We start from the raw sequence: 288,358 nt of genomic DNA, 5'->3' as shown, positions 1-288,358 counted from the left end.
GAAATCCTAAGGGGCTTCTTCATTTAAAAAAATTAAGAGCAACATTTCTTGAGTGTCAGTGATAGAGTTAATAAACTCTGGAGTTGCCAAGTTATTAATTTTCCACTCAGGAATGAGTTGCTCTGAATTCAATTACCCAGCTGCAGAAGTGCTTCCCAAAATTGGATGGCATCTTCTTTCAAAGTAGAAACGATGGTGTGCATGTGACTGTACCCTCATCGTGAAAGTGAAAGGCTTTACATGTACCGGCAGGGTTCACTGCTGCAGAGTACAATGAGGTCAGGAGCTCTGTCCCCGCAGGACGCTGTGTCCTCACAGGTTGCTGCATCCCCATAGGGCACCGTGTCCCTGCAGGACACTGTGTCCCCACTCCCTGGGCAGCACAGAGAAGCACACTTACCTAGCAACAGAGTGAATCTATAGCACAACCGAGAGCACAGCCACTTCCCAGAAAGCTGCTCTCCTGCCAGCAATCGAGCACAGCACAGATAACCTTCCTGCTTCCCCACACCTGAATCAGCACTTGCAGAGCACATGTGCTAGCTGGTTACAAAGAGCAGGGGCTGACTTTGCTGTGAACAAGTCTGGCAGTCTGTTTAGGAATAGATAGACTATGAACATCAGGGAAAGATTATGGGCTCATCTTGATGATAAGCTATTTCCCTCATTTCATGTGTACTTTACCAGCGTATGAATTTGGATAGAAGTATATGAAAACTGTGCCTTTGTTATTAATTTTTTTTCCTTTACAGTTATGATTTTTAAGGTCTGGCGAACCCACTTTCACATAAACTTCCATCAAAAGCAACAGTCAGGCTTTCAATATATTACTTTGGTATTCACCAGACCTTGAACTAGTTAATCAATATTTCTGAGTTACTAGGAAAAATGCACTTCACCCTCTATTTCCTCAAGCTCTCCAGCAGCCACACAGACATCACGCTGGAATTGAAATAACACCTCTCACGCTGAGAAATGTGCTGTGAATAGTGGAGGATTCTGTGGGGAATACATCTCCTTGTGAAATGACCAAGGAGTGGTTTGCTGGGCAAAAAATGCACCTCTGGTGACATGATATCTCACCCCAACAGGTGATGCACTGCATGGAAATGGTCATCTTTGAAAGCTGACTGCTCTCCCATCAAAATCATTTATTCCCAGGAAAGCAGCCCTGGAATTCAGATTTCTTTCCATCCAGGCAACCTTGAAGCTGAAATTCATGCAGAGGCACTTCTCAGCTCAGGGTCACCCCAAGTAGTGGCGGCTGCATTTGGGATGCTCACCCTGGTCAACCCAGTCCTGATGCTCTTACAGAGCCAGAAAGCTCATAGCAACACAGCTGGTAACACGATTTTTATTTGTATGGTGGGGAACAGTTCAGCTTTCTGGTAAGACAGGTGCTGTTATCTAAACACAAGGGCAATTTGAGGCAAAGCTATACCCACTTTGTTGAGGGGGAGCCCTGCATTGCTATTAATACATAAAATAGCAACTGTGCTTGATTTACTGATCCAATGATGTTACAGGAAAAACCCAGGGTTGCATGTAACCTCAGTTGTTCAAGGAAACAACCAGAAGCATCCCAAATCTCCTAAGTGATTTGGGACATTCTCAGATGGCCATCCTTGGCTAGCTAACAGTCATGGGCATTGACACTGGTATGCAGAAAACTGTTCTGCAAGGTAATGTCCTGAATGCAAATATTCTTGGCCTGACTTTCCCATGCTTGTTTCATAAGGTCTTTATAGTGAAGATGAAGCCTGGTAAAAATAACAACTTTTCCTTCCCATCTGAATTTCTCAGAGCTGTTATGCTCACATGGACATTTAGTATCAAGTGTCAACAGTGCTGTCACATGTGGTACAGAAATGGTGAAACCAGGGCCCCAAGGAGCTGCTCAAACTCTGCCCTTGGTCACGAATCAGACAGATTCAAAGCAAAACAATTGTCACTGAGTATCTCTGAACTCAGAAGCAAAGAATCATAGAATCCTCAGAGTTGGAAGGGACCTCTAAAGGTCGTCTAGTCCAACTCTCCAGCAACAAACAGGGACACCCACATCTAGATCAGGTGCACAGAGCATGGTCCAGCCTGGCCTTGAAGTCTCCAGGGATCGGATGCCCACTACCTCCCTGGGCAACCTGATCCAGTGCCTCACCACCCACAGTGTAAAAGACTTTTTCCTTAGATCCAATCTAAATCTCCCTTCTTCAAGTTTGAAACCTTTTACCATTGTCCTATCAGAACCTGCTAAAGTGTCCCCTTCTTTCCCATCTCCCTGGAGCCTTCTCCAGGCTGAACAGCCCCAGCTCTCAGCTTGTCCTAATAGCAGTGTTGTTCAATTCCATGGATCATTCCTGTGGACCTCCTTTGCACACACTCCAACAGGTCCATGTCTATCCTGTACTGAGGACTCCACATCTGGACACAGTACTCCAGGTGAGGTCTCTCAGTGCAGAGCAGAGGAGCAGGATCACCTCCCTTGCCCAGCTGGCCACGCTGCTTTTGATGCAGCCCAGGATAGGGTTAGCTTTCAGGGCTGCAAGGGCACAGCGCTGGCTCATGTCCAGCTGCCATCCACCAGTACCCCAGGTCCTTTTCAGTAGGACTGTGATCTATCATTTCATACCCCAACTTATATTGGCAGTATACGTTGCCTTGACCCAGGTGCAAGAGCTTACACTTGGATTTATTGAACCTGATGAGGTTCTCATGGGCTGATATTGTTGGCAAAGCCTCAGAATAGTTGAGAAGCTCAGAGAGTAGTAGTTAGGACCTGGAAAATCTGGTGTGATTCCATGTGCAATGATAACAGCTGTGGCAGAACCATGAGCAGGGACTCATCCCTTCTCTGTCTACATGACATAGGCACCATGGCCATTCCCCGTGGTTGAGATGGGGGAGCATCCAGAAGCAGCCCCTGCCTTCCTCTGCCCTGCATAGCCCCGAGACCCATGGATCTGTTCACACACAGGTGTGTGATGGATCACATCTGTCCCACAGGCAGATGCTCCTTGTAGCCCTGCTGACTTCAGGGCTTATTTCTACTTTTCTCCCTACAGAAGAAGTCAGGGCTGACAGCTATGACACACAGCCTCTTCCTTGGGCTGCTCCTCCAGAGCTACTTTTCTCAGTCGCAATCTCAAGTCATTTGAAATAACTCCCCAGCAGCTGTGGTGCACAGTAATGTGATTAGGGCACTGACTTCTCTGACCATATTGCTTCATATCGCATTCAGATGGTAAATTCATTCCTCCTTTCAGAGCCACCTCTTCCACTTGCCCCAGGGGCTGAAGGCTTTTATAGCAGCATTTGGATTAATCACTGCTCTCCCATGGCGACAAATGCACTCATCCTCACCTCTATCCCCCCACCAACTGAAGGGATCCTTGAAGATTTGCACAGAAGTGTCTCTCGTGACATTGACCCCCTATTTTTGCTGAAGTTTTGGGCTGTGGTTGAGATATGGTGCAGTGGGGCTGGACCCTGAGCAGGCAGTGATATGGCATCAGGCAGCTGTTGATGGGATGAGTACAGAACAGAGAGGCCAATAATTAAGCATCATGCTGTTTGCCACTGCAGACAATATTTTCACGGACCATAAAATGTCTTTTCTTAGCAGCTGCTCTCCTCTTTCTTGATTTAGTACCTATGGCACTGGCAGGTTAAAGTCAGTTTCATTTTAAAGGTAGCTTTAAACAAATCTCTGAGATAGTCGCTGGCACCTCTTGCCCTTTGAGGAGGATTGACTGGGTTTCGTTCTGTGGAGCATTAACCTTTAAGCCGATGCCTATGGAGCTGTGAAGATTTTGCTCTGGGACAGGATTATGGGGGGAAAATGCCACCGGCCCTGGAGAGCCCCTGCTTCTGTAAGGTGGTCCCTTCTTTTAGTACACATGATCAAGAAATAATGGGAAACTCTTCTAAGAAAACAAATGCTGGAGAAATGAGATTCCTAAAGACAGCTGTAGTCCAACTGTTGTGCAATTTGTCCCAGTGTCCTTAAGGAAGACCAGCAGGCAGTGCAATGTCATTCGCTCCACTGAAACAGTGAGTGAGGACCTGGGAGGCCACGCTGCTTCCTGAGGTCCTGCAAACAAGAAGCCCTTCCATTTAACAGCTTCTAATATACTCTGTTAACTAGATTATGCTCTAAAATATGCAATTCTAGGCATGCTAAAGTAATAGTACCAATCTTGATACAGATTGTTAATTTTTCCAGTGGTCTTCCCCTTCATTGACAATTATGAGTAACTACAGTGCAGAAGTGAATTAGGCATCTGGGCTTTATATGTGCTGCAACAAGACATGTTTAGTGTCAGCTGAGTTTTCCTGAGACTGTAAGATGCAGATCACCAACTGAATAATACCTTGGCTCTTCAAGACATTTTGTACAGTTTGTCTGAAAAAAGGCCTTATCCACTTCTTCATTTATAATTCTTGTGACAATATGTCATGTGTTGATATTAGGAAGGGAAGCTGTCTTCCAAGATTCACTGCCATAAATAATTTGTACAAAAGTTTATGTTCAGTGGCACTTAGTAGTCAATAGAAGTGACACTGTTCACCAGGAGATTAAGTGATGTGAAAGCTTGGCAGTGCAACTGCTGCTCTTGCTGTTAGGCTGGTGTCAACCTGTGAAGTGCATCCCATGCTTAGATGCTACAACCTGTCCTATCATTTGATTAGGTTGTTATTTCGAATGGGAAGGGGAAATAAGCTAACAAAAGTCATAATCATAGAATGATTTAGACTGAAGGAGACTTCTGGAGTTCTCTGGTCGTAGAGTGAGGCAAGCTTTGAAGAGGAGCAGGTTGTTCCTTATCCAGCCCTGAGTTGTGAATGCCTTTGTGAATGGAGACTCTGAACTGCTTTGGGGATCCCATTCTTCTTTGCAACCACCCTCACTGTGCATTTTTTCCCCCCTTGCAACTGTCTGGAGCTTCCCAGAGGTGACTGTGTCTCCAAGAATCTGGGTTTGTCTCTGTGGTGCTGGAAGGTATCACCTCCACTTTGGGAAGCACAGGGCTCACAGATTTCAAGGCTACCTAACCCTGCTTCATCAAGCAGGGCTGTCATGTTCTAGCCCCTCAGGCATCTCAGTGGCCTTCTTCTGGTTCTTCTCCACTTCATTCAAGCCTTTGTGCTTGCCCATAGTAAGAGTTTCCAGGGTTTTTTTTTTTTTTTCCACCATTATTCCATCTTGTTGATATTGTTCTGAATGTACTCTCCATATTCTCACATGACCATCTGCCTCTAATTTTGTGTCGCCGTGGTGAGGGTGCCTTACTGCCCATCAGCAAGATGAAGGTGTCATAACAGCCTCAGTTTTGGTCCCTTCCTGCACCTGACTCTGAAGTAGACTTTGGAAAGTTAACTGCTGTCCTTCAAGCCCAACAGTCCTTCCCATTTTTCTCATCTGTTCGTTAAGCCATAATGGCCATGATACAATTCCTACCTATGAGAGAGAGCACTGACTGCCCTGTCAAATCAGTGTAGGCAGCACCCACTGTCTACGCCTCACCCAAGCCAGACATCACAGCACAGAGACAACCATTTGTCTCAGGAACCATTTGACCTTCTGCTTCCTTCTCCTTTTTTTTTAGTCCTTTAGCCCAAAGAAACAGGACATCACATATCCTCCAGAGAGCACAGTAGGTGAGGTGCTTCCTTCTCCAGGAGGTGAAGAATTTTCACCATATTGAAAAAAATCCTGAAGCTGGGTCCAGTGTCTAAATCCTCCTTGAAAACAAGTACTCAGCAGTAACATGGACTTTGCTACCTAGAGCGCTGAAGTTTCTGATGCAGGAGGTACCTGATTCAATCCAGTCCTTGCTTTGGCTTGCTGGAGCCAGCCCAGGTGCAGTAGTGCTCTTCACTGAAAGCAACAGTGACAGCTGCCAAATCTTAATGTCTCCATGCAGCAAAACCAAGGAATACTCTTATTACTCCTGTCACTGTTATTTACATATTTCTGTTATCATTGCTCTCTCAGACCAGGGTTCCCAACACAGGACGCTGCAGAAAAACTGAGATAAAAGGATGGCCCTTTCCCTCCTAAGCTGTTATTTTGTTTCCTGCCAAGCGGCTGCCAGGTGCAGCTCTGTGTGAGAGAGAGAAGCCTGGGCATTTGTTATATAGGATTTATAAGATCTGCTGCAGTGGAGAACTTTATTTTAAGGCTGACAAGTGAGAGGGAGGGCTGCCTCAGCACGATTAACTAAGGAGCACTGCAGCCCCAGAAAGCTGGGCAGGGGGCAGGGGGGGGAGCTGCTGTGACATCCCCTGCCTCTCTGTGCAAATCTGGACCACTTCTCTTTTAGCACTGGGGAGATTGTGAGGCACAGACTTTCTCTGTTCTGCATAAATGTCTGGGCAGGACTTATCAGTTGCTCGCCTTATTCGTATTCTCTTTCCTTCTCTTATCTCTGAGGATAAGGCAAAGTGCCTTTGCCAGGGATGCTCATCAGGCTTTATTCATGTGCTTATGGAATGGGGTATACTGAGCTGTGGAGGTGGAGCAGAACAATTCATCATTCGATTCATACAGTCGTTGGGTATAAGTTCAGGTCTATCTGCATGGGAGAAAGGCACCTACAAAAGATGAGGTTCAATCCAAATCACTGGAGGAAGCAGTGGCAGCAGTTATTGAAAAACATAGGGCACTGACCTTTCAGGAAGATGGTGCTGTATATTGTTCAAAGCTGCCAGCAGGTGGAAGGACCAGAGAAATATGCACTGACGGATAATATTGGGGCAGGTAGATCAGCGTAAACTAGATTGGATAAAGGGTTTTGTTAGCTAAGCTAGATGGGGAGGAGACACAATATTCTCATCCTCTCTCCCTGTTCTCTGCCTCTGTAGGACTGTCCCCTGCAAAGTATTCTTTCTGCTCTCTAAAAACAGAAACCGAGTAGAAAGAAGCTAGAGATCAGGTTGGAGGCTTTCACAAAAATGCATTTAGCAGAAAGCACAGAGAGGGACACAGCTTGAAGAAGAAAAGATCCTTTTATTTAAAGGATCACTTTGTTCAACACATGGGAAGGCCACAAAGCTAGAGGAGCACCCCTTACATGCTCAGGTTCCCCCTTGCCAAGATCTTTATTTGAGGACTGGTATACAAGTATCTGCTCACCGAACAGGTTACAAACCTTCAACTTTCCTTTTAAGAAATGCAACATTTGAGTCTCCCAGAATCCCAACACGATCCGGGCTGCAGAGCTCCTTTCTGCAGCCCACCCTGGTGGGCCGTGCCGTGCCGCTGACAGCCTGCTGTCAGAGGGATTTCCCTGCAGGCAAATCCGCTTTTTAAAATTCCTGGCAGAGATGGCTTTTGAAAGGTTTCCTTCTGTAAGCATCTTTCATTCACTCCCACACTGAAACCTTCTGCAAACAGGATTACCTTCCCCCGGATGCCTCTGGTGGTGCCTCTTGTACCCCAAAAAGGGATGTAGGAATTCTGGCTTGATTAAAGGAGTAGTTTAAATGCAGTAGACATCCAGTAAACACGTCTGAAGATCTTCAGAACATGACATCTTGAAATAGATGGAGTAGACTCCACGGTGTTAATTAGGATATATATACATGTCCCAAAAATATGTAAATAAGGCACAACAAGCTAAGAATGCTGGAGATCACAAAGACTGAAAGTACTCAGCAATGCCTAATTAAAGAGACTGCCAGTGTAACTAATTAATGAATCTTCTTTTTCAAGATGATCCATCTAATTGACAGAACTCTAAAATGTATTTTTTTTTCATACCCATTGGAGATTGGGCACCTAAATCCCCTCTCAGGAATGAAACAATTGGAACAATGCTTTGGGTCCAGCGAGGCCTTACGGATGCTGGTCAAAATGAGGTGTACAGCTGCTGCCTGAGAACTTTCAGAAGTGGTCTAACATTTGCTCTGGGCTGAAGCTCTCAGGAAGCCTCTTCCTTTTTCTGTTCTGTCTTCCTGGGATTTTTAATGTAAATAAATTATTATAGTATAAACATGGAGATATTGGAGATATTGAAAAGCCACTTGGCTGTTGCCCTGGGCACTCTGCTCTGGGTGTCCCTGCTGGGACAGGGGTTGGGCAGAGGGACACAGAGGGCACTGCCAGCCTCAGCCATGCTGTGGTTCTGTGAACATCTAAGGGATGGAGAAACTGTGCTTGTAAAGCAAAGTCAGAAAAGTGTCAAAGTGCAGTGATGCTTTTAAGTAGAAACCACTACAGTACCTCTGAACTGGCACTTTATTTCCCAAATAAATCACAGCTACCAAAGCAGGAGACAGCTCAGAAGGTTGCTGCAAGGACCCTCTGTTAAGCAGCAGAAAGCACTGGCCATGATTTACGGAACACGAATAACTCTGAAGGCCAAGAAGTGGGACCATGAGGCCACCCACCAGCTCACCAAACACAAAGAATATTTCAGTGGAGGAGAACATCTTCAAGTGGAATTAATTTCTTTTGGGATTTTAAAAGTGTTGATCCACACACAGAAATATTCATGTATATGAGTGACACATATCACCCCTCTGAAGTACTGAGAGGAGATTCTCAGTCCCCTCTTCCTGCTCCCCAGGCTGCCTACTGACCTGTCCCCATTGCCACAGTGGTGGGAGTAAAAGGAGAGGTGTTAGTAGCACACACAGATCTTGTAGGCTGAGACAAGGCATACAGCTCTTCATTGCAAGGGCTTTGGTACTGGCAGTGGTTTGGACAGTCTTTTAGAGGGAAATTTCAGTTTATTCCTCTTTGTGTGTGTGTGGGAGGGTTCCCTTCCCTTCCCTTCCCTTCCCTTCCCTTCCCTTCCCTTCCCTTCCCTTCCCTTCCCTTCCCTTCCCACAAGAAAGGAGAGATGATGCTCTACATCTGTTTGTTGTATTTGGGTGCTAAGATTTGTATTCTGTGTTCCTGTGTGAGCCTGTAAAGTCTGTTCAGTGTCTCTCTGCCAGCAAGTGGTGCTAGCAGCCCAGTTTTGCACAGCTTAGCAGCCCTTCCGTGCAAATTAAAACTAAGGCCACAGCAGCTCCCATTTTAAAGGGTTATGTTCTTTGATGAAAATATGCAAATACAAACTGTTTGAACAACACAACTTGGGAAATCATCCTCTGATCATTTTAAGGCTGCAATAGGCACGTTTGACTGAGCAATGCCTGATTCTTTGTTCATTTTAAACAACCCTGGCCATGGCATGCATGCAGGCTGTAAACATGAAGGGCATTTTCACCAGCGTTTACCTGAGTTGTGCAGATATCTGCTGAACAAGCACACACTGCTGCTATGTAGACTTATGCAGAAGTGCTCTGATGCTGCCTGCATACCCATACTGAGTGGCTCTGAATTCAGGTGGGGATGGGCTCTGTGGGGCTGTGTGACAGCAACTCATGGGGCACATCCACCGGGCATGGGAGGGTTAAGAGGCAGAAACCTGTCAGGATAGGGGGAAGCTCAAAAACATGCAGAATGGGCATATATTCACCTGCGTGCTTGAGCGACTCTGAAATAGGAAGAAATATTAATCCCATCACCCGAGTGGCACTTATCAGTGAGGAGCTGCTTAAGAAGATTTTCTGTCTTGGCCTATCGGAGAGGGGTGAGGCTGTGCCGCTCACAGTGAGAAATGGAAATGGAGCTGAGCTCTGGGAAAGCTGTGAGCCAACATCCGTAATGCTGGTGCCATGGTGGGGATGCACACTCCAGCACATGCAGCTTGTGTGGAGATGGGCACTGAGGTCTGGTTTTGATTGGAAGATGTTACAAAAGGGAACGAAGGCGCAGAGGACTACATGAGGTGATAATCTGCATGTTTTGAACCGTTCAGCTCAGCATATTCCTCACCACAGCACGACAGGGAGCAGCGTAGGGTCCATGGGGCTCCTTAGTATGGCAGGGCTATAGCTTTTCTTCCTATAGAAGAAAGAAGCAACTATGAATGCAAAATTTGCCTGAGCTTTACGTCACCAAATCTCCCACCTATATTTTCTGTGTCCCTTGCTTTTGTGCTACAGTTTGGTGCTCTCTGCAGTCAGATCCAATCCTCTGGATCTAAGCCCATAAGAGAACAGCTAGGGTTAGACCCTCCTCCACTCAGTGCTATACTGTGACACAGGGAGAGCCACAGAGCAGGCTCAGAACTGACAAGTCTGCCTTCAAAGTGCATTTAGAGGCTGTGGGCTTCAGGCTTCTTCCTACAAGCTGAAAGCATTTCTATAGGGTAACGGCTGCTGGAAAGAGTAAGGGAAGAACTTACCAGGGCCCGGGCAGCACAGTTCTTGAACAGCATCAAGGGGAGAGCTTTGGGAAGGAGCTTTCCTGTCCCATGCTGCCTAGGTTTCAAGTTCCAAAATTTCTTATTTCTACTGCAGAGAATGGGAGAAATAACCAAAAGGGAGAGGAGTCATCCTCTGCAGAGCAATCCCCAGGGGTTGTCTGAACAAGGCTGATTCTGGGAAAGGTGAGGGAGGAGCCATCACAGCAGGAGGGAATTTTTAATTAGAGCTACTCTGGCCCATGGAGAGTTGCTTACAGGGAGCAGGTGGAATAGGCTTTTAAACACTGCATTTGAACCGCCTTAATCAGAACAGCTGGTGGTTCTCTGGAGGATGGGAAGGTGCTTTTGAAGGTGAAGGAAGGATTCCTCTTTCTTTGCTGCTGCATTTCTGACCACTAAATGAGAGGCAGCCATCCTTAAGCCAGTGTGCAGGTGTCCTGTGGGGTGAGAAAAGGAGTGAGTGCTCAACAGCAGCAAAAGCCTGAAAAGTTACCCAAGGAAATGGACAAAGGACACAGGAAATTCAGGAAAACCTCCTTAAGGGCTTTGACACCAGAAACCTTATCTTTTCTCATGCCTGCAATAGAAATTGCTCTTTTGGGGTTGTATAATTTCTTTGGTAGGAGCAGCTGCAGTTCTCTGTGCTCCAGATGGGCCAGGCCTGGCTGGAGCTTGTCCTGCATGTGCACCTTTGGCATTTTGACAGCAGTGTTTTCTTCTATGCTCATTCCCAGCATAATGTGCATTTACAAAGGTGGCTGAAAAATGGGCTGTGTGAAATGATGAGCAACATTGATTCTCATTACTGTAGCATATGCTGGTGCAAAAACGTCCTGGATCCGTAAGACGGATGGGTTGCACAATCCTAATTAGTTAAAATACACAGCACCACAAATGCCAGCATTGACAGTTTGTGGCCCTGCAATATCAGCGTGGTGAGCAGTGCTCATCTGTGCTGACATCAGATCACTCCCTGTGTGCGGGGGCCAAATCCTCGCTCTGTGCTGCATGCAGAGGGCTGTGCCAGCCCAGGGCAGTGGACGTTTGTGCAAAGCATGTTAAAGCTGTGGTGGCTGGGAGAGTCAGGAGAGCCGCAGCAGGGGCAGAAAAGGCACGGAGGTGCTGCAGGAGGCTGGCTGTGTGCTGCAACATCCCTTCTTCTTCTCCATCACCCCCCAGAGCTGCAGAGACACACTGATAGGAACCCCTGCTGCTCAGCGCTGCTCTCCTAGCACAGGGAAGGTCGGCTCTGCCTTCTGATTGCAATTAAAAGCCAGGATAGAGATTTACTGCTTGCGTGTATGTATCAGCACACTGCATCACCTCTCTAAGTTGAGCTTCTCTGCTGTCGTGCATCCTGGCATCGGGCATCGGGCTGGGGGTGGGGCTGTGGGGTGCTGTCCCTGGTGCTCCCCGGCTGCTCTCCTGCTTCCCAGCGCTGTCAGTGGAACCTCTGCCAGGCAGAGCCTGCCATGGCTCAAAGGGCACCGTGCCAGCTGATCTGTGAACAATTTAACCGATTTTTCATTAACCAGCAGCTTATGGAGAAGTTGCTAAATTTTATGGGCCATTAGCAGCTTCTGATGCTGCAAATGACTATGAAATTCAGGGTCTTGCAGTTCTGAATCTTGTACACTTGATAAATAGCCCTCATTGCCTGTGTAGCAACGTGAAGAAATGCGCTCTGTCAGTACGGCCCCATTTCAGCAAGCTGTCACAGCACAGGGAGCCAGGTGGGTAGGGAACGACTGCACCAGCATGCAGAGCGGGCTATGCCTCCCCCAAAAGTGGGGAGCTTGGGTTTTTGGAAAGCTGACTCTGAAATGCATTATCCTGGAAAGATGATCCATGGAGGCGTTGGGGAGTGGGAGTGAGACAGAAGAACAAATGTTGACGCAGCCATTAAAACACATGTTAATCATCGCGACGGCCAATAAAGCCGAGCGCTATTTATGTGCCTGCAGCAGGACGCTTGCAAAAATGTCTTTTATCCTTAGGGTGGGAAAATCTCTTACAGAGAGGCAAGATAATGATCCCATGGCCCCACACAGACCCTGAGCTGGGCAGGTTTGGGTTCTGTGGTGCAGGACTGCACTCTGCACTGCAGCAAGGTGATGTTCCCAGCCTGCCCAAATTAGATTTTGGTCTCTGTTAGAGACTAAATCCATGGAAAATGGGAGGGTGTGCCATGAGTGGAACATGGCCACCACGATAGGTTAAATGATGTTTTACCCAAAGAACACTGGTAGCATTTGAATAAACCTGTGCATCCCGGAGCCAGACATCATGGCCACCTGAAAGGAATTACCTTTCCAGCCCAGGGTATGGGCAGGAATGTGGAATCATAGAATCATAAAATCATGGAACCACCAAGGTTGGAAAAGACCTACAAGATCATTCAGTCCAACCGTCCACCTATCACCAATAGTTCTCACTAAACCATGTTCCTCAACACAACATCTAAATGTTCCTTGAATACCTCCAGGGTCAATGACTCTACCATCTCCCTGGGCAGCCCATTCCAGTGCCTGACCACTCTTTTGAAGCAGTACTATTTCCTAACATCCTGTCTGAATCTCCCCTGGTGCAGCTTGAAGCCATTCCCTCTATTCCTATTACTGGTTACACAAGAGAAGAAGCCGACCCCCAGCTCACTACAGCCTCCATTTAGGTAGTTGTAGAGAGCAATAAGGTCTCTCTTGAGCCTCCTCCAGGCTGAACAATCCCAACTCCCTCAGCCACTCCTCATAAGGCCTGTGTGCCAGACCACTCACCCCTCACCTCATGGAGGAGGGGAAGCTTTAATTGCGTTCAGAGCAAATGCTGAACCAGGATCTCTGAAAATCTAAAGCTTTTACGAAGGGAGTCTGGTTTGTGTGCTCTGGGGAAGCACCTGCCCGAGGCAGCCCGAGCAGCACTGATGGCGATGGTTTCTGACAAAGCCTGGCTGGTGACGGGGATGGGTGGTGATATGTAGAGACAGTCAGTGGCACATCTCTGAGGGGATGTGGCATGGGCAGCAGCTCCCCAGGAGTGTGGGGAAAGCCGGGTCTGGCCCTAGTGCAGGCTGTGCTGGGTGGAGTCTGAGCTTCTGCTCACATGTTCAGTCTTTTCAGTGCATGCCTGCGGTCTTCAGCTTGCCACTCACTGTGCTGAAAAGGGCTTAGGGTTGTTTCTGCTCCTCAGTATTGCACAGAGGTTGCCGACAGCAGCCCAAGTTTATGTAGTGAAGCACTGCAGAGACCTGAAAAATGGGGCAGCTGAGCCCCATTGGACTGCCACCATAAACTTGAACCTTGGTTGATCCAAGAAAGATTATAAGAAAAGAAAGAAGGGAAGAGCTGTAAATGAAAAGAGCGGGATGCTGGGACTGCACTGTTTGCTTACATGGAAATCAAATTTCCATAAAAATAGAGCTGACCAGAAAATTAAAGGAAGCTTTGAAAAGAAGGAATATGGGTCAACAGCAGTCATAATATGGAGTCATTGGTTATATGTGATGAGGACTTCACTTACAAGTGAAGATTCATTTCTACCCCACACTGGCACTGCTACCTGATATTGATATTTCAGTATCTAAAGAAAGACAGAACCCTTAGTGCCTGTGTTCTTCACAACCCTCCTCAAAATACAGTGGCCCTGGGTAACGAGCCCAATTTATCATGTAGAGTGAACTGTGGGGGGACATGAGATAAGCCTGCTCTGCTGGAAGTGTGCAGACAGCAAGTCCGCAGTCTGTAGCTCTGATCAGCTCAGGATCTTTCAAGTGCAAACTCAAGATTGGTTGAAAAAAGAGGAAGTATTTAGTGGAGAAAAGAGTAGGGGAAGATCACTTTTGGCAACATGAAAGTTTGTACTTGTACATATCTGATGTATGCAAAGCACAGAAGTGCACTCAGCCCATAATGTGCATGCTGGAGATTCAGAAGAAAATTGTTTAGGGTATTGTTACACACATTTATCTGTGCTTCTTTGATACATCTTTCGTTTTATGTTTCCTGACTCAGAAAATATTCTGGGAAAGTATTTCTCTCCATATTTTCATACTTGTGCTTCTAAACAGAGTCATTAAACATGCAGGTCTGTGAAATATGAGGACTGAATCTCACCATCCATGGACACTTGTGATGAGCCACACAGAATCTGCTGGGCCCATGTTCCCAGTTTCTTCTCTAGCACAGCTTTTAGGTGTGTGTGGGGGGGTGGTAATAGAGGATCCTTTAAGAGAAATAAAGGCCTGGAGAGCCAACAGAGCCTGGGACAAATGTATTCTGCATTTCTGACAGCGTTGATGTGTGTCTCTCACCAGGATGCCACGTCCCAGTGCAGCTGTGGATGTGAGCAAAAGCTTAAATGGCAGTGCTATGCCTTTTGGCATCATAATGCCCATAGATCTGCAGTCAACATCAAAACACCCATAGGGGAAGCGATGCAGCCCTTGGCTGGCACCTTGTTCTGGTAGGTATTGTCCCTTGCTTTGCCCTACAGCTGTTTCTTGTATTCACAGACCTCTTCAGTGCCCACTGGCAAATACTGTGTTATGCCATGCTGCCTTGCAGGTAGCATAGGTGCCAGTAAATTGAACAGAGTTAAACCTGTGCAACAATGTGCTCCGCTCAAAGTTTATCTATTATCATGCAATATTAACAAGCCAGTTCCAGCCTGGCCGCCGGCAACGTGAAGTACTTCTGAATCATCAGAGGAATGTGATTTACAAAACGCTCATCTCCCGAGGACAGCCTCAGAAGGAGCACTGTATTTCTTTCATGTTCTTAAAAAATGATGGTATGGAATTTTCATTACTTTAATGTCCAATATTTCCCCCTCTTTGGGCTCTACTGTATTATTTTCACAGCAAGTTTCTCTCTATTTTTATTTATTATGAAGAAGTGATAGGTGAGTTTAATTCTTTGTGAAAACATGGGACAGTTTTGAAGTGACAGGTCCTTCTAGGCTTAAAATACACTTAAATTATGTACAAATAATCCCACAGAGATACTTCAGAAAATTGGAAAGCAAACCATTGGAGCAAAACTTGGTACACGTTTTTGGGACCATAGCTTGCTTTTACTATTTGCCTTTGACCAGCCAAAGATTTAGAGGGTCTGATGGGTAATCAGAATGTAAAAGGACTTTCATTCATGGTAAGTGATGACGCAGCAGAAGAGCAAAATGGATTATTTGCATCAGAGTTTCCTATAGAAGGGGATAGAGAGGTTCCCATGTAAGAACTGTTTCTCTTTCTTTCTTTTTTTAAACTAGACAATTGTCTCCCATTGAAATGCTAATCGAGGTGATTTTGAACGAAGCTGGCAGAATTAGTGGCAGCAAATCACCAGGATCACAGAGTGCTTGTCCAAGAGTTGTGCAGTAACTGTAACAAATTGTCCATTGTACAAGAGAAAGAAAATGCAGCAAATATGTTAAAGGCTCCGGGTCTTTAGAACAACCAAATCTCATTTCTCTACCAAAGAAAACCCTCTGTGAAAAACATCAAATGAGGCATGATAAAACCCAAGCTACTCAAATTTGTTCCAGTAAACACTGACAAAAGACACCTGTATGTTTCCTTTCACATCCATTCTGTGCTTTATATTAAACATCCACTACTAATATAAATCTAACGCAGTTGCTAAGTGTTAGAACATTAGATAAACGACATGACTATCTTATCTAATGACCTTATTATGATAATTCCATAAGCATCTAGTTTTTCTTTGAACGAAACCAGGAGCAAATGAATGCACACACACATCGATACTAATGGGGTAGAGTGAAATCCATAACTCCTACTGACTCGCCGAGTGCAGGATCTGGTCCATCATTGTGCTCTCTGCTTACTGCCTTTAGGCAGAGATGGAAACGGAGTGATGCAATACTGTCTTCTCAAATTAGAATGCTACACTTTAAGTCTGACTTAGAGATATTTTTGTCAAGTACTGCAATGGTTCAAACATTTGTTGTCTGTTGCCCAAATAAATCAAACCAGAATTATAATGGGGCACAAGTGACACTAAACCAGTGATGTGGTTTAGTGGATATGGTGCTGATTGGTTAACAATTGGACCAGGTGTTCTCTGTGGCTTTTTCCAACCTTAATGATTCTGTGATTCTATGATTCTGTTCCATAGAGCTGGGACTCAAGACAGGTCTCACCCTTTTTCCAGATCAGACAGATTTCGTTTAAAGATTTTCTTAAGAAAACATTAGGTTTGGCCTCTGCCTCCATTTCCAGGGCTCTGGATTTTCCCAGTTCTTTACTGCCCTCTTCTTTTCAGATCTCCTTCCCAGATACAGTCTCCTCATGATCTCCCCAGTGGATTTTATCCCTCTGTTGAGTGTTCATGGCGTTGGCCAAACTTCTGATCTGCATAGGAGAGATCAAGCCACAGTCAATTAAATAGTATCAGGTGTCTGCTTCAGTTCTGATGACTAATACAGAGGTTTCTGAAGGAGAGCTAAAGCATTTTGGGGCTAAAATTAAATCAAAAGAGCCAAAACAGTGCCGGAGACGTTTGTGGCAGATTACACTAACAGCTCTTAGCTTTTGTTTACAAAAAGACTTTAGCAGGTTTTTGTTTTTTTCTTTTTTAATTACATATCTTCTACAAACTCTTAAAAGTATTTAAACCCTACTAGAATAGAACCCCTATGGAGTAATTATTATCACTTCTGAAGGCGTCTTATAATTCACTATTATCTCTTCCCTGGAGTATGATTTAATTACTGCCATATCACATGCATTGTATTTCGTCTAAAGTGAAATGACTGCTGTTGATGAGCAGACGTTGTTGAAAGCTGATAATGAGTTTGGCATCTGAAATCTCACCTAAACGGAGGTATTGGTGCTCATGGTGATGATTAGCTGATGCTTACTTCACAACTATAAATAAAACTCTACTGCCTGATTGTCATCTTGCAGAATGTGTTTTCACTACGTCTTTCAGGTTCAGAGTGATCAGCATTTCCAAAGGTCTGGGTTTCTCTAGTGCAAGAAAGCAGTTTGCGGAAGTTGTTGGATGGGAAGCAGTGTGTGGTACATTAGTGGGCAATTCCAGCACAGATGTTTTTGTAAGATAAATCTGTCACGTGACTCTCGAGTACACTTTGCAGGTTGGAATATTCGTGGTGGATAAATCATGTGAACTGCATTTGCAAAGAGATATTTACTGTATGCCACAAGGAGCAGCACTGAAAACATCACAATAACTCAGAGAGGCCCCAGTGTGCCTGAACTTTAGGAAATGAAAGACTTGAGTAAGCGCTTGGGGCATGGATGACCTGATGTCCTAATCCAGCTGCCATTTGCTATTAGAAAACAAAAATCATTCCTTGTCATGATTATTCCTCTCTGGTTTTGAGAAGGTTTTATTTAGAACTTCTCTTCTACTGGTGCCACAAATGGTTGTATTCCTGGATCTTGCGAAGTCAAAACATTTTTACTGATCTTATTCTGGAGGAAAGAATACATACAGAAATTCCACAGAAATCAGAGCTTCTGGTGGCTACAAACCAGAGATTGGTGTGTGTATTTATATATATGAGATCCACCACTGAGGAAAACTTCCATCTCTATTAAATCTGAAGTGAATGTTTAGCATGTCTCCTTCAGGATCCCAAAGGAGATGATACCTCCGCTAGAGGGGATATCCCAACACATTTTGCAAAGGCAGGTGAATGGAAAGCCCCCATACATCTCTGTTTTCTTTTTGGTGTTGCCAGGAACTTCTCCTGAGGTCATTTAAAATTCATTAGCCATAAAATTATTATGATGCTGTTTTTTCCTGGGAGGTTTGGTTACAATGGGTGTTTTTTTTTTCTTTTTTTTTTCCTGTGCTTACTGCAAGCACGTGTGAAATGAACACTTGCTCAGGAAATGAGTAGGCTTTGATGAGAAGGGAAATAGTGAAAGAGCATAAGCAATACCCAGGCTGTGCTTCTGCCTGACATTAAACAACACATGCTCAGCGTTTCATGACAAACCGATACACAGCTGAAAGTTACTGAACAAAATCCTCCTGTGTGAGATACTTGCCAGGGTCACCCTGGTGCCAGAAGGTGCACTGGTAGAGATACTAAGAGGTCACATTATGAGGTCATACCATTGGTAAATATTGCAAAAAGTTATAAATGATGAAGCTTCATGGTGAGCTTTGTGACCCTAGAGATTGCTTTTCCTGTGGCGTCCTGATTGGTATTGATACCCAGCCACTCTCAGGGTCATCCCTGCTCTTGGAGCAGAGAAAAGGAATGATATTGACACAACTGTGAACAGCCACAGGATCAGCCAGCACCAGCAGGGATGCTTGGTACCTCTCTTAATTGAAAAGTTAATCTCTAAAGGGACCTCCGTCACTGTCCTGCTGAGAGCTCTGCCATGCAGAATGCAGCAGCAGCCATCATCTCATGAGGTCCTGGACACAAGAAAGGACAGCAGGAATGTGGTGTGGTCCCCTCAGACCCCTCTGAGCTTCCTGTGCTCCCCCAGTTGACTTTCAGAGCTTGTCAAGGATCTCTCCGCCATCTTTTTGGGCAATCATAACAAAGCATCCTTCAACACACAAAGAGAAATTAAAATGTGGAAAAATGATGAGGCATGATGAGTGTCAAGGAAGAAGGTAAGATGACATCAAAAAGTGAAAAGCTATTTGGAGGGAGGAAGTTTGGTTCTTCTCCTCCGCAATTAAAGAAGTGCAGCATTCAGGTAATGAGACCTTGGCACCTCCCTCACCCAGCTGTGCCTCTGTCCAACGCAACAGACCTGCTGGCAGCCTTTCCCAGCCCAGATTTTATGCTCAGTCATGAAACTTGCTCTTATTTTAAGCCTATGTAGTCAGACAGCAGGCAAGATCATTACAGAAAAACAGCAGAGTGAAAAAGCAACGTGGAAAGCACTCTGTCCTTTCACAGCACCTCTCTGTGCCTGCAACTTCTGCTGCAATAAAATAGAACAGATTCCTACTTAGTGCCATCCACCTCTGGGGTCAGGACAAGGTTCAACTGAGCTCCCAGCAGTCTGCATCATCCCCATGGTGCCATCTGGGTCCGGCAGCTCCTTATTTCCTTTGAGAAATCAGATCTTTGTGGCCTTTTCGGGCTGTGCTCCGAGCTCAGCTCACTGCTAGCTGATGGTGCAAGGAAGCCTGAAGCATACATCTCTGTAGGGTATGTCCATGTGCCTCTGTCCTGACTCCTTTGCCGCCAATGCCAGGAGCAAAAGGACCATGTACAAAATTAGTGCAAGGTGGGTGCTGTCCTTTGTTGCTTTCAGGGAAGCACATGGGACTGCCAGTGCAAGGGGCATCATTGTGGTACTTCTGAGAGGCAAACTGGAGGGGTAGGATCCATCCACGCAGACCTTATTCTCCTCCAGCCTCACTGCTGGTGCCAGTGAACCAATGTGTGCATTGCAGTGCAGAAATGCATTACAGAGATTTTGCACAGGTGTCCTGGGGCTGTGTCCAGGGCAGGAGAACTGCAAAGTCCCTCAGGGACAGGAGGGACACAGAAGTGGGGTGTCCCACCAACCCCACCCACCAGCTGGACAAATGCTGCCAGCCCCAAAGGAATTGAAGCTCTCACAGAAGCGTTCAGTTTTATCTGAACACTTGCCCTAAATACGTGAAAATATGTAGCTTCATTTCTATCTGCTTGTCCTCAAGCCTCCTAACAAACAGACATAGATGGAGAAATCAAGATGGTGATTTGCCATTTTCTTACCAGCCAGGAGGATCACATCACGTTTTTAAACCAGCTTTCAGCAAAACAATAGCTGAGTGAACCCAGCAAGGCAGCAGCGTCTCTACGGCTTTGTCTGTGCAGTGCCCAGCACTGCGGGGCCCTGCTTCCAGCCAGCCCTGAGCACTTCTGGAACAAACAGGACAATGTGTGGCCGCAACCTTTGCTTAGAAATGTTTGTGAATGGATCTGTGAGTATCATAAAGCTGCACAGAAAGCCTGCTGCTACCGGGGAGGTGCACTGAGCTTTGAGCAATTCTGACATTCAGATTTACAGCAGACTTCTGGCATCCTCTCTCATTTAGAAATGAATAAGCCACCTTTGTGCATTCGAATGAAGCTGTTGTTTTGTTATCTTCAGCCTCTGCCATGCTATGTTTCCTTCAGGTGTGAGAAGTGACTGCACAAAAGGCATTCGGGCTGGGGAAATGCTAAATGCTGATTCCCCAAACAGCCACTCTCTCTCTGAGCAGTGTACTGCAGAGCGTTGTGCAGAAGAAACGAGGCAGAGATGGTGGTGACACTGAAAAGACCGTAAAATATCCATGCAACAAATCTGTTAATAATTTCAATGGAAAACAGCAGGAAAAATAAAGGCAGGTGTTGGTCTTCCAACCCTGATCTGGTCCAGCTGCTCAATTACTACTTTTAATTAGAATAGCTGAAATGCTATTGTTGTTGATAAAGTCAACCAAGCCGTCCTTGTCAATGTGCAAGTCTCTTTTAATCTTTACTTGTTTTTCAGGTCTTTGGCTTTCGGAGCCCCCCCTTTCTTCCATGTGTCAGACTCAAAGACCTGGATCAGCCAGGTAACAATGCTGTGGCTCTGTATGAGCCAGACATAGGGGTCACTTCTGACAGCACAATGAACTCAGCTTATGCTGAACTTAGTCTGCAGATTCCAGGCAGCTCAGCACAGCTGCCATTCATCACCAGTGACTTTTTGAATGAGGATGAGATGTTTCACTGTTGACTGGTGCACTTTTTGTCACACAGCTCTGCTATCATGCTTGTTTTCTACTGTCTCTCATGTTTTGTTTATTTGTTTGTTTTTAATTTTATTTATTTATCTTGTGAAGGAAAGTAAACAGGGCTTTGTTTTGTACTTGATGCACTTGTACACACCTTCCACCCAGGCCCTGGCTGTCTCCTGTGCCATAATTTAAAGGCACCACCATCCTCATGGACACTATCGGGCAAGTGGCACTTGTAGAAAACTGTTTAAGGCAACAGTTACTTCTTGCCTACTCTATGGTCATGCCTATTTCTGTGATACCTGAATGCCTTCCAGAAAGACAGTGCATGGTAAAATCAGCATCAATCTATCAGGGGTTCTCAGGGTCTCCTCTCTCTCACGCTCACACCAGTTTACTTCTTAATTCCCGCAACACACTTAATTTGCAATGCTGCTGTTTTCTACATGATTTCATCCCAGTCCACGACACCTGTACTGCCTTCCATGGGAAGTTGATAAACAAGCATTAGGTCATGGCACAAACCCAGAGTTACCCTGAATCATTTGAAACCTTGAATAACTTCGGAGTGAAGAGAGTAGGATACATGTTACCACAAATGGTCAAGAACAGAAATTTGCCATGACTTCATTTCATAGAATCACAGAGTAATTCAGGTTGGAAAATACCACTAAGATCATCTAGTCCATCTCACCTTCCACCAGTATTGCCCACTAAACTGTGTTCCTCGGTGCCACAGCTCCACGTTTCTTGAACACCTCCAGGGACAGTGACACCACCACCTCCCTGGGCAGTCCGTTCCAGCACTTGACAACTCTTTTGGAGAAGGAATTGTTCCTAATATCCAACCTGAACCTCTCCTGGCACAACTTAAGCATTAACTCTCATCCTCAGCCTCTTCTTCTCCAGACTGAACCATCCTAGTTCCCTCAGCTGCTCCCCATCACACCTTTTCTCCAGACCCCTCACAGCTCTGTTCTCCTTCTCTGGACACACTCGAGAGCCTCAGTGCCTGTCTTGTAGTGAGGGGCCCAAAACTGAACACAGCACTTGAGATGCATTCTCACCAGTGCTGAGTACAGAGGGATGATTTAGGAGTTGGAAGGGCAGAATTAAAGTCAGAAACTTGAAGCTATAGCATGAGGAGCATCTCAGCAAAGCAGTTGCTGTTGACTGAGAAGTGAGATGGAGGGAGGGGAGTGTGTGGGCTGGGAGCTGAGCAGAATGCAGCAGCTTCAGCTGATGATCCACCTGAGTGATGTGTTTGCAGTGTCTCATAATTAACACCTAGCTCTTTATAAGCTGATAGTAGGCGCTAGTATCGATTAGGACAATTGACTAATTCTATGTCTGTGTCAGCTATCTCCCCCCCAAAAAAATAGGATAAAACATTTACTAAAAGACTGTAATTAATGTGCCTGAATGCTCTGAGTCTTTGAAGCCTTCGTGATGTCTGCAACACCGCTCAGAGCTCTAAAGACAGCCATCAGACACACTGTGGTACTCTGAGGCATCCACCACAGACCAGCAGCTGCTTCTATCTCTCATACGACATCCCATGCCATCACCATGAGCACCATACAAATGCTCCTCTGACCCCTGGGCTTGTTATGTTGCACTGGCTTCCCCTGTTTGGGTAGCCAGATTGAGTTACTCAACTTTTAGACTTGACCTGTGGGACTCTCTTCAGTGTGGGATGGTTTTCTGTACTCCGTGGGAAATGGTCTTTGCAGGACAGGCTGACATTCGTATGAACAGCAACAAGTACTCAGGTTCCATAGACAATTTGCTGGTGCACACACTATGCTTAGCTCCCAAAACATAGCTGATTTTTCAGTCACTACTTTGCATCAATCCATTGCTAATGTACTTCTGCTTGGAATATATTTTACAGGCAAAACAAATCCTTGAGAACTAAAACCAGTTAACTACAGGATACACTAGTTACAAAGAGAATGACACAGGAGCTGGGCTTTTCCTTGGAGAAATTTGCACACACTCTGAATTTACAGGAAAGTCAGTGATGTCATGGAAGTAGGGCACATTCATAATTTGCTGAATTACACATCTTGGTTCATGTACTTTAATTAACCAAATGACGTTTTGCCATATGCTTTAAAAAGCATATATTTAATTTTGTTCAGAAAGTAGCGCTCATTTTTGAAACACTAAAGTAGGAGTGGTCTTTCCTCTTTTCTTCTTTGGTAAATGAGAAAAATCCTGTTTGAAAATCAGGTGCTTAGAATGAACTTTCAAAATTGATTTTCAAAGTGCTGAATTATTTTATGAAAGTTAATATATATTGATGCATGTCAGATGATTTTGATTTCGTTTTAAGAATAAAGTTCTAATTAGAAGGAGAGTAAGCTGAGTAGTGTTTCTGTAGTGTAAGTAAGAAGCAGCCACCATGGTCAGCCCCAAAGGTCTGTCCTTCTGTATCAGAAATGCAGTTGCAAATGATGAATTTGAGAAATGGTTATAATTTGCTATCTCTGGTCATCTGTTCTAAACTCAGTCAGAGACCAAAGTAGTAACTGTTGTTCTTCCTAGTCAAATGATAGAGATTGCTGTGCTCTAATTCCTACCAGCATCATGAAAGCCCAGAGATAACAGTGATGAAGAATTGTAGACTTTGCTCAAGAGTTATCAGAATGGGCTGAAGCGTTACACAATTGCACCATATATAACACATTGGAAACACTAAGAGAACAAAACCACAAACAAAGAAAGCAACAAAAAGCAACATCAAAACCCAGACATTCTAAATGAAATCAATTATTAATTGACTGCTTGCATTTGCCCTTAACGTGTGAAGCAATTTGTGGCAATTCAGTTTGGGTAACACTGTGGTAGATTTAATTTACATGTCATAGCAAAACATATGCTATGAGTGTTTGTCTAACCCTGCCCAGCACATTTCAGTTACAGAGAAATGAATTAAGTTGCCATTTTTCATTTCTTTGTTATTAACTTTGGTAATAATATATTTTAAATTTTAAAATGGCATAAATGATGTGGGTAAAATGACTTAGACCTCCCCGCAAGTACATCTATGGAGGCCAAGAAATCTATAATGTTTTCTTACAAAGAGTGACTGTAACAGTGCATTTGTAGCATAATAAAGGTTTCCCTTTTTCTTTTTTGGCTGTGTAAATGACTAGGCTCCTTATGGTCTTTGGAAAACATGACATTAATTAAATTTACAATGTACAGATCACCCTAAATTGTAAGGTGCTGCAAAACCCAAGATAGATAGCAAAATAATAAAAAGAAAGCTGCAGAATTTAGAGATATAAGTGTATAATAAAATGAGATTCAATCTGGAAAAGAAGCAGGTAGGGAACAATGAAAGCAAAATTCAGAAATGTACAGCAATAAGCTACACGGAAAGAAGAAGTGAGATTAAAGACCACCACCACTCCCCCTCAAAACAAACAAACACACACAAAAAAAAACAACCCACATCTTGTTGGATATGAGTTTAGAAACTGCAGATGTCATCTGGCTGTAAGTACTAACATGAGTACAAATCCATTGATACTTGGGTAATTGTACTTCAACCTAAGATCCATTTCATTAATTGTATCATTCTTTATTGCCACATATATTGCTGCAGTGCCTTAAATATGCTGAATATAAACACTATTCTTTCTGAAGTAGCTGGCTCCATAAAGAAGGTACAAGAAATGATGACTGCAGACTATGAAGGCCACTGCAAATGAAGACCGCATAAAGAAAATGGGAAAAATACACAGCATCATCAATAGAAGAAGATTATTAGAAGGTTTAATACCAGCAGGATGTACTGCTGTAAATAAGAATGCACAGAGATGAAGGCTCCAGGCCCACAGCTCAGTTTGAGGAAATGGAGACAAACACCTACAGCGAGAAGATGAAGGGACCAGAGCAGCTCTCCTGTTAGGACAGTATGGGAGCTGAGTCTGGTCACCTGGAAAAGAGGGGGCTCAGAGGGAAACTCACCAGTATATATCTGAAGGGAGAATGTAAGGGGGATGGAGCCATGTACTCGGCAGTGGTGCCCACTGTCAGGACAAAAGGCCATGGGCACACACCGGAACACAGGCTCCCTCTGAACACCAGGCAGCATTTCAGTGCTGTGCAGGTGGCTGAGCACTGGCACAGCTGCCCAGGGGCTGTGGATCTCCACCTTGGAGATGTCCAGAAGCCGCCTGGCCATGGCCTTGGGCACTCTGCTCTGGGTGTCCCTGCCAGGGCAGGGGTAGGGCAGAGGGACACAGAGGGCCCTGCCATCCCCAGCCATGCTGTGATCTGTAACAGGAGGATGAGTACAGCACAGTGCTATACTCTCAGTGCTGTACTGTATTTAGTGGACACACATCAATTAAAGTACTATTATTGATATAACATGTAATATTCAGTCACAGGACATGATTCCTGTGTTATTTTATTTTAAAATATTTTAGAATATTTAAAAATTATGCTTATACATGTGTTTTAAATATAAAATTTTCAGACACCAAAAGTAGCTGGAGCAAGATGATCTTTCTTATCCATATCCAGGATATGATGAATACAGTGAAGAAATGCCCTACCATTTATTCCAAGCACAACACTGAGGCTATTTTTAAGGATTATTCAAGTAATCTTAGATACATTCTCAATATATATAGGGAATCAGGGTCCATTCAGATTAGTGTATTTTGCTACTGTACCATTTTTTTTCATACACAGATAGCTATCATCCTCATAAACGCCTGAAAATAGATTTCTTTAAACCTCTGCATATCCAGTTTCACCAAGCATTTCAACCCTCTGATAAACTTTATCCAAGCTGCCTTCCATTCCTATTAGAGGAAGATTGTAGTGTATCCATCCTTGGCGGGGGGGGGGGGGGGGGGGGAAAGTAATTTTTATTTTACATTGCACCATAAAATGTTGTTGGTAAATTTTTTTCGTGTCTGGGAAATATGCTGATTGCATACACAGTGCTGACAACTTTTTTCTCTGTGTCTGAAGGGCTCTGTGCTGCAAGCCAGGATCTGCTCCCTTTGGGGAGATGGCAGGTGGCTAGGCAGACCCCAACTGCTCCCCAGCCTCTGCCTTACCCCACACTGAGCATCCCCTGGGAGCCCCGAAGCTTCACTAACACCACCATTTCTTAAATAGCAGCCATTTATACCTCACTTTCCTTGCCAGCTGATGTTTTAAAAAGCAGGAATGAGGAGAGCTGTAGAGTTTTATAGCATTAAGTAAATTGAAAGACAGATTGATTTACCTTTCCTACAGTACAATGTTTCAGTCTTTTCAAATCAGAATAAATTTCCCTCTTAAGAACTGTTTTAAGGAGTCAAGCAGGAGTAGTATAGCATAGCCTTCTTCAGAAAATGTACTCATTGAAATGATTGTTCTCTTCGTACTGTCTGGCATATATCATTAATTTTCTTATGAATAGAAGAAACATATAAATAGAACTCATACCCAAAAGTCTTTGGATTGCCTTCAAAATTATAATGATAGAATATACCAGAAACTAAAAAGGCTCAAAACCAAAATGTGTGCACTTCAGCTATAGAGCACTTCAGTAAAATCTCAAACTACCTTAGAACAAAGTTACTAAAAATCCAAAATCACACCTACATTTACTCTTCCAGGATTTTTTTTCCAGCAAAATGAAATGCACTGAGCTTCCATTTTATTTAGAGAAAATATGTATTTTTTCTACATGATAGGAAAAAAAAAAAAAAAAAGGACAACTTAAAAAATGCATTTCTCATCCCAATCACAGTTTGTGACAGGACCTGCACAGAGCAGAGTGTCTGGGCCCAAGAGAGCACACAGAAGGAAACCAAGGTCCTGGTGCAAGGAGTGCCCCGTGGCTGACACTGCCACCCACCAGTACAGCAACCTGTATTGCTGGGGAGGTATCACCAGGCACATTCCTGGCTGGGAGAAGATTGAGATATACCTAGATATACCCACGTCCCCTATACCTAGTTTTACAGATTTTTGGTTCCTTTTGAGAGAACGTGAGTTAGCAATGTGCCCTTGCCACAAAGAAGACTGGTAGTATCCTGATCTGCTTTCAGCAGAGGTTTGAGGGAGGTGATCCTTCCCCTCTGCTCAGCTCTAATGAGGCCACTTCTGGAGTGCTGTGTGCCTTTCTGGGCTCCCCAATACAAAGAGACATGGAGCTCTTGCAGGAAGTCCAACATAGGGCCACCAAGATAAAGAAGGGATCAAAGCATCTCTCCAGTCAGGAGATATTGAGAGAACCAGGAATGTTGAGTCTGGAGAAGAAGAAGCTCCAGGGAAACCTTACTGCAGGCTCCCAGTATGTAAAGAAGTCATGTCAGAAAGATGGTGGAAGTCTTTTTACATGGGCATGTAATGATAGGATGACAGGTAGTGGTTTTAAACTGAAAGAGATTAGGCTGAGATTAGATATAAGGAAGAAATTCTTCATTATGAGAGTGGTGAGACCCTGGTACAGGCTGCCCAGAGAAGCTCTGGAAGTCCCATCCCTGACAGTGTTCATTGCTGGGCTGGATTGGCTCCCGAGCAAACTGATCTGGTGGTGATATCACCACACATGGCAAGTGGGTGGAAAGAGATGGTCTTTACAGTCCCTTCCAAAACAAACCATTCTGTTATTCTATGATTTCTCACAGTATCTCATGGAAAATAGTATTGCAAACCTCCTTGAGAAGAAGCAGCACAGGACAAGAGCCGTAAGTGTCTTGGTCTCCTCATCCAACCAGGGAAAGGGAAAGATGTTTTCCAAACCCAAATGTTCTCTCTGAAGGACGATCTGCTTCCCAGCATAGCAGCACTGCTTAGGCACATGCATCAGACCAGGCAGTAGAAAGCCCTCCTTGAGAATTTGTCTGGCTTGAGCCTCCAAGTGAATGTGCTGAGTTTTGTTTGCTCCCAACTTCTATAAATGAAACTGCAGCTATCGCAATCCATGACGTGCGGGTATCAGGCAGTGTCTCATCTCTGCAGGGGGAACAGGCATGCAAGACAAATTCTTAGGCATTTGTGGAAATTATGTACGTATATTATCCACACACCGGTGGGAGAAGCACCTCACCTTCCTCCTTCCTGCCATCACTCACACTAATGCTTCCTGGGGCTCACACTCACTGTAATTATTATTAAGGCATCACCAAGAAAAGAACAATTGAAAAGTGGACACAAACCTTAAAATAAAGACAAATCTGAGATGTAGCTGCACGTACTGCAATTCGTTTCTACTGGACGAAGAAAAAGATATTGCTCATTCCTTTTTTTTTTTTTTTTCTGTAAGTCTGGACGGTGCCCCTATATAAATCACTTCTTTTGAGGAGCAGCCTGGAGTAAAAGAGAGGATCAGACAAAGCATGGCTCTGCCCCTTGTTTTGGTACGTCACTGTGTTGCAATCACTTCACAAAGGCTGCTAAAGCCAGTCCTGCAGATTGCCAGATAGCAGAATAGAGATTAGCTCACCATTATTAGTAGATAACATTATTTTTCCAAATTAGCTTCTACATGGGTGAACAGAGAATAGCAGGAGGGGGAGAGAGTCATTTTTATAGATGTCATTTTTGGAATATACCTGCTGACACTTCAATAGAGGCTTGAGGCAGTGTAGGCTTAATTTAAAGAAACAGCAAGTTAAAGTCTCCTTTGAGGCTTGAAGTGGATTTGTTCATTTCATTAAGCGACAGAGCTTGTGTGACAAGTAAGTGAAGTCTATCTACAGTATCAGCTAATCAGGATTATCGTGGTCCTGGGGAGAAGGCTCAGGTTGAGCTGAAGGCTATTTTCCTGGAGTTTGTGTCTATGTGCACTTAAAGACATATGTTGGGTAATGGGCAGGACCTTTGAGACCGCCCCATTTATGACAATAATGAGGAGTGCTTTATTGCTTTGCCACATGTCAGACCCAGTGTAGGAATTACAGTTTTCTAAATCACAGTAGTTACCCTCCAGGGCAGAGTATAACCAGAGCCACGGAATGCTGCTGTTAAACATACCCCTGGTGCATGGCAGATTAGTGCTTAGCAGGGACAAAAAAGCATGAAGACAGCGGCGGTGGGAGATGCTGTGCTCAAAACAAGCCCCAAGGGCCTCAGATCCATCAACATTCGCCGCACTGCACTCTGCCCACGCTTTGGCGATGCTCTCTGAGTAAAGTCAAAGGCAGTTGGACAACTAAGAGTGATTTGTCATTTTGTATGCAAAGTCCTTCCTCAGCTTGGACAGCCAAGCAGCTGCCCTGCTGTACCGCAGAGGTTGCTTGCTGGTGATGCTAGGCTGGAATGCCGGTGGCAGAGCACAGTCTGGGCTCTGCAGCTCTGTCCCCACCTCTGTGTCTTCCTGATGGCTGTTGGCTTCAGCACTTTGCCCTCCCAGCTCAGAGCAGCCCTGCTCATTAGCAGTGACGACATTATCTGTCAACCATTCTTGCATCTCTCCAAGCAACTGTGGCTCTGGAAGGACTGACTTTTAGAGCTGACATCAACTCTGCATCAGCTGCTCTGAGATGAGAGCTACTGCCAGGGTGCCTGTGCTTCCTCTTCCTTGGTCACTTCCACTAAAGAGTAAACCACCCACTGATGATGACTTCCCCCAGAAACTCTGCATGCTGACTGGATTTGGAATATATGATGTGTTTGATGAGGGCTGGGCCTTCCCCCTTGCTAATAGCTCTGAACTTCCATGGGCAGCAAATGGGCACAGTGTCAGCTCCGAAGTAGTCAACACTGTGCACACTGATGGGAGCTGCATAGCCCATCACACAGCTACAACACAACATTCCTGGGCACATCTGTTAGAGGAAGACTTCTACCAGCACATCTCCACAACAAAATACCAGAAAGAGGCCTTTTTGGGGGGAAATCATTGTGCAGGTGGCCAACTTGCTCCCAAGTTTATCCGTTCCTTGGACTCATGGCGGTACCAAACTCTGAACTTGGTAACAGGATTTTCCTGAGAGCCAGTTATGACTGGTAGCCAGATTTAATCCAAAACTTACACCAAAGTAAGAGAGAAAACAAAGCTAGGAAATGTTTTGTTTTTTTGTGTGTGGGGTCTCCATATCTACAGAAAGGGCATATCTAAGAAGTGGAAGACACACAGTCAGGTATTCAGACTAAGTGCAGAGGCACACCAAGAACTAATTGCAGGGCTCCTGCCATCCTGGGCCATGCAAATAAAGCATCCTCTCTGCCAAACAGAACCTGAAGGTTTTGAAGGGAAACAAGAGTGATTTTAATGAAAACTAAGAAAATAAAAGGAGGGAACTGAGAATATAGTCTTCTTAACTAGCTGTAATTGAGCATACATGATGAGTTACAGGTTAATTCATTTCCTGAATTAATGCTTATTATTTTCTAAGTGTCCATCTGGGTGAATCATGAGGCTTTTCTCTGGTGTCTAATTTTTCTATGGTAAAAATTAGTATGTGAGCACTGTCAGAAAGAATGCAAACTGCATATTAGAAAACTTTACATCAGAACAGTTTCATTTTAGTTTTCATTGACAGATTCAGGACTCCCTCAGCTTTAAGGTAAGGAAAGCAATTTGGTTTTTTTTTAATATATATATTTATATTTATATTTTTTTATATAAAGCGCCTATTTTAAGGTAAGGAAAGCAATAGTGAGCTCCTTCCAATCTTACACTAAATTCAAGGGGCCAAACCCTCACTGGCTTTTCAGAATAGGTTACTTTATTCTATTCTGAGTATATGAACTTTAGATGTTGGAGTTGATTACTGATGACCATGACAGTGGTTCTGATTCATGCATCATATAATTCTGTTACAAATACATTTCTGTGAGATGGTAGCTGCTGCTAAAAATGCAGTGAAATTTGGGACCCTTGAGAGGTGTGGAACTAAAACCAGAGTCTAGACGTTGACAGGAGGTCTCTCAATCCCAGTATACGCGGAAGGAACATCCCTGATCATCCCAGGGCCTCCACAGGCACGAATGCGCTATGTGTGCAGGAGCACTGCAGATATATTTCTCTGGAGAAAAAAAGAGCAAACATGCCAGAGAAAGCAATCAAATCACTTCATGCACTGTGGGAAGGCTTTGGATTTTACACTGCTGAGTAAGATGTAAGGCCTGATATAGAACAAAACAGTTACTGAAATATATTGTCTGAACAGTCACATCAGGTTTAATAAATTGAAAGTGTACAGAAGGCACAGGGAAATGGGAATTTTGCCAAAGTAAATTCACTCAAATATGATGTAAAGAATTTCTATGGGAAAAAAAAAAAAAAAGACCCCACACAATTCAATATCTTCCATCTATAGACATGGCTGAATCTTTATCTCATTAAAATGAGCCACTCCTGTATAGAGTAAAAGCAGATTTCACCAAAATCCTGCCCTGTGTTTCATTACTTTAGAAAAACAGTGGAGTTGCATACAGCACTACACAAAGAGTTGTCTGCAATGTTCTATGCATGGTATGAATCAAGGGTGATTCTCACTAACAAATTTCTTTTAGCATTCGGAAATATCAAAATAAACATCAGGAAAAACACAACCAGGTAGATCTCCTGCAGAAGATTCACGTACTGGGACATTCAGTAGCCTTAAGTTGCATCAGAGGATGCTCAGGTTGGACATTAGGAAAAATTTCTTCTCATCGAGAGCGGTGAGCACAGGCTGCCCAGGGGTGTGGTGTAGCCACAGGCCTGGATGTGTTCAAGAACATGTGTGTGTAGCACTGAGGAATGTGGTTAGTGAGCATGGTGGTGATGGGTTGATGGTTGGACTAGATGTTCTCAGTAGTTCTTTCCAACCTTAATCGTTCTATGATTCAGATGTTCTTATCAAGTAGAGGTTCTGGTAGTTTGTAAGCAGATATGACCCATGCATGATAGTCATGGAAAGGGAAATGGCATAGGTAGGTCTGTTTTTTAATGTACCTTGAGGATGCAGCCTCCGTGAGCATCTTCTCATACTTGTGAGATATGGTTCTTTGTCAGTATTTCTCCTCTCCAAAAATATAGAAAAATAAAAAATATAACTTATTTTAAGATGCCTAAGAGAAAACAAATGATCCTTTTCTTTTTTAAACTCATCCTTACCTCACACCTTACCACTCTCAATTTAGTGGTTCTTGTCCAGTCACGTGCACAAAAAAGAATCAAAATGGAGATGAAAATCTCCTCTGTTTTAATTGGACCCTCTCTTGAAATTGAAATCATATTGTTCATTTTCTCACAGAAGTCACATGGATAGCCAGGCAGTCCACAGCCAGCTCCCACTGTGTAGCACATGGCTTATATATTGAACTGCTGAAGAAGATTTCAGTCTTTGGGACTGGCAAGCCTTCCTCTGTGACCTGCTTCATTTGCACGTAGAAGAACTTGGGTGAAGGTTACTGCATTAATACAGATCAGCAGCTCTAAGTGAGCTGGAATTGGCAGACAGTGGTTTTAGATTTTGGCACGTCAATCAGCAGCAGCAGCTCAACAAGATGGAAACCAGACTCTGGGAAATGAATATTGAGGAGACTAAAACGCTGCTGGTAAGGGCAGAGGTGGGAATATCCTCAAGTAGAAAGAGGTAATAAAGAGATGTCTTTCAAAACTTTGGTCATACTATGCTTTTCATATAATAAATCATCCACGGCTTCATATACTTTTCCCTCACATAGTTGTTCTTATTTTTTTATCTTACTGTACTGAACAAGAGGAGAAGATGGATATAATGCCAGCCGTGCTCAGAGCGCTTCAAAAACGCTGCTCATCCAAAGATAAAAAGAAGCTATTCTTTCTGTTAGAAATTGGAGAGTCCAGGTGATAGGTACATGTGAGTCATTTTGTATGTGTTTTGCACAATGAAGCCCAAGTCTTGCCTTCTGAACAATTTTGTTTTGATTGTCATCATTGTTACTATTATTGCATTAATCATCATCATTATTAATAACTATACATCATCAAACCAGGCTATTTTCACTTTGACCCTGCCACAAATCATCCTGAAGTCCATAGAGCATTGGTGTCGCTCATTTTTAGCTCAATTATGTTCATTTCCAAAATTCAGATTTGGAACTAGATTGCTTTTTTTTTTTTTCATGCAGTTTTTCACACTTCTGTTAAGCGATTACAATCAGTGGTTCTCATCACCTCATGTAAGCATAATTTATTTTTCTTCAAACAAAATGCATCAGTTATGGATTCCCAGATAGAATTTTCTGCAAAAGCATTATAACAAGAAGCATCTATATACTCTCTATGCATCATGTTATGCAGAAAGAGCTTCTACCATGCAGTGACACCGAATGTTCTGAATATCAGCAGACAGCATTCTGCATGCGACATCTGATTGTCATGCTGTCATGAAAAATATCTGGATGGTGATATGAATACATTTATGTGGGGTTTATTTTAGGAGTTAGAATGACAAACCCATGTTCCTATTTTACACTGTGAAATGAGCAGTACTGTGCTCTAAGAAAACAAGTGGAGGAAAATATTGTAATATCCTCCAAAGTGTTTTTGCTGTTTTATAAGTAAAACGTTTATTTTTCTTTCTGGTTCTGTGGAACCCAGGAAAATCTTTTAACCTTGCAGTTCTTTGCAGTGCTGCACATTAAAGCTGTCAGAAACCAGACTAATTAAACTGAAAAGCTGCTTACTTCTCCTTCTGTATGAAGTTAGAAAAAAATGATACAGTTACGGGTGAAATTAGGGCACTGAGCGGATTTTAAAACTATGTGCAGCCTAGAAACATTATGAACATGAAGTCTTTGTTGTACAAATTACATCTTGCACGCATGCCTGGACATCATCCTACCAAGGAAGTTTTTGAGAAATTAGAGGGAACTTTGAGGAGAACAAAATGCCTGACATAAATGCTATAGTGAATGATTTATGGAGAATGTAGCAGCTAAGTATTTTAAGATGCCCCACACAGTGATCAAAAATGCTATAACTGTTTACATGTCTTGAACAATATAAACCGTGAGGCATTAGGGAGATTGTTTAGAGTGCTTCTAAGGAGTATAATTGCGTATAAAGGTAGGAAACCGGGCAAAGGGAGATTTGAGTTGACTATCCAGACAAAATTTTAACAAGAGGTCTAATAGACTGTGAAATAGCTTCCCAAGAAAAGTGCTAGGAGTCACATCTCTGAAATGATTTAAAAGCAGACTGGACAGATCACGTGATAACCTAATAGGAAGAGAATACAAAAGTGGCTCATGTGTGTTTCTAGCTTTTAGTTTATGTGGTCCCTACATCTCTGACATCTGTAGCACTCATCAGGTGAGTGAGTATCTCAGTCATATGGGTGACAGCTTTCCTGTCTGACTTCATTTAGATGATGGCAAGCCTTTCAAAATCCTTCCCAAACTTCTCCTCAAAATGCTTTAATCCTAAGGCTGCCACTGGCTCCAGTGCCATTATGCTGCTATGGAGTCTGCTCTACTTTATACAAATAGCTAAATGTTTACTGACCAAAGATGATGACCCTTTTTCACAAGCACAGGGTAACAGAGTGGAATATGGGAAATTCTGTGTGTAAGGGGAGCATGTGCATCTCACTCAAGGCTGCGTAGTGCCAAGGAGGGCAGTGCCTATATCTTTGCCTATTTGCAGTCGGATCACAGGTAGGATTTGTTTCCAACCATTTCAACCGTTGCTCTGGTGGCTGATGGATGTCTCCCATCTGTGAGGAACTACAATGTGACTTCTTGTTTCCTCTTATAACTTCCTCACTCATTAAAAGGACTGTAGGTGGATACGTATACAAAAACAAAAAAAATGAATCCTGGGAAATCAGTAAAAACATGTCAATTTGAAGTTTTCTGTGAATTCTCTCTGTTAACATTTCATATATTTCACTCCTTCAAATAGTCCACCACCCAGAAGTTTCTTCATTGGAAACATATAGGGAAATATCACATGGAATGAAAGTTACAGAAATGAAAGCTTGCCATTGTGAATGCTAGATGGATTGGGTTATACCTATTTCTTAGATAGTACTTTTACCTCCAAAAGTTATTACCATTATGGTATAAGAACAGAAAGCAAAAGGTTTGGAGATGGCCCACTCTGGAGTCCTCAGGAAGTTAAGAAGCACATCTGTTGAAGCAGTGCTATTGGCAGCAGTACTAGCAATACAAAGAAATCTTTGAAACTGATGGAAGTGATCAGTCTATCATTAAGCGACAAAGTAGGGACACCAATAGATTCACAGTTTCCCCATAGGTTTTACCATAAGAATTTTTTGTTTTAATTTCTTACTTCTGTCTAGTTTTGTGCTCTTTGATCTGTAAAACAGGGATAGAAATACCCATTTACTGTATTGGACTGCCATGAGTCTGCAGTGGTTTCATGCTCACTCGAAATGCTCTGGCAATAAGGACCTCAGGAGAAAAGGCTGAATATCTTAAGAGAGGAGCCACCACTGGTGGTTATTGTAGGTATGATGCTGAACTTGATAAATCATACTGGGAAGTAAATTTCCATCCTTCAAAGCAGCAGGTACTCCTGGTAAGAAGTGCTGAGGCGTTAGAAATTTGGTCAGGCTAAGTTCACTGACATACAGCTAAAAAAGAAATTAACAACAACAACAACAAAAAAAGGTAGTTAGTCTTAAAACCTTAGAATATTCATTGTCACACAGTATAGCTATCTCTTTTTACAGTAACTCTTTGGATCTAAACGTGAGAAAAGTGTGAAGTGCCATATTTGAAATAGAACAGATAATAATGATGGTAACAGTTGAGGAATGTAAACAGCGTAACTATTTTATGTGAACTGGCAAAAGTGAGACCTGGTGAGTTTTGTTTAAAAGCAGAAATACAAAACCAATTTTCAATTCACTTATAAAAATGAGGCGCACCTCCCTTCAGCCAGCCAGAAAATATGAAAAAATGCTGAGAATTTCTCTACAGATGATCAATACTTGACTTCACTTGATAAATATGCCCAGACATTGGAAATAATTGCCTAAGCTCTACAGTGCTATTATGTGTTCAAAAAACTAGCTATAGAAAATGTAAACTAGTGGGAGAACAAATTAGGGAGTACATTATCATTAAGAGCAGTATGCTTACGTATGAAAAAGTAAGGCACTAAGAGCTTGGCTGTACTTCCACGTACAAAAGTCAGGAGAAATGCCTGCTCAGTGCTATATACTCTCATTGTACATGCTGACTTATTTTATATAGTAACAACTTAGTAATCTAAATACCCAGTGTTAAAAACCTGTGTTGTATTTATTACTCAAAATATAAACTTAAGAAAAAAATAAACAACCCTCTTCCATTCCTCTCTGACCATCGTCATAAAACTGCATCAGACAACCAGTAAGAAAGCCCAAATGGGCTATTCCCCTCCCCTTCACAGTGGAAGCACATAGTAGCAGGGTAAAGAAATAAGCAATAAAACAACAGATTTCTCTTGAGTGTGACTTGGAGCAGGGGCTGTGAAGTTGACTGAAACTCTCCAAGCACTGCAGTGGTGGTTAATGAGCAGTTGTTGATCACAGGAGCTCCTCTCCATATATGCACTCACAACCCAAGCAGAAGCTCATGGAACAGCTGTGAAGGAGGTTCATCAAGTTTAAGATGCCCCACGGTCACCTCCTTGGCTACTTTAGAGCCATCTGCCATAAATGTCTACTGCTAACTTCTTCCTTAACCTTTGCCAGTGTGGAAGACCTGACCAACTTGAAAGAGCTACCTGCCCCATCCTTCTCTCTCTCAGAACAGCCAAGTTGTATCAGCATGGGATCCAGTCTCAAAGTGTTTAGCATCCTCTGCCTCTCCCAGTTCCTTGACAACTGATCAACAGATCTCACACAGAAACCTTTGACTGATGGCACAGAGTGGTGCATTCAGAGATGGGGTGTTCAGTTATAGTGATATGTTGTATCTGAATTTATCATACACCTTTGACCACTTCATCTGCTTCTCAAACCCCATCACCTAGGATTTATCTCAACAGCCTCCAAATGGCAACAGCTCCCTGTAGCTAGTATTTCTTCTTTTCCATTTCAGACATGGAGTTTCTCCCAGAATGACACCTGTGTGAGCTATTGGAAAGGTAAAAATCTGTACTACTACAGTGACAAATTTTGTAAGTCTAGAAATGTCAGAGTGGCAATGCCCCATATATACTTTATTGGATATGACTAGAAATTGAAATCTTTACGGAAAGGAAACATTTCCAGTCTCCCAAGTCTAGAAAGCTTAGAGATATCCGATCATTAAAGTATGAATTATTTTAAGCAAATATAAAACCTATTTTTCAAATGCTATAGCTCCTTCTAGGCTCAAAATGTCTGGACTAGCAAAGCAATCATTAATCTTTTTGGCTCTTGAAATGGGATGGGAAATATATCTTCTAGACTATCAAAATCCCTCCAAAACTTTCTTTGTGGGTTGTTTTAGTTTTGTTTTCACATTGTTTGTTTATTTCTTTGTAACAAGCTCATGGACTTACCTAGTTCTCATAACCACAGGAACAAAACTTAGGAGGAACTTCCTGATTTTTGACTACAGAACGTAAATAAGAGGCACTGATGTTGCTTCCCCAGGCAATGGGAAATCTCCGAGATGCTTTTCTAGACTTCCTCAGTCCTTGTTCCAGATAAAGTGGAAAAAGTAACAACCCACAACGCTCTTGATTTCAATTGTTTGCATTGTGAATACACAAAAACACAAGAAATTGGTAAACTTGCTACAAAGATCTGTATACATCTCTGCTTCCCAGAATCCATTAGGAAGCTCTCATAGGAGATAGCAGTTGGAAAATATTTCATACTGCCGTATGTTAGAATTGCAGGTGAACCATTCAACTAGTGAGGTTTTGCTATTTATTTATTTATTTTCAGTAATGTGATATTTTAGTCTACTAGTATCTCATTAGTGACCTCCCTATCAGTGTATGGCCATGTCTTGCTTCTATGCTCTAGCTCCGCAACACAAATATGGTTTCAAGATCTTTCACCCATGGAACACTTTCATTGCTCTGCCTTCCTTGTACCCTACAACAAAAATAGGCCAGTTCATTCTATACACTGGAGGCAAAGTAGAGTGATATTAACACAAACATTTCTACACCAATAAAAAATGAGAAAATATAATGGCGCACGCTGACAAATTGTCATGTTGTGATTTATCTGGAATAGGAAGCACTGTCCTGACATACCTTGTGGTTTGACACGACGGCAGCCATCAGCTTCCCATGCACGCCTCAGCTGTCTAATGAAGCATCGACCCACGAGCCCCTGGGACAGCCTGCTCGTGCACAGGACTGGGAGCACTTCAGTGCTAGGGCGGTTGGACAGCAGTGCAGCCAGTACCTTCCCACTGCCTCCAGGCCCTGTCCAGCACAGAGCCCTTCACAGCCCCTTAGTGACATGGACCCACCTGCACAGCTCTCTCATTTGAAGGAAGTCTTCTGTGACAGAAAGGGGCTGTTTACTTGGCTGCTTCTGCTGCGAGTTGTTCCACTTTGCACGTCTTGCCACATATTTGTGATGTCCCACATGACAGGTACACGTCTTACCAAGTTCTACCGGGGGCAGAGATTCATAGACGAGGGAGCCCACAGTAGTGGAAGCATCTGGTAGGATGGGAAAATGCTGTCTTCTACTTTGTCAAGTGTAATTAGAGCTGCCAGTTGTCATCGCTGCTGGCATTTGGTTAAGTAAGTTTCTCTGATGAGAAACTATCTGACAAAAGCCAAAGCCAACTAAAGTTATGAGCAACATAATTACAGAGTATCTTTTATAGTCTTATTATTTAACAGCTTCATCTCTAGTTCTACTAAAGATGTGAGGGTTTCAGCAAGTTGCATAAAGTTATGTTCAAAGACAACTCAAAATAATTTCCTTTCAGTATCAAGTACTGGGGGTCGCTGGTGATGGGTTTTCTTCAGTCTAATTAAGAAGGCTAAATACTGTATGTATTTAATTGTGTCTGGCAACCTATTAAATTTCTCCCTTCCTGGAGCACAGCACAGGGGGACTGTCCACATTTGGGCATCCTCTGAAAATCTCCTTTTGTCAAAACTTTGCTTCTGAAGCGGAAGTTTTCTGCCTCTCTGTTACTTCTCAGGGAGCAACCCTGAAAAGGGGCCCATTCACCAGAGCCGTCCTGGGAGCTGCAGCAGGTGAGAGCTAGATGTGATGTCAATGTGCTGCAGTCCCAGCTCATTGGCTCATTTTAAACAGGGTTTCTGGGTGCCCGAGGCAGAGCCAGCCACAGCACAACCACAGCTGCCAGGCCATGGGCATCTCTTCACCCACCCCACACAGCTGCTGCCACCAGCACTTCAGCCTTGGCTGTGAATGACTCCTACACTCTAATCCTTCCTTCATTATTTTCCATCATTAATCAATATTTATTGCTTTTTTTTTTTTTAGTAGTGTGCTATTCTATAACTATTGCTTTATTTCACAACCTTCTTAATGTGGGTATATTCTCAGTATGGCTTGTAAGCAGAGTCTGGTGAAGACTTAAGCTCAATGCAAAATGAAACAGCTCTTCCTGAAATCAGCAGATACACCACACAACCTTATTATGGCTGAATCCTGTCCCTCCTTCTATTTGTGAATTGAGATTCCCCCTATCATTAACTTCATTGTGTGTGTTTGTTAATTAACTGCTAATGGGCTCTTTGCTCTATCAGCACAGTAGGTATCCGTACATAAAGCAGCTAAGCTTAAAGTTTCCTCCTGGAGATATTACAGAAATAAACAAATACCTATGTGCCTCAGCTTCTTTTTCTTCTCACGTATCAAATATCCACCATATGCTACATGCCTTAAATGACACAAATCTCTGTGCTTCCAAGATAAAGATGGAAATCAAGGATCTGAAATTCATATAAGCATAAATGCCTATTCAAAGCTGTATTTTGTGCCACACAGCAGCAAAGCATCTGAGAAGCTTTTATACTAGCACTAGCAAAATAATAAGGTAAAGACATTTTGATGATGCATTGTTTGGTATCAAGAAAAAAGAGAATTTATGGTGAATAGGTTAAAGGGCTTTAAGGTAAATCTGTGGAAATTTTAGTCAGAGGGTTTGATTGTATTTCCCCTGGAGGCAGTAGCTTCCAGCTGAAGCACTACAGATTCTCCTTGCACTTAAAATTCCATCTGCAGAGGATGAAGCCCTGTAATGTGACCCATCACCCAGCTGGCTGCATCTGTATGCAGAGGTGTGAACTCACACCAAAGCCCCAGGTTTCCAGCTACCAGCCTGGAGCTGGTTTTGGCCATGGGCCCTCCTGTCAGTTCTGGACACAAGACCTTGCAATGGCTGAGCACTAATGAGCCAGAAGTAGAGCTGCACATCCCCAGTTTGCCCCACAGCTCCTATGTCTCCTGCCTTTCTCAAATTTGAAATCCTGGAGAGAGGAGTTTCTGGGAGCTTGATCTTGGCTGAAGCCTCTGTACCCTTAGCAAAAGAATGGGAACATCTCAGAATCACAATTGCTGGTGTGGAAAAATGGTATGAAGGGGAAAGATGATGTTGGGCAGTCCCAGGAGTTTCTTCTGAGATTCATTTAGGTTATGAACAAATCAGATCTGCAAATTTCAGGAATGCAAAAGAACAACAACTTTTGAAGAGAACATTCCTTGAGCTACAGGAATAAATTGAAACTTCTCGGAGTAGAACACTCATGGTCTCATGAGGAATTGGAATAGGAAGTGTTCAACTATGTATCATCAGTAAGTGTTGGGATGTTTGCACCCCATGAGTGGCAAGGAAGGCACATGCAAAGGGAATCATTTAATTAGACCATACTTTCCTTCGGACTCAGTGGGAGACCTTGTTTGAGTGAGCAAAGATTAACTTCTGATCTACAGACAGCACTTTTCTATTCAGTCTTGCAACTGGTCAGAGAAGACCACCTGAAGAATAAAGGTCTCTGTTTTCCCTTAATGATGAGGTTAAATCTCTTCTCCGCCTGCTCTTCCTCAGTGCTGTGGGGAGAGCACACAGACACAGCTGCTCAGACACCCTGGCTGCACTGTCTGCTGCCTAGCTCTTAGCCTTCCCTTCCTGACCTCACCAGCACATGACAGCTCAGCAGAGGCAAGGTAAGCACTTAAAGGGTTTAGGAACAATTAATGTGCACTCAAAGGTTATGTGCAACAACTAAACAAGTAGGGGGATGAAAGAGGGAGTTTGTGGTTAAGGAGTATACTTGGCTTACTGCACATCACAGCCTAAAGCAGTAACCAGACCACATGTACTCAGAGAAAAAAAATATTAAGGAAGCATAAAAAACTAATAAAGAAAGATAAAGTAGTGAGTACTATCCAAATATCATAGGTGATAAAGGGGAATGTTAAGTGCTTTAAACACACAAGAGCTTGTCCAGTGCCAATACTGAGGCATGTCAGGCTTTGAAACAAGTTCAGATCTTCTGTTAAAACCCAGGGAATTTTTTTGAAGGGTAAAGCTGTCTGTTTTCAACGACAAAAAAAAAAAAGTTGGTAGTGCAGTCTTGAAGATTCATTCATAACTTCCTTGTCCATAGAGCAATTTACCCATGACACTGAAAGAATGGAAAATAGAAAGAGATAGAGATATATATAAGTAAAGCAAGACACTAGGATAAAGGCACTGTTTTATAAGTGTGTGCTGAGTAATGGCTGAGCACGTATTTCCATCCCTTGGGAACTCTGCCCCCCATCTGCCAGGTGACAGCTCACAGAAATGGAGCGCAGAGCCCCTCAGAACAGCTCTTGGTGCATAGGTACATACAGAGATGAAATTGGATTGTAGGGTACTGCTGAAGTCTGTGGGAGAGGGAGGTACTTCCCCAGGAAGGCTGGGTATTAGAGAGACATAAGCTTCAATATGTGAAGGCATAATTATCATTGTAATGGGACTGAGAATGTGATTGTGGCAGCAAAATCAGCTCTCTGTCCTTGTGTAGAACCAGATATATCTTGGGAGAGAGAGATTTAGAGTAATGTGGTATGTTCATCCACAGAGAAAGAAAATGGTATTATCCATTCTAAAAGCTATTATGTGAGATGCTTTGTGAAGAGTAGAGCCAAATCCTGCAGGAGTGTCACTGATTCCTCAGTGCCCTTGGGAGCTTTGGGGTCACAGCCTGCCATGGGACACAGCCTCAAGGTGCCTCCGGGAGAAATTTCCAAGGAGAGAATGCAAAGTCTTGCATCGGGACATCATGGGAATAACTTCTTAGACTATCCTAGCCTGAATTTTAGGCTTGCCATACAGCACATGCAGATATCCTTGACTGTGTTTGGTGAAAAAAATAACTAAAATGGAAAGATGCATTTTCCACTTTCTTGACTAATTTCAATGACTGTTCTTACACAACACAGCCCAGAGCTGGTGATATGTATGTTCAGCAGCCTCCAGTGAGGTACCTGTCTGTGTTTTGAGAACTGGCCTGAACAGCAATTGGGAGACAGAAAGCATGGAAAGAAACCCCTGAGCACACTGCTTAGGGAAGGGGAACCCTGACGCATTTAAAGGATACTTTGAAAGTGGTGGCTATGGAGTGAAATATACGTTAGCCAGATGTGAATTGTACTCAAGTAATAAACTCCCATAATAATCACAGAAAACAGTTCCCCTCCACCCACTACTGAAGCCACAAGGAGTAATGCAGGCCCCTGTTTATGAGGTCAAAATACCCACCTGAAATGTATTTAAATAACAGAAACAAAGTCGTGAAAGTTAACAGGCTAAAATGACATAATGGCCCCAAAACAGGGAGCAAAATCCTGACCCTTTTGCCTTCAAATGTCCAAGTGCCCTCAGACATCACAGGCTGTATAAGCAAGTGACTTATTTGCCAGTTTTTTAAGAACTTACAGAATCTATCAAAGCCTAAGCAATTTTTAATTTTTAAAGGGAATATAATTCCACTACTTTCTTCCTAAGGGCAGGTGAGCTGCATGCCAGGTTGATACCAGCACCTTCGTGTGCCACCAGAGCTGCACTGCTCAGCCTCATGCTGCTCCTGGAGCTAGGGGCTGCCTTCACAGCAGTTCTATCAAGCCAGCTTGACAGTGAGAACATAGCACAAGCAACTGACTCTCTACATAAAGTACATTTTAAAGTAAGATAAGAAAATGCATACAATAATAAAAATGTCTGTTCTGGAATGAAAGACAAAGAAAGAAATGGTCAAAATATACTGCGAATATCATTCATTGTATATAGACCCAATGGTTTAGTTTCATCTGCCCCAGTTTAGGCTTCCAAAATAGAGTAAACTTCTCCCTCTGGGTATGAGTCTGCATTTAGTCAGAATGCAATTGCCCCAGACCTCAGAGCTAATTCCCCTAGATAGCTAATAACCCTCTAGATGTCTTGGCCCTCCCTTCAGGCAGCTCAGCTCCATTTAGGCTCATTTGCTGCACAGCACCCTCCTCCTGGGAGGTGATCACTCTGTGCACTCAGCCCCAGCAGAAGGACAGGAGGCACTGGGAAGAAGCTGGATTAAGTGTATGTGTGCAGTACAGATGCTCATAGTGACTGGCCACTGCCTAATGGTGGGAACAACACCGTGGGGGCAGCTCACAGGTACCTCCCAACCCTCGGCCTCGGGTTAATGGGATCAGAAGGATCTCATGGGCTAATTTTGGCCTCATGTTAGAACATAAGCTAGCAAATTAATTGCTTGATGTTCTTGCAAAACACGTTCACAAATTCCCCTGGAGACTCCAGTGTAGCTGATCCTAGTCATTAGCTTGGGCATGCACAGAAGAGAGACAGTGGCCAGAATGCTTACAGTAGGTTTCTCAGAGCTCTCAGGAGAGGTTATGACAGTAATTCTGCTGACAGCCTGTCCGAAGATCATTGCAAAGGTACTGCATAATGCACATGATATGCTTGGCCTCGGGTATTTGATGCATGCCTTGTGCATGACATTTAGATGTTGGACTGCAGATGAAAGTCAAAGGATTTAGAAGGCAGCCAGGTTAACTACACAGATGCAGTTGATTTAATTTGCTCAGAATGCTTGTTTTTATATTTTCTCCAATACTTTCTAATCTGGGTGACCTGAACAGACCAAGAGAATGGCAACTGAGACTTCATATGAGAACAGGACTCAGATAAAACAGCAGCAGTAGTTAAGGCTGAGGACTGCAGTACTGTATCTTCTACCTGGTTATGACTCTGCACCTGAACAGCCAGACCCTGCAGAGCTTACACTGATCTGCAGCACTGCTAAAGGATGTGGAGGCATGGCAACAAATTGATTTGCAACAGAGTGCAAGACACTCATGTTGACTCTAGATGGTGGTCATGTGTTTTGTTTGAAAAATGAAAGAACTAAGAATTATCAGGATGATGAGCATCACTATTTTTTTTGTTTTGTCATTGTTTCTCATTCTGTTTTGTTTTGGTTTAGTTTTGGTAAATGTTGTCATGAGAATACGGGAGTAGCATGGTCCTGCCACATTCTGTTTTGTGGATGATATTTGTCTACACTCTTTGCTTCCAGCAGAAAGAAAGAAAATATTAATTATTCAGAGTGGCAAGAATTGAGCGTTCAAATGCCTCTGGTGAATGTATGAATTATAGATTGATCTGGCTATATGCATGTTTTGTTCTTATGAGATGGGCTTTTAAGACTGTCTCTTAGTGGACTGTTAGTCAATATGAACCTGATGTATGCCTGTAATAAACTAATAGTGCAGGTGCAAGCACTCCTTTTAATGAGGCACCCTGCCTTCAGCTCTGTGGTCCTGTTCCCTTTGTTCCAGAGTCAAAGATTAGTCCTGCTTAGAGATCAGTCCAGCTGCCGTGGCCATGTATGGTATGGCTCCTTGAGGTCTCCTGGCTCCTGCTCAGCCCAGAGTACCAAGAGGGGACCTGGTGGCATCTCACTCTTCTCAGAAGGTTAGAGAAACTTTGGGCAAAATGATGCATGGGAGCCTGAACACGCTGCTGCTGCTTGTACTCTTCCACCAGGGCATGACTCAGCTGTAGAGGAAGGGCATTATGACAATAACAGAGAACAGCGAGCAGAATGTGCTGCTGTTGCCTTGTACTGATCCAAGCTTATGTCTGCCAGTGGCAATGAGATGTGAAATGCAGTGTCTGATGTGGCTGTTTTCATGCAGCCAAGTGTATACCCTGGCATGTCATGTGAGCATAAAGACTTCCTTAGGAAAGCCCAAGGCCGTATGGGGATGGTAAGCAGCCTGAGTTGGCAAGCATGTAACAGAGAATGGGCACTTGCATCCAGAGAGGACTTTTGCCTTAAGCTGCCTTCTCCTGAGGCCAAGAGATCTTCGGATTCCTGACTATGTTGATGTATGTGCTTGTATAGGGGAGGCCTGGTCCAGGCTGGGGTAATGCCCTCAGCCTGCTGCAGTACCAGAAGGGATAAACTCTTCTACAGCCTTCAAATAGCTGCCCTTCTGCAGCCAAGAAACACAAGCAGACCAAAATAACAGAGCACAACACAATATAGAACAGTAAGTGCTGGGTAAAAGCTGAAAAGCTGAGTTTATGCACAGCAGCTTGACCCTTGGACCAAAAGTCCAGACAGTTCCTTTTCAGTTATTGTCCTGTACAACGACAGCTTTTCCAAACAAGGTCCTGGTGTCTACATGACGGAGTCATGTCCACTTGTGCTGATTTCCCACTTCAACTGAGTATAACCATCTCCCAGTTGGGTATGCATTTTCTCAAAAATGGTGAGTGATAAGTGGTGATGTGCTTCTGAGGCTTTGAGGGTGGTGAGAACCACAGAGAAGTTAGTTCAGTAGTTCTTTAGAGACAGCATTTCTCAAATCCAGGGAACAATACAGACTTCTAAACATCAAGCACTTGATGTAGCTGAAAGTAATTGCTCTGGTGCTGAAAAACAAAATTATTCCCTAAGGATGATAGTGTACTTTAGTTAAAATACCAGGCAAATAAATAACTTACTTTTCTAAAAGAAATCCAAAAAACCGTCACTTATAGCTGAGCACTCATTCTTAAAAGGCAGCATTTGTCGGACACAGCTTCAGAAACAGCCCTCTTTGTAGGAAGGACTATGTGTGGTTATTATTGTAATTTGTGCAGGTCCGGCTGCCTTGCCAGCAGAATGCAGAGCAGCTTTAATCACAGCTTTAAACTAATGTGGCAGATATTTATAATAAGAACAGTGGTGTCAGCAGTGTCAGATGCTGTAAAACAACTCAAAACAATCAGCTGTCAGACTGACTTATAAAAAAGTAGTTTCCTCTCAAAGAGCTGAGGTAATTTAAAAAATATATAAAGTTCAAAATTATATTTAATCAAAGCATTGCAATGATAAATCGCAGTCAGGGAAGTCTCTGGAGGATGTAAAGAGCATGTTTATAATGTCAAGTATGTCAAAAGGAGGATTAAATGGAGACATTGTAATGACAGACAAAAAGCAGGGACACTCCTTCTCCCCACATCTCTGACACTGTATTGTCCCAGAAGCACCATCTCCACTGAGACGTGGCCAAGTGATGTCCCCTGGCTGCCTTCTGTCCCTCTCAAATTTGCTGCAATGAGAATACTTATTACAAAATCATAGAATCATGAAGGTTGGAAAGGCCAATAAGATCATCTAGTCCAGTTGTCAACCCATGTCCGTGAGCTCTCTAGACCATGTCACTCAGTACGACATCCACTCTTTTGCTGAACACCTCCAGGGACAGTGACTCCACCACCTCCCTGTGGAGGTTCCCTGTTCCAGTGCCTCACCACTCTTCCTGAGAATAAATTGTTCCTAACATCCAACCTGGCTCTCCTTCCAGCACAACTCATAGCCATTCCCTCTTGTCCTATAGCTGTTACCTGGGAGCAGAGGCCCAGCAACCCCTACCTCACCACAGCCTCCCTTCAGGCAGCTGTAGGGAGCAGTAAGGTCATCCCTGAGAGCCTCCTTTTCTCCAGACTGAACCATCCCAGTTCCCTCAGCTGCTCCCCATCACACCTGTGTTCCAGACCCTTCACTGCCATTCTCTGAACATGCATTCTGCAGAAAGGGATTAAAGAAAGCACAAAGTCACCTGGTTTCTGGCCTCTGAGGGTCTGCCCCTATCAGATAGCTGTGGGTGCAGTGCTGCCTGTCCTGCTCCAGGGCTGCAGGGCAGTGTGCAGCTGCAGCAGGCTACTGAAGGTTGGTGCATTGAAAAGGATGTGGGGGGAGATTACCAGAAAGCCCCCTGCAATTATTTTAAATTAAAAACAAAATAAAAAACAAAACTTAATCTTCTTAGCTGTTTTTGTAATTTTCAACAGCAAGATTAATATGGGAAAGCAGTAAATGAAATAGGCCAATCATTTAGCGCTATGCATTACCTGCTAGCATTCAACAAAAGTGTTGTATGCAGAGGACAGTATATATCATAGACGTGTCAGGGAAGATTCAGCGTAACGGAAATAACCAGAGAACATAAGCTCTCCTTCACACTGCCAGAGGAGCCAGAAGTGTTTGATTCAGCTCATGCTGCCGCGCAGTGCCGCTCTTCTTTGTAAGTCCGCACTTTTTCTGTTAACTCCTCAATTCAACCTTACAATTGGGAATTCAGATAACACAGCCCTTCACTTCTGATCTTCACTGAATACCAATGCCATAATTTTATGCTTCCCTGCCTTCTCTACTCCCTGACCTTTCATGTTTCTTGAGGGACGTCTCATTTCCTCCAGCTTTCAAACACCTCCACGTTCATTTCTTCTTATTGGTGATACAATTAAGTACACATCCTTAATTGAGTTACAAGCAAATACATAGAATAATAGCAGGGTGTTTATCTTTGTCAACCCCAGACAGGTAATTAAATAGTCTCCTTCACACTCTTCTAGGCAAACAGAACCCTTTAAACTGATATGCCTCCTTTACATAATGTCAATAGACTGTCTTCTCCTTGCTGTTTAGATGAACTTGTGTATTCGCTAGAAAATGCAAATTTTCCTTATTCAAGACTCATCTGGAATTGAACCTAACGCTTCTATTAGTCTGGTTCGTCTGGTTCAGAGTATATTAAAGTAGACAAAAAAGGCAGCCTGTTCATAGTTCTGGTGAAATGCGCGCTGAGATGTGCTCCAGTTAAGCATGTACATTGGCAGAGTGGAGCAGCAGGTTTTTCCCTGTGTCCCCTTAGTCCTTCTGAGATGAGAAAACCCTCCAGAGCTCAGCATTTGCTGTGCTTTTGCCACACTCCAGGGGCTGACTTTCAAAATGCTCCATGAGGTGGTTCAAGTGGAATGGCCACGAGACAAAAGCTCCAAAGTGCAGCTGGTTTGGATATAGCAATCAGCGTGCTGCTGATGGAGCCTGAGACCACAGAATCATAGGATCATAGAATCATTAAGGTTGAAAAGACCTCTAAGGTCATCCAGACCAATCATCCATCTACCACCAGTACTGTCAACTGAACCATGTACCTCAGTACCACGTTTCTTGAACACCTCCAGGGACGGTGACTCCACCACTTCCTCATTCCAGTGCCTCACCATTCTTTCTGAGAAGAAATAGTTCCTAATAGCCACACGAACACCCTCGTGCAACTCATGGCCATTCCCTCTCATCCTACCATTATTACCTAGGAGAAGAGGCTGACCCCCACAATCTCCTTTCAGGTCATTGCAGAGAGTGATTAGATCTCTCCTGAGCCTCCTCTGCTCCAGACTACACAAGCACACAGTGGCCTAGCTTCTGCCTTGAACTGTTCTGTTCTGTATCATTCCCCATTCTGTATCATGTCTCCCAAGGGCAGAGGGATTGGTACCTCTCCTGTCACCTTTTTGATAGTGCCGTGTTCTCTCTCATCGTTTTCCACCGACGGCCCCGGGGATCTTAATACTCCTGAATTTAAAAGATGACCACAGCCAATACAGAACATACAGCTCTTTTGGCTGTAGAAACAGGCATTTTCCTTTCTACAGCTTATGGCTTCTGATGAAATCCAGTTACAAACATTAGGATGCACTTCAATCAAGTGTTGTTTGGATTATGGATCCCATTGTAACCAAGCCAGCTCATAGCAATAAATGCTAGGAACATTTGCACTGAAATAATTCTATCCTATTTTCTGCAAAATTGCTTTTACATGTATATCATTGCTCTGCTATACAGGAGAAAATATGTAGAGTATGAATATTGACATTTCTATCGTCCATACCTGTACATGCTAAAGAAATCCTTACTTTTTTAGAGGCTTCCGATAAAGATGGCTGTTGAAAGGTTAAAAGAGGGAATAAACATCTTAGCAGTGCCACACAGTACTTCTGTTTCCTTGGAGATCCCTTTTAATGTAGAAATAAGTACAAGAGGCTCACTGCTCACAGCAACACGGTGTTTTTTAACAGTCTTTTAGAAAAGTAAGAGCAAGGGAGCGGATTTCTACTGTGATGGTGCTGTATGACCCCTCATCAGTGATACTCAGTATTTAAATGCTGCCTTTGAGAGTATGAGCCTATTGGTAGCTGAATTTCAAATAATGAATAATAATTTCATATTGCTATTGTCATTCATTTGTGATGCATCAATATTCTCCCTTGATAAAAGCAATTTTGAAGATTTTTCAAATAGTTAGGCAGAAAGCACTCACAGAGCCAGAAATCCAGACCTGAGCAGTATGGCCTGAATATGCCCAAGCATAAAGCTACTGAATGCTCAATGCTATGTCCAGGTACCAAAAAACTTCTTGGTGACATAGAAGTCACAGAATTGCGGGGGTGGAAGGGACCGCAGGAGATCATTGAGTCCAAACCCCTGCTAAAATAGGCACCCTACAATATATCACACAGGTAGATATCCAGATGAGTCTTGAATATCTCCATAGGAGACCCCACCACCTCTCTGGGCAGCCTGTTTCTGTGCTCCATCACCCTTACCATAAAGAAGTTCTTCCTCATATTAGTATGGAACTTCTTATGTTCATATTTTAGGCCACTGCTCCTGGTCATATGGCCATGCACCACTGAGAAGAGCCTGGCCTCATCCATTTGCCTCCTACCTCTCTTTAGATATTTATAAACATTTATCAAAATCCCCCTTCAGTATTCTTTTTCCCAGGATGTACAGACCCAGGTTACTCAGCCTTTCCACACACGGGAGATGCTCCAGGCCCTTTATCATCTTTGTGGCCCTCTGCTAGACTCCCTCAAGGAGATCCCTGTCTCTTTTGAACTGGGAGCCCAGAACTGGACACAGTAGCCTAAATGTGGCCTCACCAGAGCAGAGTAGAAGAGGATCACCTCCCTCAACCTTCTGGTTGTGTTCTTTTTAATGCATCCTGGGATACCTTCAGCCTTCTTGGTCACAAGAAGGGGGCTGTCTCATGGACAATCTGTTGTCCGAAAGGACCCCTAGGTTCTTCACAGAATCAAGCAGGAAGGTTCCAGAAGAGAACTCACACAGAGAAGAGCTTGATGGTCTCCATATTCAAGCAGTGACCAATTGGGCCCAGGGAATACCAAAGGCCAACCAAGGAAGATAGAAGGATAGTACTGCAGAATCCACAGCTGAACTTGGAAATAAATTGGTAAAAGAAAGCAATGGGAATGGTGAAAGGATAGCAGTGAGGAAGAGAAGAAGAAAAAAGCTGGGAGAGGTGATGGCATGTATGCCTGGGTGTGCTGGTGGGCAAGGGGAAGTGCTAGGGGAGAACAGAGCACCTAGAAATGCTGCTATGGCATAAAGGAGCAAATGGGCTGAGCTTGGAACTAGGAACTGAGAAGGAGAGGAAAAGCAGCACCATATCTACTGAGTCATGCCTCAGCCTCTCCTGCACCACTCACTGACAATACAGGACAGAGTGAGGTGATGGTTTCCTGGATTTGTTCTCATAGACTACCATCTTAAGATATGTGAATGCTTATTTTTGTTGTTTATGCTGCAGCTGACATTCTTCCTTAGGACAGAGAAGCACAGTGAATCCTTACTCACCAAGAACTAGACCTATCTAAGAGCTGATGGAGAAGAAACTTTAAGGTACATTTACTTGTATGACCAAAATGCTTAGAATGCAGACAAATCATGGCCTTAAAATTTGGTACTTCAAAAGGAATCTACGGATCCCAGACATTAACCTTTACTGTTATATTCCCCCCCCTTTTTTTTCCCCGATCTTTTTTAATGAAGACATTGTCCAAATTATTCAATTGTAAGGACAAAAAAAGCAACAGAATCACAGAATCCCAGAATTGTAGGGGTTGGAAGGGACCTCCAGAGGTCATGGAGTCCAACCCCCTGCCAGAGCAGCTCCCTAGCCCAGGTTGCACAGGTAGGCGTCCAGGTGGCTCTGGGACGTCTCCAGAGAAGGAGACCCCACCACCTCTCTGTGCAGTTGTGCCACTGCTCCGTCACTGCACTGGGAAGGAGTTCCCACGCACATTCATATGGAACTTCCTACTCACCAGTTTGTGGCCATTTCCCCTCATTCTACTGCCATGCATCACTTAAAAGAGTCTGGGCAGTATCTATCTCTGTTTGAACACAATGAATCCTGCAAAACAAATTAAAAGTAGAAACTGCCATTGTGAAATAACACAGAACATGAATTGAAGCATGTTACTGCAGATCTCACCAGGAGAGAACCCACAGGAAATGAATTTGACAGACTACCTTAAAAATGAATGCTGCATGTTGAAATGCAGTTATTTTCAAGAGAAATAATTTTCACTAGAGGGAGCTGGAGGACTGTCGAACTTAAAATACCAAACAGCAGTTACTGCAGTAAGGCAGATAACTAAGTATTTACAGTAACATGTAGAATTATTAAACAATGTACTAGAGAGTTCAGTGTCATAATGTGATTTAAACACTAGACCTCTCCACTTCAGCTTAGAGTGCAGAGAAAAAAAAGTGACATATATAACTGCATGCAAAGGCATTGCCTGATATGTTGCTGAAAGATAACATTTTCCTTTCCTGGGTTGTAGACACTGATTTGTGATACAAAGGCTCTACAAACAAAACAAAGCTGTATTTCTTTCCTCATTGAAAGTTAGTGGCAATATTTTTAATATTGTGACTTTGGACTTAAGGTTCAGAGATTCAAATAACGTGCACCAGAAAACAACAGGCAGAGTTATCTATGCTGTCTCCACCCTGCTGTATTTGTATGCAAAATAATCTGCTTCTACCCGAAGGCAAATCCTGTGTGTGTGCAATTTCCTCTAGATGTGTCATTTTCAAACTCAGCATGCACTAAGCTTTTTTTTTCTATTGAGACTGCTCCACCAGCATAGGCCAGTTAACAACATTTGAAGCACTGTGCCATGCATAGCTGTTTAGAGCCCCTGGTGCTGGTGAGCCTTTCTGTACTGACACCACTGTGTCAGCAGTGCCAGTGAAGGCTGAAAAACAAGACTTTGACAGGTGTCGGAAAAGAGGGAAATGAGGTTGCAGTGAAATATCTGATGTTATTTGCAGGTATTAATATATCCACGAATGTGCCTGAGTGTTTTTTCTTTTTCTTTTTTGAAGATGATTGCTTCTCTGCAGCTTCTGCCTCCAGTTGTCTCAGGTCTGTGAGTGAGCTCCATTCATGTTCACAGCAAGACTTCAGGAGTCCCCTCCACGCCACATCCATGCCACCAAGCACATGGCATAAGCCCAAAGGACAACATGTTAACACCATCTTAACTTTATGCATCATACAAACCCTGATGTCTGCTATAGAAGGTCCCAGTGAGGTAATCTCTCACTGAACCACAGCATGGCAGGGGGCATCTGTGTCCCTCTGCCCAACCCCAGCCTCTGCTCTAGACAGAGCATGGTGCCCAGGGCCACAGCCAGGCAGCTTCTGGGCATCTCCAAGGAGGAGATACACAGCAACTGGGCAGCTGTGCCAGCACTCAGCCACCTTCTGTGTCAATCTTCGTCCTCTTCATCGGTCTGTTACAGGTTGATACTCATGAGGGAAGGGTGAAAGAACAAGCAGAAGGCTGCGGAGAGCTTTAAATAGGAGTCACCATGCTTAGTGCATGAATGCATCTCCAGAGTCAAGCTGCTTTAGCTATGCTCTAAACAAGGGATGATGGCTAAGTTCCTAAAGCCATCACCCGTGACAGCAGGTTCGTCATACCCTAAAGACTGAGGACTTGTGTCAGGCCCTTATAACCTTCCTAGCATAGCATAACCACCTACAAGTGGACAGCTTTTAGACTGCTGGTCAAGAGCTGTCACAAGGTCTGCTGTACCTGTGCACTTGCTGCCGGGCCCTTGCCCTCACCTCAAGGAGTGTGCATTGCCTTCAGTCAGCTGGTTGTGCTCAGCCCCTACAGCTCCATATCTTGGCAGTTCACGGTCAGCAAGTAAGAAAACCACATGGCTGTCAGCAACATCTCCACTGCTGCTAAAATGCCTGTGGTCTTAGCCTGGAGATAACCTAACCTCATTTCATGATATACATCTGATTTCATCTTCACATGGACCAAAGCCTGTTGTTACTAAGACATCAGTTTGATGTCTATAGAAATCATAGAATATCCCAGGTTGGAAAGAATCCACAAGGATTCCCCTGTGAGGAGCTGCAGCTGCCATGAGGCTCTGCAAACCTCTGCCCTGGGCTCAGCAAAGACAGGGACCTCAGCCGCCCCTCACATGTCTTCCAGATCCTTCACCATCTTCACAGCCCTCCTTTGGATGCTGTCTGATAGCTTTATGTCTCTGATGTGGCACCCAAACTGCACCCAGAGCAGGAGGTGAGGCCGCTGTCAGACGTGGTGCACTGCAGGCAGTGGCTGGGCCTTTGGGCTGCCAGGGCACACTGCTGGATCAGATTCAACTCGCTGTCAACCAGAACCCCCAGACCCCCTCCTGCCAGGGCTGCTCTCCATCCTCTCATCCCCCAGCATTTATCCAGGGTTGACCCCATCCCGGGTAGAGAAACATGTTCTTGCTCTTGTTAAACTTCATGCAGTTGGTGATTGATCACCATGCTAATTTGTTAAGACCTCTCAGTGAAGAACCTTTTCCTAACATCCACCTGGTCCACGCCACTCCATCAAGCCTTCTTGCTGTCACCAGAGAGCAGAGTTCAGTGCTACCCCTCCATTCCTCTTGCAGGTGACATTCCAGAGGTCATTAAGACCTGATGTGTGCTTTCAAGTGGAGATCTAATCCCACCTGATTGGTTTTATGAGAAGCATTAAAAACACAGTAACTCTAGTGCATTTCAGTCATTGCCTTCCTCTTAAGAGAACAAGGAAGCTTGGGAACCTTTGGCTATCATCACTGAGAGGTGGGACCGGAAAGAATACAAAGTACAGAGATCTGTGCTTTCAAAATGGCAAAGCATTCATTTCCTTAGCTCTCAACGACATCTCAGCAACCCTTGTTAGAAGGTAGGAATTGGAAATCTTGGTAGAAATCAGTAAGAGTACCAGTAGTCTCCTACTCTCCTTGCATGTTCAACACCAGATGCACTGAGTCAGATTGTCAGCAAAAGAAGGGCTGTCACAAACCTTTTCAACTTCTCTATCCTCTTTAAATTCAGGTGATAAAACTGAGCACAATCCACTTAGCTAGCAAATTCCTGCTGAGTGTTTTCAGAGCAGTGTTACTGAATTTATCCAAGACCAGGGAGGCTTCCTCCAGCACATGAAGGCAGGGCAGCCAGCAATGGCCTTCAGCCCCCAAACTTGAGCAATTTAGAGGTGCAGGCATTGTTTTTGTTGACTGTGAGGATGAGACTGGACTGCTGAGTGTGCACAGGTATGTATCTTTTGGTATTTGTGCTCATCTCATCCCCCTTCTGCTCTATGCCACTTGGAGATGGGCTCACAACGAAGCCCAGCCCTTGCCTGCTGCTCCCATTCAGCAGCCAGGGTGCAGACCCTCAGTGCAGACAGCACGGTGTTCAGGTTTAGCCTGTTTCCCCTTGAAAACGTCAAGCATTACAAGACAAAACAGAAAAGAGAAGCATCTGAGAGCTGCTTGTTTTACTGACTTGATTTTTCTTGGGCTAGGCCTTGCAACTCTCAGAGTAGTTCTTTCTTTGATAGGTATTGCTAAGGGGAGATACTTGTCCTAAATACATCCATCATGCCTCAGATAGCATTCCATGAAGACACGATCTCTAGGAACTAACAGTACCAACCTTGATTGAAGACTATGCAGATGCTTGTTCCTTCTCCAGAGTGAGCCTGTCAATACTGTCTTTCCTTCTAGAGTCACTTCTGTCATTTCTTTGGTGGTAAATAGAAATCAGCTTCAAGCATTTTTTCTTGAGATCAGTGTTCTGCTCAAACATTGCTCCTTTCCTGCTCCATAGGAATATTAATCCTGGCTGGGCAAAGAACAGCACGCTGAGGGAGCACAGTAACACAGGCACGAGAACTCCCTTGGTGGGAATGGGCCCCTATGCCCACTCTGGGCAGAAAAGCTCACAGTAAGGGCAGTTCAATTAAGCAAGTAACTGAAGATCTGTTTTGACAGCTAAGCTACTTCACAGAACTCCCATCACTGAATGCTTATATGAAAAGCTTACAAAAGTACTCAGGAACAGCACAGGGCTTTATGCATGCACTCATTTTCTGCAGGAACTTTGCCCACAGAAATTACAGTTTATGGATGAGCCCTTTAGCTGTGCAAGTTACTGCCCCACAGCTTTAACCTCAGCATTACTGCCATGCTATCCTAGCCCTCCTCCTTGCTCGCTGCCCAACGCCCCCCTTTCCTAAAATACAGTTGCTAAATATTAACATGAAAAATAAATATTCAGCAGATTAAACTCCTCAGTCATTTCAGATTACTGCACACTGCTACAAGGAGTTGCTTTTACAACTGTCCTTCAGCCCCTCTTTGAGATGCTGCTCTTCTGCTGGAGTTTGCAAATACAGAGTACAACTTTTTAGCATTATGTCTTCTCAAGAGCAATAAACCTTTTATTCTGTCTGCCAGTCATAAATATTCAGCTTCTGGTGATCTATCCGAGCCTTTATTGCCAGCTTCTCTCTGCAGTTAAAGTACACGACAGGGGAATGCTTTCCAGAAAAAAAAAGAAAAAACAACCCAAAGACCTTGCCATATCTCTACTTTGTTTTCCTATTTTTTTCTTCTGAAAACTTTCTTTTTGCATTTTCTCATTTTCATCCTTTCCAGGACTAGTGTTTCTAATTTTTTTTTTGTTGTTGTAAATTTTGCATCAGCTGTTACTCCTTAGGTACTTTTCCTTTGTGGATAATCAGTTATTCCCCCCCTCCCCCCCCCCCTTTTTTTTTTTTCTCCTTATTGTACGCTATGAAAATCTTCTTTGCATGCAAACCAAACAAATCAGCCTTATACCTTAAGGTGAAACAGATGCCAGTAACAGCAAGCTCTTCTCATGAAGGAGCCCTGAAGAGGCACACACCTTTTGAAGACACCCTCTTGCTGGCAAGTCCAACACCAGCTAGAACATACTGAATGTACTTAATAAGCCATGTGACTAGTAAGGATAAAATCCTATTATTCATATCAAGGCAGGAGTTCTAAGGAAACAGCAAGGCAGATGTGTTTGGAGCAATTTCTGATTCTAGATACATAACATCTTTGTTTGTGAATGTATGAGCTATACAGTGACATTCCTGCAAACACTGGCTTGTTGCATAACTTGAAAAGCAAAGTGCTGAAAAGCATACTTTCCACTGTGCTCACTGTTCACAGATAAAGAATGTGTTTTACCTCTTAGTAGGAAGCATACCGTATCAATAATTACTGCAATTAAAGCCTAAAAAGCACCTTTTTGGCATACAGCAGGTATTAATTCAGTATAATATATAGTCCACGCTTCTTACCATGGCAGCTGTCTTTGACATTTTGCAGTTTACAATTTTTCAAAGCCAGTAACTCCAAATACTTACAACCAAGATTTTCCTTCCCCTTCAATCTTTACTTTCACTTAATAGGATTACATAGTTGGAGGAGTGCTCCAGCCTCACTAGCTGCTTTTCTTCACCCTCAGTATTGCCCGCACACACGCTGCCTATAGAGCACTGGTCAATGCTAATGAAAGCTTATGAATTACTTCTCTGCTGCTTTAACCCACCCACATCCATTACACTGGGTGCATTACCTTTGACGGGTAGAAATCTCACAACAGATATTCTCTTTGAGATCAATTTGTAAAAAGAAGAAAACCACAGTATTGCTTACAACATAATTTTATTTTCTTTTTTCAATGAATTCCTTTAGCCTCATAAAACAGAGCACATTTTCTCATCTTGAAGCCAGCAAGATTGGGAAATAAAAAAACAGAACAGGGAATCAAATTTGGTTTTCCCATACGTGATTTTCATACTGAGACTACATTCAGAGGGAAAGAAAACCTAGAATTAAAATGAAAGCATATACTACTTAAGCAGCTCTCCGCTTAAAGATGAACTGGATATGTCATAACAACTCTCCTATGGTGCTTTGCTAGTGTAACATGCTACAAATAGAGCTACTCAATTCAGCTATGCAGCTTTCCTATTTTCTAAGATATTTTAATATGTTGCAATACCTTCAGTGTTTACTCAGCAATTAATTACAACACTGTTCAGTGATCTCTTCCTCCTTCTCTTCTGGTGGTTCTCTTTCAGAATGGAGGCCTTCACTGTGGCCTTTTCTGGAAACCCCAGGCGCAGTTTCAGACATCGAAGTACTCAAAGCACTTCAACATCACAACCAGATTAACCCACTGTTTTTTAAGTAAGAGTCACACAACTTACTAGCAAACTAATGGAAAATGCTGGCTAGTATTTCTGCTGTTCTTACAAATGAGAAACTGATCTTGATAGCTGTAACACCTCATCTGTTGGTGAGTGGAGTTGACACTGCCATACCCTGGCCAATAATTACAGTAATTTGAAATCTCAGTTCTTTTACAATATTCAGAGATAGACCAAGCTAACCGTAGTACTTTTTAAACAGATTACACTTTCAAAAGGTATTTGCATTTGTATGACTGCATCATTTCATTTTCAATAGGGTTCTTCATTCAAAAGTACCATTTCCTCTTGCTAAACATGGCTTTAAAACTACAATATATTTAACATTTTTGCATTACAAATATCTGAAAGACATTGGGTAACTCGACTTTTCAACTCCTTTTATTACTTAGGAAAGTAAACAGCACTACTTTTGGAAAAGTATTCAAGTATCTCCCTGAAATTTTATATAATGAAAAACAGATCCTAAACATTGTATGACTAATTAAACAGTTATCACTCATAAATGTTGTTTTTTTTTGTCATACACAACAGTATGAATAATACTTGCAGCAACAACATAGCACAACATTTTGATAGTACACAAAACTGGAATGTTTCAACAGAAAAAAAAATTAGCCATATAAAACAAATTTCAAGTGCTTCAGTAACAAACTGACCAATCATTATGGCTTACACAGAGCAAATACACAGGAGTATAAACTGAATGACAGAAATGCCAATAAATATACATGAATAGAGAATAATTAGCTGTTCAGATTGACACAAAAAACATATCTGAGATGAAGTAAATTTTAACAAAGAGAGCAGAGGTGAAGTTCTGAGCCTCACCAAACAGGAATAAATCTGTTTGAGAAGAGGAAGATTTTGCCCCAGGTCTACACACTGGACGTGTCTGAGCCACAATACACAAATTCAAGTATAACTTAAATAATCACTCCATAGTTGTACTTGATAGTCTAACATATTTTCTGTAAAAACAAGTCAGCACAGTGACTTGTGATTTATCAGATGCCAGTTTCTTCCTTTGACTTCACATCACACATTACTTTGCTTCATATTTAGTTAAATAAAACATTATTTTAAAGGCATTCAATCATCAAATAATATTTTCAAACTTCACATTCCAACATGTTATTTTGCAAAGACATTTTAACGTATCTCGTACAATCTCTGAAGAATTGTGTACTGAAGAGGAAAGCTTTTCATATGTTAATTTCAGCTATTTTTAAAAATTTTAAATATGCTGGTGTTTTATAAGATATTTATATTTTCCCTTGCCTGTGCCTTCCTGGTATTACACACATCCCTCTGACTTGCTTGCAAGACATTTCAAATGCAGTACACAGTATTTGGTATAATCCAAACAGTCATTAAGATGCTTTATAATCCCAAACAGCAGCATGCAAGGAAGCACTTATAAACAGGATATACTGGAGAAGTTATGATCTATCCACAGATGTGCTTTTGTTTTTAAAAATATTTCTAGCCTGTTATTGTTATTACTTAAAGCCAGGAATGTGTATTTGAATTGCATTGATAAGTTGCAAGGTATTGTCAGAACTACAAAAGGAAAGATTTAAGAAACCCAAAATAACACAAAAATGACAACACTGTTGTCCAGCATTGCAGCCACATGCAATATGTAACGCTCCCAGCAGAACACATTCTCTCAGATACTGAAAATATCTTGTCTTTGTGTCTAGGTTTGATGGCAATGTAAAGTTTGGTGTTTTATATCAGTTACATATTATTGCAACACAGCTGCTCAATCAGCTCTCTAAAGTTGTTGTGAATACATACACATAATGCTGATTCTCTCTCCTCTAGCATAACTTAGGTCACAATACTCCAAGACATTTTAATGACTACAATGTTAAAAAATAGAGTGAAATAAAAAGTCTAAAAATTATATTGAAACTATCACAAAGAAAATCCTAAAATTTTAAAATACTTGTCAATTTGACTAAAATGCATATAAACTCAAATTCCTTGAGCATTTTTTTTTTTCTTCTCCTCAGTGGAGGAACAGTACCTATAGTAATTGTTCAATGCTACTCTGGCTGTAGGCAGCTTCATCTTTACAGTTTTCCTCGATTCCCCTTGCAAACAGTTTCATTAACTGGCAGTGAACCCTGGAAAAGATGGAAATCAATTAATCAATTAATCATACTTAAAAAAAAGATACTATATATTTAACTGTAATGACCTGTGAATCTTGTGCACTTGGGCAAAGTTCCTCACTTCAAACTACTAAAGCAGCCTTCATACACTCTTTCCCTGCAAAGAAGGCTGGATGCTTTCACACTTCCATCACTCCTGCTAGTGATTTATTCCACATATTAAGTTCCATGGGACATCAGGAGAAGTTGACCCTATACAAAATATACTACATACACCGAACAAACTTAGATAAAAATATTTAGTTTTGTATTTTTGTTTCTCTTTGGCCTAAGACAAACAAAACCACACAAACCAAACAAAAAAAGGCCTTCAGATTTCAAAAGCTGCTGTTCTCTTGTAGTTTGATTATTTGCAGAATGGCAAACTGCTTTCGCCATATGCCATGGCTTAAGATAAGACTTAGGGTATAGCACCTATATGACTTTTTAAATATGGAAAAAAATGGCTACCATTTTCCTAAAAAATATTCTGTTTAATAGGAAAAGCTGGTGTTCAGAGTAACAAAATAATCCATTCATTTAAAAAGAATCCTCCCAACAATATCTTCAACTCCAGCCCTTCAAACATATAATGTCAGATTCTAAGACCTAAGCAGGACTACAGGGATAAGGTTCTCTCTCTCTCTCAAAAAGTGATCACTTACAATAGATAGGTGAACTATTTGGTGGAAAGGACCCAAAACAGCAACCCCGCCCAAAAAAATAAACTTTATTATCAAAACACTAAAATATTCTACGTGGGGACATGTTTTGAGAATATTTTTATAAGCATCTTTAATTCAATGAAAAAGCTCAACATCTTTTCTGGTACATGCAGGGAAAAATGGATGCTCACCTCACTTCAATTGCTGAACTATCCAGAGTTTCTCCATCACAGTTCCAAGTGCTATTAGCAATATTGCAGCAGCAGGCTGGATGATCTCTGCAGAACTGGCCAAAACGTTTCTTCCCTATGTCTGTGACACTGCTTTCATTGTCTTCTGAAAGCTTTGATGTAAATTGAAAACTCTTCACCCGATAAACATCTACAAATGAGAAGTCAAACTACAAAGAAAAAATAATAAAAAAGGCAATTACAATTATTTCAATATACTTGACGTGTAAAGGAACTCAGCATGTAGCATTCTGTATGCAGGAAGTTTGCACCAAAAAAAAAATTACCAATTTTTTAGAGAAATTTACCAGAGGCACAGAATGACTTTTGTTTTAAAACACTGCACAAGTTGGAATCTTACTTTCCATTGGTTCTCTTCAAGTAGCAGCAATACAGCCACTTTTTGGATAATGAGGTAACAGGTTCTGAGATTAGAAGTAAATGAGATATAAGAACTATTAAAAATGATTATAACATGGAATCTAAGTCACTTGAGGCCATTTCCCGTAGTCCTACTGCTAACTACATGGGAGAAGAGGATGACCCCCACCTCATCACAACCTCTTTTCAGGCAGTTGTAGAGTGATAAGGTCTCCTGAGCCTCCTCTTCTCCAGACTGAACAATCCCAGTTCTCACAGCCACTCCCCATAAGCCGTGTGCTGCAGACACCTCAGAGCTCCACTGCTCTTCTCCTGAACACACTTCAGGGCCTTGGTGTCTTTGTCATCATGAGGGAGCCAAAACTGAACACATTAGTCAAGCTGCAGCCTCACCAGAGCTGAGTACAGGAGGACCATCACCTCCCTGCTCCTGTTGGCAAAACGAGTTCTGATAGAAGCCAGGATGCCACAAGGCACACTCCTGGCTCAAGTTTAGCCAAGTGTTGACCATCCTCCCAGATTCATTTCTTCTACATAGTTTTCCAGCCACTCTGCCCCAAGCCTGTAGCATTGCCTGGGGTTGTTGTGACCGAAGTGCAGGACCCAGCACTTGGTTTTGTTGAACTTCACTGGGCCTCATGCCAGCAACTTGGAATGCAGTCGAGAAGCGCTAAGCACTGCCCTGATCAAAGGACTCCATGGCAGCAAGATTACATTACAAAAGTGGGTGTGGAGAAAAATAAGAGCAAAGGGAGAAGTTATACACCAAGAAAATAAAATAATTTCCAATAGAAAGAAGTAGGATCAGTGTAAGACCAGTTCTCTTTGATGTTCTTTATAAATGATCTGACTACACGATTCAAATGCATCTTAAGTTAGGAAGAACTTTTGACTTTTTCAAGGATAGAGAAGTCTTCCAGTGAGGTCTTTACAGATTAAAGGGTTGGTCAATCACCAACCACATGAAGTTTAACAAGATCAAGTGCCAAATTCTGCACCCAAAACATAATCAGTCCTGAGCATATGTACAGACTGGGAGATGAGAAGCTGGAAAGCAGCCTCGCAGAACAGAATTTGAGGGTTCTGGCTGATGACAAGTGGAATCTGAGTTAGCAGTGTGCCCTGGCAGCCAGAAAGGTTTAAATACCATTCAAATATTAAATATATGGAAGACGTTGTAAGACAGAATTCAATTAGCAGAAGTGCAATTTGGTTAGAATGCTATGGCCCAAGACTTGGCTTAGCTAAAGCGATTTTTGTGATGGTACACACACTCAGATTAAGTTCTACAAAATGCATGTTTTTTTCTTTTTAAATGTTTTGTAGTCATTCTTTTTGTCACATACAAGCGACAGCATTCACAACTTAAAACTTAGTCTGGAGAGTTCACTGTCAAAGGGAATACACACCTGGTCATCTTGGTTTGTATGTCTGACAAGATAACGTAGAAAATCAAATCTGGAGCATTTACGAACTAGAATGAGGTCGGCTGAACCATCTGCTAAATGAGCTGCTGGTGAAAGACCTTTTGGACTTCGCGGACAGGCACAGCTCATATTCACTACATTGATGGCTAGAAATTTTCCTTTAATAACCTTCCATTCTTCTTCATCTTCTGAAACACATGAATAAACATAGACATTGGATATTACTTGATCTACACATTAGAACAGTAAGAAGCAATCATTACTGGCATGGTAAAAGGTTTTACTAGGCATGTCTATGCACTGTCAATACATAGCTAAAAAAAAGTTAAAAAAGATCTCTAGATTTCATATATTAACAGCAGAAGTCACTGTTCACATGCCACCATTATCTTCTAGTGTTGCTTACCATTTCTGAGATAGGCATGTCAAATTCAAGACCGATGCTTTTGGGTAAAATCACTGAGTTTCAGGGAAGGAAAAGACACATGCAGATTATAACTCTTGTGGGTTAAAAAGTTTAGGGAGAGTTCTGATTTTATTCTTACTGTTTAACATGTTATTCTTAAACAAGCAATGATGCACAGACAGTGGTTCAGTGTCTGGTTTCTAACAACTCCTCTTCAGCCTCAATGCCACAAATAACCTTGAAAAACAAACAAAACCAAACAACAACAAAAAAAGATCAAAAGAGAGGAGGTGACTCAGGGTACAGGAAAGGCCACCACGCAGCCCATCAGCAGCCTGTTAAGGACCCCCTCAAAAACGTCTGCAGATGAACAATATTAACAAAGAGTTGAATCTGTCTCTGCAAAAACAGTCAGGGATTGCTGGAAAAAAAAACCACAACAACATGCTCAGTAATAAAACTATTCTATTCTATTCGACCTAAACTGACTTTAAACACGTGATGAAACAGATACTACCAGGAGGCAGAGGAAATTTCTGGACTGAAAATTGTTTATACTGGCAGCCACTGCACAGAGATATCTAAACTGTACTTCCTTGTATAAGAATAAAATTAGATTAAAAATGCCTTTGAGTTTTTACATTACACTTGAATGCATTCCTCACTACCATAAAAAAAAAAAAGCCACAAAGCAGCCATATCACTATGTTTCATCTCCAAATATAAGTGGGCTCAGACAGATCAAATGAAGAACTCCACAGAACTAATGATCTCAGAATAGTCTATGGAGATACACATGGTTCAAAAACTGTAGTCCATGAATGAAGTGCCACTGTAGATGACAGGGGTAAAAATTAAGGAACAAGAAAGCAAGCAAACAAACAAACAAGATAAATTTTGTTTATAAAAGCGTTTAACCAATTTGATCATCAAACCACAGCCAGGTAGTTTGTGAGCCATTTTAACTGACAGCAACCTAGAAATCAAGTTCAAGTTGGGGTTAATTAGTAATTAATTATTCAAGGTGCTTCTTTGATGATAGATTACTTGTATACTAGGTATTTCATGTCCTGAAATACCATTATTCTTTACTGTCTTAGTTCTTATATCTCACTCTCAGTTCTTACATTTACTTTAGAGAGTCCTTACCACCACTGTCTAGGTGAACTAAATTCCATAACACACTTATTTTGAATTGATCTCTTCAAAGCTCACCAGAAGAAAGGAAAAGGAAAAACATTACTGTAGCTCTATTTGCTCTTTCAACTCTTCTGTTTTCCTTGACTTTTTAATTATTTTTTTTAAATTCATTGGGACTTCTTGTCGTCCTCCCTCTTTCAGTACCCACAAAAAAATCAACTCCATAAAAACTAGAGTAGGATTGTAACATGATAGAAGAGTTAAAGGAGACTAAAAATAACTTCATAATTTTTCCATCTAGTCTATCGTCTCTATATTCTGATACACAAATCAGTAATAAAAGAAATGCAGCTTTTTGAGATTCAACATTTTTGCATCATTTGCCAGAGTGGTTTTAGTATCAGTTATGTTTGCTTTACTGCTGATCATTTTTTACATGCTTTCAAAAAGCACATTACAGAAAGAAATCATTTAAATTAGCTTCAAAATGTGTATTTTAAGAGAGAAGAAAGACACATACATCAAACTACAGAATGACTTTGTTCAAGCTGCAGGCAAATGATGAGACTGTTGTAAGATTAAGGTAGCTCAACAGAATGTAAGACATTACTGGAAACATGAGACACTGTGCAACCCAACAGTGGATCAAGAACGGGCAAGTATGGAGAATGGGAAGATATCAGGGGTCACTTGAGCACGAGCATGTACTGACCAGAAGCGGCCTTGATGTGACCTGTTTAAAACTTCAAGTCACTGTAACCAGACCCATATCTACAAAAACTCACAGTCAGAACTGGAAAACAGTTAACAGTGTTTGGGGTCTGGATTCTGGATGGATTCTGGATGAGCCAGAGTCTGAGGGACCCACAGACACACACATAGATCACAGTTCAGTAACTAAGTGTATCTGTAGGTTTTGTTGCAAACTAGGTAAAAGACTCTATTATCAATGCCCAGATCCTGAGAGACTTAAAGTACATGCTAATATTGGAGGGATTCCTGAATACAAGCACTGCTGTGAATCAAGGCAGTAAGGGGTTGTATACGTTCTATTAGCAAACTTCAATCCTGATGAGAGAGAGCAGGACTGGGATAGTTACAGTGCTTATGTTTTACGTGGGTATCTGTAAAGACATTGACATTCTGTCTGTGTTGATCTCTGTGTGGCCAGCCCCATCTGTACTGTGTGCATGTCTATGTGTGCATGGCAAAACATGTGCAGTGTTGTTTCCTGGCTACCTGCACACTGAGAAGGGAAGAATGTCCCTGAATGTGAAAGTCCAAAAGACTGTAATAAATTTAATGAACCATATTCATCACTTGGGAACCTCAACTAATGCTAATACTGAATTTTACTTCATGCACAGTGCTCATCAGTCATCTGCATCCAGAACTATACAAGTGCTCAATTTATAAATTAACTTAAAATGAAAAACAACCAAACAACTCTTTAATGATTAAACCTTTTGCTGTTTACCTGAGAAGTGTTAATAACTTGGTCCTGAATAAATCTAAATGTATTAACTTTTGAAGTATTCTCACTGTAATAATTAAGTCTCAATATAGCTAGGGTGGAATGCCTACATACATTTTTATGTGGTGGAAAAGCACTGTTTAGTAAAAATTGAAGCATGTCACCTTTCTAAAGAAGCTTAACTGCTCAATAACAATGAAGCTGGGGTATTTATCACATCTCAAATAACCAAGTGTTCTCCTAACCATTCTGCAGGGTGCCTCCCTGTAATATCACAACTTACCTAAAATATCTTTTATACAGTAGGGTAATCACAAACAAGAGAGAAGGTAAATGGCACTCATTTCAACAGTCTGCTGTGTACACATACTTCCAGTCGCTGAAATCAGTGCTAGCACTGAAAATATACTCAGCACATGCACACATACTTCTTCACAACACAAAGAAATATGTTAAGCAATGGTCAATGCAAGCATCTTTCCAAACTCATCTGACAAACAAATCAAGTGCCAGCCAATAAACCTCATGAGTAAAAGCTTACACGAGGTGGTGATTTGAAATCCTTCTTACTGCAAATCAAGAATTGTTATTGTTTGCTTACCAGTACTACATGGAGAAGAGACTACACAGCAAAGAAAACCAGCTACAAGAAGCAAAATTTAGGACAATGTCCTACACAATTATTTGCATGTCTTATTTATTCAGCTAAGCTGAATAAAGCAGTCAATTGCTCACTAATACGTATTTCACTTTCTTCAGCTTTTGCTGGATCAAAATTAATAAGAACAAAAATAATGAACAAGGAAGCAAAAAAAAAAAAAAGAAAGAAAGAAGGGAACTACAATTATTTCCTCCTCCCCATGAAATTTTCTTACAGAAAAGAATCCAGGTATCAGATTTAATTCTTAAGAAGGTTTTATGTAAAGCAATTTCTTTCATTTATACCTAGATTCAGCTATACAGGCTTTACAGGCTACCAGTGAATCTCTACAGTATGGTGATACTCTGCAAACAAATGGCTAGAACCACACACAGAAACTGTGCAAAGTAATTGTGATTACAAGACAAACTAGGCCATATGGACCAATGTTTGTGTTAAGAACATTATAGTTTTACACACTAGGCTCTACAAGAAAAAAGAAACAGCAGAAACAAGCCCCCAAGGGAAGGCTGGTCTCTGTTTAAGAGGGGTTATCCAAGCAGACAAATTGAGACCAGACGCTAAACTCAGCCAACTCAAGTTCCATATTTTCTTTCTGCAAAGTCAAAAGGATACCAATACCAGTGCTTCCTATTAGGAGGCAGTAATTGGATGTAAAGAGATAGGAAGACTACACAGCATCCAGCATGTAAATAGCTGTATTAACAAAACAAAGAAAAAGGTGTGCCCATACTGAAGTGTACAAATAGTATCTGGAATGAGGAGGAGAGGATAGGTATAGCATAATGAGAGAAAGATAAGCAAAATCTCATTTAAATTGGATTTATTCCTCCATTTACTTAGAAATACTTAAATTTGCTAGCTGGGCTATTATTATCAAAGTCCACTACCTCATATGTATTTAACAACAAAGGATGACTTTTGTATGAACAAACACTAAGCCGAATCCTCACCCATTTCAGAAGTTACCTTACTCAACTTCTTTCTCTACTGGCTTACAGTTTATGAGTCAAATCCTCCTCACAAAAAGAAGACAGTCTCAGCTCACCATACATATCTTTCTTAAGGAAGCCCAGCACATCCAAATATGTAAGTAGCTAATACAATTTCATCAGAATTGTCTGAGGCTTGGGTGGAAGTGATGCCTCAACATACTTTACACACACACACATTTTTTAACTTAAAAGAAACAACATTCTAGCAACCTCCAGTGACAAACACACTTGAGTTGATATACAATGAAAAACAGTAAGTTGTATAATACTAAACTTTTGAGTCTCCTTCTCTGGAGACTTTCAAGACCCACCTGGATGCCTACCTGTGCAACCTGGGCTAGGGAGCTGCTTTGGCAGGGGGCTGGACTAGATGATCTCTAGAGGTCCCTTCCAACCCCTACAATTCTGTAATCCCGTGATCATTTTTATCATGTTACCTTCATATTTGAATCCACACTTCTTGTGCTGTTCTGCCAGTTGTTGCTCGCTTTCCTTGCAAACAGAACATCTGAAAACAGAAATACTATTCAGTGTCTGAAAACAAAAATAGCCAGTTCAACTTCTCTGTGTTCTACCTAATAACAGTAAGAACTTTCCCCTCTATAAGATGAAGCACCAACAACCTTGATGTGGCATGAATCATGATAACCCTGGAGACTCTACAGGTACTCAGAAACAGTGCTAGAGATTACTGGAGGTCAGAAATAACAGCATTACATAGCTGTAAGATCATATAGGTTGAAAGGCACCTATGGATGTGGTCCAAACTTTTGCTCAAAGCAGGTCTGAAAGGATAAGGTTATTCAGTATTTTGCTCAGGCAAGTTTTTTCAAGATCTGCTAGGATGGAGCCCTCAGGTCCTTTGGGCAATGTTTCAATATCCAATTGCAGAAACAATAAAAAACACTGACCTACTGGAGCTAGTCTTTCATTTCACAAACCCTGTAAATGGTCTGCCTTCTTTGCTGCACAGACACACTGCTGATTTGGGTTATAGCCTGTTGTCCCCAGGACCCTCAGACTTTACCAGCAGAGTTGCTTTCCAGACTTGCAGTGCTCACTCAGTACTGCTGCATGGGACCATTCCACCCCAGGTTCGCACTCTTTCTCCTGAACTTCACAAGGTTCCTGTCAACCATTTCTTCAGCCTGCCAAGATCCATCTGAACAGCAGCTTTGACTTTCAACCTGACCACTCCGCCCAACCTGATACGATTCATAAAACCTGTGATCTGTCATCCACTTCATTCATTCCTTGCACTGAAGGATTTTGCCTCTGGAGAGATATTTTCAATCTACTGTTAATCTCCTCAGTTGCTAGACAGCTTGCTCACCTCCATGCTTTCATGGCAATTCAGTGTTTTGCCAAAACACACCTTTTACAGGCGAGGCCACCACTGCCCCTAGACCCAGCTTCAGGGAGACACATCAAGCACTCTTACACACTAAGACCTGGGTGACAGTTTTCTCCATCTAGAGCACCCCTGGCATCAAGGCACCTGACGTGTCAGGACTGCTGTTCTAGCTAGTTCCCAGAGACCAGGTACTGTAGCACATCACAGCACTATTACTGCACAGTCTCATCAAATTCCATGTAGTTTCACAGTTCTGACTCCTCTGCACCCTGCTGTGCTGTTAGCTGCTGTGACAATTGCTAGATCTCTGTTAGCTGCAATCGAGAATAATAAATACTGACATGTAACTTGAAGCAAGAGAAAGCCAAGAAAAAGGAAGAAAAGTCAGACTTAGTTAGGCCCCTTGATTGAATAAACTAGTGAAGAATATCACACTGAATTTACAGAAGGTAATATTCTACAAAAATAGCCCGAATAGACAGCGGTTCGTTGAATGACCTATCCTTACGACAAGTTGTTGTCATGAGACTGAAATAATTTATAAAATTGTTAGTTCAAATTAGTGTGAACGTTTGAGAATTTCTGAGTAACTATTCCCATTTTCAGAATCTACGAGGCATCCAGAGTTGGCATTTATTAGGAGTACTAAAGTATAGTAACCTCAATACCTTTTTAACAGCATTCTGTGCTGTTACACTTTATTTCATCTAAATTTGGAGAGTGGGAAGACACTAACAAAATTTTTATTATTTTTTATTTTACAGACCACCAAAAGTATGGTATTATCTTTAATGAATAAACAAACTTTTTCTTTTTTTTTTTAATACCTTTAGAGCAAATGTTTTGGTATTAAAGACATTGCCATAACCTCTATTTACATACAGACATTTTCAAACAGTATCCAGAGATAAACAGTAGCCTACCCTGTTCTGCAGCTATCTTTATCTCGAGGAGATCCCAGTGTGTGTTTTGCTGGTTGAAAAGAAATTGTTCCTTCATAGTAATGATGAGAAAGAAAAGTCTTGAAGCCTACATAAAAGATGTATTAAGCAGCATTAAGCCTTTACAAAGCCACAATGCAAACACCTCTTCTTACATCCCTTAATTGTTCTTCTCCTGTCTTCTCTAAGGACCACAAAAAAAATAGATTTTCTCCCCAGGCTCAGAGTTTCTTGTGTTCTGATGTGTTCTTTTTTTTATATTGGAGAAGGACAAATTTTCCTCTTCCCCACAGAAAACTTGAAGACTTCAACATCTCCATGTAGGGGTCTTAATCTGACTGATGTCTTTAGAGAACATAAAATTTTAGTTATATCAAAAATCAAAGAAGGCAAAAAATACTTTCTGGTACTATAAGACTTGCCCAAATATTAGCTACCTAGGCTAAACCACTCAGTTCTGTCCACAATCCTGAAAGAGCAAAACAATTAATTCCATGGGCTGAATGTTCAGAATAGGAGTGTCTCTTTCCAACTAAGAAAATAAAAATTATTAACACAAAAAATATTACTTTTTGGGCAACTATCACTAGGTGAGACATAACACATTTCTATGAATGACACAGAACAATGCTAAAGTGCTATCAATTTTACTACCAAAAAAATAGATAATAAAATTTGAACCAGGGTTGCTTTCAACATCGTTCATGGCAGTTCAAGAATTTTTGGTTCTTTCTAAGATCGACCTTTAAGATCATTTAGTTCCAACCCCCTGCCATGGGAGGGACTCCTCCAACCACAACAGGCAGCCCAGAACCCCATCCAACCTGGTCTTGAATGCCTCAAGGGATGCAGTATCCCCAGTTTCTTTGGGAAACTTGTTTCAGTGCCAAAATATCCTCCGAGTTGGAAAATTCCTCCTGATATCTAAATCTCTTCTCTTTTACTTTAAACCATTCCTCCTTCTCGTATCATTAAGAGACCATGCAAAAAGTTGGTCTCCATCTTGTTTATAAACCCCCCTTTAAATACTGGTAGGCCCCACTGAGGTCTCCCTGGAACCTTCTCTTCTCCAGCACAGAAAAACCCAAACCTCTCAGGATTTCTCCTTAGAGAGGTGCTCCAGTTCTCTGAGCATCCCTGTGGCCCTACTCTGGACCTGCTCTAACAGCTCTGCATCTACAGTCCTAGGCCTGGACACAGTACTCCAGGAGGGGCCTCAAAAGGAGAAAGCAGAAGGAGGCAGTCACCTTCCTCACCCTGCTGGCCACTTCTCTTTCGATGCAGCCCTTTATACAATTGGCCTTCTGAGTTGAGGGATATCGTCTGTTCCAAAAGGCTACATACATGATGACATAAGAATGTAGTAATTTTGCCAGTTACCTGAATAGTCGTATCTCATCGGACCCATCCACCGTTTCTTTTCACTGTCTTTTAAAACATCTCCATAAAAACCATAACCCAACAATGACACAGCATACTTCAAAAATGTGTTGTTATGATGCACAGATGAGACATCCAAAGGCTGACAGTCACCTGTGAATATAAGTGCAAGGTTCTGTTAAGGCTTCTTTTGTTTAAATGTGCAAATGTGATGATAGCTTTAATGTTACAGACTTTTTTCAATAAAAAAAGAAGTAAAATATGTATGTATATACGATGTGTATACATATATGTTATGCTTGCAGAATAAAAAAATATTTTTGGAAGACTATTTTTTTTTCAATATTTAAAAAACATTTAAAAAACATAGTATTAAGTGAAAAGAATGGCCATTATGCTAGAAATATATAAAGAAGAACTCACATTCATGCTACGTAGAAGTGGAAGAGTATGTCATACAAGAGGTCAAAGCAGCATCTGTACATCTACTGAATACTAAACCCTGTATTTCATAATAACAAGAGGACTCTGATGTCCATCCAGTGGAAGCTTTGGGAGTGGTCTGGTGTGGTTTTTTAATAAATAAAATACAAAGCAAAAGAAAACAAAATAAACATCTGACTCTATGCTGTTTAACTCTATGTTCACTGTCTCTCAACCTTTTACCACAGATCACTGTGAAGTTTCTTTTACAGAACTGAGAAATACACTCAAATTAAAATACCCATATTTATAGGCCCATTTAACAGTCCAGTTAGAATACTGTGATATGCTAAGTATAAAACAGAGACAGCCCTTAAATCCAAATCCAGTGGTGCTAAACTGCATGTGCTGAACAGTTTTAACCATAAGTAAGCAACAGAGAAGCACACATGTCTTTGCAACAACAGCTCCTAAGATTGCAACTATTACCCATTCAGTAAGCAGGTGAAGTAACAGTCAACTATTACCCATTCAGTAAGCAGGTGAAGTAACAGTCACCTGGAAATCCCATCCTTATCCTTATACAACATCCTTATGCTTATACAATGCAGATATAATTGAAGACTACCTTGTACAATTTTTCAAACTAAGCATTAAGAACTGCATGACTACAGTTCTTCAGTACATGGCAGATAGGACTGACATCACTAGTCACAATACAGTGAGTATACAAGTCTACCTCCTTTAATCCCAACACAGTTAACACAGTTCAGGGACTCTATTACTTGAGGACTTTGAGAGTAACAATGTCAGGATATGCACTTACTGATGGCAACATACCAAAAAGCAATAATTGTCTTCCTCCCTACTTTCTTCTCAAATGTGATTTTTAGCTTGCAAAATGGCAATTATCAGCTAACCCTAGTCAAACAGAAGTCACACTTGTAACCTGGCATGAAACTAATAAAGTGCACAAGATTACTTGCAGAAATTATGTTTTTTAACATGTGTGTGCTACTCGTGATAGCTGTCTTTAAGAGAGATTTATCATCCAATAATTTATACTGCTTATTGTATTTTTCTGCTATTTTTATACCATGTCAGAGAGTATGATTGTATTTTCATAGCAAACAGTGAACTGTGACCACCCACCTATAATAATATGAAGAGCTGATGTTACTGGATCAGAAATGCCAACAGTTGAATAACATACGCAATCTGTTGAGCCTGAAAAACGAAGACCAAGAGATTAGTTTATGTTTTTTCAGAGCAAGTATTATTGGTATGGTCCTCCAAATAAAAGCTTTATGTCATTGCAGCCTGCCCTCCTGTATTTTATGGAACAAAGCAAATATGCAAATATTATGACTTACACTGTAACAATAACTCTCTTCCTGCAGAAGTAGAACCCACTTGTCCCTGTACAAAGGACCTCCAGCATATACAAAATAATGTATATAACATATAGCAGTTGGTGAAGGGAAATCAGTTACATGGGAAGATCAAGGACTTTGTTACAGCTTTTGCATTAGCTATCAAAAGAGGTGAAGGAAGGTGTACCCTGATCTCAGGAAGAGATGCCAGTCTCCCACTTTCTAGGGGCTGTGCTCTAAGTCCCAGGCTGTCAACAACCCATCCCTCCTCCAATGCAACTCAGAAGCTCCTGCTTAGTTGGATCATTTAAAAGTTAATAAATATTGCTTTCAGGAATTAGTTTACTGACAGGAGAGCAACCTAGATAGAGATGTGCTGTTACAGACTTCAGCAAAACATCTAAAAGCAGAACAATGTAAGATTTAGGTTTCACCTACATTGTTTTTTTCTAACTACTTCAGGCCACTCCTCACTCAGTATGCCCACTCAGTATTATTAGGTACCATTCAGAGTTAGACAACACTCCCTCAAGCCCTATAAAAACAATCTAAGAGTCTAATGTGGAGTTCTGAATTCTAATCTGCAGCAGGCAATTGGAAGTCAGCATCAGATGTACCAAAGCATATAATTTGTTACAGCACCTGACTCCAAATCAATCTTGTAGTTTCTCCATTGTCTTTCCTGAAAAAGAATTCCCTAAAAGGGAAGGCTGGAAATATGAAAACAAAATCTTACTTTGTCCACATATCTAATCTTAGATTTACTACAAACACATAGACCAGATAGAGAGCACTTGATTCAAAGTAAAATAGAAAATTGGAAGAATGATCGATCACTATTTAGAATCCACTTTTGGTTCTTTCTCGCTTTGAAAGCTATCAGAACATGTACCATTATCAAGAGGAAGAACAAAAAAATCCTTTTGCCTCTGACTCATTTCTAAGTTAATGGACATCATTTTCCCTATCGATGAAGTGCATGGGAAGTAGTTTCTATCAAGCAAACATTATGCAAAAAGCAGCCGCTGTGAGCAAGGAGCAGCTCCAGGACCCAGTTAAGGAGAGCAGAACTACAGAACGAAAGAAACATTGTGATTAAGATCTCCCTCCTCCAACACAGAGCATACCCTTGCAAGCATATGTAGTTGAACAGGAAATAACTCCTATTTCTTTCAGTATCACATTAGACAAGGTATACAGAAAGTGTTACTGTGCCTCATACTGCCACCTATACTCATCAATTCCACTCAGGCAAAAAAAAAAGTTCTCATTACTTTTAAAAAGAGATACAAACAAACAAAAAAGCATACTCTAGAAGATATGCCCTGTTTTGACTCTGCTAAACGTACAAGCCTAGTACTTCGTCCACACTGAGTCTGTATTCTGCTACAAGGATTACCCTGAAGTCCCATTTGGCACTTTGCACCATTTGAAGGGCCTTATGAAATAAGACAGCAGCAAAATACTGGCAGTTACAAGATTTACAGGCTGTAGTGATAAGGCACCCCCTCATTATAACATGAATTTAGGCATCAACAAACATGAAGACAGCCAAACATAATAATCAAAATCTGAGAACTGATTTCATTTTGAAATCAATAAGGAGATTAACTCTTGTTACCTAAAATGACACCAACCACTGATGTTGAAGTGCTGCAGGTGACCCTGCTTGGCTTCCATCTGCTACTGCAGTGCACTAGACACAGAGGGATAGTACATTTTGAAGGGCACCATGCCACCACAGCTAAACAGCTGAATACCAAACTAAATACCTGAAGTCTCTCAGCTAAAGAAAGTTCTCATCCCAAACATTTTAATACTAAGAACCTACTGAGAATAATAAGTGTGTAGAGGGCAGAACAACTCTCTGGCCATGGCTTAGCTGCTCCATGACAAAATAGATCTGACTGCTCTGAATCTTTACCACATACATCTCATTAATACTTTTTCCCTAGAAGCTTTATTAGGAGGGTTTATATAGCCACATAACTGCTATATAGGCAAATTCTTCTGCATTCTATCCCTCTACAAACTTTCCAATAAGTTAATGATATAAAAATGAATCAAGGAATTATTTTAGTTAACTGTATGGAAAAATGATTACTATGTATTTATTTAGATAAGACATCTTTTAACTCATGCTTTCCATAAAACATTTTTGGTAAAGCAAAGAAAGTAAGGGGATGGTCTGCATTACAGAAAATGCAGTACAGTTAAATAACAAGATCTGCAACCAGATAGCTCCTTTCTGCTATATGTGCATGCAAATACTGCTGGACAGTTGTGAGTAGACAAACTGTCCAGACAGGTGCTCAGACACCACTAAACAAGCTTTAGATCAGTTACAGAACTACCAGAGTTATAAGTAAAAACATGGCATTCTTGCCTGCTGTATGGAAGAATTCACGCCATAAGATTCTATGGTTAAAAATCAACAACTGTCAGCTGAAATAAACTGAAAGGAAGGCAGTGTTCAAACTATATTTTTTGATCAAGACTACTAACATAGCACTCATTTTCTCAAAGCAAAACACACACTGCTGGGGCTGTGACTACTCATTTTTGCACTTTCATTGACAGAAAAATGAACAAATCCCAAAGAACTGGAAGACTGTGGCTACAGTGCTAAACTAAGTAGATAACAGAAGCAACAGTCAGATGTTGGCCCTAGAGTATGTAATGAATTTAGTAACAGAATAGAAACACTAAGTCAGGAGGCAGGCACTTGCAGGATTCTCAAAAGAGAAATTAGCATGGCAACAGCATTCTGCACTGCAGATAAGTAGAGTAACAGCTTTAGAGTAGTTCTTGTAAATCTGTATTATTTTTGTAAATATATATATTTTTAGTCAGCCTAATAGTAACATCTTAAGTGAATTACTTTAATGGCAGAGTTTACAGCATATTCCTGGATGAGCGGCTTTATGTTTTGAAATACCTAAACCCTGACTTTTCTGCTAAGTGATTTTCAAATGACAAAAACCTGACACATCCAAAAGTAAGCAAAGTTACTGCTGCTGGGAGACATGAATGATTTAGACATCCAGAAACCAAGAAATCAGTTTCACCAGAATGACAGGCCAGCTTAAACAGAAACATTTCCTGAGGATTTGGGGCAATTTTTGTCTGTTCTATTTTTGGTAGCTAATCACTTTTTCAGCAGAAGTTGAAGTGCCACAGTACAACAAAAAATTAAGCAAATTTAAAAGATGAAATCAATCTTGTCTGACTTGACCTCATAGGAGTTCCAGCATGTTCAATGCAGTATTTAGTTCTGTCGTTTCCACAAGTATAACTGATGCAGAATTATAAAGGTGCAACATAAAACACTGGACTTCAGCTTCCAAATTGAATGTATTCAACCTTGAAATCAGATGCTAACTAAACTGCAAAGATCATTAAATATTACAAACATTCTAAGAGGGAAGGCTGTGCATACACTGGAATCTTTTTCACAGCCTAGAGGGCAGTAGTATAGGGATCCAGTCACACTCCATGATTTCACTTCTATCTCCTTTTGACACTTGTGACTGAATCCCTATTGTTTTTCATGTCAGAAGCCTTTTTAGCAGCTTTTAGCATTACTTTCCCCAGTTACCCATCAATATGCTGATTACATTCATCTCATATGCTTCAACCCTATACATTAGGTCATATTCTTGACTGAAGCAAAAGCAAGAAGAAACAGGGTATGTTAGATGCCTCAATTTTGATAGCGATGAACACTTTGTTTCTGTATGTTATACAATCCTCCTTAGCACTAGGAAGACTTTTCCTCTGTTCCCAGGGCCGACCATCAGATTCTGGAAGGAGCAGAACTGCATTAATACTATGCTGGAGCATATGGTGCAGCAAGATTTTTTTTACCCGCTGAGATCACAAGGACATTTAATCTGATCACTTCTCTTTTAGTAGAGGAGCTTCCAAAAGCAGTTGATGGCTTTGTCTCCTTCTATGCCAGGTTTAGTTTAAAAAAATAATTCTGGCTTACTGTAGAACATATAATTTTAATAGTAAAACACGTGGACAAAACCTCAATGTCACATTTAAAATATAAAATGTTCTCTCTGGTTTTAAGTTTTATGTAGGCATACTATCACTCTGGATATAGTGAAAAACCACAGCTGAATTTGCTTTAAGGCTAGCTGGCACTAGCAGGAAATAGTAACTTAAGAGAATTTTCTGTAGGTGCAGTGTCTTTTAGTTACCACACTACAGTGTGGAACTGTGTGGTTCCTATAACTTCTGAGTACTTTCAACAGGAAATAGTCAAGTTACACTGGCAGATTTAAAGAATGACTGCAATACGGAAATCTTTAAGTTAAAAAAGATAGTTGAATAGAATTCTACCTTTATTCATGTACATTACAATACAAGTTACTTTGTAAAACTATACAAAAAAAAATCATAAGAATAGTTACATATATTTTTAAAAACAAAAGACACAAAGGATCAGAATAGTCCATTGCCAGCTATGCTAAAAGGGCCAAGCAAAGGCTTTCTTCAGAAAGTGAGAATCACGCCTTACAAAAACTATTAAATTTTAAGAAGAGAATGGGATTCTGCCTATGAAATAAAGCTGACTCCTCCAAAAAAGATCATACAGATTTAATGCTAAAACAATTTAACATTTTTTTCATTTGTAGTTTCAAACCTTCATTCAATTAATTTACCATCTCTGAGCAAAGATCAAGCCTGCTGAACTGAGTGCTCATTTCCATACAGACAATCTTTAACAATCAAAAGCACAGCAATGTGTCACATTAATACAGCAGAACTACAGACAGTCACCTTATCCCCAGGCTCCCGTCAACACTGAATAAACTAAAGAAAATCAACTAGATTTTAGAACTTAATCTCTGGGTAACATTTGTCTTCAATATCAACTGACGTGTTCCTAAGATGGTAAGTACAACCAACATTTTATGAACTGAAAAAACATTAGGGATAAAGCTTTCCTCTGTTTATGATTTGCACAGCATTATTCTTTTAGGACTGTTTGTTTAGCTAAAAAAGAAAACAAAAAAATTATATAAAGAAATACAACCACTTCTTTTTAAGGATTTCATTTATCCTGGAACAAACTCTACTTTCTTTGGGAACCAAGGGATCTACTAGAGTCAATACACGCTCAGAGCTTTATCACATCAAGTAAAGCACACTGCCTCCCAGCAGTCGCATAAGCACCACAGAGGACAGAGGCTGGAAAAATAAATAAATCCTGCTGGCTTCCAAGCACACCACAATGCACAGACTTGGCTATTTCATACTGAATTGCAGGTCTTTGCAATAGCTATGTATGTTAAGAAAGGGTTAAGATTTGTTCAGTGAGTTTAATAAACAGACCAAAATCACATTCCTATAACAATTACTTCTTACTTTCATTAACGAAGCGTTATAAATATGGTACAAGATACAGACAGATCGAGACATGAATTATCTTCAGTGCTTCCAAAAGACTAATTAACAGAATTTCAAGCTTCCTTATACACCACTATAAAGAATAATGAGAATAATGAAGTGAAAACGTTTGAGCCTTAGCACTGATTACATGTCTGTATCTCAGGTTTGTTTAGGAACACAGCAGGTAGTAAACATTCAAACAGCAAACAGCTACAACAGAGGACAATATCCACAAAAGCACTAAAGCACATCAGAGAAGAAAATGACTTGATATATGTTAGCAATACTAAAGTCTCAGTGAAGCTCACACGTTTTGGTTGCAATTGGAAAAAAAAGCATTAAGAAACTGTTGAAAAAGCAAGGTTAATCTTTCAATTTTATGATGCTTATAGCTCATCTCCTTTTCCTATGGGCAAAGGAACAGCTTTCAATAATGACATTCTGTTTGTTCTAAATTATTGTCACTGATGTCACCAACAGCCCAATTTTTCTGAAACCAAATAGTGTAAGCAAAACCTGTTCATCTAATAAATAAGCCTGTTTAAGGGAAATGAAGGGTGGAGCATTTCATATCCTACTGTTCTAATATACATCTGATTTTAATACAAAACTTCAACAAATAAAATCATAGTATGCTTAGACATAGTAAGCACTACACAGAACTTTTAATGTACTAGCTAATAACAGGAATGAAAAAAACAAAAGGGATATTCACAGTACAACCTGCAGGTAACTATCCTTACTGTACTGCAAAAATAAGTTAATCTTGTTTCAAGCAACAGTTCAGACATTCAGGTTTAGATGCATTCTTCCAAAGATACAAAGTGCATAAACGAGACACCTAATGCCTGAGGGTAGAAATATCCTATTTCACCTGATGTATTTTTATTGCTGATGTTAAATTTTCTCATAAAGTCTGTGTTTTAGTTGTGGTCAGACACTCATTTCACATCTCAGTTCTTTAATTCAAATCTCAAGTGTCTGGCAAGGAAAAGAGAACAGCATACCAATGGCACTGAAAAGTGCACTTGTCTTTCCATACACTCCTTGAAATCGCAGAAGCCACTGAACAGTTTTGAGAATTAATATAATTTTGGATAGCACTGTCACGCAAGTGCCCTTTTGAAGGTATCCCACAAATTGGAGGGCCGTTCCATTTAACAGCAAGGTCCATCCAAAGAGTTACTGTGTTCAATGAAGAAGTTCTCATAAAAAAAGAAGTTATAACGACAGTAGTTAGGATCGCCTGAAAACATGGTTGAACTGTGAAGCTGTAGCTCTGCACCTCTAAAGAAGTAGTCAGGGCAGAACATGTGCAGCTATGTCTGCAACCTGGGGACTGATCCTTGGCTGCAGTTCCTGAATGCAAATGTGATAAGAACTGAGAGGGGAAAAAAAGAAAAAAACAAAACAGAATCAAACTACTGTCAGAACACCGAGAGGTTCTCACTGCAATTCTAACTAACCTTGTCGTGCACGTGGAACTGGAAAACTATTTTTTTTTCCCTCCAGGTAAGTCGCTGTTCAATGAATTTCACTCATTAATGTGTTCAGATGAATAAAAGCATTACTGCCAACGTCTTATCTCGTATTAACATAAAGTAAGACATAAATTAAAAGAGATCAAGAAAGAATAAATTCTAGAACTACACATTTAGGACTTCACTTTTGTGTTTTTATGTAACACTATCACTCGTTTCTCACACTTAAGTCTAATTCTGAGAAGTCATGAAGAAGAAAATATTTCAAGTAGAAATCAAAGAAGTAATCTGAAAGTTAACCCTTTCTTACCAGCAGGAATTATGCCAATCCTTATATTGCACTGGACTAACGGTGCTTTGGGATTATTTTGGTCTATGCCAGAGTCCTTCTGCATTCTTCCAATGAGACCATGCATCACTTCACTGAACATGCCGTCCCCACCAACACAAACAACACTGCCAGGAAACACAAATTAGAATGCACACTAACAGTCAATAAACAACATGGCAAATGTTCTACTTAGGGCATGCAACACACATCAAAATAGTTGTCTTTTCTTCATCCACTACAGACTATAATAGCCCACAGTCAACTTAGCATTAAACAAAAAGCAGAAAAAAAAATTCAAGCTACACACAACTATAAATGAACCTAGACAGTTCTGTAACGTCTGAAAAATGTTGAAACAACCTAAAAAAACCTCTCTATCCTCTACTGTTGTATGCAGACAGACATATCAGTGGAAAATAACCACACAAAGAAAACACTGAACAAGACTGTACATATAGCTTCCTAAGTAAGCAAAGTGGCAATTAGGTACCTTTACAAAAAGGGAAAGGTAAGTTACTATCTGCAGCTTCAGACAGAAGTGATTTAACACTGCACATTTAATAGGGATATACATTACATGAAGGTCAGAAACAGAAAAGCACATGCTTGCATGCTCTTTTGAATATGCTGCGAGCCCAAACAGACAGAAGTCATGTATACCTAAATAAGCACTCAGAACAAAGCAGAGTTCTAAACATTATTAGAAGCAAAACTTTGGTTTGCAAAATTAATTCAGGTCAGAGTTGGTGCAGCAGCTACAAAGATCCTCAATATGTTAAAGCTCAGCAGAGTCCACACCCAAGCAAATACTAGTAAATAAAAGACTATTTTACAGCAGTATAAATTTCAAGCACAATAATAAAACGTCCACTCTAGTTAAAGAACGTTTATGATTCTGGTGTTCAGGAGACTGCCATTCAAATACACTTTGAATGAAGATGTGACAAACTGAAACTTATGCATACATGATTAAGAACATTTACTGTTTTCTACAGCAATCATTTCCAATGTAAAACCTAACACTTCCTCTTCCACGTAGCCAGCAACAGATATTGCAGAACAAGTACATACCCCACGGACAAGTTAGCTGATTTAGTATTCAAGAAGACATGATTTAGAATTACTTCTTACTGTTCTTTCAGCATAAGGGAACCCTGAGAAACCAGTCATTTTTTGATTCCAAAAATGAAGAAGGCAGTTTTAGAAATATATTGTCCAACTCTAAGTCAAGACTTAAAGAGACTAAGAGAAGGGAGAGAAGGGTATGGGAGAAAAGGGTATTTGTTTTTTATTTTCATAATGAATTTGAACCTGTCTCATCTTTCTGAGCAGCCTCTAAGAGGAAGCAGGCAAGTTTCCATGTCAGTTTAAGGTCTGTGCTGTGCCAGTAGTGTTCTTTACATAACAAATAATATGTGTAGACTCAGTGATGACATAATAATATGAACCTGTCCTACTGAGGGTAAATACCGACAGTTTAAAAAATGTATCATATACACAAAATTAGGACAAACTCATTGCAAACATCAGATCATCAGTGTGTGAGACACAGGTACCTAATGGAGGACTACAGAAAGACAGATCTTCTGAGAGTTTTGTGCATTTTGGATTTATTTTTCTAATGAACTAGCATTTCACTAGTTAAGATGATATCAGTAAACTACAAGGACTGATCTAAAATCAATGGTTCCTATTTTATTATGCTGGCCTATGACCGCAGAGGCGTATGTTGGTGCCATGGCAGTAGGGGTTGAACCTTCCCCCCAGTACTGCATTTTATTTTGCTGCTGTGCAACCAATGGCAGCAGAGGAGCACGCTCACAGAACGGTGTCTGACACAGATGTGTGTACGAAGCAAAGGCGTGTCACTGAATGTGGAAAAAATGAAACACACTGACATTCATCTACACTTAGTGAACATTTGTGGAGAACAAACAGTGGATGTTGGCATAGTGAGTGGACAGATATGTTTCAGCAGTGGAAAACAAGCCACACTATAGACAGCCTTACAGACTTTTTTTCTACATGCAGGCATCACTCATGCAAACATAGCTAATGATGGTGACAGTTGAAAAATAGTGTTTTGTAGCTGATAATCTGCTCTATCAAACAGTGTTACAGGGCTCTTTGTAGCTGTCGTAGTTTCCATGGAAATAAATAGGAGGCATTGCTTTCAGAGCAACCTACGTAGCTACACCAAAGGACCTGAGTAGCAAGTCCATTTAAAAAAAAATAAAAAGTTTTAAATGATCCGCAGTCCCTTCCAAACTCAATCTCTGTGAACTAATTAAGAAAACTAGAAAAAGAAGGAAATAATTTTACATAGGCTTGTTCCACTATCATCCTTACCCATAACAGATTTATTCTACTCACAGTCATTATTTGCACAGTATTACAGCATGCTGCAGTTGTTCTACATAACAGTGTACAAGAATCTGCACTGTGTTAATGCATGAAGGAGTACTTTAAGCAACCATCGTCAAGGGGAAGCTGCTCTACCAGTAAGCTATCAGAATAGTATGCTCACCACAGGAAATTCATATTAGGAGAAATGGGAAAAACAAACAAAACACAAAAGGTTTAAACAATATGCCTCAAGCACAGACATTCAGAAGGCTAGGAAGCAATTATCATTAGGAATCTTTACCTAGTTCCAAAATATTCAAGCACATCTTTCCCAAATAGAGAATTTGAGAGAGATGAAGTGAAGAATCTTATCACTCAGTGAAGGAAAAGTCACTTAACAAAAGTGATCTGTGAGGACAGGTGAACAAGCAATGGATGTAGGAATCCAAAAAGGCTTTTCCTGTATGTGAGAAGAATCAACTAAAATTGGAGAGGAACACACATCTACGACTCTTTTTTTCTTTTTTAATTTGCCATTTAACCAGATGATCTGCTGCTTAATAAAGTAGCATCAGTAAAATAACTGCTTCCCAATATCATAATTCAATCTAGAAACTTTTGATCATTGCAGACAATGATCAAAAGTCAGGCTTAGAAACACAGCTGGCAGTTCCCAAGCTAATGGCCACTCAGGCCTTGTCTGGGAATGGAAGAGTCGAGAGACTCTGAAGACATGCACTACTCTGGCCAGCTGTTTATCCCAGTCACATTAAAGAAAGCAAAACCAACCTGCATCAAAACAAGATTAAAATGAACTATCAAAGAGATTCAGAAATTCTCGAAGAAAAAGTCTAAACTAGACATTGCCTGAATCTGTTAAAAAAAATGTTTCAGGTATCATTTCAATTAGTCACACCTGCTGTAAATGCAAATTGCCAAGAGGAGATTCTATCACATTTTAGAAAATAACTTTGCAACAGAGAAGGCTCGTTCTCCTTTTAATTCTGCAATATAGCCCAAGATGGTAGAACAACCTCTGTTTGGAACAAAACAACTCAACATCCTATTTTTAAGCTTCAGATTACTCCTCTTATTCCTAAACTTCGTAGAACATGCAACTATTGCAGTTTAATACAGATGTGGTGCACAGTGAGATTCAGCTGTTTTTGTTATGTGGTTTTGTTTCTTTAACTTGAAGAGTTAACAGCCTTTCTTTAGAGGCAAGGATTCTCTCTGCTCATCTTCACACTTGCATGTTAACAACATCACTTACAGTCTATTTCCTTCCCGCCAAAGTCCCAACATTTGTTCAATGATTTATTTTCTTGTGGCTCCTAAAAACTATTCTCTTTTACTTTTCTGATGAAATGGCAAGCAGCCCTAATGAGAACATAAACATGCAAAGCTAGCAATGACACAAATAATTTGCATCAATAGTAATTTACATCAATACAAAGTGTTAGAACTTTCACGCTGAACTACCTCTCAATGCTTCTATAGATTTAGTCCAGTAAAGACCGTAACATTGCAGTAGAGACCAAATCCTCCCCTTTAAACTAACAAGTCCAGCTACAGGTTCTAGAACCTCATATGAGAGTAGCTTGTTTAGACAGCTGCTGACAAACCCTGCAGGCCACGATTACCATTTTGGGAACTTCTTCTTAAAACAGGCAACTCTAGACACTGACATTTTCTTCTCTATTCTGTTATTTGAATTGTTATCAACCTTTAATACTACATATTTTATTACTTAAGCCGAACGAAAAGTTAAAAAATTGCAACTATTTTTTTTCTAACTTACTTTCTTTGAATGTTTGCAAAATTAAGGGAAGTGTTAGTATGGCAAACAAAAAAAAATGCTCATTTTAATGCAGGTCTAAGAACTTGCTTTGAAGACGGTGAATTCGATTTGTGAATTTAGTTTATAACAATTTGCCAACATTATGTGCCTACTTGGTTTACAATCATACATACAAATTTGTGAGAATACTCTGAAGAGGTAAGAGATTTTTTATTTTTGTAATTTACCAGCTTAAAAGCACCTGCCTCCAAGCACAGGAAGATGTAACTTTAAAATACTGTAGTTATGAAAGTTTACTTACATAGGTTCTGCATATATTTTCATTATTTTATCACTACATAACTCATTTTACCTCATGAAATGAAACTGGAATGACTAATTTACTAAAACATTTTGCTTCTACAGCAGACATAACAGAATGCACTTAAACTGTTCAGCTAGGTCTTCCTCTAAACCAGTACCTTCACAAACAGAACAAATACAGGTGAAAATATAAAGCTAAATAAAATCACAGTTAATTGCACTTGGCAAGAGTGGTTTTACACATAGTCAAGAAGCTATTAAAGCAATTTTTTGGAATCATCTATGTGCCAAAGTCACCTACACTACAAAACACTTTATGGTACCTTCCAGTATGTCACAGAATACTCAATTTCTGGATCAGCAGAAGTAATCTTACATTGATCTGTACAACAACCTCATGCAAACATCATTATATTGCACTTGAATATATTACGTGTTGAACATGTCTTCCTTTGATACTTCTAAATGTGCACATCCTACTATGGAAAACACACATCCCAGATCTTTGATCTGCTGCAAAAAACATATCATCAATCAATACTATTTTAAGTTAGAGATGAGAACACATTACAGAATATATCAGCTAATTTAAAAAATAAAATAAAAGTAGCAAATGAAGTTACTTACCCATCATATTTGTTAATATTAACTTCAAATAAGTTGTCCTTAGCATGGTTAGCATGTTCAGTTACTATGAAGAAATGAAAAAAATACTTAAAAATTAATGTTATAAAATATTGTTATAAAAAGGTATAGCATTTGTTACAATTGTTATTGATTTATTAACAAGGATAATTCTATTGCCAGTATGACCATAAAATCAACTTGCCCATAAGCCATGCTTCAAATAATGCCAAGGAAAGAATTGAAAAATAGTGAAAATGTAAAAAACATTTCACTAAAAACTATGCAAGAGAACAACTGTTTTTAATCAGTAAAACTGAAAAGAAAAATGTATTTTATAAATGGACAGATTCGGTAGCTCAAAAGTACCAAAACTTTAAATAAATAAATAAACATCAGAAAGAACTAAGCTACGCAGAGATACTTTGAAGAGTCTATATAGTGTTCATTAAGATATTAAAACATTAATTACTCACTGACAACATCAGTAGAGATAGAAGCCAAACTGAAGAGTGGAGCTACTTTCTGTTCATAAATCCTCTTCCCTTGTCGTTTTCCTCCATACGGGTTAATATACACAAGCAACTGCTTTGGTCTGCATTCTGACATAGAGCACAATTATCTGTTAGAACATTTGCACTTCCTCAATGTTCTAAATTGTTATCTGAATAGAATAAACAAGTATTAGATCAATACACTTGCAAAATAAATCCAGCCAAATAAAGCCAGACTGTTTGGACAGTTCAAAGTTACCAAAGGCTCAAAGCCCTACCTTTTCTGAGAACCTGTTACCTTTTCTGAAAGTTACCAATAGAAAAAACATTTGTACTCAGATGGAGATAGCTGGCCAGGCTGCATGTCTCACAGATCCAATTAGTGAGTGCACAAAGCCCGTTTCTTAAATGACTTTATTGGAAGGCAGGCGTAATGCGTAACACATGCGAAAGAAAATCGTTAGTAAGACACATGCTTTCAGTGCCTGTTCAAACAAACATTTTTTGTTAAATATCTGTTTTTGGTCTCTGAACCTTACATCCTTAATGCCTCACAGGCATTTTAGATGTGCCTGTCTCCATTCTTTCTTCTGGCTCTGGCTCTTAAATGGAACTCAGACCCATTTTGTAGGTATCTTGCCTCCAGTCCTGCCTCAAACCCACCTCCTGCTACTCACACCCCGCCCCCTGGAGGGTCAGCATTACTTTGTGTTGTCTAGGCTACAGCTGAGACCAGCTATCCTTATCCTGCTCAGACACAGCTGAGGCTGTGCTACTGTTACTCCTGTATTGCCTTCTTTTGCAGAGTCATTTCCTTCTTACTACCCACCCACCACCCACTGTGCTCATATCCACTTGTTCTCCACCAATGTTCAGCAAGTGTAAATGAATGTCAGCAGTTGTTTTTTTTTTCTATTTTTTTTGCATAGAGGCATTCAATGACATCTTTGCTTCATAGGCACTTCCATGCCAGATGCTGTTTTGTCAGACTGCCCCTCTGCTGCCATCTGTCACACGGCAACAGCATGTAACAGAACATTGGTGGGGAGATTCAACCTCTACTGCCATACCACCTACATCTGCCTCTGGCATAGTGGGCCAACATAATGAAAAAGGAGACGTCACTTTTGGAGCAGCCCTCATACACTGACAAAAGTCAGAGAGTGGATATGTGAAGCAGAAAGTCACCCATTAATGTAATGACTGCTATTAATACTTGTCCTTGGATCTCCAGAGTATCTCAAATTTCCAATCGTAAACTTGTTTTTTTCTCAAAAATAAAAACTTTCAAAATTTCTGCTAAGTTTCCACTGTGTCTACTTTAAAAAAAAAAATACATCTAGGGAAAAGGTGCAAGATGCTTTTAGTCCTGAATGATGAGAGTAAAATACACCTTTAGTAAAGCTTAGGAAATATGTGCGATGCAAAGTAATGGCAAGAGAAGTGAGACATTTCAATTCCCACCTCACTTTTTGAGCCTCAAGAGTTCAAAAAGGTATCAGAGATCTCAATCTTAATTGACACGCATGCCTGTAAAACTGTGCTGCAAATGTTGGTGCTTCAGTTGAACTTACTCTGCATTTCAAGTAATTCTTTCAGTGCCTGTATCCACTGGGTACACAAGTACTCATCAGTACACCAGAACGTCACGTCTCTGCACCGCCAGCGGTGATTTCGAGCTTTTTTCACATAATAAACTATTAAAAATAAATAATGAGAGACACAATGAGACTGTTCCACAAAATGGCAAATGCATTTCAAACACATCTCTGAAACATCTGCATTTTTAAAGGACAGGTAATTAACCCCTGGTATGTATTTCTGCAAATGAAAGGATTCAGACCATAAAAGGTAAAACTGAAAAAAATAAGTGAAAACATCAGCTCTAGGTCCCTGCCTTACCTCATATGCCAAATGCAATGCATTCTCCATAAACTGATACGCAAGACATACACAAGTTCACTATACATATACAGATTTTTTAAGCTAAACTGGTCTGCATTATCTAACTGATATAAATGGCCAAAAGCTTATAGGGGATTAGCATATTCTTATACCAGCTCCCACGTAACCAACAGAACAGGGGGAATTTAATTTCATAAATCTGAAATTTGAGAATAGTTTAAAAGTTTTTAAACTATTTTCTATTTTCTAGTAGTCTAAACTAATAATAGAAGAAGTTTAATTTATCTCATGCATTTTAACTAGGTTAATGAGAACAAGTTGTTCCTTTTTTCATTGACAGTATCACCAAACATTAATACTGAAGGACTGAATATGAAGAAAGCATTCTTTAAGATAAACCTTTGCTTTGTGAGTAATTCCACTTATGCCAACTTTGCAGCACTGTTTCCCCAAAACAATCTGAACATTTTCTTGGCACTTTAAAATCACAGTCAATAACATAAACATTTATATAAACACATTCTGACAGATAGGGATAATTAAAAAGAAAAAAGAACAAACAAACCCCAAACATTTAGGGGTCATTTTCTCAGCCTTCTGATTCTCCAGTAAAACAGTATAAGGCATTGTTCTACTGCAGATTCATCTAGCAGCAGAAAGGTAACACATTATCTAGCACATCACTATGCAACCCAAATAGCACGAGTTCTTAAACGGGTTTAATTTTCCAGAAAAAAAGGAAACAAATACATACTGGAAGATATTTTACATGCATCACCTCTGTTAAAAATAACATTCATTCTGGAGATTCTTTTCCAGCCTGCCCTATGATGCCTCCAACAAAACAATCAGCGTGTGAGCCTCTACATGCCTTACCTGTGAAAGCATGGGGCTTTGCCATTTTTTGCCATTTGCCAGTACTTCGCTGTTTCTTGTTCAGTTCAGTTTCTTCTACAGCAATGATCTCAGAGGTTGGTACAAAACAGCTATCTGTATGAACACAAGGTTGTACACATGTACATCTTAAAACAGCACCAGAATGTTTATCTCTATACGTGATTTAGTTGTACATTCAGAGCAACTCCTTCCTAAACACAGTCAAGAGTGTAAGTAGAAATCTGCTGAATATTTGCAGCTTCCTCCTGCATGTACTCACAACATGCCACCCAGAACCACTTATGAACTACCTCAGTTTATGTTTAAAATGTCTACAATTTCTGTGAAAGGTAAATATTCTGAGTATAAAAATGTTTGTTGCATGAAGCCAAAATCCAGTAATGCTGCTTCTGGAGCAAGGAAACTGATCCTTTAGTGACCCCTAACCCATATATTTGACAATGAATAGCATAAGTTATCTCAAAGAATGTACATCTAAATCTAATGGCAAAGACTACAAAGGCCATTTGCCATTCTCAAATAAGCCAATGGCTTATGAAAGAAGGGCATTCATATGAATTCTATATCTTTAAATCCCAATAAGCTTTAAAACTTCCAGATCTCCTGAGAAGCAACTTCTAAATGTTATGTTTATGCACTGTTAAACGTATTTCCCTTTTATCAACATTAGTTCTGAAAAATGCTTTTAAAAACCTCTTTTTATTCATTGTGGAAGAATTTCCTCCATCCAAAAATTTTTTTTCCCTCTCTGATGGTCTCTCAACACATTCTCAGTCTTCCTGAGTCCTGCCAAACAGAGGAGTTTGTCTCATTTTCATTACCACTTTCAAATTTCCCTGCTTTTATTTTAACTTAAAAAACTGAAGTGGAACTGAAAATGCTGTGTATTTATGTACAAGCAAGCAGCATGCAGACAGGATGTATACAGAATCACCAAGGTTGGAAAAGACTTCCAAGATCATCTAGTCCAGCTGCTCACCTATCACCAATAACTAAACCATGATCTTCACTGTGTTCTGAAGGGTCCAAAACTGAACGCAGTGCTCAAGCTGTGACCTCACCAGGGCTGAGTACAGAGGGATGATCACTTTGCTGTTCCTGCTGACAACACTATTTCTGATACAAGCCAGGATGCCATTGGCCTTCTTGGCCACCTGGGCACAGTGTTGGCTCGTGTTCAGCAGAGCATTAACCAACACCCCCACGTCCACTTCTATGCAGTCTTCCAGCCACTCTGCCCCAAGCCTATAGCACTGCCTGGGGTTGTTGCGGCCAAAGTGCAGGAGGACCCAGCACCTGATCCTGCTGAACTTGATCTCATCAGCCTGAGCCCAGCTATCCAACCCATACAGATGCCTCTGTAGGGCCTTCCTATCCTCAGGCAGATCAACACTTCCTCCCAGCTTGGTGTCATCTGCAACTCATATATAATATGCAGTCATAAGAGAATATCATTTCTCATATAGTGATATAGCTACCGATGCTAAGAGATGTCAGACAAAAACAAACAATAGTTTTGTTACTGTAGACTACTCTACATTTCCTATATTCCTTGCTAATTTAAACAAGTGCCACATTGGTAATAAGGAATGTAAAATTAAAGACCTTTCATGACCTCTTCACAGTGGTGACTACAACTCATTTGCTAGTAATTTAGTATTGTTTTCTTTTTTTCTGTCAGCAACTCTTCCCAATTGTTCCTCTGTAAATCTGTGGGATCAGAGAATCTTTCAGAACTTCTAAACACCAGCTATGACAGTAATGCCCCCCAGTGCTATTTTAGCAGCTCCTCTGCTCTGACAGAATTCACCAATCTTACAGTATAGTTAAAAGCACACATTCCCCAATACAGGAACTACAGAGGGCCATAAAGATGCAAAATTCTCTCACATAAACACATTATTCAGAAATTCCCTACTGCTTATGAAAACTAAGCTTTGTGTTTGAATAGAGCTCAAGAATTTCTGTCAGGGCCTTCTGTCCCTCTGCCCAACCCCCACCCCAGCAGGGACCCCCAAAGCAGGGTACCCAGGACCACAGCCAGGCGATTCTGGACATTTCCAAGGCGGTGATCCACTGCCCCTGGGCAGCTGTGCCACTGCTTAGCCACCTGCACAGTGCTGAAGTGTTGTCTCACATTTAGATAGCAGCTGCTGTGTTCCAGTGTGTGCCCACTGCCTCTTGTTCTGGCACTGGGCCACTACCAAAAATAGCCTGGCTCTTTTTTCTTTGCACTGTCCCTTCAGGTATTTATAGACATTGATGAAATCCCTCTGAGACTCCTTTTCTCAAGGGTGACCAGGCCCAGCTCCCAGCCTCTCCTCAAAGGACAAGTTCTCTAGGTCCTGCATCATCTGGGAGGCACTGTGTTGGACTCTTTCCAGTATGTCCACATCCATCTTGTACTAAGCACAGCACTCCAAGTGTGGCCTCTCCAATGCTGAGCACAGAGGAAGAATGACCTCCTCTATCTGCTACTGATATTTTGCCTATAATGCAGCCAAGAACACTATTAAGACTCCTCAGCAGCAAGGGCATACTGCAGCCTTGTATTCAGCTTGGCACCTACCAGGACTCCTGCGCCCTTCTGGGCTGAAAAGGAGAAATACAGTGCTATCACAGTATAACTAAGAGTTACAGAATCAGAACAGTTTGGGTTAGAAAACACCTTAAGGACTACACAGTTCCAACTTCCCTTCCATGGGCAGGGCTGCCCCTCACCAGCTCAGGCTGCCCAGTGCCCCATCCAACCTGGACCTGAACACCTCCAGGGATGTGGCACCACAGCTTCTCTGGGCAGCTGTGCCAGGGCCTCACTGCCCTGTCAGAGCAAACACTCCCCAACATCTAATTTAAATCTCCCCTCCTTTAGTTTGAAACAATTCCTCCTTGTCCTATTTGCTATCTTCCTAAGCAAAATTCCACATGAAATATCTTGCTTTTTCTTACCTTTCTACTTTGCTTCAAGAAACTGAATCTCAAGTTCAAAAAAAGCTGAAGTACAGGTCAAATTTCTTAAGCTTAAACTCAAACAACTTCACACATTTACAGTTTCACGTCTCACCTTGTTCAGTGTCCAGCATACAAAACACAATAGAGACACTGAGCTGTCAAGCCAGAGCAGCTGAATGTACAGACATGGCAAAAAACTAAAGTAATCCAGTCACCAGTCTTCCCAGCACACTGACTGTTCCACTCATCACAAACTGACAAACCACCAACATGACACCTGTGTTAAATGCATACTGCTTCTCCCCACATTAAGCTAGTGAGGAAGAAAAAACCCACACCACAAGGTGAACACACTAATTGCTTTCTGAGAAAAGGAATTGAAGGCTGCGAAGTGCATTTTCTCTGTAAGGATGGGTTTTAAGTGTATCTCTGTCTGCAACTTCCACAACACCTCCAGAGTTCGCAAGCAAACTTGCTCAGAATGCATCAAGATTTGTTCATTTATCACTGCCAATGATGTACTACACAGGCCAAATTCTCCCCAAAAATGTGATAGCTCAGTGCACCAAAAAGATAAAAACAGCTGTAATTACTACATTTAGTTTACTGTTAAATAATCACCTCTTGAGTACACTGGCATTCAGAATTAATTTACCAATATGGCTGCTGACTTAAAAATGTTAATGACTAAAAATAAAAGCCACTTTTTTCTCTCACTTCAAGAAGCAGTTTACTGTTACAGACAGCATGAACAGTAAGGTTGATTTTTTGGGGTCCTAAGTTTAAACTCTCCCTTTATCAAGAGGTGAAAAAGTTTTATCACATTACCTGAGGAAAAACAAAATGTGCCATCAGCATGAGGAAATAAAAGAACAGCTGAAAACAACTGATCAACACAGCTTTGCATAAGCTACTTATGATTTACAAGTCAATCTCAAGTACAAGTGTTTCAAGGTTGAAAAAGAATGTTTTTCAGCATACTTGAAGAGATGCCTAGGAAAAAAAAAGTATAGCCAGAAGTGAATGGGAAGCATGTGAAGAAATTCAGATAAAGCTTTTCACTGAGTTCATACAAATCCAACCAGAGAACAGGAAATGGGAAACTCAGCACTGATGAGAGCCCTTGAAAACATGACACTGCTAAACAAGGTCCAGTAGGAGGAAGAAAACAGTACCAAGGAGTTAAGGGCTTAAAACATACCATGGCCCTAATAAGCACGTTATGTTTTTGTTATTACCGTCTCAATGACAGAATTAAAAGTAATATTGCTGAATTAATATTTATTTCTTCCCAAGTGGCAAAAAAAAACAATGTGAAAAAAAAAAAATCTGATTTCACATCTTTGTACAACATAAGATCTCCCCATATTTTGCAAAACCACACTTTTCCTAAGCAAAAGTTTCTGCTGCTTCCTATCTGATACTGAATTTGGATGTAGAAAAGAAGAGGTAGATGTTTCAGTATTTCTACAGTTCCTCTAACTATAGCACTTGCTCCTTATCGGTGAAAGTCTGAAGACCTTGACAAAATACGTACCAAATCACTTTAATTCACACAACTAAGTTCAAGTCAATAAATACTCAGAATACAGGCAGCTCTGATTCAACATTTTTAAAGATTGTTTCACTGCCATGACTGCCTACGCAACAACAACAAAAATACAGAATGCTTACACTGTACAATTAAGTCTCTATTTATGGCATACTGTACAGCAGTCACGTAGTTAAATGCTAAACGGATGAAAGATACCAATCTTGGTCAAGCTACACCTCTGAAATTATATGCTTCTAACTAACCACCTTCCATATTACAAAACTTACTTATATACCATCATGTACACTGCTCGTATTTCCAGTATTATTGCAGAGAACACAGTGAGCCATCCCAGGTCTTAAAAAAGCTGAAAAACAGAAAGATGGCAGTAATATAAAACTGTGACAGCACTGAAGCACAAGTTCAGGAAACAAACAAATTAACCAGGGCTTTGAAAAGTTACATCATTTACTGTACTATTTTCTACACACAAACTTCTGCGCTTCCAAAACACTTAAGCACTTCTATTTCTTCTCCCACTCTTCCTTTTCTCCTCTGATTCTACATATCTTTCCTGTAAGCACAGGAGAGCAGCCCCACACAGTAACAGGCCTGCCACTTAAATCACCTCCAAATGAGTACTGCATCAGAAATCACCTCAAAAAGGGCCTCGTTTATTATGTCCCACAGTGCCTCTATCACTCCCAGGATTCTGACATCTGTCCTGGAAGTGGCTCCAGGACAGGCTCATAGCTGGTTTGGCCCACCAGAGAGTAAATCAAGAAAACTTGTTTATAAGCACTTGTAAATTTCAGAGGTCTAATAATAGAGCTTTAAAGCTTCATGGTATTCTTTCACGGTCTGAAGTATGGGTGTCTTATATTTTGGCTTGCTTGGACTGCACTGAGTAAAGAATTATCTCAGACTGCACTTAAAATATATTATATAGTTAACGTACTTAACAAAATTTTCTTTCTTTCTATTTTATTAAAACACTAAAAAGAGAGCAACAAAAACACAGAATAGCAGGCTGGGCATGAATGATCTAAAGCAAGTTATCAAAGGGTAGAATGGAGTTGCCGTTGAACTTGCTGTAGCCTGACAGTCAACCAAGAACCTCAGAAAGGGATTTTTAGAAGAGTTTTACACAATTCAAGGCTTTTAGTCTCAAAAGGCTTTGAAATTTTTATTCCACATTCAAAATTCAGACATGTTCCTCCAGAGTTATTTTATATCATTTAGCTCAGTAAATTTAGAAAACTAATTTGTCTTCACAGTTTTAAGTTCATTCAGCTGCACACTTATTAAAGTATTAAACTGCCCTTCCCAAAAACACTGCTGATCAATAAACTAGACTACATCAAACTGCATATGAAACATAGCAAGAGGACAATAACGAAGTATCAGTTTGAGGCTATCATCATAAAGAGATGCATTCAAACCACGACCAAGTCCCTGTCAAGTAAACTGCAACAACAGATTCATATAGTTCTCCTCTTTGCCTCTTCTCCCTTCAAAAAGATAAGTAATTAAGGAAAATATTTAGGCAAAACAAGGTTTTCCTTTTACTACTCAAGTTTAGGAACTTGCCTGGGACTGGAGATATTTACATTCAATCTTCCTACCATAACTTTCTAGTCAACCCCTCTATTGTTCACTTTGTTCCTCTCTCACTCTGTCTTGGTTCCTCCACCTCTAAAGTGGAGATGACAGCAGTTATCCATACAACAGCAGCCGCTGTGAAAAGAAGGATGACATGAAACATTTACAGATGTTTCCATATGTAATATATGCTATGTATATATATATATGCTAATAGGTATACATGAATAACAGGAGTGATAATTATTAAAAAATAATAAAAAAAAGTCAAAGGAACTGGTAAAATGCCATCTAAAAAGAAACAAGAAGCCTGACATAACTACTACATCAGTATTTTCAGAAGTCATCCTACAAATCTGTGTAACTTCAGCTGTAATCTCTCCCACGTGCAGCTTTTTTAAGTCGGCCCGATTCAAACAACACAAATGGGAAACGACAAACAACTTTGTTAGCACATTATAGACTATTATAGTCTATATTAAATAATTCCAGCACTGGAACGCACACGAGTTAAACCTTCTGTTCCACAGACGCCTTTAGGAAGCAAACTGCTTCAAGTACAACTACTCAGGAAAAAAAAAAACAAAACACAGACATGGCCTCAGCCCAGAAGTGCTTTTTAGCCATACCTAAGTCACGTTGATGAAAAAAAAGTCACTTTTAAAGTTGCCTAAGTGCGTCATGTCCTACTATGATTAACGTAAACGCAACATTAAAAGCCACAGGCTGCCACGTATTAACAAAAAACAACAGCGTGAAATCAAACGAGCCGGCGGACTCCTCATCCAGCTGCAGGTCAGCTTCCTCCCTTTGTTACCACAGCCACATTCCCAGATGCTTAACAGCACGCTCTACAGAGCTCGCAGCGCTCACATCAGGTGCAGGGCTGCCCAGGGCCAGCTCTCGTCTCCGCACCAAGGCATGCGGCGGCCCGGCCCGGCCCGGCATGGCCCGGCCCGGCAGGTGCTCCCCGCCGCTCTCTCTCCCTCCGCGTCCCAAGGGCGCTCCGCACCCTCAGCTCCACTCACCGGCGCCGCGACGCGGCGGGCGTGGGTCGCGCCAGGCCAGCAGCCCCCGCTCCTCGTCTAAGGTCACCTCCCAGCAGCGCTGCCCCAGTCCCAGCGAGGACGCGAGCCGCCGGCCGCCCGGGAGCCGCTCCATGGCTGCCGAGAGCCCGGGCGCGGCGCGCTCCGCTACCGCATGGCCTGCAGCGGAGCCACGGCCGCGGGGAGAGCCGGCAGCTAACGGCTGCCCTGGCCCGCCGCTACCCGGCCTGGCCCCGAGGCGGGACGCGGCGTCAGCGCCTACGCCAGCAGCGCCGGGTCGGCCTCCGCCGCGCGGGGCGGGGCTTTTGGGCCCGGCTCGGCCCGGCTCCCTCAGCACGGGGTCAGGCGCTGCCGAGTGCTTTTTGCGGGAGGATCGAACGCCTCTCGAAGCAACAGTGAGAGGGTGATGCGTCTGCCTGGGTAATCCCACAGAGCTCTCAGTGTAACGCTGCCTTCTCCTCTGTATGATGTGCCATCCAGACCAGAAGGAATTTTCCCGTTCCTGGCAGTAATTCTGTGTGATAAGCTGTCGAGCCTTTGCTGCCCTTCATGTTTGCCATGAATCACAGAGTCACAGAATCACCCGCCCTGCCTTAGGCAGGATTGCCAACCATTAGATCAGGGTGCCCAGAGTCCTATCCCACCTGGACTTGAGCACCTCAGAGGATGGAGCACCCACAGCTTCTCCAGGCAGCTGTGCCAGAGCCTCACAGCCCTGAGTAACGGACTACCTTCTAACATCTAACCTAAACCTCCCTTTCTTTCAATTTTAATCCACTCATTACTGTAAGCACCTGAAGCTTAGTCAAAATATAAGTTGGAGTGAGGCAGTTCCTTTGCCTCTGACCTTATTGGAGACATGATTCTGAATATTTTCTACAGTTCAGAGAAAAAAAAAATGCTGATCTATTCCTCTTTGCATCCAACCCTGGGCCTGGGCACAAATCTCTGCTTCACAGAGGATGGCACAGAGCCCCAGCACAGGTCTAAATGCTTGAGTTTGCACAAAAGCACTCAAGGTCTGCTCTGAACCTTTCAGTGTACTCAGAGCATGTTCTGAAAACAAATGACCTTATCATTTTCTCCTGAACTATCTGTTAGGGATGGTCTTGAACAAGCACATTTCATATATTGTTGTCATCTTGTTTGTTGATGCTTGCAACACTTTTCTGTGGCCTTGAAAAGCATGATGTTGTCACCTTTATTTTGTCACACACCTTGGTGTCTCACGCTGCCACACTTCCAAGGAAACTTTCCTGTATCAATTGCATTACTCTTTATACTTTGGAATCCTTCCTCCCCACATACACCCAAACACCTGTGAAGTCCTTCATACTGAGGCTTAAAGTAAAGCTCATTTGTCCTGAAAGTCTGTTGTGAGCATTACTCAGCCAAATTCACTGCTTTGTGGCCATTAACGCCCTGCTGTTCCTTTACATTGTGCCAGTTATAGATGATGTAGCTATCTACATCAACTGTTACCATCTTTCTTCCACTAGGACTGTAATGTCCTGGGTCCAGGAAGGATCTTTTTGTTCTGAGTAGTTCCATATCTGGCATGTTTCACCCCTGTTGTGTTTAACAATGTTATTATTTCTACCAGCCACAACAGTGATGTGGAAACCACAGTCTAATGCAGGTAAAATGCTACAGGACCTCTTTCAGTGCTGAACTTTTCAGACACGCTCTAGGTGCTAACAGCTGTATTATTAAAAATATTATGAAGAGGTTCTTATTATCATTTTAACAATGAGCAGATTAGATCTAATCTTTCATAATCCACAGTCAACTGAATCAATATTCTTAAGCCATGATCCATGCTAGCTGTAGAGGTAAAAAGTTCACGTTTTTGCATCTCTTCCCTATGTGATTATTTCTATTCATTCTTATTAACTTGACAGCTTCTTTTGGCTTAGGCTAAAACCTGCATGTGTTAAACACAGAACACTAGCAGTCCTTCCAGCATTCAGCATTCACATTTCCTGTTTATATAAGACACCCTTCACTTCTTCCTTGCACACCATTTCAGCATAGCAGTTTTTCAAGCTCCTTTGCAGTACCAGAGGGGTTTTGATGCAGGAACTTTTAACAGTGCTGTGTTCGCCCTGACAGTCCCATGAACACCAGTGTTTGCTTCTTCCCTTAGAAAGTAATGGGTAACTTGGAGCCAACACAATGATGGTTTCCTTTTTTCTTCCTTTCCTTTTCCTTTTCCTTTTCCTTTTCCTTTTCCTTTTCCTTTTCCTTTTCCTTTTCCTTTTCCTTTTTTTCCTTTTCCTTTACTTTTTTTTATTTTACTTTCCTTCCCTTTTCTCTTTCCCTCTTCCCTCTTCCCCCTTTCCCCTTCCCCCTTCCTTCTTCCCTTCCCTTCCCTTCCTTTTTCTTTAATTTTTTTTCTTGTCAGTTTTACCAGTTTATGATTTTTGTCCTAACAACAATTGCCCAGAGATGTTGTGGATGCCCCATCCCTGAAGGCATTCAAGGGGGCAGCCTGGTCTAGTGGTTGGTGACCCTGCCCACAGCAGGGAGGTTGAAACTCAGTGATCATTGAGGTCCTTTTCAACCCAGGCCATTCTATGATTCTATGAACAAATGAGAAAGAACTACTTAAGGGTGACTGACTTGGTAAGCTAAAGTATACAAGTATCAATTATTGTTTTACTGCTTATTATATAACCCTACAATTACCACTGAGGGGCTGAAGCTGCAGAGGCAGTGATGCTGGCTCTGGATTTATAGCCTAAAATCTTGGTCTGAAGACAGCTGATGACAGAGTTCCACCCCAAGAAATAGTATGGCTTCGTAAGTGCCTCACTTTGTTCACAGGTTCGTAGAGGCCACAGGAAGGTCTTGCAGTTGCAGTTAATTCAGGAACTGTGATACACTGCATAACAAGCACTATTCTCAATGTCAAATGGAAAAAATGCAGGAAGATATCACAACTTACAGGGCTTATACTGTCTCTACGACCCATTTATTTTATAGAGAGAGCAAACAACATTTAAAGCTGCCTTTCTCTCCCCAGTGTCTGATTTTATAATAGGTCATTCGTCTCTATAAAAAGTACTTACTCTGAGCAACTTTATGTTGCACTGAAGAGGATAATTACCTGACAATATAGGCAATCAATTAAGGAAGACTTCCAAGCAGGTACATCTTTCTAATTGACAGGAGCAGACAGGTGCTCTTCAGCACAACCTGCATTAAGAAAACATTGATTTTAATCATTTCAAATTTAAGCTAAATTGCGAAATAATTATCTGGCTTTCTTCCAACTCTTTAGGAGGTTTACTGACTCATTAGGTCCTTGCAACTAATTTTTTCCACAGTGAAAATCAAGCATGCCCTTTGTATACCTTGGCAGAAATAGAAGGCACTGTGTATGCAAGCTTATCTTAGACAGGGGAAAGTCTAAAGTGAAAAAAAAAGTAAGGTATCATAACCAGAGTGAAAGACGTGTAACAGCCACGGAAGTGCACCTGAGATCAAAGAATTGTATTCCACCATTATTTTCACCACTCTGAACAGTTCTGTGCTTGAAGTAAGAGGGAATCAAATTCTGATGAAGCCACATGCAGACACGTGATAGAACTCTTCAGACACTGTGCCCTGTACTCCTGGTGAGATGGCTCCAGGCCTCAGGTCCCAGGAACCTGCAGTGGTGCTTGGTCTCACTGAGAGAAGTTCAAGAACACTGAAGATGTTCCTAATACTGACCCCGGAACCTATGTGAGAGCCAGCTCCAGCCTTGCCCAAGTGACTGCTGGAAAAGAAGTGTGGAACTGAAACTGTAATCTCATTGCTCAGGAATTTAAGGCTGGAACCAAAGTCAAGGAAAAGCTGCTGCTTTGCATATTTTTATCATACCCTGAAACCTATGAAATATTTATTTTCTTCCACACAAAAAACTCCCCAAGAAAGTTTCAAGATAGCTGCTTGGGAGTTATCTTTTTATTATTATTATTATTTCATTGCATTTCAAGAAGATTTAAGTATTTCCAATGCATCAAATTCTGTTCTTGAGTATGCAAGCAAGTCCTGTCAGAACAGTGCAAATACACTCAAAGGCCACATTTGGTTATTGAAATACTTTTCAAAAATGCAAACTAAAAGACAAAGTTAATAAAAGATAGAAAAAATAATTCATTTTTAACACTAAAGTAATGGCTTATATTCTAATTCTCTTTCTACTTATCAGCAAACAAATACTAAAGAGTGAGTGGAGTATTTCTGCCACTGATGGAAAGAATGACATCACTTTCTCTATAAAAATACCTAGTTATTTTAAAGCACTTCTGTGCTTATAAGTTTAAATTACAGTTATTATTGAAAATTATTTGGAAAAAGCTGTTTTAAAGGCTTGTCAGAAAGGATGATTGCAGCCTTTTATTCACTTGAACTAAAAGGTAATTGAGAGAAAGTTGTTGATATACTGGAAGGAATGGATCCAGTTGATAATTTTTCTTGTGAAGGGAAATGTCACATATTATTCTTGAGCCATGGAAATGTACAGATTCCTTCCTTTCTTCCAAAGCTCCAATCTATCTCCACATATTCTATAAACTACCCATCACTGTGAAAAGTACTAACTAAGGTTTGTTTCAAGCTGTTACAGCTGTGGCTTCCACTTACAGATAGACACACAAGTACTTGACTGCCTCTATTTCTTTGATGATATCCTGTTTTAATTATTAGCCTCCATAGGACTGCCTCAGGAGCTGTGAGAAATACACATACACCCCTCCTCCAACTGCATCCTTTTTAGAAACAATGAAATTAAAGTAGCTCCTTACCTGCGGTGCAAGGATAACTGAGGATGCAGAACTGAAAGGATGCTGGTAATGTCCAAACATTTTTCTCTTCTGTTCACCTCTCAACTCTGTCAGTTCTTCCAATAAAAGAGCACGATTCTCTCTGCTTTGCCAGGGTCTCTGATCCCTAAGAGCTGCTCTTAGGCTCACGGAGACTTGCATGGAGAATGTCCATGAGATTTTTTGCAGCTACATACAGACCCTTTCTACAGAAGATCTCTAACAGGAAGGTACTCTGGGCAGGCAGACAGTTTTCTGTAGTTCAGTTAGTTATAAACTATTCTCAAACTATGTATCAAGTTAAATAGTAAACTCTTCTATATATACTCCTTCTTAGTATAAGAAGGGTTTTGAAGGTTTCTAACTCTGCCTGGGAGGTTTTCCTTAGTGCATTTAAAGAGCATGTGTGTGCAACCAGTGTCACACTTCAAGAATTTCAATAGAGGGCTCCAATCTCTGCAAATCATCTGACAGACAATTAAAACAGCACATAAAAAGAGATATAACACCCAGTACTTAAACAACCATAGAAGTGTCTCTTCAAACAGTACATATGGTCTTTGTAAAATTTTCAGTAAATTAAAATAGAAATTACCTGAGCAGCAATGTCATTCAAGAAACTCAGATCACTTCTTCATGTCAAAGAATCATTGGACCAATGTTGAAATGTTAATACCCTGAAAAAATATAAACTGCAATTAGAATGTCTATGTAAATAAACTACATTTACTAAAAAGTATTCGACTCTGTAGAGCTGCCAGAACTGAGACTGCACCTGATACACTTAGATGAGACATAAACCTAGTTTATACTGTTGTGTTTTTTTTTCTTAGTGACTGGAATGATGCTGATGAGTCATTTTTTATTACCCTTCCCATTATCACAGGTAGACTGAGCTCACCTAGAAGCTCGTGAAATTCTTACTTCTTCCCACTCCCTTCTTGACATTTTGGAATCTTCTTCAATGCCTCAATTACGTTTGGTTCTTGAGAACTTATCACCCATCACCCGTACTCTAAAATACATAAACTCCCTTGGAAATCATTTTCTCCTTTTGAGCTGCTATTCAAAAGCTTATAGTTTGTTAAACACCTCTAGGAGACTACAAATAATGGCAGTTAAAAATGGATGTAGAGGTCCATCTTAGAAGTTGCAAGAGGTGTTGGAAGATGTAGCCACTATTTGGAGGATAGGACAGTTACTGTATGAGGAATGAGGATGTTCAGAAGGGCAAAGGCTGATTTTGGCTATACTGAAAAAAAATATGATGCATTAAACCTTTTCTTGTCAATACCATCAACTTAAGTATGGTGGAGTAGATGACTCAGAGCTGACTTTCCTGAAAATGTTGATAATTTCATACTTTATACTTAAGGAACTTTGTTTCATATTTTCATTTCTTTTATCCCTCCATTTCAGTTTTGGCAGAAAAACAAGAACCAAATCAAACAGCAACAAAAAATGAATAAAAAGAGGAAACAAAAAACTACCACAACCCTTCAGTAACAGTCTTTCTACACAACACCCTCATCAGAACAAAACTAATTCAGAAAAGGTAAGACACAGGTTTTCTCAGACTGATAAGTCTTTGGATGCAGTCTTTCACTCATTATTTAACTGGAAATCTACAGGTGCACAATCTTTCATTTTAATAATATCTACCTTTGCAAAGACAAAGATTTAGGTTGTAGATTCTTTTAAAGTTGTCTGGGGATTAAGGTAGAAGAAGAAAGGTGTTGTTTTTGATTTGTTTATTTGTTTGCATGTTTTCATCTTCAGATACTAGTGAGGAATCTCCTGGAAACTGACATGAATTAGTTCATGTGATTTAATTAATGATGTCACTTTGTGTGGTTGTATGATACTTTAAAAGTACAATATAAACTCAAAGGAAATGCTTAGAAATACAAGTAAAATTCTCTCTCAAAAACTGATTCTGAGTGATCAGATCAAAGATAGATTGAAGCAGTTTATTTGAATAGTGTAATTTTCACTGTGATTGTTTTTCAGCCGAATGCTGAAGCAAAGATGATGACAGCTGGTATGAAGTTGTCTGAATCAGTGATGCTGGAACACAGATACTTGCCAATACTTTGCATAAAAAACACAAAGCGGAGCTATTTCTGCACTATGTCTTTTGACATCTCAGCATGCATGTTGTCTTGAAATGGATTTCACTCTTACTGATATTCTGATATCAAAAATAAGATGGAAAGAGCAGAATATGAAATCAGGTACAGCTATACAAAAAAAACAAACAACAACAACAAAAAAGGGCAACAGAGAACAAAGTATCTTTCAATCACTGAAATTAAATATTTTATTATAGCAAACAAATACAATTAAGAGCTTTGCTGTACATGGCTTGATACTTGTTCAAAGGGAAGCCAGTCATCCCGGTGGTAATTCTGAGTATGTTGAAAAGAAAATTCAGAGACTGAACAGTAACCTGGTAAATATTTGTAATCTGCTTGTCTTGCCTGATAGACGGCTGCCGAATTCATTTGGAGTCCACCATCTTACAGGAAACATTTTTAGAGCTTACTAGTCTACATGTCATAGTAAATATAATTTAGAAAAGCAGTAGATTTTTATGAAAGTGATACATTTTCAAACGATTGCACAGGGTTTTACTAAACAAACTCATTTTGTCAGAACTATGAATCAAATTTCATTGCAAAGCTTTGAAAAATCAATCATATCCAAGCTATCTCCAGACTGTCAATGCACAGTCTTGCAAAAACCATGACTCAAAAACATAATTCTAAATCACTGTAGCTAAGAAATGATAATTAGGAGTAATCTATGTTATGAAAAAGAACCTGAGCGCGAAGGAACCATTCAAGCCAATTGCTTTTATGGTTGTATCTATAACAACAAGCCATCAGGAAAAGAGATTACATTGTTAATAACAGATTCTTTTCTATGATTAGAAAAGGCAGTGCAATAATGAGACTTGAACTAATAACACATTCATAATAGATTCAGCTGTGAGAAACTTCCTCCTCTGTAGGATGGGTGTAAAATAAATCTGTGCAGGGCCCAAACAGGAACTATAATAGAAACCAGAGAGGTATTGAGATAAAATAAACATTCACTCTAAAATGAACTTGTACAACATTTCATTCTTCTTGCTGTTTTTAGCAACTTTTGAGACCGTGACTAGAATTCCTACACAGAAATGAATGTAATGCTATGTATGCTTTTCACAGCCAGCAGCCACTGGCTACTGAGAAAACATGTGTGACTTACCTGCTGCACCATATGGCTGATTATCTCAACATCACAAATCAATCCACCTTTGGAAGGAAGCATTTTGAAACACCATGGGATAGAACACAAAATGGAGAGAGAGGAATAATGAAGGGTTTTGTGGACTTTCTCAGTGCAACCCAACAACTCAACCATAGGTTTAGCAGGAGCAGACAGCACCTGACTACAAACAAGGTAGGACTAGGAGGTAAAAAAATACATTTTCCCTTTTTTTCTCAGCACAAAAGCACCATACTCATGTACTGTTCCAGAATGCAAGCAATGCTGTGCGTGTGGCTCCCATGGGAAATACGCATTGCAGCACTGACAGCAGCATAGCTTGATGTTGGGTCAGAAAATACAAGCTGCTCCTACGTAACTGAATCAATGCCAACACATTTCTGAAAACTATCAGATAAATAGCATCATGAATAATGGCAAAGTTAAACTGAATAAAGACATTAATTTCTTTCGCTCTCTGAGAACAGTATGACTCCAAAGTCTATGTATGTGCAAGCATATCTTCATGCATGGGCAGCTAAAAAGAAAAACATTTACCTGAACCTCTTCATTTACCTGAGTCTTCCTTCCTCTGCAAGGAACCTGCAGGACTTGATGACCTCTTGAGGTCTCTTCCCACCCCTGCAATTCTGTGATTTGCATGATGATAATGGTGTTAACACCTCACCCATTACTTTACACTTCAGAGTAATGAAAGGATAATGCAGCCAGACTTCTTTACCTTTGAAATTTAATTTGCTAATCCTAAAAATCTTCTTTCTAGTGTTCTTCTTACTGGTAACTGTTTAACTATATGGAGGGTATGATATATTGGAATAAACAGTGATTGCTTTCACATTAAGTATCGCATCCTATAATTAGTTTCAAACATATGAATAAATAACTTGCTCTTTGGACTGGCACAAACACCAGTGGGGAAAGCTGGCTTAAAACAGTCCTCAATGTCACTACTGAAACCGATGTGACTAATGCAAATCAGAAGCCTCTGGGTAGCCAAGATGTCTATCTGGGACAGACAGATAGACACATTGCCTCAGAAAAGGCTCACGTCTTCTGAAACAGCAGCTGGTACCAAGGGTGGATACATTACAGAATCTAACATGGCACTAAATGTCTTGACTTAGGCAACTGAATGCCACTCCCCATGTTTGAAAACACTCTTAAGCAGAGGGACCTCAGAGTTTTGTAATCTAAATCCTGGGCTTAGTCTTAAATACAGGAACTACTAGTCCTACTGTCACAACTGTCCTCAGAACTGAACTAAGACACAGCAAATGGAGACAATCAAGGGATTTGCTTCAAAACTGAATTACTGCTCCAAACCTAATTGCCAGTGTAGACCTGGTTACACTGTACCTATGAACCTTAGATTCGGCCCAGGGTGAAATAGCTTCCATTATTTAGAAAGCATTATTTCTTTAAAAACCCAAACTCTCCTGCCTTTATTTGTCTTTGAACTTCTAATGAATTTCCAGGCCTCAAATCTCCCAGGATATCTGGGGTAAGATATCAATAGGGTTAGAGCAACTCAGGTGTTGATGGTCACTGCCTGATTTTTCATAGTTTCATGGTTGTTTCAAGTTCCTGCTACAGTACAAGTATTCAGAAAAATAAACAGGTTTCAAGCAAAATGATGGATGAATTACAATGGCCTTAAGTTGATGTAGATACATCCCAGCGCCTTTGGGTGACAGCAGCTATTGTAGAACCTGTGTGCTTACCAGCAAATTGAAACATCGTGGTTTTTGGTTTTTTTTAACAGCTTTGCAATGGTGAAGATATTATCTTATCTAAGTAAATCTTGCATTCGCCCATCCAGGACTCAATCTGCAGAGACTTATAGCATCAATATTTGGCTGCATAACTTATCTCACGATTTGTTCTTCCCCAGATCCACCTATAATACAACACACTACTGCTTATTTATCCACTTTTACCATAAATATTTACAAATAGTCTTCTACATCACTTTATATAAATCACACAGTATCTCAGATTCTTTTCATATTTATTTTACTGGGCAGCTCCTAGCTTAACTGACAGCTAGTGAAGTGGAAGTTATGTGAAATCACAGTATTTTTCATCATGATTATGGTCTCAGAGCCAAAGATGTTGCTGACATAAGGGGGTAGGTGCTAACATGTTAAAATCTGTGCCCATGTTTAACCCCATGCAGAAGACTCCACTTTTTGGTTTGAAGATTAGAAGTGTGAGCTGGCATGGTGCATTCAGTCTATTGTGCATCTAGGGTACCTTTGAAGTATAATTATTCATCCTGCTTTTCACAAACTCCAGCTCACTGTATGGGAATTGCTTCAGCACTTAGTATTTATCCAAAAAAACCCCACCAATCACTCGATGCTTCTGGCACAATGAGCATTAAGTTAATCCAACTAAAACCAGAAAGTGTCCAAATGTATGTAGAATACCATTTCATTAGGAGCGTGGACATAGAATGCTCCTGTGGCAATTTTCCATGACTGGAAACCCACGGTTCAATGTATTTTCTATGCAAATCTCTGACTCTTAAAGGAGCATGGCATGGGTAGTAGTGCCGCATCACTTTAATTTGGTCAAGAAGCAACTGTTAATTAGATGCAATCATGAAATAAGCACATCAAATTTCAAGTTTTTGAATGAATTCGAATGCATTTTTTTCTTCTTTAAGATACAATCTTTCATTGTCTTGGAGTCATCAGTGTTTGATAGCTGATAGTAAAAGCAGAAAAACTGCCTACAGACCAAGTATCTTGTTTACAGCATACTACTGGTGAATAATTGAATCCTACATGAGGCATTTTGTAGCCTGGAATAGTTCAGAAATGAATGCTATTGATTGTTTCAGTGCACCATCTAGCACAAATGCACAAAATAGTACAGACCATGCAGACTCTCAGATGCAATCATTTCATTTGTTACTATTCAGTGCGGCAAAAAGGTTGGCTTGGAATTCTATTGACTTTTCCTGTAGCTAAGGACTATTCTCTCAGACAGCCATCCTTGCATTACACTTCAAAATCCAGCTCACTTCTGAGCGGCCAAAGGCTTTCATCAAATCAGTGCATGTTCCACGGATTTTATTCCTTGAAGATGCAAAATGGTGGAACTTTAAGCATGGCTTGTCAGAACATTTCATTTATAGAAGGTTTCATCACTTTATTATGATAATCTAGACTCTAGGACATGCCACATGAATGTTTTGTAATCATTATATGTCTTCATTCTTCAAGCTGCAATGTAGTTGACCTTTATGGGGCACCAGTCTGAACTGCAGCAGCGTAGCAGTGATGAGAAATAGGGGGATGCTGCCTGTGGCACACACATTAATTTTGGACAAGTGCAGAAAATGCTGGGCCTCCCAACTTTGCAATCTACCACCAACTTTCATACCCTGTACTGCCATTTTCACATGCTAGTCCCTACAATGCTCTCAGCCCAGCCTAGAAATAACAAATATTAGAAACACAAAGTGGTTGAGAAATGAATTATTGTGATGGAAAGCAGGATTTACTCAGGCTTTACAGACAGCATTTTATTACTAGGTGTTAAGCAATTAGGCATGAATCAATATGTAGTATTTTCCATATAAAGAGATTAAAAGCTTCCCCTTACATAAAAATACAATTTTCAGCTGCAGATTTGTCTTCAGCCTGTTTCTGTAGAGCCCTGAGATTAGAAATGGGAAGTTAAGACATGATATTTCTGAAAATTCTAATGTGAAAAAACAAGCATTCACAGCCTTGATATTAAAAAATGTAGCAAAAAGGAACAGAAATGTGGCACATCACTCAGGGAAGATTACTTTTATATTGAAGTCCTGGGAAGGAAATTAATCATTGCTGTAAGTGGGCAGAACACAGCTGGGAGTGGCAGAATTGCGTTTGCAGCAGAGGAAAGCTGAGCAGCGCTCTGTGAAGCAGCTCAGCTGGATTCCTGAGCAGTGAGAGGCTGCTAACCACCGGGCGCTTCAGAACACCACAGCAGTAAAAGCCCATGAAATGGCTGCAAGAAACTGTTTGGTTGCAGGCCCAGTGGGAATTTCCTCAGCCTTCAAATAGTGGGGGCTGTATGCCAAGATCCCCGCAGCACTGCTTATCTTGAAAGTAAACAGCTGAATGTATTTGGCAGAGTTTTGAGTACTGCTGTTAAGGCAGCTTTTATATGGGTTTCTATAGGCACAACTATCATAGCGCTGGAGTTGGGAAAGATCCTTTTTTGGGTCAACATTCTTTTGCTAAATTTCCAGCATGTATGTATAAGGAATATATGAACTGACAAGAATCTTATGAAATAGATAAACATGCAGAACTTTTAGTCCTCCCAAGCCAAAAGCTTCCTTCCACCACCCACCTACACCCAAGTGCAGCACTGTTGGGTACAGAAGAATGGGCTTTTCAAACTTCAGGAAGGATCAGCTTTTTCTTTTTGTGGATTATCTTTTTACATGATAATCTTAAAGCTGTCAGCATTGTACTTAGTGCAATAAACAGTCTTTGCCTCCTAAAACACTAAGGCTACTCTCACACTAGATAGGTTCCAAAAATGTCAGATTCACATTAGCTGCCCAGTGGTCATGCTGACATGAAAATGAGTCATGTTCAAACATCAGGCCAGAACGCTTTGATCTTCAGCTGGCTGACACCTGGACATGCTGCAAATGATAATTGGCTTGATCCTGGAGAATGAGATTACCAAACCATTACAGCACTGAGCACAACCAACCCCTCTACTCAACAGCTGTTTTGCTGGCAGACTCCAGAGACACCTCTTATTTCAATCTCATAAAGAGGTATTGAAAGCAACCTCAGGAGACACTTGCTCTTTTTTGAAGAGGCGTTATTAGTAATACAAACGTCATTTATTATGGTGTAATGGATGGAAACACTGTTGACAAAGGAGGCACTCCCTAAGTCCTCCTCTGCAGGTAGGAAGATGCTCCTGAGCTATGTGCTTCCTTCCCACAGGATAAATCACAGGTTGACTGTACAATAGTTGGTCAACAGAGAATTAAAATCAGGACAGTGGGCTTTTACAGTCCTTTGTATGAGGGGTACTAAAAGGAATTATTATTTTGGTCTGCTTTGATGAGAAAAAGCATCGATCCCACAGGATACAGGAGTGAAAGCCACTTACATCAACAGTGATGCTGCAATGAGTTCATTTGATTATAGGACAGAGGATAAATGAAGTAGGCTAATTGTAATAGAAAAGAACCAAGTCATGAAGCCCAATTCTTCCGCAAAAGCAATAAGACTGTTATCGTTGCTGCTATAAAAGTTCTCAAACTATTTCAGGGAAATAAAGACTTTGATGAAGTTTACAATCCTTAGAATCCATAGCATCAGTATGTGGGCTGTTCATAAAAAGTGCTTCTTAGAGCAGCATGAAACCTTACCACTTATGTTCAATTTCTTCCAGGTGTTATATATGTGTACACTTAGGCGCACTTGTCAGGGGAAAATCTATAGCAGTGCAGCATAGATGAGCATCAGAAAGGAAGGCTGTGTGGAAAGGGAAACATTCAGAGCACCAAAGTGCCCATTGCTGGTTCATGTCCCCAGGACTCCTGGGCCTACAAGAGATCTCTCAGGCATTGATCCTTTTTCCTTGGGATGAAAGGGAGGAGCGATTCCCCTGAAATCCACAGGAGCTGATGGATGCTACAAAAGGCTTTTCAGAACAGCACTAACAAAGTTGCTTTCTTGCTTCTTCTGCCAGAGGAGAGATCATACGGGTTCACTGTTGAGATCAACAAAATAGCAAACTAACACTAAGCAATTCTTTATGGTGAAGTGAATGCTCAGGCTGCTTTCACACCCCAGAGGTGGAGAACCCAAACTTTCCATACAGAAAGCGGGTTCTGCTTTGTTTAGATTTGAAGGAAAAAGTTGGAGAGGATTTTTTTCATGACAATTCTGAAGCTTCCACAATCAAAATGCTGTAATGTACAGAAGCAGTATATAAAAGTGAAGCTGGAGTGTATGTGAGTTCTTGAAGATATTCAGCACCCCAGAACATAAAAATAAAAATCTGTAGATCATGAAAGAATGCTGAACCATCCCTTTTCCTTCTTCCTTTTTCATTGAAGCTTATTGGAGTCGTTATTTTCTTCTGCAATTACAAAAGGAAACAAAAGAAAACTTCACAAAGATAACTGTCTGGGTACGTAAATGCTCAAGCTGGGTGCCCTAGGATGTGGGTCAACTTCTGCTGAAGCCATCTCTGACTGCACGAGAGGACAGAAACAGTCCAAACTGTCTGACCACTCCTTTTAACCTGTTTTACTCAACAGTTGCATAATCGCTGTATACTGCATTATCCAAAATGATGCTGCTTTACACTCTGAACCACTCTTATCTCCTCTCAAACTTGTTTCTCAGCAGAGAGTGGAGCTCACTGCAGTGGAGATCCCTTCAGCTCAGTTCCTGGCCTTTCACCACACCATGACATGGAGGCACATAGCTGTCCTGGCCCGTCCCAGTAAAGGAGAGGTGGGCATGGCAGGCAGCACTGGCACATGACTACAGAGGTATTGTGGCCAAATGGAGGGCTGGAGCACAGTGGGCTTGAAATGCAACTCTTGGGAGGCTGCAAGCCCTCACACTGCAGCACAGAGCTTCCAAGTACGTGCAGCCATACGATGGGAGACTAAATATGAGACTTGTCTGGTATCAACAGCAAGAAACAGCTAAAGCCCCTTCCTCTCTTCCTCACTGAATTAATTGTTTGGATTTGAAACACTTCCTTCACAAATACTACTGAAATACCTGAAAGATTGAAAACTAACATGGACAGACGGTGCAGTTTTTCTTGTTATCTGAGGCTGGCAGACATTGTTACAGATGAATCAACTCAATTGCTCAGCAGAGAGACAAATCAGGTCACTAGAATTTCACTCCAAGGGAACTGCTTTGGAAAGTGTTCCAACTATCAGATTTCACCATGGTTTTGAGCCAGCAGCTACTCATCAAGGTACTGATCTTTTGCTGGCATCACAGCATCTTGTTGAGACAATGACACCGTGTAACCAGTGGAGCCAGGGGCACCACAGCCCCCCTTCCAGGTGTGCTTGAGCATGCTGAAAAGTGCAACCAGATGTGGTGCTGAGGAACAACACTGGCTTATAAAGCAGCACAGATTTACCTGTGTCAAGTTAGGTACTGACAGGCTACCAAACCATCGAGACTGCACTAAAGGCAGCGGTGCTATGGAAAACTCCATGGATAAAACCAAATTCTGCTGAAGTCAGTTGTATCCTAACTCCATCATTTCTTAGCACTAGATGAAAAATGATGACTATTTCTCTACAATGATAGTTTTCTAATAAATTTTACTGTTTTTGAGCATGTTGCCAACTCTTGGCATTGAAATAAAGCAGATATTTTCTACAGTTGTGCAGTGTGTAGCAGATGGAAAATTGGAATACTATGAAGAACTCGTAACTGCTGCTGTGGTGATTTATTCCTTCACTGCGCACAGATGTTCACACTTCAACTGGCTAATTATTTAACAGGCAAAAAGAAATTGCCTAAGGTACCCTCTCCTAAGGGAAAGGCCCAGATTCATACCACCTTTCATGAGACACATTGTAGAAGGAGCCTCCTCTCCTAAGTTTTCTGTTACCTTCCAAGATAAAATACATTTGAAAACAGCAGCATAGATCTTAGCTGGGCTAAAAAGCATGGCCCTATTTCTTCATCTACACAGATATATGAGACCTCATTTTTAGACAGAGCAATTTAAGTAAGTTTGTTCCACCAAGTTTCCTCTTGCCACAGAGAAAAAATATCAATATTCTTGGTAATATTCCAATAAAACTACATTTTTTTTCTATATAGCATTAAACATCTATATCAAAGAACATTCATATACACATGCCATATCTAAAACAGTATAATGTAACTGTTTCTCTATTGCAGAAAGTTTAAATAATACAACCCACAAGAGAGATGTAATAAGAAGAAATTCAGAAGGGAATAGCTATGAGAACAATTTGTAGGTTTTAAGACTAGAGACTGTTTTGATCATCTCCTCTTGATTTTCTGCTGGGAGAACATAGATTTTCACACAGTAAAACCTCAATCAAGCCCAAGGAATTGTAGCTGCACTACAGCATATATTTCAACAAGACATCTTGTCATGATTTAAAGAACTTAACTTATGGAGAAGCTCCTACATCCTCTACCAAATGATGTAATGTCTCATCTTCCTGCCCATGACAGTGAAGCTGGAATCAGATGACCATTAAGGTCCCTTTCAACTCATACCATTCAGTGACTCTCAGTGTTTTGATGGCATTTTCCACTTAACTTCTTCTGGTATCAATTCCCAGACATTTAATCACGTTATGACTTCTATCTTCTTGGGCACTGATTGCCATTATCACTATTTGCAGCTCTTGATTTTTGACACCTACAAATATGCAGCACAAGTGATTTTAATTTTTAGGGCATTAATAAGAATGCTGGCTAGCATTATTTGAGAACTGGTCCAAGCAGATGGGTACTGCAGACAAATTCATAGTAAAAGTCCATTTATCATAAACAATAAAGATGGCATGGGGTCAGTTTGATACTAATAAGATTAACAATTCTATTATTAGTAGTAATGTGGGGACACAAGTATGGTATGACATAAACTATGAGTTCAAAGCTTTTATCATACAATATTACTTAAACTTTATTCACTGTAAAATAATTTTCTTTTCTAAGTCTGTGTCAAAAAAACAGACAAAGATTTGCTTGGTAGAAACCTGCTCATTTTACCCTCGGCTAAATTCGTTAGATACCACCTCTTTGTACAAATCTTTCACAAAACAAAACTGAAAAGGAGACAACACAGAAGTTCTCAGGATTCATTATCATTTCAATATTGCTCTTTTTCATGGCTCAACTCTATGGCTGACTTTCAGAGTTGAAGAGATTTTTGAAAAATGATGCATAACATATTTATTTCCTCAGGCTACTTGTGAAATCTTATTCTAATGACCATGCATACCAGAATTATTACCACTGTACTTCAGGATTTCAGTATAGGAGATTAATCCTTTGAGCTCTTTCTATTTAAAATGGCTTTAAGTTCTGAGGAGCTGCCTGTGATTGCCTTATCATTTTCTCTTCAAAACTCAGGGCTTCTCTGGCGGTTTTACGTCAGTATTCTTAGTTCATTTCTTGCGCTAAGATTGCCAGTCCAGAAACAACTGTCAAGATCATTCAAGTGAAATTGCAATTTTTCATTTCAAGGTTTAGAAGCTAAGCTGTTCTTTCTTTTATTACTTTACAACATGATGATACATGCTGTGTTATACAAGAAAGTGATATGAATAGCAAAATATTTCATTCTCCCTCTTTGAGTTTTCCTTTTTCCCCTTAGCTGGAAAGCTTCAACTATTCCTACTTGTTTCAGAAAAGTAACAGCCTCTAACTTACATTCAGGTAAAAAGAACAAAAGTAGGCAAGTTTTGATTGTTTTTTCCAATTCCAGCAAAAAAATTGGATCTGGAAGAGTATTTGTCTTCATTCAGTGGTTTCTTTATAAATCCTAACTCTAACAGAGTATACCTCTTGGATACGTGGCGAAACTTCAAAATAAATGTATAATAAAATATTTTGCTATCTTTATCATATTTTCTTTAACCCCAGACTCTAGAATTACTCTTATTTTCTTTGCAGCATAACCGCAAACAGCATTTCTACAGTTGTACTCAGTAATTATTTTCTACTGCAAATCATGCTAGAAGGATCCTGCTACTAGAGCTCCAGTTGCTATACTCAACACTCCTACAAATGTTTGCCCTTCTTCGAATGAACATGCACAAATCAAAGAAACAGCATTGAAAAGATCAAGTAATAATGAACAGTTAATGAGACCTGATATAAACAAACCCTGAAGTAGCAAGTTCATTCCTCGTTGAAGAAATTATTCCTAGGGAGGAGTAATTGCATGCACCAGTACAGGCTGGGGGATGAGCTGCTGGAGAGGAGCTCTGTAGAGAGGGACCTGGGTGTCCTGGTGGATGACAGGTTGACTATGAGCCAGCAGTGTGCTCTCGTGGCCAAGAGAGCCAATGGCATTCTGGGATACATTAAAAACAGCGTGGCCAGCAGGTCAAGAGAGGTGATCCTCCACCTCCACTCTGCCCTGGTGACGCCTCATCTGGAGTACTGTGTCCAGTTCTGGGCTCTCCAGTATAAAAAAGACAGAGATCTCTTGGAAAGAGTCATGGCCACAAAGATGGTGAAGGGCCTGGAGGATCTCCCCTATGAAGAAAGGCTAAGTGAACTGGGTCTCTTTAGCCTTGAGAAAAGAAGAATGAGAGGGGACCTGATCCAGGTTTATAAATATCTGAGGTGTGGGGGACAAAGTGGCGAGGCCAGACTCTTTTCAGCAGTGTGTGGAGACAGGACAAGGGGGAATGGACAGAAACTGCAGCACAGGAGGTTCTGCATGAATATGCACAAGAACTTCTTTACGGTGAGGGTGACGGAGCACTGGCACAGCTGCACAGGGGGGTTGTGGAATCTCCTTCACTGGAGATATTCCAGACCCGCCTGGACGCCTACCTGTGTGACCTGGTGTAGGGAACCTGCTTTGGCAGGGGGGTTGGACTCGATGATCTCTTGTGGTCCCTTCCAACCCCTATGATTCTATGAAAGAAAACATGATTGTGATGCAGCTCACTTGAATAATAAATATAACGAAATATACTGAAGATATTTTTGGAAATTATGCAACACATTGCACATACAACTGCAAATTCATATTCTATCCTGGTGTTTTTAGACACCTTACACTGCCTGAAATCACTCTTACCCCTGAAAAACTGAAAACATATGGAACACAAAAAAAGAAAGGAAGAAGGCTATTTTCAGTTTAAGGTTACATTTCAACTGCTATACAGAGAGACTCAGAAATGGATTAAAAAGCAAACAGTGAAACTTAATTACCTTCTAGTATACATTTAGATTAAAGAGAAATTAATTGAGAGCAAAAATTGGTTGAAAAGCATGGTCAAGGCTCTGCTACCCTTGAGGGATATCACCAAGAACTAATCCCTGACTTAGGCATAGACAACATAGACGAGGTAATAAGAGCAGCTTTGAGGGATAAAAAACGAGGTCTGTTTGAATTAGATATAGAGGTCCTAAGAGAAGACCCAGTAGGATTTTCAAAAGGCGCTGGTGAGAGAGCTGAAGGGACAAAGTCAAAACTAGAGAGGAAAAAACAAAGAGCTGCAGCAATCAGATGTGAAGATTACCAGAGAACAAAGTTTGCTTTATCTCTCAAGATAAATTGTAGATGCAGATTAACACACAGTTTGATGCATACTAACACCTGAAGTTATCTGCTGAAGACAATCCATCAAACTTCTGTGTCTCCATTATTCTTAAGCACCCAGGCAGAGTTACAGATTCTCTGCTGAACAGATTTTTGACCAAAAAAATGGAAGGGGACAAGCACATGATTGCTGAGGGTGCCATGCCAAATGCTATGTCTCCACGTTGAGCCATCTCGTAGGTTCAGAAGAAAATCCTCAGGAATCTGCCCTTTGTATTCTACTCTATTTATTTTTCACTCCTTATATTAAAACAACAGTATATAGTGTTGATAATTTATTGGGACTCCGAGAAAAAAAAAAAGTGGATGTGTATGTTCCAATGTATGGCTCACTCTGACATTTGGGAAACGTTATGGCCAGTTTCCATATCAGTCTCAGTCCTACACAGATAGGCCAGCACCTTCCAACAATTTAGGAAGATATTTTAGCCTCAGGAAAAATCACGCCACGGTGATTTTTCTCTGCCTCTTGTTTTGACAGCAAGCTAAATTTGAAGTTCAGAAACTGATTTGAAATGTATAATTTAAATAAAAGAAACCTCTATCAATAACGAACAGAGCTATTGTGGCTCAGAGCCAAATATGCAATCATTTGATTCTCTGTTTGAAGTTCTGTCATGGTGCAGTGCTGTGTTTAAACCTCCACCGTATGTTCTGAAGGCATAATAAGGTAGAATTTCAAGGAACAAGAAGTATCTTGGAAAGAGAACTTGTTACTTTTGCCAGCTCCTCTGTCTTCTACCCAAGACTTGGGAAGAGCCCTCCCTTCTGAGTCACACAAGCCCCAGCACCGCACTGCACCAGTGCCCTGCGAGAAGCTCTGTGCTCTGAGCCGTGGGTGAGCACGCGCTTCCTGATCACAGCTCAGCTGGCCTGCACCTGACAGCCAGCACCAGATGATCTGTGTGGCAGATGAAACTAAAGGAAAATTAAACACCTGCACCCAAAACAGCGTTGAGCGGCAACATGAGCACTGCCACTAATGTTTTAATGAGGGATGTATTTTTAAGCTACCCACATTGACTGCTCATCCAGAAGAAGACACAGGAGACAGACGTTTACCCAGAGACAGACAGTATTTATTTATGCTCTGTGCTGTTTCATTATCTATTTCTCAGTTACTTACTGGAGAGTGTATCAGTGCAAGCGTAGTTTGGAAAGTCTGTTCCTCACTCCCCTCCCCCCAAAATCTTGCTCAACTCATGTAACAGAGAAGGCTGTTCACAGAGAAGAAAGTTACAAAACACTGCCATGACTGCCTGCGACAGTGACTCCTCCAGTTCTCTCATGGTGATTCCTTCCTCTTTTCTTCCTCTCTGCTTTACTTCAACTTTCAGTACTGCCCTCCTGGCTGACCTTAACTGCTGTATCTCCCACATCACATTAGCCATGTTTTTTTTCCACCTGAAATGCTTGTGCTTCCCAGTTTTGAAGGACTCATCATGCTGACGACCTTCACAGAAGTCCTGCTGTCTTACCTTTCACATCTGTTCTCCTCATTTATCCCTTTTATTCAGATTACTCCCCATCATGTACATGTATATTTCAGCACCTTCTTTTAAGAGAAAATGATTTAATTAATGTTTCCTTTTCACAATGAGGTTCACTGAACATCCAAATTCTGCGACTGGAAGGTATATTACAGAGTCTTTAACAACCACTCCTCACTACATCGAAGGGCCTCTATGAGAAATTTATTTTCTTTACAGTCACAAAAAGCAGCATCATTCAGACCACTGAGTCTCTGCCTCAGGCTTTCCTTCACCTTTGGCTATACATTCAGTATTCCTTTTGCCACACTCTCCTATTTTTACTTTTCCTGGATGCTGAGTGTGCTCTGCTGCAGTAATTAGGTGCTCACCAAGATTATGCCACAAACTTTGGCTCTTTCTCTCACATCAGTGCTCCTGAGATCAGCTCTACCTTAGGAAATGATTCTGTTATGCTTCTCAACTCTTCCACCGTATTCTTCCCTTCCTGTTCCCATGCCAGCCCTTTTGCCTCCAGCAGCTGGACCCTATTTCTGATGTACCCTCCTGCCACTGTGTGTATTGCTGTGGAGTTGATGTGGGACATAAAAATGACACCAAAGGGATTTTTCTCCTATGCAATGCCAACTTTTAGCAATATATTACCACAGGATTCTATCCCTTCAAACTATAAATATATATTTGCCAAATCTACATTGCAAGCTTTCCTCTGAATTTCTCAGTCATGCCACGTTGAGTCAATCAGGAACAAAGATGAAATCACTCTTGCTTCCAAATCATATTCACTGACCAGCATTCATTGTTCAAAATGACAACATTTACTTGTCATTTTTGGACTTTCTTATTCATACTTTCTTATTCACAGATATACAACTTCTGCTCAAACCTTGCTGTTTCTTCCTCTGCATGTCAGATAACTGCCTTTTTCCCTGTGCCCCTGGGACCAATGTGCCCCTCCTGACCCTCATGTCACACACTCTTTTTCTCCACACTGCACTGAAAGAACTGTAGTGAATACACGATTTACTGGACCATGCCTAACCTCTTTCAATCCAGTCACTGACCATCCTTCCTCTTTAACATCCCTCTGTTCTTTCTTTCGTGGTTTTCTGTGACCACTTCTCCCATTTACCTTGTCTTGGCCTATATAGTTTTGACACAAAATACTGAACCCTCTGAGATAGCTGTTGTCTTCTCTCATATAACTGTCTCTGTTTCCTTTTCTTCTTTGGGCAGAATGGTGTTTTTGGGTCAGTTTGCTCAGCAGCTTCACTTCCTCTGCTTCCTCCAAGAAGGAAATGTAGTAAAATAGATGGATGAAATGGTTTGATAGAAGGGCGTTCTCATCAGCCAAGCAGGAAGTGTGATCAGCCACCAATGGAGGCATTGTGTGTTATATTAGTTAACACTGGTTAAAGCAGTAAAGACATGCAGAAACTAATGCTTCGATATGAAAGTGGCTAATTTTAACTGTTTTTACTTCTTCTTTACTGATTCAAGCAAACAAGAAATGGACAGAGAGAGACATGGTCTCGTTAGCTCATAAAATAAGTCACTTCAAACCCCACCTCAGTGTTTTACCTACGTTACAACCTGCTGCCGACACAGCGATGTAAGGATAGGCATGGAAAAGCACACTCCAGCTTAAACAACTTTATCAGCAAAACCTCCTAGTGTGTACATAGCTAAGCTATCAGGGGAGTCCTGTTGTCAGCTTAGATAATTTTCTTTAACATCAATCTCCACTTTTCTGTGTGTCATGAGAAAAGCTGTACAGTATGTATATCACACCTTTGCAGAAAAGTCTATCGGTGTAAGTTTACCAGCACAGCTATATTTCCTGATGAGCTGAAAAACAAATTGGTGCAACTGAATGTCCACTGAAACATCTGTTCATATATTTCACCAGCTATCACACTAAGGTATCTTAGTTCCTTCTTTTCTCAAAATATTGCTACTGCAAGCTATAACTCCCCTAATTTTTGACCAGCCAAGAACACAGCTACATTTCTATATTTTAGCACATAAACTTCCTGAGCATCTTTTTCTTTACCAACTGCATTTAGTGACTGAACTCATAAAAATGGGCCCCAAAAGTAGAAGTACAGAATTTTGATTATTCAAGTCATTTCATTGCTGCTGAAAATAAATCAGGTGTAGAATCAGTAAGAGCTCAGTTGTGAAATGTCTCACAAGACTTCAGAAGAAGCAGATCCATGGAGAACCAGTACCTTGAATCAGTATTTTAGGGACAGATACTTCTAATACAACATTCTATAAAACAGCTCAAAATATATATATTTATATATAAATAGAAGTTCTGTAATTACAATAAAAAGGCACAAGAAAGAAATCAAGCTGAATACACTAATTTAAGCGTAACTAACTTGTGCTTAGCCTAAGCTATTGTCTTGCATCCTCGTTCTGCTCTACCATTAATAACAGACTTTTGTCAATGCGTACTCCCTATGCTTCACAATACAAATGTAGCTCCCTCTGCACATCAGAATTATCTGGAGTACTCAGAATTATCTGGAGTACTCAGTTGAATAAATCATGTAAGAGTTACTTGCTTTTGGTACAGAACTTTTCACTGCACTGAAAACTTGAGGACGATGTAACACATACATATAATTAAAATGAAAAAACGTGGTGAACTTGTGCTGACTTGATTATGTAATTCAATAAACTTATTTGCACTTATAAATGAACCAGAAGTTCCACATGGCTGCACCAGACTGACATAAAGTGGCTTTTTTTCAGCATTTAGGCCAAGTTTCACAAAGATTACAGATGGCCTACACTACCTATCCCCAAAATACTGTTCCCTGTAGAGAAATATCAGTAATGATTAAGTAAAAAGAAAAGAAACATAGTTTCAAAATCCATATTACTGCTTAAGATACAATATATATTCCATAGATTTATCACGTTCTTGACTGACACAAGCAAATGCATCTCCTTTTTATAGTCTACCACTGATGGATCTGATGTAAACTTAGAGTAAGCAAAGTTCTACTCCTGACCTTACAGGTTTCATTTTCACTTTAGCTAATAGACGTGGTTCATATTACGCTATGCTTCTTGTGCATTGCATTAAAACTGCTGATACTCAAGGTCACAATGCATTACAAAATGCTTACAGATCCATAATCTTTAAGATGGATCTTATTTAAAGGACACTACTAGAGAAGAGGTTACAGTCCATGGCATACTCATCTAGAAGTAGCACTGAAATTACTGGAACATGCAGATTCCACTTAGGACCAATATCTTGCATGAATTGCTAAACAAAGATTTTTTATTAGCTCTTAGGAGGTAGATCCCAAAGCAGGCAGAAAACTTAATTATTTTTTACTTTTAATAATTTATTTGCATTTTACACACTGAAGAACAAATGCTGGGTTACAAGTCACACATCATACTACCTGCCAACTTTGAGTTATGCCAGAACATCCCCTGCAGTCATTGAGATATTAAATTAGTCTTGTGTAGAATGCAGCAAAAAACACATCTATAATCAGCATTGTTTTCTTAGGAGTCATAGTCCAGAGCAAAGTGGAAACAAGCCAATTTTATTTGCAGAGGTGAGGCATCTCAGGATCAAAAGAAAAACAAAAAGCTAACAAACAAATGCAGTTACAGTATGGAGTGTGATCTTTAAGGGAACTTTATAGAGCCGTGACGTGTTAAAGCTTTTCCTCCACAACCCCTCAGAAAATAAATGGCATTTATCAGCTATACACCTGAAACAAACAAAAGGAAATCATGATGTATTTTATGATGACAGTAGATCTGATTTGATTGAAATCTATCCTTGCATCTTCACTTGATGTTACCTTCTGCGAATTACGCGTAATATATATCCCAACCAAATGGACCTAAAGCCTCAAAGCACTATAGCAACACACCCCCGAGCACCACGCAGTAAAACAGATTTATTTGTCAACGCTTCAGTTCACTAAACCAGGTACCGCTAAAGGTCGGTACCCTACACCCCGAGACACGGTGCAAGGGGTTCACAGGAAGGGAACGGAAGAAAAAAGGCACTGTGACACCAGCAGCCTCGGCCCGGGTTTCCTCAGCGGCCACAGAAAGCAGCTTGACCAGCCACGGAAGCGCCCGCCATTATGGGCGGGGCGAAGGGCGCCACACGAGCTCTGCCCCGACGGCACCGCCCCACGCTCCCTCGCTGCCATTGGACCGATCCGACCCGACCGTCAGTATTCTCACTTCTGGTTGGCTGGATCTTCCGGGCCGCCTCGGGGGGCGAATGAGGAGCGCCGTTGTTGCCCGGTTCCAAGATGGCAGCGCTCAGTCCAGTTTCTGGGGAAGGGAACTGGGGGGAGTGATCCCGAGTGCGTGCGTCGGGGCCGCCAGCCGGGACGGGACGCGGGGCAGGGGATGAGCTGACAGCCGTCATGGCGAACGATGGGGGTAGGAAGCAGTTCTGGAAACGGAGTGGCACTAAGGTGCCGGGCAGGTGAGAGGGGAAGCGGGAAGGCCGGGGCTGTCTCGGGCCAGAGCTCTCGGACTGGTCCCAGCGCCGCAGCCCCGGAGCGCTCGGTTCGTAGCGGGGTGGCTGTATGAGCTCGTCCCAGGGTGTGTCTATCCCCTCCCCACAGTGGCTCAGTGCCCAAAGTGTGTCAGGGTGTGCGGCTCGGCTTCTGTGATTGGAGACCGTTGGCGGTCTCGTAAGTTTTGGTTACAGCTTGTACTGAAGAACGGGCTGAGAGTAAACGAGCGGTGTTAGCTTAATCCGCCTTTCCAAGCACCCCATGAAAGGTTCTGCTGAAGACTGGTTAAAAATAAGACGTAGAAAGTCACTTTTGTTAATGGTGAGTCTGTAACAGCAGTTCTGTGCCATAGCCTCAGTACGCTCACGTTTGTAAACATAAACTGTTTGCATAGTGGATGAGAAACTTTTCTTCTTTGTTATTACCCAGAGATAGCCAGATTCCAAAGTGTCAAAAGGAAACCTTAACAGTTCCTTATGTTTCAGAATGGATTTGCAACTTTTTATTGTTGCAAATTAATAAAAGAACATTAAAAAAAGTAGTCCTAAACAAAAATACTTTTCTTTGTAGCAATCCCTATGCAAACTTGAAAAAGCATTATTGGTTAAGAAGTGTTTTTTACAAACAGAAAGGCTGTTCTGTGTTACAGGCTCACTTAGTAGTTCTTAGACAATGACAAAAACAAACAAACAAAACCCCAAACAGCTGTAAAGTGTGATTTTCTTTGTAGTGTTTCAAAATATTATTAGGCTCTGCAATGTTCTCCTGAAGTGTGATGAGCAGAACCAGTTGCTGTATCCTAGATGAGAGCTACAAACACTTTCTCCCATTCAGCAGTTTCCAGGGAATATATCCCACAAAACACTTCATTTCCTTTAACCCTTATGATGCTGAAGTTACCTGTTCAGATATTTAACGGTGATGTTCTGTGCACCCATCCTGAAACTGTTCTAACAGCGGAGTAATTCATTCTACTTGCATCCTTTTTAAGGACGAGATGTATTCTTTTTCTCAGGTGAAGGTAATTTATTATTTATACCATAATAATCTTGCTCATCTTTGAACTTCAACTGTCCCTTATCCATAAGCACCAACTAGCAGTAGTTTTGTTTATCTAGCTATAAACTGCCTCTTCTAGTCTGACTGTTCTCTCTCTGAATGTCTTGCTTTGTAATTTTACTAAGTCCCTGAACCACCTGTGGGGATAAAACATGTTTGGCTTTCTTTGATTACACAAGCTCTATGAATAGTTGCAGTTAATTAATTTGCAGCCTACTGCAGATGTGGAAACATGAGAATATGGAGAATGTGTTCTTGTTTTTTTTATGGCGGAGAGAGGACTGTTGGTTTATATAGGGGTGAGTTCTCTTCATGTTCACTCATACAGTGCCTGAAAGAAAGGACAGATTGACTGTGCCGTGAAGGACAGTGGCTGGTGACAGCTGACCTTCAACTGATCCTGGAGTGGAGGAGAGAGCACAGACTGTTGGCTGTGGAGTTTACAAACTCCACCCTCAGTCATCTCTAGAATTAATTTCAGAAGTTAATGCCGCCTCTTTAGTATACATCTAAATCTACTGGAATTTGTTATGACTGCAGACTTTTTGGCTTGGTGCTAACTCGAGTTTACTAAGGTTGGACTAGTACATATTTGTAGTCTTGAGACTCAGTTTTGATTCTTTGGGAGGACGTGTGCCACCTTTTATGTGGCTTTCAGTTCAGATTTAGGTAGCTGTTAGCATTGCATGTAATTTGCTTTTCTTACAATCAGAATTGTTTAGTAATAATTTTCAACGTGAAGCCACTTTTACTTAAAATAATACTGTGGCTGAAATCTGGAAGGAAATGGACTTTAGTGATTTTGAATAAGATGCTGTTTTGTAACATTAGAGGTTTTGATAAAAAACGTATTTGGAAGTTAATTTGTTTCAAAGCTTTTATTTTTAGTACTCCCATGGGTTATGTTCTCTAATGTACCTCCTTCTGCGTTCTGTCTTTTTGTTTTTTCTTTGAACTGGTCAGCCTTGTGCGTCAGTAGCTGTTAAGAATTGTCTGCTTAGATTTTGGACCACAAGTACACAGAAAAAGTTAATCTTTAGAACAAAAACTCCCAAAGAGTTACCTGTATTTTATTCAAAGAAGTAATATATCAGAAGAGAGAAAATCGACTTCTTTTGAGCTTTCTTTCTGTGGAGTTACCTTTTTTCCTTGTTTTAATTCCTAGATGAAAAAAGAATCATCCTAAGTTGGCCTTGGGCTTTTTATTGAGATACTTTTGAGGATACTCTTCAATTTCAGCTTCATTGTTTTTATTCGTATACTGGATTCTATGAAATGGAAGATTATTTGAACATGTCAGTTCTCTGAGTGTTTAATTAATATACATTCTCTCTTTTCCTGCAGTATCCAACATGTATATGGAGCTCAGCATCCACCTTTTGATCCACTGCTGCATGGAACGTAAGTTAACCTAATGTTCAGATAACCAAGGTGATTTGGATCTCATCTCTCTTCTTTTCTTCTCTGTTATTAGAATATTGCTAATCTTCATATTTTTGGTCATGAGCTTGACTTTTCTGACCTGTATTGCATCTCCCTGGTGCTTAGTGTATTGTGAGTTGCAGAAGGGCTTTTCAGTGTCTTGTCTGACGTAGATAGCAATCTTTCGTTTCTTTGCAGTGCCTTAAAAATTTATGCTTAACACTTGTCTTAATTTAGCAGATGAAGCTTATAATTCAGATGTAAGCAATCTATGTGCATCTTTCTGTTGATCATCTGTCTATTTTTTGTGTGTGTCCATCTGTAAAATAAGAATCAGTTTATGGTGTGGATTGCTTTGAGGTGAAGGTGTGAGTTTTGCATGTGGCAGTAGGTGGAAGAGATGTGATAGTAATTTAGAAATTTATTGCGTTAGATCATCATTATTAGATATCAGAACACAATGTGAGTGAAATGGGCAAAATTATCATCATTGGTAACCAAATAAATTTCTTGCTAATAACCCATAGCTAATGCGAGTGCATTACTTTTCATTTCCTTATGGCTGAGGTGTTACTGGATTCCAACTGCTGCTGCTTTTTTAGTTCTCAAATGTTTTTAATTTTACTTTTTGAGAGTAGGGAAGCTGACTCAATGCGTGATTTAGCTGAATGAAAGCTGATGTGATTGCTCTGCATTACAGTAAATGAGAAACAAGACCAAGCGAGGGAGGAATATCTGGCTTATCTGTTTTGTACTGTTTTGACAGAAGGATAGAGTTAGCAGCTGATCAGGGCGTGCTCATAGTAGGAACTCAAGGAAATATCCTGACTATCAGAAGAGCAAAGTTCTGAAGCAAATTCATGCTAGAGTGCATGATTGGGGAGGAATGATTGATCTAATGAGTTTTAAGGTGAAATTTGATTTGTTTATGACAGTGATTGCATTTCTTGATTGCGTATGATGATTTAGGATTAGACCTGATGACTTGATTGCTACTGATGCTTGATTATGCAACAACTGCATGGAAGGTCCTGAAACATCTATAGAAACCCATAAAGCAAGAGAGCTGTAATGTGTCCTGTCTGTGTTAACGTGTGTTCCAGCACTGTTTCTCTTATTTGACTTTGAGCTTTTATCCATCTCTCTATCTTGAATACAAGGAAAGGAAAGACTTGTTCAGACTGCGTTCAAAGCCGAGAAGGGTGAGGTTGTTACTTGCCTTTCTTCTCAGAAATATTCCACAATGTTATATCGTGGTTGGAGGCAGCAGTAACTTGAGTGGACAGAGATAAATATTTGCTGCCTGTATAATGTCAAGCACTGACTTTTTTCTTTTGAATTTCCACATCCGTAGTGTTTTGCTTATTTTATTACTGATTCTCTAAAAATTGGTTACTTGTTTCTTTTAACAGCTTGATAAAACCAAGTTCAAAGCCACCTACAACTCCAGTGAAACTAAAGAAAGTCAGCACCTTCCAAGAGTTTGAAAGTAATACGAGTGATGCTTGGGATCTTGGGGATGATGATGATGAACTCTTAGCAATAGCTGCTGAAAACTTAAATACAGAAGTGGTCATGGAAACAGCTCACAAAGTAATTCAGAATCACAGCAAATTACAAGAACAGCATAAATTTCTGGAAGAGCATCTACAGGAAGAAAAAGAGGTAGAATCGGCAGAGCTGACTTCAGCTGTGTGTGGTGATAATAGGCTTGTGAAATCAGTCAGTGAAGGTCATGCATCAAGTTCATCAGGTATGTTAAGAAATGAAAAAAGATGTGGAAAATCAAGAGAGACCTATAATATTTGTCTTTTAGGACACTGACTGCTTCCCAACCTGTAAAAAAAAGGTAATTATTATTGATCAGTATTAATTGATTTGATGAAGATGCTGCACTCCATAGTAAACTGTAAAGCATGCCTATGAGAAATACAGAGATAAGAATAATTGAACTTCTTTGTTTTCAAACTGGATGCATATTCAGTTTTTGAAGGAAGTTGCACTATTTATTTTAATGCCTAACTGCACCAAGATGTATGCAGTTAATAATTCTACTGTTGTAGAAAAAAAAAAAGTTACTATAATGCTATTGTAGACAGTATTTAAAAACAAAAATAATTTGTGTGGAGTGGGAAGCTCATCCCATTGAATGACCTTGTCTGTATTCTTGTGTGAATTTTTAAAGTGACCAATTGCAATGATTTCCCATTTTTTTATTTTATTTTTTAAGAGTGATGAGGGGGGAGTAAAAACAACTTTCGGTTGTACAGTGATTATAGAAATGAATTAACCTTGCTGTTAGTATGATCTGTCATTGATGTTGTAGTCAGAGAATACTGCTAAGAGGAATACCTCTGCTGTTAACTCAAGTAGTTTGCAGTTTGAATCAGTGTGTTATGCCTTTAGGTTATATTTCTCCATTTCTCCAGAAGAGCATTCTGTTCTGAATTTAGAAGTTAAATCCAAGTTACTAGTAGTCTTCTTGATAGCTGAGGCTAAGTATTGTTTCTTTCTCCCTTCAGATAATGCTACTGAAGGTTCTTCCATGCAGAGATCACAGTCCCTTCCACAAACTTCCACACCTCCTTTGGTGAGTGGAATGGCAGACTTCAGTACCTCAGCTGCTCCTGCATTAACTGAAAGAGAAGCATCCCGACTGGACAAGTTTAAGCAGCTACTTGCTGGCCCCAACACAGACCTTGGTGAGTATTTCTTGAATAAGCTACGATTCCGTCTAAGTAACATTTAAATTATAAAACTTTCCTGACATATTGTTTTTCTGTTGGTTTGGTTTCCATCTAATTCTTTCAGCGTTTAGAATAGAACTTGCAAAAGAAGGATAAAACATAGTTGAATGCCTGTTGTAATATGCAATTTAAATGCATTCTACTAATAAGTAGAGTATTAGATGTCTTCTTGTTCTATTTTCTTGCTCTGTTTTTGTGACAAACTTCGGAAAAAAACCCACCAAAAAATCAACCAAAAACAAATCACAAAAGTATAAATAGGCTAAAAGCCTGCTAATGAAGCAGTGTGAGGTGTAAGAATGATTTTTCTGCTTAGAAATGTAAAAAAAAAACAAGGTGTGGAATTATTATTACATGTCTACTTGGTGCGTACTTGTCATGTTCAGACAGTAGTGCTGTGTCTCATCTGTGAATACTGACGATGTGTTATGTGAAAACAAATGTATTGTTGGATAACTTGACTGTTGCCTTTGTCCACTGAATTTTAGCTGCTGATTAGTAAGAGTAAGTGCTGAGAGGGTATCACAGAATCAAATGGCTGTGTATGCCAAGTGAAAATCTGTAGCAAGTAGGAAACTTGGAAGGCTTGGCTAGTCACTTTGCTGTAGGTCTTTATCTCAAAATAATACATAAAATGATTTTGAGTTAAGGCAGTTCTGGAAAATAAATTCAGGAAATTAATGGAAGGAGACAGAAATTGCATCTTTACAGTTATTTAACACTTCCATAGAACTGTGAGACTTCTTCACTGTAACCATACAACGTAGCCCAAGTTGTGGCTTTTTTTCTTTCATTCTCTGATGTGTCTTATGGTGAAACTGATGCTGATGAAGTAGGACTATGGAAACAATATTAGATGAGACATAGCACTTCAGTGAGTTATGGCATTCTTATAAAATACATTTGTGAATAAATTCTGAGTTTCTGCAAAACATTGAATTTGTTTCAAGCTTGCAGTTGATCATCAAATCCTGCTTTTTCATCCTTTCATCTGACATGTTATGTTTTTAATTTTTTAAACACAGTATAATAGGAGAAACCTTGCCAACAAGGTTATGAAATCAGAGGGAAGGCAAGATTTAATTTAAACCTGCTCATTTCACTTTTACTTCCTAATTGCATGTAAATACCTCCTCAGTAAGTGAAATTTGTAGGAAGCAACTTGTTTCAGTAGCTGCATAAGCATAAATTCGTATGATTTTTAATATGTTCTCCATGAAAGAAATGTAAAGAAAACTCAATGATTGTGAAACTGTGTGTAGTGTTGGGACTATGTTGCACGTATTTATTAGGGTAAATGTGAGTTTGTGTACAACCAAGTACGAGTATGAACACAGACACTGTTCATTGGAATGTGGTGTGTGCCTGTGTGTAGGCATGTAGGAAGATGCTTGTTTTAGCTCTGTGTTACAACACAAACTGTATTTAAGAAGGATTGTTAATGACTGTATTAGTCTAGGAAACTGTATAGACTGCTATTATTCAGTATAATACTGAAAATGAACTCAAATAAAACTGCATAACAGGCTCCAATCTAAAATCTATAGTGAGTAATGAAGGGATAGGTAGCTGTTCTGTTGCATATAGTTTTTGTGTGTGTGTATGGTGGAGGGGGTTGAGGAGATTGTTTATCGTGATCTGAATTAGTGGGCTGTCATGATGGAGACATTTCAGCAAATGCTCATTTCTAGATCTTACGTGGTAATGTTGCCTTCACTTGGAAGCAGTAGTTGAATTAGCAGCAGCAGAATATCTCTGACTTCTAGTGATACAGTTTTGCACGTTGTTGAGAGAGATTGTGGCAGGTCTTTTCAGAGTATATAGAAAACAAGGTAGCTTGTGGACTGGGACAGTGTCATGTGTGTTTTCACAGTGTCATGTGTGTTTTCAACTTGAGCCTTTTCTCCTGTCATGAGAAGTCAACACCGACCTAAGAACATGAAGTAATACGAATGACACTGAAAACTGTTCATTCACACTTGAATAACAATTATCCTACAGAGACTGCAAAAAGCAGTGTTAATCACATATGTCAACTTGTGGCTGTGAAAGTGTGTACTTTTTCACCATAAAAACTCAAGAGTTCTCGAGAAGATGTATTATATATATGCATTTGGAAGTGACGATTATTTTAGTCATTGAAATCTGCTAATAGATTTTGGAGTCAGGATTTGGTCTGTGGATGTTGTGAAGTTGTAGAAAGAGGTGTGTTCCATCAACTCCATCAGATTACACATGGAGAAAAATAACATACTGGGAATGTACAGTTGTCAGAGATTGAATCCTGTGGTATTTGCTACATAAATATACGATGACAGCCATTCTCAGTGTCTTTGTACAGTTTTATCTAGCAGACACTTGCAATGTGCCAATAGTTATGTGAGATACATTCTGATGTGTGTGGAAATAATGCAAACTAGGGAAGGAAGGGAAAAAAAAAGGCTTTAGAATTACCAGGGTATACAATAATTCATTCTTTTAGATTACTTAACTCTTATTTATGAATAACAAAGCTATTTCCATGGCTTAAAACTGCCTTTATCTCATTTCTGATGCTTTATACAGCTGAACTAACAGACTTGCTCTTGTAGTTAAGCCTTCCTAGCCCCCTTTACTCCTCTGTCCTGCAGGTATTTTTGTTCTTTATTTGACAGCGATACAAACAACGTGTCTTTTATCCTTTTGCGCTTTCTATTTGCTGTTATTACAGGTAGTGTAAACAGGGAAATTATAATGTGAATTGGATGTTAGAAGTAGTTACCAGTGTTAAAACAGAAACAAACAAAAAGCCAACAAAAACCCCAAACAGAAAGCAGTAATGATACTTAATCATAGAATCATAGAATGGCTTACGTTGGAGGGGACCTTAAATATCATTTAGTTCACAAAGACCAGAGCAGAAGGGGACAGTCACCTCTGTCACCCTGTTGATGCAACCCAGGATACTGTTGGCCTTCTGGGCTGAAAGCATTTGCTGCTGGCTTGGCTTACATTCAGCTTTTTGTCTGTTAGGACCCCTGCGTCTGTCTCTGCAGAGCTGCTCTCAGATTAATTCTTCTCTCAGTCTGTACACTTCTGGTATTGCCTTGATGCAAGTGCAACACCTTGCACTTGGCCTTGCTGAACCTCATTAGTTTCTTGTGTGAAAAGTGGGCACACGTTTGGATCACTGAGGATGTTGTCCTCTTCTACTGTGTCAACTGCATCTTTCAGCTTGGTGTCATCAGCAAACATGCTGAAAGTACACTTGATCCCATCATCTGTGTCGTTTTGATAAAGATGTTGAAGAGCACTCGTTCAGGTGCATGACATCACTTACCCTTCCTTTGTCCATTGCATGCTTCTTGGTGTATCATTTGTGCTACAGGAGAGAAGCAATCAAGAGCCTTAACACCTCTAAGTACTAATATAATGCAAGGAGTAGGGAGCTAATGGTGAAATTATGAAGTGAAAGCTGCCTAACAAGCTGAATCACATCACAACAAGAAGTGTGGGCTGGTAGCAGGAACCTGCTGTAGGAAGGAGTTTGGAGAATGACGTGAGGACCGATTGCCATCTATTAGATCATATTGTACAAATGCAGGAAGCAGGATAGGACTGGAGGTAACTGCTTAGCACACAACTGCAGAGTACACTGTAAGGCCAGTGTTTCTGTGTCACCTTCCACTCGTGGTACTGCAGGCCAGGTTGCTGAGAGATGACAATTTACACTAATAGTTTTGTACCAACTATCTCTGCTCATTCTTGCTTTGCAGTCAACTCGATTTAGATTTACTTCAAGTAAAGCCCTGCCTTGCAGAGGATTTTGCCTTGTTGAATTAAGATGGGCTTCTGGTTTTCAGAATCTCTTGCAGATGATTGGTTTGACAGGAGTGGACTCCAAAACAGCTCAGAGAGATTGAGAAGGAACTTGAAATGTAGGGTTTACTTTTATTTGTGCTTAGCGTTGTTTACACAATCTAGAATATATATTAAACCTGATTGAACACATCAATTATCATTTTTATTTGTTTGTGGTTGATAAAGGTAGTAGTCTGTAACAGCATTCTGCTGTCTTTTGTTTATCAAATTGATGTTACTGAAAAAATTCATAACTGTACAAAATATTCATTGAAATGAACCTGATTAATTTTCGTCCTAGCCTCATTAATTCTTCTGCATTGAACTGCATAGCCATTTGTCTTTATATTCTTGTCCCATCTATGTCACTTAGAATTTTATTGCCTCCTGTAGTTTTCAAGCACGTGCAGTAGATCATTGTAGTGTATATTCTTCCAGTTTGTTGCTGTGTAGGACAGAATTAACAAATTCTGACCTGCCCCTTTGTGTTGTGACGTCTTGTTAGTCACATCTCATTTTTCAAACTGTTATCACTGAAAAATTCTCTTTCTGATTCCTGAGTTAGTCAGCTTATCTGCAGGATATGCATTTCAGCTGCAAAATAAGAATACAAAAGAAAAAATAATCTACCCCCCCCCCCCAAAAAAAAAAATAATTAAACCCACACAAAACAAACTGAAAGGTCAGTATTCTATCAGTAGCCTGTTAGAATAGAGCAATTTAGTCGAAATTTTTTTTATTAATTAAAAATCTGTAATAAATTGGTGCTAAATATCCTTATGTGTTTTTCTACTGTTTTCTGCATTTAAATTGTTCCTATTTTCAATGCTTTGAGGTAATTATGTAAAGTCATAAAAACCAATGTTAAGTTTGACTTCTCCAGCATTACTGCTGTAGTTGAATATTTCAATTCCAAGGTAATAATTTATAGTTTTTCATTGTAACTGGGTAATAATAAGTTTTTGAAACAGTTTCTGAAAGGATTTTGCATAGTTTATCTCTGGAAAAGTTATTTCTCCTTTTCTCTGGATTTGTGATTGATGTTGCATTACATAATAGCTATTGACATACAAAACATCATCTTCCTAAAATGAAAACTTTCACAGATATTGTTGCTGATAATTCTTTTTTTAACTATTAACGATCCCTCTTATGGCATTATTAATATTATCCTTAACTTATAACTGTCCTATTGTGCTCTGCTATCTTAGTTATACTGGAAAACTTCCTGCACTTTTCTTTTGTTTTCCTTTCGTGTTTTTTTTTTTTACTCCTGAAAAAAATGTTGGCATCGTTTTCTTTTGCTGTCTCTTCTCATGTGTTGGAAATCTCTGTTCGTACACCCCTTTTTACACTTAACTACTCTAAATTAATACTGATCTTAATTACTTTCAATTTCTGTCTGCATTATTTTTAAGTTTTTTGTGTTGAAAAGGTTGACGGAAAAATCAGCTGTTTTTTGTCCACAGTGATTTAAATGAAAAAGAACCTTCTGGCTATTTTTCATTCATGATATTTTTGTTAATAGTTTCATATTTTCCACCATTATGTATTCTCAGAATTTACCTGACTGCTGTTTGGACTGCATTTAAATAAATCAAGAATTTATGACTGAATATAGTATGCAGATAAATTCAATATTTCTTGATTTATCATTTCAGTTTTAAGAGCTAAACATTATATAAAAGCCATTAAAATGAAACAGTATTTCAGCATCCTTCTTTTTGGTTATTTTCCTTCTTCATTTTATTAAAGTCTCCCCAGTCTTAGGTTCTATTTGCAGGTAGAGATGACTCAGTATATTGCTGTATTTAAGTGTTTTTGATACTACTTCAGAGTGGATTAAAGTGCGTTCAAACAATATTTGAACAGTGAAGGTGGTGGTTTTTATAATATTTTTTTACTTCTGTTTTCCCTCTCTGTAGTATGTCTGATTTCAGATCTAAGGTTTATGTTTGTATTTAAATATGTAAATGACATATTTCTAAGTATATTTATATACATACATAAACCTGAGTTCTGTGCAGTTGATATAAAATTATATAAATACTTGAATATATATAATTATAAAATATATAAACACATTATTTATATACAAATATGAAAGGGATGTATTTGTTCACTGGAGTTGGACTACATGACCTTTAAAGGTCCCTTCCAACTGAAATGGTTTTATGGTTACAGGAACTTGATCTCCCTTCTGTTTATTCACTCCCTTTGACTATTGGTAGGGCACAGTGAGGTCTCCCCAGGGCCTTCTGTTCTTCAGACTGATCAACCAGAGCTTCCTCAACCTTCTTTGTATGAAGGGTGCTCCAGCCCTTCGATGAGCTTTGTGACCCTGCTGTGAACACACTCTGACTCCACATCCTTGTGCTGAGGGCAAAAGTTCTGGACTCCATGTGGGGCCTCACAGGACAGGTGGAGGGGAACAATCACCAGCCTTAACCTGCTATTCACAGTACTCTAAGTGAGGCTGCACCAGTGCTAGATGTAGTGGCAGAATCATCTCTTTTGTAGTGGTTAGGAAAGAGTGAAGAATGTCATTATTTTTGCTTCAGGATAGTTGGGGGAAGTTAGAGAAGCGATACACATCTGCCTTGTAATCTCCAAAACTGAGCTGGTCATAAGTTTTATCCATATGACCGAAAACATCAATAATTATCTGCACTGGCCTCATTTTTCTTACATTTGGTTGTAAAATTTTTGTTACACTGGCATTTAAATATCTATTTTATGGAAAGCTTTGCAGGTTTGTGTAAGTTTGTTTTGTGCGACAAGAGATCAGAATACATGGTAATATAAAAGCAAAAATACATTTTTCCATATCCAGTCCGACTGCAATTGGTGGAAGCTCTACAGTATTAGTTTTCATATTTAGCATTACTTGAACATACAGCATCAGGTATCAGTTGTCTGGCTTCATGTAGATCAAAGCAATTTGAATTATAAGCTTTGTTTGGTCTCAAGGGGGATTGCTACTGAATTGCATCATGATATATGGTTCTGGTGTTCTTTTTGAGTTGTATTAAACATCAATGCTTTGATTACATTTAACCTGATAGAAATTGGTCAACCAAGAAGTAATTCCTGGAAGTGAATGAACCAAAACTGTTGTTGGAATCTACACCTTTTGGCATAAAAATGTATACTTGCATAGTTGTGGGTTTTTTTTTTAAGCAAGTTGTTTTTTTTTTTAAGTTGAGCAAAGTATCCTGTTCAATACACCACCTACTGTTGAATAAAGTTTCTATTGGATAAAAAAACAACAACAAAACAGTGAAATAAAACCAATCAGACACTAAGATTGAACAATTGCTGATCCCATTAACAAACAGGAATCTTCTCCTTTTTGTTAGGATACCCATATCCTAAATCTTTGCTTCTCAGTGCCCTCCTTTGCCAGCTTTCACATTTGCTATGACTTAGCATGAATATGATATATCACTGACTTTATTGAAGGGCACTAGTACCTAGATTCTGGACTTCATTCAGGAAGTAACTGCAAATTGACGAGCTCTTATCTGAGTTTTGTTAATTGCAGCAGCACAGCATGAAGCGTAAAAATGCCTCTATCGTGCTGAAGTCCATGGAGAACATTCTAGACCAAAACCATTGATCTGAACACCATTCAACAATAAATGCCTGATTAACATAATGTTTTGAACTGCTACATTTTAATCCTGATGAAAAGATGAGTATGAGTTCTATACTAACTCTCCTTCCAAATAGATTTGAATATAGAGTGTTAGAGTGAACACATAATCTTCAACTTCAGCTATGAGATTGTTGTCATGAAAATACAATCCAAAAATTATCATCCAGCTTCCTGTTGTACACACAACACTTTGGAAGTAACCTATACTTGACTGTGAGAAAAATCATTAAAACATAATATTCTACTCCAAATTGCAAAAGCTATTTAGTTAAGAGTATCTTGCCTGTCAGGTAAGGTTTTAGCAGATCATATAACCTTCACTGGTTATGCCCGGGCGTGTGATAAACAGTGCCATTTAGAGAGACTTTTTTGTTCATTATTCTTAGTTGCGCTATCTCCCTTTCTTACCTGGTTGTGTCACAAAAGGTGTAGCTGTGCAGAAGCTGTGTGAAACCGTGTTATCATGTTAAAGGGAAGAAGTTCAGTATTTCTGTTGGTAGAGATGCTCTGAGGGAGCAGTCTTGCCTGCTTCCCTTACCGTCTGAACAATGGTGTAGCAGGGAGGAAATCACTAGGACTGTCATCAGTAAGGCAACCTTACCAGTAATGATATCATATGTTAGATATTTCTGTTTATGCTAATGGAAAACTACTCTTGTGATTCAATGAATGTTCACAGTCAGTTGAGGAAAACTTGTGTTGATTGGTGATAAAAAGTCTTAGAGGCATTTGTTGTAATGGAGATGGGAAATAAGGGAAAAGCTTTTAAGCATTTTCCTGAATGTTTAAACAGCTTGTAGCTCTCACGGATGTAATTTTGATTCTTTACTTCGGTGATTCTACTGCAAGTCTTATTTTCAAGGAGGGCATAGGCAAGGTTCTTTGACAGCTGGATGCTGGTGCTTGATTAGCGCTGGCATTTCAGATGACAGTAAAAGGATTTCTTATTGTACATGTATGTTTTTTTGCTTCATGTAAACTATGAGCAAAGTTTAATTTCTTCAGTTCCCTCAGTGTTTGATCACAAACTGAAATTCAGCCTCATTTTCGATCTCCACTAATCCGTGAAACGTTTAGGAGGGATGCATTGCTATCCCAGTAGCCTTCTCACTTTGTGCTGATAATCACACATTAGCTTTTCTCACAAGTTGGAAATACTAAAACGCCAGGCAGCTGAAAGTTGTCTGGAGTTCAGTACGTGAAACGTAAACTTTTACGGGTGACCATATCAATTCTTTCACCTCATTCAAGAGTGTAGCTCTAGCCCGTTAGACATACGCCATGGGCTGCTGTTCTTTGCCTTGGTAAGATCCTCTTTGTTCTGTAGAGTCAATCAGCAGCTTTCTTCTTTAGCCAAAGATACTGGGGGAAAATGTTTGAGAGAAAGGGTGTATAAACATTTACTCTGGAGATGTGTACCTTTATTTATCTATTTATTTATCTGTTTATTAAGTGGCAGAAACTCTCTTGTGGATAAGCGTATGAATTCTGTGGCTTAGTATTTACACTGTAGCTTCACCTATTGAGTTTATTTCTTAGTGGGTTTGGTGTTCTCCCATTTGCCTTTGCTTTCCTCACTTTTTGTTCATTTTCTTTCTCTCATGTTCTAACACGAACCTCATCTTCTGCTTCTCCAGTTCTCTACAAAAAAATACCTGGCAAATTCTACTTTCCTGCTTACTTCTACCAAAGGTCCTAAGAAGGGTCTTAGCGTGTATTTAGAACGCTTGCTTGGACTTTATTTTCTGATTTCTGCATGCATTCAGAATAACTCTTTGTTCCATTGAGAAGATTAAGGGCAGTGTTTGCCTGAAAAAAAATTAATGAAGCTCCTAACAGACCTATTATTCATTTTGGAAACCAGTTGCTGTGGTTGCCATAGTAATAACAAGCCCTTTATTAAAGCTTTTTTTCTATATGTTGTGCCTGCATTATAACATGCGGTTGGGGGAGCTGCAGTTCCATGAATCTGTGATCTTGAAAGAATTTTCCAGCTTTGTATAGTTAAATTATCCAAGGAATTTGCATTATAGGAACGTAAAACATGTAAATCTAGTTTATTGTATCTACTGTGGAATTGCTCACGCAGGCCATCACCACATGCAGCTGATTACAGAAACCTCAGTGGAATAACAGCTGTATCAAAAATGAATAATGCATATCAAGAAATTTTGAACTCCTTTAATATCTCATGATTTATTTTATTGATTTATAACTGATAGAATGATGAACATGTAGTTCCAAGAGAAATACTTGTAGACTTTGTTGTTTCCCTGTGTGTTTGTTAGTTGTGATGAACAGTAGCTGTAGTAATAGCTCTTGGGGTTATAAAGCTTGTAAAAGGTGTGGATATTTTTTATTTTTTTGTATAGTGCCCTGTGAAATATTTATGGAACGTGAAGAATCTTTACATAAGTTGCACTAAAAGCATATTGTCATAAGGTTTCCTTTAGAATAATTAAACATTTTCTTCTTCAGAGTGCTTGAATGTATTGTACTTCCAGAGAAAAACATTCTTTTCTGAAAGGAAATGAATTATGCCAATTTGAGGCATCTATGTATGGTGTTATTATCCCTTCGTAATAAGACATCCAAACCCAACAGTGTTTCGGCAAATTAAATGCAGAAGTGACAATTGTCTAGTGGTAGCAAATGGAGAGATTTTTTCAATGTAAAATCTGTGGGGATTTATAAATACGTTCATTGGTCACAGGATTACTTAAAATGATGGGTCAGCTCGAAGACAGAGCACTAATGGGGCTTCACAGTGTTGCTTTACAAAGTGTTCTTGCAATCTGAGACCGGGTTTCTATGAAGAGTTTTACAGCTACTGCTCTATCTAATTTCAGCTCTGAATCAGTAGGTTAAACTTATTTCTGTATTTTAGCACTTGGTCACATCCGTGATGCGAATTTTTTTTGCAACTGTTTGTTTTGAAGATAGTTTAAAATAAATTACTTCCATATTCTGGAATTTCGAGGAAATGTTAGTTCTGTTCAAGCAAGGATGTTTCGCAGTGCTATTTTAATTGTAGCTGGTGTTAAAGCTCCTTGAAGAAGTCCTGTGCTGGGGAGCATGTTTTCAGCTCATGACTATGACAACTAATTCCCTGGCAAGTCTGTATGGGAAAGAAGTTAGTATAATGACAATAAATTGAAAGTATGCTTTGAATAGAAATAATCTAACATTTCAACCAGTGACAAATAATTTAATGCTTAATTAGATATTAAATAGAGAACAAGTTTCTAATATAAGTACATTTCGTTGGTGCTTACTCTCTTGGTGTTGGTTAAGAATGGATTTCTTCTAATACCTTGATTTGAAGGGTTGCTAATTGTGAGGTATACGTGCACAGTCATACAGGCGTTTTACATGATACGAATCACCAAGTTCGAGAGCTATACCTTCACATCTGCACTTCCATTCTGCTGCATTCAAGACAACAAATAATGGTGATGAAAGAAAAGCTGAAGTTATACAGTTGCTTTTTGGAATTTGTTTGATCAGGGAAAGCTTCTGTGTTAACATCAAGCTAGCATTTATTAATTTCTTTCAATTTACGGTATATAATTTCTTTTGGGAGTTGTTTACCCCTTTATCCCTATAGTTCCTTTTTAATCTTTTAAAATACTATTGAAGCACTTCCTGGTATTGGTCTAAACGTAATTACGTTCCAGTTATAGTTTTGGAACATGCTACATACTGCAAATCTTAATTTTTAAAAAGCATTTTACAAATGAGCTGAGAAAACCAAGACTTGACACTTGTTTCTGAGCAGAACTGTTTCTCTATGTTATGGGGAGTTTAATTTCTTGGTGAAGTCAGACTGTCTGTGTGAAGGAGTGAAAATATTGACATATGAAGTCAGCTTGCAGACTGGAACTTAGTATTGTAGTTTTGAGATAAAAACATAATGAGCATAATGATTTCATACTTCTTCCTAGCTTGTTTTTTAACAGAGAATCATAGATCTTGAGTATGAATGCAGGTACTTCAATTACATGTTATCATTTGAAATTACAGAATGATCTGCTGGGAAATTTTTAAGGATACAGCACATCTTATGCATGCATTTGAAATAAAACATGCATACGATTCATGTATTTTAACAGCATTATTACAACCTGTCAGCTTCACTGCCAATTTTTTTATGTACATCCAAAATGGTGTTTTGTATAAATGCTTTGGTTTGTTCTTACTTGTCTTGTTACTAGGGGCATGTTTATTGTATGCTGCAATAATTGTGTTAAGAATGAATGGCCTTAGAGCATCTTTTTGTTTCTTTCCCCTCTTGCTTTTGTTGGGAAGGACAGGACTTTCCTTTTCTTCTTTCTTTCTTTCTTTTTTTTTTCCTCCTGTTTGGATGGTATTGAACCTTCAAGGGAAAGCATAATGTGAATTGATGCTTTAACAATTGCAATGCACAGGAGTCAGACTGTATGCTTTTTGTGTAATAAGCATGAAAGCTTGCTGCTACACCTGATAAGAATTCATGCATAACCTCTTTCAGTTGTAATGTGTGCTATTTGTCAGTTGGAAAATGCTCGTTGAGCTCACTGTAATGAAAAATTACAACTGGAATTTTATACAGTGTTGGAATAATCTGAGATTTTGGAATTTCAGAAGACTGTGAAATCGAACAGCAGCCATTGTTCGTACAAAAATGGAGTTATTACATACCAAGGGCTAATGGTGTACAATGAAACTAACTTAAATCTCTGTTGTGCAATCATCTGTCTAACAGGTTCTGTACTGAAAGACATTACCGTTCCACTTATGAAAGCAAAAGCAGAAACAAAAGCCTTGAGGAAAATTCAGAAGGATCTTGTATGACATGACAAGAAAGTGAAGATTATTAATTTTAATAAAATTATTATTAAATACAATAAGAGAGCCTCCAAAAAAATGATTTTCTGTGTCAAATATGGGGAGGAGAACAAAGTCAGTCCTGTTAGTGCATGTAAACACTGCTAAAAAAGCTTGATAGAAACACCTTGCAAAATATTTAAAAGCTAGCAGTTGATAGCAACGTTCTTAAGCATTTTGCAGGCTCATCAGACAATCCAGGTGTAAAAAGAGCACCCAGAGAGGAGAATACTGGAAGGATGGGAGGAGCATTTTAGTCCCAAGTCCTACACTGTGGGCAATTATTTCAAGGATCTGTTTCAAATTAGTGTTGTGCTGTAAACTGGAAGCACGCAGCCCTTCCTGTATGTTTTCTCCCACTTAGAGAAACAGCAAGACCTTTGAAAATCAGTGTCATAATGTACAGATGTTATTGTTTGGAATTAAGATGATTAAAGCTCTCCTTACTTGAAGGAAATCTATGTTCATTGCATAATAGTGTCAGGAACAAAACTGATTTCTCTTAAAACTTGTTGAAAAATAGCTGTTTCTCCTTTCTTTTTAAGGAATGTTATTTCAATGAGGACTACGTGCATTTCTTTATTTTTATTTTAGAAGCGGAGCTTTCATTTGAAATTGTGCTGTAATTTAAACTCTTCAAACTATCCTTGCTTGGTCCTGAGTGTACAAGGGAAGCTCAGCTGTATCAATCAGCTGAATGAATTTCTATTTATAGTCTTACTTGAATAAGAAATATTTCAATTTGTTTGCATGTTTCCAGTCTTTGATCTTAAGTGAGTTAGCTAACAGTATGTGCTATCTTTGTCCTGGATGATTTGTCACTGATTTCATATGCTCCGCATTATCTGATTCTGACAGTAGACTTAGTAGATTTTTTTTTTCTTCTTGCTTTTGTTTGTGGGTTTTTTTTAAATTTTATTTATTTTTCATTCTGTGCTTGGATTGTTTTTAGAGATTGGTACCTGTGTTTGTGCATTCGATTTTACAGAATCCCAGAATTGTAGGGGTTGGAAGGGACCTCCAGAGACCATCAGTCCAACCCCCTGCCCAAGCAGCTCCCTAGCCCAGGTTGCACAGGTAGGCGTCCAGGCGGGTCTGGAATGTCTCCAGAGAAGGAGACTCCACCACCTCTCTGTGCAGCTGTGCCACTGCTCCGTCACTGCACTGGGAAGGAGTTCCCATGCACATTTGTGCAGAACTTCTTATGCTTCAGTTTGTGGCCATTTCCCCTCCTCCTATCTTCACACACTGCAGAGAGCAGTCCAGCCTCGTCGCTTTGCCCCCTGCTCCTTAGATATTTATAGACATGGATCAGATCCCCTCTGAGTCTTTTTCAAGGCTGAACAGACCCAGGTCTCTCAGCCTTTCCTCATGAGAGAGGTGTCTCTCGCCTTTTTATCATCTTTGTAGCCCTCCTCTGGACTCTTCCCAGAAGATCCCTGTCTTTTTTGTACTGGGGGGCCCAGAACTGGGTACAGTACTACAGGTGAGGCCTCACCAGGGCAGAGTATAGGGAGGAGGAATCACTTCCATTCTATTGGAATGGAGTTGAGGGAGGAGAAAAAGTAGTAATGTGAAGGATTAGAGAGTTTTATGCAATAGAGTGAGAGTGAGAAATTGCATAAAAACAATAGAAAGAGTTTCTCAGTTGCAGCCTTCTTTGTATTTACTGTATGTTCTATGCTTATTACATATTTGTAAACAGTGTATTATATCAGTAGTTAAAACTTGAAGCTGTAGTAAAATGATTTTGTGAAAAAGCCTTAAATTAATGTGCAGGATCTGCAGGTCCTTTTGGTCAGCCTACCTGTAACACAGATTAATTACAACATGTGAAACAAATGTATTCATGAATACTGCTCAAGGACTGCAGGAATGGTATGATGCACTATTGGGGACTAGCTGCTTTTGAAGACCAAAGGCCCTTATTATTAAGCCAACACTGGAGCTCATGATTATGTTCCAAAGGTGGAGAAGAAATGCAGCATGTGATTTTTAGATGTTGTATTTAGTTAAGGCAGATTTTCTTGTTTTACTCATATTGTTTATATTTGTCTACCGTGGCTCAGCTTGCTCTGATTGATTTCTGCCCTTTTGGCTTTCAGAAGAAAATGACTGGCAACACTGTTAATTATGATTTAGTGCTTAGTAGCTCAGGGGTTTACTTATACAAAAGCCTGGGCGGAATAGAAACTTGTTGAGGATGTGTTGAATGCTTGTCTGCAGCCCCAAGGTGCTGACTGTGCCCTGGTCTGAGGCTGAGCTAATTCACTAGGACATGGAGAACTGCTGGATGTGATGTGAGAAATTGCTGAACAGAACAACCACTGTGTGAGAGAATGACAGAACTTGTAAGCAGCACCGCATGGGGATGGTCCTTCATGAATTATTTAGGGAGAATTACGTGAGAAATGTCCAAACAGTGCCATTACTTGGAGGGGAACAGTGAAATACTTTGCTGGTTCTGAAACACTGTCCTTTCCTATGCCTGGGTGACCATTGCAGAAATATCACAGTTAGGAATGGTGTAGTAAAACTGGGACTGCTAGGTAATGAAGTAATTGGTGTGGTATGTTAATTTAAGAGAGGACTGGGTTAGAGAAAGTTGAAGTAGAACAATGGTGATATGAAGTAATAGAAGAAGGGATGAAGTAAGCAATCATATGTCTGGGTGTTCTCAGGGAGTGCCTATAGGCCATCTTGCGCTTGATCGCTGACAGTGAAATCAAACATGTTAAGATGATGCCATGTGAGTCCAGCTTGCTTATGGCTGTGAGGAGGACGTAGTGCAGTGTTTTTTGTCTGGTAAGCAAACACTGAGATGGGTGCATTGAGAATCCTGGAATCACTGTGTTAAGTGCCTGATCCAGGCTTGCTGTGACACTTTTGACTCCCCTGAGGATAGAGGCCTTGCAAGGAGGTCTTGACAAATTGGAGGGCTGGGCAACTGCCAACGGCATGAGGTTTAACAAGTGCAAGTGCCAAATACTGTGCCTGAAACACGGCAAGCCCAGATATACAGGCAAGCTGGGGGTTGAGAGGGAAGAGCAGCCCTGCAGTAAGAGGTTTGGGGGTTCTAGTTGATGACAGACAAAGAGTCAGCAGTGTGCCCTGGCAGCCCAAAGGGACAACTGCAGTCTGGGGTGCACCAGGTCCAGCACTGCCAGCGGGCAAGGGGAGGGCTCGTCCTGCTCTGCTCCGCAGTGTGGCCTCACCTGCACTGGGTGCAGTGTGGGTGCCACAACGTAGAGAGTAACCTAAGATGGACGATGGACATGAAGGATCTAGAGGGCAGGTTGTGTGAGGAGCAGCTGAGGTCCCTGTGCTTGCTGAGCCCAGAGCAGAGGAGCTGAGCTGAGTCCTGATGGCGGCTGCAGCTCTCCCAGGGAGCGGAGGGGCAGCGCTGAGCTCTGCTCTGTGTGACAGCGACAGGGCCCGAGGGAGCGGCATGGAGCTGTGTCAGGGGAGGGGGAATAGGGAAAGGGGTCAGGGAAAGGGGCTGCACCAGAGGGTAGAGGGCACAGAGCAGGCTGCCCAGGGCAGCGGGCACGGCCCCAAGCTGCCAGTGTTCAAGGAACATTTGGACGGTGTGCTCAGATGAAGGGTCTGAGTTTTTGGGTTTGTAGAATAGAAATTTACACTTCGCCTTTTAACCTTGATCTTCATCTCGGACACTTGTTACAAAGCTTATTGTTTCAGACCTTTGTAATGCAAATGCTTTGTTTTAACTTGGGCTTCTTGGATAGATTTCTGTATATGGCGAAGTTGATAATCTTCTGAAGATGATCACTTAATACCACGATAATGTAATAATTTCTTTGTTGAATTATTTCTGCTTCCCAGCTACTCTTCCCACTGTCTGCCCCTTCCTAAAAAATGAGTTCCTCGATGCAAATTTCAATAAATGATGCTGGAGAAAAAAAAAATCTTGCTCCAAAGGGTGAGGTACTCAGACTTCTGTTCTGTTTTAAAATGGCTGTTAGTTTTTCATCTTCTCCTGATGTTTTAAAAAACCATCTGCTTTTCTTTGCAGCTATACTTAATGAAGCTTGTTCCTGTCCAGCTGTGCTCTGTATCGCAGTCTTGCTGTGTGTCATGACAGAGCTGTTGGTGTGCTTTTTTTTTGTTTGTTTGTTTTTCTTCCCTATCTTGTACATTCTTGGATTTTCTTCAGAATCCATCTCTGGCTGTTTTCCTATTGTTTGTGACATCCAGTAGTCTTTTCCTTTGGAACTGCTTTCTCATTTCTGTCCTCAGTGCATCAGCCCATCTCTGCCCTGTGGTTAACAAATCTCTGTGCCCAGACCTAAAATTTATGTTGAATGGATGATCCTGAGTACTATTACAGGAAATTTAGCATTGGTAGGGTTCATGAATTGCTTCTTTATCACTTCTTATCAGAGAAATTTGTTTATTATATATATTTCCCTTTGAATCCTTTGTGTTTTCAGTGACTGTGTGCTTCCATTATAGTTGCTGTGCTAACCTGTGATGTATTGTGTTCAATTTACACTTCACCATCTTAATGAGTGTTTATAGCCTGTTCAAGTTCTGCTTTCATTGTTACTTTAGTAAGTCTCACACTACACTCTAGTAGTATCATATTTTGTTTGGTGTTACTGCTTTTTTGCGCATACCGCAGTTTTCCAGTGCCAGTAAAATCCTATAAATGAAGAAAAAGGGAGGAATTTGCTAGGATGCCTTGGAGTTTTGTGTAGAAGCATGATCTTTTTTCTTTTTTTTCTACCCATTCACTATTCAGAAGTACTGTGGGCTTTTAAAGGCATATAATGATTCTGCTTATATTTTGCTTCAACTCCAACTGCTTTTCCTGATTTTGATATAATGTATACCCTTTGTATGTATTTCGTTAAGCCATGGAAGAATAATACATTTCTTCTGTAAGTTGCCAAGTGGACAAAACCCCCTCAATTCTTGTTTGTTTTTCTTCCTTGTTATTTATTTATTTATTTGTAGTTCAGATGGAGAAGTAATAGAAACAGTAGTTTTACTCAATAATTCTCAAGCTGATGGTTGAAAATGAATTCATTTTATGTTGTAGTGTATGGAAACTACTGTAACATTATGAATGGCGTGCGCTTGCTTTCTAAGATGAAATTCTTTTCTAGGTTGAGACAAATCTTTTAAAAAGTTAATACATTCAAAGAATAATCATGTTTACAATCACATTCAATTTGATTTTTTTTTCAAAGAAATTATTGGGTAAACAAAGAGAGATGTGGCAGCAAAACTGTCTATGATGCAAAGTTACCTTATCTTCTAATGATAAATTTAATTCTAAAAAGAATCCTTAAAAAAAGTACAAACTCTCAAGATAAAATTTTCTGGTGAGATGTTACTATAACAGGACAGGTGTGTTCAAGTTAAATAAAAATAGTGAAGCTTAGTGGGAGGAGAACAAAGCCAACCAAACAAAATGACCTTCAAGATGTTGTCTAGACTTCAGTTTTAGAAGCCCTGCCAGTAATGCGGTATTTCAGTATTACTGATAGGAAATAGACAACGTGGAGAGAGGTGGCGTGGCATCATGATTGGCTTCATTAAGCTGAATCTTTTATCTTTTATAGCTCTGGTGTACTTAAGTGTTGTTGATCTACTGAGTTTTAACATCATTTTATCCTTGTGAAACTGAGTAGAATTTTATGTCTCACATTGTAGTTCGTGTTACAGCCTTCAGATTACAGAAAGGCAAGGAACATCTGGACTTGTAATTGTTTTTTTTCCTTCCAATGCACATTCTTAAAACATCTGTGATGAGGAAAAAAAAAAGTTTATTGTTACTGTTTGGTATAAGAAAACAAGCAAGTATATTTGCATAATGTGTAATTAAGTTGTGGAGCACTTTGATATGGGACATTGTTGATGCACAAGTATCCAACCCATACTTTAACAAAGTACCTCCTTGCTCTTGAGTTTTTTTCTTCAAATGAAAAAATGCAAATTCATTCATTTAAAAACAAAACTACAGAGTTCACTCACTGGACAAGTTCTTATTACTTTGTTTTATTTATTTTTTGTTTGGTTTTTTGTTTGACAGTAGGTATATAGGATATTTTTAATGACTTACTTGAAATATGGAATTTGGAAAACATTTTCTGGAATATACATAGTGAATTTAAAAATGCAGAACTAATTGGAATGAGTAGATTAAAAGAAATGCAGAACTTGGTGGCTCTGTGTCCTTAGTCACGTTAATAATTTGAAGTTGGTTTTATCCTAATTTTCTGTTCCATGTAGGAAGAGAGAGAGCTACTATCTCAAGTAGATACCTCAAACATACTGTTTCATAGTGAGACTTTCATGCATCTTTTGTCTTTACACTTTTAATGTTTTTTCTATAACTTTTTCCCCCCACAATGAACAGATTTCACAAAAAATACTTGAAATCTCACAGATTACTTTAGCTGGGTATGCTGTCTGATGAGAGGAGCTTTCCAGAGAGGATACAGTGTGCAGAATGAAAAGAGAACATTGAATTAAATTCCAGCATGCAAACTTAAAGTATCATTCCGGTTATGTAACTGCAAATCTCATTTTTAATTAGGATCTGTATAAGTTATTATGCAATAAAAACTGAGTCTGTCTTGCATATTAATGTATGACAACTATATTTAAAAAAGCCAACAAAACAAACAACTGGGCAGTACTTCCAAAGGCTACCTCCTCACACAGTGTTTGTTATCATAGTTATCCCTACGGGAAGTAATTATCCAGTGTCTTATTAACTCTTTGGAATTGCCATATAATTTGATTTCATTGAACTTCCTAAGAAGACATAATTAATGTAAACAGCTTTTTACTGATTTGAATATATCTGTGTTTATCGATAATCATTTGTTTTAGTTATCATAAAATACTTTTCTTTTAATAGAAGAGCTACGGAAATTGAGTTGGTCTGGAATTCCCAAACGAGTTCGTCCCATTGCATGGAAGCTTCTTTCAGTAAGTTTTACTTCTGCTTTTCATTTAGCCGTAATCACTTTCTTCAAGAATTACAAATAATTTTGCTGGAGTTGTAATCCATCAGTAATACTTGAAAGCACTTCTGTGTGCTGATACTGTAAAATACTGTGAAAGCAGGACTTACGTGATAAGTAGAGTCTTTCAACCAGTTTTGGTCGAACATTGGAGACTTGAAAGACAAGTGAATTCCTATTATTTTCTCGAAAATAGCCACACAGTGAGGAAGCAAAGGCTATCTGTGTCCCACAGAAGGCTTTCATCTGGCTTGACATTACAGTAAGCAGTAGAGTCTTTGCAGGAAGGATTAGTGTTGTATCGAGGAGGGGCAGTGAGTTTGTGTTGGGACATTTTTCTGCTGTAGTTTAAGATGAATAAATCCAAACAGCTGTGTTGAGTTACACTGTGGCATTGAATGCTCCTGCTCTAGGCCTTGAGTCCATGCAGGGAACCAAGCTGCTTGAAAAGCTGATTGCTTGTTTGCTTTTGGCTTGCTGAGTGCTCACTCAGACCCTTATCTGAAGTTCCTCATTGGAGGCAGGGGGAGTTTGGAAGCCCAGTAGCTTGGGAGCAGGTTGAAATACCATGGAGCCACCACACTGGAGTGCTTCAGAGAAGGCAGCATAGGGGAACTTACAGGAACCTGGGCTGCGTTGGGTTTGGTGTCACAGAAGTGAATCTTTTTATTTGATTGTTTGCGCTATATTTACAAAAGGTTCTGCTGCAAAAATACTGTGTATTCCTGGTAGGAATATTTCTGGTATCAGTGTTTTCAGCTTTAAAACTTGTCATGGTAAGTGGTTGTGTGTTAGCTGTTTCTTTGTACAAGGCTGAGAGAACTTGCAAAAATGTTTGTATTAAAGAGAAGCAAAAATCTCGTGCTGTCTGCTCTCCAGAGACTGTGAAAGACACTTTATCAGCAAATCTTCATGCATTTTAGGACTCTTTAAAATTCTGAGTTATATACACAACAGTTTAACACTATTGAATTTTTCAGAGAGTAGACTTAAATAGCTTTGCTTTTTATAGCATAAATTCAGCAGGGAATGTGAAGTATTTACTTCACATTGAGTTTGATTTCCAGTGACTGAAAGAGTCTGTCTTGCTAATGAGTTCCACTAAATTTGCAGCTTAGTTCCACTGATGCTAAATGTAGATGCAGCTTCTTAATGGCAGATATTCAGTGGTAACTGAGATTAAGCATGCAGAGTACAATATATTTTAGTTCTGTTTCTGAAATTGTCCAGCATTAGACAATTTTATTAATTTTTTTTTTAAACTTAGGATGTCTATTGTGAAATGTTCATTGAGATGTTTTGAGTTAGTCATTAATTGACTTTAAAACCTGATAAACTGAGGGAGAAGGATAGGTTAAGTTCCAAATAATAATATTGTTAAAATATTTGCTTAAAACAAGTCTTTCAAATAGGAAGATATGAAAATCTGTATAATGTTGGAAACTTCTGCTATCGTGTCTACTGTTAAGTTTGTAAATCTACATGATTTATTTCTAAAACGTAAGGAAAAGAAACCCAGGCATTCTTTCCTTAAACAAGAAGCAGAATTGTTCAGGCCATCTACTTCTTTTTGAATAGCAAAGCTATAAATATATGGCTATCTTCTGAGGGAATTTGATGGATAAACACTCTTCCGATTTATGTCCTGGTGATATGCTGCTTTCCTTACCAACTTTTAAAAATAAAACTTTAAGTTGTAAAGTGAATGGGAAACAGGATGTGTCCTATTGAAAGATGACTTCAGTCTTTAAAACTGAATAATGGTAAAAAGACTGCTGAGAAAATATTGGTATCCTTGGAACAATCGCATTTGATCTCACAAATGAATTCTTTTTTAATGGAGCTAAGCTATCTTACAGGAAAAAAAAATCACAGTGTTGAGAATAAATGTGAGGCAGAATTCAATACTTAACTAAGTACAGAGCACTGGGACAGGATATTAAATGTCAGTCTGAATCTTGAGGCAAAAGTTAAGCGGATGCAATATAAAAATAGCTAAAATCAGATGCAAGTCAGTACATCTTGAAAGAAATGGTTTTGCTAAAGCAAGTATGTGTTAAGCTATCTAGAATGTAATATCATTTGAACTTAATTTCTTGTTATCTTATGAGACAAAATTATAATACGTTGCATATTTTTAATTATTTTAGAAGAGATCTTTACAGAAGTCTATTGATATTCTAGGGTGGTTTGGGTTTTTATCCATTTTACTGTTTAGAGCAGGACACAACATAGAAATGGGATTTGATGTTGGATTGTTGTAGGAAAGTAATGAAATAAAAATATTTAGCCTTAGTGTTTTTAGTTCTATTGCATAGTCAAAAACTCTAGCACATGACAAGTAAAAAGGGATTAGGGCAAACAGAGCATTAAGGACTGAGTAAGAAAGTTATTTTGATAGTGAAATGCTTAGCATTGTATTAGTTACTTGTGCTGGCTGTGGCACATTGCATAAATGAAAGCATGTGCTGCAGTTCTGGTGTCACAGAATGGTTTGGGTTGGAGGGAACCTTAAAGATGTTCAAGTTTAAACCCTGCTGCCATGGGCTGGCTGCCCTCTACCAGCTCCGGCTGACCAGGGCCCTGTCCAACCTGGCCTTGAGCACCTCCAGGGATGGGGTACCACAGCTTCTCTTTGATTTCTCTGAATGTTCTGTGCTTTTTCTGAGAATTTAAATTTATTATTTTTAATAACAAAACTCATGGTTGAAAAAGAATTGCTTCCTTGGTTTTTCTGATTAGTGTTAGTATGTTGATGCCTGAAAATGTGAAAGGAGAATTTTTGTAATGCTGTCAAGAAATTACTTAACTTGACATGAGAGGTGGATACAAATCTTATTTTTTCCTTTGGGTGGCTAGATCTCTTTTAAAACCATTTCTGTTCACAGTGATTCTTCTCCAAAGTGTATTTTTCAAGTCCGCCACGTATGTAAGATACGAATTGACTTTCTTTTTTTGCAGTGCAGGAATGCAGAAATTAGTGAACTCATGTAGCTTCACATTTTTTTAAGGGTATTTGTTTTGAGCTTTTTTTATTTGGAAGGCAAATGTCTTAGAATTCTTGATGAGAAATTGCTTTTGAAAGATGAAAAACTTGAAATATGTTATTAATTTTTTTTTTAGTAAGGTCTTCATTTCTGAACTTTTATGTTCAGTTACAATGATTAGAAAACTGATTTCGTGGGGCATTATTCAGACCAAAATAGGACTGCTCTGTGATACATTTGTTCATTAGCTTCTGTTGCATATAATCAAATGCTAACTGTCATTTTTGTGAAGCAAAACATAAGATCCTTTTCATTTTTTATTTTTTATTTTTCAGGGTTATCTTCCTGCAAACGTGGACCGAAGAGAAAGCACTTTACAGAGAAAACGAAAAGAGTATTTTGCATTTGTTGAACAATACTATGATTCCAGAAATGATGAGAGTCATCAAGATACCTATAGACAGGTAAAACATCTACTGAATTGACTTTTACCGATGTTAAATCTGTTAAAGAATGTGAGGAGATTATATTTAAAATTTACTTTTGTTTTTATTTATTTCCTTAAGTTGCTTTATTATTTATTGTTTTCCTACATTTTGGAAACAGAATCAGTTAAGTCTGTCTCAAAATATGAAGTACTTTGGTTTGATTCTTGCCTCCCCAGATAAGTAGATAATTTTTCAAGTTTTGTATTAAAATTAATAGTTTGCATCACAAAGTATTGACTAAGCAGTCAACCTTACCTTAGACTTCCTTGGGATATATTGAATGTGTGTACAATAATGACAGTTGCATGTGGCTTTACATGTACATTAGTACGTTGTCAGCCATAGCTACACTGAGGCAAAGAGTGTTGCCTGTATAAGTGAAATTTGCAGACAATCAGCATTGACATAACAATCTTAAAATGTGAAAGGAATTTATGATTTTTTTTTACAATTAATATATTAAATTAATCAAGACTTAAAGATCTGGTCTTATAGCTTTGAATTAAATCCCTGTTATTCCTTAAATAATGATACAGTGGGATTATAACTGATAATGTACAACTGTATGCTTGCTAATTTGTTGTTGTTGTTGTTATTTAAAAAAATGTGCTGTTGGCTCTTTTTACAGTATTCTTGCTTCTGTCTAATTAGATTCATATAGATATCCCGCGCATGAGTCCTGAAGTTCTAAGACTTCAGCCCAAAGTAACAGAGGTACGAATTATATCTAAATAGTGTGAGTTTCAGGAAACTCATATTTTCAAAACGAATTTGATATCACAGTGTTCACTGATAAATGTTTTGAACTAATTCATACCATAGTTCCCATTTTTCTATGTGTTTGTCAAGGTCGTTGAAGGTCTGGAAGCTCTTACCATAGAGTATTCTACTTAAGAAATTCTCTTATGCTTGAGTTAAGAAAAAATTAATTTGACATTGTGTGGAAATAACTTATTAGATCTTCCTTTTTAAATCAGTTTTATTATTTTTATGGGAGTTGTGTAGATTGGAGGAGGGGGTATTGGAGAATAGGATTACCGAGCAGAATGGTAATGCTGAAGTGAGGAGCAGGAGAACTAGGAATAGTGTCCTTTGAAAGACTAGAGAGTTGAAGGTCTTCCCACACATAGTCTGATTGAGTCTGTTGAATTTTTCTGTTATAAATACTTTATGTTAAAGATTAGTGACTTCAAGTGTAGGTTTAATTAACGTGAATATCCAAATCAGCAGTCTGTAGTTTTATGTACTTTCAGATCTGGTATTGTCTTTAATTGAATTAGGTTGAAATGGATGGTGTATGCCTGTTTCCCATCTATGCTTGCATTCTTTGCGAGAAGTAATTTTGAGCAAACAAGATTGAAAATTACTTCGTAAAATTTTCTTCGCCTCTTTTATTGGTTATTTAAATAGAAATAAAAAGCAAATTCATAGAACTTTCATTAAAGCTATGGGGGTTTTGGAGTTCCTCTGGGGTGGCAAAACCCACAAGAAATTCAGAAATCTGCATTTAAGCTAATGGATTCTTCTTCTTATGTATATGAATACAGTTCTTACTGTTATCATGAATGAGAGTTAAATTCAAAAGAAAATAATTGATTGGTAATGACATCTCCTGAGATGTGGTGGTTCATACTAGAAAAGTAATTCCAGTTTCTGTTGCTGGTTTGGAAATCAAGAAGGAAAGCTTTTGGGAAAGTGACTTTTTTTTTTTTTTTAATGAGTGCAATTTGAACACAGTGATGAACACTGTATAGAAACTTAAATCAGACTGCCTTTAAGGTATTCAGTGCTCATTTTTTGTGATTCAAAGCAGTAAATGAAACTTCATGAAAATGAGTAGGAAATTGAAAACGCTATTTCAGTGCGTATTTGTTGAATTTCTGATTAGATGCATTTGGGGATATTAAATTTGGTATGCCAATTACTAAGTGATCCTTGCTGCTCGATAATTTACTGCTCAAAAAAGAATTAATAACCTTCCCTTTACCTTAGTTTTCATATCTGGATTTTTAAAATGCTGTGAAATCGTGAGTATCTCAGTTTGAAGTGCAATCTGTATATGTTATCTGATTCTGAGGAACGGAAATGTTGGTTCTGTAGGTTAGAAATTGTTTGACTTAACTTGCCTTCATGAGAAGGACTATTCTTTATCACTTCTACAATGGGTGTTTTGATTGTTATCTACTGTTTTTTTTTTTCTTCTCATTACCTGTATATATATTTTTAACCCCACTACATAAAAGTAAGAATTTATAGCTGGGCAATAAGAATCTTGGCTAATGAGAGCAAGAGAATATTTTTGAGAATACACAGTTAAATACTTCTTTTTCTGCCTAATCTTTTCCCCAAAACTGAAACTAGACCAAGCAAAAAAAAAAAAAATCTTCACATCATTTCCCATTTGTGTTTTAAGTGGGATGATTCCCAGCACTATTCTCTTGCAGTCGCAGTGGTTTTATTTTAGATGTAGCTGTAATGGATCAGATGTGAGCTGCTTTAGGGCTTACGTTCCAGCACCCACAAAAGCTTTTCACTTCTGTTTCTGTTCCCTGTGTTAGTGTTCTGTGGATTTACAGTGCTTTGCTCTTGTGCATGCCAGGGAAAGCAGGAGTCATGGAACCATAGGGTTGAAAATAAGAACGGAGAGGTTAAGGAAAGTTGATTCTGAAAGTTTGTGGTGGGAGGGTAGATGCTGATGCTAGGAACTAGCTTGCAAAGAGAAAAGTGCAAATGTGTTCCACCTTCAGGTAGCACATATGGAAGGCTGTAATGGACCTTTCTAACACTTGGATGTGAGTGAGATGTGCCTAATCATTTCCTTACCTGAAAATGACTGTAATGGGGATTTGAAGCTAAAGAATAACTTTCATTTAAATCCAAACTAGAATAATCAAATCCTTAAGCTAACAAAAACTTGAAGTGAAATTGAAAAATGTAGGCTTCATAAACTAAACTTCCCCCCCTTATTTTGCCCATTCTGGGCAGATCTCTCAAAGCCTGAGCATTCATTGATTTCTGGCTTAGCAGCAAACTCTACTCAGTCTCCTCAGGGTCCTTACAAATTCTCTCCCTTTTTATTAGTACTGTTGCCTGCTCTTAAAACTGATGTAGTCCTTTAGTTTGGTGACCTCTCATGCCTCTGTTCTGTTTCCTTGTCTGTCTGCACTCATGCTTTTCTTTTAACCAGACTTTCTAGAGAATGAGTGAACTTTCTTTTTTGTCTCACAAGATTATCCTTGATTGAGTACTGATTATTAGGGCAGAGCATATCGTGGCTTTTCCAGTCCTACTCATGGGCAGCCTTCTGAAGAAATGTACTGTTTTCAGAAGTGAACAGTTAGGAGGTGAGGCAGTCTGTCACAGAACTAAGTTACAGTGGACATAAATTCAATGATTGTCCTGCTTCATGATCTTCTCACGCTGCTCATCCCATAGTCAGACTGTGTGTTGTGGCCTTTGGAGCTTTTGCAGTTCCTGTGAAACATACAGTTCAAAGACTTTGGGGGCTGAGGTTATGTGGTAAAGGGCTGCCTTATTTCTACATTGCCTGATTTTTTCAGATGTTTTATTAACTGCTATATGCACTTCTGAAGTCTGAAACTCAGTGCTGCAGAATTATGCAAGCTTAACTGTTATTTTTTGGCATGACTTTATTTTTTGTCATGTTGTTAAAAATTCTAATTATATTAAATACTTCTTTCGGTTACTTAGCAAGTAGGATATTACGCTGAGAAAATAATTGTTTCATAGGGATATATGATCATGAAAGGATGACTTAATATTTCTGTATAATGAAGAAGAATTTTGTATCACTGGAAAAGCTCCAGTGAGTAAGTGCTGCTCTATTTTAACTGAATTGCATGCAAGTCTGGTTTTAACATATGCTAATACCCTGAAAATGCTTTTTCTAAAATAATTTAGAAGCATAATTAATGTTGGCAGTTAATTACGAACATCGTTGTTGATGTATGCTTTTATATATGTATTACTGTACTTGAAACTTTGTGACATCAGATCTGTTGTGTGCTTTTCAAGTGTCTTGTTTAAAATGTGCTCACCACTTGATAAATTATCTGATAGTTTCTTTAATTCTTTTTCAGATCTTTGAAAGAATTTTGTTCATCTGGGCTATCCGTCATCCAGCCAGTGGATATGTTCAGGGCATAAATGATCTTGTTACTCCTTTCTTCGTAGTCTTTGTTTGTGAATATATAGGTAAGATTTATCATAACACTGAATTATAAATTGGTACTGGTTTTTGGAACAGCACATTTGTTTTAGTATGAGTAACATTTTGGAATAGTTAATCAAGGCATAATTAGAGACACTGATTTTATTAGAAGTATTTTTAATTATAAATCTGTATGGTTCTTTTAAATATATACTGAAAAGCAATCAGCTTTTATGTTAATACTCAGTGGAGTTCAGGATTCTTTCAGCTATCTTTCAAAAAAACTCCCAAAACCACCAACAAACCATGCCCCCCTGAGGCTAACCAAGAAGTCAAAAACTGTCTGTAGAAGTTGTAGGCAGGGGAGTTATCTTTTGTCAGGTCTGGGAGGTGGCAGAAGGACACTCCAGCACTTGCTTTCATCTTTATTTCTTAACTACAGAGCTGGTTAAAAAGTACTTAATTCACTTTTCTCTTGATTCTTTTTCTTTGATGGTTTAATTCTCTGTCTCTCTATTATTCATACATGTCCAACCCACTAGTTTTATGTTTTCATTGCTATTTTTGTTTTAATAAAAAATATTAAAAATACTTAACACATTAGCTGTATTATAGATCTTATATGCTGCCCAAAACAATGTCTCTTCACTCAGCTCAGCTCCCTGGTCCAGGGAAGTCAGAAGGTTGGATACCTCTCTTCTGACTCATATGTTTTTGTGACAATTTTAAGTTTGACATACTGAATAAGCTGATGTGGGGGAAAGAAAACCCCCCAAAACATCCCCCCTGCTTTCTCTTACAGGTCCCCTGCCATAAAAAAAGCAACCCAACCAACAAAAAAAATTTGTGAAACAAGGGAAGCTTTATTGAGTGGTAGAGGAATGAAACTTAAGGGAACCTAATAAAGTAGATCTGTGGCTGGAGGTGTGGCAAAGTAGACTGGGGATTGGAAATTATGGCAGTAATAATCAAGTTTCTTTATTTAAGAACTCCACTTCTGTAGGGTTAAGAGTACTGATACCAGTAGTAGCCTAAACAACAGTATTTCTGTTGAATGTATGTAATTACACTTCTTTCAGATTTTTTATATAGGAAGCCAATTAAGTGCTCATCTCTTACTAGCACATTATATATTACATTTCTGGATTAGTATTTAAATCTTTATGAACATGAAATGTATTGTTGATCATTAGCAGTAATTCAGTTGGCATTTCATAACAATAGTTTGTTAGCAGTTTGAATATTACTACCCATAAAAATGTGAGGTTGAATAGTTAAAAAAAAAATCATTGTTAAGATTGCTTGAATTGAAACTGCTTTCTGTCTGTTTCTGCTTGTCATACAAACATACAGTATCAGTGCCTACATATAAAAGGGCACCGTATTATCTCACTACTTCATTGAGACTGTATGCAGTGGATTCTTCCTTTTCTGCAAAGTACCAGTTGGTGTCTTAATCCAGATTGATGAGATTTAATGAAGGACAGTTTATCCTTGAGTGGATGAAAGACTACCCATTTACTCATTTGCATGGCAACACCTCTTGCATTGTTCATTTCTTATTTCATAGGGGGACATTTAATTGCTAAGCAACTAATGAGAACTACTGCTGCTTACTCCCTAATCATCTCTTAAGTAGGGTAGGGGCCCACTCCTGAGAGTACTTGCAGTTTCTGCCTTTTCCTCCCTCATTTGACAGAAAATGGAAATGTTCTTAATGATCCTAGAACAGTAGGATCTCTAGTAGACTTTAGGGTTGTTAATTGAAATAAGAAGCTCAAATGAGATGTGATTAGAGAATTGATATTCCATGTTAAATAGACCATTTAATTAATATAGTAAATAAATTTGTCTTTACCACCAACTTACGTTTGGAGACCCTGGTGATTCTTAATGTATTTGCCAGGTTGTCAGTGTATTCATATAAGCTATTTCAGTAAGTTTTCACTGAAGGAAGACAGAATTTAAGAGCTAACAGCTGTTAAGGATAAATGCCTCTGAAAAGGCGTGAATCTCAGAAAGCTCAGTGAAAAGCTCATATCTGTGCAGAGAGAACAATACTGAATTGAACCTGTTTTCTTGAGTGTATAAGTGGTCCTGCCTGAGTGCTAACAGCACTTATTTCCCTCAGTGACAAACAAAGACATTCTAAGATTTATCTTTAGAAAATCTTTTCATCCGAGTCTTTCAAATATAGCCAAGTTGTACTGAGTGATTCATTCAAGTTAGAATGCATAAGAGTGTATTTTAAACTTGAAGTAGGGACATAAAATCTATGAAGTACCTCAGAAACCTTGAGATTTGCAGTAGTATTTTGAAAGTATTCAGGAGTCAGGGTTTGAATTGCGTTTAATATAGGTAGGGAATGTGCAGTACTGTATTTGTGTGACAAAATGGCTAGCTGTTAATGTATTTAATATTTACTTTTGATTTTTCATTAGTTCTTATTTTGGGCTCTGATTTTTTTTTTTAAGTGAGTGTTGGTATGTACCTTAAATTGCTTTATTTATTGCTTTGCTTTTTTGTTTTTGCCTCGGTTTTACTGAAACCTTTGTGTTGCTTTTCTGAGTCCTGTTGAAAGTAATAAAGCCTTTTATTTTGGGTTCTTTCTGTAAAAGGGGGGAAAAAAAAAGACAAGAGTTTCCAAAGGTTTATTAAACTGCAGGTTGTGACTGTTAATAATACCATTAAAATAAGTCTGTGCTGATAGGTCATTCACAGTGTATCCTGCTAGTGTTTATACACAGTTGTGGTTTAGTCAACTATTTTGTTGAGATTAAAAACCATGGTTATTTTATCTTTATGACAAATATGAGAGAGACATTAATCCTTCATCTCACATCACAGCTGTGCTCTACTGTGGATGTGCTAGCCCCTATTTGAAGTGTTATTGAAGAACTTCTTAAGATTGAAATACCATGTTTAGAAGTGATAACTTATTTGCATAGTAGCATATTTTTCATTTGAATCTGAATGCCAAGAAGTAGATTCATTGATCTTTTTATAAGGATTGAAGTCAGATAAATGGATGAATTTCAGCATGTGGTTTCTCCCTTTCTAGAATACGTTGAGTGACTGAATGTTGGAATTGAATATTTTAAATGCTGAAACTATTCTTAAACTGCTGGAAAGGTTGAAAGTATGATGAAAGAGTAATTTGGTAATGTCTCATTAGTTCACCACTCTGCAGTAAAAGCAGAATATTGTATCATTTTCAGCAAGATAGAACTGTTGTCTAATCAAGCCAAGAAAGGCACGAATGCAGGTACAGAGCATTTTAAAGAAGGAAGGTGGTCCTGCTGGCCTCTGTTGGAATATGACAGGCTTAAGGTTTCTGATGTAAATTAGAAGGATGAATTTAAATCTTAGTATTTTTTTAGTAACATGATTTTATGTATTGATCTAATGTTTATTTTTTTTCCATTGAAAAAATGTTAAAAATCTATGTGCTTATTCTGCTGTGATATAGCAATTTCTTTGGGATTTTCAATGTTGGTATTTCATGCTCATTCCTAAGCTCTTATATGACATACTGCCATTATATTCTGCCATTTTAAAATAAATGCTAATTAATTTCAAGGCAATTTTCCTGAAAGCACTCTGCAAAGAGTTCTCAAAAATATCAGCATTTTGTCCAAAATGTTTTTGTCAAACAGAATCCTGTCCATATGGATACAGATCCAGAGGCGCTGTCTGACTGCTCACTGTTTTCTGGTATATAATGAGAACAGGGAAATTTTACACTGGATTGGGTTTTCTGACAGACATCACTCTCTTTATACACTTCTGTGTTACTGTTGATCTGTGTTATTTCTAGATTTTGCTGTACTGCACAGTAGCTTGTGATTTCTTACTCATGGTGTCAGCTATGCTTTTATTGCTACATGTGCATTTCAGTAATTCACTGGGCCTTATGTGCGTACCTAGAACCACACAGAGAACCTGAATTTAGTCCCCATGCACAGAGGAAAAAATGTGAGGGGAATCACCATCCTAAGGATGCGTGTCAGACCACTGCTTAATGGGATGGCTGCATAAGATCACTTGGCAACAGCTAACAGTGTTGGATCAAGAAGAAATCAGGAGTTAATAGCAAGGGAAGAAAATGAACACTATTGTAGCACTTTATCATTCAATACTGGATAAAGAGCAGCAGGAAAAATGAGGCTGCTGAAGACTGGTATGATGCTCAAGATCTTGCCTACAATTTTCTTGCAATAGAGGAGCTTAGGAAAATTTGAAGACGCTCACAAGAACTCCTGAACTGAAAACTTTGGAAGCAGTGATCTTATCCCTGTAAGTATTTTTCTTGTAATCTTAAATCTTACATGTGGTTTTGTTAGCCAGTGTTTTTATAAATTGATGCTGCTGTATGACTTTATGGAGTAATTTTTTCAGGCCCAAATTGTAATGGGATTGGAAAGGGATTTAGTTACAGAGTAGTGTTATTGTGTAAACATACAGGTTGATTGATTTTGTAAAAGCCATCATCTGCCTGTATCTCCTTTGCTTTTCTTCCCGTTCCCTGTCATATATTACAGGAAGTCTTCCTGTCCTTACCATAAGAATTCATACTGATTATCATCTTCTTTCATTCCATTTTACCATATATGCAGAAAATAAATACATTTAAAAATGTATATTCTGTATTTTTACGTAGTTCATTAAGTGCTGTATCTGAAATTATGATTTTCATAATATGATTTAAGTAATGTTTCAGAGCATTGCATCATGGTTGAATCAGAGGTAATTCCTCAGTATTTATTTATAGAATAGGAAAAAAAAAGTAAATTTACTAGATATATTCCAGAAAGAGTTATAATTTTTTGTAGTAAATAAATCTGTTTAGAATGTATGTAAAATTGAATTTCTGAATGATGAGACAGTAAGCCATAAAGCAAAGACTATTAACCCAGTGACTCCAGATAGCTGTTACAAATTTTTCCTGTAAAAATTTTTGTTTAGTATGCATTCATTGTTTTCATTACAAGACCAAGCTGCAACCTTGGCTGCTGCTGTATGTAGTGTGGGGTCAGTGAACTTCCTTTATAGACAGCTAGACCTTTCTTATTTGATTCTACTGATTTAGTAGTTATTCAAGAGTTGTGTACTGGGATTTGAGATGATAAAATAGAAATGATGTAATGTATTTGTAGTTATTCTATGAACTATAGATCTATAACTGGATTAATGGAATACTTTCTCCTTATAGGCCCTTCGTGAGATTGGAGATGGGTGGAATCATCGTTACTCTCTTCACATTTACTAGGAAAGAAATACTTCCCAGAACAGAGCTCCCAGGAGTATGAAGAGGTTTTTTATCACGTGAGAAATGAAAACAGTGCATTTGCGATTTCTGAATTCACCAGAACTTTTCTGAAAGTCTTGGAACTATGTTCGTTTAACAAGCTTTCCACGTTATGATGCTTTTTTGGTTGTTTTGAATAAATATGTTTTTGAACAACACTGTATTAAAGTGGTTTCATTTATACATTTACTTGAAACTTCTGTGAAATTTTTGAAACTGTGATTTATGTGACTTTTACAACTAAATTTACATAAAGGCACTGATGTGATGCATAACTGACATTTTGACATTTTATTGCTAGTTGAAAGTATTAAGTAAATATTTCCTTTTCGTCACTGTAAAACTTCTGTGAAAAACTGTGAAACTATTCAAAATATTTAAGTTACTCTTTTATCGTGTAAAAATTCAGTGCCACAAGTTCCATTTAATCACATTATCTTTTCTATCCTTAATGCAAATCACCGGTAATGTAGTTTCCATATAGAAAAGTACATTTTCGTGCAGTTTCCTAATAATTTCTAGTACATTTTATAGTTATATTCATGACATTAAATGAAATGGACTGAAATCATCATAAACATGAACAATCATCTTTGAAATACTCCTTGATAACTGAATGAAATACTATGTGTGATTAAGGGGATGGGAAGATGGTGGCAGTGAAGAATGAAGGAAGCTCTCACAAAACCAGTTTGAATTCAAGTCTTGGAAATACTGACAGCCCAATTCCTATGGTGTCTCCTGCTTGGAGATTTCTAGAAGCCAGCTGGGTGGTGTGGTCCTGGGCATCCTCCCCTGGGTGTCCCTGCTTGAAGCAGGGGTTGTGCCAGATGGCATCCAGAAGTTCCTTCCAATCTCAACCATTCTTTGATTCTGTAATTCCATCTTTGTAAGCTCAGAAAGCCTGCTTGCCTCTGTAAGGATCAGCAGCACAGTCAGCTCTGTGATGTGAAACTTTGGACTTGCCTCTTAACTTCTGGTGCCTTCACATAATATAAAACTTTTAGTATATGTGTATGTGCTATGTATATGTGTGTATATATATATATAGATAAAATCATATTGTGACAGAATTGTTCAGCATTATCTATGCTTGCTTTCAGGAAAATGTTCATGTTATCAATTATGAGGAATATTTTCCCCGACTCTCACCCTGTTTACGTGCTGATCTGTATTGTAAATATATTTTGAATGTGGTACAAGTAGGTGAAGAGAGAGAGGCTAGTGAATAAAATCAGATTTGAATATATTTTTGTATGATGTTGTCACCTTCTTGCTTTGTACTATGGCAAAAGTTGATAAATAAGCAGAGAACTGCGTTGTGCCCATTCATGGGGCTGAGGACTTGACACTTGTATACCAGTCTACTGCCTGTTCTGTCTGACTGCTTTGAGTTGACTACGGTAGGAAAGCAGCTGGAAATGTTTGGATGCTAGAATAGCATTCTAATGGTGTTTCGTGTCTTACTAATCAGCCTTTCTGGAGCTAAATAATATTTGATCCTGTTTCTTTCTTGTGGTTTGGCTTGTTCTGCTTAATTTAGGAGCTTCCTAAGACCCTGTTCTTCCTTATATAATTTATTTCATACCACCTATCAGAGTCCTCAGTTGGAATTCAACCGTTCTTTTTGTTTGGAGCATACTAACAGCCCCATTAGTCACTGGAGTTTTCAGACTGATGTTTATAGTCCTGTTAGAATTCATCCTTGTGAAGAAGCAGTCTATTCTGAGAAGTTGCAGTCACTTTTAAATACATGCATATCCTACTGTGATTCAGAATTTATTTTCTTCATTTGCCTATTTAAATTTTTTGGAGGTGTCGCAATGGAAAAAAAAAGTAAAGCAACCATAATGTTTTCTCAAGAAAAACTACACTGCATCAAAGGAGATTAAAAAAAAATAATAATAACAACAACAAAAAAATGTGTGTGTGTTTGTGTGTATATGGACTTAAATTTTTGTGATTTGAAAAGACCTTAGCTCTCTTCTGGCGATTAGCTAGGTTATGTTTTTAAGTTCTTAATTTGTCCTTATGCATGTTTCATTCAAGAAAAATAAACCATATACAGTGTTTGAGCAATTTTCTTATTAATATATAATACAAATTTTCAGGCCTAATTAGGCATAGAAATCTTACTAATTTATGTCCTTCTGTTTAATGTAACCAGGTAGGAGAATCTATGTGAAAACTAATAGAATTATTTGAATTATTTGTCATAGGTTCATAGGTTCATAAGGTTGGAAAGGACCTACAAGATCATCTAGTCCAACCATACTCCTATCACTATCCCTACCCAACTAGGTAAGAAGGTAGAAGCGTGTGTGACCTGACCAGCCCTGTGTCGTGAGCATTTCATTCTGGCTTAGAGTTTTGGCTAAGGACTTCTTTTTTTTTCATGCAGGTGTACTCAGAAGTGCAGTTGGGATTTTTACCCAGATAAGCACTTCACATGTGGCTTGCAAGTAATAAGGTTTAGTCACTAATATCTTTCCCTGTTGTGGATTATGTATTTATTTATTTTTTACCTATTTCAAACCAGTGATGGCCACCTTTGATAGCAAATATATGAGTGAATCTGCCTGCATAACCTCTCTCTGAACCTGTTTCAGTCAAAGTGAGGTGGCTTATCTGCTTATTTAATAGATTATTAGGTAGTTGTACCAACTCGATTAGGGCTGCTTGTGTTTCTTGGGAGTGTAATAGCCTTCAGAGGGATTGGCACTGTGTGAACTTAGCTGAACAGTACATGCTGTAGAATTCATCTTCCAGACCTCGCTTGCTATTTCAAGAGGCTAATGGGCCCTGCCTTCATTTCATTGCTCTTTAAACTTAACAGGGGAGCTGCATATTTGAGTAATTCCAGATCAAGTTTAGTTGGGTGGTAATGTGTTTGCTTTCTGTATGCTTCGATCAGCGAGCTCATCTGGGCTAGCCATTGTTAAAATGGGTAGTTAGGCTTTCCTCTTTTCTAGCCCAGGACATGCATTCCTGTTTCCCTTCTTTGGTTAGTATTGGCTTTTCTCTAACACAGTGGATGTGTTCAGCTAAACTGTTGGGAAACTAGCCCCATAATAGAATGAATAATTTAAACTCAGAGATCAGTGATGAATATCAGTGCTGGTGTGTGAATAAAAGGATGTTAAGGAGGAAGAGAGATGCAAGATCTCTGCTTAATGCCAGCTAACTCTGAAGAGCGCGTTAGCTGTTTTCATAAGCTACGCTCATGTAATAACCATTTGTGAATTCTGCTTATTTTTCACTTAAGAAGTTTGGGAAGCATTCATACAAACATTTCAGCATGCAGGCTATGGTAGGGAAATCGGCACTTATAGTACACTTACTTTCTGTTACTGTCTTTAATGGTCTCTGTTGTTATTACAATAAACTGTTCTTACAAAATGTATCTTTCTCATATTCTTTGTTTCAGTTTTGTTTTCACTCTCTTAAATATAATATCAGATTTCCAAGCCAATGAACAGTTCATCTGAATTGGCAGATGTGTGGTCTGTCTATGTAAAATACTTTTTAGAGAGAGTTTTTCTATGAGTTTAACAGTGTAGTGAATGTAAATTATTTTAGTTACCAGTTTCAACTTCAAGGTAATTAAAAAAAATAAATAAACAAGTGCAAACATATTCTTTGTCCTTGTTCTTCTAAACGTCTGTGTCATTGCTTTGAACATACAGAGGTTTCTCGTTCGAAACTACTTGAATTGTTTGAGTAATGTGTCCTTACTGTTTAAGATCCCAAAGTTACACTGTACCCCAAGATCTTCCTGCTTGAGGCTTCAACTCTTTGAGGTCTCTGAATTTCTAGGCAAAATGAACAGAGGTCTGTGGTTTTGAAAACAGTCTAAGCTTTGCCTTCCTTCTTTGCTTGACTTACCACGTGTAGAATTATTTTTACCGTTACTTCTGACATTTTTCACGTGATCTACATTTTTTTATAGTAATTTTGTATTATTTCTGTTTATCTTTATAAGCGGAGTGTTTGAAGTCTCATCACAGTGAACAAATGGAGAATTCCAGTCAACTTGAGAAGCTTTGTTAAAACAAAAATCAAGTTCTTGAAAACCCATTTGCTTAACCACACAGTTCTTATGGACTGCTCATACTGAATATTGTGAATGAAGAGTAATAAAAAATTGTCTTTAGTGTGCTTAAGGAGGTATACTAGTAGCAGTGCTGAGGATTTAGCTTATAAGTGTCTTATAGCTGAGAAGTGATGTGTTCCCTTAACTTCACTCTCTGCTGGGGTAAAATCAACTCATTTTAAATAAAAATTTTCTTCAGTTGACGTTTAAAAAGGTGCCTAGCCATCTGAAGTTGAATAAGCCTAATTAAAGTTAGATTTCTCTGGCTGTGGTTAACAACTGCTGTCAAAAGTGAAAAAAGGAAGACATTAAAATTATCCTGATAAGTATATCTAACTCCTGAATTGCCTGTTATTTTTAGTTCTTTACTTGTGAGAAAATTAATGTTTTGAGTAGTGGTATTCATTGCTCATAGCATCTTGTGAATTTTGGTAAAAAAAAAAATCATCTGAATTTTTGCAGTATCTTAATCTTTTAGACTTTTCTTAAGCTTTTAAATTGTCTCCGAAGAGCAGGTATTCCATGTAGCTAATAATGATTATATGAGGAATAGAACAGAAAAGTTTAACAAAATGGAAAGTGGTAGATTTGTACTAAAAGTGTATTAGAAGCTTCTTAAGTATATAAATTAAAAAACATAAATGATTTGTTTTGAGCATTCCTCAGAGGAAAACTGTGTTATATTAAAAGGGAACTTTTCCTGGTTTTGGTGGGAGAGGAGAAACTGTTTCTAAATACAAAAAAGGTTAAAAATGACTCTTTCTTTTCGTTTGTTTTTGCAAATGTCAGCATTATTTTTGTAGGGCTTCGAATAAAAGAGGCCTTCCATGTAATTAAGGAGAAAGTATCTGAGTCATTCAGACTTTTAATTTTAGAAAACATTCTTCCTTTGTCAGAGTGGCATCTACTGTGTAGGAGTGCTCAGAGTCCCAGAGCTGTCCCTTTAACTTACCTGAGAAATTATTTCAAGCAGGGATACTTTTACTTATACGATGCTAAATTATTTTCATTGCAAGTGTAGTAAGCAACAGCCATTTAATCTTTGCACTGGTGACAAGGTTTTTTTAAGAAAAACATGTCCAAAGGGGTTAAAGACTAGATATGGAGATGAGGTGTTAGAGAACCAACCAGAGAAGGAGACAGTATCTCAAAGATTAAACTAAGTGTCAACACTGAGGATTTATCAGACTTAACAGTTTCTGTTGACTGGTGGTAATTACTTGCATGTACTGCTATTTGAATTCTTTGTACTCATCCTGAAGACACTGCCATACACCTGCTTTTCTTGTTACATAGAAAATTAAATGAAAGTTTGTGATCTTTTTTTTTTGTTGGCATGAAATAGCTGAAAAATTCATGACATTTTATGTAAGTTTTATTGAATCATTTATGTCTGTGGGCATAAGATTACCTTTACCTTCTCAGTCTTCCGAACATGCTCTCGTGTTCTAATACAAAAATTTCTTATAGCTGCTATGACAAAAATAACAGGATTAGATTTTCTTAGACCTCCAGCCTCCTATTACTCAGCCATGTGGACTCTACTTAAACATTTCTTTTGAAAAAACTTTATTTACTCAGTTTTAGGGACACAATCAGAGGAACTTTTTACTATGCTACTATATTTACTATAAGAGAGATGTTGAACGAATCCCAAAATTAGTAAGAAATTTCTAACATCAGATGGGTTTCATCCAAGATTTCTAACCAACTGAAATCAGTTATAATATGGCAATATCTGCTTATAGATGATGAAAGCAGCTTCTCTGGCTGTAAACTTGTCTCAAATCAGTAAGCTTGTCTGGGGCCATACATGTTCATCCTACAAAACCTTTTTTTTTTTTTTTGCTGGCTGTATATTTTCAGTTCACTGTGGGTTTTGTCCACAACTCAGTCTGCCACCTTCTGTATTTCACCAGAGGAAGTATTTCATTATTTAATTTCATACTGTGATTAAATGCATCGTAAAAATTCTGAGGTACCATAATACTGTTCTGTCAGTTCCTATTGACTCATAAGCGGAATCACTTTTTAGATCAAAATTGTCTCTGCTGTCTGTGCTAATTTCACATCATTTCATTACTACCAGGGATTTCCATTTTCACTGCAGCTAAAGAAAATGAGGTCATAACAATTGCTTTGTTGTTTATGTTATTTATTTACTTAATATTTAAAGTGCTGTTTAATCTTCCTCAAATGCAGATCAACAACTTTCCTTGATTTCTACTTCAAGCCTTCATACCTGAGCACTTGTCTGGATTTTCCTTTGGCCTGCAGAGATGCATGTCTGTACTCTATCTTAACTATTATTGTACATTTTCAGATACAAATCAAAACAACTGCAAAACTTTGTCATTAGCGATCAGAATGAGTTGTAACTGGCCTACTGTATTGATTTTAAGTTTCTGAGAGTTTCAGCTAGTCCTGAGATTCATTTGCTAAAACTGTCTGGTTTTGTATTATTGAATTGTTTATGTCAAGCTCTTCTGTGGTTTTAAGATACTCTAAGGGATCACTGTGGAATTTTTTTTCCCCCAATGTATATATTAATGTGTGTGTCTGTATATCTGTATTTACACACACATACTTGTAGGTCCCTCCAAATGTACTGCTTCCTATTTGTTTCTAAGGAAATGGCAACAGATTGACCACATTAATGCTGTTTGATAGAGCAAATTCTCAGCTACAAAACACTCTTTATCATCACAGTCATCACAATTAGCTATACATTTTCACCAGTGCTGAATGCCATGCTCATAAGAATCTTTATGACCATATGGAATGCTGTCACCACTGCTGAAATGCAGCACCCAATGCCTCACTGTGCTCACATCCTCTTTTTGATCTCCATAAACATTCAGCAAACTTCACTGAATGTCACTGAGAGCAATTTTTTTCACGCAGAGGAATTCAGTTCCACGTTTTTGTTTCTTTGGTGCTTCCATGTCAGGACTTTTTGTAAGAGCAGATAGTGACAGGACAAGGGGAAATGGCTTTACACTGTAAGAGAGTAGATTTAGGCAAGTTATTGGGAAGAAGTTCTTTACTGCGAGTGTGGTGAGATGCTGGAACATTCTATGATAATATTACCTTAAAGTAATAAAATTTCTGGTGAGATAGAAATATCTTTTGTGGATTCTACTGTCTCTTTTTGGCAAGCAATTACAGAAGTAATAGGCTTGTACTATGAGGAAGTCATGAGAGTTTACTGAAAATTATTTTATTGTCTTCTGTTTGAAACTGCAAACTGGAAATGTTGTATCATGAGAATAAATGAAAAACAAAAACTTCAATAATTATAGAAGCAGTAAAACAAGATTGAAGAGAAACCAAAGGATTTCTGCAGGTGTAAAAATGAAAAAAATGTGAAGAAGGAGGAAGTTAATTACAATTAATATAACTATGGGAGAGTCATGTATTCTAAAGAGAGCTGTATATTTTCGTTCTGGCTTGTACATTCATTTTACTCTCCCTGTGGTCTCCATATAGTTATAATTAATGATCATCTTTCTATAGTGCAGAAGCACTGAGTTGTTTATACTTGCAGATCTAAATCTTCTCAATCGTGCTTTCAGACTGACTGGGAAATGACTTTAATGGTTTTTGGCATCCAGTTTCACAACTTTGTGTGTTTATTATGAAGAAACTCACAGGAAAAAAAGCTGAAAGAGTACAAATTACTTAAGAAATGATAACGTGCTGTACGAATTGTCAGAAGCATAACATTCAAATGCTGTTGATACAGATCAGTAGCCTCTTACGACCTACAAGGAAGTTTTCAAATTAAGATGATTCAGTACTTTAAATATAGCTGTAAGCAACTTCTTTTTCTCTCTCATTTTCAACAGTATATATGTTTAATTAAGACTATAAAATGTTCGATTCATATACAGTTTTCAGAACTCTTGTCTGCTGAAACTTTTTAACTGAAATAGGCTTTGTTTGGCATTTAAATGCAACAGTTTTAATCATAGAGAAACATGCAAAGCTTCTTTAAGAAACTTTTTTTTTGGATCTGCATGTGAATTTTTGTCTTGTTTTTAATTTGGAAAACATGAAATTTTGAATTTCTACCATATGCTATGGAGGTGTTAAACAGAATTGAAAAGTACTTAAGAAGACCAATGACCAAAGAAGGAGAAAGAAATCAGTTCATCAGTTTCATACTTAAAGAAAATGTTTAATGTTTTAATAGTGCATTTTGTTTGTTTTTGAATCAGTTAAATGTTTCTTTCAATTTAATGACTTATCATTAAATACATTTGTGTTATTTTTGTGTTCTCTTTGTGTTATAATTGAAAACATTTGTGAACCAATTTCTGTGCACTGTCTTTGGTTAATTACGAGAAAAATTTCCTTAAATGATGTTGCACTGAAGTACTTTGCCTTTCTTATCTTCACATGGGGAGTAAATAAACATTATTCTTTACTTATGTGTAGTTATTTTTTTCCTATGGAGAGCATATACTCTGTTATGTCATTATTTCTTTATTTTAATGATAATACCTATATAATGTGTAAAATTATTTGAGTATCATGATAAAAGCATGCATAGTTCATTCTTGCTTTCCTTGTTTTTGCCTTCAATTTCATTGGGAAATTGCAATAAATTAAGATAGTTAAGGAATGCACTCAACAATTTAGCAAGATTAGATGTAGTGTTGCCTTTGCAATCAGAGTTTATCTTGCTCAAATGTGCTTCTTTTAATTCAGTGTATGGCAGTTTCTGCTTTAAAAAATGTGCAAGTAATGGATGTTAGTCGTATTTTCTGCTTTAAATAAGGCAGTAAGTTTGTAAGACGTATTTCTTCCCAATTTGCTGTAATGATGATGTAGGACATAAAAAATTATGTGCATCATTGTTTTGTATAAACATATTGCCCAGTACCGTAGAGCTTGGATTTTCAGCAAACTGCCACAATCGTAGACTTGTGTGTTTAATATCAGTGAAGAGCAGTTATTTTCCCTGCTTACATTTTTTTATTTTGATATTCATTTGAATGCTAATAATGTGTTAAAACATTTTTTTCATGAGCATGCATTTGTGCTTACTGTTATTGTTGTTTGTAAATGACTGGTGAGCTTTATGTGGGAGTAGTAATTTTTTCAGTCTTTCATCAGTGAAAGAAGCTAAACCTGTGAAGCTTGAAAGCATTCATACTAACATAAAATTTTTTGAATATTGTTTACCATTTTAATGCTTGTCCAAGTTAATCTGGTTAAAATTATCCACATAGTGTATAAATGCATTAGTGTTTATGGGGTTATTCAACTTTGTTCCTTTTATTCACCTTTTCCATGAAGCAATTGAGTGCAGGATGGTGTGTTCTTTGTCATTTCCAGGTAAGTCTTAATTGTTGCACTTGTTAAATTCGTCTTCCTGTATGCGAATACACAGACAAGTTTTAGATCATAAAATACAATTTGGCCTAATAAGGTTGTTGTTTTATTTTCTATCTGATAAATAATTCCTATTTAAATCAATACATTCATTTATAAACTCTTTTTTGAAGGCTCTTCCATTATGAAAATGCAGTGCTAGAAAGTCTGTCTTTAAAATGCACAGTAATTTCATACCTTAAAAATTTTCTGATGTTCAGCTGCCTCTGGCAGAAGTACTCTGTGTAATACAACTCTTGTGTTACCATTTCTGGAAGTGCTTTTGAGTGTGTGAAATGTACATTTTTGTAAACAGTTGTATGTGGCATTCCATGAAATATAATGCATTTTACTTACTGTAGTCATGGGTCTTTAGAAAACATCTTTTCTGTTTAAAGAATCAGTGTGCATTGCCTCTGAACATAAGCAGTCATAGTGAATGTAAAAAAGAGCTGTTCGTGTGCTGAGTTAAATTTAGAATTTTCAAATTTTTTACAATATCCTTAAGGTTCTGTGGAATTATTTTTAAAAGAAAAGTGGCCTATCGTTTATCTATCTGCACCAATACTCCTGTGTCTTGATATATCAGTCATTGATCTCAAAATTTTTTAAGTGATTTTTGTCATTTTTTTGGGTAGGATCTGTTGCTGTGCAGAACATTGAGGTCTTTTCGTAGTCACTGCCCCCTGCTCTTTCCACAAATAATACATTCACAGTTAAAATGTCATAGGAAATAGAAGTTGAAAGGAAATAGGAGAGGTTATCCTGGGCAGTGTCGTGCCCCAGGTAAGGACCAGCTGTATCTAGGACCAAAGCTGTCTGTCATCATCAGACCTTCCAGCACAAACCCAGGCATCACACCGAGTCCCACATAATGCCTTTTTCTGTCTTGTTCAGCAGGGAGTCTGGCACCAGAACCTGCTGTCTGTTCATTGCTGTGATCTTCCTCTCCTCCATCACCTGTGTTTCCTGTGGAGATCTACTGATCTAAATAGCTCCTTGCAACTGAAACAGTCACTGAGTAGATAGGAAAATTTAGTTATTTTGTCAGTAGTTAAATTATGCGTATTTAAAGACTGTTTTGTTCCTCTCTTTAGTTGTCTTTAATTATTAAAAGAAAAATGCTCCCTTCTTTCTTCCTTGCTCAACATGTTTTCTAGTGTATACTCCAAATTCTCTGTCCCTGGGCCTTGCTTTAGACTTATTTGGGCAGGCAGTGGTTATGTCTTCCTGCTCTTGTTCTTTGCTCCTTATATGTGCGTGTATGCATATATGTAGGCTTGTTGCTTAAAAAAATTAAATGATAAGTGCAAGCTAGGTAATTAAAAACTGTGGTTTGGGAGGCGAGCTCAACCTCTAATCTTTCATTTCCTATTCTCCGAGTACCTTTTGAATTTCTCAGGAAGCTCGCTTATCAGGCATTCTGTGTGAATGCTCATCAGCATCCTGTGCTCGTCATGCATATTGGATGCTAATTACTTACTAGTTCTCTAATTTGGTATCATACGCACCACTTCCCTCTGGCAGTCTGTTTTGGTTGACAGCAACAAACCTATTGAAGTGATTACTTTGGGAAGAATATGCACTGAACGTTGTGTTCTTTGTCACTAAATTTCTTTAGTTTTTTTAAGAAGGGCTGTCATCTTAAAAGCTCTACACACTGCTGTTTCACAGAGACGTCATTCTCAGGGCTGTGGCTTTTTTTTCTAAACGTAACTGGCATTTACTGGACAGATTTCTTGCCTGTGTAAAAGTTTGGCAGCCAGTTCTGTGTTTTGTTCTATGCAAGTTCTGCAGGTCAAAGAGATGCAGTTCCACCTGGTTTATGTAGTTCTTTTTGGTACTCTATTTTTGTGGTGGAGTTGTTGAATCAGTAAATGCCTCTCATGTATTGAACTGTACCTCAGTTGTGTGCCTATGAGGAGCCCACGTCTTTTTTTTCTCATTTACAACATGAGCTGAGATTTTCTCTGTTTGTAATAACTTACCACTCTGAAAAGCAAATGTATTTCTGTGTAGATGTGTGCAATGGGTTATGAATAGAAATTAAGGGTAAGCTATGGACTATTTATTGAGGAAAAAATATGTTGCCATTAAAATTTGGTCTAGAAAAAGCTCGAGTGGAAAATCTTACTGGCAAGCATGCAGACCCACTAAAGGAAGTCTCCTAATGATTTGCTGGTTACTGTTATGCTGTCTGGAGTTAGAGAGTAAGTACGTGAGATATTTACTCTTTTGCAATAGAACTAATTGTAGGGTCATGCATTAACTTTGAGCATAAAAATTAGGTCAAAGTAATCAAGCTTACAGTGTTTTTGGAATAGGTGATTTACCTTGTTATCCAGGTCAGTGGATATTATAGTGGTCCTGTCATGTACACGAAAATAATATGGAGACTTAATAAAGTAAAATGATAAAAAAGTGTTATTCTTATATTGATATATATAGTTGTATATATTACTTTGTATTACATCTTTAGGAAGTTGTGGCAGATGATCTGAAAACAAGTGTAAGATTACTAGCATCATTTAGACAGACACGTCAACAACACAGGCAGTGTGAGAGCATGGCTTCATATAGGAGAATATGTGAAATGTAATTAGGTCACGTTTACCTAAGCCTGGACTGGTGAAATGATTGGGTTCTTTTTATTCTTTAATTTTACCTTTGCGACTTCAGTATCACAGAGACAGGGAAGTTTTTGCTTTGGTAATTAATCCTTAACAGCTCAAAAGCTATTTCTATCAGATGAATGCGTAATTTGGAACTTTTCAGTGGGCGATACTGATGTGGTTATGTAAATATTTAATTAGGTAATTGTTACAGAAAGAATTTACATTTAAATGCTCTATTATGTTCCTATCCCCTTAGAAAAACGCTGTTTCTGTGCACCAGTGACTAAATAGCTGATTTGTAAGTCTTTGTAAACTGAGTTTGGGATGGAACGTAACATCTTCTAGATGTGGCGATATTACTGTGTACCTCTGAATGCGGTCTAATTCTAATGTGTCTAATTCTGTAGTTTGTGTCCTTTGCTGGTAACTTTCAGGTACAGTCTATCTGAAACTCCAATATGTATTGTAGTTAAAACAAAATACTGCAAATTTTATACAGACAACCACCTGTGCACGTGTGGTCATAATGATTTCCTTGCAAATCACTGCAACATCTATATCTTTGGACTTGAAGTATATGACAGTTCTTATATACTAGATGAGAAATACATTTACACAAATTAATACTTCATGAGAAAAGAAGAATTTTAAGATGTTCAGAGAAGCCATGCTTCTTACATTTACATATGTATTATTTTGTATACTGAATATGTGTAAAGGACAATCACTGATCAGACATATTTGTTTTGGATTTTAGAACTTTCTTATCTTTCTTATACCACCATCCATTTTAGCCTCTACTTTTCACTCTAATGGACTCTTTTGAGTTTTGAGTATTTATTTCAGCATAGAATGTTTTCATAAGTAGAATTCCCACTGAAGTCGAAATTTTCCATTTCTTAATTAATGTACAAATGTGTATTGTATGATTCCATCTGTCTATAACAGCAGATATATTTATCCACTGTAAAATTCAAATAGTTTTTAGAGAAATTAAATACATTAAAAAGACAATTAGAGATCAGATATGAACTTCATGTTATCATTTTGAACAACTTTTATCATAAACCACATTTACTGACTTGGTTTAACCTCATCTCAAAACCTGTTTTAAATGGACACATGCCATTATCTGTTTGGCATGTTTCTTCTCAGCTGTCAATGAAGAGGAAAATGTGTAACTAGTTGTAATTAATTATTATTATTTTTTATCCATCTATCCACTGCCTTTGGGAGTGGATCTAGTTAAGGCCATTTAGAAAAACTTAATACACTGTGGGAAGTTTCAGAAGCACTCAGTGGCAATCAGTAAAGAATGGCTAATACCATGCTTAAAGCAATGCATATATTCAGATCAGCATGTCATCGACTCTATGCTACAGCAGTTTTCCTCCAGGCAACTATTTTACTGTCTTCTACAATTACATAGATAACAAGATAAAAATCTCCACAGGAAACTGAAGAAAATTAGAAATGTTACTGTGAGACTTTGTACTTGGGACTTTTTATGCAGTTTTTTTCCCCAAGATATTTATGCACGTACACATTTGTCTGCTGCTTTTCCCCATAATTCTTGTTATTTAAACTTTATACTACTGTCCATTCAGATATCAGTCATTGGAAACAAATCTGAAGTTATCTACAATTAAAATTTGCAGTTCTTAAATTGAAATAATACTTTGTCTCATGCACTTTTAAGATGGTTATTTTTACTTGTTATTTTTTAATGCCTTCTGCTCTTTTTTTTTCAATATCTCTAGCGTGTCTGTCTTCATTCACATAAGCCCCCTTCCTGTGCCACTAAATTTGCATGCAGTTTTTTCCCCTTAAAACCACAAGGGAAAAGAAATATTTTGCGCTACCACCTATTTAGACCAATGCTAAATATGTAAAACGGTATTTTGTGTATTCTGTCAATCAGGTATTCCTTAACAGAGCTTGTCGTGAAAATGGATGGCCTGTTTTTATTTCACCAGAAGTATGGGTCACTTAAATATTTAGAGTCAATTTTGAGCTTCCATAATAGAATGCGGAGTAACCATTGCAGATCAGTGAGCATTTGCTAGCTCCTGGCTTTTGTGATGCTTGGCCTTCTTTATTAGATTTAGTATCTGGATGACTTCCACAGTGTGGGCATATGCCACATTTTAGTAAAAAAAAAATACTGATTAATATAATGGATACAATAAATATACTTCTTAGCCACTATAATGCAAATTGGCATTCCTCAGAGATCAGTACTGGACTGGTACAGTTTAATATTTTTATCTGTGACGTTGACAGTGGAATGGAGTGCGCCCTCAGCACATTTGCAGATGACACTAAGCTGTGGGGTGGGGTCAGTGTGTCTGAGGGATGGGATGCCATCCAGAGACCTAGACAGGTTCCAGAAGTGGGCCCGGGTGAACCATATGAGATTCAACAAAGCCAAGTGTGAGGCCTTTGGTTTGGGTCATGGTAACCCCCACTATCAGCACAAGCTGGGGGATGTGAGGAGAGAGCGCAGCCCTGCTATAACTTTTAGGGATTAAAAACAGTCATTTTCATTGTGTATGATTTCCTTCAGATTCCACATGGTTACTTGAAAACAAACAAACAAATCCTCCTTGAAAGCTATAGTCAGTTTTTATACCATTTTACTGGTTTTCTAAAAGGTGCATTTTGGGGCTTTCTTCTGTGAGAACTTGAAACATTTTATTGTGTGTGGTACAGACATAAACATTCTGCAGATTGTTCGTGCATAACATGGAGGCTTCTGATAATCCTCTTTCAGGTGTGAAATATCTAGAATGAAGTAATTTATTATATATTAATTCTGGTTAACCAGGCATGATTTGAGATTTTCACAGTCTGCAGGAAATTAAGTATTCATTAATATTTAAAGCCATTTGATGACACAGTTGAGCAATAAATGATTCATTTGGTCCCTGCTTAAGTAAATGTTCGTTGAAGTTTCTGACTAGAAGATAAGTGGTGCTTGCCTTTGTTTTCAGTTATTTTCCTCATCTTTGCTTTATTTATTCTATGCACTTCATTGACTTGTCTTTTTCTCTCTCTTTTCCTGAAACAGAAGAAGAAGAAGTGGAAAATTTTGATGTTTCCAGTCTGCCTGAAGAAGTGCTGCAGAACATAGAAGCTGACAGTTATTGGTGCATGAGCAAGTTGCTTGATGGCATTCAGGTAAATTGATTTTTCCTGTCCGTAAGTAGTGGAGATAACTGATTAATGTCATGGCTTTGAACTGCTTTAAGGTTGTTGAGAAAGAATGCATCTATGAAAAACAGGGGAGGAGTAGATTTTCCCATTGGAGAAATGTGCTGCAAATTTGGCATAATACTAGGAAAAAAAGTTCAACTTTTTTTCATCCAAGTGTCTACATATTTCAATTTTTTATGATGTGTTAGAGCAGAGTCAGAATGTCCAGTTCTAGAGTCTCAGTCAACAATTTTACAGAAGGTTTACTTAAGTCTCCAAGTAAAAGAGTCTGGTGAGATTCTGAAAAGTTGGCTTCTATATATATTAGTTTTAAAGTAATTGATGTGTTATCCTTTAAACAAGGTGTTACTTGTTCCTGAAATTATTTTCATACTTGCAAAACGTCTGGTTTTGACTTGATACTTGTAAAACTTCACTGAGTGTTGCCTGAATTTGTTCAGCATAGGAAAGCTATTGATATAGACACAACTTTATCGTAAGTGCTGCAAGTAAGAGCAGAATGGAGGATTTGTGGGTACTTGTTAGTTGGATCTGCAAACCAAATGGTGCAACTGAGCATCTTGTATTTAAGGAGAGAGGAATCAGTGCAGTCTAGAAAGGATTAAATGGTTGTCCAAACATCTGTATTTGATATTTGGCATTTTAAAACACTTTATGCTGCATCGGCATTGCAACAGTAATGCAGACACTTCCAAGTTTACGAAGAAGTTAGCTGAATTAAATTAGTTAGGCTTTATGTTGCAATAGACATCAATAGTATGCTGCTAATTCTGTTTTTCAGATCTATCATTTGAGATAAACATTCTGAGACTTGTATAAAGTAAAAATAATCTGACTTCTGAATGGCAGAACATATGCAAGAAAATAATAGTCAATGTGTCTTTCTGGGCTGTGATGAGATCAAAGCCGACCTTTGATAAAAATGTAAAAGTTTCTGAAAGGTGTTGATTTCTCCTTTACACTGGCAACAAAGAATGTTAGCGATGTGCAGTAGGCAGATGGTTGCAGTCAGGGTTCATTTGCTGTTTTCAGTGAGCTGATTAGAAAATAAATTATGGTTACAACTATTTAGCACTTCGCTGCTGCTGCTTTTCTTTTCTTTAAGTGATGTTCATGCCAACTCTTTCTGATGATTCCCTGATTTTAAATGAGCTGTATGCATAGTGTGGAGGATCTTTGCTTTGAAATTGTTTCAGTATTATTTTGATGACAATAGAAGAAATTGTTATGGGGTAGCAAAACTTGGGTCGATTAATTCCTAGCATTTTCTTAAAAGATGAGATGATGGAAAAGTGGTTTTAGAGGATGTGATGGATTCAGTCCTTTTGATAGATCTCGTGTAACTTAGTTTTCAAATACCTTTTGGACAGATGCTTGGAAATTGAAGTTTTTAATTCTCTGATTACTTTTAATGCAGTGAAGACCATGTAGGTTGAACTTATGTATCAAAAAAATGTCTCCAATCATTAATAAATCATAGTTATCAGTAACAATAAAAATTCCTATGAAATGTGGCTGTACTATTCAGTGAAATTATTATTACTGTCAAGATTCCTAATTTTGATAGCATTTTTTGGATACACATCTTTCAAATTTTAGTACTTAGTGTTTTTAAAAGTGCTTTGACATGTTGCTTGTTGTGTGTGTTTTAATATGAATGCTAATTACCTAAAGCATGTTGCAAAATTAAACTCATAATGGAATTTATTTTATTATGATATTGAGTCAATAAACAGAGGACTTTAAGTTCCACAAGAGTATTTTAACTATATTTCTTCTTGTTTAACGTCAGTTGAGTAGTAGCTCAATTTTTGTGTAGCATCATTGAAAAATGTAGTCCTTTTATCATATTGATCCCTGTAAAAGATGCTGCTTTCCTTATTTCATACTAAATGACCGTGTTTCAAAATATTTGACCACATATCAAGAATAAATGTCAGAACTTGAAATCTACTTGAAGTGCATTAAAAATATTTTAGAATTTTGTCTGATTTTGGAAGATCTGTCACTGGGCCACTGCTGTACTTTCCTTCTAGAAAAGAAAATTTAGAGATGACATCATTTCTCCTTAAAATTCTGTTTTCATACAGAAGCAAGTACTGATAAACAAATTATTGAAACTAATTGTAATGGAATTAAACTGCATCGATTAAAAAATTTAAACTTGTACATAAATTGAATGGTTATCAATTGGATGCATTCAAGGATGCACTCATCTATCAAAAGCAGGCTTGAAATAATACGCTAGTGGTGTGACTAATGATGTTACAGTTCAGTCATTGCAACTGCAGTGTCTGCTGAAATTTCTTTTTTACCTCCTGCTTTGCTTTCTTGACTTCCTGTGTGTTGATACCCACTTTGCTGCACAGATAGAAGGATCACATTGTAGGATGAGTTTGTTGGGATAACTAATCCAATTGGAAATGATCTTGTTGAGAACTGGACAAAATGCTGTTTTACTGAGGTGACTTACATTCTTGATATGTGATTGTGGGATCCTTTGAAGGGAGACAAGAACTAAATGTGGACTAGGGTGGTAGGATAATGTGGAATCATTAAATTTAATATCAAGCCCAAAGTGCATAAGAGGATTTATATCAAACTAATAAACCTATGCTCCTCCCTGCTTCTGAGTGCTCATTCCTTTGTGATCTCTTGCTGACAAGAGCTGTGAGCTGATTTAGTGATCTGAATCACTTGACAACACAACTAAACAAGAAAGCACATATTATTACCTTAAACTGTCAGTGTAGCAAAGAGATGAGTAGAATTACCCAGCAGGGCAAATGCACGATCACAGCAGCAAAGATGTGGATTTATTTTGACTGCTGTAGATTCTAAATTTGTCAAGCTTGTTGCTAATATGCAGTAGACTAGATTGTCCTCTTTAGATTTCTGTACTTCTCAGTGAACTTGCTGCTGACTGTTTCTTGGAAATAGATCTCCCCATTCCCTCAGTATTTTCCGTGTAATCTACTCTGCATACATAGTGGAATGTCTTTAGAGACAACCAGCAAAAACTGCTTCTTTCTCACAAAGCTACAAAAACCAGGAAAAAACAGGCATTAAAAAAAACCCCAAAATTCAAAACAAGCTCAGCGTTTGTTTCCTGTTTTCTATGAAAATACATTGTAAGAGATTTGTGTATGACAGCTGATATTTTGTCTAAACTGCCTGAATAAATGATGCAAGAATTTTGGAGAAGAGGAACGTGTGATGTTGTGGCAATAACTGCAAACTGTGCTGAATAGCCATAATATATTGATGAGTACAGGCTTTCCATTTGGTGTTGTCCTATTAGAACTGGATAAGTTTAAAGAGTGTACTGTGATAACAGTTAGTTACTAGGATAATTCAGATAGGAAGGGACCTCTAGAGGTCATGTAGTTCTGCTTCTTTCTCAGAGGAGATTCAAATCTGAGATTAGGTTTCTCAGGGCTTTGTCTAGTTGGATATTGAAAAAGTCCTGGAATGGAGGCTGCAGTATCTCCTGCGAGGGTAACCTCTTCAAATGATGGCTGTCCTCATGTTGAAAAAGTTTCCCCCCACTGTCATATGAAACATTTCATGTTTCAGTTTATGTTGTTTGTCTCTCATTCTCTCATTAAGCCCTATTTAAAAGTTGAGCTCTGTCATCTTGGTAACATAATTTTTACTGCTTTACTGTTACGTTACCTCTGAAAGCTTCTTCAGTCTGAAGAGCTCCAGTTTTCTTAAGCTTTCTTAGGGAATGCATTCTATTCTCAGTATCTTGGTAGATCTCTACCCTTGTTCTGGTTTATTGAGGATAAATAAATTCCTTTTCACAGAAGCCATTGCCAGCCAGATTGTCTTTAGCTTGTATTCTTGCAAGAGACTCCAGTTTATAAAGTGCATGACCGTGTTGCAGACGTGTCTAAAAACACCACTATTTTGGTAATTTTCAGTAAATTACTTGATTCACACTTTTAATCCATGATAAACATTTAACGGTATTTTGGTAGGTACATTCATATTACAAGCGAGGATTATGTTTTCTTCTACCTGATTAGTTACATAAACTTTTTTGTCTAATGTTGATAGTTGAAGAATCTAAAGTGTTTCAGATGTCGGTCCTTTATGCTTGTGATAAAAGCCACTTCTAAATTGTAGGTGATGCATGAGTATTTCTGCATTTTCACCTTTAGGAATAATGACTGTGGACATGAGAAAATGAGGTAGAACTTATCCCACGAGTACTTTTTTCCTTTCAAGTTAACATTCCCATACACCTGTTTTAATTAACTTTTCTTTATTCCTGTATCATCATTTATAATACTTCCCTCAACGTTCCATTAGCATTCTAGTAAAAGTTCACATAGATCAGTGCCTCCTGAAATTGTAACATTCACATATAAAATTAAGTGTAGATCTTCATTTTAAGTTCAAGTGTAATGGTAATAAAATAACCAAAGGAGAAATATATCCATTGCATAATGATCTAACCAGATGTATTAAAAATAGCAGTAGAATTTTAATATCATTATTTATCCAAGCCTGGGAATTATTAGAATAAAAGAGAAAAAAATTCATTTGCAGGGACTGTAGTGCGATGAGGTGTATGTTAGATATTTCTGTGGCTGATTAAATAGCAAGATTTACAGTCTGCCAAGGGAATCTTGCAGAGAAAGTTGTTGCTGACCTGTGCCTCAAATCTTAGTTATAAATGGATGGACAGAGTGCTGCTTGGATTTTTTTTCAAAGGGTCTGAGGAAGCAGATACTTAGCATGAATATTCAGATCAGACTTTTGGGAAGTCCACACAGAAAAAACACTAAAACTTCTGAGAATTCCTCACAGGACCTTTCAAAGATATATTCTGATGAAAAAAAAAATAGGTCAAAGGTAGTTTTCATAAAACTCTGGCAAGACAAAGGTCTTTCTAGACCATACCTGTATTTTATTGGGGTAGCCATGTATTCATAGTTGGACTAGTTTCAGCTAGCCAGGTTACAGTTACAGAATCATAGACTCATAATGGTGATTAGAATAGATCTCTAAGATCATCCAGTCCAACTGTCCACCTATCACCAGTATTTCCCCACTAAACCACATCCCTTACTACAGCATCTAAGCAATGATAAATTGCAGAGCTTTTGCCTTCGAATGTGGAGCTTGTTAGCCAAGATAAATGTATATTAAAGAATATGCATTGCAGCTATCTGTTTCTATCTCTTATCTGTCTCTTCTCATATGGATCACGTTTGTATTGCATGTGTGCCCTCATGTACCGATCGAGTTTCTGTATCATGGATGTTGCAGAGTCTGTCTTCTTGTACAGGATACAGTGATAGCTTATCTAAGATTTCTGGATATACTTCAGCTCAACACTTCATTTAGCTTCGCTAGCTAAAGTGCTCTTCCCTACCACTTTCCACAGCTGAACACAGCACAACCAGTGTGGTGCATTTGGAGGAAATGTGCTCACATGATATCGCTGGTAGGCTTGTTTCCCAAGCAGTCTCCACTAATGTTGTGTAGCTGCTGTTGTAAGACAGTACTGCAGTCATGCTGTTGTTCCTGTATTAACAGTTCATGATGCCAGCGGAAAGGCATGTTTTAGAAATGTGGAATTCCTGTCAGGAATTTTCATTAGAGAAGTTTTTTTCTTTATTTAGCTCTTCTATAGCGTTTGAGCTGCGTGTTTAGCTGTGTACCTCTTCCTCCAGTTAGCAGCTCTGTAACCCGATCTAAGTGACAGAACTTCTATATGGCAATAGAATCCAGAATGTTCATGTTATGATAGTGCCTTGTCCAAGTTGTATCCTCAACATTGTTGTCTTTTCTTTAAGCTGTGACTAGTCTAAAGAAAAAAGGAAAAAACAGTGTTTGGGAATGGATTGTTTTATCAGGACTATGTTTCAAAACACTTAAAAAAAAAAAGTAAAAGCCTTTTATTTTAGAATAAAATTACAAGTTGGGTTTTAAATTTTTATGGTTAATAATGTATATAATGATTGGAATGGCAACTAATGTCTGCAAGCATACTCTTCCATTTTGCTGGAAGTGTTTATTGTTGAATGGAGCCTGCTGTTCTGGTGGTTTTACTATGCCTTTGGATTACTCATAAATGTTTTCAGTATCAGTGACTTCCATAAATCTGTTTCTTACTTGGAACAGTTTAAAATTCAAATATTTGTCATCTTTGGCGACAAGCATGACATATTTTGGGAGAAGTAGGTTGATCAATTAAGGCAGGTGTTTGTACCTGGTCAGGATTATTCTTCTCATGTGAAATGGACAACTTTAACATTTGTAATAATTACTAATCAAATAATATCTCTAAGTGGTATTTCTCTCTTTCTTTACCTATGTGTCGTATGTGAGACTGAAATCTCTGAAGCTTGTGGCCCAGACAGGTGCTGCAATCCAGGATTTTTGTTGTATTCATGCTTCTATTTTTCTGATGTACTCTGTAAGAATAAACGCTGTTTTAAACTTCACATGATTTAAAAGGGATGATTTAAAATACAACAAAGGTTGTATATAAAAGCTGCTACAAGCAGCTTTTAACGTTCTCAATTCAAAATAGTTTTATTATGTTGTTAAAAATGAATAGCCTTAAGGGCAGACTCTTTCTGAAGGCAAAACATATACACTGTTGTGCCATTCTGTGTCTTTTCTGAAGGACCTTCAGATCTTCAAAGTCCCGTGTTGGAACTCTTCCTCAGAAAAATCTTTGAAGACTTTATTAGTACCTGAAGAAAATAATACATATTTTATTCAGTGATGTGACCATACCAAGAAATTAATAAACCAACTTGGTCAATAGAGTTGTTGTAACTACTTGCAGTTGGAATGTAATTTACATAATTGTTATGCTGTTTCTACTCTTTTGACCTAACACTAATTAATACTTCTGCTATTGCTTGTTCAGAATGTGGTATAGTTAAAATGTTTAACAAAAACCTAACCAAACGAGCAAAACCTGCAATGGTCTCCCTCTATAGAATCATGGCTCTGAGCAGTGCAAGACTGTGTTTTGGTTGCTGATGCTCTTAAGCCATTTTTAATACTCACAAATTCCTTATGTGCATTTTTAATAACGTAAATAATCAAGGAAGGTCAGAGGATTTAAAAGATTAAGATTTGTGATATGTAGATAAGAAATGTTGTTCTTTGGAACTAGAAAGTACTTAAAACAGCCTGAGTAGAAAAAGTAATACAGTATGTTTTTATGTGTCTGCATAAATACATAGTGTGTTATATATCTATATATGCAATAGAAAGATATGTATAATGTGTGTATATTACTTATGGATTTACTGTATATAATTAATGATATCATGTAGTTGTGTTAATGTATTTATATGTAATAATTTTTATTTCCTTCTGTATATCCTTACATTTGTATTATGCCAGATGGCCTTCACCAGTACATTTCCTTTCCCACATATAATTAAAAAACCCAAAACAATTAAAGTCACAAAGCAAGATTCTCAGAATACTTATGGACTTATGGCTATGAAGTACATGTAGTATTTTTAAGAGATTTAAAATTAAAGTAACAGAACTGTGATGGACTTGGTTAACAGCACCTTCAAGACATTGAGCATTATAAACTGAGGGGGAACGACTGTATATAGGGGTTGATAGTGACAGAAAAGGTGGAATGGTTTTCAGTTAAGATGGGAAATTTAGGTTGGATGTCAGGGGAAGTTTTTCACTCAGAGGGTGGTGAGGCACTGGAACAGGTTGCCCAGAGAGGTTGTGGTTGCTCCATCCCTGGAGGCATTCAAGGCAAGGCTGGATGTGGTTCTGGGCAGCCTGCTCTAGTGGTTGGTGACCCTGCCCACTGCAGGGGGTTGAAACTAGATGATCTCTGAAGTTCTTTTCAACACAGGCCATTCTATGATTAAAAGGCAACTGTGTTCTCTTTAGCATGATGTAAGTTAGTAATACTTTGAACAGATAGCTGTCAGTTCTGTGGCTGTGTATGGTGATTGGAAACAGCATTTTTGTTGCAAGATACATCACAGTGACTCACCTCTCATAAGTGGTTGGAAACACTAGAATGCACATTTGTACTAATCTTTATTATATTGTAGGCAATTAAAAATGCTGGAGGTGTTGCAGTATTCATGCCATACATCTGGAGATTATGAAAATCAAAAGTAGGACCCATCCTTTTTTTCATTCAAGACCACTTTTTCAGTGTATCCACAGAAAATGTTACTGCAGGATTTACTTACTGAATTATACCTTGTTGTCAGCTTTCAGAAGAGATAGCAAAATGGATGGGATTTGATTCCCATGGTGATTTTTTAGAAACTGTTATTTCTCTCTGCTTTCTTTCTGTGAGTATAGGATGATAGTTCGAGTTTGATTTATTCAGTGCCTTTTTTCTTTATTTATATAAATTTTCTTCAGTTTGTGTATTTTCTTTATTTTCACGTACTAATCGAGTTTAATCAAAGAAGGATTCTCTAACCTGTAAAAAAATGTAAAAATATCTGATGTGTTCATGCCTTTTCATATAGTAAAAGCTGCAATTGAAATATTTTTTTTTAAGATTTAATTATTATTATTGAGGGAAACGTCTTGCCAGGCCTTTTTGTAGTTGCAGGGCAGTTAGCTATTAGTCTCTGCAGAATAAGTACCAGCAATTAACACAAAGATTTGAGAGTGAAGCAAGTTTTCAGCCCTTGTGACATTATAAAGTCTTAACCTTTGGTATTGTAAGGTGAAACTAATTATATGTTGGAGTCTGAACTAGATATTATAGCCATTCAGCCATGAAGTAGGTTACCATGGTTCACTGAAAGTATGTTGGAATCTGTCTGAGCAGAATGTCAAGGAATTTAGGTAGTGCACAGTAATGTGTGATCTTTTTTTTTTTTATATTTATCATATATTCTGTTGGTTCTCATACTTTGTTGTATGTGAATGCTTTCCAGATGGAGTCAAGAACAGAGGTTAGAAATATGGTGTTTAATGTTAGCTGTTTGCTGAAGATATGTGGAGATCAAACAATCCTGTTTGCTGTTCCTTAGGACTTTTTCAGAGTTAGTGTTTTGCTTCATATAGATGATGAGTTACACAAGTAATAAATGAAATACAACAAAAACTTGAAAGACAAGTAATGTAACATGCCTGTGAGAACCCACAGGTGTGAGAAAGAATAGGTGTGAGCACTGAAACACTGAATGTCTTTTTCTGCAGAAGTCAGGAGAGAACTGTATTGAAAATGTGCTCTATAAAGAGCTGTCAATGCTATATATAAAAATGTCGGTCTTTTGAAGAGCTGTTACGCTGAATTTGGAAGCCAATTAAGCCAATTAAGTAACATGTTCGAAAAACTTAAAACTTAACCACTGAACATCTATATTGCCCTGGGAAATAATGGGTTAAACATGTTTTCCTTTAGCTCCGTTACTTGCTTTTTTTCTTTACCTGGAAGCATAAAAGGATTAAGAATTCTAGAATACTTTCTTGCGTTTGCAGAGTCATTTTTTCACAGTTTCACCAGCTTCAGTGTCAATTATAAATATCATAGGAGGGAGTATTGAGAGCATAGTTTAATTAGAAAAGAGGTCTTGGGAGCCAACAAGGATATTTCCAGATAGATGAGTCAGCACAAGTAGAAGAGTAATTCTGAACTGGGTTCATTTGCAGCTGAAATAATAAATAGGAAAAGAAATGAGTAAGCAGAGATGAAATACAGTGAAGAACAAACTTAATAGGTTTTAAATTCAAGTTTGAAATTTTAAATTGCGTTTCCAGATGTGTATGGATGCTTTGAGAAAGAGAGCACTTTCAGATGGGGTGGGAGCTATGGTATGGTTGCAGCACGTGGGATGTGACAGTGTTCTAGCACTGCATTTGCTTTCTTTTTTCAATATGTGAGAACATTTTTACAGAAAACTTGTTATAGATTGTATAATTGAGTACCATATTGCTGTACTTTGAATACAGTACTACTTCTAGAACTAACTTTCTTAAAGAGTAAAAAGTCAGTATATAAACAAACACAAAGTCTAGAGTTAATGCATTCGGACAAATGCATGCAAGTGCCCTGTCCTTTTAGCTGTTCAGTTCATATGTTAGATTTTGGTATATGATATTGACTATGACCTTATGTTCAGAGCAGTCACGACTCCATTGAAATAGAGTTTTGATTTCTCACACTGCTGGAAGGCATTACTCTGAACTTGCAAGGGTCAAATTTATATCTTGTCACTGATTAGGGTCTAATTTTCATATTTCCTACCTAATTTGTGATTAAAATTATAAATTTATGGCGAGGAAAAAGAAAAGACCTTAAAAAAAATATGTAGCACGACAGCTTTTGACATTTGAGAAGGCAGTCTTCGGAAGCTCTTTAGACTTCTGTGATGTAGTTGGAACTTCAGGGTCACTAGACTAGAAGGTAGCGAGCAGATTATACAGCAGCAGCTGTAAGGTATGCTGTTAGACACAGGGACTCTGGAGTAACATGATGGAATGCGATGATTTGCCACTGACCTGTAGAGACTGACTTAGGAGATGCAAAACCAAAACTTGAACACCTCAAGCAAACAAGAACAGAATTAAAAAAAAGAAAAAGGTAACTGGGGGAAAAGAAATTCTAAGTTTTCATGAACTTATATTTGTATATGGTCTCTTCTTTAGGATAATTACACATTTGCACAGCCAGGAATTCAAAAGAAAGTGAAAATGTTGGAAGAGCTTGTTAGTCGGATCGATGGTAAGTTTAAAAGTCAACCTCATTTCTAAATAGTGTTTCATTGAAAGTGTTTACTTAAATGTTTCCACGAAGATGAGCCAGCATCACTGCTGCTACCTACAGTGGTGGAGTAACATAGCCTTCCTCAGATGAGGTGTCACACTCGGTCAATTTGTGGCACGCTGGCCTTTGAAAGATCACTGTCCTGTATCATTTAAAGGAAAGCTACTAGAGCATGAGCCACTTTCATTAGTTTTTATTAAGGCAATATAATCAAAATTCAATGACAATTTCTTTGCAGCAGAGTAATGACCACATACAAAAGGCAGCCAGTATTCATTTCATATTAAGCTCAATGATTGTTGTAATTCAGGCAAGTCACAGTGGTTGTTTATGGCTGTCCTTTGGCACTATGTTTTGTGCCTTTGTGCATCGTTTTGCTATCTGGAATGCCTGAATAATTTCTCTGTGGAATCCAATTAATTATGAACTCTGGAAATAACATCTTTAATATTATAGATAAATTACAGTATGTGCAGGGGCAATTTGAGATTATGCTTTCATGTTTTAACAGGGCACTTTGAAATATTTTCTACCTTCATCCTTTAAGTAATTCCCTTCATGAAATGCTGACTGTCATATTGCTGGAGCAGAGTTTAATTAAATGAAATGCAAGAGATAATGCTTGCCCATTCTAAACATACTCTCTTGGTAGTTTGTTAAATTAATGAACAGAGTATTAACAAAATGTTGCCAAGCAGAACCAGCCATATATTTGTGACTCTAGCCTGTCAATGATGAACTAGGAAAAAAAAAATTCCTGAGTGGTTTAATATTTGATAATCAGTGTGAAAAGCTTAATTCTGTCATGTCATTGTATATATTGTGAGTTTTTCTTGTGCCAGTACTTACCGCAGCAAATTTGGGCTGGTCTGCGCATATTTGTAACCTAAATTTTGATAAAGGTTTTTGTGCCCTTTATGTATTCTTAATCAGTGAATGATAAGAGCAGGAGAGCAGTGTTTATGTAATATTCTACTATAAATGTAGATGCATATAAAATTGTTTGTTGTATGTATTTAAAAAATAATAGTAATAAAAATAAAGGGATGCTCCTTTATAAAGTGTAGGAAAATTTTTATTTACAAATATTTCTAAAGTACTGTATTTTGTACCTTCAGAAATCATCTAACTGTTTTCAGTATGGATTTTCATGTTATTTTATGCTGATATCAGTATTGGTGGTTAAATTTCAATTATTGGTAGAAACAAGTGCACTTTTAAATAACGTGCGTAATTATAATATCTGCAAGTAAACATTGTAAATGTGGTCCATAAACCATGGAAACACATTTCTAAAATGAAAAATACCGTTCTGACAATAAAAGTCATTTTTACATTTTAGGAAAAAATAAATACACAATATATTATTGTTTGTTTCATAAGAAAGGAAGAATTGCTGAAGGCATATTTGTACCTTCACTGCTTTGGATATTTAGTTAAATAACTTGTCTCAGTGGATTAAGTTTGCAAAGGATTATTTTGAAATCTTTATACTTAAATAAAAGAAGAAAAAGGCAGTTGTAGCAAATACATTTTTCTTTCTGAACTGTCCTTTGTAGAGCAGTTTAATTGCTGTTTACTGACTGCAACTGGTAAACTAACTGCAATTAAAATTTCTTCCTGATTTTTATTTGATTTGAAATAATTTTGTGAGGTCTTTAATAAAACTTTATTTAATAGGAAATTGTTGATGTACACCAAAATTGTGGTACCTCAGAAATTGCAGTTGTTTATATATCTTTCTAAGTGTAGACACAACATAATGTTTGCTGATGTAAATTGTGTAGCATTTAAGAAAGGATGTAACCAACATATTGTATATTTTACTTTGAGGTACATGGTAAAGCAGTTCCTGTATCAATGTCAGTGGCTGTAGATAACTGCCACAGTGTTTTAAAAATAAAGGTGGACACTGTGTAATAACTTTTCAATATTAGAAATGCTAATTTTCTGGTAGTTTTTAGTAGAGATCATGAGCACTTGCTAGTTAGTATTGACTCTTCAGACTGTGTGAGGTAGTTACAGAGCAACTTCTTAGATTTCAACTATATCAACAACCTATAATTAAGAGTAAAGTTGAAGACAGCTTCCTTGTTTGAGTGGTGTAGTTGGAGAATGCAAAGCAAAGGCCTAACTTTAAGAAGTTGGTTGCCTTATAGCAGGTATATTTTATGATGTGTGTTATCCATGTGACATGTGTAGAATATGTAGGAAAGGAAACCATATATTAAAGGAAACAAACTACACTAAACAACTAATGGGGATTTTCATAAGTTACAGTGAGGAAATTAATTTTATGTTTCTGTAAATAGAAAGTGAAGAAAGTGAAGGTGAAGCTATGAAATATTTTATAAAGCTGTTGCTACTGTTTGAAAAGTAAGCCTGAAGAAATTCAGTGTGATTGATGCTGTTGAATCTTAAGACTATTTTGGTTAAATGTCTCTGCAAGTCAGTCATCCAGACCCTGGCTCTCATCTCCAAGGATGGAGATTATGCAGCTTTGGCTGTTGCATATGACTCTTCAAGGCTTTGGCTACCATCAAGTGACTACCAAATTCATTGTGACTTTCTTTTAGTACAAGTAAATAATATCTTCCTTTATAGAATTTGAGTATAGTGTGTTTTATCAACCATGCCTCCCAGCTTGCTATCATCCATAAAACTACTGGGAGTGCACTAGATGCCATTCTCCCAGTCATACATGAAGTTGTTGCATAGTAGTGGCACCAGTACTGATCCTTGAGATAGACCATTTGTGACTGACTGCCACTTGGATGTTTATTCTGCTGATCACAACCATTGTAGTACAGTGGCACACTTAAGATTCAGTTTCAAAAAGATTTTTTTGTATTCTTAGGGCCATTTCTTTCCGTGTAGAGGAGTGACCAGCTAGTTCCTCTCTTTCACCAGAAAATACAGACCAAAATATATGAAAGATTGTAATAAGGTGTTAGATACTGTGTTGGCAGTTGCGGATGTGCACTGCTTTTTCATCTTTTGGGTAATGTCTCTGGTAAAGGATACTGATCTAGTTGGATTTTTTGACAGAAGTATGATACAGTTAACTTAAATGTTATAATTTCTTACTCTTCTCCATTTCTATGTCCTTTTTTCCTTTTATCTTCGAGTCCGCTATACTGTAGCTAGCGAGAAAAGTATGCTTGACATCAATTTAATAGTTTTGCTTTAAAAAAAGAAATTGTATGTTTTATACTACCTGTAAATATTCTAACTGCTAATTATTATAATTGTGGAGGAAAATAATGTTCCTGTTGTTGCTGTATCACATTATTTTCTTGATACTGGATAACTGAATGGCGAAGAGAACCTTAATAATAAGAGAACCATAATAAGTAGCTGCTTGAATGGATGAAGCTTGTGCAGCTTGTTTGCTTATTATAATGGGTTATCAGTGTATGAAAAGTGATACCTAACCCTTTGGAGAGTGTTAATACATTATGTTAGTGTTCAAGCAATCTTCATTAACCCAGCCTCATGGATCACACAGTTCCTCTCAAAATGACTGTCCTTGTGTGTACAGTGCAAAACATTGAATTAGACTTCAAACAGCCAAGACATTCTGTTAACTTAATCGTAATCTCAGCCCATTTAAACTCCAGAAAGTATTTTTAATGACCCATGTGCTCAGTGGAATTTTTTACTTTATTAGCAAAGTATTTTTGTAGGTATGACTGACTAATGTTTTGTCGTCAAACTGTCTCATTTTTCTCCTTATCATCATTCAGGTCTGTCTAAGAATTTTACAAAAATACTGCAGGAGGAGATAAAAAAATAACTCAATAATATAACCAATTGTTACAATAGTTACATTTTCTATTCCCTGTAGTGTCAGTGGAGCTTTTCTCCTGTAAATCATGAACAATCTCATGATTTGTAAAAAAAGGTCACACTCATGTGATCCTCTCTTCCACGATTGCTTCACGTAGGCTTGAAATTGAGATGTGTTGTAGGAACGGCAAAATAAGCTCAGGATTTATGTTCTCAGAATTTACAGATGTTTAGCATTTAGTTGGTTTCAGACTTGGGAGAGTCTTAGGTTCTTCAGTTTACTGGAAAACGTCTGGCAATTATGTTAGTGTCAGGTAGCAATGTGAGAAGGCTGAGCATTTGAGTTTAGAAGTAGTCCTCATTTTTCATATAAACTGACAAAAACCATGGGTTGTTAAAAATTGCACGATATTCTCTCTAAATTAGCAAATGAACCAACTTGACAAAAAATAAAACAGCCTTTTTTTATTTAAGTTGTATTCTGATTAATATTATAAAAAGCTTATATGGATGGTATTCACAACTCAGAGCACAGTATAAACATACTTCATCTTCTGTGAGGATCATTTTGAAATGTTTTATTGTAAATGTCTTAAAAAATAATTTGTGAAGTTTGCATTTATGTGCTGAACAGCCTGATCTATATTTTCACCAAATCGAAGAGTTTTAGGGGTTGGAAGGGACTCCTGGAGATTGTGGAGTCCAACACCTCTGCTAAAGCAGTTTCCACGCAGTAGGTTGCACAGGAAAGTGTACAGACTGCTTCTGAGTATTCTGTTCTTGTCAAGTTAATCATAGCTTCACTAATCATAGTTTATATGCTTATTTCTGTCTTGGATTGCAAATGTCTTGCTCAGGTGACTGCATTTCTTTGTATAATTCCACAATAAGGACTTTTTTAAGCAAGAAAACTGTCATAATGTGCTGTCATTACATGGCCTTACGTTTATACTATACATTTTAACCATTTTTACCCACAAGAAAAAGGAAAACCTACATAAATCTTTTGTATGTATTTCTTTGTTGTGTGTGTATGTGCAAGTTACGTTCTTTGTAAGACCTAGTGAATTTTTTCATTTTTATGTGTTTGTTTGCTTAAATACAGTGAAAGAGTTTATTTCTTTGCATCATTCTTGGTACTTCTCCTATTCTGAAATACTTGCTTTAGGTGTGTCTGAATATTCAGTATTTATGTATCATGAAGGCTTCTTGTTAAATTGGGCCTGTTTATAATACTTCATTAGTATACAGCTAAAGGACCTGGAATTATTCTTTCTAATGTCCATTTAGTTTAGAGTCTGTTTTAAGATCTGTGTACTAAAAGGCTAAATGTTCCCTGGGATTCCTGCAGTTTTCTCTCTATGTTGAGTTGGCACCTAGCTTCAGCAGATTCTCATTCTGAGAAAGAGACACACGCAGTCCTGTAGAACCAGCCAATAGTTCAAATACAAATGTTTCATGGTTTTGGTAAGACCTTAATTTTGTCTGATAAATTATGGCCGAAAAGTACTTGGAAAAATGTATTTGGTACTGTTTACACTTCAGTAGTGTCTAAAGATTATTCCGTTTCTGTGCTGATTTAATTTCTTGAAAGGTGGAGAAAAATGGTCTTGATTTTTTGTTTTTGAAAATCTGTTTCTCAAACAGACAAAGTATCAACCAAGGCTAGTATGTTTATTTATTTAACACTCTAGATATCTGCTTAATATATTATAACGGATATAGATTAAGTAATTTCTTTGGTTTTTAATTTGAATCTTTGTTGTTCATACTGTGAACTGAGGATGACACTGTGGTGACATTTGATCAATCTCTGCTATATATTCAATCATGCTAATGATTTCTATGAAGTATGGTTAAAGAATACTTAACCATGTGTGCAAAACTATGTTCATGTTTAATTATATTGTAAAGCATTTTACTGACACCTGTAATTTTTGATTAAAATTGTATCTGAGGAAAAAAGTACTCGTTGGAATAGTTGTAAAGACTTGGCATTCTTTAAATCCATTGAAGCCTTTTGAATTGGAAATGGGAATAGAATTTATTTAGATCTTACTGCTGCTGTTGAAAATTACTGACTAATAAGGTCATTCTTTATGTATCGGCTTGATGCTGAAGTGATTAAAAAACTTGTAGGCATTTCATAATTGTTTTAATTAATCTGTGCTATAAAGCTTTTTTATTTTAACAATGCCATTTTATTTTTATCTGATTTTATGGTTATAATTACTGTATTATACTTTAATCTACTTTTAGATGCTGCTCACTAGGCGTAATTATTAAAATATATCTCTTAAATCGTATTTTTATATTTTACTGAGGAGATTACACTTGTATGCTCTTAGAGGTTTCAGAGATCTTAACAAAAGTTGATTAAGACTGATGTTGAAATCATTTATAAATTCCTGACTTTTGTAAACAGTTTGGCTTTTAAGTAGTCTAAACTTAACATTTTTGTGTCAAATTAACAAGTAAAGAAAAAAATAACATCTGAAATTTAAGAAGTATTGGGTGTAAACCCAGTTATGAATGCACACAGTTGTGATTTAGATTTGGCTACAGAATTCTGATGAATGCTTCTTGGAAATAGATCTGATCAAACAAATAACGTTGTTATTTGTTACATCTTGAATATTAAGGTCAAGTTCCACTTGGGAGACCAGTTGTATTTTTAGCTTTTAACTTGAATGTTTTTCTATTTGGATTAGTTAGTGTTTTTTTTCTAATAGTTTCCTCCATTTTCCTCTGGTTACTTCAGAATTATTACACGTTTGATTCCTTGAGGTAACTAGATCTCTCATTTCTTGTGTCAGTTCCTCTGTTTATCCCTCTGTTCATTTTCTGCTTTTGCTTTGGAGTCACTCTCTTGGGCTTTTCCATATCAGCTGTATCTTTTGGATATGTTGAACATACTTATCAAAGTCCTAACAAGCAGCAGTGTATTTAGTGGTCTAATTTCAAATAGATAATTATCTGTAAGTTGTAGGGCACAAAGTGAATGCTATTATGCTGTTGAGTAATATATCTGGTCTTCTCAGTCCTCTTTTTGTACAGGACTTTTCAGGTTTATTTTATTTATTTATTTTTTTAACAGTATGGTTATAATTCTTACGAAGGATGAGGTAAAAGGCAAACTAATTCTGAATAAGAAAACTTAAATGCTATTTGGATTCCTCCTACTACTTGAAGCAGGATTATGTATCATAGAGAGAGCTTATCTTCAAGTGCAGATTTATGATCACTTCTGAGTGTCATTTTCCAGTCATCAAGAATTTATGTTGTTTTTTGTGTATATTGATAAAATAATGCAGATTAATAATAACTCTTTCCTAAGCTGTATTCCTGATAGAATCACTTTTATTCAGATTTTCATTAATTCAGGTTGAGGGTTTCTTGTTGGCCATATGCCTTAGTCTGCTTCTGGTAGTTGAGGTTTTACTCTAAATTCTTCTCTTTGTGTCCCATAAACACACTAGTTTTGTACAATGTGGAGGTGATTTGCAGTGGAAACAATGAAATGCAGAACTTGCTTTCAGTAGGCAGAGTACTGTAAAGGGAAGCATTGCTTACACAAACCAGTTATGTCAAATGTTTATTGTTAAGTTAGAGGCGAGCAGCTCATCACAGGATTCTGCTCTCACAATAACAAGTTTACTTTTGTGGGTGGCAGGATTCATAGCAAGCAGCAGTCTTCTCAGATATGTTATTTGTTTATGTCACAGTACCATCTTTCTTAAATAACTATGCTTTTAGAATGTTCAACCAGGTAGAATTGCTTACTGTAACACAGTATTGATCAGAACAAAATCTAGTTGGTGGTTACTTCCTTCCTTTGCTCAGCTAAGAGTACAGTACTGAAGTTTTGTAAGGGATGACAAAGGCTGTCAGTCAAGTTCCAAGTTGCAGCACTATGAGGAAACTGGAAAAGAGATCTGTTACTTTTCAGTATTTATGGAGATTGTACATCCCTGCAGTGGGCCTTGAAAACTTTTCTGTAATTGAGAATTTGCAATACTGCACAGGGAGCAAAGTCACTGTCGCCAACTAAGGTTTGTAATAGCGGGGCAGTGCTACATGGTGGGTGTTTCCTATTTGTAATCTAAAAGTCAGATAAAGTCCAGACTTGCAAACATGTTCCATCCATGATTTTGTTTTCTGTAAATTCATTCTTCAATAAAGAGCAACCAAATTTAATTGATAATCTGGCAAGTAAAAGATAGATGTTTGCATTGTGGCTTGTGTGAGAAATCTTATCAACCATGAGGCAATGAAATGCCAAACAGAGTATTAGACTATCACAGGGCTTTTTAAAGATTTAAATCTGAAACTGCTATAACCTGTGTTGCAAAGCTTTACCATCAACATTAGCTGACAAACTGTGTGAGTTAATTAAGTCATAAATAATAATTTCTTACTACATTTGACATGGGAAGAATGATGTATAGGTTTTAAATTCAGTATACAAAATACAAAACAACAAAAACAGCTACAAAATTCTGCAGCTGTATTATATGCTTTACTAATGAGAAGACAGGAGGAAACATTTGGATCACACGGTTCTATTTATCTGTTTTGTGGAAATGTCTACAAAAATATTAACTAATATGAAATAGCAAAAGTTAATTAGGGGAAAAAATAGATGGCGAATAAAGATCCTGAGTGTTTTTAAAGTAATTCTTCGCTCTGAATTTCTGTTCAATCTCCACTAGTTCTTCCATAAGATTATTACCTGCCGTAGAAGTGTATATATATGTGTGTGTGTGTGTGTGTGTGTGTTTATTTGAAAACTTTTATCATCAATTTATATATTCATTCAGGGAACTTTCAAAACATTCATTAGAAAATTAATCGAAAAATAGGATCATATGTTAACACTGCAGTAAACTGTGTGTGTTTGAAAATGAAAGGATTTTAAGTTTTTAAACAATGCCTTTTTGGAGTGACATGCTTTGCCTGCATTATTATCTGTAAGATCACTGACTATAATTTTTCTTTTTTTTGTCTTTTTTTTTTTTTTTTGAAGTGTCAGTCATTTTTTAAGTAACAAAGTGACTTATGCAAAACCAAGCAGAATTTGACAGTAAGGATTCTCATATGTAGTAGATGTGGAAATTATTTTCTGAAATGTCAGTCCTCCATATTGTTCAGTTTCTTTGGCTTGTCTTCCATTATGTTAGTAATGGAATAGTTTGAATTATTAGATCATAACACTTGGCATGGCCCAGAAAGAAGAAATGGTACTCCAGCTACAGTACCGTTTGAATTTGAGAGTGCTAGTATATTCTGTGTCACATTTTCATACATAAAGTAGAAATGCCACAGGCATTATTCTGTGTTAAGAAGAGTGCCAGCGAAGCCCCTGCCATTAATTTACTGTTCGTTTGGGATTGGTACCAAAGGAGATACTCTTGTAGCAACTGTAATGGCTTTAAGAAGAATCTTAATGAAGACAAATACATATTTTTTCTTTCTTCTCTTTTATTAAAAGGCCTGTTTATTTATCAGATAAGCCTTAATTACATTTCAGGTGATGTTTTAACAATTAGTCTGTTTTATATTTACTTTAGAAATATACAGTGTTGATAAAAGGTTAAAGTTAAGAATGAAAACTTAAGAATGAAGTGCTGAAGTATGAACTATAAAGAACCCCACATTTTAAATAATTTTCAAAAATGTCAAAACTAGATTTAGAGTCAAGCATCAGAAAAGGTTGCTAGAGTTGATAGGAGTCTTTAAATAAAGGTCAATAAATGGCTGCATGCTGCACCACTGTAATTTGGCCATTCAAGCTTCATTTTACTTTTATTTTGTTATTCTTCTCTGCTTACGTGGAAGCTTTCCTAGCTCTTATTCCAACAGTGTCCCACATTCAGGTCAGCACTTAAGTCATCATGCTTTAGTACAGGTTATTTTGTCCTTAACTGTGATTTAGTTTTTGAATCTGTAGTCACATACAACTTTAATTCTGAAAAGTTCTTCAGTAAAACTGTGTGAGAAGCTGGCATTAAACAATAATAAATATTTTATGCATATAGATCCTGTTTTCATAAGGAATTAAAAATTTTAGCAATGACAAAATTAGGTACTCATAATTAATTCCAGAAAATTTTGATGAATATGTAGAAACATAAGTATTTTGGCTTTTAAAAATCTTAAAGCACTGGTTGATGTTATCTTGTAGTGACTAGGTGCTACAAAGATTTTTAGAGGAGATAGTGTATAGAATTATGCCAGAAGCCCAGATTATGAGAATTTGTGAGATGCACTTGACTGTCATTACTATTTAGGATGCCTAAATATGACCAAATTAATATATCCAGAAAGTGTGTTTATTAAAATTATCAGTAATTAGAAATGCTTTTAATGTAGTACATGAAATACATGTTTTTGGTGGTATGCTACTTAGGAAAACATTTGTATATTGTACTTATTTCTTATCATGTTTTGTTTCACCAAAACATCTTATGTGTGCATACTTATCTTAGGTTTTGGGAACCTTATTTATTATAGTTCTTGTTTCTTTTGAATTGTGATACAAATTGTATATTTTTTTTCATAACTATAACAATTTTGTTGTCTGAAAGTGCAGTAAGGGTATTCTTACAAAATACTTGAGATCTGAAAGTTGACAGTAATTACATAACTTGCTTGTTTGTTGCCAACTCGTGCTAATTTTCAGTGAAATGGAAAATTTAAATTTAGATTACAACTATCATAATTACCTTTATCAGCAAAATAGCCCCTACTGACAATTACTTGCAAAGTAGGAAGAATGAGCCTTTTCAGTCTTTGCGCTTTCTATTCCAGTCTTACATCAATTGCATATAACTCATGGAGTTTGGTAGTCTATTTTTCAAATTCTTTAGACTAGAAAACAACTACCAAGAAATTCATTATGAATATTAAACACTAGATAATATATAAAAACTGGCACAATTTTTTCTTCTTCATTACTTTCAATAGCTGCAAACAACTGAATGAAATACATTTCTACTGTGCTAAGAAAAAGAATGTTAGGTGGTGTTTGTGAGTTAGTACATCAGCTAGGAATAAAACTGACTTTTTTGCATTCTACTTGATTATCTAAATGTTGTAGTCTGCAATACAGGTATCTGAAATAAATCTAACATAGTATCTCACTTCAATATATGTGACTTGCAGATAAATTTCCCTAGAAGTAATGGATATTATCCTAGGCATAAAGGATTCCACCACGCGGAATTCCACATCTCGTGTAAAATTCATTAGTTGGCTTAAAAAAAAAAAAAGAGAAAATACTAAGAGTACTACATTGCTCTTATACAGGGTGATCGTGTCACGTCATACAGACCTTAGAACCGGACTTAATATTGGATGATGTCTCTACCAGAGATGATGTAATTTATGAGTTTTTCAGAAAGCCCTGGAAAGAAGGGTTTTAATGTGATGGGAGGAAATTGGGTTAGGTAGTTTAGCCGCACAATTTTGAGATTGGAAGGCAGAGGCAAATGTGGGTAGTGGGATTCCCATCAGTAAGTTCTCTTTTATGAATAATTTAAAAAATATTTGCAGTGTTTGGACAAAATATAATGTAGTAGTTCTTCAGTGCACAGAATGGATGAGGAGAGGGATTTTCTAGGACTTGGTGAGATCACTTAAAAGCTTATATGGAAGCTTTCCTAGAAATGAAATAGAACATTTGAAGATTTACACACTTTTAAATATAGATACAAGTTTAAAAAATATAAATAAATCCCAGAAGTAGCAGATATTTTTAAGATGATCACAAACAATATATTTTGCCAGTATTTATATAATGGAAATTTATGACTTTAAAAACTTAAATAAGTTAGCCTTGGGTAGATAGAGACTAAGATAGTGCTTTGGAAATATACTGACATGGTTTAGTAGATGATAGGTGGACGGTTGTACTGGATGATCTTTTCCAAACTTGGTGATTTGATGATATTTTATACATATCTGTAGTTGTTTGTTTTTAGACATTTTTGGAGCCAGTGAACGTTTGATGTAATGTGTTGTGACTGTTCTTATTTGCGAAAAAAAGCTTGCTGTTGATAGTTTTTGAAGTCTGAAGCATTTTTACTTCTTCCGTATTGAAACAGTTTTCAGTTGTCTGAAAGTTAATGCCATACTGACTAAAACTTTCCTATAGCCACAACACGTTTCTCGAGAAAAAAGAATGATATATTTCAGTCTAAGCCTTTAAGCTGTCAACATTTTCAATAACTAAAAATAATAATTTGTTGAACTGGTATTATTGGGCTCACCTACGGTCCTGTACAAACACGCTCAAATTTTAATAGAGCTGGGTTGAGTAAGATTTATTCTCTGAGTTTTTATTGTGTGTTCAGTCTTGCTTCAAAACAGAGGCCCGAGGAAGCACATTGGGTTATACAGATGGACAGCTGATCTTTTTGCTCAGAAAGATTCAACTATTTCAGATGTTTTCCAAAAGTCTTTAACCAACTGCTGTAATGCATAATTTAACTTATCCTACATTAATCTTTTTATGTCTTATAACAGTGCTGCTGTACTTTTGAGATTTTAGTTGTTCATTTAGTTTTTTAGTGCCTTTTTAGCTCTGATAAATGTGAAATTTGGAAGATCAACATGTTCTCATTGTCTTAGTTTCTAGCATACTTCTGTGAATGGAGTATGGGTAGCAAAATCTTTCACAGAGGTATAAATGATATGTCTCATTGAGGCCTTAACGAAGGCTTCTTGTCATACATTTATATAAAGTAAGACATTGCATTTGTACAGCAGTTGTAATTTATGGCATTTTAGCTAAAATCAGATAGCAGTGTTTCTGGTTCTTTTGGGCTAAATTTTGCTAAATACATAGTCAAGCTAGCAGATTAGTTCTGTTAAATATGGAAATAGCCCATGCAAGTGATATCTCAACTCTCAATACTCAGAATATTCAGAATGAATATTGTCTTTGACTAGTTCTTTAGAAACCACTGATATTGTGATATGTACTTTGAAAAAATTTGTATTTTTTTGATATTAAGAAATTATTTAAGATGCAATTTGTTCCAATTTTCTCACTGTTTTGCATGTATTAGTCTCAACTTTCTGTTTCAAGTGAATACAGCATTTACTTATGCTCTTTTATACTCCTTTGCCTTTTTATTGTCTTCTTTTTATTTCCAGTGTCTTAATTTTGAAATCCATTACATTATTTGTAAACCTTGTTGCTTGTAGTCATGCCCCAAATAATTTATAATCTAATAAGTTAGTGAGTGTATATCTACATATTTCTTTCGTTTTATCAATTTGCAGATAATTTTTGTATATTGAGAAGTTGTGACTTCAATCATTTTTCTGTTTTTGTTGTAAACCATTTTTAAGTCATCTGAAGGAAGAAAAATAAGTTCAATGTACTGTACAATTGCTTCTCATGTTTGTCTTTGTAATTTTGTCTATTTGCTTGCATTACCAAGTTACCTGCTTGGGATCAGAGAATGATTTAATTTTTCAGATACTACTTTTGATAGTTAAATACTTCAGAAAAGTCAGTAAAATGTTGATTTATTTTATCTTCAGAACAAGTTCATAGACACTTGGATCAGCATGAGGTGAAATATTTGCAATTTGCTTTCCGATGGATGAATAACTTACTCATGAGAGAAGTCCCTTTACGGTGTACCATCAGATTATGGGACACGTACCAAGTAAGTACTTTATTACACTTCCATAACTCTGATCATATGTTTTCAACATGCAGGTATGCTTCTGTGCTATTCTTCTTGAGCCTTTTGATTTAGAGTCATAATAATAAAAGAAAGTCTCCAGTGATCACTACCAGTTAGAAACAGTAAAGGTATTCAATCATCGTGCTCTTCAAAAAATAAGTACTTTTAATCATATCAATTTGTAATACTAATATGTACCCCTTGTCAAAGCACGGGTTAATGACACGGGTTAATCCTCTGCCTCTTCAGAAAAGCAAAACATTGAATTTTGCTTAATCAGTGCCCTCCACAGATTCTGAGTTTCAGGCTTCGTGCTCCGCTCTGAACTATTCATTGCAAAACTAGCATCTAGCTCTCCAGGACTGAGAAATGCTCATCCCTCTGTAATTTGTCTTCTTCTATTGTTCATCCAGACAAAATTCTGTATCATTCTGACCTCTATGTGAGGCAATTAATTTTTTCAATAATTTCCTGCTCAATTGTTGAGTGAAAGAATTGGTATTAGGGAAAATTGGTTAGCCTGTTCTTAGTTCTATTTCTTAGTGTTCCAGCAGCTTCTGGTTCCATTTTAAAATTATTTTTAATTATTTTATTTACTTCTTTAAACAGTAGACTTTTGGCAAATGTGAGGAGCACTGCTGATGGGAGAGGTGTCTGGGTAGGGCAGACTGCCTGGTTCCATTGAGTCTGTACTGGGTGTCTATTCTGGTTCCCTCACTTCATGTGGACTTCTAGGGTGACAGTGAGTGGCTCCCATTCTCTCCCAACAATACGAGAACAGCAGCCTTTCTTTAAAGAGGATCCCACTGTTGTTTTCACAGAATGAAACCTTTTGTCTTTTTGCTCTTCCCCTCTTACTGTCAAAGCTGGAGTAATGCCTCATCTCACTGAGCTGTACATTTTCTTCAATTCAGAGAAAATATTGACTAAATATCGATGTTCCCAGCTTAAATTACGACATGGTCGTTCTAAGGGTAGGCCCTGTTTTCCCTTGAACTACATCAAGAGATTTCAGGGGGACAACAGCACGCTTTAATAGTCTTCTGTTGTGTATTTCCTAGTGTGATAGATAACTGTTGTTATCTAAAATGGTTATAATCAATGCTATGTCTCTGAAAATTCTTTGCAGTTCTTCCATTAACATTGTGAGAATAGGATCAGATGTTTAAATGATGTCCTGATCTGTCTTGGTTTGAATGGTAATAAAGATTCTCTAGCTGGTATCATATTTTTGTCTAGTTTAATTTAGGATTCATCAGTTATACTCTGTGGAGTAAGTTGTTGAAGATATAATCCAAAATACCTGTGGTTGATCTAGTTAAAGTGTAGGGGTGGAGGGAATTGGATAGGTTCCCAAATCTTCTGTTAAGTAAATGCTGTGGTATTTTGTAGCTGTGCCTCTGAAATCTCTGAAGCAGAACTTTGTAAAATAGGAAAATTAAGGATATTAAGCATGTTGCTTACAAAGAACGTGTTGCAAGAACTTCTTAGCTATAAATATTTTGTTTTACTTATTCTTTAACCTAGACTGCATTTTAATGAGGGTGAATTATCCCTTTTTTTACTTGATTTGGACTTCACATTTTTTGTTTAGTTTTGTTTTTAAGATAAATGCTTCAAGTAACATATATTTTTGAAATTAAAATTGTTTGTTAAGTTATGCCTAAGACACTCACATTTTAAATCTACAAAACTTTTTGTATGGATGGTCGTAGGCTTTGTCAAATGTGAAAGACTTCTCAAACCAATAGTGCAGTATAATACCTCAGATTTATCTTTTTGTTTTCTCTTGCCTTTTTATTCTACATTTTGCCAACTATTTTGGCATAAAGAGTTGGTAAATAAGCTAGCATGTGGCTGAATAATTCAGGGTATATGTATGTTAGTTTTATGCTTGTTCCTTTTTGCATCTCTGGGAAGTTACTGACATTGATTTAAGGATTTCTTTGAGTATTTGAAACCATGAGTTAACTCTGTCTTAAATGACTCAACATTCTGCATTGGAATTTGGGGGGGGGGGGGAATATCTGTATGCTCTACACCTATGCTGTTCAACTCTAAACAAATACTGTAAAAGGCTAGGTTTTCTCTCAAAGTCTCTGAAGCTAACCTTGATTCAATTACAGACGTTTTATAGAGGAAGCTTGCCTAAACTTTTTATTTAGGTTGATTTTCTTTTCTTAGAATCTGTGTTGTCCTTGAGGCACTTTTAAGATCCACTGTGTTTATGTAGCTGTGTATGTTTCTCTTAAATGCAAAAAATCATTACAGTGGTAGCATCCATTTGAAATCCTTCATCCTTTCCTAGATGTGGCAACACAAGTGGCAGGTTGTAAAGTAGTATAGAGTTAAATTTTAGGGAAAAGTCTTTTTTTTTTTTTTTAAGAAACAAAAAAATATATTGAGTTCAGAACGACGTCTGATTTCTGGGCAGATGGGAGCTGGAAGGAAAACTCATAACAATGCCATTAAATTTTCTTGATAGTTGATAATATAATGTTGTACTGACTGCTGTTTGAGATGAGGTAGTTCTATTTTTCATTATACTGTTGGTCTTCTGGCCTGATGTTCTTACACAAATTACCTTTCTGTGCTGTCATTCCTGCAGTGATTTCTCTGTGTAACTGTAGGAGTACATAATTTGCTTGAGAAGTGCTGTTAAAAACTTGCTCAGACATTTGTGGTGGCTGCGTATTAAAATTTATGTGGATCTGAAGTATTTTGAGAAAAACAGCAACAAAACAACAAAAAAACATACCAAAATGTGAAAGCCAAAAAAAAAAAAAAAAAGAAAGAAAGCTGTAGCAGCTATGTATATTAGTTTTCAATTTTCAATATACTGTGGCAAGTGCTATTTGAAAGTCTAGATTTTGAGTGTACAGTCTAATCCTTCCAGGAAGCCCTTTTGTTTAGTACCACTTTGCTGAATGCTGTATTGCCAGCTCCCTAGTAGTCTGATGGAGCTGAAATTTAATTCTCATAGTCTTTGTATACACTGCAAAACAGGTGAGTGGAGTGGGTGATATATACAACACACCAGAGCCCTTGTTTGCAACTTTTCTTCTTTGAGGATTATTCTTTGAGGAATGCTTTAGTGTTACCAAAATATCGTAAGGCTTATCTGAAACCATGAAAAATTAATGCAAATAAAAGCATTTAGTAACATCATGCAAAATGATATTCAGGAGGAAATATTGCTGGTAAGTGGATGGTTGGACTAAATGATCCTGGAGGTCTTTTCCAACCTTGGTTTTTCATAAAGTATGTGGTGAGGCTCTGGAACAGGATGTCCAGAGAAGCTGTGGATGCCCCGTCTCTGAAGGAGGGGTTTGAGGCCACGTTGGATGGGGACCTGGGCAGCCTGATGTGGTAGGGGCAACCAGCCCATGGCAGGGGCTGGAACTGGGTTGGCTCCGAGGTCCCATTCAACCCAAGCCATTCTGTACGATTCTGCAAAATGATTGAAAGATGTAAGAGTAGGAAAAAGGCAAACAATATCACACAATACCAAAATTGATACTATGAGTCAGCTAGTTTACTGTGTCTGTGCTGAATTAGGTTTTTCTCCCAGTTCCTGTACCCCTTACTTCTTGATAATAGAAGTTATCTTCATGTTAGCCCTGTAAGGGAGCTAATGAGTGCCAGAGCCAGTGTGAGGGAAAACAAAGGGAATTTCCTTTCTCAGTAGATAATCCATGTCTCATGCTACATCCTGATGAACAGGGAGTGGCCATTGCTGTTGACACGTACTACAAAGTACTTTATGCCTTTTTTTCAGAAGTCCTACAAGTGATCCAGAAAAGTGTTATTTTTTTCCTTCTTGTAGTTAATTATTTCTTCCTTGTCTGAGAAGACGATGCTTCCCTTCTTCAAAATAAATATTAAGTTTTCTGAAAAATGTGTGTTTTCATTAGTCCAAATATTACTGCAAGTACTCAATTAGCCATTTACATACTTTCCTTATACAAGGAGAAATTGAAGTTTATTTTCTATCACTCTGACTTGACGCTTGTTTTTATTGTTGTCTGTCTCAGGTTGGACCTCTGTTGACCAGCATGGTAACATACATGCTTTTTTTTCACCTCTGCTTGTTTGTATCACTTATGCAACTTATTCATAGGTTTTGTCTGGGGGGGGACTTTCTTTAAATGCAGACATCTAATGTTATAGTTTAAAAAAAAAATAGTTTATCCATTTTATTAGTGGCATGATAGCTCACTGCAACATTTTGCAGCCAGATTTATTTCTTAACATTAAGACTGTCCTCGTTAAGTTTGTATCTCTACCAAACTATTAATTTTCAAGATAGTTCAGTAATTTACTGAGTAATACTAATCTTAATAATCTTACTCTGTTATTTTTGCCCTTTCGTTTCTTGTATTTTGTTTTAATTTATGTCCTCTTTCTGTCTTGTTCCACAGCAGTTTAGTTTCAGAGGCTACCTTAGTGAAACTGTTGAAAAGATTTGGGTGTGAATATTTAATATCCAAATACTTATACATGAGTAGCATCATGTATTTAAGATTTATAAACATTTGTCAATTTGATTGAAGCTGACCAGTGAGTCAAATGCTTCTGAAGTGGAAGAGATAGGCATACTGGATTATAACCTTTCCTGCCTGGACATAAAATGCAAATGTGAAAGTTTAATTTTCTTAGGAGATAAAGGTAAAATACCGCTTAATTTGGAAATGGATTCTTGTCCGCATGATACATACTTTAAGATAATTTCTTGGATTCAGAAGCATCAGAGACCTCTATAGCCTTTAGTCAAGTAATGCGTTCTCCTTTGATTCTGGCATCCCTTGTTTTGTATTAGAAATGGTTCTTGTTTTCTCCAGATTCCTGCCTGAGAGCTGGAATTTGCTGTCCTCTCCTGAGCTGAGCTGTGATTCTCCCTACCTAAACTGTAATTCAAGAACACCTTTTCATGTTACCTTCTTTAAAAGTAATTCCAAAGATGTAATTAAAATTAAAATTAGTTCTTGGACACTGAACATAAGAAGAGTTTTACTTACAAGGTTTTCAATCTAAATATTTCATTTTCAAACAAAACATCCTTACTTTAACACTCGTATTCTGTTGAAGTTAGTGTTTTCCCTACTGACACTAGTCTCCTGGTGCATACAGCTTCCCTTCAACCTTAGCAATTGAAAAGTCTTTTTTACTTTTTCAGTCTTTGTCAGCCAACTGACTCTCATCACTGTACACCTTGTGGATAGTTATCTGCCAGGACAGCTATGTTGCCAAGGCAACTTCCCATTGACAAGAGTTGTGCTCATTAACGGTTTATTTTGGCAGGCAATTATATTCCAGTGGCATAACACTGAAGTCAGTGACCTCTTACTGTTTATCTGCTGCTAACATAAAACTGACAGACAAGAAGGTAAGAATGCTAGTCAGAAAAAGTTTATCTTCAACTGTAACTTTTTGTACAGATGTGAACATACGTAAGGGTTATATGCTTTTGAGTACCTATTTTTCTGACCTTAAAAAGCACTCATTCATATTTATATAAGTTCTCTGGTTTTCTCCTAGGAAGGAAGAAATCCATACCTTATTTGTAGAATTATAATGTGTAAATACAATTGGTATTCTTGTTGATTATCAAGGTATAGTTTATTAATGCCTGTGCATTTTTAATTCTTAGTGGGAGACAAGGCTTCCAGTCTCCTCATGCAAACAAATTAAGCAGGTCTTGATCTTGAGCTGGACCACAACTTTGCTGTGCGTTCCAAACTGTTATCTGCAGTTATATATCCTCATCTTTCTCCCTTACTGCCTGCCTTCTATGCTTTGCCTCAGCAAACAAGGTATTAATACAGACAAGCAACAAAATCAAAAGCAACCAAACTATAAAAAACAGGAACCAACAAACACTCCTCAGAAGAAAATCCCAATGACAAAAGTTAACTTCCTCCCTCTATAAAATTGAAAAATCAGCTTTCTACTTGAGCCAGCCCATCAGCTTTCCTAATTGTGATCTTAGGCATATCATTTAATGTGTCTCATCTGCTTATTTTCACATTCTTTCTTTTTCATTACAGGAAGAATCAATCTTGTCACTGTGTCCCTGTTCAGATTCTGTAGTACTTGCAGAGAAGGTTAGGGACCATGAGGACTGAGTATTAGGTTGCCTGTGTAGTGACATTTACCTGCATTCTGAGGAATAAGCAGTAGTACTAGCAGTTATAAAACTTAAAGTTAATGCTTGTAGTAGGTGCTCTGCAGGAAAATTGAAATAATTATCTGCCATGTCTTTGAATGGGTTTACATATTACTTATAAATGCATGGATGTCAGAAGTCTGTTGGACCTCAAATTCCAAGATTCCTACTTTCAAGTCTTCCAGCCTGTGAGCTCACTGGAAATAGAATAATGGGAATCACAGAATGGCCTGGGATGAAAAGGAGCTCAGAAATCATCTGCTTTCAACACCCTTGTCATGGACAGGGTCACCAACCACTACAGCAGGCTACCCAGAGCCATGTCCAGCCTTGCGTTGAATGCCTCCAGGGACGGAGAGCTCACAACCTCTCTAAGCATCCTGTTCCAGTGCGTCACCACCCTCTGAGTGAAAAACTTCCTCCTAGTATCTAACCTAAATCCCCTGTCTTAATTTAAAACCATTCCCCCTTGTCCTGTCAACCCATGTAAACAGTCATCCCCCCTCCTGTTTATGTGCTCTCTTCAAGTATTGGAAGGTTGCAGTGAGGTCTCCCCAGAGCCTTCTCTGCAAACTAATCAAGCCCAGTTCCCTCAACCTTTCTTCATAGTAGAGGTGCTCCAGTCCTGTGGTCATCTTAGTGACCTTCTTCTAGGCCTGTTCCAAGAGCTCTGCATCTTTCTTGTGTTTGGTGCCCCAGTCATGGACATAGTACTCTAGATAGGGCCTCACAAGGTGGACAGTCACCTCCCTCTCCCTGCTGGCCAACCCTTTCTTAATGCACCCCAGGATATAATTGGTCTTCTGGGCTGCAAGCATGCATTGCAGGCTCATGTCCAGCTTCTCATCCACCAGGACCCCCATGTCTTTCTCCACAGGGCTGCTCTCTAAAATTTCTTCCTCCAGTCTGTATAAATAACTGGGATTGCCATGCATGGCCCAGGTGCAACAGCTTGCATTTGGCCTTGTTGAACCTCAGGTTCATGTGGCCCACCTTTCCAGCTCATCCAGTCATTGTAAAGATGGGGTTTAGTTTAGTTTGTGAATTTAAAAATAAATGTACCTTACTGTAAATTTGTGTATATACTGCTATATGAGGCAAGGAAACCTAGCGAATAAAGACTGGGAAGCTAAGGGAGAGCTTTCCTGTGGCTTAGTGCAGCTGGTCAGCTGAATCACTTTTTAGCTTTCATTGAGTGTATTGACCAGATCATTCATTACCTGTCTAACTTAAACATAAATTGTGCTTGCAGATACTTAATCTAAAAGAGGGAAGCTCCCTGAATTTCTGAAAAAGTTAAAATTCCTTTCATAATGTGTGGGGACTGGCTGGACATTGGTTGGTGGGTGGTGAGCAATTGCTTGTGCATCACTTGTTTTGTGTCTGTATGTATATGCATGTGTATATATAAATCTATATGTATGTCTGTGTGTATATATATTTATTACTGGTTTTTTTCCATCTTAGTATACTGTCTTAGCAAATATATATATTTTTTAATCTCAACCCATGAGTTTATTTTGTTGGTTATTTTTCATTTTTTTATTATCTCCCCCATCTCACTGGCAGAGAGGGAGTGAGCAAACAGCTGTGTGCTGTTCAGTTAAACAGCAACATATACATAGAGAAGCATTCACTTTTTGTTCATTCAGCTTTCTAAGGCAGCCTCTGGTGCTGTTGAAATAAATGGCAGTTTTTCTGTGGCTAAACAGAAGGTAATTGCACATGCAGAATGGATAAGATGGAGTATTTTCTCTTCTGTGTAACATAAAGGATGTGAGTAATTTCATTGACTTCAGTTGAGCAAGTAATGAATTTAGTTAATTAAGCATGTACTTTAAAGTGATCTATTGATCCGGATCTTGAAGCATTTTATAGGATGATAATCAAATGTTAGATGTAGTCTAGAAAATAGTTTGTTTTCCTTTCTTACTACTTTGAAGTAGTTTTTCTGTTGCTGTAGGAAAATTTTAGTAATATTTTTTATTTTAAAAGTCTAAAGAAAAACCTTTTTTATACAAGAAAAAAATTCTTTCTCACATATGCTCTATATGCTTGTTTATATTATTCATATTTTATGTTCTGTACATGTCAGATTTTCATAATACTTTAATGTATTTTATAAGATAGATTTAAAATGAGTACCATCACCTACAATGTGTTGTCTAGCTTGTCAGAGAAGATGAAAGCAGTTGGTGGTATGGTAGTAGTTGAACCTGCCCACCAATATTCAGTTAGATTTTGTTGCTGTGAGACACATGGCAGCTGAGGGGCAGTCTGACAAAATGGCGCCTGGCGTGGAAGTGCGTATGAAGGAAAGGTGTGGAATTGAACTCAACCATGTAAAAAATGTGCTATTTAGTTTTATGTTTGCAGTGGGATCTTGTTCATCGCTTGCAAGAATGCATAACTGATTTTGGTGACTGTTGAAAAGCAGTGCTTTGTAGCTGAGAATTTGCTCTATCAAATAGTGTAACTGCACTATTGTAGTTTCCATGGAAATTAATAGGAGGCATTACTTTTGGAACCTTCAATATACAAGCTGATGCATATGGGCTTTTGAGTGGTTAGTGAGGTGCATTTAAAGATGGACTGAGCAGTCGGACCCAAAGGTTTGTGATAAGTTGCACAATGTCCACTTAGAGACTAGGCGCTATTGACTAGTGGGACTGGCATTGTTCAGCATTTTCGTTATTGATCTGTGTGCTTGCCTGGAGTGCACCCTCAGTCTAAGTTTGGAGATGTTACGAAGTGAGGAGGCATTGCTGATATCCCACAGCTTGGGCTGCCGTGGAAAGGGATGTTGGCAAGCCAGAGAATGGTGCTGGGGAGCTGGAAAGCAATTTTGCTGAGAAAATCTTCACAGTGCTGGTGAGCATCAAGTTGGCTTTGAGTCAGCAATGCACCTTTGCAGCAAAAAAAGACAAAAAACAAACCTTCAGTATCCTGGGCCACGTTAAGAGAAGTGTTGTAACCTGTTCTGGTTCAGTTGCACATGGCTTATCTCAATGAAATTCTTCCAGTGTCTAACATACTACAGTTTTTCTAACTGCCAGCTCAACAGTGTGAAATTGGTATGTGACATTCAGAGGCTTCTTCATTTTTTGCTATGCAAAATGGCAATTCTGTAAGCCAAATAATGGCTTTAGTAATAGGTAACTCTGCAAGTTTGTCTTCAGGGCTTTGTTTGTGTTAAACTTGCTCACTGTTGATGAAAAGTACCTTTGATGAAGCATGAAAAAGCACAGAACCAATTTGATGAATGCTGTCAGCTGTGTGGTTTTTGCAGCCACATGACCTCACAGCAGAGTTAGTAAGCTTCCCTTACTGTTTGCTTTAAAAGGAAATGTACTGCTAGACCTTAAATACATTTGAAAAAAAAAATCAGTATAGGCTTTGTTTTATGCAAATCAAGAGACGAGAAAAATTGCCAAGTTTTCAGTTATAGTTGATTTAGTTTAAGTTATGATATTCTGTTTTACCCTTTCTGCTATTAGGTACTATTTAAAATATATAAATGAATAAAAGGCAAACACTCCATTACAGTTCAGGTTGTTACCTGAAATTTCTTTAAACTTGGTGGTTCTGGGCTTTCATCTCAAACTCTTTAAGCTCTTTAAACATGAGAGTTAATGGACACAATTCTATAAAATTCTATTTGTACTTACATTTCTGTATGTAATGCAGAGACTCTCTTCTATAGGTGCTGTGTGAGTAATTCTGAATTCCCAGGGGGAAAAGCCAGAGTGCAACAGGAACTTTGCACAGGTCCTGCAGCACTGAATGGAACGTCTTCTCCCAGAACTATTTCCTTGTTCAACTTCATTTCCATGGCTTGACTCTACAGGTTGTTCAGCACTTTAAAAACAGTAACTTTAAAAACTGATCAGTTTTATCAGGTTCCTCATGATAGTACCTGGCTGCAGTACCTAGGTACTGATATTTCTAGAAGTGAACACTAGCAGCTAACACTGATCTGCGTGTCATTTTTTCCCCCTTTTGTTTCTGCTGGGTTGTTGTGAAAACCTGATCAACTGTAAAATATTGCAAACACATTGCACGGTTCTCTGGTTCCTTGTTTACGTTTGTTAAAGCATCCATAGCTGAGGTGTAGACTGCCTTAATGTAGGAAGGTCTGATGTTTCTAAATTGCATAAAACTTAGAAATTTTAAATCAAACCAGAAGTGTTTATGAAGAGCTGAGCAGAAGTGCTGGCATTTTGTTACATCAGAATTTGAAATAATATAGGATATGATTTATATTGTAGTGCATGATAAATTTCTGAATAGCAGAACTCCGGGCAGATAAGGAACAAAATAAATTACTATAAAACAGGGTTGTGAAATTCAGAAATGAATCTATAGTTGATTCCACTTTACAAAACAGGCAGTGTTGCTACCACATATAAAGTAATTAGTACATATTAATGACAAAATCAGCTGTAGATGACAGAACATTAGACTGCACCAAAGATAATAGGTTGAAGTGTATAGATTAACCTGCTGTGCTTCAAAGCAGAATATTTTAGTTACAAAGCTTATCAGCAGCCAGCACAGAAAATATGTTAAGCCTTCAAAATACTTTTTAACTCCTTTTCTCTGTGTAAGACATATTACCTACACCCAAATGCAACAACTTTTTCTAAGAAATGATAAAACAGTGCTTCACAAATACAGTAACATCCAGTAAAAATAGTTTATTTATAGCAACGTGGGTACTTGTGATGGGATTATGAAATATATAATTACTGTTTGTTTCTGGAATGCACAACAGTATTAGGACTACATGAAATGTTAAGTCCTTCTTTCTTCTACGTCTCTCCTGCATTCTTGCTTCTTGTAATGACTTCTTCTTCCTTAATATTCCAGCCTTTCTTGTTTTCCCGATAAATGACAGTCTTGTGCTTTGCTCTACTGCTTGGATTGCCCTTGACTGTCTGTGCTGAGAGCTTTTCTGCCCTTTCTTCCAGTCTCTCAGGGTTTGTTGGCCATTTATTTTTATTTTTATTTTTATTTCTCCATCCTATTCATGGATGATCTGAGGCTTTCCTTATAGCTTCACTGTCAGCTTTATGCTGATGATATGCACATCCGTTTTATTTATTTATTTATTTCTGCCCTGACTCCCTTTGTTAAGATATGTATTTCAGAGTGCCTGTATGACAATTCTCCCAAGATAGTTGATGGCAATTACTGATACCAAGAATTCTTTCTTTTTCCTTTTCTTCATCAAAGCACTTACTTTTCTTATTTTGCACCTTTTCATAGTAGATCCTGTGCTAGACTTTTTTGTTCAACATATTTTTCTCCTGCATTTCCCAAAGTACTTTCTACTTCCCACACAATTGAAAATAAACCAAAAAACAAAAAACCACAACAATTACAGTTCTTGTCTAATACAAAGAGTATAAATTTCTTGAAATCAGAGTATGTAATTTGATGATTTTGTCATTATTTACATCATCCATCTTTGAGCTCCTTCATTTTCTTGCCATTTTTTCTCTATAAGTATTTCTGTGGTTGTTCCAGTTTGTATTTTTCCTCGCTTGGGCAGGATGGGATACATCTGAGCCAGTGGTCCTTGTCAACTGGAAAGGCCCTGGGTAATTGGAGATTTGCTAATGTGACTGCCATCTATAAGAAGGGTTGTAAGGTGGATACAGTGAACTTATAGGCCTGTCAGCCTGATCTTGGTGCCAGGGAAGGTTATGGAATCATCTTGACTGTGATCACACAGCATGGAAGACCCTTCAGAAGGGTCTGGAGCGGCTGCATATCTGGGTTAAGGTTGATGGGTTGAAGTTCAAGACCAAGTGCTGGGTCCTGCACTTTGGCTACATCAACTACATGCAGCTTTACAGGCTTGGGGAAGAGTGGCTGGAAAGCTGTGTGGAGGAGAAGAATCTGGGGATGTTAGTTAGCGACCAGCTCAACGTGAGCCAGCAGTGTGCAGAGTTGACCCAGGCCACTGGCATCCTGACTTGTATCAGAAATAGTGCAGGCAGGAGGAGCTGGGAAGTGATCATCCCTCTGTACTCAGCACTGGTACAATTGAAGAGTCTGGAGCACAGATCTGATGGGGAGCAGCTTGAGGGAACTGGGATGGTTCAGTCTGGAAAAGTGGAGGTTCAGGGGAGACTTTATTGCTCTCTACAATTGCCTGAAGGGAGTTTGTGGCAAGGTGGGAAGTTGGCCTCTTCTTCCAGGTAACAGCGATGGGACTCAAGTTGTACCAGAGGAGATTCATGCTGGATGTTAACAAGGATTCTCAGCATGAGTGGTGAGGCACTGGAAAAGGCTATGCCCAGTGAGGTTTTGGAATCACTGTACCTGGAGGTGTTTAAGGAAAGGGTAGATGTAGCACTGAGGGACATGGCTTAGTGGGCAATATTTCTGGTAGGTGGAGGGTTGGCCTAGATGATCTTAGTTGTATTTTCCAACCTTAATCGTTCCATTATTATTCTGTGTTTCAATAATTAATGATTACAAAAAGAACAAAACAAAAAAAGCCTACCTCACTATTTCAAAGTGAATGTAAATCTGTGCTAAATTTTGGATGTTTTTTGCCTAATTGGGATTAATATTTTTGTATCTGAAAATGAAATAATGCTAATTATGCTACAGTGTGTCACTGAATATGAAGTTCTAAAGTAATGCTAATTTACCATCATTTATTAATAGTAGTTTTCAAATCTAACTTTATCTGTCATCTGAACTTCCTTGAGTATGTAATATTCCACTAAATATTCACCACTTTTACAAGTTAGGATACGCTTAGAAACAACACAGAAGTTCTTCATAGGAATTTTCAGTTTCACTTCATAGGAATTTTCAGTTTCACACTGGTTCTAAAAGTGAGTTGTCCTTCTGATAATTCAGATCTGTGAACAGAATATAGAATGTGCACTCAAAGTACAGGTTGTGAGATATTTTGTCATCTTAGGGTTTATTCTGATTAAATGCACAGATCAGTTGTTACTAGTAACATCAACTCAAATTTAAATGAGTTAATTTGTTTCTAATATCTCTAAGCTTTTTATTTTTTTTTTAATTTTGCCTATTCTATTCATCCACTTGGAAAGATACGCCTATGTAAGAGCGTTTATTTCCTTCCTATACATAACATTGTTGGCTGCACCCTAATTCATTTTTACCATGTGCATATTAAAGCAGTTAAGAAACTTGTACATGGGTGGCAGTGAGTAAGATTCATTTCAGATAACTCAATTGCCATCAACGGTGTTCTGTAGGATAGTAATAGCTTCCATTGAGGCTAAAAATCAAAATAAAGCTGTGTAAAGCACTCAAAATAAAATGTCTGAATCACAACTTTAGCATAATTACTACACTGTGATAGTTGTTATTATGACTTTGTAAACAATCACAGTTTACGAATAAATTAAAAACTGCTTTTGTGAAAACCATGTATTTTCAAGGACAGTGACTCAACATCTGCTGCAGCTGTTTTTGAAAGCCACAGCAGTGGTGATGATTGAAGGCAGTGGTGATGGGTGAAGGAAGATGAATTTCAATAGAAACTGGAAGGATGCAGATTAAATGCCACTATTATTTTTTCACTAGATGGTAAAAAATAAAAAACAAAAGAAAAAAAGGCCTTTTAGTTTGCATTAAATGAATTTTATTGTAGAAACAGAGTAGGGTTCTTAGTACATATTAACTGTGATGTTTGAGAAACGCAAGTTTAGAGTTCATGCAGTTAGGTAGAAGTTGGACTGTGCATTGCCAGTAGCATAAGTATTCATGTGTTTTGACAGTTTGCTAAAAATGCTTTTGGGAACTTAATTTGAAGATGACGTGTGACTTTGTGATGGTTTTTTAAAGTACGTAGGTTGCTCCAAAAGTAGTGCCTTGTATTTATTTGCAAGGAAGCTACAACAGATATGAAGAGTACAATTACACTGTTTGATGGAGCAATTTCTCAGCTACAGAACGCTTTTTCAGCATAGCCACCACCATTAGCTATATATTTTTACCAGCAGTGAACAAGAGCCTGGATGTCACATTGACCATATCTGCAGCAGAGGTGGTGAGCCATTGTTGCAGCTTCCACTGCTGAAATGTACCACCCACTGTCTCACTGCACTCATGTCAACTGTTCAGTCTCCATAAACATTCAGGAAGTGTCAATGAGTGTAAGATTTTTTCAATATTTTCTGCATGGAGGAATTCAGTGCTACACCTTTGCATCATACGCACTTCCATGCCAGATGCCATTTTGTCAGACGCCCCCTCTGCTGCCATCTGTTGAACAACAACAAAATACAACAGGATATTGGTAGGAAGGTTCAGCTCCCATTAGCTAACATCTGCTTCTGACATTATGAAGTAGGAGGCATTGCTTCTGGAGTACAAGGATTTCAACCATACTGTCTCCTAATGGAGACATGCAATTCCAAGGCAATGCGTTGTGTAGTTTGAAACCACCCAAATGGTGGGAACATTGCACTGGGGGATTAAAATTAAATCTAGTGTGAAGTAAAATCCAAGACTGTATCAAGTGTGAAGTAAGACATAAACCCAAACTACTCTTCATCTTTTTTCTCACAAATTGGCATCCTAAACTGAATTGTCTTGAAACACTTACTAACAAGGACAGAAATCTCATGTTTTGTATGTAGTGATGTTCTTTATCTGGCTTTTATGATACCATCAGGTATTCACAGTACTTTAAGACATTTGTGTGGAGGAAAATTGTGAAGTTATTTTCCATATATAAACTAGTTACAAATTCCATGTACTTTTTAAAAATATAAATGCATCTTATCTGAAAAAACATGCAGGTGGTTATGCTTCATTTTTGCTAATTTATTCTTTTGGTGAGATGAGTGTGTTTGTAAATGCCATCACCCTTATTCAGTATACTTCAGTTCATTTTCCATTAAAATTTGCATTGGAAAGATTTTATATTAATGCTTTTCAATTCAAGTGCTGTAGCATCCACTAAGGAAGCTGTAGTGCCTGTATTTCTAAGGACAACGTGTGTTATTGAAACTGATTGATTGTGTTAATCTAATCAAGCTGTCAAAGCAATCCTTCTTACAACATTCTTCTTCATAAACCCGTGAAGTATTTGAACTAGTAAGCCTTTTTATGCCCTTTCCTCAGCAGAAAGCAAGCACGGATGAGTCAAAGTGAACAGGATTTAGAAATGAGAACAACAAGCTGATATGAGGAAGGAAAACTCATATCCTACCAGTTGCTCATCAACAAAACTTCAAATACAGTTTATTAATGTATAGCTGATACTTGAAAAGACCTAATGTATACATTTTTGTAGATTTTTTTTTTAATATTGAATTTCTGTCAAGGAAATTTTATCACATTTTTACTTTTTGAGAATCAGTAAGTATCAGTGATTAATACCAAGTCCACTTTATCTGTCTGTGTGATTATCTTTCTGCCTGCAGTTTAAGTCAAGTTTTAAAACAGAGGTACATTATAAAATTCCAGTTTTGGTGTGAGATGTTTTCCCACTGACTACATCTGAGTTTTTCTTTTTGTGAGTTTAACAAGAATTTTCAATAAATGTATTTTGAAATATCTAGAAAATAACTACAGCATTGGAAACATTCATGTAATTCAGTTTAAAGACTGACTACAACAGAACTATCTGTGTGTTACCCAAAACTGTCTTTTGTTTCTTTCCACTGTGAAGGAACTTAGTCTGTCATTATGTATGTAGGAGAGTAATTGATTTGCTTTCAAGTGCACATAGAGATTCTATTCTGTTTTTGCATCTCAACTGAAGAGTATAATTTTCTAGTGTAAGAACTGGAAAGTGTTTATATTAACATTTAGTTTCGAACTTCAGGAACGATGCTGAAGTCATCAGAAGACATCTGTGAATTGTTCCAGTATGTTCTATCTGTGTTTCTGTTACGTAAATGTTATATATTTAGTTGTTAACATGCAGTTATTTAGTATATGCACAAGTGATCAGATAAAGAAGAATAGCACTATAAAAAATCTTGCAGCTGATAACAGGTTATTCAGAATAAATGTAGTGAACTTGAGAGGCAAGAAGAGCTGAAAGACCTTCTGAGATAGGAAATCCTATTTTTGAACATAATCATTAGCCATGAACTCTATATTGCCGCTTGGGAACAAAAACTTGAGTTATAATGCTTTCATGAAAATGTCAGAAAAGTGAATAAAAGAGAGCTTAATTTTTATGGCATATAGTTCCATGGTAGTTCCTATAGTTCCTACAGAACATGATCAAGATTGGAGGAAATCCAAAATTGGTAAAAATTATTAGTTTTTTTCTGGGAACAGTAACATAACCCAGGACTTGGGTAAAACTTAATCCAAGTCTTTGATTAAAAAAAAAAATAAATAGGAAAATACAGAATAAGTGTATAAAACGTGTGGTGTAAGGAGATGTTGAGTCACATTTAAAGGAAAATATGAAAAGGAAACTAAGACATGTCAGGATCAAACCTAAGATGAAACTTTTTTTGAATAACAGAGTTTAATTGTGGAACACTTTATTGCAAGACTGAGGGTCCAGAATTTTACAGGGATGAGAAAAGTGACTCATAAGACTAACCTGTCATTAGATAATAAACAGATTAAGAGATTCCAACAAGTTTAAGAAATCTCTGTGCAAAGATGCTGGAGGATGGGGAGATGTTGCATAAAACTTGCATCTCCCTGAGTTTTGCCACAATGATGACATTCAAAGGTAAATTATTCAATCTAGAGATAGTTTGTGAGTGGTCATTCAGGGACTCTGAAGCTGTGTTGACAGTGTTAGGATAGTTTCCACATTTTAAAAAATATTTAGCAGTTTTCTTCAAAACTAACTGAAAGCTAATAACATATCTTAGATATATCATAGAGGAGTTCCATAGATTGTCTCTGGAAAAATTAGACAGAAAAAGATACTATTTTTAAATAATTTTCAACAGGCTCCAAGTGATGCAGATGATGATTTTTTTTTCTTTCTTTTTTTTTTTTTTTTATAGAGAAATATGCTGTTTTTTTCAAACATTGTAGTCAGAATGTTTCACATTACATTTGGTATATCTAAAATTATACAAAGAAATTTAAAATGGACATGCAAAAATAGGCAGCATTGTTTCCTTTGCTGTATTTAGCAACTTTTAATATTGAAAATGAAGGTTTTCTGTCAATTTGTTTATTTAGACAAACATAAAATGTTTGTTTGCTGCATACCAATATCCATATTTTTGTGTAAATCTTTTTTTTCTTCCTTCCTGTAAAAACAATATCTAAAACTTTCATCCCTAGTTAAAAAACATTTTTGTCTACTCTTTTGTTTCATGCACACTTTATTCCATCATCTGACAGTGTAACCCAGTAGGGAAATTAAACTTCCTCATTTGGTCACCAAATACAAGAGGAGTGCTGACCTCTTAGTTCAGTCAGTTTCAGCAGGTTACTGACAAATAAGTTGGTGAACTGTAAAGATAAAAATCAATACAAATATTTAATATAAAATCTGATTTCTGCTATAGGCAAACAATGTCTTTTTCAATTAAGTGAAGAAAGCCTTTATTTAGGTAAACAATTATTCATCAGAACTCTCGGGGGAGGATTATGGCGGATTGTCCATTTGTAAACTCTTATTCCAAAGAGATCTATTTTATGTGCTAAGATTGCTCACAGAAGCAAGGGCTACATTGTTCCTCTCCTTCTGTTTCACTGGTTACTTTTCCTGCTCTCAAGCAAACATAAGATTTGGCCTTCAGTTTCCAGTAATCCAGTTTTCATTAGTTATGTCTTACCTACTTCTGCATTCTCACAAGGTAGATCTTGGAAGCATTTTATTCTTCACAAAGCATTAATGCCAATCTTAAATAGATTTATGTAGCACATGTTTGGAAATATGTATTCTTTTAATTTTGAACTTGACAGCGTTCTTCAGACTTCCTCAAAACTGTGGAAAGGACTTTCATTGTGTTCAGCAGCATTAGTAGAAAATTTAATATTATTCCTTCGGCGGAGAGGTGGGAGAAGAAAATGTAGGGAGTAGGAGACATTTGTTGTCTTGTTTTTAAATAAATTGGTGTCATAGTTTGGCCTGGTTTCTGTGACAAGGGGGCAAAGGGACCTGCCCATGGTTCCACACCCCATGAATTGTGGGGGAGGAAAAGGTAGGGTGATAGACTTGGACAACAAGCTAAAGGAAAAAAACTTAGTTTACTAAGTATAGTTGTGGCATGTGAGATAATACGGTATAATACGAGATGATTGAAAACGTAAAATGGAAATGGAAAAAGGAAGTCTTTATGGGTGTTGTAGTTCAGTCTTCTTTTCTGAGACCATGAGACAAGAACTCATAAAGTATATCGACAATCCATGGAACTGCAGCATTAACTCTTCAACTCCCAGTGCACTGCATGGTGTTATGATGTGGAGTACAAATGAAAAAACATGAAACCATGACAAATGGTTTAAATAAAGCGGTCATGTAAACATGTTTTTCTTCCCTAAAGAACTTTCATCTTTTAAAGTCACAGGATCATAGAATGGCTTGGTTTGGAAGGGACCTTAAAGAACACCTACCTCCAGCACTCCTGCCATGGGAGTGTACATAGGAGTGTGCCATAGGAAGGAACACTTCCCACTAGACAAGGTTGCCCAAAGCCCCCTCCAGCCCAGCTTTAAAGGTTTCCAGTGTGGGACATCCACAGCTTCTTTGGGCCTCAAAAAGCCTCACAGGGAAGGGTTTCTTCTTTAAAACAATATTGAATTTGTTTTTCTTCTAGTATGTTCTTTTGTGTAAGAATTAAGTACTGCATTATTATATTTATCATATTACCAAATGTACATCGTTAACAGAAAATAATAGAAAGGTAGAGTTATGCTATAGGTGCTTTTATTTTAGTAAAATTTAGACTCCATAAAGGTAGCTTTTAAATTCCTCATTTTAATATTAAAATGCAGTGACTATCTGGTTGGTTTTTTTTGTTTGTTTGTTTGTTTGTTTTTTGTTTTTTAGAGTTGTTTGAATTTATATTTGTATGATTAAATCTATTCCCTCCTAATATTTTATCATCTAAGCCTTTTCCAGAATTGTCAGATTAATACTCTAATTTTTTTCCTGGTTTTATTTCAAAAAATTCTGCTCCTATCAGTAGAAAAGTTGACCTTCTGGAGTTGAATCTTCATTAAATATTTAACTTACCAGTACAGTATTATATTTTTCACTTTTGTCCTTTTTGTGCTTCATTGGTTTCAGGAATGCAAATAAATACTGGTATATTTAGAAAAGTCTTTGTGTTTAGTTAGTGTTCTTGGAAATACGAAGTTGAGTACATACGGTGTTGTGCTTCCTGATGAATTTTTGACTAAACCACATGGTTAACTGCAACCTTAGTCTCATGCTAGATGCTGAGATTGATGCCCAGGAGTTCATTAATGCTGTGTAAGAGCAGTATGTCATCAGTACTGAAAAGACTGTGTCTTCCTGGAGTCTGCTTTTGGCAAAACAAAGTTGTTTTGGGTTATGTTATTTACTGAAACACTGTATGAGCTGTGGGAGCTGTATTGTCTCAGACGCTGAGGGGTCTCTGAATGGCCTAATCGGAAGTAGTCATTTCTGTTGTGGTCCATTTCCACCTCTGATGTAGTTTACATTAACTGCCTTCATCTTCTAATAATTATTTGTAAATCTACAATTCATATAATAATGTTCTTGTTGCTCACTAAAAATAATAATAATTAAAAAAATCTTTTTTGTAACTTTTGATGCCTTCCTTCTCTTCCTTGGCTGAGAGTTCTCTACATAAATTACTTAGGATATCACCAAAATTCTGTGTACCATGGATGATGCAGTAATTTTAGCTATGTACTTAGACTGGGAAAGGTCTTCAGGAGCTACTGCTCCTGAGTTTTGATCTTTTCTCAAGAATAATTGCAAAGTACAGGAGAAAAAAAGATATTTTAAACATCCCTACTAGAAAATCGGCTGTTTTTCTCACTGGATCACTGTGTCTCCTGAAGGCAGTGTCATCAGCTGAGTCACACCACAGTGCTGAGATGTCAGTTCATGTTCTATAAACAGCGTTCAAAAGCCCAATTCACTTGCCACATTAGTCCTTTATCCCCAAGAAGGGACAAAAAGATTGCTTCTTTGGATAGGAGTTTGTTGATGACAGACATTTTACAGCAGAGATCTCACTGTATTCCTGTTGGCTCGGAAATGGATTGCAGAATGTAGTGCTTATTGAAATTACCTGCTTCTGGTTAAATAATAAAAAGTGTTCAGCAGCATGCAACAGCATCTTTTCTCTTGGTTCTTAATGGAAAAGCATAGAAATTTAAATGCACTTGCATGCAAGATGTTTTTAATAAAAAATTGATGGGAAAAAATCAGGTTGTCTTAGCAAATACAAGGAGGCGGATGAGCAGTTCATAGCATGAGTGGATTTGCATGCTAGTATTAATTTAAATGAGAATCGCAGATTGATTTGGGTTGGATGGGACCTTTGAGGTCCCTCCAATTCCGATCCTCCTGCTGCAAGCAGGGATACATCCCTGAGAACCAGGTTGCTCAGTGCCTTATCCAGCCTGGCCTTGAATGCCTCCAGAATGTCTGAAAAGAGAATGTTCTTAGGATAAGTGCAGATATCATTTGCTGAAGTTCGTGATGTCTTTGTAACATTCAGCCAGTCTTCTTATCTGATAGAGTTATGCATGAGTGCGGTGATTTTCAGTATCATTATGAAAGTAAATGATTGAAATTTAAAAGAAAGTAGTCATAGAAATAACTCTTTTAGAGGAAAAGTACTGTTTTATAGCTGGTTATAAAATGTTTTTTGTCCTAACTCGCCATTGAAATGTAAATTTTCCTGAAACAGAGCATTTATTACTGAAAATCACCAATATACTTGAGCTAGAAAGATGCACTTCTGTTCTTCCTTTTAAAGCACAGATTACTGTCATGGTTTATTGCTGATGATGTATTTGAAATTAAAAAATTGAAAGCAACAAAACCTTTGTCCTAGTCAGCGCTAAAAAGCAATGTTAAATTATGAAAGACAGTTCAGTTTCCTGCCTGTGCTGTCTGATAGCTTTGTAGATGCAGTAGTCTAAGATTCCGGATGCAGAAAAGTAGAGGTTTCACACCAGGCTAAGTCCTGTGTTTCTATTAAAGCAATATGAACAACTCTAACAGTACAGAGGAGATAGATTGAGCTACCAACAGATTCTGCTTAGAACACTGACGTTCATTTTTTGACTGTATCTCTTGTTTTTTTTATTGTAATGAGCAAGAAGAGTTCTGTGCTTAGATTCTTGCATCAATTGCATTAGAAGAGTTTAATAAGCAATGTATATTAATAGGTGGGAACTGAGTATTAATAGATGAGACATACTGTATTGAAATTCTGAGTCTTTCTCATTAGTAGAATAATTATTCCGCCCATTCCTTTCTTCTGATGAATGGAAGTCAACTGCTGTCTGTTCCCTGTATTATTAATTGTATTGTTTATATCAACTTTAAATACTTTATTAACCTGTTACATGCTCTATTTAGTACATTACTCTCTAGATATGTTTTTTAGCGGTTGCACCAAGCATTTATTTATTTTTGTCGTGCTTGCATTCCTCTGCAAGAGTGAGAGAGTGTGAAAGAATGCGTTCAGCAGTGTCAGATGAAGCTCATTGCTATGCTAACAGCACGACTGTACTCCTTTAGGAGGGCATTCAATCCTTGGCATTCATTCCCTCACACTGATGTGATAACAGAATAAAGGAGCTTTACAGCTGATTGAAGTCAAGTAGTAGGGCCATTGTAAAGGCTCACAAGAAGATTACTGATGAATACTATTACTGCTGAAGGCTGGACTAGCAATTGTGTATGTCCAGGCTTTCCAACAGAGAGCGAATAACAAAAGTATGTGCTAATAATTACGAATTAGCTGTGCCCAGATCTTCTAGAGGGAAGGTGGTGATGTGTGTCTGACTTCAGTGTACTAAGAACTGTATGGTAAATGTTTACCAAGCTCTGTGAGTGATTCAGTTTGTTTTACGTGGTAGTAGGAATTGTGATTGTAGTATTTACTTGGTTTTGGATATCAGAATAAATAAAAATAGGGCAAAATGTTCTGTCTCAGTCTGGAGTCGAGAGGAGTTTTAATACTTCAGGAAATAATGGAAATCCCATTTTCCCCATTTTTAAACTGAAGAATCTTTCTTTTTCTTAGACAGGAGACAGATTGAAGACTTTGAATTTATTCCAGTAATCAAACATTCTTTGCTTATAAAATGAGCAGATGGCTGAGATAAAATCACAACTCTTCCATAGTTTAGTTTGGCTGAACTTCTGTGAAACTAAAATACTTCAGTTTTGTGATTGTCTTTTCTTGCAGAGAGTATAAATGTCAAATACCCACCCAGCCTTACTGTCATTTTTTTCTACTATCCTTCTAACTGGTGCTAGAAATAGAAGATACAAGAACTTTGCAGGAATTCTGTTGTGAGCAAGTGAGTAGGTCTTACCTGCCTATACTACCTTAAACAGGTCACTGGGTACTCAGAAGGGGGAAGTGAGTTAACAGTCTTCTCTCATTTGAAAGCATTGAAAAAAATCTCTTAAAATTATCTGAAGTCTGGGTTTTATTAAATAAAAGATACTGAATGTGATTTTATGACAAATTAAGAGAGCAGTAAAAGGAATTTGTTGGCAACTTTACCTCTATTCAGTGTGTATTTCTAGGACAGATCTTCCAAGTTTGACTTTGCATTGGCAAATAGTATAGTGCAATTGGAGTGCATCTATTGAAAGAAACTGTGCAATGCAAGCCATGATTGTTTTGCGCCATAAAAAAAAATATTAATGGGCAAGAGTGATTGTGAGATGTATTTCTAAATAATACTCGTGATCCAACCGAAACCCTGCAGTAGCTGTGCCATTAATGTCTTTCTGAGTACTAGCTAGCATGTCAGAGTCCTCTTTTTCCTCCACAAGATTTATTTCATCAAACTCTGCTTCCTGAGTGTCTCATTGGTCTTTCTGGCTCCAGTTGGCACAATCCCAAAGCTCTTCCTCATAATTTTTCTCCTATTCTTCTCTGTCATCACTAGAACCTTTCCTTCCTAGGTGTCATCAATTGGTCTTAAGGGAAGCTCTAAAGAGATCTCCATTCTTCTCCAGAGGCATCCCCTTGACCTCCTGGTGTCTGTTTCTTAAAGAAATATAACTCACACAAACTGAAAATGTATCTTAACAAACCTCCAGATCTTTCATAATCTTACTCTTAAATTGGATCATCTTAAATATCTGAGTGATTACTGTACACTGCATTGTATAGCTTCAGTGTGTCTTCTGTTGTTGATAGATGGCAATAATTAGACTGTATGCTATGATTTCTTTTGTCCTTTATCTGTCTTTGAGAACAATGACAGTAATTCTGGAGATTGTGTTGATATCTTGGAAAAGAAAAGGCATTATGAAAAGTAATAAATAAAAATGATGCCTCCAACCTACATTTGCTGTGAATTTGTTTGTAATGGAACTTCTATGAAATGCAATAAACAGTATTGAAAATGCAAGTTTTATGTAGTGACTTAGGAAACTGTAATACCTTGAATAAGCTAAATAGATATAAAAAGCTATAAAGCAGGTTTTCTTGTTTTCTGTGAAGAAATGCATAGTTTATTTCGGAGTGGAAACATATAATAATGGATAGGGAATGCTTGTGATTTCCTGCTTTGTTTAAATACTGTCGGTTCAGTTGTTTTCTCTGTTTTGCAAAAATTTATGGATAAAAATGTCCAGATAACCTCAACAGTGTATCATTTTCTTTTCTTGCCAGAAATGGGGAACAGATTTCTTGAAACTCATTTACAAAATAATAAATACAGGTCAGCTCAATATAAACTACATCTTCCAAATATCCTTTAATAAATGTAGGTGAAAAAAATATATATATTGTGATTGAATATCTTTTAACAAAATGAACAGTAGCATTTTCATGATAGAGGCCTTTAGTTCTAATATTCTTCCTGTTTGTCAATAAACAGGTGCTTTCTTCCAACTAGATTTTTTCTTTGTTTATAGTTACTTATCAGAGCTGCAGAAGAGCAGTGTGTTAGAAGGAAAGCAAATCAGTCTGTCCTTTCTGAAAGTTATGAACAATGTTCATTAATGATACTTTTTTACAGCTTAGATTGCAGATAGAAAATAGTTGTCTCTTGTGTATGTTTTAGCTTCAGTTTAATATTTCAGGACAAATTATCTTTAAGTAGTTGATTATAGCTGTTTATTTTTAAGTAACCCAGTGTCTGCTTTATAAAAGAAAAACATTTTTATAATTAGTTTTTGAAATGTCTTTAAAAATGCAATTTGAAATACATTTTTGTTGCATTATGCCTTGCCACTTTTTGAAATTAAATATTTAAGCATAGACTAAGTGCCTGCATGATTGTGGTGTATATATATTTTAAATATCATTTTTCTTCATTTCTCTTTTTACTATTTTATATATTTTTACTTATTAACTTAAATTAATTAGTTTTGTCACCTCCCCTATACTGTTTTATGGAAGCTGAAATCTGATGTTTGAATCCCTGTAGGCTGTCCATGAGCAGTACATGGTAACCTCTTAACTTCCCACTTATTTCCATAGTAGCAGCACCTGTCATTTTTCAGTAATGAATGTTAATTTGGTTTATAGCTTAAGATTCCAGAGTTGCAGTGGCCTTTCACAGTCTTCTAGGAATAGCCATGCATTATTGAGATAACAGGAAAAAAAAAAGCAGTTGTAGAAACATTCTTTATAGGATACTGTCTCAAAATTATGTGAGCTAATACAGATTCTTGAAAGGTGTCCAGAATCCATCTTAAGTAGCATAGAGCTTGCTTTGGGAATTGTAAAGCTTTTGGAACTATTTAGTTATTGAACACTGCTATTTCTACTCCAGAACCTGTCCCTGCATCTGAACAAGCAGTTTCTGTATGGCTCTGTAAATCTTAACTAGAACTTCAGATGAGCTGATTTCTTTCTTTCACATTTCCTTTTGGAATGCACAGTGCTTGCTCAGAGCTTATTTTACACAGTTAAGACTGTACTGTTTCCACTTTGGAATGAGCTACAAACTCTGTAGCAAATGGTGAATTTTGTCTTTCTGCAGGGCTGTTCCATGATAGCAGACATTTTATAGTGGTAAGTTTTTAACACTAGCCTGAGTAATAACTTATATGAAAAAAATAAAAATAATCAGAAATTATAAGATGATCATCATAATAACTTTGGGGAGTTGGAAGTCAAGGAATAGCAAAATACACAAAGTAACTGGGGATGACCAGGCTTTAAGCAACCTGGTTGAGTGGAAGGTGTGTCTGCCTATAGCTGGAGGTTTGGAACTAGATTATACCTTCTGACCCAAACCATTCTATAAGCTGTGTAAAAAATGATTTGTCTAGCAACTGAGTGAAGCAGTACTTGCAGCTTAAATGATGTCTGAGTTATGAATGTTCTTGTACTGACATAAACTGATGCTTGAACTTACAGCTTGATGTCCTGCTTTCCAACAGAAGTATATTCTAGTCATGTTTTACAGCCTTAAAATGCAGAGTAGTTTGAGGTTTTTTTTTTTGTTTGTTTTTGTTTTTTGCAATAATAATAATAAATAATAAATTAAAGATCAGACTAGTCTTCAGTGGTACAAACAAAATCCTGTGGGGAATATCAGTTTAATTTGAAAAATATTATGAAGCTGAAGAACTGATACAGTTTAATTATACTTTGTTGTATATTTATCTATCATTATTTTTCTTCATAGATCAGGTAGACAATATTTTCTTTAATTTCTCTTGTAATTTTCTAGAGGCTGAATTGTTATTTTGCTAAATATTTGTTTCTGTCATTTTGTTGATAACATTCATCCTGAAGGCAGGCAGTGTGTATTTTATTGTTGTTGTTGTTTGTTTGGTCTTTTTTTTTCCACAGTTGTCTTCTTACAGCTTGTTAAAATTTATAAGAGATTCTAAGAAAATCAAACAGAAGTACATTTTTTTTCTTTTACTTTTTTTAAGCTGTTATTGTTTATAGCTTCTGTAGGTGCCTTCATGAAGACTTTAATAAAATGAGTTGCAAAATGTTTCTGAAAGTTCTGTGACTTGGGTTGTTTCAGTAGGGCTGGTATTTTAGATTACTTCAAATTTCTGCTGAAGGTTCTGTGTCCTGTACTTACTGGAAAGTTGTAGCTAATTTGCAGCTTAAATGATGTCTGAGCTATTAAAACACTCATACTGACTTAAACTGATGTTTGAACATAGAGCTTGACATCCTGCTTTCCAACAGACGTATATTCTAGGCAAGGTTAAGTCCACCTCGCTATGTTAGCCAGCGTGCTGCCAAAGATTGCCCTGCTTCTTCTAAGCAGGTGGATGTCATCCCTCTTTGACAGTCAATAGTCATCATCCATTGTAATAAAACCCCAAACCCTCACACTGGCACCAGCCATGTAGCCAGGAGTTTGTATGTATTATATGTCTGTTTCTGTATTTCCTCTTTATTCCCACTAGCAAAACTAAAGAGAAGACAACTTGTGCACCAGTGTTCTTCACTTGCCCTTCTGGGGCTTTGTAGCATTCTTCAAATCTGCCAGTGTTCCAATTTCGAGTGTCAGTCATGCCCACATGAAGGAGCAATAGTAGACTGACACTGTCTTGGCAGTGTCCTGGATCTTGGCTCCTTGTCTTCCTGTCATACTGGCATCAATGATTAGTATATGGTACAGCTGAACTGGAGAAAAGTATGTGTTGCCATCCACTAATTGGACAGGGCTCTTCTTTTGGTTTTCAAAGATGAGATTTACACCGTTAGTGTTATGTTCTAGGGAATCTTGCTAAAACAAACTGCAGCAATTCTGCAGGTGTGTTGCTATTCCCAGACAAGGCTTTGTTTCATGTTGCAGTCTTTAATCAGTGATACAAATGCAAAGACTGACTGTTAATGCCGACATTGTCTTGACTGTTCTGCTGTTCATCATGTTTTAACTTCCATCATTTTGAGAAGATTTGAATCAAGGAGCTTCTCTTGGTTCAATGAATGCCCTGAGAGAAATTTAAGAATTAAGGAAGCTATGGCATCTATTGAGCCACCTTAACACCTTGAGAACAATAATAAATTAATAACAAAAATAATAAATAATAAACAATAAGAAATTTTCTTTCTTACTGAAAGAAAATAATTTTGTTGGAACTAATAAAGTTGTGCTCAAGTCAATTACATACAGTGGGTTTCTCATTCAGATCAGAATTCAGCAAAGCTACACCCTGTCATCGCTGTTATTCTGTTTCTGTAAAAATCAGTTGATGGATGAAAGTAGAAATAGTCTGAAGAGGATTTCTTTTTATTGTATCAGCTTGATGAGCCTTTTGTATTAACTGTTTTGGTAAGAAGCAGCTTATCTTTTTCATTCAGACAAGATCAAGCTCCTGGCGATAGCTATTAAGTGTCTAATGAATTTAATTAAAATACATGCATTATTAACATTTCCATTTGCGATATTGAGTGAATACTTGGAATGAGTAATGGTGTTGGCTTCTCAGTTGCTTTTGACATCCACACTTTTATAAGGCTGCAGTTTTACACAATCACTGCTATAGAGCTTGTGTGCTGGAAGGAGCTGAAAAGCAGCTGACTAATGTCAGATGGTATACTTCTCTCTAATCAGTGACAGTTAAGATACTGCTGCATTCAGCAGCTGTATACTTCAGGTTCTGTGGCATTATCAGTATGATAGTTTTAGTAGCATCTGAATGAAGCACAAAGCTCAAAGGCCAAAGAATACTGTTAAGCAGTCATGTGGTCATGAAAAGCTGCAATTAGATCATTGTCATGAGATGAGATTGAACATTCAGGAAAATTGCCATCCATTCAGGTAGAGACTGAATCAAAAAGCATTGCTCTGCAAGAAAGCAGTATTTTCTTGAATAAGTGCTAACTTTTTTGTAGGCCAGCAAATAGAGGAAAATATTGATTCCAACTGTTTCCTAGTCTCTAGAGAAATGCTGTGATTGGAAATTGAAGATTTTGTTGCTAGGTTTGTAATGTGGTTTAATGGTTAGAGAAGGTTGTTAAAAACAAAAGTGTGGTGTCTTGACTGTCTTCATAGTAGTTGAGCTGAAAACCTTTTGTTGTATTCTTGACTGTATGTCATGGCTAAGCTTGGAAGGCTCTATTAGATTAGAAAACTGTTCTTTGTAGACAACACAAGAGGTGCTGATACAAATGCTGTTTTCTGTTCAGGATCTAATTGGAAATCTTCCCAAAATATTTACGTATTACTTTGAGGTAACATTGCCTTGGTTTTACAACTGGGTATTTAAGAATTGCAGCATTTCTGTTCATCCAGAGTAGGGTGCCCAGGGCTACATCCAGGTGGCTTCTAAAGATCTCCGAGGAGAAAGATCTGCATCCTCTGTGTGCAGCCTTCTCAAATGAGCTGTAATTATTAATTTCAGTGTTTGTTGCAATCATTATACCAGCTTCTGTCCAGAAGCTGAGCATTGCCTCTGTATCTGGAAGTGATGTTTGGCCTAACACCAGTGAGAGGATATCTTTGAAATACATTTTTATAGTGTGCTGGTAAGAATATTTTATTTTCTGAGAAGTTGAAATAAGCAAGTGTTAGTTTTTAGTACTGTTATTTAGATGTTTGCTTCAGTTTAGTCTTTTGGCCTAAGTGGGGTATGCATTTGTATGGTTATTCAGTTTTTTTCAGTTGTGAGGTAATGATCTAACACTTCTTTATAGTTATAGTCTGAATAATTTAATAACTTTTATTAAAGCTAATAATACGATAAAGCTATAGCCAGTTATCAAGCAATTATGCAACTACTGTACAACTTTCAGTATCTTTGAAATTCTGAGGCTAAAAGCTCTAGTGGTTGTCTTGATCACGGATTATGTATTTCAGCAAAATGTGATAACCAGTAAATATCTGCAGAAGAGAATACCATTGTGTTCATCTTAATGAACTAACAATTTAATACAAAAAAAAATCAGCAGCCCTATTGTTTAGAATAAAAGGCTACATGTAAATGAAGCCAATGCTGAAACTGTATTTAAGCAATACTGACAGTTTCTCTATTGCATCCATTAATTAATTTCCCAGCATCAAGGGAATGAATGGAAAAAATAATTAGTTATACATGAGGTAAATAGTTTAGAAATTTAAAATGTGAAATCAGGAATTAGCTTAGTAAATATTAGTCACACTGGTTATTTGTGCACCTTTACCTTTTAAAAGCAGCCTGTGGAGGTGGCATGATCTGATGTTGATTAACATGATCTTGAGAAGTTTTTGTCTCAGGTGAAAAAGTGCTCATAAAGGGTGCTTGTACTTTCAGTATTTGCCTAAAGCAGGATAATATTTGTATGAAAATATTTTGCTTTAAAGCAAAGTTCTTCAGCATTAAATCAGTTGTACCATGTTTTTACTAATGATCTGAATTTTGTTATGTACTTTGTTAAGGTAAAGCATATCCTTAGGAATAATTATGTGGATAAATCTGTTTTGATTTCAGTGCAATGCAGCTTTTATTTTTTTCCACCACATTTTGCAAATAATTGGTGTCAAGTCACAACTTGATAAAAAAAAATCAAATTAAATTAATGATTTCAGATGTAATGAACATAGTCTTAATTAGCAGAAGACTTCAAAACAAATTTCTTTCCAGCTGGACAGTTAAGTTTGAATAATTGAAGCCCAGCTTTAAGCCTAGTTTAAGATATAAGAAGACTTAAGGCTCTGATAACCCAAACTTGCATGTTCTTGAAAATGTTTTGTCTGAGAATTTTGATTTAAATCGGTCTTATAACCCACTAAAAAAAAAAGCTTCATGTTTTAGAAAAGATTTTCTCAAACTTTATTGTGCTGGGGGGCTCCTAGTCTTCCAGCTTTGCTTTTATCCTCATCTTACTGTACCTCATCCTTTTAAGAATGGCTCAGACCCTACTTCCAAGAAGGATTTTATGTTACAGTGTGGGTCATCTAAATTAAATTAGGGATGCAAAATGAATTTCCCCAAAATAGGCAGAGGGCTAGATTTTTCAGGCATGTGTGTGTTTTTGAAAAGACTGCAGCTAGTGTCATGTGTCACGTCCTCATATCCTCTTCTGGTTTATATGATCTGAGTACCCAAGACTTTTGCAATGGAAAATGCCTAGGACCAGGGGTATACCTGTGGAAGTGCATTCTTCAGCTTCATCATGCAAGAAATAAAATACACTGTATGCCTATGTGTGCTTCCAGTTGGAGGAAATGAAGAGTGTATTGATGCTCACTGTTAATTGCTGAGGGACTCTCAGCTTCAAGAGATTATGCTGTGCCTTGACTTGGTAAAATACTTTGATACCATATTAATTGCTCTAGACAAAATACTTGGTTCTTTAGGTCTAGTAAACAAAAGAAAATAGAACTGTAAGTATTCAACTACTTTCTAAAACCTAAACTGTGTAAATTATCTGTTTTTGTTGATGAGTCTTGTAATGTTATGTAGTTATCATTTGTTAATGAACTGGTACCTTCCTAGAATAGATCCACTAATTATTGCTGAAGTTTTTGATCTTAAATAGTTGCACAGAAGAAAAACTTGCAGAAAACAATTTATTTCATCTTACTAGAGGAAACAAAATTATGTGTATTAGCTAGGATATTTATGTATCGTCCCTCACCATAATATTGTAGTTGGCACTTAAAATTGCAGAGAATTTCATGCTTGTGTTGATACACCCCTGTTCTTGCTATGTAATACTTACCCGTAGCCATTATGGTTCCCTTCTGCTTTGTAGAAATTCAAAGCAGCAGATACAATTTTTTTTCCCAATAAGTACAAAGTACAACTAATGTCGTTGACAAACTGATCATTCTTCACTGCATCTGAGAAAGGGCTCGTTGACATGTCAAATTACATAAAAGAAATCAACATACTTTCTGGTAGTTTAATTGTGTGTATTTCTTATGCCTATGTTTAGGTAGGTTCTTTTCAAAGTAGTGTTGGAAATATGTGTTTCAGAATATAATTTTTCTCTTGTGTAGAGTTCAGCCTTATCTTTGTATCGAAGGCATTCTCCAAGGAAAATGCCTTGTTTGCCCATCTTTTCTAAATACCCATGAGAAGAAAAGTAACTGTAAAAGAAAAACACTTTTCGGTACTGGTTGTGGAGGTACCTCATTGACCAAGACTCCACTTGACATCCTATACCATTCATGATGAATACTTTAAATCAATCACGTTGAGCCACATGAGAAACACTTGTTTTATTGTTTTTTTCCTCCCACGCTTTTTTTTTCCGAAAAGCTAGGACAAAAAGTCAAATACACACCTGAGGTTGGTTATTTTTAATTCTATTTGAGCTGAACATGTTAGCAAGTGAGAAGAATTTAAACTTTGTTCTCAAAATAAAAGCTACTGTGGAAAGCTACATGAAAGATGCTTCTTAAAATAGTAGTTCAATCAAATCAAGCAAGTAGTGTTCAATAGCATCTTTTTTTTTTTATTCTATATTGATTATCTTGCCATGAATTTTGCATGCATTATACAACATTCTTATGAGGCAGAATATTGACCCAAAAATAGTTCAGTGGTGATCTGCATTCCTTGTGGCTGGGATTTAACAGCAGAAATTTATAGCACAAATTTTCTTCTGGGAACTGTTGCCAATTTGTTGTTAACCAGATTGGAGAGGCCAGCTACTAATTTTTATGAAAACTGGCCTATCGTTCAGTTTTCAGCATAAATCTGCCAAAGCTAATATAACTTTGTAAGATACATTTTGAAACATTCCTAGCAGATATAGGAAATGGGAACACAGTTCTTGCAAAGGATTTTTTTAAAATCCTGTATAGGATACTTCTGATACTTATGGTTTGTTGTTAGGACCTGAAAATGCTGATTACCATTACTTTTTAAAGTATTGTGAACTTTATTTAGATAAGATAGGGTTTTAATGACAAGGTAAAACAAATCCATGAATTTTCAGATGAGTTGATGTGTGTTTGAATTAGAAGCAGCTGCTTTCAGGTCCTATCTGTAAGTAAGGGTGTGATTTGTTTTGTCTTTAAAAACTAAATGATTCAACTTTGTTGCTGTGTTTATTGTTGGATTAGATTCAGTTTAGACAGTGCTATTGGTCACTTGTTACTTTTGGGACAATCTCCTTGGGGCTAGAGTGAAACAAAATGTGCTAACCGAATACTGATAAATCTGTTTAATAAGCATTTTTATAACTTATGGAATTAAAGGAATTGCCCTTGTATGGGTACTGTCTGAAAGCTAGGAAACAGATGGCATGAGTCAACAGGCAGGTTTCAAAATTAAGGAAAATTGCATGTAATCTGCTGTTTTTGATGAGACTTTAGCAGTTTCAATTTAAGTGATGGGGAAAGGGATGGAGGAATGAAACCACAAAGTTTGCTGATAACACTGAGTTTTTCAGAGTAATAAGAGTTGACAGCAAGGAGTTGCAGGACTTCATGTTCTTAAAAACAGCCAGGCAGTAAATAGTAGGTGAAATTCCATGAGAACAAATATAAAGTGATATTGTGCATGTGTTTGGAAAAATCCTAACTTTATCTGTGCAACTACTAGATTCAAGATAGTTTTCTACACTCCAACACAAGAGGAAGATGCTAACTTAGAAGCGGATAAGAAGAATAAAAATAAAAGCTAGAAATTATTAGGAAAGGAGAACAATATATCATTATTCAGCTCTTTGTTTATGTCCTGTCTGCTTCTTACTTGCTGTATACATTTTGGTCCCTATTTCATAAACAGAAAATTGCAAGGAAAGGTGCTTAAGAGTCCTGAGTAAAGGTAGTAGAACCTGTACATGAGGAACTGTGGGATGGACTCTAATGTGCGGAAGAGACAGGGAAGATGCTGGAGTTACAAAGGGAGAGGTTAATGGAACGAAGATAGTGAATAGGAAGGAGTTGTTCATATTCCAATTGAGACAACTGAAAAGCTTTGAATAGAATTAGCAGGTGGCTGTTTAAATAAAGACATGCTGTATAGCATATATTTGGAGTTCTTTGCTGCAAAACAAAACTCTAAGTGGCAAAAATCTTTGGAAAAATAAGTCATGATAAACGTAGATAGACCTCTTAACAGTGCACTGGTGCTGTATTGCTTCTTGGACTGGAGCTCTGAGTCTGGTTTGGGTTGGATTGATTTGGTGCCTGGGAGGATGGATCTCCCAGGTGATGGAGGGATGATTCTCAGAAGAACAGCCAACACATCTGACCTTCAAAGCTGATCGTACTTTTTCTCTTAAATTTAAGGAAAATCCTGGGTATTTGGAGTGAAATGACTTTAGCCTCTTTATATCTAAACTGTCTGTTCTTGATTACGTAGTAAGAACGATGAGTTACGTAAAGTTACTTCATCTGTAACCATAAAACACTTTGAAGTCCTTAATTCTGAACCATTTTGTGAGTGTTAAATGTGGTATTTTATTACCTAACACAGACACAGTTTTGTAGCTTTAATCATTCTGAGTACTTCAAAAATAATCACGTATTATGTTTACTCTCAGCAAATGTACCTATCCTCCCTAAACACTGAAGCATCCAGGGTATGGGAGGCAGGTTAGACTAATCATTGGCTAGATGATAATCAGTCCTGTCATGCAGCAAAATTTGCATTCTTTCAGTGATTGTCTAAATAAGGAAGTTAGGGGAGTGCAGTATAAAGAGCGCCTTTCATTTCAACTGTAGAGGAGATCCAGCATTTGCAGAGCAATGAGATATTTGTGATGTTAACAACCGAAATGATTTTTATTGATAATGACAGATGGTGCTTAGATAATGTGCCCTGAATTGTCTGCAATATGTTCAAAATAAGTCTTCTGGAAGGTTGTACATCTGTCTTGAGATCTTTTGCTAAAATATTTAAATCAAGGTCATTGTTTACATTTGATTTTAAATAGCTTTTAGCTTGTACTCCCTGTTTCTGTACATTTAGAGATCAAACTGTTCATAACTTCAAAAGCTACAAATAGAGAAGTATAATAGGTAGCAGGTGTTAGAAAAGGCAATTATGCATTAGCTGTTTTACTCAATTTCCAAAACTGTCTGAAACTATCCATTGGAAATACTTTGTAGCCTAGGCTAATATCTGAAGCATGATGAGTTTTTAAACCTATAGGGACATATGCATTTTTTCTCTAATAAATTGCATGTTTAAACCTATTTGGTTTCATTTAAAGGAGCTGAAGAAAATTGTATTGGGGAAAAACAAAGGCTGCAGAAAAAAATTTCTTCTGTACTTTCAGATATTTTTCTGCAATTTTTCAAAAACATTTTCAATTTCCATTTTTAAAGGTTTGAGCATATCTGCTCCTAGTATTTTTAAGCCACTTATCTTGACTTTGTGGTTACCAAAGAATTCTCATTGTTGTATGATAACAGGCTAAAATCTTGGGCCAGAATTCGAATCTTAGGTTATTATGAGAAAAAAAGATACTATGATGATTTAATTTTACTACCTCTACCATTTCTTTTATGTGAGTTTGTGCAACAGCAAAATTAACAATTTTGGCAATAGTTCCTGTAATTTACTTTGAAAGTAGTATTTTAATTTTCAGGTAGAATCATAGAATTGCTCAGGTTAGAAGGACTTTCAAGATCATCCAACTGCAACCTAACTACTACCCTAACTCTAACAATCTACCTCTAAACATGTCCCTGAGCACCACATCCTGACAGTTTTTAAACACATTCAGGGATGATGACACAACTGCCTCCCTGGGGAGCCTATTCCAGTGCTCAACAACCCTTTCTGTAAAGAAGTTTTTCCTTACATCCAACCTGAACCTCCCCAGTGCTACTTGAGGCCATTTCCCCTTGTCCTGTCACCAGTGAGAAGAGACCAACCCCACTCTCACTGCAATCACCATTCAAGTATTTGAAGAGAGCAGTAAGGTCTCCACTCACTTTCCTCTTCCCCAGACTAAACAGTTCCTTCAGTCTCTCCTCATAGGGCATATTCTTCAAGCCCTTCACCAACCTTGTTGCCCTGTCCATCAGTACACCAAGGTCCCTTTCTGTCAGGCAGTGTTCCAGCCACTGCTCCCCAAGACTGTAGTGTTGCCTGGGGATGTTGTGACCAAAATGCAGTACTCAACACGTGTCCCTGTTGAAACTCAGACAGTTTTCTGTAATCCTCTTTCCTTCCTCCCTACACATTTCAAGAACTCATATATTCTTAGGAGAGTGGGGAAAAAAAACTAAGTTAATGTATATGTTAATACCAGAGCAAATTCCTTTCTGTTCTCTCCTTCTTGCTCATATCAAGTCATTAAAGAAATACAAATCTTTATTTCCTTATAAAATAAAGAAAATTATAAAATATAAAATATTTTTATTGTATTTCTACAATAACAAATAATCTAAAACATAAGCTATACTAATTAATAATTATTATTTTAAATGAATTTTTCATATGTACAAACTACTCAGTCTCCTGCTTCATCTTCAAGAATAGTCTTCCTCTTTTCTGTATTTCCAGTATCTCTGTACTTCCCTGTATCTGTTCAGGAGTCTCAGTTCACTTTTATTGGCCTCTGTTCTGTAGCTGCCATTTTCCTTCTTCCCCTCTGGTTGGAAGTGATAAGGCTGGTGCAATTATCTTGGGATATCCATTCATTAAAGGAGGTCTGAATGCAGAACCTAGTTCACCAAGCAGTGTCACCATTTTCTCTCTTCTTTGTTACTGCTCTTGTTCCTAACGTGCCGGATAGTCTTCACCAATGGCAGAATATCCTTCAGAGTAAGGAGTGCTGTTCAGATGTGGATGTGGTGATGTTTTCTTGCACAGGCCGTTGAGTTGGTCTTAAGAACTCTTTTCATTGGACTTCACTACCCTGCTTGCTTTCCAAATTAGATATTGTGACTTCTGTGAGACTATTTTGTGTATTCTGGAGAAACCCAGAAGCTTCTCACATATGGATAAATGCTATTACTTTAAAGGACATCTTTAAAATTTGTTTTACAAGTGAGAAATTGCTTGTAATACAGTGCTGAGAAAAAAGTAGAACATAGTTATTGTTTCTAGACTGGATTCTAAACATTTTAAATATTTTTCATCCTTTCAAATAAAATTTTATAAAAGATTGTTCTCAAAGACTGAATTTAGAAATATACAATGTGTTCTTTGAATTTACAGAATAAAGTAGGAAGAGGGTTGTTTTCACTGATTTGGCTTTCTGTGTTTTTAGAGTTATCTTTAATATTTTAAATCATAATATCTGAAGAAGTGGTAGCACCACTCCTCTTTCAAGTATGTTTTTTGAGATATGTTTATAGTTTTACATATGATAGATCTCCATCCCAACGGAAATGTTGGCACTAAAATAAAAGATGTGGATTTTTCAGGAGGATCGTAATAAGTACACAATTCTGTAAAAAAAAATGATAGCTTTAATATTGTAAATTGGACATCTTTTTGATAAAGACAAACTCCGGAGAGTTCTAGTCAAAATTACCATATGCTTTGTATGTTCTGGGGTTTTACATAGTGCTAACGTACTGTGTTATTCATGTATAATTTTCCTAGCATGGGAAAGGTTATCAAAAGATGTTATGATCAAAATCTTCCTTTTCTGCTTCCAACATTAACTAACAGCAGTTTTAAATTTAAAACTTTCCTGAAAATAATCGACATTATCTCTTTTCATGACTTAATGATTTAGACAGTACGATCTATACTTTCAGCAGCTGCTCACATGGTGTTTGTACCAACCCCTGCAGTGCACTTCTCTCAGCCAGGGGTGGACAAGTAGGAGATGGAGGATGTTTTTCCTTCTCCTTTGGTGACTGCAATAAGGTTACTTCATTGTGCTGATACAAATGCCATGTGGAGTATTTTAAATATTGTGTGTTTCTCAGTTTAATAGAAATAAAATAGATATATTATTATACCAAGTTTTAGTTTTAATAACTATAAACCATAGTTTTAAAGTGCTCTTGTAGTTTACTATGGGGGAATTTATAATGAAAAAGCTATTAATTTCAAATAGAGCTACAGTAATCTTAGTAATGGAGATGAAGATGATGTTCATTACACAGCGTAGATAGTACAGTAACAGAATAACATTAGAAATGGAAGAAACATCTGTAAAGAATGAGTTTAAGTATGGGAAGTAAATTCATACTTCACCTTAGTTAATTAGTTATGAATAAGTTTGTCACAGGTCAAATACAATCATATTTGTGATAGCAATAGAAAGTGATTTAGGTGACACATGTAGCAGTAGTGGATGTCATAAAAATACACTTGGACTGTATCTTAATTAGAAGACTGTATTGTAATGATGTTTTTTCTTAATTACTTTTATTTTTTCCTAGTCTGAACCAGAGGGTTTTTCTCACTTCCACTTGTATGTCTGTGCTGCCTTCCTTGTCAGGTGGCGGAAGGAGATTCTGGAGGAGAAGGACTTTCAGGTAAGTAAAGAATTGAGTAATACAAAAATCTGTGGATATTTTTCAATCACAGGGAGGAGTTTATTTAAATTTAGGTTCCAAGCATTATGTGGGGATGAATTTATAACAAAACAGTAACACTTGCAACAAGACTGAAGGTGTATGAGTGTTTGTTAGGGTTCCTCCAAAACTATTAGACCTGAAGTAACAGACTGCAAGCAGTAGTAAATGTGTGGTTGGAAATTAAATAAATAAAAAGTGCTGTTTGTGCTGAAACAGACATTAAGAGAACGATTTCTGGAGATACTATAAGTAAGTCCTAGGCATCTCTTAAAGAAATTTTCTGAAAAGGTAACGGGATTTGTTTTTAAAGCTTAAATACGTCACTGGGGTTACTTATTTATGAATTCCCATTTCTATAATATAGCAGCAAAATCTAACAAGATTATGTTTCTTCTTTCAAAAAAGCAAGGCAAGCAACCTTCAAAAATAATAAGCCTATATTTCAGGGACAAATAAAAGGGTTGTAAAAGTGCTTCAGGTCCTACATTTCAAAATCTTCTGTTTGTCCAGCAAAGAGCATATCAGGTAGTTGTTTGGAATGGGATTTGAATAGTGTAAATAGGCACATAATTTCAGTAGCCACGTAGAAGTTCAGTTACGTTTGTGAACTGGTGACAGTTCCATTTCAAAGTAATATTTTATATTTAATTTTTCTCTCTGATGCACATGCAGTTCTAAAAGGCATTAAAGCTCTGTTTCCAAACTGACTGTAAACAAACCTCACTGCAAAGCCAACACCATTTCCTGCCCCAGGGAAATGGCCTGTTACAAGCTTATTTTCCTTTCAGGTGACTGAACTTTGTTGCCCTGTACAAATGAGCCATTGTATGAATCCGTATATCATTGCAATCTATTTTATCTTCCTTCATAAAACAATTTATTCAGTGCACTTTAACTATTGTTGTCTATCTTTGCAATAAATAAACCCCTATGGGCACAACATAACTACTTTTATACTACCTGATAATACTGTCAGATTTTTTCATTTTATCATTTTGTCAAAAATAATTTCAGTGTTGGTAGTCATACCTCTCAAATATAATTATTCACTGCTAATCCTATTAATTTATTTTCCGCTGAAATTCTGCATCAAAGTTCTTAACATTTTTCACCTCTCTATCAAATACATTGCAACTGTATTTATAGCACTAATGATCTCAAGGTGAAGTGCTGTGAGTTTCTGTTCTCCTTACCTGTGTTCAGATTAGTTCTGTAATGTAATAAATAAGATATGCCTTTATGGTTTAATTTCTTATAGGCTGTGTAAGGAACATAAATCTGTAACGCAGTGGAGCACATTTATCATACTGCTTTAGGTCACTTACCACATAAATAAGCAATTAGTAACTTTGAGGTTCTGTATACTGTTCCTAGTGTTATCACTGTAAAACTTCACCAGAATTGTACAATGTCAGCTTTTAAAATGGCTAAACTAAATTGTTATAAATTATCCAAATTATGCTTTACCCCCACAGGGGGAAAGAAATCCACTATTCTTCCGCTTTGTTATCAGTATCTGTATTGTAGATGATTACTTATTTTATGAGAGCTGCTCCAAAAGTAATGTCTCCTGTTTTATTATGTTCACCCATGACCTCAGAGGTGGATATTGTTGGTAAGACAGTAGGTGTTGAACCTTCTCCCCAGTATCCCGTTACTTGTTGTTGCCATGGAACAGATTGTGGCAGAGGGGCAGTATGACAAAATAGCATCTGACATGGAAGTGCATATGAGGCAAAGGTGTGTCACTGAATTCCTTCATGCAGAAAAAATGGCACCCACTGACATGCCTACTGAACATTTGTGGAGACGAAACAGTGCATATGAGTGCAATGAGGCAGTAGATGGTGTGTTTCAAGAGTAGTGACAGTGGGTCATAGAATGACCAAGGTTAGAAAAGACCTCCAAGATTATTCAGTCCAACTGTCCATCTGCCACCAGTATTTCCCTGCTAAACCGTGTCCGTTTGTAACAACATCTAAATGTTTCTTGAACACCTCCAGGGATGGTGACTCCTCTTCCTCCCTGGGCAGCCCGTTCCAGCTCCTGACCACTCTTTCAGAGAACAAATTTTTCCTAGCATCCAACGTGAATGTCCCCTGGTGCAGCTTGAGGCCATTCCCTCTAGTTCTACTGCTAGTTTTGTGGGAAGAAAGGCTGACCCACTGGAGAATCACCTCCACTGGTGCAGACAAGCTCCTATTCGATGCTGAAATGCATAGGTAATGGTGTTGACTATGTTGAGAAATAGTGTTTTGTATCTGAGAATTTGCTTTATCAAAAAGTATTATTGTGCTCTGTGTATCTGTTGCAGTTTTCTTGGAAATGAGTAGGATCTCAAGTAATGGGGTTTTAAACCACACTGAAAAGATATAAGTTCAGTATATGTTGTTGGATGAATATGCTTGCATTGAATTCACGTTATTTAGAAGTCCTAGGCATAGTATATTTTGCACTGAAATTTTGAGGTTTATAAAATATATTGAGAATTATCAGTACATATGTCCAATCATTTCCCTTGCACATAGTGTATGTTGTATGCATTTTTCTGCATATAAAATAACTGAGACATGTCTGCTAATCAGTTAGGATTGAATCCTCAGTTCTTACTGTGAAAATTTGCTTTTATCTTTCACATGTCTATTTGACCTCTTTCGGTAGAATGAAAAAACTTCTTCTTTTCGGTAGAATGAAAAAAAGATTTTTAAGGCAGAATGATTTCCCCAGAACATTGGGTGTGGTCATGTTCCAGATAAGACACTGAGCAGGTTTTGGATCAAAGGCCAATTGTAAAGATTTTGATTATGCTAGGTTAGGCAATATTTTTTCTTATTATTTGATGAAGTATGTTATCAGTAGCATTACAGACAGAGCAAAGATAGACCATAACCTTTACTCTTAAGATACTTGTTTCTGTTATCTTAAATCAGTCTTTCTGCAGCCTTATCAATTAATAAAAGTGTGTGACATTTATTCTTCCTCATATGAAGCAATTTATTTTTAGATATCAAATGTTTACTTGTACATGGTAACAGTCCCTTATCACTGACAGCTTTTGTATGTGTATGGCTTTCATTTTTATTTTTATTTCCTTATTTTTGTTGCTTCCACCATGTAATGATGTCACGGCTGGGGTAATATTATGAAGTGTTACAACTTGAAAACTACCACTTGGTACTTGATTCACATCTGTAGAAGGAATCATTATAGTATCGTCTTTGAATTTGACTTATTGGTTGTCATTTTTCTAACTTCAGCTGTAATTTCAAAGTTTTCCTTAATTCATGGGATAAATACAAGTAGTTGATAATGTTAAGTGATAAAACATTCAAGCATGATTTTGAGCATATTTAGAATTAAAATATTGATAGAAAATACAGCTGTTGAATTTAATAGTGTTAGGGACAGGATATTTGGAAGATTGGTAAGGAAACAGGACAGTAGGGACAGATTTATCTGTCATACTTACTATAAGTTAATAGTAATGTTGGGCTGATGCTGATTTAAATGTTGGATATTAAAGATTTAATTCTAATTTTCAGTATAAGTAAGTTATAATTTTGTTGACATAACTGAAATATAAAAATATATTCAGTATGTTGCAGTAAGGAATCTGTCTTGCAGATTTTTTTTTATCAATATAAGATACAGGCTTTTCTATCCAGCAGACATTTTCACCCATGCTGTCATTAACCCACATCTTTATTACTACAGTGTCCTTTTCTTTGGCTTTGACAAATGCATTTTTGCTTCATTTATATTCATGCAGACTGTGAAGAAGCTGTAAAGATCATTTTTCAGTCCATCATTTTTCCTTGCTGTTCACCTTCTGTAACTTCCTTTCCTATGTGGCACTGAGGAAAAATATGTGGTTTCTATTTCAAGGCCGTTAATGGACTAATACCAACACCTTACATGTCATCTCATATTCTGTACTGAGATTTTGACTGCCAGTTTATCAGCTGGCAGTGACAGCCTCATCACATGTTCCTGAGTTATCGACAGAGTATCTGTGCTCTGCTCTGTGTTGACCACCTCATTTAAATGGAGCACATAATGCAGATCTTGCTGCTTTTCTCTCAGTCCTTGTAAGTTCTATTCTTCTGTGATGTGTGGAATAGATGTGACAGGTAGGCTATGATGTTGTTAGTCACATTCATATTGACTGGTTTTGTGTTGGTTCTTTTTACCTTTCTGCGAACTTGCTGTCGCTTGGAACTTACTTAAGTAATGAAATCTTCAGATTAGTGACTGTCCTTTCTTCTGATTTAAAATAACAATTAGTTAATCTGAGTAAACGCTATGGAGTAGCTTCAGTGACTTCATGAGCAAAATGAATGTATACGCAGTAGTCTTTTCTAGTAAAATGCTGAAAAATGCACTTGACTTTTAAAAATGTTTCATTAAAGTGAAATATTACAAGGTAATATTAGTTCAAATGATGAAAGATGAACCACCATCTTTCTAACTTGTATGATGAATAACATTTAAGGAAATCTAGGTTATTATTACTTATGTAAAAGTGTATGCGTTCCAAAGTTGTTATTGGGTTTATTAAACTGAATCTTCATTTTTTGCATATGTTTGTTTTAAGATGGATGCATGTTCCAGAAGCTTCTGAAACATTTCGCAGTGCCTCTGTTTGCATGAACATCATTTAGGATGTGTTTAGGTTACTGATGCAGTGAGCACCCTCAGCCCCTTTGGTTTGTTTTGCCTTTCCTTCCCCGGTTAACAAGCACTGTACCAGAATCAGCACAGCTCACTGTTACTCGCTACTACTCTGAAATCTCAGCTCACTCTTGAGTGCTTTGACCCCTTCTGGCTACCTAGATAAATTGTGGATGCCCCATCCCATGACATGCTTCATACCATGTTGGATTGGGCTTTGGGCAGCCTGGTCATGGGGAAGGGAGTTGGGCTAGGTGTTCATTCATGTCACTTCCGTTCCCGTTTCTGTTAAAGTAGATGCTTGCATGTAAGCTAAAATTGCTTGAAAAAGTTAAAAAGAAACATAAATCTACTTCTATATACTTGTCATAGACATGTATTTGTACCAGGTACACAAGTTAAATAATGTAACTTTGCACCTTAAAATGAAATTGTAAGTTAATTACAGAGGTGACAGAATAAAAAGATGCCTGGAAGACAAATTGCAGTCTTTGAACAATATCTGCCTAGCGTTAAGATGCTTTTCTTCATGCATTCTCCTATGTTAAATGACCAGATAGTGTTACTTCATGATCCTTTATGAAAGATAATTTGTGCAATTTTGTACTGCTGCCTACAAGAGTTACTGATTTTGGTTTAGAAAGTTTAATATGAAAGTCTTTCCTGGTGATTATGCTCTATAGAAACATGTAAGGTATCAGAATTATGATTTTATACCATCTATTTATTCTCAACAACTGTGGTATGATTTTCACAGTCTTTTTTGATATTTTTTCTATTTTATGATAAGGATTTTTAAACTGTTACTGCCACTTTATCCTTTAAATAGCTGTAGGACTTCCCACATCATATGACATGAACTATAACTAACAACAAATATTTTTAATGTATCTTCTGGTGTGTATGCTGCTAGAAATTCAGTTCCCATATTTCTTTTGAGCATCATAGAAAATGACCAATATATAGTGCACATTGAAGAAAAGATAGAAGGGAAGTGGGAAAGTGAAATTTGTTTGGTAACAAAGGCATTCAATAGCAAAGAGTGCTGCTGAAAACTTAATGTCTCCATGGTGACTATTCTGTTTTTTATCTTTCTGTTAATCATGAGTTTATTAGCAGCTGGAGTACATTTTGGACAACATCAAAGAAAGAGCAGTGTAACACACATTCTAGTAATGAAGCCCACACATCCAACCTTTTGTTTGTGAGGAATAATAGCGCTTTTAGGTTGATAAGTTCATCTTTATCTTGAAGGACCCTTCAGCAGCTTTTCCTGGCTACTGTAAGTTCTTACACAAGTTAGGCCTTTTCCCTGTTTCCAATTCCCTGTGTCCAAAAGTTCCTTATCTATGTACGTGTCTCCTCCTGCCTCTGAACACAAACTTCCTCTCAGAGGCTTTACAGTTTTGTCTTTACATCCTGGTTACTTTTACTTTACAGCCACTTGTTAGAGGAAGTCATTTTTATCATTTTTCGATGTGATTACTATGAGTATTTTTATATTTACTCCATAAAAAGTCCTTTTAGCATTTGTTCAGAAGAGTTCATAGAAGTTAAAGGGGTACTTCAGGTTGATCAAAGACAGGATCTCTGTAGGCATCCAACTTGCAGCTCAAAGCAGTGTCAGCTCTGAGTTTGGTCCAGGTTGGACTGTGCTTTATTCAGCTGAATCCTGGAAACTGTCAGGGACAGAGACTACATGACCTAAATAGATCCTTCTAGGTTTTGCACTACGCGGTGTTTCCAAGAGTTGCAAATATCTTAATGTTTCAGTGCTGAATTGATGTCAAACAGACATAGACTAAGCTGAAATCCTTATGGCAAACTAAGATCTGAAAAGATATAACTTAGTCCTTTTGCTTTTCAAGTAGTTTTTGGAACAGGAGTGTATACCCCTTTTCTATGTAAGCTGTATAATTAGTTGGTTTTGTAGTCCTGGATCTTGTGTCCTTGGTCAGCTCCCCCTCCATGTATGGGGAGTTAACAGGGCCTTTTCAGTGAATGTATCAATAGCAGATCTGAGGTAAATTGTGTGAGCATGGAAATATTTCTAACCCACAGAGCCTGACTTCTAATGCTGCTGTGATTTTATTCCCTGCTGTGAGCACTTTTGGAAGGCATTCACGTGTTGCAAGAAATGGGAAGCTCTGTTTTAGACTTTGAACATTATAGCTGGCAATCTGAAGTTGAGTATTGGAAGTAGGCAGCTGGGAGTTGGCAGTGTTACATCATTTATATTCACAACTGCCAGCTTGCAGTAAGAAATTACTGACATTGTTTATTAGTTTTGCATACAAAGAGCTTTAACTACAGAAAATGAGGAGCATGATAGAAACTGTATCACAATCTCATTTTGTACATAGACAAAACATCAGTTGACTTTTGGTCTCACTCCAGCTATTACAGCTTCATTTCAACCTCTCTGTTCACAAACCTGCTCAACTTAATTAAAAACTTATGCATCTTTTAATTATCGTGACTATCTTGACTTAACCTCCACCCTTGAGTATACTGTAAATCAAATGCAGGAGACATTTTAGCATACAATCTTTGAAATAAATGTTCAGTCCGATAGAAATTGTTATTGTGAAATTTTGGTGTTAATCTATAATGGAAGGAATGGACTATGCCATGCTTCTCTTAGCTTCAAGAAACTAGAGGCATTTGTCTGGTACCAGGAGGAGGACTTGTCCTCTGTCTAGAAAATGGCTGGAAGTTTCTGACCACTTTATATAGTATACTAAAAATGGTTTAAGAACCATGAAAAAGAAGAAAACTCTTAGTGCTATCCTTTCTTCTCTCTGGAGGTTCAGTCTATTTCTGTGACTGTTTTTCTTCTGATGAGGCTGTAGGCTTATTTTTCCTATTTCATATATTGTTTCTTTGTTCTTGAGATCTTGGCTTTAAATGTGCAAGGCTCACAATAAAAATCTACAAAAAGAAAAAAAACACTTCTGATAGATATTTCATTCAGCCAGCAATATGTATATCTTTATACTTTAACCCACAGCTTTTTCTTTTACTTGAGCTTTTAAGCCAAGAGTTCCTAGACATCTGACCTGTTAGAAATAATCAGTAATTTATTTCCAGTGATATAGATGTTTTATGTTCTGTACCTGAATTTGATATCTACACATCTATTTCTGTTTCCTTCTTTCCATGCAGTTTTCTTCCCAGAAGTCATAGTTACTGTTCAAATTTTTTTGCAGTAGTTGCAAATAGTAAAATTGCAAGTTATATTGCAATTATATTGAATTGCATGTAGCTTAAGTGTGTGTGTGTATATATATATATATATATATATATATATTTGTTACAGAAACTGAAAAGTTACTCTGTGCTATGAACCAGTCTAATATTATCTGATAAATTGTGAGAGTCAGTGGAAACTCAGCCTTACTTTTTTCAAAGCAATTGAGCAAAAATAGAGAAAGTGCTAGGGAAGTAGGTTTAGCTGCCCACTACAGCCACAACTTCCCTCAGGAGATCTGTCTAATTTTTAACAGGCCCATCTCTCATTCCAGAGTGTTTTAAAATAATTCATTTGTAGGTTGGATTACCAAAACAGAAAATTTTCAAAATTTGAAGGTTATTGAAATATTGAAGGAGGCGAGTTCTGTAAATCTGCATACTACATCAGTGATGGTTTTTGTCATCTTTTATAAATACTCTTTGAGTGCTGTAATTTAGTAACTTTATTTTCATTTTTACCCTGAAATGTTTTGAGCATAATTTCAAGGCATTTAGCTTTTACCAAGTCATTTATTACACAAGAGTTTGACATATCTGAAAGTCAAGGTACAGGGTTATAATAACAAGTGCCTTCTTCCCTGGTGCATTAGTGGAGAACATTCTAAAAGGGAACGTGGTGCGTCACTGTTGTTTTGGCTATTTCTGCATTTAAATGCATAAAAGGTAAGAATACAGAGAATTGTTTTCTACTGGTAGCCAGCTTGCAAATAGCTTGGAAGTTCACATGAAATGCAAAGGTCTTAGGTAACCTTATGTCACTTGTCAGCAGTTAAATACTAATTTTGGCCCCACTTTGTCTTAATTACTTATATTAGACTATTCACTTTGTATTATTAGTGGGTTAAGTTTAAAACCATGTATAATGTGCTAATGTCTCTTTGAAATAATAACAGAAGTAACAGTTTTCCCAGAATGATTAACACTGATTTTGATAATGTGTGAAGATCTGCGAAACATAAAGGAAAATAAATCAAGTGAGAATGTACAATCTTTTTTTTATTAAAAAATCCTTTTTTTATTACTAAGAATGATCTGAAGAAGAAAGAGTCATTTGTAATGCTCAGTATTTGGCCTGCTTTTTCATCTTGTAAGTGTGTGCGTCACCTGAAAAATTACATTTGAGCAGTGTTTTTCTTCAGTTCAAAGTAAGTGACTGTTTGAATAGTTTGCTTTTGTGGTAGTCAGGGAACATGTTGGATGATGGATCAAATTAAAAAGCTTGAGCACCGAAGTGCATTTTCATGCTTGGATTTCATGTGCAACATACAGCAATTCATTAAATTCTGCCCTTTCTTTCATGCAGAAAAAATATTTGACAGCAGATTTAATGTAGTTCACAGCTGAGGTTGTAATGCTGTGTATTAGTAGTTCTGAGTTGTGTCTCTTCTGTTTTTCAGTATTCTTCAAAAAACAACAAAGCAGCTATGTGACAAACAGCATTCTGTTGCATTTTCTAGTTCCTATCTGTGCTACATTTGCTAATATTTGTCTTCCATGTTTTTCAAATATTGAACTTCTAGGTAACAAAGGAAAAATGTTAACCAGGTTCGTGGTTTAGTATGTGTATTGTGTGTAGATATGATTATGTTACAGTCCTGTTAAACTGAAAATTGGTTAATGATGTAGTTAGGCTTAAGGTTTAATGAAATAAAGCCAGTCTTATGATCCGGGTATAAATTAGAGCTAAAGCAGGTTTAAATTACATTTCTAGTCAGTAAAAGAGCATGGGTGAATCATCTACTCATGATGGCACCCTCCACTCTGTAAATACTTATTTCACTCTATTAATTTTAAGCGGTTACAGCACTGACTGACACTGGAGTTTTACTTCCTACTATAAGAGACATGGTCAGTTATGGAGGGAGAGAAGCAAATCCAGTGGAGACCACAGAATAAAGAGAAGAAAATAATTCCACTTGTCAAACTTACTGTTGTGTGGAGAAAAACTGTGGAGAACACTGTTTATGCAATTTGTGTTGCTTGAAAGATGATGTCTTTAATTCTGAAAGGTTCAAAGTGAAGGAATGCTTTAGCGTGCACTCAGTCTTCTGGGGTAGAAGTTACTCAATTGTGACAATCCCAAGCCCTCTGTGTGCAACAAAGTGAAAACTCTGAAACATCATATCGGGAACATGATTTGGGTGAATGCTGAATGTTCCTCTGAACAACAGAGTAAGGAGCTTGGGAAAACCTTTATTGTCTTAACAGCTTTTTGGAAATCTTTAGTGTGTAATGACCCGTTCTGCTTGTGCCCAGTAGAACATAGACTTCCTTCTCCAGCACTCATTTATTGCAGTATTTTGGGATTTAAGGATTTTAATATCATAGCTTTGAATACAATATGGTTTTGCTGGAAAACAAACCCATATGGTAGAAATAAAAAGATTTTCAAATGTACAAACAGTAAGATGCTTATTTTTTATTTCTGGACATGTTAATTTTAATTCTTATTTAGTATTATCTAAATAGCCCTAGAGGCTTTATTTTGAGTGCATTTTCATTTTATTTTGTGAAATCATATCGTGCATTCTGTACAGTCTTGCCAGTAAGTGATTTAATGTATTTAATTCAGTTTGAACATTTCTATTACTATTTATTTTCTGTAGTGGCTAAGTAGCAGAGCAACCTAAAAGAAAAAAAAAATAAAATGTCAGCAGCATAATTCTTGCTCCCTGAATACTCTCTTCAGGATCAAAAGAGACTTCAGGGTCAATGTCGAGAGTTATCTGAATGTGGAACTTAAGAGTTCATTCTGGTAACAATGGCTTACCAATAAAATTCATTCTTAAATTGTATGCAATAAAACTTGTAGGATCCTAACACTTCAGCCTTATAAAGTTGACTAGTTAGTGTCACATATCTGCAAAGTTCTGCAGCTTACCAGAATCTTTATTTCATTATACTCCCTGAAACTTGCATATTTTGAATGTGATTAAATTGATCCCATTAACCTTCTAGTGTTACTGGTCAGGTTTTCCTATTTGCCCCAGGAATTCATTCTCAAGTTTTAATGGAAAATGCTTAATGAATTTGTGCTAGATTAAATTCTTTTTTTCTCACATCTTCATTAATGTTGTTACTTTAATTGCAGAAAAAATGTTTGATATGGCTTATGTCCCTTATTTGATTGTTTTTGTCTAAGGCTGTCCTTGCAAAATGAAATGACACAGTAATCCCAGCAACAAAAACGAATACCTAAAGCAACTTTTGGAATGAGTGTGAATGACCTGAACTGAGTGTAGTTGCTTCAAAGGAGGCTTCTCAGGAACAGAGACTGTAGTTTTGGGATCCACGCATTCTGATGAGTTCTTAAAGTGTTCAGATGTAGGCTATTTAATGATCCATAACAATGGTTGCCTGAAGTAAAGAGCTGTACTTAAACTGTTCTGTTATTGCTGGAGTAAACTACAAAGCAGAAATTATGTATGTATTGCTCACCAGACCTATAGCAAGCAAATAAGGTTACTTATCAATATTTAATAGTGAGAAACTTATGGTGTCTATATTATTATTTTACAAGGGTAATAAGCATTGCAAGTAACTTACCATTGTGTAACTCTTTCAGATCAGAAAAAAACCCAAAAATTAGAACACTGTTTCTAAAGTGTGTTACTGTTTTATTGCTGGGTTTTGTTTTTTTTTTAATAAAAACCTAAACAGAACTGTAAACATGCTGCTACAACTGATGGTTCCCATATATATTCATTTTCCTCCACATGATCAGGATATCACATAGGGTGATGCCAACCAGAGAGACCTAGACCTTTTTTACAGTAAGGATGGTGAGACAGTGGAACGGGTTGCCCAGAGAGATGGTGGATGCCCCATTGCTGGAGACATTCAAGGTCAGGCTGGATGGGGCTCTGAGCACCTGTTGTAGCTGTAGATGTCCCTGTTCATTACAGGGGAGTTGGACTAGATGACCCTTGAAGGGCTATTCCAACTCAGATGATTCTGTGGTTCTGTACAGGGTGAGCATCTTTAGCAAATCTGCAATGTTCAAAAAAAAAAAAAAAAAAAAACCAACATAAAAAACAAACATGTTTTTTATGCTGCTAAGCTTTTAAAATTGTTTTCATCACAGTTTTGTAATTTCAATTAACTGAGATGCTGGAATGTTTAAATAGTTCAGATTGCATCTGAATATCACACTATACGTGTATAAATTGAAATAGAGATCTATTTCACTTATTCTAGGAAAAAAAAGAACAAGTTTAAAAGTATATATATATAAAATAAATGGATATGAAGAATATGATTTGTTGAATAAGGCTATCAGAAAGATGCAAGAGTAAGGCTTCATTTTTTGTTCCTTATTAGTCCCCCAAATGTGTGGATAGCTTTAAGTGAAAGAGAATAATAATTAAGTTTTGACTTCAGCTGAGTTATTTGAAAAATTTCACTCAACATTTTTAGTAAATGCTGCTGTCTATGTGTAATTTTCTGAATATTTTGAGTAGGACCTCAGGGATCCAAAGGTATTCTGCTGTTACAGAAATATAATCATACTTCTTTTCAAAGCCTTTTCACTTGAGTATATTAAAAATCCATGCAAATAAGTTAAATAAATCGCCTTCAAAACAAAAAATGTTTTGCAAATATGCAAAGTAATTCAAGTATAATTTGCATCTGGTTTTACCAAGCTGACAAGGTTTTACTCTTTGCATTTTATAGTGGAGACTAATGCATGTCATTGTAAATAGTGCATAATAAGATAGAGGCAGCAAATGAGATGAAAAACTGAGCTGAGGTTTTTTCATCCATATTTTGGTATCACGTTTGTTTTTAAAAACTGCTAGTTATAGTATTCTAGATGTATTACTCTTAACTGATAATAAGTGGGTACCAAAACCAGAGTAAGTAACTCAAAGGCATAACAAGAGCTCAGGATGATTGAAGTGGTCAAAAAGAAATGCAATTTTTTTTTTTTAAACATAAAATGAGATTACAATGATAAATATTGTTATTGGCAGAATTTCAGGGGGAAAATAGGAAAAAAATCATCCAAAGCAGAAACGGCAGTATATGTTATCTAATTGGTAAAAACTTCTGCTTTTTAATATATTCAGCGATGTAATTTCCAACTATAATTAGTGCCTTGACACAGTACCTAATTTTTGTAATTTTTGCTATGTTTGAATTATTGCCCACTTAACAGAACAATGCACTCCTCGGAACAGAAAGGTTTTCTTCATTCCTGAAAATTCCACTGAATGTTCTTATCAGTCCTGACTTCATTTTTTGCTACAGTACAATTGTGTTGTATCTTAAATGGTTTTCTTCATAATTAGTTCTTTCTCAGAGTAAATATTGAGTGTGTCTTAATTGCAGAATTATCGTACTTTGCTTTCAGTAAAGTTTCGTGTCGTTAACAAACTGAGCCTTGGGATAAAAGTATCTGCATGATAGTGGACATTTAATACAGAAAAGCAATGTCAGAGTGTCAACAAATTACACTGAAACTAATTCAGCTAAAATTGATGTGATGAGTGCCAACTGAATTGAGAAGGCTGACCGAGGGAAAATGAGTAATGCCAGCAACATGAAATTGGAAGGCGGTTTTATTTTATAATTTTAAGACTTTAAAAGGGGAACGAGTTAGAGAATAAGTATGAGTTCCAGATGCAGAAAAGTGAATTGATCTAAAATATTTTAATGGATATCACAAATATGCACAGACGGGAAAAGTTACCAGTTTATTTCACAGTCTATATGTTCAGCAAAAGAAAGTCAATATTCAAAATTATACTGTATAACAAAACAACTAACTAAATCTGATGATTCATAAAAATTAGAAATTCAAATGAAAACATTTGATAGAAAGTTTCTTAAGGTGATCAGTGTAGTCTTCAGTGATTGGGATAAGGAAACGAGGAAGTGAGATCTGAGCTCACATTTCTTATTCATGATATTTTTTTTGTGGACAAATCTCAAAGTTTTCATTCTGTTTTGAAAGGTGACATATTTATACATCTTTGTACTCAAATACAGTCAATCACTATTGAAGGGAAAAGGTTCGCCCCTCTGATTGATAGACTCAGTTGAATTCTGTCCTCTCATTACTGACATCATTATTTCCAGTATAAACCTGCTTAAGATAACACAGATTTTGAAAGAACTTAATAGGACCTTGCACTAAACACAAGGTCTTCTCCATCTCTTAATTAACTTACATCTGTGAAATCTAAAATACAAGCAAAGCTTTAAAAAAACTGTAAATATTTATGTTTTATTTCAGTGGATATGTTTTAATCTACAATTGCTAATTTACTCATGTTTGGAATTTAAAATAATTTCTTGCTAGGGAGTTCATTGCACAATCCTTTAACTGAAATGATAAAACTTAGAAACAGGATTTATGTTAATCTTTTCACGTGATGTCTACCTAAAGGATGTGTGTATCAGACTGTTTTGCTTAAAAGCAGTAGCCCTGTGGCATAGTGTTATGTGTAACTACTATATTCACTTACACTGGAAATATTTTATACTAAATTTCATACTAATTTTTTTTACAGTTATATATATATATATATATTTATCCTGGATACAAAGAGGGGTCAGGGTAAAAGGTACACTGTAACTGTCAGGAACATGGTAGGAGCAGCTGCAGTTAGATGACTAGCTGCTAAAAAAGCAGCTGTAGATGTGTTTCAACTGCAGATGGTGGTGACTGCGGGTGATGCTCTAGTGAACTTTAATGTATCTTCTATCTCAGCCCATTCATACTGAATTAAAAGCATGATCATACACAAGTTAAAGATTTTGATGCTTTGCTAGGAATCAGATGTGCCAATTTTAAAATATTTTATGCTTTTAACCTTTTTTTTTTAATTATTTTGTATGTATCATCTATATGCTAACTGTTTTGTCTGGGTCTGTGAAGATGCAGTGATAGCATGGTTTGATTAATAGAAGTGTTTTATTTGGAAACGTTCTGATCCACCCATCTGACATAAAATCAGGTATTAAAATCTACAGCCTTCAAAATTCTAACTCTGTAGATGAAATTTCCATTTACCTTTCTCTGTGATTTTTGCTTTTCCTTAGTAAATGGGAAGGGTTCTTGTCAGTGGTCCAGAGGGTGAAATTATAAGAGTGATTAATTTATTTTCCTGCTGTCATGGTTCACACCAATCTCTTTCAAATCATTTGATTAGAATTGCTGAATAGAGAAGCACTAGAAAAATCTAAACCACAGATTTCCTGAAGACGTAGAGAACACAGATAAAGGGAAACGATTTGGATCTAAAGAAAAATAAGAACTGTTACAGTCTCGACTTGAATGCTATTCTAGTGTGATTAGCAACTAAATCTTTCAATTGGCAAAACATGACTGTGTGTTTGTGTAATCATTGAAATAGAGCTGTGTGTGACTGTATCTTAATCTTGTACAGCTTCTTTAGCACTAGAATTAGTTTAACTAGAAGTATAGACTTTATGTATCTTAATGTAGGCAAGCAAGTGTTGCTTCTTCTTGACATGTAGTTCATCATCTACTCTGGCTCTCTGACCATAATGAAGTCTGCTATCATAAAGTAGTGTGAGAACAGCATAAATATAATGTAGTAACAGCATGATTTAACAGCATGAATCAGCAGTGGACCGTTGTGGCTTTCCAAATCTGTATGGCAACTTTGCTATCTCAACAGAATGTTAGAAAGTAAATGAGGTAGCGTTAGGATTGGAGTGGATCCAGTCGTCATAAGTGGGCTGAATTCATGCCTCGCTGGTGCTGCAAGGATGCTGTCTCCTCCTGTTTCAGTCTTGCTGAGCGTGTTATCGTCTCCCTTGTGGGAGTATGATCTCTTAGCAGTAAGTGATACACTGGAGGTCATGGGTATGAAACTGTAATGAAAGAATTTGACATTTTATTACCTTTATTTATGTTTCCTTTTCAAAAATAAATTTGCTCCAGTTAAAAATATTTTGCGCATGTTTTGTTTTAGCAGTTTGGATATTCTTGCATATTTACTCCTGTCAGGATTGTGAGTACTCAATTACTTTCTGTTGATGTATCTATTGTAGCTTATCAGAACTCTTCTTAGTGTTGAATTTGTCCTCTTAATGGACGAGCATTTTTTTATCCTTGAGAGTGCTATCTGAAGGCTTTTCCTAATTTTCAGAAACACTAACTAGGGAAGCTCCAAAGTATCAGAGGATAATACTGTAAAGAAACTGTGGTTTTCTCATGACCCCAGTGTGTCCAGCTAACAGTAGTGAAAAAGATATTTGTATTATCTGCAAAACAGCTTCATCTTTATTTCCTTTTATGGGTTTTAATGGCAAGCGTGTAATGCGAGAGTTCCTTCTGTCTTTGACCTGCTTAATTCATTTGTCTTAGAAGAATATGTCAGTCGAAAATAATACTGCTATGCTCATGAAGATGATTCAGGCATAGTCTTAATTATACATATTAAAATTATCTATGAGTATTTTCTTATTATTTATCTAGTTACTTATCTAATGTTCTTACTATTAGTTAAGAAGAGCATATGAAACTATTTTTTTCACTATCATTCATATCTCAGAGCTTCATTTCTATTTTTCATCTGGAAAAATGTATCTGCATTAGATAAAACAGCCAAGGCTATGAAACTTCATTTTATACTTTCCTGATATTTTGATGAAAATGTGGAAGGTAATCATTTCTTATTGGAGTCTAGTTTTTTTTTTTTTTTTTTTTACATTTAAATAGCATTTAACAGCAAAAATGACTTACTAACTGGAGGACTAAAAAAAATATTTTTTAGTTAATCATATTCAAGGGCAGGTTTACCTAGTGAGCTTCCGTGGGAGTCAGTAATTGGCAGAATGCTATTCATCATTTCCACTGATGTTTGAAAGTATCTATAAAAAAGCTGATGATAAAAATCTGTGAGTGACATTCTGACCAAGTGAGAAGGACAGTGCAATTATATAAACCAATCCTCAGTCACTTGTCCAATCTACCTCTAAATGCAAGCTGCCTTTTGATAGTCAAATGAAAATTTTTTGGCAAATATAGAATAGGGTAGAATATGTCGTCTCTCCAGAGTGAGAGACAGTATGGCAGGGCTTCTGAAAAGATTTATTTCTGACAAGTATCATAAGGTGAACTCCTGGAATGGTGCTGTGGCACATGAGAGTAACATTATTCTTAAATTAACGAACATAAATTCTGTTTTGTGTTTGTATATGATAATATTTAATCCAGTTCTTATGTCTGTACTAAAAGGCTTGAAAGATTTAATTAGTCAAAAAGCAAATCTGTAGATTAACTGATAAATATATGAGAGATATAATAGAAAAACAGTCCAAACACACAAGCAAAATAAGCCATGAATTTCTGTATCTCTTGGGGACTCCTAATCAATGTTTTTTTCCTGAAAGATAACAGCTTTATGTTTAGTTCCTATTACCTACACAAGAGGTCAGACCGAGATAAGTAACGATCTTTTCTGGCTTTAATGTCTGTGACTCTTCTAATTAGCTCAGAATGTCTGTTTTATATCTGACAGACAGTACTCCCACTGACATATATGATTGCTGTCTTCTGTAGATTCAGACAGCATCTGTACTTACCACTTTTGGAACAAGACAACGAATTGGCCTTAGAACACTTTTGAAATGACAGTCATCATTTCTTAAGCATTTTTGTCTTCACACAGTTACCTCTTAAACATTTTGATATCTATGAATATTAATTGACAGAGGAGAAGCACTGTTTTGGTTAAAAAGACACAACAGTTGCTGAGCAATCTCTGTGTTTAAAGAATCTCTCTTCCAAACTCTAGAAGCCAGTGCATTTTGGTTTGCCAGTATCTTCCTTGAAAGCCTATATGAAATAATAGGAAATGTATGTACGTTTTCTGTTTAGGGCTTTTTGGTCTGAGACCAAACACTTTACAGATCTGACAGTGTATTTGCACACTGGTAGGATCACCTGGCAGTACTGGGGGTCCCCTCTGATCTGCACGTGTTTTCAAGAGCCCTGTTTATTCCGACTGCTGCTTTTTAAGAAAGACAGAATCTGATGCTGGGTATGTATAATCCACAGAGATTTCTTGTAAGCCTTGCTTTATGGTTTGTATTTTACAAGGATTCTGTTGCTCTCAGAGTTTTAAATCAAATGTTTCACATGATGAAAATCTGATTTTATTGGCCTGTAAGTTTCCAGAAGAAGCACTTTCTGATTAATGTAGGATATTTTTCTCTCATCAACCAACGTTTTTATATATTTTCAGTAAACACCACAAAGGGATCTCTGTGTTTTCTCCATTTCAATATCAAAAGCATTTTCATGAACAAAGAGAAAGTGTTCTTCTTCCTGAGCAATTTAGGTGACCTGCTAAACTAAATGCACTGGCAGGGCTTCCATTTGGTTAGTAATTCACAGCTGTCACTGGAGACTTCTCTCTACAAAGAAAACTGTTTTCTTTCCATGTTTATTCCTTCAGCAGAAACTGCAGCATAACAATGCCAATTATTGGCCTTATCAGTGTGTAACCCTGGAGAAGACTAAAATCACAGGAGCCTGCACACTTGACTACCAAAGTCAATCAAAACTACTGATAAGAGAACAAAGAGAAACTAAAAGCTTTTAGAGTAGGAGCTGAATAACAGAATGAAGTGACATATGACTTTCTTTGAGACGAGCAGATGGAGGAGGATTAACTATATTTCTTTCACTCGTCTGTTTTCTCCTATGGTTTCCTAAATCCTAAGTGCTCATGCATGTAGATTTTGCCCTCTTACAACAAAATTGTCTCATTTCGACAGCAAGACAGTAAAAATAACAAGTATTTAAATGCCTATTGTTTTGTCATCTACTTGTAAACAAATGGGATTTAAAAATCTTCCAGAAATGTCATTATAGCGCATCTGCTATTTTCTTCTTAACCTTGTAGTTAGCTCTTCCAGCTGCCATGAAGAGGAAGATCTCAACTGATTTGCCCTGTATAGTGAATTATTTTTACACTGGACATCCTTTTGCAAAGAAGGGTGTGGCATTACTGAACTAGCTAACGCTAAGCAAGATGCACTTGGTCTGATGTTAAGCATACTTAACCGAACTATACTTGCTTTCACGAAACTAGGTAATGCTAAGAAAAGCACACTGGGTCTGATGATAAGCAGAACATTCTTTATCCAATCAAGAAGCCCAGTATATCATTGTTATCTAAGTCAGTGTGGGGGCTCTCTCCAGTATATCACTCTGAAACTGCCAACCTGGAAAAAAACAAGAGGGCAATTTGCAGCCATGAAGAGGAAGACTGCTTGGTGAAGGAATCCATCTCTGATGTTCTTGAGATCCCCCACTCGGAATCACTGAGCATGTGCATGGAAGTGGACCCTGTGTTAATGATTTTGGGGGGAATATTCAATATGTTTGTACTGACTGGGAAACTTTTTGCAAATGTAGTACAAGTAACGTATATAATCTGCAGGTCTTCTGTTCAGGGTATGTGTGGTTAATGCAGAGATATCTGCTCTTGCATCGGGCATTATAAATAAAGAATGCTTGCTCACTAACAGCACATTGAAGTTAATGAGTTTAGTCCCAAGTTTCAGATGACAGATGGAGTAAGCTCAAGCTCTTTATTTTTTTGGCCAGTAGTATTTGCTAGCTGTTAGATGAGTGAGTTACAGTGGTTGCCCTCTGTCCTTAGGCAGCTATCACCAAAGCATTGTGTTAATCTTTTTCATCACAGTTCTTATCTGCACGTTCAATCTCACGTGCTGATCTGCATAGGACAACATGTTAAACAAGAACATAAAAAAAATCTTTAATGGCTGTTGTAATCTCCCACATCCTTTATGATATATTGTCACTCCTGACAGTAACTGACAGAATATAGTACGTAGCTGCCTCTGAATTGCCAGCTTACAGGAAAAATTATTAAAGTAAACTGAAATTGGTGCCAGTAATATACATCTGAAAGTTACAGTTCATTTTGCTGATATCTTTATTCTGCTGTCTGAAAAAAGACACTTCTTCCAAACTGCATTACAGTTGCCTCTCTTGGAAATTATTGTGATAAATACAGGAATTCCTGCTCTCATCTGTGTCTTGAGGAACTGGTGAAAGATGCTGCCCAGCAAACCCTTGGATTATATCACATAATGCACCACCAATGTATTTTTCTATTAGAAATATTTTTACTGCTTTGATCAAACACTTAATGACCTTTTGGACATGTTCATTTATTTAAACAAAATGACGTTGTGTGCACAAGGTATGCTTTTGTAAAATATGTAGTTCTCTGAAAAGCCCAGCTCTCCAAAGGAAATCAATTTGAATATAATATTTTCCTTAATGTCTACATATTTATGTAGTTTTGACTCTGTAGGTAATGAGAGAGATTTTTCAAGGTTTTTCTCTGAATCTATAAGGCCATAGAACTTTTCTTAATGTTATTTAATTTTTTACCAAACCATATGGGCTTGAGAACCTGAAGAAATCATACAGACTGTTAAAATTATATAAGTACCTGTTACACACTAAAATGACTTTTATGAAAACTGTATTTCTCTTTTCCATATCGATTCTCCATGTTTTTATGAGAGCTGCTCCAAAAGTAATGCCTCTTACATTGGCATTGACTTCCTCCATGTGGAAAAAATGGGCATTCATCAATGCTTGCTAAACATTTATGGAGACCAAACAGTAGGTGTGAACACAGTGAAGCACTGAGTGGTATGTTTTGATGATTGAAAACACAAACTGTGTTTCAGACAGCCATGCATAGATTTCTCATCACAAAATGAAGAGCGCTTCGATCACCTCATGCATGTGAATTGGCAGATTATGGAAAGAAAACTGTCTACAGAGCTGAATACTGGCTTTAATGCATTGAAATCCATGGTGGTGTATCACAAAGTTTGCTCCAGATGGGTCCCATGGATGCCTATACAGGATCAGAAAGAGCAGTGTATGCAAGGTTATGAGGACCTATTGAACCAATGTTAGGTTGGGGGTGACAGTTTCCTAGATGGTATGGGTGACAAGATGTGGTTTCACCACTACGAGCTGGAGTGAAAACGGCAGTCCATGGAGTGGCAACATGCAAATTCCACATTGATGGAGAAGTTGAAGATATGGCCCTCAGTGGGTAAAGTGATGTGTGCTATCTTTTGGGAAAGGAAAGGGATTATCCATATGGATTTCCTAGAACCTGGACAAGGTGTCAACTCCTCTGGCAATTACATCTTGACGTTGACTAAACTGAAGTCCCCAAATTCCCCAGGACAGAGAAGACAGCCTTTCTCTTGAAACATAACACCAGGCTCCATACCGTGGAGCACACTACCGATTTTGGCTGGGTTGTCTGACCACACCCACCTTAACATATGGATTTGCACCTTCTGACTTCTGTCTGTCCAGGCCAGTGAAATAATGGGACTGTGTGGGCAGCATTTTTCAAGCCATGACGTTGTCAGCAGTTGTGAAACAGCAGGTCACCTCCACTGGTGCAGATTCTGATGGGGGGGTGCAGGCAGGCTCTTGTTCATCACTGGTGAAAATGAGTAGCTAATGGTGGTGATTATGCTGACAAATAGAGTTTTGTAGCTGAGAATTTACTCTATTAAAAAAGTGCTATGGTACTCTTTGCATCTTTTGTAGGTTCCACGAAAATGAGGCATTACTTTCAGAGCGATCTGCATATTAAAATTTGTTTTTACATTATGGAAAATTTGGATTTTTGACTTGGTAGATCTTCAGTGAAAGATCTGAAGCTGCTTCGCAATGGTCAGACTGCCAAACCATTCTGTTGAGTATTGTTCATATTAAGTGGTGAAGGGCCACTGGTCTAAAAGTGCAGATTTTTGGAGAGTTTTAGAGCATAAACTTCATTAATTTCTTGCATTTATGGACTAGAATTACGAAAAAAAGGAACTCATCATGGCTAAGCACTTTTAGGACTTTAATCTTGGAAATCTTAAAAGTCAGCAGTCAGAAAAGATTAATTCAGCCCGTTGTCACTGTACTGAAGAAACATTTGCGTTCTTTTCTCGTGTTTGTGTCTGGAGGCTGTTCCTTTGTAGATAAGCAAAGAATAAATTCCGCATTCAGCTGTTGATTTGCAACTTCTATTTTCCATTAAAGCTGAGACATTCCTAATCTCATATTGAAATTTGATCTCAATTTCTGGTTGGCTAAAGCTGAAATTGCAGAGTTGTTTCTTTTTGTGAGCGTTGTGTGATGTTAAAGAAAAGCTAGTAAATATTATATGAATAAAAAGTATTAGTATTTTAATCATCTTAAAATACTTCAGGATATTTGTAGCTACCTTATGGCTTTGCTGAACTGCATTTAGAAGCCTAAGAAGGTGGGATGATTGCTCGTTTAGAGTGCCTTTGGGATGCTTTATAATGGAGGGTAAAGATTTAAGCTGTAGTGTAATTTTGGTGAAAGATCAAAAGGGGATAAGTTGTTTCACTTTGATTTATATACCATTAGATAAACTGAGTTTCGGGAGCACCTTCTGCATAAAATAATAAGAGAAAAAGAGCTTGATAAATGTATGTGAGTTATTGTATGATGTAGTAAGATTAATCTTGGTTTGTATTTGTTGTTTTCCCTACTGAGAGGCTGGGAGATGTCTTGAGCATAATTCTTAATGATATTTCTTGCATAGTATTTATTCCTTTTTGGAAGATTTTCATTATTTAGCTTATAGTATTCAGTAGATATATATATTTTTTTAATTAAATTACTGTCTCCATATTGTTTTCTGTTGAAGCTCTGCTAAAACTTCTTTCTTCCTCTTGCATAATTTCTTCTAAAAGTTATAAAGGAAATACATTTTGATACATGTTTTTATCTGAAAGCATTAAGAAATGGACAGGTTTGTGTTTTCATATGTTGAGGAGACCTGTGGAGCTTGGATGATCCTATATCTTGTGCTCTTGAGCCTGTGTGTTTTGCTCACCAAGGAAGCTTAAAGTATTTTATTATACGAACAGTGTTCTCCTCAGAGCTAGAGACTTTTGGGTTAGTTTTTATTGATTTTGTGACATTTTCCAACTTTATTCAGAAATTCTTAGTTATGATACTCTCTGCCCAGACAAAGATATAGGATTTTTGGCTGTCCTTTCCTTCAGTTGTACTCATGAGGGTAGTTTGTTTCTCCTCTTCTACTGCCGTGGTTGTGCATGTTGGTTCTCTTTATTAACATCCTTTAGTCTGCTACAAGTGCGCAAATACTTCATGGTTTTTACCGTGGTGAGTTGGAGCGATTATTTATTATTCAGAACAGAAGACCTATATATGTCTTCCTGTGGTGTGGGTGACAAACACATGGAATTGGTCTCTTCCGTTCCTGTATTGCTAGGGTACTGACCATGTTCCTCTTGAATTATGTTTAGAGATATCTGTGGCTCAAAAAACAAACTAGTTAAAGTCACCAGTATGAATTGTGACATGTTGATTGTGTGTAAATGTGTATATCTCAGATAGCTCTGCTTAGTGCTAAGCTAAATAGAGAGGTCATTTTGCATCAGCAATCCTTAAAATTCTTAAAATAAGTTAAAAGTCTGCTCAGGACAATTCACAAGATTAAATATCTTCTGTCAAAGCATACTAATTGCTGTAAGTCTGATATATATAATATTTTGATATACTCTTGTCTCTGTGGTTCATTATATTCATATCTCATTTTCTTTTTTTGCTTTGCTCTGCGTATAACTATTCATACAGTAGTGTTAAGATTTAGAAGTCATTTTAAAGAGGGGAATATGAAAAGGAGTTGGAAGCAGTGAAAACTTCCATTTAAAACAAACTGACACACTGTGGTCAAGAAATCCAAATGAAGTGGAGTGGGCAACATTTGGACTTTATGAAGAGACAGAACTGTGAATTTTCACTTGGAATCTGCTGTACAGATTTTTTTTATCTTGCTTGACTAGTGAAAAAAAAAAATGATGCAGTAACTCATGGCATATCACTTCAGAAATAAAATTGCACCATAATGGCTGCAGTCTTAATAAATACAGTAGATGCTATGTATTGGGTGGGTTTTGTTTGTTTTCAGTCGGATGACTTCTGATCTTCATCTTTTTCTCTTGGTTTGCTTTTTTTGCATGTAGCTACTGTCACACTTCAAACTCGGGCTTTTATTTTTGTTACAATTCATATTTTGGGACACAAAAAATACATATATCTCCAAATACAAGCATTGTTTCATAAAGCAATGGAAAAAGGCATAAGCAGAGGGGTTCTGGACTGTTCTGCTTTGTGCAGAACAGGTACTGAGAAATCTTCACGTACATTTCACAGGATACTAAATTTTCATATTATATCTCTAAATTGCATGTTCTATCATCTCTATTTTAAAAGTAAAGAAGAAACTGCAGATCTTGTAGTTTGAAGTCTGAATTGATGTCTTCATTTGAGTCAAGATGACTTCATCTTCTTCCTTCATTACTGAACCTTCTTTATCAGTGCCTTAATTTCTCCTGTTTCACTTGAATATAATTTTGAAGCACATCTGCATATACTGGGTTTCTTTAAGAAAATTATCTAGCATGCAAACTTGTTCCCTGATACAGAATTATGGATGGGGCTTACATCTTGGTTTGTTTCCTGTTTTCATTTGAAAATAGTATTAGCTGAGAGACAGTCCTTCAACATGCTCTTTTTTGCTATAATAATACATGTATTTTTGTATCTATCCTGTTAACTGTTAACCCTTGTAAATGCAAACTGAGATGTAAATCTTTTCTTCAGCTAAACGAGCTCAGCTTCTCTGACATAGTTCTTTAAAACCACGTATTTTATGATTAGCAATTAAGAATGCTAATGACTTGCAGAACAGAACCTTACCGGATGAAACAGGACTTTAATTGCTGTTTTAATGTTTTTAATATGCTGAATCCAAGACTCCTTTTCAGCAGTTGCGAAAAGAAAAACATGAAAGGGAAATGATAAGACCATTACCTTTTCACAAGCTTTCATTTTTAGATTGTTAAGGTGGGTTTCTATTAAGTTCTTCTCAGGAATATGAAATTAATTATAATCACATGCTTCTGTGTGTTTTCAGAAGATGAACAGCAGGTTGTTCTGTTGGAGCATCACCGCCTATTTTTCATCGGCTGAGAGCTGTCAGCCCTACCTATTGACCAGCTTCAGAATATGACAGCTGAGCCTTATCTGACTGTTGTTAGTTTTTCACTCTTGGCAAGGAATTCTTAGAGAACTTGGGAAGATTTTCAAACTAATTAATGTCAAAGAAGTCAGTTGCATAAGACTGAATTTACTAATGCTTTTCAGCAGCGAGATGGATTTGTTTGTAGCTGTGTATCTCAGATCACAAGCAATTTTAAAGATGCATAGCAGGTTAAATTGTGTGACTCCTAGTTCAGACTAGGAAAGCACAGCAGGTAGGACTGATGACTTTTAAGTACTGAACTGTGTGCTCAACAAATAAATATATATTTATTATGCATCAATAAATGTTTATTTAACAGGAAATTCTTTACTAAGAGGGTGGTGAGGCCCTGGCGCAGCTGCCCAGAGAAGTAGGCTACCCAAGGCCAGGTTGGATGGGGCCCTGGGCAGCCTGAGCTGGTGGGGGACAGCCAACCCACAGCAGGGGTTGGGACTGGATGGGCTCTGAGGTCCCTTCCACCCCAAACCACTCTATGATTATTTGAATCTTCTCAGAATTACTGCTCATGTGTGTTACTGGAATTAAACTGATGGCAGGAGAAAAAAGGGCTTTTACCATGCTCAGATTTTTTTTTTTTTTAAGTATCCACGTTAAGGTGAAGCAAGTCTAGTTGAAGCTTCGAGTAACCTTTTTATGTGTAGTTGGTTTCATTCTGTTCTGATCTCTTTAAGTTGTAGTCCGTTGGCTAAGATGTCAGTTCAGAAAAGCAAGGTCATAAATAAGAATGATTGCACAATAATCAATTCTTTGAAAATGTACTAATCATTTCAAGAAATTTTAGATGGATAATGTAGGTAATAAAGAAGTTTACAAGTAAAAACATCTTAGTATTTAATGTACTAAATTGAATTTTCACTATTTCAGGAAACACTGAATTCAGGTTTTTTTCCTCAAATAGTAACAGGACAGACTGTGAACAATCCTTCAGACTGGGTGTAGTGCAGACTTCAGCTTAGGTGCTCTTACCAGCTAACAGATAAACCAGTGTTTCCCCATCTTCTGAAAAATTTCAGTTCAACCAAATTGCTTGAAATTGTATGAAGTGGGAGGACATCATTCCAGTGACCAAACTCAAATTTTCTGCTCTCTCAGCTATCACTTTCTCCCTCAGGAAGCCATCAGCTATGCTGCAGATGAATCTTGGTCCATGGAAGCCTTTCGACCTCTATCTGCAGGAAGTGTTTCTTAAACTGCAGTTTAAGTTACTTCTTCCTACTATCTGTTTAATGCTGGATTTTGAAATCTTAGCTTTCTCAATTCCAGTTGTGCCCAATATAAATGAAATGGTTTCTCTGACTCTGAGAAATAGGTAATTAATAAGAATTGCAGCACTCCAGAAATATAGTTCTTTATTTGCAACCCCACATAGCAGTGACAGCTGGAGAAATGAGAAGTGGCAGCATCATAAGGAAAATGCTGAGCATATTGAAAGAGGAGCTACAGTATTCAAGAAAGAAAAAAGAATTCACCTCAGAGCTAGAGCCCTACTTATTTGGTGCATCACGTATGAACAGCAAGTGGCAGAGAGAACAGAAAGGCAGCTGGTAAGGCAGAATAAGGTCAGTGAGGCTCGGCAGTGTGCACTGCACTTGCGTTTTCATGGCACCAATCTGTGTGTTTGTTCCCAGTCTAATAACAGGCTGGAGAAGGAGGGCTTGGACAGAGCTGGGCAGAGTGTGCTTCATCTGAAGTCACTGGGAAGAGGATCATAGGCGAGGACAGCCCATTAACAACCTAGCAACTGCAGCAGTTGCAGGGGCTCAGCTAGGCACATCTGTCCTTGTCCTTCACCGTGCAACACAGAAGAGGGCTGGAGTCAGCGGATGGGATGCCCACTTGGTACTGGCCATCCATGCCATCTCTACCTTTCACACTTAGCAATCCCAAATGTGAGCATTTTGAAAGGAAGAAAGTAATTCAGTCATTCTTATATTAAGTATCCATTTTGTCTGTATAGTGATTACATCTGTTTGGTTAAAAAAAGGTTGAATTTTTGTCCAGTTCTGTCTGTCTCTAACACTGCACTATAGAATTCCACATAAAATGTAACAAGATTTAGAATTTTGTTGAATGTGTGCATGTATGTGTATGCTTATTCCTGTTTTGTATTATCTAAACACGTAAATGTGCACATTTTATGACACCAATTAGTTTGTTCCTTTGCTTGACTCAGTATTTCCTCTAAATAAATTTGAAGTAGTATTGCACTTCAGTTGTTCTTTATAAGTAAATGCTGTGTTCTGAAATTACAGGAACAACTTCTGAGGATGCATGTAACTCTCACAAAGAAGCAGTTTATTCATATGGCCAATGTTAATTTTGCAGTGTTCCATACGTGTGCACACTGTGTAACAGATGCAGCACTTGTTCACAATACTGCTGTTAGCAATTCCTTATGAAATAGTGAAAAATTAGATATAAAGCTAATTTACCTTCCATTTACTTCTATGCAATCATAGACTCTAATACTATTAAGTTCCTGATCATAAAATGTAGTTAAGATTGCAGGTTCTGCCTATCAGTGCAAAATAGAGCTGTTGTAGACCACAAGTATTCAGACCATAATTACATGGCAGTTAGCAGCAGGAAGGATTAACAACTCCAGAAGAAAAGTACTATACTTTAGGATTGCCTTGATTTGTTAAATTAACAGACTGGTTCTCAATTTTGACTTTAAAAACTAACTATTAATTTCCTCAGTGTGTCTGAGTTTGAGTTTAGCTACTGCTGCTTTTGTAATAGCTAGAAATAAAAACTCTGTTATGTTACTGGGTTTTTTTTGTTGTTGTTGTTTGTTTGTTTTTTGGTTCAGTTAAGTTAGACATAGAGCACAGAAATAAGCAAAAGGAATTGGAGAGAAAGCTCCTGTTAAAACCAGGAGGACGTCCCCTTCCCTTCCTTCCATGCAAGATGGACCTGGATGCCCCTTTCCTTGTGCAAGGTACCCAGTCTCCGGCAGCTTCCCACGTCCCTTTGGGATGATGATATAAGTGTGCAACCTTTGCTTGGAAGTCAGCACGACAGTGCTGGGTCGGGAGCACTCCCCTTGTAGAGCAGGAGATGGGATGTCACAGAGAAGCTGTACCAAGGACAGTGGCTGAGAGAGGCAAAGTGATCTGCGTGGCTTCAAGCTAAAGTGGTGTGTGTTTCAGTAATACAGAGATAAGGTCTTAGCAGGGACCTGTCAACGGGTTCAGCTCTTCATCAGGGTGGATGAAGTAGAATTGGGTTAGTGGCTGCTGTTGCTTGTTTATGGCACGTACCAGCTGTGTTGCCCTCAGCTGGCTGGGATCTCTGCATGGAGAGCAGAGCTGTTGTTTCCTCCAAAGGCAAGCTGTGAAGGTGGGCATTAGATACAAAGAGAAGATTTAGAAACTGAAAAAACAATAAAGCACAAAACCCTCAACTTGGGAGTGAAGAAGCACGTTTTAATTGTTAGGGGCGATAGATGGAAACAGAGGTGGGCACTGTGGATACCTGTACAAATAAATTGCATCTTCCAGACCCCAGGAGTATCTAGCCTTTAAGAACAAGACAAAGCATATTTTGTTATTTATGAAATAATTTGAAATATTTATACATTGTTTTAGAGCTATTTTTTCCTTTTCTTGGAGAGAAAACAGCAGACAAACCATACCTGTAATAGTAAGGAAGGTTAATACATGGGAGGCTATCACACAGTTCCTCTTCTGCAAATGGAACAAAAATTTTGCTACAAACAATCAATGTTCTAGGGAGTGGAAAAACACTGGGATGCATTCACAAACAGAAGAAAAAGAATAAAATATGTAGTGACCCCACTGTATGCTACAAAATCCATATACAGGAAAAAAATAAGTTTCAATTTCCTTGCCTTGTGGTAGTTTCGTTGATTACATTGAACATATTTTCTCTACCCATGTTTCTTCCCTAATTGTGTACTGCATTATATTCTGGGACTGAATATTCTTCTGTTTGTGAGTTAAGTATACTTAGCATTCTTCTATCATGCTCTTGGATTTCTTTTCTAATTAAGCCCGTGTTCTTTAGAAAATAAAATACTGGAAAACTTCAGTGTGGAAGGGACCCCAGGAGGTCTGTAATGCAATCTGCTGCTGAAAGCAAGGCTAGATAACAGAGCTGGAGCAACATTTTTTCTTGTACTTGGTGGGGGGGAGAGGAGCAAATCTATACAGCACCTCAAATTTTCTCTACATCTTTCCTCTAAATGTTGCTCCTGTGCAGAGCCTTGTGAATTCCCAAAACTGGCTTGGTCAATCAAAACAGGCAAAAAAGGAATCACTATCATTTCATTCTCTGCAGTGTAAAAGTTTTTAACGCTCGTATTTTTCTCGAAATCTTAGAGGTGAGAATAAACAAGAATTAATTTGTAAGAGTTTTTTATTTGTAAGGGTTTTTGATTGTATGTTTAAATTAAACAGCTATGCCACAGTATTCATCTCAAATAGCTGTGATCCTCTCCCAGAAGGGAAGAAATCTGCCATTGCCAGAATGGCAAGGAGGGAGGGAGGCTGGCAGTGCCTCTCCCCAGAGTGCCATGAGGACAGACATGGGTGCAATGGAGCCGTGCTGGCAGGCGAGCTCATGTCCGAGGCCTTAGTTCAAGACATGAATGTGTCTGTTTGGTGCAGGTGAAACCTGAATGCTCCTTTTGCCAAATGTAAATGGTGAAATTTAGGCTGTATCTGTTGGAGATGCAGCTAAAATATAAGCAAACTTTGGAGTGGGATTTTGGAAACCCCAGCTCTGCTGATGATCTTCTGGCTGCCCTTGGGCAAGGTAGTTTCTGCTGTCCTTAGTTTTATCTGAGGGAACTAAAAATACTGATGTGCAAGTGCTTTACATTTCAAAAGCCCTGTGTGAAGACTAGGTGGCATTATTGTCACAGCTATTTTTGTGACATTGCTAATGGGTATTACAGCTGATATTCTCAAATAACTGTGGTGGTCCTTTTACATGAATGTTACATCTGATAAAGGGATGGAGAGTACAGATGTTACCCGCTGATGACCACTGCTGCAGTTCTTCACCTGGACCCTTTTCACAGCTGACCCAAGCTATTAGAGCCTTCAGCTGATAGTTGACCATAGCAGCTTATGGGCCTGGCTCTTGGGATTACCAGTTTACCTCTGTCACAATTGATGATCGTTTTAACAGCTCAGTGTTAGACTTCTGTCATTATTACAGAGGATAAATTAGTTAAATTAGTTTAAGAACAACTCCAAAAAGCTTCTGGAGAGCAAATACAATCATGCAGAGTAAAGCCTTACGCAGTATTGGTTGTCTTGTGTGTGACACACATCACTGGGATGTGAATACTCACTAACAATATAACCCATTGAATTATGAAAACTTGAGGTGCCGAAAATGAGTGTTTAAACCACTTTAAAGTCTTGCAGCATACAATAATATGAAAGATGTTAAAATGATAGCTGGGGAAAGATGGAGGTTGTAATTGCTTGGAAGCCAACTTCATCCTACAGCCAAATCTAACAACTAAATCTAACAGCTCAAATTATCTTAAGCACTTTGAAAAGGATGACAGCTGTTTTTATTTCAAGGTATTAAAAGCCACAGTTAAGTGATTTTCTTTTTAAGTACTTAATTTTATGCTGTGGTTTTGGTCACTAGTGCTTCTATTAAGACACTGCTGCCTTAGCAGCTAATTTTTGATGAACTGCTGCATAATTAACTGCAAGTTAGGATCAGTGGAAGCGGGTGTGTGGGGAGAAAAGTGCATTTTTGCTCATAAAAAAAGGTAAAATTTGGCAGTGGTGATTGTTCTGTTTGCACATATGGACATATTAGATAATTTACATGAAAAAATGGAGCTGACCAGGTCTACTCAGATATGTGGTTGTAAATTGAAGCAACTGAATTAAGTGTATAAAAAAGATCAAGATGTTTTTCAGCTCTTCAGCCTTGATAGGTGGTGAATCATTTCACTGAAACCAGGAAGTATCTGACAGATTCCCCAGCCAGACGACAGTACAATATTATTTAAATTAGGCAGAAAATACAATTCTTGCAGAGATATTTTACAAATATTGCTTTTTCTTTCTTTTTTCTTTTTTAACTTAGTTTTCTTGCTCTGGAATATAACAAGCACTTTGTCAGCAGTGTGTTTTTATGTTAAATATGAACCTGAGTTCATAATTAAGTACATTTCAAAGAATGTCTCACATTTTAATTCTGAAAGTAAATAAGAAAGCAAATTTAACCAGTTAGGGTGGATGCCTTATTTGCATGAGGATTCAAATGGATCTTACTTTATCTGCTGGAAAAAAAACAATTAGAATTGAATGAGTACTTCTAAGCCATTACTCATATGGTCACCTTTGCTCTTTTGCAAAAGTGTACAGTGTTAAACTGAGCATGCTGCTTTAGTTCATCTCGTCATGGACTCTTGCAGATGTTGACTATCATATGTTTGTACTTTTCCTCAGAACTCAGGACTTGGAGAGTTTTCTGTTTGCTGTTATTTATTTATTTATTCACTTCTAAGCATGCTGCACATTCCATATTCGTTTGTTTGTTTCAGAATTCTACTTTGTACTTTCAACTGTGTATTTTCAACAAGCTGATGAATCTATCACAAGACAGTTTTGAAGCTCATTAAAGTGGTAGATCACAGGTATATAAGCCTTCCCTTCAGTATATCACTCAAGTGGTGTTTCACTGTGTTGGCAAGTTAGGCCACTTGGATTTGCAATACGTGTTCACTGGTCTGTCTTGGCCATTTGAGCAGTTAAGGAGTAATCTTTTTGATAGCCATGGTTAAATACTCAGTTGAGGAGAAATGAGTTTTGACAGTCAGTGCGTTTCTCTGCCATTGCTTTATGTATTTGATTATGATGAAAATTATGAATGTTTGCAGTTTGTCATTGAAGTATTAAACTCATTCTTCATCGATAGTGCTACTTCTCCAAAGAATATCAGGGAAGATGAAAATGTTTGAAGTGATTGGCAAGATTTTGTCAAGAGTCTCAGTGTTTGCGATCAATCAGAATTTTGAGAATGCGTGCAGTTACTCAACTCTGGAGGCCAACACTACTTTGGATAAGCAGCAGAACAGATAGATATAATGTCCTTTGGTCATTCAGTAACGGGATAAAAAGAAAATATTTTTCAGATAATTGTATCTCAGATTTCATTTCAGATAATTCCTTTCAAGGGATCCTTTGAAACTCGGTCATTGGAATTGGATTGGTGTGTACCATAGTTCAGTACAGAACTACAGTCCTGGAGTTTGGGTCTACAAGAGATTTATTGTTGCTGCAGTAAAACATACTCTGTGAAAGCAGGAATTCACACTGTAGGACCTTTCACTATAAATTCAGATTATCATTTGAACTTGCTTTTATTTATGAAATTTCATGTATAATTATATCATCTATATTAGTTTAATAACTCTTTCTTGATGTACTATATTCATAGCATACCTAGCAGCCCTAGAAAAAGCCAGATATTCTTCATATTTGGATGTGAAAAGACTTAACTAGGGAAGAGAATTTTAACACTTTTGTTCATGCACTGGACTAATCTGGATTACTAAGTAAAAATTAGATTTGACATTGACATGCAGCGTAGTCAGCAACAGTGTTTTATCTCTTTACCTCTTTTTGGCTCTTTACCTCACTCTCCTGGTGGAAAGGTTATAGAAACATTTAAGGATTAAACATTAAATGAATATATTATAGCTGGATAAAGAAATGTAAATGTGCATCTTGTTCATACCTAGCATAGGGATATAGAAACAATCTGGGCCGCAGGTGTTAAAAACTGAAAGTTACAAACTGTCTTCCAGTTAAATGCAATGACAGGTGTGCAAACTTTAAAGACCTGTACACAGAATATGTGAAAACTTCAAGAGCTTGGTTGGGCCTGGCAGGTACGTAAGAAGTGTCACAATGCTAAAACCATATGGGAAATAAGACAAATCTGGGAAGAGACCAGTCCTGAGTTAAACCATTTTGGACTTGTCTCGGAACTGAATTTCTTTCTGGTACTTTCTTGAGTGATCCAACCTGTGAGAATTGTTTCTCAGTTGCACGCTCTAAAATGGGAATGATAACACTGTTCTCATTTTAGAAGCATAACATGATTGCTCTACCACAGTTCATGTGAGTTCTTGTCTGTCTGAACGCAACAAGGGATTTCCAGCCTTGGTCAGGGCACTGCTATGTCTACTCATACAAGGGCAAATGCAGTAAATGCAGCTTATCTGACTCTCATTTGGAGATAGTAAATTCTCTCACTCTTATGATATATAAGAAAGTGAATGCATTCCTCTTATTGTACTTTATTTTTTTCAAGAGACTTGAAAATAGCCATAGGTCAGATAAAACTAATAGCTTGTATCCAAACTGAAAGATTGAATGCAAGTATTTCCTGCTGTAAAAAGTATACGAAAATAACTCAAATGGTTCTCAGGTTTGTTTGGGATACTGAGGTGCTGCATGCAGTAATCATTCTATAACACATAGCTATTATATAAGTATGTGTATGTATAGTACTCATCTTTGCAAATATATATAAATTTCTTTTTTTTCTGTCTTTCCAACTAGGAATTGCTGATATTTCTACAGAATTTGCCCACAGTACAGTGGGGAAATGAAGAAATCAGTGTACTCCTGGCAGAGGCCTACAGACTGAAGTTTGCATTTGCAGATGCCCCCAATCATTACAAGAAATGAATATAAAGAGACAGAAATTATTACGACCAATGTGTTCTGCAGTATTATGGCATCTGTTGTTCTGAATGTGATTTCAGCTCATTGTTCTTTCATTTGAATTGAGATGACTGTTAAAATTCTGTTGGAATTTGGAAAATGGGAACAGAATACCAAAGAAATGGACAAAAAAGGATATTGAGTAATGAATGAATTTAACTTAATAGAGCACTTTTTTTTTTTTTTTGAGCATGAAAAATTAATTCAGAAGTCTATCACATAGTTGTCTTCTTTTTTTCCCCTCCTACAGTTTGGTGAAATTGAGTTGGATGTATGTTGAGCAATTCTTATGTATAACTGAGTCTTAAAATTTCTTGCAGAATGATTTTGTGACTGCTTCGTCATTACCTGGCACTTTGAATTAACTTGCTTTGGGTAAAAAAAAACAAAGCTCTTCACGGACACAAAGACCATTTGAGGTAGTAAGACCTGTGCTTTGGGGTCTTACTGTAACCACGAGGATGCTGATATTTGTATACCATCTTTCATTGTTCCATGGAGTGAGGTTAGAAAGCAGTGATACAAGAAAATAAAAGGTTGCAGTGGAGGCATTTTCTAAACATATTCAGTATTGCTGGGTGTTTTTGAATGAAGGTTTTTAGCCGTACAAAGAAGTGATTTTACAACTAGGACTCATCAGTAACACTAACATAAATTCATCTTTATATATTCTGGAGTGTTTTTAAAATACTGAAGGGAAGATATGCTATTGTTACAATAATTAAAGCCTTTCTTTCAAGGCCTTTCTGTTTTTCATTATTAGAGTTCACTTTTATTAAGAAGCTTGGTTTACAAAGCAAGATATATTTTTATCTCAGTTGTTGCCTTATTCTCCATTTCTGGTGTATTAGAAAAGGAAAATTAACATATCTGTCCAAAGCTTATTTGTTAAATAATTTAGTACTTTTTTCTGATTATTATTCAGAGGAAGCGAGAAGATTGTTCCCAGCAGCTGCACACACAGCACACCTGTACAACATGAGCAGAATAAAAATCCTCTGTGACTGTGCAGAATGAAAGCAGTGTTTCTTGACAGAAGATTCTCAACATTTGGGATTCTCAGCATTTCCTTTAAACTTACCCAATTTAAGTCTATTTCTTCTCAAGAAATACTTTCAGATAAGAGTTCTCTATTAGATGTAAATAACCTCATGTTACTTTGTGCCCGCTGTAAACTCATGGCCTCTTAAGAGTGAGACTTGCAGGGAGAAAGTTACTCAAAGCTCAGAATATTCATTTCTGCTCCAGAGTTGTGCGGTGTCACACAAAACGTGCAGTACACTTTTAAGTTTGGGAAGAGAAAGATTTTCAATATGTATTCTCATATGACTTGTTATTGGAAGACTATTTTAAAGTTCTTAAAAAGACATAGATACATATTTTGACAAAAGCTTTCTAGACATATTAGTTACATTTCTTATTTTAGAGGCTTTAGTTATCGACATTATAATAAGTTGTTTCAGGGTAAATAGAAGGAAATACGTCCGATGATGAGGTCTGTATTTTAAAATTATGTGAACTCTTTGGTAGAAGAGAAAGCAACAAATTAATTCAGAAGCAGAAGGGTTTGCTGATGAGGATGTGTTTCTGTTCCACTGACCTCAGCCAGGGTTTCAGTTGTGATGGCCACAGATTGATGCCCCCTGGATTGCTGAGCCTTGCCATGAGTCTGCAGTGGGGCTGTGTTCCTGAAGCGTGTGGATATTGCCTCCTTAAGTTCATGGTGATACGCTCTGAAGTATTGAGATTTATCTTCATGTTTACAAAGAACGTCGTGTTGTGCCTAACAGAACAGTTATAACAGAGTCAATTTATGACCCTTTGCTTTAGACTTAGTATTCACGTTCATTTGTTAATAGAAAAGCATATTATTGTAACTCGAGAGAAGACACGCAGCATTAAATGTACAATGTTGTAAGAGATTTCTGTAATAATTATTTCCTAATTGAGATGTTATTTAGTTAGTTACGTGTAACATGGAAAGTTGACCCAAAGTTGTATGCGGTGTCAGATGCTCCTGTGTAACATACACGGCACTGGGTGCATGAAGTCCCTTGATTGGGGCCATGCAAGTTGTCTTCCAAAGTCAGCAGCTGTCTCTGACTTCCCCTGGAAGGAGGCATTGCCAGCAGAGGTGGCCTTTCCTGCTGTGTCTGTGTCAGAAGTTGGGTGCTGTACTTGAGCACGCTGCTTTTTAAGGGCAGCGAGAAGTATCCCGATATCAGTGCTTCTTTATATAGGTACCAGATTTTCTGGGAAATAAGGCATAGATATATAAGAGAGGATTATATATCTATACAGGTAGGAATCGTTTGCAGTAAATGCACGGCCATTGTTTATGTACTGCTTAAATTTCCATCAGATGTTTCACTAAAAACAGACCTGTCTCAGGAAGAATGTCATTCCAAGCACAGTCCTACATGGAGAAGGAAATAGCATTATCACTGTTACGTCCCACGTGCTTATTTTATTTTATTCACGATGTTCTGAATATTGTAAAATTCCTTTTGTAAAATGTATTTTCTTATGAAGGAGACTTCTGGACACGTCGCTGGTGGAAGCAGGCGGTCATTTCTGAGAACTGATGTGAAATACTGAATTTGCAGTGTCTAAAATGTGTTAAAGAATTTCTGTAATAAAAATTTGAACAGGAATGTACGATATGAACAGATTTACGACTTCAGTATTTCAACTGTGTAAATAGTAAACAAAATACTCAAGTATGTAAATACAATACGTGGGATAAGAGAGTTTGTAAGTTGGATATCCTATGTAACACTGTAATATGTTATAATATGTTATAAGAAATTAACTGCTTTGGCTTTTCTTTTGTTTCTTTCTTTTTTTTGGTCTGTTCCTTATGGGAAGGCCCATTATTTTATTTTTATTTTTATTTTTTACTTCAGAACTGTATAATAAAAGTATCTGAAGTTCCGTTGTATGCTTCTGACAAATATTAACATTGAGGCACTGGTTACAACTGTAAAACTGATGAAAGATGAGGAAATAAATGCATATTTATGAAGTGCTGTGTAGAGTGGAAAGCTTTTTTATTGTTCTCATCAAGCACGTTGCGTAATACATCAAAGCATGGCTTTGGTGTGTTTGCTTATTTCTTATGGTCTCAAAACCCTTTATCACAACAGCAAATGCAATTGGAAAAGCTCTCTGCCCTTGTGTCTTATAGATTGTGCAAGTTAATGAGGCAGACAACTTCCTGAGGTTCGTCTCTGCATGCACCATACACAATGCAAGGCACTGAGCCTTTCCTGCGAGAGGGGAACGGAGATGAATTTGATTGAGCAGTGGAATTAAATGGGGGGAAGCAAGTAAGGGAAAAGCAAACAGAGGTGGCAGAGAAATCTGCGCATCTCGGGTCGGTGAGGAAGGAGAGGAAGTTTCAGTTCAGTGCTGGGAGGCAGTATGTGGTGGCAAAATGAGCAATAAATTTGGAAATGTAATAATGATTTGATTAGATTAGCAGTGGAGGGGAGATGCACTGCTCATTTGGGGAGCTCAAGTCCCTGTCACAAAGGAGGGCAGTCTGAGGTTTCCAAAATAAGATGGATTGCATGAGAAAATAATACAAGCCTACCGGTACAGAAGGCGAAATTACTGGCTTCTCTGGTTAAAAATGCAGACAGCATCTAAGTTAAAAAAGGAGGCAATGGGATGCAGCGGGCACCTGTTCTGTTATGTGCTGGAGCAACCACATGCACCGCTACAGGCTGCGGGATGAGCTGCTGGAGAGGAGCTCTGAGCAGAGGGACCTGGGTGTCCTGGTGGATGACAGGCTGGCCATGAGCCAGCACTGTGCCCCGGTGGCCAAGAAGGCCAATGGCATCCTGGTGTGCATTAAAGAGAGCGTGGCCAGCAGGTCGAGGGAGAGGTAATCCTCCCACTCTACTCTGAGCTCTGAGGAGTTGTATTTGTGCTGTTGTCTCACATGGATGAAATTTGGTTCTCTCCATTTGCTGTAATCATCTGAAGATGGTAGAGAAAAGGGAAGATTCCCCAAAGACTTCCAGAAGCAGGAGAGATCAGGACGGATGGTCCTGAGGTCTCACAGAGTGCACTGTGACGCAGCCAAACGCTGTTTGTTCGTGTTCATAATATCTATCTTAAATACGGGCACGTACCCCCAGAGTGAACTGCAACAGCGGGGGCTTTACAGCAATCTGATCTCCAGCTCCCTTCCTCCTTGCAAACAGGATGGGGGTGAGGGGAGGTAAGTGCTTTGTAGTGCTTCACAAGCTTTGGAGATGGGAAAGCTGAGAGAAGGTAGAAAAGCTCCCAGTCCAGCATTTGTGCGTGGTAGATGCCACAGCATGGGGAGGAGAGTCCAGTTCCCAGTTCTGTTCTCTGCATGATGGAGAGTGAATTTCATGAGCAATACAATTACAGATGGTTTCTTATTTTGTAAGTTAAAGCTAAAACCTTGCATCCCATTGGACTTCTTAAGCATAGCATAGCTGAGGCAGCACTGGAGTAACTAATTAAATTGCTATGGCACTATGTCAAAGAACCTTTTAACCTTCAAAGTCTTTCACGCATACCCCACACATGAGTCAAGACAAGGGGCCAGAATTAATAGGAGGCTGAGAGAGATGTGACGCTATGGGAAGTGCCTCAGAGCGCTCCGAAACTTCGGCTCCTTTGGCCAAAGGAGTTTCCTGCAGACTTCCAGATAAGAATTGATGCATACTGTCAGTAAACACAGTGTCTTGAACTGAACTTCCAGGTTTATGCTCGTGGACAATCTTCCTCAACAGAGAAAATTAAAATCTCTAATTGTTACCATTTATATGGAGATCTTTGGAATCTTACAGTCCAGGCACAAGCTAAGAAGTCAGAACTAATATGCAGAAAGTCTTTTGTTCCTAATGCATAATTGCCTGGAAGCATATGCCAGAAAGTGCTGAAATGTCTGCTGGAAATCTGCCTTTGTTATCAGCCAGGTAATAATAATTCGATATTCCCTTTAGTTTGATTTCTAGCAAGGATGGAGACAATGTACTTCTTGAAGTATTTGAACAACTTCATCATCAGATTGAGGATGCTGACTGACAGAGAGCATTTTGACATTCAGGGCATTTATTTTCATCTTTCTGCAGAAGGAACTGAGATTTCCAGTGAGCGGTGCCTGCTACAGTCCATTTGATTAATTCTGCTCTCTGTTTTAACAGCATCAAAAATATAGAATACGTAGCTGTCATGACAGCTCACATGAAGTAACAAGATGCCCAGGCTGATCAATAGTTAGCCGGATAGCTCACTCATAAAATGTCATTTTGGCAACTAAGGCAGCTTGACAATTTTTCATCATTTTTGGTCTAAAAAATAAAGTCAATAACACCATCTCAAAGCAGTGCTCGTAGAAGCACTCTTAGACTTCAGTAAATAATAGGATATGTAGCCAGAGAAAAACATGTAATCCTGTACCTGCGTGATCATGTAAATAGTTATTCCAGGACATCCGTGAGGATTTGTTGCAGTCTTACGAAATATAAAATATATGTGGTCATAACACACGGAAATAAATGTTTCAGCTTTTGCATGCAGGATTAAAGTAATTTCCTTATCACTAAGGAAAAGGTTTTCTTGTTCTGTGTTTTCCCGGCTATTTTGCTATTGCCGCATCTGTAGTAAATTTTCGCTCAGTTTGAAAAAGGAGTGCACTTGTCTCTACTGCTGCCTTCAGAGCATGGGGCAGCAGATATCTCGGTGTTCAGGTGAAGCACTCATTATGCTCTGAGCACGGAGGCTACTCAAGAAACCTTGCATGAACGTTGCAGGCTGTGGGCCAGCCAGTGGGTGAAGGTGCGCAGTCATCCTCTGTGGTGTAAAAGCAGTAGCAGTTCACATCGTGCTGACTATACTTCTGTTGTCCAGGAAAGAGTAAGAACGAAGCCCATCTATCCCCATGGAGGGGAATGTATGCAAGTTGTTATCTTTCCAGTTTTCGTGTTAGAAAAGCAGAGCTCTACATCTCGCACTCTGTTTTTGCAGTCCATGGGGAGAAACAAGTCCTTCCCTATGCCTTTCCCTGTGCCTCTCAGTAGAGCTCTGAACTGTGACGAGTGAGTGATACCTTCAAGGTTTCCCTGCCTCCCCACTGTCACTATAGGAGTCTGGGGGTGAGCCCATATTTAGATGTCAGTATTGCCGTTTTGATATTCTGAAGTCAGCTGAATCAATTTCAATTAATTTGAAACACTTCTATATAAACCATGGAAAGAAATAGACATAAATTCTGTCAAATGTGTTTTAAAAATGCACACTTGAAGTTCAAATTTTATAATATGCACGAACCAAATAAGCTATAATCTGAAGGACACATGTTGGCTTGTTTGGTGCAGGCACTGTACTGTAACACCAACCTTACTTAGCTATGCTTTAGCTGCAGCTAGATAGCGGCTCAGCCCATTAGCTTGCTGTTTATATTTGCTATCTTTCCTGCTGTGAATAAACTATAGCCCTGTAGCACAGCCAGGGAAAAAGCTTAGTATCCTTGCATGCAAATTGAAATGAGTGAAAAAATAAATGTTGACAAATTACTTCATTTTAAAATAGGATCTTCGCGCTGGGGTTTTCTTCCTACCACTTGTTATGTAAATAAATATTATAGACTGCCAAGAAAAATTTATAGGACACAATTTCCCCTGGTGTCTGACCAAAAATAATTAAGTAAAGGTAGGGTTTGCTAAAGTAGCATCCAAAGTATATAAAACCTGTTTGAGGCAGCAAGGAAGGGAAAGATCCTACCTCACAGGTGGGGCCGTGCATTTCTGGGTGTACTGGAAGAAACTGCCATATGCTGTTGGGAACTTTCAGCTGGGAGTCAGGACCTGAAGAATGCTCGAGGGACATCTTGCTTAGCTGCCCAGATTCTCAAACCACAAATTATCATGAAATTATGTTCATATTCTCTGGAAAACACAAACACCATGCCAGCAACGGAACAACTTGTTTCTTGTCTGATATTCTTTCAAAAAGCAAACAAACAGAATCCCAAACAATGAAAACAACAAATCAAACTCAACCCAAGTACCAGAAAAATGAGCAACCCACCATTAACATGTTATCAATCCACACACAAAAAAAGAGCGACTTAATGGTTGGCAACTTCACCTTTTGTTGAAGAGTACAGATATCAAATTCAGAATTCAGAGTGATCTTCTCGGAGAGGTACACACATTTAAATGAAAAAATATATATATATCACTCCTCACAACTCCAAGAGGCACACACAGAAAAAGGGTTCAAATTATATCTGGAAGGACAACACTCTCACGAAGGGCATCCTGCCGACTACGCCATTAAAAATGTCAACAGGCAACAATATAAAGGAGTGAGGCGAGTCATGGAGGTTATCCTGCTGACTACGCCATTAGAAATGTCACGCTCCAATATAAAGGAGGGCAATGAAGGTTCTTTGATTATGTGTATACCCAGCGTGAGATTAAGAAACAACGGTTCAAATGTTGGTCCGACCAGTTTATTACCACTATAAACCAGGGAGATGGGGAAGGCGGACACTGTTAGGGTGATGGGAAAGGGAAGGCGAGCGATAGGAAAGATAGGAAAGAAGCAAGGGCTTGTACAACGCGGGGAAAGTCACCAGCCAGGATCCCAGGGGCGGTCCGGTTGCAAGCGGCTCTGACTGTCCGAGGCAGAAGAGCAGGGGCGGCAGAAGCAGGGAGAACAGCAGCAGCGACGGGCAGCCCTGAGCAGCAAGCAGCTGTCCTGGAGAAGCGGCACCGGGTCAGCACAGGAGAAACAGCATGGGGAAAGTCCAGGAACAGCATCAGTCAGCACCGGAGAAGCAGCGAACAGTGATCAGCTCGTGAGGGTTCAGATGGTAGAACACCTCGAAGGAGCGGTGAGGTTCAGGAGAAGGCAGCATGTCTCAGGCAGCAGGCCCAGGAGGGAGTTCAGCAACAGGGATCAGCTCATGAGGTTTCCGATGGAAGAACACCAACCCACACCAACAAAACCACAACAATCTCATGGTGGTCGATCCCTCTTTTATTTCTCTTGCCTACGTGGCAAATCCCGTGCTAGCCTGCCAGGCAAGCGTCTCCTGAGATGACTATCTCCCCACGGAGATGAGTACCACACAAAAGAGTGTTCAGTGGCCACTGAGCTGCAGCTTATCTCCCTCTCCTTGCCCCAGGACATGCCCATCTGCTTGTCCCTTAGACAAAGGATTTCACAACCCTTTCCCAGGACTAGCTTGGACATGTTCGGACATGTTCATCAGCAAACTTTGAGGCAATGATATAAAATATCAGTCTCTTACACCATACAAAAGCATTCACAATTGAAACATAAGAGATGGCTGCTCAAGTTCAGTGTGGGTTCAACAGCTATCTAAAAACTACTTGCCTATAGCAGTAGGTGAAATCTGGAGTTTACATATCACAGGTGAGAGTAGTTCTTAAAGCCCTTCTAAACCTTGCGTTCATATATGGAGTTATGTTGTTTTTTCAAAAGACAAAATAGAAAATAAGACTCCAGACATGCTAAGTCTTCATGTAGAATCGTTAAAAGGTTTGGGTTGGAGGGACCTTAAAACTCACCCATTTCCAGCCCCCCTGCCATGGGCAGGCTGCCCCCTGCCATCTAAAGGGAGCTCAGGGCCCCGTCCAACCTGGCCTTGGGCACCTCCAGGGATGGGGCACCCACAGCTTCTCTGGGCAGCTGTGCCAGGGCCTCACCACCCTCGGAGTAAAGAATTATCTCCTAATATCTAATGTAAATCTCCCCTCTTAAGGTTTAAAATAATTTCCCCTTGTCCTATCACTATTAGAACACATAAGAAGTTGCCCTCCTCCGATTTATATGCTTCCATCAAGTACTGGAAGGCCACAATGAGGTCTCTCCAAAGCCTTCTCCAGGCTGAACAAGCCCAGCTCCCTCATGCCTTTCTTCTCAGGAGAGGTGCTGCAGCCCTCGTGTCATCTTTGTGATCCTCCTCGAGACCCACTGCAACAGCTCCACATCCTGTGCTGAAGGCCCAAGGCCTGGATATGGTATTGCAGGTTGGGCCTCACAAGGGCAGAACAAATGAGGACAATCCCCTCCCTCTCCCTGTTGGCCACCCCTCTTTTGATGCAGCCCAGGACACTGTTGGCCTTCTGGGCTGCATCCTCTCTCGTTAGCTAGACCCAATGTAGGAAGTTTCTCTAAGACAGCAGTTTGAAATTATCAAGAAGATCTAAAGGCAACTGCATCAATTTTTATTGACTGACAATATTCTGACAATGCATCTTTTTAGTCTAAATAATTGTTTTCATATCATTTAACTTCTCTAAGCTTTTCACATAGAACCTTTCCGACAGACAAGCATACACCAGTTTTCACCCAAACTCTTGAGATTCCAGAAATTGTTGGAGAAAATGGATGGCTCAGAAGGAACAGGGCCTGTAAGTGCTGATGTTTTATGGAACTCATTCAAGGCACCTAGGTGGACTGCATTAATAGAGCATGCTTTGATACAGCTACAGTAAATGTGTTTGATTTCAGACAGCTTTGTTTGGGGATCCAGAGTCCCATTTAGTATGAGAATACATGTGATGGGCAATCTGTTGATAAATACTACTGGCTATGTTTTAAACTCACTGCAAAAAGTCCCCCTGGAAACATTTATATGTACTTTTGGATTTTTTATCAAATCCCATTTTGGACCTTAAGTGTTAGAACTGTAAAAGTGTCTTCCTAGACTTTCGTATTATGTAGTAGCTTTTTATTGTACTCAGTAAATATATTTGAGTGTTTAGTAATAGCTCAAACTTCAATCTCCACTTTTATAGAGACTTCTTTTTACTTTTTTTCCCCACACTAACAGGAGCTGCTGAATGAGGAAGTGATACCGCATCACCTTATTGAAAAGCAAGTGATTTTAACTTCAGAAGTAATTGCTAGTTTTCTTTCTCGCTTGGTCTGAGTGAAAGGACATGTAATTCCAGGATCTGAAATCAGGTTCCAGTACCAAGATTCTTTTTTATTAAAGGAAGAAAACAAATTAGGATAAAATAAAAAATACTGATAGATCTGTGGCAGCCCACGGCATAAATTCTGCCAGCTTCTGAATGGAGACTAAGTGTTGCTTGTGTTTAAAGTGCAAATTAATTTCCTCTCTAGAGAAATGAAGTAGCTTAAAGCTATGAAAATCTCTTCCATGAGCAAGGACTGCTAAAGAAACTGCTAGTTAAGACTACTGATAGGATAAATGCAGCAGAGGAAGTAGACTGCGATTTATGGTGACTAGGCAAAATAGATCAATGAAAGCAAAATACATCTGGAATTTCCCAAACTACAGTAGAAGACAAAGAGAAATACCCTGAAAGAAGGTGAGAGAGAAAAGACATCAATGAACTCAACTGGATAATTTTTCTGAGAAAAGCAATTCAATACATCTCCAAACCAAATCAAGTTACTGGTATAATTTGTTTCACTTCGGGTATAAATATTAAAAAAAATAAAATAAAAGGAAGGATGGCAAGGAATAATTTGAGACAGACACATTGTCAGCCAAAAGTTTGCTGCCAGCTGCACTCAGCTGATCTGTTCAGGTTGCTTCCAGGAACCATGAAGAAACACAGACAAGAAGAGAATTGACAGCCTCTCACCTATATCCTTCTCAGATCACTCTGGGAAAGCAAATGTGCCAGGAGCTGAGACGGACTGGCCAGCTACATGGGAATGGACAGAAGGAACAGCTCCACACCCCACGCCATCCCATTTCCCTGGGAAAATAGGACTGGCACAACACTTCTGCTGTTTGAACTAGAATTATGCCCAGGGGCTTTTCTTGTCAATGAAAGATCCCATCTTGGTCAATTAGACTCCTCTGTTATAGCTCTGTAATGCCAGCACCTTAAGGTTTCACTGACATGTTCTGATGCTTCAGGAAAAAACACACACTCCTGAAAAATGCAGTGATTTATACTGTTAGACACAGATAGTGATGGCTGCTGTTTTGATACAATGTTCTGCTCTGAATTCATGCAGGGATTATGGTGTTGAAGTCAAAGTGTATAAAAAATAAAAGATTTCTCAGTGGTTTGCTGAAATTGTATATGTGCATCTTGTGCTGCACATCTTCAAATAACCTTATGCAAAGTGACTGTTATTTGAAATATTTCTTCCTATACCCTGGCTCTGTTTGGCAGGAATTTACTTCTTTCAAGAAAGGTACCTGTACCAAATCTTATCAGATCCATCTATGGAAACAGCAAAAGCTCCTGGGGAATGTACTCATTTGTTTCTTTTGACTCAGGCTCACTGCATAAGCAGAAAAGCCGGGTGGGGGAAGCCAGCACCGCTATTTTTATTGCTGTACATTTTGCAGACCTAAGCATCTACCTTTCTTCCAAATTAAAAACATATATATCAATAGCTTCCGTGTGATTGAAAGGGAGCTTTGGCAGAGCCGCTATATGAAAAGAAAACAGACCAAAAAAAAAAAAAAAAAAAACTCGTTTAGAAATAGATCTCCAGATTTGTAGCGAGTTGCCTCAGATCTCTGAATGCTGTGGCTGCAAAAACACTTCGGAGCCGGTACACGGGAGGGCGCATCTATCCTACGATTGCACAGAGCCAGAAACTGTGCTCCCAGCAATCAGCTCCTGAGCAGGAAGCCTTTATTCATGAGCACGACAAAGAAGACTTCAGCAATGAAAGCACTATCTATAACATAAGGATGGTAAAAATAAATGTAGTCCAAAACCTTACGCCACACAGGAAGAGTCATATTATAAGCCAGCCTTCAGAAATGACTTGCATTCCTTTGGGGTCAGGGTCAGACAGAAGAAATTTGCTTAACCTGTGATGATGCTGTTTACATAAGCAGGGAAACTCAGCATGTCTTTTGTCAACCTTTTTGGGGACTGGGCAGAACTTGCAAGACACAGCTGTGGGGGAGCGAAGCAGGCAAAATGTGGCCTTTAATGTACTGAATGTTGTGCTTTGGCATATGGGCTGAAACTCTGTGCAGGGAAACAGAGTACTGAAAACATCCACCATATGGTGAAATCAGTGAACTAATAGCAGCAGTAAGACATAATACTGCATAGTGGTACTGCATCTCATTTAAGATGTACATTATTGGATGTCCCAGTCAGAATTATGGTCCTCTGTGTGAGGTATTTGACAATCACTTTGCCTTCAGCAAACAAAGCTGGGAAAACAACAAAGGCTGGGATTTGCAAATCCCAGCCTTCAGCAACAAACAGCACAAAGCAGAGTCTCATAGCACTTTGTAAATGCCTCTGATCACGAGGTTTATCACTTTCCCACCTGTATGTTCCTAATCTAGCTACTTAGCTTCTAGAAGCTCATTCAGAGAGTGACTATCTGAATCCTTCAGCTGTTCTCCTTGAATAACACCACAGGGCCAGATTTTGTGTCTCAAACTTGGATCAATACTGAAAGGGGAGGAGATAAAAAGAGTATGTGTGTAGGGACGAATCCCATCTCGAATTTCTGTCGTTTCTTGGTTACTGTGCCATATTGGCCAGTGGTGTGACAAAGGAGAAAAGCAGGGTCACGCCCTTGCCCTGTTTTTGTACAAGGCCTCCATGCTGCAGTGGGGAGACCCTGCCCAACGCCTTGCAGAGAAATGAGGGGCCTTTAAAAGCTCCACCGCAGCACCTACAGCACCTTGTCCAGTTTGAAGTCATTTGTTCAGCAGCCCATCACCTCTCAGAGCAAACTTCAGAGAGGTTATCTCTTGGCCTCTGAAATCAAGGATGCTGTGGAGCAGTGTTGCCCCATGTCAAGCCAGGTGCTGGGCACTGCTCTCAGCAGCCATAGCAGTGCTTCTCTTAAACCACAACAATCACTTTAATGGGCAGCAAAGACAAGCAAAGCCACCTGAAACATGCTGACAGATGAAATAAGGCAAACAGATACTGGTAAGGCTCGAGATATATTAAAATCTGCAAACTAATTGTTTCCGTAATGGGATAATGCTTCTGAAGATGGCTGTTTGGAAATGCAATGGCCTGGAAAATGGAGGTCAATAGAACAACAAAAGGACAACCAGCCTAGCTGAAAGAGGAGAACATTTGATGGAAGTTATTTAATCACCAAACTAATTCCTTATCTGTTAAGTAGGGAATGCTGTTTGGGAATGCATTGGAGCATGCAATTTTGAAGTCCTAACAACATGTAAGTTACTCATGCTTTGCTGTAACAACACAGAGCTTCTGCAGCAGCACTCCTAATACTCTTAATACTGCTCTTCTCTAAAAAATATAAATATCTTATATCAGTAAAAATAACTGATAATAATAATGGTTTTTTGTTTTGTTTTGTTTTGTTTTGTTTTGTTTTGCTTTGTTTTCAGGCTAGGATCATTCTCCATATGTGGTATGTTACCTTTGTATTTTATTGTGTACTAGATAGCGGCTCTATCCTACTGACTGTGGTCTGAAAGCTGATGGCAGGCTCTTTGGCCTGTCATTGCTTCACCTGCCAGGAGGCTGCCAGGCTGTGCTGATATGTGAGGTCCCTAACCCTTGAAAGGGCAGTGCTGGACTCCAGAATTTTGTGCCTGAATGAGCCTGTGAATGCCTGCACATTGCTGCTAAGCTCCTGTGCTGCCCCATGAAATGACCCTGTTAAGGTGAAGTTTAAAACGCTCAGATGAAAGTCTGCCCTTGAGAAAAATTCCTTCTGTCAAAACTTGTCACTATGTCCTATAGCTCTGCTGCACTTTAACCTGGCCTAGAAACTGTTTAAGTAGTAGCAGAGTTTGCAATGTCTTACCATCATTATGTGGCATCGTGTCATGTAATTCGGTCCAGCTCTTCCAGAAAGTCAGCAAACATCACTACATTACGTGATCAAATATGACCTGCCTTATGAAAAGTCTCGGGGAAATAATACAGCTCCCAATGCAAAGAAAAGGCATTGGGACAATCAAAAAGCAGAAAGCTGTGTTGCTCATTGACAGGCGCAGTCTGCAGGCAGACAAGCTAATGCTACCTGGGATTCTGAGCCACAGCCCTTCGTAGTGTTAGCTCTTCTGTGCTTTTCAATGTTTTCCACTGATATTTTTTTCAAAAGATTCACTTTGAATTTTGTATATAGCACTTAATCTTTCAGAAATATACAGTTAAAATTGAACTCGGAAGAACAGCTGCAGCTGTCCCTCCCAGATAAGGAATGGGAGTATTCAGCTTTTTGTTTGTGGCAGAGAAAGCCTGGAGACTGGCCAGTGTTAAGCTATAGCAGCACTGAAAGGTAGGCTCTGAGGGTAACAACGAGTATCACAAATTTGGAGAAAGTGGGTTAAGTAAAATGACCTGCACAGATTAAGCAAAGGAATGTAGAGAGAGGAGAAAACATAACCATCAGATATGTAGCTAATCAGCCTCATGAGGTATGAGGAGTCCAGCAAGTCAAGAGTAGAGTCAATAAATAATAAGAAGCCATGCTTCAGGGTTAAGAATGTTTCTGATTTAATATGAAGTGATTTAACTGCATGTCTTTTCTGTTAATAGACATTTTAATAGCACAGTCTGGAAAATCCAATCATATTATTTTCATGTTCTCTGCCAAATGATGCAAAGACTGTATGCACAGTGAAATGCACTGGAATGTGTAATATAAGATCTATGCCAAAAGGTATACTGAATATCAAAATTCAAGATATAATCAAAATGTATTTTTTTTCCTGGCATTAATATATTTTCTTGGCTTTGATGTAGTGAATCTCCCTCAAATGCAGGATGAATCTTGAAAGCAATGACTGTCAGAGCTGATGCTGTTCACTAATGATTTGGTAGTACCATCTATTGGATATACTCTCATTTAAGCCTGCGAGTCCTCTTTTGACCAGGATGATAACCTGGGGGAGAGGAAACGCAGAACATCTTAGTTTATAAAAAATCTGTTACCCAGAAGGAGAAGACATGTACGTACAGGGCTGCAAAACAGCTTGTGTTGCCTGCTGGGAGGCATCAGGATGTGCTTCCATGGCAGCCCAAGGCAATCTAGGACTAGGTTACAGCAACCCATGCTTTCCCTGGGACCCAAGGCTGCACACCTCCATCTCCTCTCTTGCATTAGCCCCGGTACCTCAGTGCTTCACACAGATCCTGCTCAGGGAACTGACCTGGCTGAAAGCTAATTATTTTATTTAATGGTAAACTTTCAGTTTTTTCAGCTCCCTGAACCATTTCACTATGCAATCAAACGAGTGCCTGCAATAAAGTCACAGCGGAGAAGGGCATAGAAAGCTGGAAACGGGCAGGACAGTGAGATCATAGCAACCCTGTTGTAAATTAGCTGAAACCACATGCTGAGGCTCAGGCTCTGAGTGGGAGAGGCCACTGAATTCTGATCTCCTCCGAGCTGTTAGCTAACCTACCCTCTCTTTTTGAGTGCTTTCAGGCCTTTTCCTTGCTCTTTCCTCTGCTGCTTTGTTCACACAGCTTGAAGAAAAGTGTTATTTGCTGTAAGCAGGCTGCCTTTATCTGCTTGGTGTTTGCCACTGATCAGAAAGGAAGAAATGCTGGCGTGCCCATTCTGGTGGACACATAGAAAGGAAACAGCTGCTATGAGGGCAATGCAGATTACGGCCCAACAGGAGGGCTCTGAGAGAACAAAGACAGTAGCTGTTCCTGGCATTTAGTCTTCAGTGTATGGAAAGTAACACACCCATCTTTACTTGGTGGGAATAAAAATCATCACCTTTTCAGAGACTGTTTACGAGCCCTGGGACAGCTCCTCAAGGACTCCCATCTCTCCTCAACAAGCTCTCCCTGCAGCTTCTTTACATGCTTGTCCTTTCTCTCTCTGCTCCTACCACCTCCTTTGCTGAGCTTCTCTCTATTTGCCGTTTAATGGCACCTTGCTTTTTAAACTAGGACAATGTTTGCATACTTTCTGTTTTTGCTTGTATCCAAATGTTTTTGTCTCTCGACTTTCAAATCCTGCTCTAATCAAAGCTTTCTCAAGTCCTGTCTTTTCTGTTTATTTAAGCCTCCAGAAATCAGCCTTCTCTCTTCGGTTTGTATATCCCATATTATAAATCTTGTTTAAAAATTCACATGGTAATTCTTACTCCTTGCTGCCAAAGCCACTGGATAAATCCACGGACTCTATTATATGACAGCACATTCATTATGTATAATTACAAAGCATAAGAGATGTTATTCAATGTTGTTAGCTTGGCTACACTGGAATTCCAGCACACATCTGTACACAATTTATAGTTGCTTATAACATATGCTAGCACACAGCGTGTGAACTGCTAGAATTTAAGCTTGGATCCTATGTGAGGCTCTTCATGAATCTCCTCACAGCTGCTGCCTGTAGTGCTTGCTCTTGAGGAACAGGAGCAGTGGGGTTCTGCCCAAGGAAAAATAAAGACGGGAGTCATGAATGCAGTGACTCTAAGAAAAGCACAGAAAATCAGATAACTTCAAAATAGTTTTATTTTTCTTCAAATACAAATATGAAGAACTGAACAGTGGGTAGTTTTGCAGTTATTTCTGAATATTCCATCTTTTTTTTAAGAGAAGAGATTAATGATTGCCTGATAAAAAAGCAAATAAATTCTCAAAGCGCAGTGGAAGGCAGTAATTATATGGCAAGTTAGAACTGCAGTGCTTATGTTGGACTGACATGGAGCCTCTGAGAATACATTCAGGGGTCCTACATTAACACTAATCAGCTTTCAAGATCTTGTCTTCAATAATACACAATGTTATTACACTGAAGAGTACCATCACTGACATCCCCAAACTCATACTGGAAGAAGAACAGACTGCTTTCATTGTATTATTCACTATTTTGTATGTCAGTACTGCCACTTTAGCTTTCAGGCTCTGGAAACAGACTGCATTTATTTCTGTGTCTTATCCTCAGCACTAAAGACTTTCAGACAACAGGGAACGCTATTTAAAAAGTAGCCCTTCAGCTCATGAATTAGAGGTCTCATGAATTAGAGTGCATTACTTCTCCTAAATAGATTGTAAATAATTTTTACTCAGTGGCTAATAATGCAGGTATTTCTGTAATTTGTGAAAACCAAACACTGTAATTTCCCAGTGAGGCTGATTGAAAGTCTTTCCACTCTTCATATTTCAGACAGCTTAGCTACAGATTTGCTGTCCTCCATGCCTTGAATTAGCTGCATAATATATACCTGTGCCAAGTTTGAGAGCTGCTTCCTAGAAGGTCAAATCTTTCAGTATCTACCTTCACAGTTCACAAAAATCGAACTGCCACCCTGCAATCATCTTTTGGTATTTTGAAAAACTTTGTTCAGAACTACAACATAAACCTCCCGAAAAAGTGTTAAAAATGTACCACTGAAATATTGTTCTATTTAATTTCAGGAATGTAATAGCATGTGTCTTTCTAAGTAAAATATCCCAATTATCTACTAATGTTCCACCTAATTGTCTTCAAAGTCAAGTTTGTAGAAGAGAGGGTGATCTAAGGATCCCCAAATTAATTGTAATCTCAGAGACTGTGGTTGACTGGAGAGGTGGCAGATGCCCCTTCCTTGGAGACATTCGAGGTCAGGCTGGATGGAGCTCTGAGCGTCCTGATCTAGCTGTTGGTGTCCCTTTGCATTGCAGGGCGTTGGACTAGATGGCCTTTAAGGGTTCCTTCCAATTCAAAAGATTCTGTGTTTCTATGATCTAAACTTATGGTCAATAATAAATGGAATGCATCAGCGTTGGTTGTGACATGTGAACATGATGAACAAGTTGGGTGTATATGTAGAGCGTGATATTCATGTGTAGAAATGTTTATTCCTGCCTTTATGTAACATCCTTGGGGAAGCTGTTACGATGAGTCAACACTTTATTAAGACTTAGCCTAGCATGGCATTTTCTGGTAACAATGGCCAGCTGAGAGCCTCACCGTGCTTTACCTTTGATTGTAACTGGTAATGATTTTGTGTAGAGTAGGTAGAAATATTTCTGCTTCAGTAAAGGAACGATAAGTCAAGGAGAGTATTAAAGCATAGTAACACATGAAGGTGGGTCACCAAAGAAAACGTGACTCCCTAAATCTCCATCTCTCTCCAAGAGTACAAATGGAGGACATGATGTTGGATGAAAGTGTCCACAACAGAAGGGCTGCTAGTGGCTGGCATCTTCTCAGATGGACCATGTTGACAGAGCAGCCATGTGTGAGACATGCTTCGTTTCCCTTCATTTCTGTCCAACTGTTCCTACAGACAGTGGAGATGCTTCACTTGAATTTGGTATAGAGACTTGCTGTTGGCTTTTCTTATCCAAATTTCAGAGTAACTTGCAAAATTGTAGGATTCCATCATTTTTGGACAGTGATCTTCAGGAAAGGAGAGAAGATTCCTCCTCAGACAAACTGAACTTCCACAATTATTCCCATAAGTGAAGTGCAGAGGTCTAAGAGAAAGTAGGGTCCTTTAGTGGACCATGAAAAGTGCACACAGGCAATGAGAAAGTGGGAATGATGAAGGAATGAAGGAGGCCACTGCCACTCTGAAGCAGGATTGCACTGTGCTGAGCTGATCCAAGCGGTCCAAGTAGGACCTGGCACAGAGGCAGCTTGCCTGCAGGACCCCTGGTTCCCTGGGGATAGAGCACTAAAAAGGACTTGGGGTACTGGTGGATGGCAGCTGGATGTCAGCCAGCAATGTGCTCTTGCGGCCCAGAAGGACAACTGTATCCTGTGCTGCATCAAAAGCAGCGTGGCCAGCAGTGAGTTGAAGGAGATCTCTGCTCTGTGCTGTGAGACCTCGCCTGGAATACTGAGTCCAGATGTGGAGTCCTCAGTACAGGAGAGACATAGACCTGTTGGAGCACGTCTAGGGAAGGGTTACAAAAATGACTGAAGGAATGGAACACCTCTCCTATGACAGGCTGAGAGCTGGGGCTGTTCAGCCTGGAGAGGGGAAGGCTCTGGGGAGATCTGAGAAGTGAACTTTCAGAATCTAAAGGGAAGGATAGAAAGAAAAATGGGACAGATTCTTTAGCAAGGTCTGCTCTGACATGACAAGGGGAAATGGCTTAAAACTAAAGAAGGGGAGATTTAGATTA

General features: G+C 38.2%; 2 protein-coding genes across 2 annotated transcripts; one reads left to right on the top strand and one right to left on the bottom strand.

The window, feature by feature from the left end:
- Positions 1–59,431: 59,431 nt before the first annotated feature.
- CERK (ceramide kinase) lies at positions 59,432–95,555 on the bottom strand. The gene is made up of 13 exons (XM_065743567.1): positions 95,312–95,555; positions 88,175–88,288; positions 86,968–87,090; positions 85,376–85,501; positions 84,903–84,966; positions 79,805–79,950; positions 72,390–72,464; positions 70,815–70,967; positions 69,417–69,522; positions 67,577–67,647; positions 62,446–62,651; positions 60,617–60,825; positions 59,432–59,733 (listed from the first exon to the last, which is right to left on the bottom strand). The coding sequence occupies exons 1-13, from the start codon at positions 95,442–95,444 to the stop codon at positions 59,634–59,636; spliced, it is 1,626 nt and encodes a 541-aa protein (XP_065599639.1). The 5' UTR covers positions 95,445–95,555; the 3' UTR covers positions 59,432–59,633.
- Positions 95,556–120,543: 24,988 nt separating this feature from the next.
- On the top strand, positions 120,544–270,761 carry TBC1D22A (TBC1 domain family member 22A). Its single transcript, XM_065743568.1, has 13 exons — positions 120,544–120,723; positions 123,161–123,217; positions 124,651–124,991; positions 125,761–125,940; positions 145,242–145,312; positions 148,670–148,798; positions 149,474–149,536; positions 152,923–153,037; positions 173,459–173,568; positions 184,234–184,309; positions 197,693–197,820; positions 235,361–235,456; positions 269,139–270,761. The coding sequence occupies exons 1-13, from the start codon at positions 120,662–120,664 to the stop codon at positions 269,265–269,267; spliced, it is 1,557 nt and encodes a 518-aa protein (XP_065599640.1). The 5' UTR covers positions 120,544–120,661; the 3' UTR covers positions 269,268–270,761.
- Positions 270,762–288,358: the final 17,597 nt, after the last annotated feature.

This window comes from Cyrtonyx montezumae, unplaced genomic scaffold (genome assembly GCF_038088225.1).
Source record: "Cyrtonyx montezumae isolate F1298 unplaced genomic scaffold, pur_monq_1.0 scaffold_3, whole genome shotgun sequence".
NCBI classification, from domain to species: Eukaryota; Metazoa; Chordata; class Aves; order Galliformes; family Odontophoridae; genus Cyrtonyx; species Cyrtonyx montezumae.
Note: the sequence above shows the minus strand (reverse complement) of the source record. Positions and strands in the feature narration are given on the sequence as shown.

Bases quoted from the DNA above. Each gene is read 5' to 3' on its own strand.
- CERK (XM_065743567.1), bottom strand. From the start codon at position 95,444: ATGGAGCGGCTCCCGGGCGGCCGGCGGCTCGCGTCCTCGCTGGGACTG. The intron at 70,968-72,389 runs GTGGGTGGTCAC...TTATATTCACAG, and splicing joins AGCTCTTCATATTATTATAG to GTGACTGTCAGCCTTTGGAT. The intron at 62,652-67,576 runs GTAACATGATAA...CATGTGTTTCAG, and splicing joins GTGTGGATTCAAATATGAAG to AAGATGAAGAAGAATGGAAG.
- TBC1D22A (XM_065743568.1), top strand. From the start codon at position 120,662: ATGGCGAACGATGGGGGTAGGAAGCAGTTCTGGAAACGGAGTGGCACT. The intron at 124,992-125,760 runs GTATGTTAAGAA...TTCTCCCTTCAG, and splicing joins TCATGCATCAAGTTCATCAG to ATAATGCTACTGAAGGTTCT. The intron at 125,941-145,241 runs GTGAGTATTTCT...TTCTTTTAATAG, and splicing joins TGGCCCCAACACAGACCTTG to AAGAGCTACGGAAATTGAGT.